General features: G+C 40.2%; 1 protein-coding gene and 1 pseudogene across 3 annotated transcripts; both read left to right on the forward strand.

Moving 5' to 3' along the window:
* Positions 1-7,940: 7,940 nt before the first annotated feature.
* On the forward strand, positions 7,941-163,693 carry Cyth3 (cytohesin 3). Of its 3 annotated transcripts, none has more exons than XM_063234144.1 (13): positions 7,941-7,964; positions 137,277-137,359; positions 139,291-139,355; positions 139,918-139,984; positions 147,068-147,186; positions 151,752-151,832; positions 154,323-154,435; positions 154,674-154,822; positions 155,283-155,394; positions 159,983-160,059; positions 160,140-160,211; positions 160,332-160,486; positions 160,712-163,693. In XM_063234144.1, exons 3-13 carry the CDS (start codon positions 139,318-139,320, stop codon positions 160,782-160,784), a joined length of 1,056 nt encoding a protein of 351 aa, XP_063090214.1. In that variant the 5' UTR covers positions 7,941-7,964; positions 137,277-137,359; positions 139,291-139,317; the 3' UTR covers positions 160,785-163,693. The 3 variants fall into 3 exon arrangements, with proteins under 3 accessions (XP_063090214.1, XP_063090213.1, XP_005003768.2); XM_005003711.4 differs by lacking the exon at positions 7,941-7,964 and adding an exon at positions 57,003-57,194; XM_063234143.1 differs by lacking the exons at positions 7,941-7,964; positions 151,752-151,832 and adding an exon at positions 57,002-57,194.
* On the forward strand, positions 57,202-137,341 carry LOC134472490 (large ribosomal subunit protein uL23-like; annotated as a pseudogene).
* Positions 163,694-288,358: the final 124,665 nt, after the last annotated feature.

Genomic DNA, 288,358 nt, shown 5'->3' on the forward strand with positions numbered 1-288,358 from the left:
GAGCTGTAATCATGCACCACTGTGCCCAAGCTTGGAAAGCAAAATGTGCTAGGTATACGCAGACTACATAGTGAGATGAGGGGCAGGCTGCAGTATATAGACCCTATCTTGAGAAGACCAAAAAGAAACCAGATGTCAGGCTGGAGGGGACACCCCTGCCTTCCTCCCGGGGTGAAGTTGAGGTGCTGCACTCCTGGGGGTGGGCTGCTGGGTGCCCTCGCAGAACAGCTGCTTCCTGCCCGGCCAGATGACCCCATCTCAATTGGGCAATCTCCTTCCTGGTGTCACTGGGGATTATGAAATGAGATGGGGACACAGATGTTTAAGAACGGGAACTGGTTTCTTGTCAGACTCCTTTTACACTCCCCACCCCCACTTTGGGATGGAAGTTTCCATGAAGTGTGAACTCTTACTTCTTTTGTAAATTGCAAGTATAGTCTATAAATGTTGAACTCATTGCTAAGAAAAAGTATGGAATTCCCTGTTTGTACCAGATGTTGGGAAATGTAAACTATTTCCATATGGTTATTTTAGAAGAATGTATGAGTTTCCTAAAGGTGATCTTGAGAGAGAATTCACATTTTTTTTCTTCCCAATTGTTTTGTGCAGATAGGGTGAGTTTTCCCCTTTGATGTTGGCTTGGTTTCCTGTCTAAGGATGCCCTCTCGTACAGAATTCTAGGTGTTAGGTTATTCTGGTGCAACAGAGAAGCAAAAGTACAAAGTGAATGGGTTTATTGAGTTGATGTAGAAAGGAGCACACAGCCCATGGCAGTTTGATCTGTCTCCTTCCACCAGATCCAGAGAGGCAGAGGGATATGACCTCTGATCAGAAGTGGTGCATAGGGCAGGCATTGATGACGTGTGAAGAACCGATGGAATTCTCTGTGATGGAATTCTCAGGAAGGGGAGTTGCAGTTAAGGGTTGAAGGAGAAGCAGGAACTGGTAAGTGCTCCTGCTTTGGCCTTCCGCCACGTTAGACCACTGCCATAATCGTACAGTAATTTATATTAGGGCAAGAACCTTTCACTAGGGAGAAACATGGTACCCTCACCTGTAAAGTTTTATGACTGCAAAAGAAGGCACACATTTCTGAGGTAATTGGTAGAGAAAGATATTCCTTTTTGTGTGTGTGTCTTTTTGAGACAAGTCTTGCTTATGCAGTTCAGGCTGGCCTTGAGCTCACTGAGAGATATTCTTAAACTTGGCCTGATGATTCATACATGTAATCCCAGCACCTGGGTGGCTGAAGCGGAAGGATTTCAGCAAATCTCAGGCCAGCTGGGCTATGTTACAAAACCTCATGTCCTTAATCCAAAACCAAAATAAACAAACCTTCAGGTAAATATCCATAATTGAATTATAAAAGAAGTGACTTACTTTAAAAGAACAATAGTTCTTAGATTTATGTGCTTCCCACCATTGTGCCCTTAACGGTTGAACAGCACGCTCAAATTTAGAAACAATGCTTAATACAAAGTATTGGTTATCACATTTGGAAATTTTTGTTTTGGACATGATATTGAATGATGAAGTCTAGAAATCACAGAAGTTACAAACCTGTGGTGAGAAAAAAGTACATTAGGAAATTTGTATTAGCTGGGCATGGTGGTATACACCTGTAATCTCAGCACTTGGGAGGCTGAGGCAGAGAGGTTGCTGTGAGTTCAAGGCCAGCCTGGACTACAAAATGAGTTCAAGATCAGCCTTAACTACATATTGAAACTTTCAAAAAGACAAAATTTGTTTTGGATTTAAATAGAACATTGTTATATGACCATTGATTTTATAAATAGGGTATGAAACAATTTAATGGAAGTCTGTGCATTCTGAAATTCAGATACTGCTATCAAGGTTAAACTCGACTCGTTTGTACATAAATGGATGCACTTTGAGACTATAATGTTAAAGAAATCAGAAATATGACATGGTTTCTCTTACATGAGAAACCCAAAGTATAAATAAAGAACAAAACAAAAGATACTAGGAAATGGAGGTAAATCTTTTGCAAATACAAAGGGGACTAAGACAGGAAGGGAAGTGCAGGGAAGAAGAAAAAGCATCAAGGCATGTCACCAACTCCCTGCACTGAATGTCCCAGTCATGTTCAAACATGGGCTAGAAATCTTCAAAGACCATTTGCCACGATCTGACAAAATGAGAAACGTGCTGTAGAATTTTTATGTATTTCATTGATAATTGGTAAATTCTTTTAAAACATTCTGAGCAGAAAAAACAAAAGGCTCCTCATGAACCACGTTTGTGAATGCAGAGCTGAGTGCTGCTCTCCCATGTTGCAAGTACCTCTACCAGAGTGGTCGGTGACCATCTGTCCAGTGAAACACCACGCTGGCAGCTTAAGTTCTAACTCTTACACACGAGCTGCTTGCATTTGACTCCCCTTGACTTCCAATTTTTTATTAACCATTTTTGTTTTTTTCATAACTAATGCTGGGTGTAGTGGTGCACATCTGTAATCCCAGTGCTCTGGGAGGCTCCAGCAGGAGGATGCTAAATTCAATCCCAGCCTCTATCTAGCAAGACCTTGTTTATAAAAAAAAAAAAAGGGCTGGGTATGTAGCTCTGGGTGAAGTCCTTGGGTTCAGTCCCCAGTGCTGGAAATAACAAAACAACTGATGAGATCAATTAAAGGGGCATCTGTTTTCCCTTTTCAAGTCCTCACTGTTCATTGAGAGCTATGTTGTAATTTTATAATGAAAAACTTGGAAAAGGTTATTTCCTAAGTGCTTTCTTAGAAAAGATAAACTTCAGAAGATCAACTTGTCCTTTTTTTTTTTAAATTTTAATTAAGGAGAAAAAAAAAACCCAAAAAGGGTACAAGTTATACAGAATTTCAAAAAAAAAAAATAAACAGTAGGAAATCACTCATTAATAGATTACATATTGTCATTTTAGAAATAGTTGTTCCGGGGCTGGGGATTTAGCTCAGTGGCATAAGTGCCTGCCCTGCAAGCAGGTAGTCGTGGGTTCGATCCCTGGTACCGATAAAAAGGAAAAAGACAAAAAAAAAAAAATAGTTGTTCAAATTACAAAATTAAAGCATATAAAGTGGACATTCAAACAGTGAGACTGCAAACAGTTGTGTTCAATGATCCAACAAAAACTCAGTAATATGGTTATCTATCTTATACACTTAAATATACATGCAGTTATATCCTTTAGAGCACTTTCTTCTCTTTTGTACAATGACAATTACACATTTTGGGTTTTATTACTGCCACAGTTCTTACTACTTTTTTTTTGAAGAGAATAAAACCAAATGTGACATAACAAATCAGAGTCAGTCAAACCAAAAGGATGGACGTAGTACATAATGTAAAAACAGAATACAAGGTGATCAACAATGGTTACCATAAAGCCCCTTGCTATCTTAAAAAGAATTGCCTATATCATCAGTTATAATAAAATTGAACAAAACAGTGAAGAACAAAACCAATAAAACTAAAACATTGGAGACATTACAGGACTTCAAAAGAAACTAATAGTCAAACCAGAATGGGCATCATAGTGAATCTTATTGTCTTCACAGTTGTTACCTATACTCTCAAACTTGGTAATATCAAGCAAAACAGAATGGAGTAAAATCAGTCAAAACAAGATGGTGAGAGCAATACAGGGTTTCAAATCAAGTTAATAGGAAATCAAAGTGTGTTACTATAATATATCCTGCTATTTTTATTTTTTCCCTTAATTAAAAAGATAAAAATTAAAAAAAAATAAAAAAGGAGATTGAGATAAAAGAGGACATAACAACAAAACAGCACAGGTCAAAAAAAAAAAAAAACAGCACAGGTCAGAACATAACCATTTAAGCAAAATAGTGTTTCACTACTACATATCCCGACATAAAAGTAGTTATCAGAGTGTGTCTTTCCTTGAAATCTTTGAGTATAACTTCGTATATTACAGTATCAAACCTATCAATACAATGTAAAACCATTCAAGAGAATGACAGTATTTTTTTTTCTTTTTTCTTTTTTCCGGTACCGGGGATCGAACTCATGACCACCTGCTTGCAAGGCAGGTACTTATGCCGCTGAGCTAAATCCCCAGCCCTGAGAATGACAGTATTACAGGATATTTAGAACCAACTAACAGAAAATGAACAATGGTTTCTGTATTATTTCCTTGTCTATAAAAGTTTTTGTTTATATTATCACATATAATAAAATCCAATAAGATACAACCTGTTAAGACCCATGGAGACAGAAGAACAAAAGCTTGATGGGACTTCAAAACAAGATGATATTAAATCAGCACTAGCTATTATGATGTCTTGTTTTCTCCAAAATAGCTGTTCATACCATCCAATCTTCTCTGCCTCATTTCTGTTGAGCTCTTTTTCTGTCATTAGTTGTCAGTTTGTCCTCTTCATTTCGCTTTCTGCTCTATTCATTGTGGCCTCTCTGCCACTGTTTCTGGGATCTTGGTATTTTTCTTTTTCAGAATGTCCTGCAGTATTCTCTGTAGAGTTGGATTGGTGGCTGCAAATTCCCCTAGTTCCTCTTTATCCTGGAAGCACCTTGTTTTTCTATCAATTTCTAGGGATAGTTGTACAGGATATATCAATCTTGGCTGGAAGTTATTGTCTTTCAAAGCTTGAATTATTTCGCTCCATGCTCTTCGTGATTTGATGGTTTGTGCCAAGAAGTCTGCTGTAATTCTGATGGGTGTTCCCTTGTAAGTGATCTGTTTCTTGTCTCTGACAGCTTTTAATATTCTGTTCTTATATTGGATTTCTGGAATTTTGATTATTATATGCCTGGGTGTAGTTCTGTTTGGGTTGTAGGTAGCTGGGGTCCTGTATGCCTCATACATCTGAGTATCTTTATCTTTTGCTAAATTAGGGAAATTCTCCTAGATTATTTCTGTGAATAGCCTTTGTAATTCATTTGTTTGTATCCCTGCTTCTTCCTTTACATTCTTGATTCTTAAGTAATAAATCCTCTTATCATCTTCTAGCCTTTGTATTGTTACTGCTTGTTTCCTTGATATTTTTAAGAAGTTTTTCCTTTCATGTTCCCACATTACAAATCTGTCCGCCAGTTCAGATAATCTATCCTTACTTTCTTTCAAGCTGTTATGCCAGCTTTCAATAGAGTTTTTAGTTTCCTGGTAATCTCTTTGAACCTGCTTCATTTATTGTACATTTTCTCTATTTTCTGCATCATACAATTCTCCCCTTTTTTTCTGTTCTTCCATTCCACCATCTGTTTTTTCTTGGGAGGTGCTTAGTGTTTCTTTAACTATTCTACTTATATCTTGCTTTACTTGGTTAAGTACTTCACTTTTGAACTCATCTATGAGGTCCCAGAGATATCACTTTATGTCTGTTGGTGCTGTGTCTGATATTGCATGTTTTCTGTCCTCATTCTCCTTTGCATTTACCTTTCCTGGATCAGTGTTCTCAGGGCTGGGGACTGAGGACCCTTTCTTGTTGCTCCCTCTTCCCATACTTTTTATTCCTTCCATATAAGTGTATATAGGAGGCCCAGTTTCTTTCTTTGTAGATTACAGTTTGTTTGAATCACGCTGAGTAGGTGTTCCTGCCCACTGCAGTGTACTAGGGAGACACAGACCCGGGCAGCCTATGCTGGGCCTGCCCCTCCAGGTCAGTCAGCCTGCTGAAGGCTTCACTGCATTAGGGTGCACTGCCAGGCCCAGGGACCTGGTTTGGGCTAGCCTACTGGGTTTTAGTCCGTGGTGTCACCCAGGTCAAGCGCTCCCACCAATCCCACTTGAGAGGGGAATATGTGACTAAAGTCACTGCAGTGTCCTGTTCCGGCTAGTCTGCCAGGTCCCAGAATGTCCTCTGTTGGAGCCTCCTAGTCTATGGAAGGGTCCCCGTTCCTCTCACTCACTGCAGGTCGATGCAGGGCTCTCTGCCAGCTCTGCTCTCAATTCAGTTCACCAATTCCTGCTCTCAGAGCTTTTGTGTCTCTATCCCTGCTGTGCCGATTCAGATGCTGCAGCAGCGGCAGGAAATTCAAGCCATGGTTTCCAGAGGTGTGGGTTCCAGCTTCGGCACTGAGGCTTTAGCTGTTCCAGTAGTAGCACCGGGATTGCATTTCCAGTTGGTTTCTCTCAGCTTAGTTCATTCCTGAGTCGGCAGGGTATATCTACCCTTGCTTAGGACTCCCCACACTGCACCATTCCTGGATTCTAAGATGGCTATCTCAGAGAGCCTCTGTAGCTGCTGTTATCTATCCACCATGTTATCAAGGAAGTCCCTTTGTCCTTTTTTTAAAAGTTAAGTTTATTGGTATTTTAGATATACATAACGATCACATTTGTTACCGGGAACTTGTTCCTGAACAGGATATATTTTAGTTCTTCTTTTTTCCCCATTCCTCTCCCATCTCTTCAACCCCTCTATACTTCTTTACAAAGCTTTGTTTCCATTTTATCCTTTTTTCCTTTCCCTTCCATCCACCCAGTTCTCCTTCTGAAAAATTACGGCCTATTTCAAAGTATGTATAGTATATTTTGGTTTTATTTGCCCTTTTGGTTTCTCTCACCAGAGACGATACCTTTTTCTGAAATAGGATTGCTTTCTTAGAGTGGAGAAAGACTTTCTTTTCATTACTGGAACCCAGGGCTTTTGCACTGAGATGTATCTCCAGCCCACCTTTTAATTTATCTCTCGAAACATTTGCTAAGGTGAGCTTGGACTTGCTGTGATCCTGCTGCTTCAGCCTCACAGAGTTCTGGGATGACAGGTGTGTGCCATCTCCCTGGCCATGCTTGTGTTTGTGAGTAGATGGAGTTTTTTTTAAGAAATTGTTTTATGATGTAGCTAAGCAATAGAGTGTGTGCTTGGTAGGCATAAGGCTTGGATTCCATTCTCAGCACTCACCCCCAAATATTTAGGTGTATAATTGTAGAAGTTTTTTGGGTCTCATCGTAGTATTGGGAGAGTGGAATTCTCCAATTAACTATTTGATGCTTTCATTTTGTTGAGGGGAGCAGACTTAACCTGTTTTCCATTCTCCTGTCTGCTCACAAAGAGTTCTGACTCAGTAATCAGGAAATAAATAAGCCAGGTGTGACAGTGTATGCCTGTAATCCCAGCACTTGGGAGGCTGAGGCAAGAGGATTGCCATTAGTTTCAGGCCAGTGTGGGCTACATAGTGACTGCAAGGACAGCTTCAACTCCACAGCAAGACTCTGGAAAGAAAGAGAGAGAGAGCGAGGAGAAAGTTGTGGTAGTAGACACTTGTGGTCTTCAGTTGGGAAACCAAGGCAGGAGGATCACCAAGTTTGAGCCCTGTCTGGACAACCTAGTGATTTAGCAAGTGAAATGTTGAGGATGTAGTACAGTTGGAGAGCTCTTGCCATATGTGGGAGGCCGGAGTTCAGTCCCCAGTGCCACACACACATAAAAGTTGGTACACTCGGGGGCCAGGGATTTAGCCCAGTTGCATAAGCGCCTGCCTGGCAAACACTTAGGTCATGAGTTGGATTCTTAGCCAGATACCTCCTTTTGGTTCCATGTAAATACTGTGGATTTGAATTGAATATATTTATATTTTCCTATTTTTCTTTATTCCTTGAATTTGTCAGCCTCAAGGATTCTGGGAGCTCAAACTTAGACCCCACCTCTTTTGGTCACACTGGGACTTGAACCCAGGCCCTTCACACTCAGCTACATCCCCAGCACCTTTTAAATTTTATTTTGAGACAGGGTCTTGTTAAGTGGCCCAAGCTAGGCTTGAACTCTGTCCTTCTGCCTCAGCCTCAGCCTCCCAGAGTGCTAGAATTAAAGGTATGGGTCACCATGCCCAGGTCGCCCTCCCCCCGTTTCATTTATGTGGTGAATATTACACCAAACTGACTTCTACTTCCCTGCCAGCCTGCATCAGGAGCGATGACTGAGTGAATTCTTCAACCAGAGACGGTGGTAGACGTCTGGATTCACCTTTCAGGCCTGGTCTCCATCACAGGTGAGTCTGGTGTGTTGCTACTTGGTCTTGCTTTGGTTTTGATTTGTCGGGAGAAGCATGAAGCTGCCAAGTTTGCTGTAGATGAGAGTCATGGAGACTACAGCACCTGCCTACGTACTGCCAAGGCTTAAATCCTGTGACGGTCCCTTCCATTCTCAGTGGGAAAAACACACAGCCTTTTCCATGGACTGAACGCGTGGATACATTCAGACACTGGTATGACTAAAGAAACCTTTTTTTAAAAAAATGTAATGCTTATGTTTGAAGCGTCAGGGCCATTTATTCGTGTGTGTTTAAGAGAGGATCTTGCTATGTAGATTTGGCTGGCTTTGAACTCACTACATAGCCCAGGATGGCCATGAGCTCTTGGAGATCCTCCTATCTCAGCTTCTTGAGTACTGGAATTCCAGGCATATGCCACTGTGCCCAGTTGTTGCTTTGTTTTTTTGGTACTGAGGATTGAAGCCAAGGTCTTTTCATGCTTCTACATCCTCAGCCTTTTTTAATTTTTTATTTTGAGACAGGTTCTCACTAAGTAGCTAATTTTACCAGTCTGGGCTCTAACTTGAGATCCTCCTGCCTCAGCCTTCCAGAGTACTGGGATTACAAGGCATGCATCTTGGTGCCCAGCTATATGTTGTGTTTTAAATTGGCAGATACAGGCCGGGGGTTTAGCTCAGCTGTGTAAGTGCCTGCCTGGCAAGCACAAGGTCTTGAGTTCAATGTCCAGTACAAAAAAAAAAAAAAAAAATTAGCAGATGAAGTTATGTTTGAGGATGCCCAATAGTCACTTTATGGAATCACCTTTATTAATTTAGTAAAATCTTATTTCAATGCAACATTCTCACTTCCCTATGAAGGGGAACCCAGAACCAGGCCCCAGTGGAGAGGATGCTCTTGTGGGCCAGTGTGCACTGAGATTAAGTCTGCAACTGCTTAATTTGGAGTTTAAAGCAGCCTCCTTCCCGAGTCTGTGCACGCGAAGCTCACACCTGCCACAAGAGGGCGCAACATGTTCACATAGGAAGGTTGCATCTTTGGGCTGTCCTGATGTAGTCTAGTTATTTTGGTTCTTAAACAAAAAATAAATGTAAAAATGCTAGACTTAATCTACATCAGTGTAGTCTGTTAATCTCAGTGGGTATAAAGTGGAAAACCTTGCAAAATCATAACTCTTTTCTGGGTGTGATGGTGCACACCTATAATTCCAGCACTCAGGAGGCTGAGGCAGGCAGGTTGCTGTGAGTTCAAGGCTAGCCTGGGTTACGCGGTGAGTTCAAGGCCAGTTTGAACTGAATAGTGAAACCCTGTCTCAGGCAAAAAACTAAAACCAAACAAAGAAACCATAAATCTTTCATCCAATATCTGGTGATTTAAGGCAAAAAAGATACCTAGGGTTTGAAAAAATTAAAATGTGGGCTTTTTATTTTTACATTATAATTATGATTGTTTTGCAGTGCTAGGAATCAAACCCATGGCCTTGTGCATGCTGAGCAAGTGCTCCACCACTGAGCTATACCCCAGTCCATACTTATTTTGCAGTACTAGGGATTGAACCTGGGACCTTCACACTGAACTACATATCAAACTCTTTTTTTTTTTTTTTAATTTTCAGACAGGGTCTCACCAAGTTGATAAATGCCCTAGCTGGGCATTGAGTTTACAATTTTCCTGCCTGAGCCTCCAAGAGTACTGGAATTATAGGAATACACAACCACATCTAGCTTTTCTTTTCTTTTTTCTTTTTTTTTTTTTTTAGGCAAGATCTCACTATGTAGTTCAGGCTGGTCTTGAACTCACTTTTGTAGCCCAGGCTGGCCTCAAACTCATGGTGATTCTCCTGCCTCAGCTTCCCAAATACAGGGTTACAGGTTTGAGCCATCCTGCCCGGCCACACCCAGCTTTTTAAACAGGATTTTGAGTGACTTTCAGTAAGACACCACAATTTTAGAACACATGCACAAGAGCAGTGTGTAGAGTGGGTTTGCTAGCATTTTTCCTGTTGCCCGAGGATGCACACAGTTCCCCAGTGCTGTGAGCCTCAACTAACATGGGTCTTTTTAGAATGGTACACCTGTGATGACTGGGGACACAGTGAGTTCCTCTTGAGACCCCCCTCTTTGAAGGACAGCCACCTGGAGACCTGTTAAGAGAAATTTGGCATAGAGAACAAATTGATTTTTCTTTACAGAAAACACATTTCTTTTGTGGCTTATAGTAAAATACTCCTAAAGTGTAGGAATCTATTACAACACTGGGGGAACTGCTGCTGTTCATAACATCAGTGAATTGTCACTATGTCTGTTGCATTTCTTTTTTTTTTTTTTTTTTTTTAGTACCTGGGATAGAACTCATAACCTTGTGCTTGCCCTGCAGGCACTTATGCCACTAAGCTAAATCCCCACTAAGCTATTTAATGACTCAGAGATGTTTTGAGTACCACATAGGACTCATTACAATAAAGCAGCTTGTTTGCATAAACTCCAGATTTTGTCTTCACTAGATTCTTCTGTTGTAAACAAATCACAAGGCTAATACTCCCTCTCTCCTGCTTAGGTCCCACCTGCAATATTCAAAGTTTCTCTCAGATATTTTTAAAATGACAAAACTTTGTATGAGTTTATTATAGAATTCACGGCTGCTGGTTTGTGGTGGTGGGTACCTGCAGTGCCAATGCTCTGAGAGGATGAGGTAGGAGGATCGCAAGTTCAAACCAAGCCTGGGTGACCTAGAAACTTAGGAAGACTCTGTCTCAGGACAAAAAATTTAGGGCTGCAGATATAGCTCAGTTTCAAGATACTGCACACACACACACACACACACACACACACACACACAGAGTCATTACACTATCAAGCCTTTACCCTTATGTGTACATTTCCACTCCCTTATTACTTTATGTTTGGAAACTTTGAGCTTCTCTCTTCTACTTCTTATTAAAATATGTCATAGGCTGTGGCTTACTTTTTATTGGTACCGGGGATCGAACTCACCACTGCCTGCTTGCAAGGCAGGCGCTTATGCCACTGAGCTAAATCCCCAGCCCCCAGGCTGTGGCTTACCATGTGACCTGTGATAACCTCATACTAGGCTCAGTAATACTGAGGCACATTTCCAGCCCTTGTATAACACTCATATCTTAATTCTCATGGCTCTCTCCATTCTTACCGCTCATTTAAAAGAGTTTTATTTTTATTTTATTTTATCTTATTTTTTGAGACAGGGTCTTACTATGCAATTCAGGCTGACCTCAAACTCACAGCAATCCTCCTGCCTCAGCCTCCTGAGTGCTTGGATTACAGGCATGTACCCCCCACGCCCAACCAAAATAGTTATATTAAACAGAGAAATTGACAAAAATGGCATAAGAACATTTCATCTGCCATCATAGGCCTGACATCTCAGTAGCCTATGGTGGCTACTACAGTAGCTTTTAAACCCATGGGATTGCTTATATTTTTATGTTAATCTTTTAAAGTGACAAGTAAAACCTGTATATACTTACTTACTGACTAAAACACCTTACATCTAAATTACACGAAAATTTTAGCTCAGTTCCTCAGCTGAGCATAGTGGTGCACACCTGTAATCTCAGCATCCCATCCTAGGAGGCTGAGGTAGGACGGTCATAATCGGAGCCCAGTCTGAGCAGTTTAGCAAATTAACAAGACTCAGCCGCTCAAGGGCCTGCTTGGCAGGCGATAGGTCACGAGTTCTGCAAAATTTTACCCTTTCCGAGTAAAAAAATTTTTTAAGGGCTGGGGCCTGGCGCAGGGTCGGCCGGGGCTCCACCACAGAGTTGCCCCCCACCCCCTGCGGCTCCCCCTCCCCAGCTCCTGTGTCTCTGTATGTTCAGCAGCCAATGCTGGAGAAGGGGCTTTGCGGGAAAGGCAAGTGGATACTTTCCATACACTCCCCAGGAGGTACACACTCAGGTTTAAAGCTTGACCTTGGCTCTGGTGATGAGACAGCTCATCGAATTTGGGATGATCCCTGAGGATGTTCGTGCTGTCCCCTCTCCAGAGCCATTGGGGGCCTCCGGAAGTGACAGTGGACGCCTGAGGCCTGGGGCGTCTGTGAAAGCATCTGTCCCCCTGGAACCGCGGCTTCACTGAGGAGCCCTTGAATGTCTTCCAGATCCGGGCTGGATTTGGCTTCCCCCTCACTGCCTCTTTCCCCAAAAATAGGATTTGGAATTTATTCTCCCTGTGACATAATGCGTCTTACAGTCGCAAGCAGGAAGTGAATGCCTTCCTCCGAGGCCTGTGAAATTTTCTAGAAATGGGCTGGGCGGGGTATTCCTTCTCCACCCTAAATGATTTTCTCAAAGCAGGGCATGCTCTTCCAAACTGTCCTGCAAAAGAAACTGGGCAAGCCATGTGTTAGTGCATGTCTGTAATCCTGGCACTCTGGGAGGCTGAGGCAGGAGGAATAACAAATTCAAGCCCTTGCCTGGGCAATTTAGTGACACCCTGTCTTTAAAAACAAAAAACAATAAAACCAGAAGAAGAAGCAGAAGAGGAAGAAGAAGGAGGAGAAAGAGAAGGAAAAGGGTTTTAGCCTGGCTGGAGTTGAATGCTCTCAGGTGCTTTGGTTTCATAAACAAAGTACCCTCCACCCCCACCCCGTGCATGTCTTTTTCTCTCTGCCTCACTTTTTTTTGAAATGTCTGTAGGCTCTTAATATTAATAATGATGCTTTCTGTCTACTCAGACACTGAATTGGGTTCCATGGGACTCATAAAACTGGGGAGCCACACTCATTTCCTTGAAATGATTAGGACAGGCGACAGCATTAGGCAGGGGTGACTTTGATTTTCCAGAGGATATCTCTTTTTCACTGTGATTGTGTGCCAGATTCTGGGGAAAACCAGACGAGTGAGACAGCGGTTGATGTCAAGCAGCTGCGGGTCTGGGAAGTAAGCTGACCCTCCAGCTGTCAAGATCATGCACTCGCCTGGTGGTGCCAAGATGGTTCTCAGGAGCTAGGAGATGCCCAGGCCTTGGGAGCGACTCTTGCCACCTGCCGGCTCTCAGAGTACTTCCGACAGCTCACACGCAGCCAGCCAGCCCTCTGGGGAGCCCATTCGGGCCGTGGCTAGCTGGCTCGAAGTGGTTTCTTGAGGAGCTACTACATGCCAGCCAGGCCCACGTCAGGACCTGGGGTGTGCGGGATAAGCATTTGAGATCCAGCGGCAGATTGGAGAGGTGCGGTTTCACCTCCCTGCCTGGGCAGGCACCTCAGCATGGGGAAGCCCTTGTCGGTCTGGGGGTGCAGGCCTGGGCACCTCAGTGCGGCCTGGTGTGCACTCAGCCGTTTGTCTCTGCCCTGTATGCGCAGGCACACTAGGAATCTGGAGATGTCACCTGCCCTGCTCAGCAGCCACAGCGGCCCTGATGGCCTCGCATGGGTCACCCAGCTCTGGCGCAGGCCCTTTGTGGCTGTGCCCTTACTCTGTCCCTCGTCTCTGAGTCCCAGAGGGCAGCTTTCCCACCTCTTTGGTTTTGAGCCCAAGAAAGAATCATCACCACGACTCAAGTGTTTAAAACAAATGAAATGTGGAAGCAGCCCAAAAATATGAAACTAGAATTCAGGTTTGTTTTGCTGCCTGAAGTAATTCATTTTAAATTCTACTGTAAGCAAAACCCCAGCTCCTTAAAATGACAAACAGGGAAAATCCACATTAATTGGATTTGCTATTAAGTGGGTGTTTTTCTACCAAATTGAACAGCAAATTATTGAAAAGATTTAGAGTGAAAATGGAACTGTTGTAGGCATTGCTGACAGGGGACCATTCAACGCCTCTGCTCTGGTTGCCTGGGGAAGCTGAATCCCGGAATGCTTTTTCTGGAGGCTTCTCAGGCTGCGTAGACAGTCTGGCTCCGTGGGCCCCAGACTCCCCTGGGAACAGCCTCTCCTCCCCCTTGTCTCAGTACTGGAAATTGAACCCAGAGCCATCACACTGAACTAGATCCTTAGCCCTTTTATACATTTCTTATCTTGAGATAAGATTTTGCTAAGTTGTTCTGGCTAGGCCTGAACTTGTGATTCTCCTGCCTCATGGACGGACCATCGTGCCTGGTTTAGGGCCCACCCCCACACCCCGTACATGTCTTTTTTTCTCTGCTCCACTCTTATTTGTAATGTCTGTAGGTTCTTTCTTTTTCTTTCTTTCTTTCTTTTTTTTTTTATCAGTACCAGGGATCAAACTCACGACTGCCTGCTTGCAAGGCAGGCACTTATGCCGCTGAGCTAAATCTCCAGCCCAGCTCTTCCTTTTTACTCCAAGGTTCCAACACCAACCTTAATTTATTGAGCCTCTTCTCGTCTTCCTCCTCCTCCTCCTCTTCCTTCTTCTTCTTCCTCTTCTTTGTCCTTTGGTTTTTAAAGACAGGGTCTTGCTCTGTAATTCAGGCTAGCCTTGAACTCACTATGTAGTCTAAGCTGGCCTCAAATTTACAGCAATCCTCCTGCCTCCCACACATGCTGGATTACAGGCATGCACCACCATAGCCAGGTCAGTCTTAGATTTTTATAACTGTCTCATAAAGGCTACTTAAATCCCTTCTGAGATCAGAACCCCAGGTAACCCAAAGACCCCTCACTGAGGGCCGTTTCTTGAGATTCCCTCCCCATCCAAGTACTGCAACCCCAGAGGCCAAGTTTCCAATGCCTGGGCCTCTGTGGAACAAAGCACATTCAAATAGCATGTGCTTATTTTATCACAGTAAAAAAGTTAAGATGTGCTGAGGTCTCGTGATGAAGCACTCCGTGGCCCGAGGCTTCTTTTCTGACTTACTTGTGGAAGTTCCTCTCTCTCTCTCCCTCCTTTCCTCTCTCTCTCTCTCCCTTCCCTTCTCCTTCTCTCTCCCTCTCTCTTCCTGAGGACCAGACTTCTCTGTCCTCTTCCCATTCAGTTTCCATATTTATAGACCTTCTCTTTGTTATAGTTCATATAGTTTCAGTTCGAATCTTTGTATCCCCCAAATCCATATGTTGAAGCCCTGACTCCCAATGTGAAGGTGCTTGGAGACAAGGCCTTGGGAGGGCTAACTAGGTTTTTTTAAACTTTTTATCGTCCTGGGGATCGAACACATGACCGCCTGCTTGCAAGGCAGGTGCTTATTGAGCTAAATCCCCAGCCCCCAAAGCTAACTAGGTTTTGACGGGTATCTGGAGGTAGGGCCCCAAGGATGGGGTCAGTGACCTTGTAGGCTGAGGAAGAGACCCCAGCTTGCTCACCCGTTCTGTGGTGTGGTACTCCAGCAGGAAGACTCCACAGGCCAGGAGGAGGCCCTCACTGGGCCCTGAGTCAGCCAGCCCTTTCACCCTGGACTTGCCAGCAGCAGAACTGAGAAGTGAATGTCTTCTTTCAGCCCGATAGTTTGTGACATTTATTAGTAGCAGCTGGAACAAACTAAGACCTCTCTCCAGCCCCACTGGAGAGTTCACAGATGGAGATATTCATTGGCCTGTGGCTGCCATCTCAGATCTCTCTGGCTCTCAATGGACGGGGGGTCTAAAGGACCCTTTCCTGACTGAGGACCTCCCGAGAGGTGCCACCTCTTAAGTACTCCACCACCCACCAGGAATGCCACCTTTGAGACCTGGCTTCCCACACAGGACCCTTGGGGACAAACCACATCCAAGTCATAGCACGGGAGTTGCCACACCAAAGCAAAAACCACCCCGTGCCTGCTTGTTGCCACTGGGGCCGGTGGGGGTGGATCACAAAGAAAAGCAGGCTACAGAGTAGGGGGTGAGTTTCAGCTGACCACTCACCAGCAGACAATTAAATTCCTGACCATTTTTGTTTTATTGTACTTTTCATGGTACTGAGGATTGAACCCAGGGCCTTTGCATGGAGCTACATTCCCAGCCCTTTTCAAATCTCTAAGTGTGTGTGTGGGTGGGTGGGTTTTGAGACAGGGATTCACATGCAGTTCAACCTGGTCTTGAACACATGACAATCCTCTTGCTTTAGCCTCTCAAGTGCTGGGATTACAGGTATATACTTCTGTGCCTGGCAAACTTTTAAGTTTTGAGACAAGGTCTCAATAAGTTTCCCCTGGTAGGGCTTGACTTGCTATCCTCCTGCCTCAGCTTCCCTTAGTGCTGGAATGGAAGATGATGTTTACCACCATACTCAGCTGACTACAGTTTTCTTATTTCCAAAATCCAAACTCTACCATCTTGGGGCTGGGGATTTAGCTCAGCGGCATAAGTGCCTGCCTTGCAAGCAGGCAGTTGTGAGTTCGATCCCTGGTACCGATAAAAAGGAAAAAGACAAAAAAAAAAAAATTGACTCTCAAACTCTACCATCAGACCCAACACAAAGACTGGGAAGCTGGAGTGACATCATCATCGTGTTATGTCAGCCTGATTTAGTTTCCTTTCCTTCTCTGCAATTGAGGAAGATGACATTTTCAAGTTTCTATGAATGCAAAGCACTCAGGGAGAGCAAGTGTAGACTTCTGCACTCATCTGCTTTTTTAGCGGAAATGCAAAACAACATGTAGGCAAATCTGTAACCAGCTCACGGGAAGAGCGACCAGGCACATGCAAATGACATCCATGAGGCTGACTGTAATCAGAGACATTGTAAGCACTGGAGAGGATGTGGAGAAATCGGAACCCTCAGCAAACAGTGCAGCTGCACTGGACACAGTTTGGCAATTTCTCAAATAGTTCAGAATGAGATTTACCATATGACACAGCCATTGTCTGCCTAGCAATAATCTCAAGAGAATGAAAAACATTTCTGCTGTACATGGTGATACACACGTATAATCCCAGCACTCTGGGAGGCTGAGTCAGGAGAATGGCAAGTTAGAGACCAGCTGCAACTTAGTGATTTATGAAGACCTGGTCTCAAACAGTAAAATGTACTGGAGATATAGCTCAGCATGAAGGCCCTGGGTTCAAATTCAGCCTCTGGTACCAATCCAAAAAAAAAAAGAAACTTCAATGTCCATCAGTCAATGAATGAATAACAAAATGTAGGATAGCCATACAATACATTATCTGGCGTAATGGACTAAATGGTACCCTCAATTCATGTGTTGAAATCTACCCCCAGTGTGATGGTCTTAGGAGCTGGGCTCTTTGGGCACTGATTAGGTTGTGAAGGTGGAGTCTTTATGAGAAGAGACACAAGAGAGCTGCTTCTGCCCTTCTACCAAGTGTGAACTCCATGAGAAGATAGCCATCTGTGAGCCAGGAGGAAGACCTTAACCAGGGCCAGACCATGCTGTTCTTGGATGTCCCACTTCTAAAACTGTGGGGAAATTCACGTGTGTTGTTTAAGCCCCTAGTATACAGAAATTTGGTGTGGCAGCCCAAGTTGACAAAGAAAGAAACCAGGAGAGAGAGAGAGGGAGAGAGAGAGAGAGGGAGAGAGAGAGGGAGAGAGAGAAAGAAAAGAAAAAAAAAGACAGACATGGAGGTACACATCTGTAATCCTAGCACTCTGGGAGGCTGAGGCAAAAAGATTGAAAGTTTGATCGCAGCTTGGGCAGCTTAGTGACCAAATAAGGCCCTCTCTTTATAATATAAAACAAAATAAAAACAGCTGGGGTACAAAGACCCTGGGTTCAATTGCTGCTATTGGAAAATAAAAATTCATGAAGAGGGACTGAGAATGTATCCAAGGGGCAGAGTGCTTACCTCGCACATGTGAGGCTCTGGGTTCAAGCTTGCAGAAAAAAAAGAGAAACGGATATAGTCCTGATACATTCCTCATGTGAAATTAAAAAACATGCAAAGTAGAAGAAGCCAGATGTGGAAAGTCACACACTGCAAAACAGCATTTATGTGAATTGTCCAGAATAAAATAATCAATGGAAACAGAAAGTTGATTCATGGTTTCCAGGACTCAGCGTGGGCTGGGAGGGACAGAGGGGATGATGACTAAGAGATCCAGGGTTTCTCTTGGAGGTGATGAGATTGCTGTAAAATTGATTGTGGTGATGTCTGCACAGCCTTGTGAATATCCTAAAAGCCATTGGCCTGTGCACTTTCTTTCTTTTTTTTTTTTTTAATTTTATTTTGAAAGTAGTAAAATACAACAGAACAAGACAGAATAAAGCCAACTAAGATTGTACAGTGAAATTGGTACAGAACTTCACAGCAGGTTACCGGGATAACAGTAATAGGTATCACAATGTATTTCGTTATCTTTACAATAGTTGTTCTTTCAATCACATATATCAAAATAAAATGAAATACAGAACATTTTAGAATTTATCAAAACAGAATATTGAATAGAGCAGTACCATTAATCAGAATAGAGCAAAACAGTAATAAAAATATTTGTCTTCAAAGAGATGGTAGAAGGAAATCCCCCTTATTTGCTATGGTCAACCTCACAGGACATGCTCAGATTTCTGGTTCCCATTTGCTAATGGGGGGACAGGATAAGGGGGTAGGGGAAGTGGATGTTTGACTCTAGGTAGTGCACCACCAGTAGGTTCACTAGTGCTTAGCAGGGAGGCAGGCTGGCTGCTTGGTTTCCCAGTTTGTAAGTTCTTACATGGTTTGGATCTCAGGAGCTGCTGGTGGTTCTCCTCCTGGAAGGGCTGCAGCTGGCCACACCGCAGCCACTTACCAGGGAGGGGAGCTGCTTGCTTGGCTTCCCAGCGTCCTAAGTTCCAACATCCTGTGCACTTTCAACAGATGGGTTGTATAGTATGTGAATTATACCTGAATCCAGCTGTTAGGTGTAGCTGGTGGCTGCATGCAGTAGCCACCAAGGGACGGGTGGGGTCGCCAGCCCTGGGCTGGCCTGGAGCAAGACTTGGTTCTCAGTGGGGGTGGCTGCACTAACCTCAGGGCATTTGGAAATACTGTGGGTGTTTCTGATTCATTGAATGTGGAGGAAAGGTGTCAGCATTTAGCAGGAGAGAGCTGTGGAAGCCTGAAGCTAAACATCCTGCAGCGCAAAGGCCAGTCCTGCACAGGAAGAACTGCCTCCCCTACTGTCACCCCCTGCCGCACCCTCTTCTGGCTGAAAACCCTGGCCCAGTGGAGCATTCCTGAGGGCACATGTTAGATGTTGCTGCTCAAGGTTTTATAAGGTTCTCTCCCACTTTTGCAACCACAGGAATAAATCTTGGTGTTAGGTTTTTGTTTATTTTGTTTTGTTTTGTGGTGCAGTATCCCCAACCCTTTTTAAATTTTTATTTTGAGATGGAGTCTCCCTGAGTTGCCCAGGCTGAGTTCCAACTTGCAAACCTCCTGCCTCAGCCTCCCAGAGTGCTGGCATTACAGGTGTGTGCCACCACATCTGGCTTTTGAGTTGGTTTTGTTCTGTCATTCATTCATTCATTCATTCATTCATTCATTGGTGCTAGGGATGGAACCCAGGACCTCCTGGGTTCTATGAGGCAAGCTGGCTACCACTGTGGGACTCCCCCAAACCCTCCACCTAATTTTTCTGGTACATATTGGAGCATATCCACGGGGTACCTGGTGACGTTTAGAGTCATTTTAGAGTCATGTGCATATCTACACTAGTTTTGGTTCTCACAGCAGACCAAATGAGCCAGGAGTGGATCTGCCCTTCATCTCAGAATGGCTGCACCTCTTGAAGGCTCTGTTGGCTCTGGTGTGTGGCACTGGGCCTGGGCCAGGCTTATTATTTGGGAGGAATTATTTTTAGCCCTTGGGAGCAGTTTTGAGGTAACTCATTTGGATGCTTATACAGTGCTATTTTTTTTTTAACCAATCATGACTATTTTCAATCGAGTAGAAGTTCTAAGGCAGAAACATTTCCTTTTTAAGGCGGTGTTTCTCTGGCAGTTCTAAAGACTAATCCAAAAGATTAGCAAAAATAGCCGGTTGTTAAATAGCTCAAATCTGGAAAATGCAGGCGACATGCTACTCTGTGAGTTTCTCAGGGTGAGAAAGGGAGGGAAAGGAAACCAAGGATGGGGATAGGTGTCTATGAATGGTGAATTCCCCACTGGAACTGAGATTTCTCTCTATTTTTAACCAGACCCTAACCTTCACCAATGATAAATGGCCTATATCTGACGCTAAACTACATTCCCTCCAAATTTAAGTTAATCTTCCAGTGAGCTGGAGGTATACTTCAGTTGGTAGGCGATTTTACCTAGCATGTGCAAAGGCCCACTACCACTAAAACAGAGCAGCCAGTCTTGTAATTTGGGTGAATGCTGCATATCAGTTGGGTGAATGCTGTGTATCAAACTCACTAGGTTTGATCTGCTTTTTTTTGAGATGGGGTGTTTCTATGTAGTTCAGGTTGGCCTTGAACTCACTGTATAGTCCAGGCTGGCCTCAAGCTCATGGCAGTTCTGCCTCAGCCTCTCCAGTGCTGAGATTACAGGTATGCATTATCACATTTGGCTCTTTGGTCCACCTCTGTGTCTTTGCAATTATCCAGTTCCAAGTTTTGCCTACAGTTTTAAGGGAGCAAGTTTCAGCTTCCCTTAGCCCCAGTTGCCAGAGGCCCAGAGTCTGGTTTTGTCTACAGGGCTGCATACCTGTAACCCCCGCACTGGGGACGCCTAAGGCAGAACGCCTTCAAGTTCAGACCCAGCTTGAGCAACTTAGTGAGCTCTTGTTTTAAAAAAGTAAAAGTAAGGGCTAGGAGAATAACTCAGTGGCACAAGCGCCTGTCTGGCAAGCATGAGGTTATGTAGTAGCAATAAATAAATAAATATAAAAATAGCTAGGGATGCAGCTCAGTGGTACAGCAGCCTGGGTTTGATCTCAGCACTGGGAAAAAAAAAAGGTCACAGGTAAATGTTATTCTGAAATACGATTTTTCAAGAGGCTTCTCCAATGGAAAAAGATGACTTGTTGAGGAGGCTTTATTTAGTGGCCACAGAATGGGAAAGAGGGAATTTGGTTTATAAAAAGGAGTAAAGAGGACTGAGGCAGGCTCATAAAGGAGAATAAGACTCATAACTTTGTTGGCATTGGTAGAGGTTTTCCAGGAACTCAGGTGCCATCTCTTCTTTCATGCCTTGGCTCAGTGTTTCTGTCCATCATGGTAGCTGGAGGTGTCGTTAGCACTGAACTGGGGGAGAGACTAGGTAAGTCTAGGTCAGGTTATCTGACATTGCCTTCCCTAGGCCTCTCCTCCCCTCCCCACCTCTTTCCCCTTCCTTCCCTTTCTTTCTCTTCTTGTATGGAGAAATGAACCCAGGGCGTTCCCACTGAGCTACATCCCCAGCTGCTGATTTTTATTTTGAAACAAAGACTAAGTCACTAAATTGCCCACGCTAGGCCTGAGCTTCCAATCTTCTTGCCTCAACCTCCCAGGGTGCTGGATTACAGGCATGCATCACAATGCTGGGCTAGGTTAATGCTTTCTTAACGTTTTAGACAAAACATTTTTCAAATGATCAACATCCTGTGAAGCCAAGTAGGCTCTGACCCAAAGATTAAGGCAGCGAAGGAGACAGACATAATATGAGTGGAGATACCAAGAATTTCTTTTTGTACCAGGACCAGTACTCACAACCTTGTGCTCCCCAGGCAGGCACTTGTGTCGCTGAGTTAAACCTGTGGCCCAGCAAGCATTTTTATTCCATTCCAGTCACCCATCAGACATGTGTAGGCCCAAGTGAAAGTCACCATCTTCAGCAGAAGTGGCTTCAAGTACCTGAAAAGGAGCCTTGGCAACTGTTGTCATCATAAGTCACACAGCAGAGGGCTACCCAAAACAAAGCTAGTGGGAGACTGTTCACGTATCGCCCAGCTGTGTGACCTAAAAACTAGCGACTGTAAGTCACCTAATAACAAGTGAAGCTCTGTGGAGGGCTAATTAAGGTTTTTCTTCAATAGCAGAGGAATCTGGTAAGCTGGCTAAGACCACCTCCAGCCTGTGTGGAGTTGTGATTTTTAACTCGGAAAACAAACGCCTGCTCTTAAAATCATTGTTAAGTGAAATAAGCCAGACACAGGAGGACAAATAACTGTATGACTCCACTTCTATGAAGTCCTTAAAGTAATCATGGTCATAAACACAGAAAGTAGCACACACCTATAATCCCAGCACTTGGGAGGCCGAGGCAGGAGGATTTCGATGAGTTTGAAGCTAGCCTGGGCTACATAGTGAGTTCAAGTCCAGCCTGAACTACAGAGCAAGACTGTCTCAAAAAAACCCCAAAATATGGGGCTCGGGATTTAGCTCAGTGGCATAAGCACCTACCTTGCAAGTGTGTGGTCGTGAGTTTGTCGATCCTTGCTACCGATAAAAAAGAAAAAGACAAAAACAAAACAAAACAAAACAAAAAAACCCCTGAAATAAATAAATAAATAGAGATTCAAGCAGGATTGTACATACCTATACTCTGCACTCTGTAAGGTTATAGGAGGAAGGTCACATGTGCAAGCTCAGCCTGGGCAATTTAGAATTTAGGGAGACTCAGTTTAAAAAACATTTTTTTTTTTTTTTAAAAGGGTTGGGAGTGTAGCTCAGGGCAAAGAACACTGAGTTCAATTCCCAATACCACAAATAAAATAAAACGTAATAGTGTTAATCATGGGGATTAGTGTTGAGGATTGCAGGAGACAGTGTGTGCAAAGACCTTTGTCCTGTGCCAGGCATATGGTAGGCACTCAGCTGATTCTAGATACAATTGATACTATTACTGTTGCCTAGGGAGTACTTAAATTCATTGAGACACTAGTTAGTAATGGATAAAAATAATGGCTCTCGTAACTCGAGACTTTCCTTTTTTCTTTTCTTGTTAGCAGTCTGGTTAAACTCAAGCTGAAAAACTGATTCTTCGCTGGGAGTATAACTCAGTGGTAGAGTGCACAAGGCGCTAGGTTGGTTCCCAGCATTGCAAAAAACCAAACCAATAATCAAAGTGCCAGCCCAGGGTTGCTAATTCCAGATGCAGGTAGTTTTGTTTTGTATTTTTGCGGTACTGGGGATTGCATCCAGGGCTTTAACACTGAGCTATATTCCAGCACTTTTGTATTTTGAGAAAGAGTCTCTCTAAATTGCTAAATTGCTAAATTGCCTGGCTAGGCTCAAACTCATGAGCCTCCTGCCTCAACCTCTTTGGCTGCTGGAATTGCAGGCATGCGCCACCACGCCTGTCTGGGTGTGTCTTAAATACTACGTGTGTGCATTGGGTAAATGTCATTTAATAGCTCAAGTTCAGATCTGGTTATTGGCAGCAACACAGCAGTGGTGGTTAAAGACAAAATACTATAAAGGGATGATTCACGATGAGTAGTTAAGAGTGAGAACCCAAAGTATGTGAAATATGTTCTGTGTATAAAGATTTCAAAGGGAAGAATAAAAACCAAATGGACTTGATCAGCCAGGAAGTCTGAGTGCCTTGATAGGTCTTGAGTGCACGGATTCTCACAATGGGCTCGGGGGTGCTCCCCACACCCCAGCCATACCCCTTACCAGTCATGGTCAATAAGAGCTGCAGGGTTTAGGTCACTGAACTTATCCTTCAGGCCTTGCCTGGGACCCAAAAGCTACTTGAAGTGACACTTGTGTTTTTAGGTAGGTTATGAGTGTCTAAATTTTCTCTTTCAGTGGAGTTTGGGTCTCTCAATTTCTTTAGCTGCTCCATCGCACTATGCTTAACATCGACTCTCCTGAGTCAACAGGCTACATTTGTGAACAGAGCTTTTTTTTTTTTTTTTTTTTTATTTAAGAGGAAAAAGAGAAAAACACTAAACAAAACAAAGCAGTGTAAGGTTACACATAATACAGAACTACAAAAAAAAAAAAATAACAGTAAGAAATCACCTGTTAATAGATTACATATTATCATCTTGGAAATAGTTGCTCAAATCACAGTATCAAAGAATACAAAGTAGACATTCAAACAGAGAGACTGCAAACAGCTGTGGGTGAACAGAGCTTTAATAAAGCTATCAATATGATCAGACTGTCATTTCCATTTTGCTTTTCAAATAAAACTAGGAGAAATTGTCAGGTGTGGAGTTGCATGGCTGTAATCCCAGTACTTGGGAAGCCGAGGCAGGAGATTGCTGCAAATTCAAAGCCAACCTGAGCTACAAAATGAGTTCAAGGCTAACCTGACTTGTGTAGTGAAATCCTGCCTCAAAAAGACAAAGACAAAATAAAAAACAACAACTAGGAGAAATTGGGAAAAGTTAATTCGCGCTAAGCTTTAGTGTCTGATAGAGTTATTGAGGGCCAAAGGCTTGAGTTTAGTTTATTTCAGAGGATTGAAGTACAAACATAGGTGCTCCTCAAGCAAATTGTTTTTTCCTAGACTACAGAACATCTTTTTTTTATTCCTTCATTGCTTTTTTTCTTCTTCTGTGCTGGCGATTGAACTCAGGTTCCCAAGTATCAAAATGTCCTTTCAATTGTCCGGGGATTTAGCTTAGCAGCTTACAAGCACTTGCCTGGCAAGTGTGAGGTTGTGTGTTCGATCCCCAGTATAAAAAAAATCCTCTTTTTGGGGCTGGGAATTTAGCTCAGCGGCATAAGTGCCTGCCTTGCAAGTGTGTGGTCATGAGTTCAATCCCTGGTCCCGATAAAAAAGAAAAAGGCAAAAAAAAAAAAAAATCCTCTTTTCATTCAATAATGATACTCAAGTTAATAAGTATACCAAAATATTTTTCTTCCTTTTTTTTTGATGTGATAATGATTCTGGGGGATCAAACCTGGGGTCTCTGTGTGCTAGGTAAGCACTCCTCCATTAACCACATCCTGTTGCTCCATTATTATTATTAATTAATTTGCTTTTGACCTTTTGAGACAGAGTCTTGCTATATAGTCCAGGCTGGCCTCAAACTCAGAGTGACTCTCTTGCCTCAGCTTCCTGAGTGCTGGGATTACAAGTATGTGCTCTCATGCCAGGCCCTTACTTAAACTTCTGGGGTTTTTTGATCATTTTGAGACAGTTCAGGCTGGTCTTGAACTCACCACACCCATCTCAAAACATTTTTTAATCAACATAAAATTCACATACTATAAGCCAAAGGTTATTATTCAGTGAGCACTTGCCTAGTATGCATGAGGTCCCAGGACAGAAAGAAAATTCCTCTAGCATAAATGAACCGTTTAGACAATTTAGTGACATTTCACATATTTGCAGTATTGTGCAACCATGACCTCTGTCTAGTTCCAATATTACTGTAAGCTGGGTGTGGTGGTGCGTGCCTGTCATCCCAGACTCAGGAGGCCGTGGCAAAAAGATTGTAGTGAGTTTGAGGCCAGTCTGGACTACAATGTGAGTTCAAGACTGAATTACATAGTGAGACCCTGTCTCAAAAAACAAAAAACAAACAACTACAATAACAATAAACCCTGCAAACAATAACAAAAACAATCCAAAAACAAAACACTTATTAACCTGAAAGGAAATTTGTCTATATTATGTAGTTGCTCACTACGTACATGCTGGTCTTTTTCTATTGATTTTTTTGTTTGTTTTGAGACAGGGTCTCATATGTGGTTCAAACTGGCCTTGAGCTCATTATGTAACACAGGCTGACCTTGAATTTGAGGCAATCTATCTGCCTGAGACTCCAAAGTGCTAGGATTATTGGCTTTCATCACCACACTCGGTTGTTTTGTTTTTTGGTTTTTTGAGACGGGGTCTCACTGTGTAGTTGAGGCTGGGCTTGATCTCATTGTGTGGCCCATACTATACTGGAATTCACAGCAAGCCTCCTGCCTCAGTCTCCTGGGTGCTAGCATTATAGGCATGTGCTACCGTGCCTGGCTTCCATGAATTTTCTTATTCTGATTATTTCAAATAAATGAATGAATCAAACAACTTGTGATTTTTATATCTGGTTTCTCTCTTTTCTTTTTTTTTTTTTTTTTTGTCTTTTGAGACAGGGTCTCACTATGTAGTTCAGGCTGGCCTTAGACTCACTTCATAGCCCAGGCTGGTCTCAAACTTACAGTGATTCTCTAACCTCAGCCTCCTGAGTGCTGGGACTACAGGCATGTATCACCATACCAGGCTACATCTGGCTTATTTCATTGGCCTATATTTAAGTTTCATTCATGTGGGATGTATCGGTGCTTTATCTCTTTTTATAGTTAAATACTGTTCTATTGAGTGGACAGTTTGTGTGTGTGTGTCTGTGTGTGTGTGTGTTACACTGAAGACTGAATCTAGGACCTCCACACTGAGCACCACTTCTAACCTTTTCTTTTCTTTTTTCTTTTTCTTTTTTTTTGGCAGAGTCTGACTAAATTGCTAAATTGTCTGGGGTTGGGCTTGAACGTGTGATCCTCCCTTAGTTTGCCAAAGTGCTGGGTTGTAGGGTGTACAGCAAGGTTAATTTGTTTAACCTTTCATCTGTACATGGCCGTTTGAACTGTTTGCTGCCAGACCGATGGGCTCAGTTGGCCCTGGGCACTGCTGGGATACCGTCAACCCTCATAACTGAAGTGCCCGAATATGAATCCAAATTTCACTGAAATTCCTAGTCTAGGGCTTGTAAATTATTACCCTCTGGGAACTTTTATTCTTGCATGTTTTATTTTTTTTGTATTTGATACTTGAAAGACTTCGTGCTCCTTTAACATCAGAAAATTCCATAAGGTCATTGTCATTTAGTCAGCTCCCTACTGTTGTATTCCAAACCATGCCAAATGTTTGTTTTATTTGGAGCGGTCACTGACTCCAGTTGTGTAAAGGGTACCAGTAGCTCTCAAGCTGCCTGGTCATAAGAATCACTGGAAACACTTAATAGAAGTGCAGACAGCCCAGTCCCACCTCCAGAATGCCTGATTTAGAAAGGCTGGGTGAACCCAAGGATCTGCATTATTTGGACATCCCAGGTGGACTAGACTTTGTGAAATGATGGTACGTATGTATATATGTATGTTTGTATTTATTTGAGACAGGGTCTCACTTCATAGTCCTGCTTAGCCTTGAGCTTACTGTGTAGGCTAAACTGGTTTGAGCTCACTGTGTTCCTCCTGCCTCAGCCTTCTGAGTACTGGAATTATTGGCTTATACCACCATGCCTGCATAGAACCATTTATTTTTTAACAGAAATTTAAAGATATGTTGAAAATAATTAATTGAAATCTCGAAGAACAGGAGCTGGGTGTGTAGTGACAGGTACATGTGAGGCTCTGAGTTCAATCCCCAGCATTCATCACCTAAGCTGCCAAAGAACGTATCACTATAAAATACATGAGAAGTGACAGTGGAGCAAATATACAATAATTTTTCATGAAGATAAGATTTCCTAATCTGAAGAAATTTTTATTTGCTTCCCATATGGTTTATTTTACTTGGGGTAAAAAAAAAAAAAAAAGAACACAACATTTGCTACGGTAAATACTTCTGTGTGTACCGTTCAGTAGTGTCAAGTACATTCGTGCTGTTGAGCAACCAATCTCCAGCACTTCTTCATCTTGCAAAAACCGAAACTATTGAAAAAAAAAAATCCCCATTCTTTGTCCCCTAGGCTCCTGGTTACCTCCATTTTTATGAATTTGACTATTTTAGATACTTCCGTGAAACAGAATCATAGTGGATTTAGCTTTTGGTGACTGCCTTATGTCACAGGGTCATGCCTTCTAGGCTCGGCCCTGTGTAGCATGCACCAGAGTTTCCTCCTTCTGTCCCCTTCCTCCCTCCCTTCCTTTCTCTTTCTCTGTTAGCACAAAGCTGAGGGTTGAACCCAGGGCGCTCCCACTGAGCTACATCTTAGCCTCCACCCTGCCCCCCTGAAGAGACCAGGTCTTGCTGAGTCGCTAAGCTGCCTAGGCTGGGCTTCAACTTGTCATTCTCCTGCCTCAGCCTTCCACCTCTTATCTTGTACTTTAACATCTGTGCTATCATTCTATTACTCATTCAGGACCTTGGTGCCACAGTGAAAGCATTCACTTGGAAACATCCGCAAGTTCCCATCGTATTTCATGCTCCATTTGTGTTAATCTTCCTGAAGTATAGGGCTGTTCAGTAATTTAGAAGCCAAGACAACTCCCAAGTTTAACAGCCCTCATGCTTTTAACTGAAAAATTAGTAATGTGCACAACAACCTATTAAGTTTGTATAAAGTCTTAACAGCCTGTAACCCTTCCCAAGCTTTCTTCCCAGAGCCTCCTGTTCTTGGTGTAGGTTAAATAGCAGGGAAAATGACTCCTGGTTTCAAGCTGCCCTCAGCTCTGGGAACACAGCTGGGATCTTTTCTTTGCTACTTTGTTGAAATTGATCTGGTGTTCTCTGCAAAATCTCCTGACCGCCCTTGTGACTCAGATGAAAAATTAAAGTACTAACAGTGCCTTGGCCTCTACGTCATCTGTGCGGCTGTCTCTGACCTCTCCTGCCCTGCACCTGCAGGACTCTGGCCACATCAGCTTCCCTGCCCTTGCAAGAGGCCAGACAGGGGCCCAGGCTTTGCTGTGGGCTGAGTATTCTGCCCTGGGGCCACCTCTTTGGGCTCATTTTTCTTGAAATCACACAGACCACATCTTTACAACCTTCAATCCTTTGTGTTTAGTCAGCTTACTTTATTTTATTTTATTTGTTTATTTATTTACTTCTTTGAGACAGTGTCTCACTATGCAGTTCAAACTAGCTTTGAACTCACGTAAGTAGCCCACGTGTACTTGAACTCATGTGGGTTCTCCTGCCTCAGCCTTCCAAGTGGTGGGATTATAGGTGCGCTCCATCATGCCTGGCTGTTCCATTTTAATTTTTTTTCTTTATTCTTTTTTTTTCTGTGTGTGTGTGTGTGTGTGTGTGTGTGTCTCACTAACTTGCCGTGGTTGGGCTGGAACTTTTGATCCTCCTGCCTCAGCCCCTCGGAGTGCTGAGTTTCAGTCATGTGCCATGCCTGACCCCCAACATTTTCAATGGGAAAATAAAGCGAAAAAATTTCAGTCTTGTAAAACAGAGATCTTGTCTCTGCAGAATACTTTCCTGTTCTTCTGGATAACAGAGGCATGTAAATGCAATGAGATTCTTCACAGTTGCACAATAATTTGTAACAGAAATCTATCTCTAGAGAGCTGTTTCAAAAACCCTCCTACCAGCTGAGTATGAATGAAATCATGAAGCAAATTGGCTGCTCTGTTTAAAATGGTGCTATCGCTCACATGGATCCTCTTAGAGTCCTGATCCTCCTTACAATTTTCTATATATCTGAAGACCTGGGTAGCCCTAATCCCAGCACTCAGGGAGGCTGAGGCAGAAGGATTGCCATGAGTTTGAGGTCAGCCTCGCTATGTAATGTGCTCAATGCCTGTTCACACTCACTCACTGAATGCATATGGAATACAATGGTGGGCCAAGTCAGGCCCTGTCCCTGTTTTTATGGGCTGTAATCAAAGACATAGACACTAATTGGTGTGACAGTACATCCCTGTAATCCCCAGCCTCTGGAGGCTAACTAAGGAGGATTGCCATGAATTCAAGACCAGCCTGGGCTACATAGTGAATTCAAGGACACCCTCCTGCTCCCCCTACACAGCCAGAGCTTGTCTCAAAAAGAAAAAAAAAAAAAAAAAAAGAAGAGAAACAGACATCAATCAAATAATCACTTCTTGTTAAAAAGAGCCATGGTGCAGTGGTTTTCCTTTATTCTCTTCCCATTTGTTTGACACACACACACAAAAAAAGCAACCCCCCCCACACACACACACCCAGTGACGGGAAAGTGGCTAAGACACCTTCACTAAGACTGTATTTCCTCGTCCGTGGAATGGGAGAGTCCCCTGCCTCACGGTCATGGCAGGGATTCAGTGAGAGGTGCTAATTGAGAATGGATGACTTGGGGAAAATGGTTATCATTGCCACAGATTCGACTGAATACAGGGGCACAACAGTCTCAGTCCCACACTCTCCTCTAGAATGTTGTCTTCCCTTCAAAGCGTGGGTCTGATCCATCCACCACCTTGAATCTGGACTAGTCATTTGTAGCCAGTAGGATTTGACACACATTTTCCCCAAGAGTAAGTTACTGGATCATCTGAGATGTATTAGTCAGCTTTCTCACTGCTGAGAACAGTGCCCTCAATTTAAAGGAGGAAAAGCTTATTTGGCTCCCAGTTTCCAATGGATTCAGCCCCTTGGCCAGCTGGATCCACTGCCCATGGCAGACAGCATGGTGGAAGGGATTGATGAAGGAAGATTGCCCATCCTACAGCATCCAGAAAGCAGAGAGAAGGGAGGAGCTAGGAACAAGAACGTATCCTTCTAGGTAGCCCTCCTACCCCTTCTGACCAGGCCCCACCTCCAATTAAGCACTTTCAGCCAAGGACACTGGAGAGTACAGTACCCACATCGTCCAATCATCTTCTAAAAGCCCCACAAAGGACTTTTAGGGGACATTTGTTTATTGTTTTTTTGAGACAAGATCTCATTGCATCTTTGTTAGCCTCAAACTTGTGGCAATCTACCTGCCTCAGCCTCCCAAGTGCTGGCACAGGTGTGTGTCACCATGCCTGGGGCACATTTTATATCTACAGCATAACCCAGGCTATGTGGCTCTGACACATTTGCTGCAACACTTGTGCTGGGAACTGAGCTGTCACTATGTATGAACGCTCATGTGAAGCTGCCATACTTGGAGAAAACCCAGGCCATGTGCAGAGGCTCCAAGCTGGTGTCCTGCCTGACGCTGAGGTAGAGATCCTAGTGGAAAATCAACCTCAAAGGACACCCTCCCACTTCCTAGGTCTTCTTTCCCAGGGTTTGCATTTTCCCAGCTGAAGCTCAGATATCATGGAGCAGGGAAAAGCTATCATTGGTGGGTGTCAAATGTTAACTCCTGATACACAAATAACTCCTAATAAAACAGCTGTTTCATGCCAGAGTTTTGGGAATGATTAGAGAGAAATAGTACCTGCACCATATATGCTAATCCTTCCTCTGAATTCCATTCTTTTTTACAGTTTTGTATTTTGAAACTAAATCGCTACATTGCCCAGGCTGATCTTGAACTTGAGATCTTCATGCTTCAGCCTCCTTGATTGCTGAGATTTCATGTGTGAACCACTGTGCTTGGCGCTGGCAGATGCATCTTAAAGGGCATTACTCTTCTAAGGTTGTTTTTGACTGACCATTTGGTATAAGAGAAATTTATTCTTTGCTCCTTACCCAGTATGTAGCCATGGTCGCTTTGAAAGACATTGTAAATCTTTATATTAAATGGAGGGAACAAACAAACAAAGCCTTTACGAAGTAGGAACATGGAAATGATAACTTTTAAAAATGTCCTTTAGCCAGTAAGTTTTGCCTGAAAAATGGCTATTTGCCCCTGTCCTGTTGCCGAGCTCTGCTGTCCTGAATAAAGCTGAGAATTTTCATGTTGAAAGGCACTTCCTTCTGTTATTTGATCGCCTTCCTGGTTTTGTCTAATCTCACCCAGATTACAGTCATATTTCATGCTCTCTTTAATGAGTGTATTAAAATATCAAGCACAGAGTCTTTGTTCCATGGTCTTGACTTTTTCGTGCACTCAGATGTATTTTGAGATTCTGACAAAGAAGAATGCTTGCTTTAAATATTCTTAATGCCTTGAAGACAACGCTGTCTTTCTGAGCTTCTAAAATTTTCCTGCCTTCTGATGAGGTAGTTTATTTAGAGAGTACTCTGTTTTAATTAAGCCCTTCTGAAGAGACATTCCTTTTTTTTTTTTTTTTTTTGCAAAAATATGCTTTCTCCCTTACAAGTCATTTATATTTATAATATTCATAAACTAAGTTATTAGCAAAAGCAAAGTTTTAGCTGCAGAGTGGCTGTGTCTTCTAAATTCAGAGGAGAGAGCGAAGACTAAAGCCAGGCTTTGCCAAAAACCGGTGACAAATGAAGATGCTGGAAACACACATGGAGTTGCTGCTCAAGAATGTTTTTCCTCTTAAATGCTGAGTTTTAATTTATTGTTTGTCAAACGGGTTCTCATCACAAAGAAAAAAGAGTGTTGGAAGTGTTTGCTGTAGAGGGCTTAGTGTTTTTGGTTTCTTCAGTACTGTGGATTCGGCCCAGGACCTTCACCCCGAGCTACATCCCCAGCAGCCCCGCCCCCTTCCTTTGAGGCAAGCTCTCACTGTGTAGCTCAGGCTGGCACCAACTCACAAGGATCCTCCTGATGACCAGCAAGCACCACCAAGCCTGGCAGCAGTGCCTTCTTTATGTTGACACAGGATTTTGCTGTTGCTAAATCACCCAAGTTGAGCTTAAACTTGTGATCTTCCTGCCTCAGTCTCCCAGGGTAATGGGATTTTTTGTGTTTAAATTAAAAAAAACTTTTGTGTGCTGTGGACTGAACCTCAGGCTTTACAAGGCATATATTCTACCAATGAGCTATACCATCGTCACCCTCCAGCCCTGTTTTATTTTGTAATATGTGCCTGTTCTAGCGGTGGAGAAGGCTCCCGTGGAACTTTTCAATTATTTCTTTGTTCAGTTAGACAGTACATGCAAATGAAAGCTTACTTTTTCTCAGTATTGTAGTATGTCCACATAATAGAATATATAGACAATACAGAGAAGTAGAGACAGGCTAGGAAAATAACTGTTAGAGAGCACTTGCTTAGCATGTATGAAGCTCTGGGTTCAATCCTTAGCATAGGGAGAGTTCGAGAGAGAGAGAGAGAGAGAGAGAGAGAGAGAGAGAGAGAGAGAGAGAGAGATATGAAAGACATCTGTAGACCTCTAAAAGTCAACCCATGTTCTCATTTTGGTCCACTTGGTAATATTTAATATGTCACCCTTTCTCTTATATGGTTAAAATCATATCCTGTGTGTGTTTTAAATCTTGCTTTAAAATTTTTTAAATTTATTTTTTGCAGTAATGGAGATTGAACCCAGGGGTGCTCCACCACTGAGATGTATTCTCAGGCCTTTTTAGTTCCAGCCTTTTTTTTTTTTTTCTTTGAGGCAGGGTCTCACTTTGTAGTTAAAGCTAACCTTGAACTAACTATATAGCCCAGGCTGGCTTTGAACTTGCAGCAATTGTCCTGTCTCAGCTTCCTGAGTGTTGAGAGTACAGGTATGTGCCACTATACTTGGCTCTCTCTCTCTCTCTAAATGTTTTTTTAATTTTGAGACAGGGTCTAGAAAAGTTGCCCTTCTGAGATTTGAACTTCTGACTCTCAAATTTTAGATCCCCTCAGTGCTGGAATTACAGTTTCAGACCACATGCCTGGCTTTAGAATGATTCTTAGGGAGGAGATTACTAGGTGAAGGGGCATGCATATTTTAAAGGCTTTTAAATGACTCTTACCAGGCTCAGCAGCAGAGTACTTGCCTAGCATGCAAGAAGCACTGGGTTCAGTTTCTAATACCCCTTTCCCCAAATAAAATGATAATTTCAATTTGCTCTCCCCAGTGGGCTTTATAAATTCTCATTCCTGGCATTTATGTATCATCTTGTGTTTGTATTCAGGTTATTACTTCAGTGACAAACATACTGTAAAGACTAAATATACTAAGATCTGAGATGTAGTCCTTATATAAATAATCTCACAGATGGATATTTTCTGGCATACTGTTGAGTTTCCACAGTCCACATAGCTGGAAGGGATTTTGGAAGAGACATAGTCCAGATGTGGCCTTTCCGGCCTTCACTTGAATATTTCCTGGGATGGGTGCACACGTACTCTCTATAGGCACTTGTATCATTCCATATTCTCTCTTTTCTCTGAACCAAAATCAATCAATTAATCTATCATCTATTTAGGTATCCCTGTCATTTATTTATAGATGGTACTGGAAATTGAACCCAGGGCCTTCACACTGAGCTACATCCCCGACCCATTCTTATTTTGAGACAGGTTTTGCCATTTTGCTAAATTACCAGGCTGGGCTTAAACTTCTGATTCTTAGCCTCAGCCTTCTTTTTTTTTTTTTTTTTTTTTTTACCGGTACCAGGGATGAACTCACGACCACGCGCTTGCAAGGCAGGCGCTTATGCCGCTGAGCTAAATCCCCAGCCCTAGCCTCAGGCTTCTTGAGTGCTAGGATTGCAAGTGTGAGGCACCTCAAAGTAAAGGTTCAGAGCTCAGGAAGCTGAGGCAGGAGGATCACGGATCACAAGTTCAAGACCACAGCCACATAGCGAGACCCTGTCTCAAAAAAAGAAAAAAAAAAGTAAAAGTTAAGGTAAGAATTCTCAAAGGAGGGAAGGGCCAAGCTGTACTCTGAAGTTGTTGGGTTGACTAAAGAAAAGGGGAGGCATCTGTGTGGCAGCGGAAACGTCCCGAGCAGCACATTCCAAGTTGAGCGTGTACACTACGGAGCCCACACCATCCGGGCCACTGGGGCAAGCTGTTGCTGCTTGTTTAGTATTTTGGCTGTGTTTCTGGAACAGGGACAGAGTTGCTGCTTCACTGTGCAAACCCAGCCTGCTGCCTGCTTCTTGCATTTCTTCAGTAGCCATGGTGTTTCCTAGCCCGAGAGACAGAGCTCCTCCTTTTCTCCTTGTCTTGACACCAAGTCACTTTGGGGTCAGTTTTCTACAACTGGCAAGTCAAAAGGCCTATAATTTAATGTGTCAAGTGTTACATCTCACACCTAAATAAACAGTTCTTACCGAGGTGCAGGGATGGCGCAGTTCTTCGAGTTCCACAAAGACTCGGGTTTGCTGGAGGGTGGGAATGGAACTTCTGCTTTTTCCTTTCAGGGACAGATCGCCAGGGTTTACATGGACAAATGTAAGTCATTTCTTACTTGTTGATGACAACAGGGGACAGGGAAATTCAGAAACATACTACACAGAAATTTCATGGTAGCTACTGATAGAATTTCTTCATCCGAATTTTTATAAGTAGCACAGCCGGACTATTTGGAATCTGGCTCCTTTTATTTTTTCTGTTTTTTTTTTGTCCCCTTTCTTCTGGGTGTAAACAAGGTTTTCTTTGACCAAGTAAGAAGCACCGGGAGTCTGGCATGGTGGCTCACGCCTGCAATTATGGAACTCTAGAAGGCGAAGGCAGAAGGATCACAAGTTCGAGCCCAACTTGGTCAATTTAGTGACTCTGTGAGACCCTATCTAACATAAAAAAAATTTTAAAAGGTGAGGAGAAGGGATGTAGTTCACTGTAAAGGCCTAGGGTTCAATTGCCTGTATCAAAAGAAAAGCAAAAAAAAGGAAAGAAAAAAGAAAAAGCAACTGGGGAAATGTTAGAAAATACTCCTATAAGAAACAACTGGCTGGAATTTAAATGGTAGGTGCTGGGCTGAGGTGTGGCTCAGTGGCAGAGCACTTGCCTTGGCATGAGGCCTTGGGTTCCGTTCCCAGCCCCCAAATAAATAAATAGAACACAGTACACCTTTGGTCTTCTAAAAAAATGGAAGTTCAATTTGGCTTCTACCCCAGCCCCTCCCTGGCTCTGGGACTTCCCACTGGAGAGTAGCTTGTGCTCTTGAACCCTCCGACTTTACTGCCCTCAGACTACAAATCTGCTCTCTGTCTGGGACAGGCCCGCTTTGGGTTTGTTTTTGGCGGAAGGAGACTGAGGTAAGGGCCAAGTAGCAAGCAGACTTTCAGGATCCGTCTTCCCTCTCTTCCTTCTCTTGCCATATTCTGGTTATCAGGAATTAACTTTTCCTTCTAATGTTTAGTACTTTGTCTGTGTTTTTGGAACAGGCCCAAACACTGTACTTTTTACCTCTCATTTCGTTCCAATCACAAAATCACTTCAGCCGAAGGCCCCTTCTCAGAAACTGGGCAATTAGAAGAGGAGGGATGTCTATTACTAACACTTCATTTGTAGCCCTGTCATAAATAATTAACTGAAGTTAGGCTCAGAGATCTAATGGATGAGGTGCAATTGACGGTGCAGCCCAGGAGCTTTTTCTCATGGGTTTTAACCCATTCACAAAATCCAGGAAGTGGATACAGCCCTTTCCATTAGCAAGACAGCTCACTGTCTGCTCTGAACACTTAGAGAGGAAACCACAGCCGAGCTACTCCATTGGTGGTTTCTTCTGCTACACACATACTGATTTTGATCTTTTGCAAACTCAAACTTGTCCCAGGGATGATGGTGGAAGGTAGATCCTGAAGGGCTGTGACCACTTCAGCTGAGATTCAGCCTTTGACTTGAACAGTTAATGTAAAGAGATGGCGGGCACTGTTTGAATTGAGGTGAAATGCACAGAAAAAAATTAAGTTGTAAAAGGGAAACTACTGAATGATTCACCTTACATAAAGGGCCTAGAGTGGCTCAATTCAGAGATTCATGAAGTATAGGGAGAGGTAGATGCCATGGGTTGGGGAGAAGGGATAAGGTGTTAGTTTAATGGGGGCAAAGTTTCAGTTTGGAAAGATGAAAAAATTCTGGAGATGGAGTACTACCACTACCTAATGCCCACATATGTTCATCAACCCTGACAGAAACTTCACACTCACACAGTAATTATTCTTTATTCTATCCTGCCCTAGCCCCTGGCAACCACCAATTTGCTTTCTGTCTCTATGGATTTACTTATTTTGCATATTTCCTATAAATGGAATCACACAATATGCGGTCTTTGTGTCTGGCTCTTTCATTTATGTTTTTTTTTTTTTTTTATTACACTGGAGACTGAACCAGGCAGGGAGTGCTGAACCATCTTCCCAGCTCTTTTATATTGAGATAGGTTCTTGCTAAATTTCCGAGGCTGGACTTGAATTTGGGATCATCCTGCTTCAGTCTCCAGAGTAGCTGAGATTACAGATGTGCACTACTGTGCCCACCGCTACCTCATACTGTATCATGTATCAATAATTCTTTTCTTTTTACAGATAATATTTATTGTAGGGCTAGATCCCCATTTGTTTACCCCTCCACGAGATGTTCATAGACATTTGGACTCCTTCCACTTTTAGCGATTGTAAACAATGTTGCTTTCAGCATTTGTTTACCAAGATTTGTTTGGGTACCTTTGCTGGGATTGTTTGGATTCTCTTTGCTCTTAGTTTCTTTCTGTTTTTTTCTAAAAAGGCTCCTAGATACCTTTTTGGGTTTTCTTTGTGGGATTAGCAATTGAACTCAGGGCCTTAACACTGAGCTACATCCCTGACCCTTTGTATTTTTATTTAGAGACAGAGTCTCTCACTAAGTTGCTAACTTGCTCAGGCTGGGCTTGCACTCAGGTTCCTCTTGCCTCAACCTCCCACAGGAGTGGGATTTACTGGCTGTGCTACCATACCTGGCCCAAACGGCCTTCTTTACTTGTGACCAGGTAGGTCCCACTGGACCTTGTGGGACAAGTAGCACTTGTTGGGAAACCTGATGGTTGACATGTCTCAGAGGGTCACAGCACACGGAGGCCACCCAGCAATTAGGGCTGCCCTGTCATCCTGCCTGGGGAGGGTGCCCAAGAATGTGGGCGGCCACTTCTGGCTGTCACTGGTTTTTGAGAAGGAGAAACACTGGACTCTGCGGGGCAAGTGCAGCGGGAATCTGTCCCCCTGACTCATCCCTGGGGAGCCTTCCTTTCAAGTCCCTGGACATCCTGTCTCACCTCAGCTTGCGGGTTAACAGGATGTGTAAGACATGATGACACCAAAATGGGAGTGGGCACAGTTGACTGAAATTCTGTTCCTGCTTGCCTTGTCACAGAGCTCCCAGTCAAGAAGAGACTAGATGGGCTTTAGGTTCTGACAGGATCAGAGATCATCTACTGTGCAATGTCCATCCTTTCTTGATTTGTTGAAGTAAAATTGACAGAACATAAAAATGAGCCATTTGGAAGTAAATGATTCAGTGGGATTTAACACATCAGGTCTCATAACCACTGCCAAAGTACGTGTGTCGCCCCATGAAGGTCCTTTGTATTCCTTAAACAGTTGGATCATGTGCTACTTGAAAAGTCAGTCCTTGGGGTAAAGTCCTGGATCCTGGCTTGGTGCCTACATTTAGATGGGAAAAAAAGCATTAGTTATGTCCAAATAGCAGGATGTGGACTGGATTTATCTATTTTGGTGGTGGTGTTGGGGACTGAATCCAAGGTCTTCACGCTAAACAATACCCCCCTCTTTTGAGATAATTTCATCATGTCATGACTGGGCTTAAACTTTTGACCCTTTTGCCTCAGCCTCTGAGAGTGCTGGAATCACGAAAGTGTGTCCCCAGGCCTGGCTAGGCATATTTTTGTTTTTGTGTTCCAGACGTTAGGCAGTCTTGGAAGGAACAGGAACAGGGGAGAGGGGGCATTTAGAGGCTCTTCCATGTCTAGTTGCATGTTTTCAGGCAAGTTAAAGCTCAGATCCTTACTTCCTGGGCTCTAAAGGGGACAACAATCCCTGCCTTGTGAGGTCCTGGGTAGCTGGGAGGCTCCAGGGCAGGTGTGAAAGCACTTGGTCCATCACAGCAATTACAGTGGTTAGTGTGGAGTTGTGTACTTAGTGAATGATGGGAAATGGAGATGGTAGCGGTGATATGTCAGTGGTGTTGATAAAATGCTGGCATTGGAGGACCCAAGCCCCTGGTTGCTGGTTGTGCATGCTAAATACAGAAAAGCAAAAGGCATAGGATGAAGAGACAAGAGAAAAACACCCAGAAAAATGTGCGTCTTCCCAGGAGAAGCCCAGAAACCAAAGCTAGTTTACAAATTGGGACACCCTCCCAGGGTGTGTTCCCACAGAGGTCCAGAGCCTCCTCTGTCTCCTTTGAACCTGGCAGTGTGCGGGTGACTGGAAGGGCTGTGACTAAGCCCCAGCCAGCTGACTTGGAGCCTCTTGACTTGGAGTAGGTGCCCTTAGGAGAATGTGCCCGCGGCACCGCATAGATGTGGCCACCACTGCCAGAATGTGATTTTTGTTTGCTTGTTTTCCAACCCTTCTTTACATGCAGAAAAATTCCGCCTGTGCTTGAGGGTGTCTCTCTCTCTTTCTATTTGTAGAAGACAGTTCTTCAGTCTCCAGATGGAGTCTGGAATTCATTCTCTGTGAGGAAACTCCACTGGCTGACTGCTCCTGGATGGGGGACTCTCTTTTCCAGGTGGCCTAAGCAAGATTCTGCTCACCCGAGGCCGTTGGAAAGATAGAATCACAAGGGTATTAGTTGCCTGGGGCTGCTATAGCAAGTGACCACACGCTGAATGACTTAAAACAACAGGAATAAGTCTCTTCTCTCACGATCCAGGAGCTAGGAGTCTGGAATGCACGTGGGTTCAATGCCAGTCTTCTGAAGCCTCCTCTTCTTCCCTCCCCCTTTCCCTGCTTCTTTCTCTTCCTCTCTTTTCCTCTGTGTTTCTGGGGATTGAATCCAGGCCTAGGAGCTACATCCCAAGGAGCTACATCTCCAGCCCCCTTTTTTATTTGGTACTGGAGATCATATCCAGTCCTCTTTGAAAAATGTATATATTCTGCAACAGGATCTTGCTAAATTGCTAAGTGGTCTGGACTGGGCTCAAATTTGTAATCCCCCTGCTTCAGTCTCCCACAATGCTGACATTACAGGTGTGTGCCACTGAAGCCAGCATGTCTGTTCTTATAAGGGTAACAGTCATGAGATGTAGGACCTACTCTTATGCAGAATAGTACATAACATCTGCAGACTCTCTGTGTAAGTTCACACGCTGTGCTCCTGGGGGGGATAATATTGGGAGGGTGGGGCTTCTAGTCAATCTAGTACACAGATAAAAATTGAATGGCAGCAAGGATCCAATAAACCCTGTGCACAAATCAGATCCACACAAAATTTTGACACAGAGATTCAAAGCCAGGCCTCTGTTCCCATCCTTCTCCTGTGTGTGTGTGTGTGTGTGTGTGTGTGTGTGTGTGTGTTTGCAGTGATTGGAATTGAACCCAGAGCCTTGTGCTCCTTCTTTTTTTAAAGGCACTATTTATTCTTTTCAGGTGAACACTTCCCTAGCTCCCTTGTCCCTTCCAGTGCATGCCATGCTGCCCCTGGGAGCCACTGTGCACTTGGAGTCCTGAGGGGAACAGTCAGAAGTACAGGGGGTCCTTGAGAGTGCCATGATGAGGGATCTGGGCAAGGGGCATCTCAGAAAGGACAGGGGTCAGAAGGCCCTTGCTGTGGTATGATTCTGAGACGTTTTCCTGCAGTTCAACAAGGAGCCCCAGAGCAGAGGTTGCTTTAAGAGACCACTGAAACAGAGTGGTGGTGCACGCCTGTCATCCCAGCATGCTGGGAGACTGAGGCAGGAGGGTCACCAGTTCAAGTGCTAAATTCAAGTCATAAGTCACAAGTTCAACTTAGTGAGACTCTCTTTCAAAATTGAAAAATAAATAAATAAAAAGAACTGAGTTTGTGACAATGCAAAGGCCCTGTATTCAACGCCTAGTACTAAAAAAATAAAAATAAAAAAGGTGAACCCTGACAATCCTTGTTCCCTGTCCTTCACCTGGTATCCCTGCCACCATGACATCTTTTATAACTCTAGTAGAATATCAAAGCCAGAATATTTTTTCTTCAATCAGATTTTATTGGTACATTTTATATATACATAGTGATCACATTCATCTTAGAGAATTTGTACCTATACATGCTATAACTTGATTCTTTTTTTCCGTTCCCCCACCCTCCCTTCAACCCCTCCTCCCCTCCCTGTTTACAAAAGCTTTATTCAAATCCAGAATATTGACACTGGCATATGGTATGGGTGTGGTCCCAGGTCATTATGTCACTCCTGGAGATTCATGCAGCCATCACACAGTAAAGACACAGAACTGTCCCCCACCATCCAGGCCACCCACTTACCTTTTCTAGTCACATACCTTGTCCTCCCTTCAAAACGTACCAAGCCCTGGTCACCACTAATTCATTTTCCTCTTTAAAACTTGTTTGTTTGTGGTACTGAGGATTGAACCCAGGACATTTTCACTGGGCTACATCCCCAGACCTGTTTCATTTTTTATTTTGAGTCAGAGTCTTGATAAGCTACTAAATTGCCCGGCTTGTGATCTTCCTGCCTCAGCTGTGCAGAGTGCTGTGATAACAGGCATGCGTCCCCACACCTGGCTTCTGCCTCCCCTCTTTATGACCTTGTCACTCTGAGAGTTATGTAAGTGGAATCCTAGGGTAGGTGACCTTTTGAGGTTGGCATTTTTACACTTAGCATAATGCCCTTGTGATCTATGCAAGTGGCTGGATGTATTGGCTGTTGGTTTCTGTTCCTACTGGTGAGCAATGTTGTGTGGTGTGGATGTACTAGTTTTAACCATGTGCCTACTGCACAACATTGTATTTTCCCCACCTTTGGGTATCATAAACTGCTGTGGGCATAGGTGTGCATAGACATGTTTTCACTGCTTTGTAATAAATGTTCAAAAGTTGTGATAGCTAAGTTTTTTTCTTTTTTGAGATGAGATCTTCCTGTGCAGTTCAGGCTGGCCTTGAGCTCACTTTGTAGCCCAGGCTGGTCTCGAACTCACAACGATCCTCCCACCTCAGCATCTTGTGTGCTGGGATTACAGGCTGAACTGGGATTACAGGATTACAGCCACCACGCCTGGCTTTGTGATAGCTAAATTGTATGCTAAGTGTATATTTATATTTTTGTTTATTTGATTCTCTCTCTCTCCTTCTCTCCCTCCATCCCTCCCTTTTTCTCTCCTCCCTCTCTTTCTGCTTTTTTTTTTTTTTTTTTTTTTTGAGACAGGGTCTCACTATGCAGTTCAGGCTGGCCTTGAGCTCACTTTGCAGCCCAGACTGGTCTCAAACTTGCAATGATCCTCCTACCCCAGCCTCCTGAGTGCTGAGTTCTAGCCTTTTTTTTTTTTTTTTTTATAGTACTGGGGATTAAACCCAGAAGCAGTGAACTAAGCTACATCAACAGCCCTTTCTTATTTAGAGACAGGATCTCACTAATTTGCTATGTTGCCCAGGCTGGGCTTGAACTTGAGACCCTTTTGCCTCAGCTTCCCAGAAAGAGGGATGACAGGCATGCAGCATCAGGCCTGGCTGTGTGTATGTTTTTTTTGAGAGGAACTATAGAATTACTTTCCAGAATGGGTAGATCACTTTATATTCCTGCTGTGAAGGACTCAGTTCCTCACAGCTATTTTTGGTATTGGCACTAACTTTATTACAGGTATTTGAATAGGTGTGTGAGGATGTTTCTCATAGTCTCAATTTGCATTTCCCTAGCGGTCTATGATGTTGAACAATTTTTGTGGTACCCTTTCCTTTGGTATATCCTTTTCAGTGAAATGTTTTGTGCTTTTTACTCATGTTTTCTAATTGAATTGCTACTTCCCTCCCCTTCCCTTCCCTTCCCTTCCCTTCGCTTCCCTTCCCTCCCCTTCCCTCCCCTCCCCTCCCCTCCTCTCCCCTTCCCTTCCCTTCCCTTCTCTTCCCCCTCATCTCACACTTCTCTTCCTCCTCCTCCTCCTCCTCCTCCTTTTCCTCTTCCCCTTTCCTCCTTCTTCACAGGGTGCCAGGGGTCAAATCTGTACCACTAAGCTTCCCAACCCTCTCTTTCTCTCTTTTTTTCTGCTACATTTTTACAAGTTCTTTATAATTTCGAAATTAAAGCTTTGTCAGATAAAGTTTGGCAATATTTCCTCCTTGTCTAGACCTTGTCTTTTCATCCTTTTAATAGGATCTTTTGTGGAGTAAAAGCTTGAAATTTTGATAAAGTTCAGTTTATCAAAATTTTTTCTTTTATGACTCATACTTTGGTTTCATGTCTATTCATTAAGCCCTAGATTACAATGATTTTGACCTAATTATTTTCTGAAATGATTTTACACTAGAAATTTAAATCTGTAATTTACTCAGAGTTAATATTTGCAGAAGTTAATTTTTTAAAAAGTGTTTGTCTAGAAATACCTGTTTGCTCTAGCAAACAGGCTATCTTCCCTCCACTGAGATGCTTTTATATCTTTGTGCAAAATCAGTTGGCTGAGCTAGCTGTGGTGATGCACAGGCCTGTAATCCCAGTATTGTGGGAGGCACAGACAGGAGCATCAAAAATTCAATCCCAACCCAGGCAATTTAGCAACTGAGTAAGACCCTGTCTCAAAATAAAAAGTAAAAAAAGGTCTGGGACTATAGCTCAGTGAAAAGGTCTTGGGTTCAACCCTCAGTACCAGAAAAAAAAAATCAGTTAGCTATATAGTTGGAGAGGAGAGGCTGTTTCTATGTTTCCTGGCTTGTCCCACTGAACATTTCCACCAATACTACAGGACCTCCATTACTGTGTAACTTTTGAATTCAGGTAAAATTATTTTTCCCACTTTATTTTTTCCTTTCTACATCATTTTAGTAGATATAATTCCTTTGTCTTTCAACGTATATTTCAGAACAATCTTGACCCTGTCTCCAAAAATATCTTGCTGGAATTTTGATAGGAATTACTCTACATCTAGATTTCAACTTGGGGAGAACTGACATCTTTATTTTGTCAAATCTTTATTATTTTTTTAAAAGGGTCTCTCTAGGTTGCCTAAACTTGAACACATGACAGTTATCCTGCCTCAACCTTCTGAACGTCAGGATTAGGGGTCTGTGCCACAATGCCCAGATCAAGTAATTTAAAAAGGATTATACATGCATCGTATTTTTAATTTTAATTTCCATGTGTTCATTGCTAACATATAGAAATATAATTGATATTTTATATTAATTATGTATACTGGGATGCTGAGCTCTTAAATTTTAGGAAATTTTCTGCTCGATTCCTTGTTATTTTCTTTTCTTTTCTTTTTTTGTCTTTTTCCTTTTTATCAGTACCGGGGATCGAACTCACGACTGCCTGCTTGCAGGGCAGGCGCTTATGCCGCTGAGCTAAATCTCCAGCCCCTCCTTGTTATTTTCTACATATATAGTTATTTCTCGTGTAAATCAGGATATTTCGTTTTTCTTTTTTCATCCTTATACCTTCTATGTCTTCTGTTGCTTTATTGTGTTGGCTAGAACTTCCAGGGCTATGTCATATAGCAATGGTGAGGATCAAATCTGACTGTATTTCTAATGTTGGGGAAAAGCATTTGTCTTTCACTACTAAGTTATGATGTTAGCTGTAGGTTGTCTTATGATTCTTTTTTAGTAAATTGAAGAACTTCCTCTGTATTAGTGCCTTTGAATTTTTAGTGTTGTATGTTCGTTTGTCTGTTTGAGATAGGGTCTCACTATGTGGCCCAGGCTGGCCTCAAACCCATAGGGATCCTCTTGCCTCAGCCTCCAGAGTACTGGGATTGTAGGTGTATACCACCATCCCCGACTGCTCTGGTTTTTAATAACTAATGGTTATTGAATTTTGTCAAATGCTTTTTTTACATTAATTGACTTCATCATGTGCTTTTATTCTTTAACTATTAAAATGATAGGTTACATGGATTGATTTGAGGATATTGAACAAATCTTGCATTGCTGAAATAAATGCTCGTTCTGTTAGAAAAATTTTTTATGCATTGATGAATTATGTTTCTTAATATTTTGTTTGAATTTTGTATCTATATTCATGAAGGATATTGCTTTCCATTTTCTATTTTTGTACTATCATCTGGTTTTGGTATCAGGGTTTTACTTGTGTAAAATATAGGTTATGTGCCTTTTTCTTGTCTTTTTTGGAAGAGATTATGTGGAATTGAGGTTGATTCTTTAAATGTTTGGTAGACTTCTCGAGTGGCACTCCTTGATTTCTTCTCTGAGAATTTTTAAGTTATGAATTCTATTTCCTATATCATTATAAGTTCTTCAACTGCCCTATTTCAGTTTTCATATTCCCAAGCCTTCTTATTATTCTTTTGATGTATGCATAGATGGGTTTGTTTCCAATATTGTTATCTGTGTCTTGTTTGTCTTTCTTTCTTTCTTTTTTTTTTTTTAGTACTGGGAATTGAAGTCACGACCTAGCGCTTGCCAGGCAAGCACTCGTGCCATGGAGCTAAATCACTGGCTGTGTCTTGTCTTTCTATCTCTCTGTTTTCACTTTTGTCAGTCTTGCTAGAAGTGTGTAAGTTTCACTAATCTTTTAAAAGAGCCAAGATTAAAAAATGAAGTAATCAATTTCATTGTGGTAAAATATATGAAACACTGCTTTTCACTCTGATTTTTGTTCCTTCTCTTTATTCATTGAGTTTTCCTATAATATATCTTTGCATGAACATCTTTGGACTTACCCTTTTTTGGTAGTTTGTGATAGAGTTATTTCCAAAAGATGAAAAATATTAACAAAAGATGAGAAATATAAAATAAAAAGCGGCCTTTATTCTGAGAACACGGAGAGAGATGACCGGCACCCCACCGCTGGCGTCCGGCGATCTCTCCGGCGGACACGCGGCGTGGGGGCCTGTAAATAACCTCGGTTTGGGGTGGAACCTAAGGCGGGCATTAGGGATACACAGGTAGCCCATTGGTCCTAGGTTTGGAGCCATATGTAAATTCCCAGGGGCGGGAAGATGGCGTCACAGGTAACTTCCTAGGGGCAGGGCAAGATGGGGCTTCCTGCTTCCAGTTGTGGCTTTCCTGGCTACAGTGTCCTGTCTGGGCCAAACCTTTCATATCCCGTCTTATGGTTATTATGAAAAGGGGCGAAGATTTCTCTCTTTAACTACTTCCTGCTGGCAAAGGGCGCTGTACTGGAGCCTAGGGGAGTCGACGGGATGAAGGTTGATGCCCAGGTAGACGCTGGTGCCAGGTGTTTTGGCCAGGACAGCTTCACTGGTGAATGCACGTATGTCAGACTGGAAAAACAAAGAGACAAGATGTTATGAGGAGACATGGCACTGTCATATTTAAGGACCCAGGTGAGGTAGAGGGAAAGGTGCCTTTGATTTAGACATATCATTCTATCAGGACCATGTTGAGGTAGAAACATTTCCACGGTGAGGCAGAATTCTGAAAATTAAACATGGGGTTAGGAGGAGTGGAGTTATGAGAGGTGATTACTCCCCCATCTGAAAGCATAAAAGTTAAGACGGTAGGTTGGTGAGGCTTGTCTCTGGTATGCATGATGTTGGAGTCTGTAGGCAATACTGTTAAAGAGTCCTGCTGTAAAAATGATCATTAATAGAATGTAAGAAATTAGGAACCAAAGTGGATAACAAAACATGACTTAGCCTGTTAACTGTGGCTGCGAGGCCTTTGTGAGACGGAGACGGGTAGGCGACAGAAGATGAGATGACCACTCAGAATGATCAGATTTAGGGCTGGGAGGGCATCTCTTAGCCTGAGTGATGTGAAACCAGGATGGGAGTCCAGCAACTTTGATTTAGGCATGGGTCACTGTAACCTGGTTGTAGTCCTTGGAATGATTTGCTGTAACAGAACTTTAGCAAGTATGAGAAAGGCTTTTATGTATCCTGAAAAAGTATAAACCAAGTGAGAAGACAAAAATGTATCTGTCAGTCTTGACCAGGGTACCTGATAAATTGGTGAATAAGAAAGGAAGGGGGGTGGTCTATATCACTGAGGAAGGGTCCACCAGCAACAACAGGTGGAAGCTGTTGAGGCCTCAGTGTGTCTAAGTCAGCCTGTATAAAAGGCATTTTAAGATTTAGGACTGGGACCTACACAAAATAGGCCCTGTTTTTATTTATAAATGGCATAGGTTGACCATCAATACCCTGTCATAAAGATTGAGGACTTAATATAGCAGCCTGAATACTCAGGAAGACCTCTGTATATATGGCCTCTATGTCCACAAATATAGAGAATGTCTTACCTGAGACTTTAGTGCGACTTGGAATCCGAGACGGACACCCACAAAGGGGGCTGCTGGCCCTGAGTCTTCTCAGTCTTCAGCAGCGGGTTTTTCTGTCGGTGACGAATCTGGCAGTGTCGACATTTCCTATGAGGGCTAGAACTTAGGATGGCTTACCCACTCTCTGGTGGCTAGGACAGTCCAGTAGCCCTGGAGTAAGGTCTCAAAGAATGCCAAGATGGGGCATTTTCTTGCACAGTATCTTCTGCTGCATTTGAGCGTGGTCCATGGAGGGGGCAGGCAGCTCCACCTTGTGTAGGTTTACCTGTCTCAGAACTCCAAGTGTCACAAGTGTTAAAAATATAAAAAACCATATTAAGATCTCTATAAGGTTTGAAGGTCAAGTTTTGCCTTTTTGTTTGGGATTTGGACTACAGTAGAATTAAGTAAGTATGTAGGAATTTAATATTGGCATTTTAGATTAGAGAGCAGGCTTTATCTGGATGGCATATCGCTTTTTTTTTTTTAGGGTGACACGTAGAATTAACAAAGCTTTAGTCTACCAAACAAGGCTTTAATGGAAACATTTTGCAGTAAAGGTTTAGCAATCTTATGAATAAATCAATCAAAACTGATCTAATACTGTCAAATTCTGAACACATTTACTTTTAAAGTTGTTATTTGCAGTAGTATGAACCAAGACAAATAAAATAAAACTTTGAAGAAAACCCTTGTCTTGAAATAGAGCTAGTGGTTCCCAGCAAAAAGGAATTTATAACCTTAGTTGTTAAACAGGAGATTGGTGAAGGCTTTGATTGATAAACAAGGCTGGTAAAATTATCAGGTGGCCAATAACCTTGATTAAATGGTTTGAGAATTGTAATAAAAAAGCATCTTTTGAGCGGAGCCAAATTGTAAAAAAAAGCATGCCTGAGCAGAGCTGCTGAGCTGCTGCTGAGCTGCTGTTTCACGGCGCTCCGGCAGAGCACGCCCAGTGGGTGGGGCAAGCGCTGGGATGTAGCGCGCAGGGGCGGGCTCGGACTGCCCCTGGAAACGTGTAAGGTGGCAGCGGCGGCGACAACGGCGCACAGGGGAGGGAGGGCCTGGGACGGCGCATGGGGGAGGGGCTGGGAGGCGGCCCAACACAGCGCGCGAAGCTGGAACTGCTTGCAGGGCTCAAGGATTAGAAAGCCAATTTAGGAACACAGCTGGGTTTTGATTAGCTTCCTGGACCTGTTTTAAAAGTTTGTTATAGTTAGTATGCTTGTCCTGCTCTGGCACAGCTGTAGGCCCAGAGTCATTATAAACGTCCTTAAAATGTAAATCATAACAATTAGTAATAAATTTAAATTGCCTGATATAATTCTGTGGGTCAACAGAGAGGCTACCTAATTTAAGGGTAATCTGAGATAGATCAGATAGGGAAAAAGGCACATGGATGTTAACAAGCTCCTTGGGGCCAGCTTGCTCCCGAAGCGGTAGCAGAGCCTGAGGAGATTCCGGAGCAGAGGGCCACTGAGCAGCCATCCTTCCGGTAGGCGCATGTGAGCAATCATCTGTAGAGCGGCTACAGAGCTGCTGCCGGTTACCCTGGGAAACACGAGCAGATGGCGTCTCACTGTGCGCCTCGCAGCTAGAGGACTGCTGTCGGCAGCACAATGAAGCATCATGTGCACTGCAACAGGGCGGCTGTTGTAGTTCACAAGAGGAGCCACAAGGAGACGCCTGTTGACAGTGAGGGTCCTGGAAACATGGCGGCGCCCTGTCACGTGACCCAAAACATGGCGGTGCCTGGGAACATGGCGGCGCCCTGTCACATGGCCCCAAACATGGCGGCGCCCTGTCGCCATGTGGCCCTCCTGAACATGGCGGCGCCATGCCATGTGGCAGAGGGTTGCAACATGGCGACTGTTCCCCGTGCAAGCTGGAACAATCACGCAACCTGCTGGAAGGACATAGTGACCGAGACCTAGTATGGTGGGCAGGCGGTGAGAATGCTGTAGGGGATAGAGAATTCTCAGGAGAAGTCGGAGACTGTGAGGAAGCACTAACAGAGGGATCCGAGCCACTGGGAGAGTTATGGGTCCCAGGAGACGGCGGGGGAGAGGATGGAACATCGGGAGATAACTGCGACACAGAGGGATTAGAGCTGCTGGGAGAGTTATGGGTCCTGGAAGGCGGAGAGGGAGACGATCGTACAGTGGGAGGTATCTGCAACCGAGAGGGATTAGAGCTGCTGAGAGAATCAGGCATAGGGGGAGAAGAGAGCGGTTCGGCAGGAGAGAACGGCAGGGAACGAGTTCCGTGGTAGGCAGGCGGTGGCTGGGAAAACAACGGAGGGCAGGACGGAAAAGTTTGCGGCGCAGTAGACTTAGCTAAAAGTATCTCAGCAGGAGCACAAGACTTAATGAGAGATGGGCGTGTTCTCAGAATAAGAAAGGCTTGGACATAAGGGAGTTCTAATAACTTGTTGCCAGCTTGACAAAAATCATACAAGTTCCTGAGAATGCAGGGGTCAAATGTTCCTTGCCGAGGCCAAGGCTTGCCGATAAGTGGGTAGGTTGGCCAGACCTCCTGGCAGTAAAAAGTTAGTTGTTTAGTTTTTATGGTACCTTTAAGTTTTAGAGTACGTAAATTGGAAATTAGGCATTTTAAAGGCGTCTTTTGGGAGTTAGAAAATACGTTCCCCATGACTGATTCAGGCAAGAAAAAAAAACCGGAGGTCCAGAAAAAAGTCGTCACTTATTTGTGGTACCACGCGGCGGCTATGGTTCCAAACCGTAAACTCCAGTCGTCACTGAGAGATTTACGAATGGAGTCTACGTGGGGTCAGTAACAGTTTTGCCCGTGAAAGCGCAAGGCTTTAAGGGAAGTGAGGCATTCTTTCAGTGTGGGCGGTCCCAAAAATCTCTGCTTTGGGCTATCCGAACCCAAAGAACGTGAGAGATTTTGTGGGCGCAGGTTTGCCCAGAAAGAACCCTGCCCTGGGCGGTCCTAAGGACGTGAAAATGCACAGACCCACGCAGACGGGGAGAACATTCCACTGGGGCTGCCCAGTGCGAAAAGTTCCCCGGGGAGTGCTCACCTGAAATCAGTCTGGCCGATGCGGAGTGCAGGCGGCTGGCGACAGGAACGTCTCGGGAGAGGAAAAAGTTCGGGATTAATCCAGGATGTTATCTGGTTATCGGCTAGAAGACTCTGGGTATGTGGCCCAAGAGTCAGTTGCCTGCCAATCGAGTCACGGCAACAAATGATAGAGTTATTTCCAAAAGATGAAAAATATTAACAAAAGATGAGAAATATAAAATAAAAAGCGGCCTTTATTCTGAGAACACGGAGAGAGATGACCGGCAACCCCACCGCTGGCGTCCGGCGATCTCTCCGGCGGACACGCGGCGTGGGGGCCTGTAAATAACCTCGGTTTGGGGTGGAACCTAAGGCGGGCATTAGGGATACACAGGTAGCCCATTGGTCCTAGGTTTGGCGCCATATGTAAATTCCCAGGGGCGGGAAGATGGCGTCACAGGTAACTTCCTAGGGGCAGGGCAAGATGGGGCTTCCTGCTTCCAGTTGTGGCTTTCCTGGCTACAGTGTCCTGTCTGGGCCAAACCTTTCAGTTTGCACGACTCCTTGACTCTGTAAGCTTATGAGTTTGGGGGTGTCGAATTTAGGAATCTTGGGCATAGGGGAACAGCTCAGAATAACTTTCCTAGCATTGCAGGAAGCTCTGGATTTGATTCCCAGCATAGGAAGAAAAAAAAAAAAAGAGAGATTTTTTCCCCAGATGTTATTTCTTTGAATGTATTTCCACTTTTGGGTATATTCTCACGTATTCCTGAAGCTCCAATCATTTTTTGTAACCTGTTTTCTCTTTGTCATCAGAGCAAACAATTTCTGCTGCTTTTTCAAGTTCATTGATTATTTCCCTGTCCCTTTCATTCTGCTGTGAGCCCAGCCACTACATTTCTTCAAAGGTTTTTTTCTTTTAGTTCTAAAATTTCCATTTGGTTCTTCTTTATATTTCCTATTCCTTTGCTGAGACACTCTATTTCTTTTCTGAAACTTTCTATGTTTCAAGCATATTCATAATTGCTTCCTGAATATTTTCCTAATGGCTGCTATAAAATCTTTATGTGACTCTAACATCTCTGTTATCTTGGTATTAACTTTGTTGGCTTCTTTTTTCATTCAGTCTAGGATCTTCCGGGTTCTTGGTGTGGCAAGTGATTTTTCAATATAGTCTAGAACTTTTGGTATTTTGTGAGATTCTCCCTCACCCAGGACCTTCACACTGGGCTACATTCCCAGGGCTTTTTCGAAATTTTGAGACAAGGTTTATTAAATTGCTTGGGTTGGGCTCAAATTTGTGATCCTTCTGCTTCAGTCTCTGAAGTGCTGGGATTACAGGCGTGCACTACCATGCCTAGGTGAGACTCTGGGTCTTATATAAATATCCTGCTACCTGCAGCAAAGAAAGAGGGGAGCATTTCCTAATTCTTGCTGAAGTTAAGGTTCCCCAGGCTTCCACTGATACCACAGCAGTGGGGAGGAGCAGGGGTTCTTCTTGACTTCTCTCTGCCTGTCTCCACTGATACAATCAGTGGAGATACTATCAAGGAAGGGTTGGCCTTGTTACAGGTGTGAGGGTCAAAACCTTGACTTTCTGTGAATCACTCCCTGCCATCAGACCAGTGGGAAGGGAGAGGGCCTCAGTACTGCCTGGCTGGAATGAAGTCCTTGCTCCCTGGTCAGCCTCCTTCTCTGACATCACTAGTCCAGAGAGGGTGGAGGTCAGGAATCTGGCTCAGGTTTTGACTGAAGCTGGTGGGGGAGGGGTGGTACTGGAGAAGCTTTATTGTCCTGTTAGGCTATACCTTTCCTGATCCTTTGATGGGAGAGAGTAGTGCTTTTGGTTGGGCCTCCCCCCCCCCCCCTTCAATTGGTGTTTCTGGATTTCTGAATTTCTGGTTTCTCTGGCATCAAGTCAAGGATAGATGACACAGAAAGAAAACCAGGGAAAATTTACCATCAATTGCTCCTTGGAGCCTGAGAGCCCTAGCCCACTCTAAGTGTGGGCCAGGCTGGATTCAAAACTGGCATCTTTCTACCTTAGAGTATTGGGATCACAGATACGTGGCATATGTCAGGCTTTAATCTTCCTATGTTTGTTTCATATACAATGTGCATATATCCTCATTGTTCTTAGTGAGAAGAAAAAGGAAGCTACTTCTACTTCTTTTTGGGATCAGGAGTCTGTCTAAATTATTATTGCTTTTTTTTCTTTAGTGTTGGAAATTGAACCTGGGGGCCTCATGTGTGCTGAATATGGGTCCTCTACCACTGAGCTACACCTCCAATCCTAAATGACATTATTTTTAACAGTGAACATGACCAGGAAGTTTTGGAATCTGCCTATGCTATGTTGTTAAAGGAGGACTAAAAGAGATTTAACTTTTTTTTCATTAGGTAGCTGGTTGGAAAATAATCATTTCCGTGTTTTTATCCCAAGAAGCAGGGATCCTCAATAGTTTGTGTATTTGAAACCCCAATCATTTTTTTTTGAGACAGGGTCTCACTTTGTAGTGCAGGCTAGATTTGAATTCCCTATGTGGCTGAGACTAGCCTTGAATGCGCAGTGATCCTCCTGTTTCATCTTCTGAGTGCTGGAATTGTAGGCATGTGCCATCACACCTGCCTTCAAACACTTTTATTAAATGCTAAAAATGTATTTGTTTAAAACCCAGAAGCTATTGGGGGTTGGGAGATGACATACCCTGTAACCCCAGCATTCTGGCAGGCTAAGGCAGGGAGACTCCAAATTCAAGCCCAGCCTGAGCATCCTAGAGATTTAGTGAGAGCCTGTCTCAAAATTTGAAAAAATGGATAAAGATGTAGCTCAGTGTGAAGGTACTGGCTTTAATCCCTAGTATTGGGGAAAAAAGAAAAGAAGTCACAAACTGCTGGCCCTGTTGAGAAGCAGGATGTAGAAAGATTAACACGGAGGAGGGCACAGAATCCCCAGACTGCCTTATGGAAATGCAAATATGTAGCCATTGCCCTAAGAACCCAGTTCTTTACTGGGCCAGTGAATAGGATGTGTGGACACCCCTTTAGCTGAGAGCACAGAGCAAAGTAGGTGTGGGATCCAGAGGCAGACTGGGCAATGGGGCAGGGGAGACGGATACTGGAATGTGGCAGTGAAAGTGAGGTGCGCTCCCTGAAATTCAGCTTTGCCTCCTGGCTTGGCTACCAGATGATCTGACTGTGCGTGAGCAGGTGGGGCAACTTTCTCCATCCGTGTGTACTAGTAAACACTCACTGAGTGTTTACTATATGCCATGTATTATTTGTATACCATAGCAAGTCATTCTTATAATCATTCTACCAGGGTTTGTTATTAGTCCCATTTTGCAGAAATTTCACAGAAACCCAGTGCAGAGAGGTGAAGCAGTTTACTCAGTCACATAGCCAAGAAGTAGAAGCAGTTGGACTTTCTAATTTTACAGCTTGTTGTTATTGAGATACCAGTGGTGACATTTTGTGATGGAGGCACCCAGAGACAATTAATGGGTGTTATGTGGCTGTTTCATAATGGCAATGAATGATCAGCGAGTGTGGCTGGCTTCTGCTTTATGATACTTGCTTAGGCCTAGTTAGGCCTTGTGAGTCACAGTGCCCCACAATCAGAGTTCTGTCATTGTTTGCTGACTAGGAGCACACTTTCTATGCAGAAGACTACAGTCACAGGCAGACATTCTATGACATTATGTTTGCCATTTTTCTCTTCCCCCGCTTCTCCTCTTCCTCTCCTCTCCCTCTCCCTTCCTCTACCTTTTCCTCCCCTTTTTCCTTTCCCCTCCTCCCCTCTATACTCCCTGCCCCCTCCCCTTTCTCCTTCTCCTTCTCCTTCCCTGGCCATTTTTTCATTTTTTATTTGAGGCAGCATCTTTCTAAATTGCCCGGAGTGCCTCTAATTATCTGGCCCATAGTATACTTTCACCTCAGGATAGATTCCCTTGATGATTTCAAGCTGGACACTGCAGAATCTGACCAATTTGGTTTTTTTCCTAACCAATGTAGATTTTTGAAAAAAAATTTTTTTAGTAGGTGAGGGACAAACTATAAAAATGAAGAACTAGATAAAGCAATAGTTTATTACTGCAAAAGACAATATACAATTACTGTACACCATATATGCATGTGATAATTTTTAATTGTGATGCTGCATTGTATGAGGATAGTGCCTTTCTTCCAAGGGCAAAGAGCTTGAAATAGGGGCCAAGTTATTTTTTCCCCTGAGTTTACCATGAAAGAGAAATTTGAGTGCCTTTTGTTCTTACAAAACTCCAAGTTACAAATCACTCCAAAAGGAATTAAACTGCCGTTGGTAACATGAGGCCAGGGAACTGATGTCAATTGTGTGGATTCCAGCAGGGAAACAAGACCAAAGTGGACAGCACTGAATGACTGGAATGAGAGACAGAACATTGTGAAGGACAAGATGTGCAGACTTCTAAAAATTTAATGAGGATATGACTTGACACGTGAACCCCTGTTGTTTGCCTGGGCAGAATGGAGCATGTTAATCTGTTCAAGAGCATCTCCATTCCTACATGAAATTAGATTCTGGAAAACATTCCTTTCATGATTCGGAGCCTACTGTGAGCTGGCTATGGTGTGTGCCTTCCCCAGACTGAACTGGCCTCTTCTGAGCAGATGTAACGGATTAGTTGAGGTCCCCATCTGCCACCACTGTGCCTGCGTTTCTTGACCCTTATCAGGAGAGATGGGAACTGCTTGGTGCAGGATCTGAAAGCAGGCACAGCTCAGGCAGCCTGCACAGCCAGCCTCTTACTGGCCAGACAGAAAAGAAATCAGCCCTGGCAGGGACTTGGGGCTTGTGACCCTTAGCACTGGGAGAGACTACTTCTGTCTGATTTTACAGACTTCCACTTGCAGGATGAAGATGAATGTACAAAGAAGTCTTGACCTTTGCAGAATGTGTACATTTGTGTTTCTGAAATTATTTCTGCAGTAGTTGAAAGGCTGATAAATGGGTTTCAACATGTTTTCAGAATGCCCTCCTCACCTACCAAGTACTGTTGGTTTCCTCCTTTAAAAAAAATATGGCCATGGCCTATAGTGGATTGTCGACATAAAATAAACAGATTATAGCCTCTATTTTTTTTTTTTTTTGTCTTTTTCCTTTTTATCGGTACCAGGGATCGAACTCACGACTGCCTGCTTGCAAGGCAGGTGCTTATGCCGCTGAGCTAAATCCCCAGCCCCTATAGCCTCTATTCTGAAAGTGGGTTTAAAAAAAAATTTTTTTTTTGGTCTTTTTCTTTTTTATTGGTACCGGCGATTAAACTCACGACCACATACTTGCAAGGCAGGTGCTTATGCCGCTGAGCTAAATCTCCAGCCCCTAAAAAATATTTTTGAGACAGGGTTTTGTTATGAGTTCACACTGGTCTTGAACTTACCGTGTAGCCCAGGTTGGTTCAAGCTTCATGGTGATCCTCCTGCTTCAGCCTCCTGAGTTCTGGAATTATTGGAAAGCACTATTACATGGCTTGGTACTGAAGGAGAATATTTATAAAGAGGGTAGGACAAGAACATTACAAATAATTACTCGCATAATTACTTGCTTAGTGCTTATATTCTAAGCCATTTATGCCATGAAGATAGAGACTAGAATACATGAGTTACCTAAATCAAACTGATTGCAACAATGTAGTAATTGGGTTTAATACTATTATGTTGGATCTATATCTGCTGCATGAATTGTTCTTATAAATTCATTTATAAAACTTTCAACATTCAAGCAAACAATCCAAAAGTTATACATAACTGAGTGCCTGTTTTAGTGGGTAGCCAGTGTAATTAATGTTCCCTTATGTGGAGGCAACATTAATGTGATGACTCTAATTCCAGCACCTTGGAGGCTGAAGCAGGAGGGCTAGCAAAAGTTCGAGACCAGCTTGGGCTGCATAGTGATTTCAGTGCTAGACTGGACTACATAGTGAGACCCTGATTCAAAAAACAAGAAATAAAAAAAAGTGAAGGTTTAAAAATCTTCCAGTTTCCCCAGTAAAACACAGAAATGACACACATCCTACACCTTTATTCTCCCAACAGTTTTGGAAGCTTTTTCAAAATGGGGGCAATATTTTTACAGATCACTGGGCTTGCTTTATTCTGATGCAAATTAGATAAGCTGGAGATCAGAAAACTAATTTTCAGATTCAAACTCTGAAAGAAGCATCTCCAGATCAGTCTGAGAAGCCTAAAGAATTACAAATTGACATTGAAAAGCATTTATAATTGATAATACTTTTGAGTTCAACTTTCACATAACACATTATCAAGTTCAAAGTATACTGTCTTCTTTTCTCAGCAATGATACTGTTATCCAGAGATAACAAAGCTAACAGGAACAAGATCAGGAAGCCACATCTGTGGGTTGGGACTTCAACCTACATCTCCTGTCTCCCAGTTTTATCACACAAACCGTCAAACATCTTATCTACACCCAGAAGTGTCCTGGAGTTCTAGGAAGCACCAAAATGTTGGTGTCTAATTTTTTAGGTTATTAGGAAACTGAACTCTTTGGAATCATTCCACAACCTTTCACAAAAAGGTGAAAACTGTCTGTTTTGATAGATGGTGGTGGAAGGAGCCTTTGATTCAATGAGCAATTTGTAAATATAGAACAGTGACTGGAAAATTCTATTAGAGATGACGTATCTCCTCTGTTACAATGTTTGCTTCTCTTTAATGCAATTTGGTTCGACCAGAAAGGGTTGGGAGGACTAATATTCAGTGCTACAGGAGGAGTTACTGGAAAAGAGACAGGAAGAGAAAGTCCATAGATGTGGAACAGGGGCGAACTGAGGCCTCCTGCCCAGTTCCTGGCTGTGCCCAAGGGAAATTGAATTCAGAACTCCTTCTGCATCATAAATCCAGGACAGCTGGCAACCATCCAAGGGAGATTGGTGCTAACTCCAAGGGCATCTGATGCCAGGCTGGCCAACTCCTCTAATGCGCGCTAAGGGCTGGGCCCCAGGTGTGGCCGATTGAGATTGGGGTTCTAGCTTCATGACAACATTCATTACAAGTCTTACATTTTGTTAATTTTAAAATGCACCCATCGTGAGGCTAAGAGGCTCCATTATATGTTAGAAAGCTGGAAGGCTGCAATTTTTCTGACAGGTCCCTGGGCCGGAGGGAGAAGGCCTGAGTCGATGCGTTCATTTTTACATCTTTTTCTAGAGTGCACGTGCCAACTGGACACCGGGTTTTGTAGAGTATCCTGGCGTCCCAGACCCCAAGTGCGTCCCCAGGTTGTTGGGAGGCGGGGACTAAGAAGGTCTGGAGGTGCGCGCGCTGGGGGTCTGCTGCCGAGAGTCTGGGTCTCGGCTCTTTGGAATCCCGAGACAGCAGACGGGTTCCCGCGGGCAGGGCTGGGCTGGGAGTCCTCGGCCCCGCCCACCGCGCCCGGGAGGGGGCGGGGCCCGAACACGTGACGGCGCGCCGAGCGGCCGCCCCACCCGCGGGAGGAGGCCCGGCCGCGACCCGGGCCGCGGGCTGAGGAGCGACTCGGGCGCCCGCACGCTACCGCCACAGACGGCGCCCCTGTCCCGGACCCCCGCCCGCCGGCCCCGGCTCGAGGGCCGCGGCAGTGGCTTCAAGATGGACGAAGACGGCGGCGGCGAGGGCGGCGGCGGTGAGTGTGGGAAGCGTGGCCGGTCCACCGGCGGCCTGAGCGGAGGGTCGCTTGAGGAGACGGGGTCCTGGGCGATGTCGCTGCTGACTGGTGGCCGCGCGAGGCCCGAGGCGCGCGGGTCGGAGGCGAGGCGGGGACGCCCGGCCGGGGTGAGGGAATCGCCGCGCGGCGCGAGCGAGACTAGGGCCGCCGCGGGCCGGGGTCGCCGAGGAGGCTCGGAGAAAAGAGGTGGCCCTTGTGAAGCGGGGGACCTTAGGGGGCGACCTTCCCCACATTGTGTCACCGAGGGCGTCAACGCCCTCCTGAGCACAGGCATTTGAGCGACCCCTTTTCAGCTTCTGTTCTTAGCTGGCGGGATCGGGCGCGCCCGTGGGAAATGGGGAGGGGAAAGTTTTGAATTGGGGCTCCTCCGGCGTCGTCCGGGTGGGGAAAAGAGAGGCTATATTGATGGGAAATCATGATTCTGTTCCTGGCGTTAGGTCAGAAGTAGTCTCTGGGAATTCTTTAAACGAGGGAGGGGAGCAGTTAAAGGAGTGCGTATGTGGGCATTTTATGGAATAGCAAAGGTTACAGAGTAAGCAATCACCCCCTCGAAGAAAAGAAAAGAAAAAAACATCGGAGTCACTGTTGCCGAGGGTGGGAGTCAAGGAGCCACAACCAACAGCTGAGGTGCGAGCTGAGATCAGGTGCGGATTCTGAAGTGGGTCATGCCGGTACCGGCGTGGCTCAGGATGTGCCTGACGATCCACTGGCTTTTGCTGGAAGTCTGTTGTAAATTATTTAGTGGAATACAGATTACTGTTGTATCACGGCGTGAAATAGGTTTTCAACAGGATAACATTCCTCTCTGTGTGGAATGAGCCATCGATTTCAGAAGTAAAGGGTTAACCGCCCTTCTCCTTTGCAGAAACGCTCTGGGTTAAGGCTTCCTATACTGTCTCTAATGATCTCCTTTTTGCTGACAGACGGAATCGTCAGAATCTCGTGTAATAAGGGAGTGTTTAGAAAAATCTTAATTACAGGCTGCTGCAGCAGCTGCCTGTAAGAATCAGCAGTATTGAAGGCTTTAGGATGAAGTGGTTAATCAAGGTGCCTTCTAGAACTTAAGTGCTCCTCCAAGGGAAACGTTTTTGCTTAGAGAAGTGATGCTGTGGGGCTGGTGGGAAGTTGGCAGGAGTCATGGCATTTAGCGAGTTCAGTTTTCATAGTTAAAATCAGGGTAGTTCTGTGGCACCCAGTGGGCGTGTTGTTTATGAAAAAGTGCTGTGACAAGAAGGAGCCCAGTTGCAAACCCTCCTACAAGCCAGGCTGTCGGTCTGGAGACACCGGATCCTAACTAATGGATTTCCTCTGGATGCCCTGCATTTTGCCTATTGCAATCTAGTGTAGCAGTTTTCCCCTTGTTAGAAAATAAAGGCAAACAACTGTAGTATTTAAACATTTAACATTAGAGTGAAGGAAGCTCTCTAGCTTGGAGATTTTGTTTGGGAGTGTGTTTTCTGACTCTGACTAAAGTGTGGAGGACTTGAAGGTAAAAGGAAGCTGGTGTACTCCAGCAGTTTATAGATCTAGAGGGTCCTAACAAAGGGTAAAATTATGTATCAAAAGTCTTAGAACTCTTGCCTGACAAGCACAAGTTCCTGAGTTCGATTTCCATAACAACAACAACAACGAAGCCTTAAAATTATTTTTTGGCTGTTAATATCTCTCCTGGGAATATTGTATATTCCAGGGAAACATTGAAATTCAAAAAAATATGTGATGCGTGGTGATGTCCATTACACTGTCATAAAAAATTGGAAACAGCAGTAGTGCCCAGTGGTCGGGGAATGGTGAAGTAAATATGTTGAGTTTATTAACTGAAACATTTTCCAGCCATTAAAAAAAAGCAGTTTTAGTGGAGTGTGGTGGTGCATGCCTGTAATCCTAATGTTCAGCTAGCTGAAGCAGGAGGATCACTGTAAGTTCGAGGCCAGCCTGAACTGCATAGTGAGACCTCGTCTAAAAAAAAAAAAGGTTTTATATGTTCCAGTCTGAATAGTGTAAAAACATGACATTATGGATGTTTTATTTTCTTAGTTTCTGAAATAAATATCTATTACTCTGAGATTTGAAAAATCATCTTATAAAAGACATGCAGATGTTTTAGGTATAATATTTAGTTAACCTCTCTGGAACATTCGACAGTGAACAGATATTTATCCATTGCCTACTGAATTGCCTGGCAGCATGCTAGGTGCTGGCAAACATTTTGATTTATCAAAATATTTCTTCTTTGCATTGTGGAAGATACTTAAAAATATGTTTGGCAGTCTTGGAATAAGTAATCTTGAATCAAATAAATCTTTCACAGTTTTGAATTATGAGTCATGGTGATTATTGGATAAACTTGATGTGCTTATGTTTATCTGTTATTGTTAAAGGTTTGAAATTAACATACTTTTTTTTTTGGATGGGGTCTTGCTTGGAGCCCAAACTCACTAAAATCCTCTTGCCTCAGCCTCCAGAGTGCTGGGATTACAGGCATATGGGCCACCATACCTGGCTCAACATACCTCTTTAAGATAATACCATTTAGATTTTTAAAGAATGCTGTGTTTTAAAATTCATGTTTTCAAAAAATAAAGTTCAGTCCTTTGAGAGAGAACAAGTTCGGTTACCAACCAATTGAAGCATAATGTTTTTTAGTAAATTTTCAGACTACAGAAGTTCCTTCTGTGCTTGAGGGAGTAGTTTCATTTTGTTTAGAAGGTGAGGTAAATACTGTTATCTAGTAAGACAATAGCTATGGCAGAAAGTGAAGGTCATTTAACTAAAGGATCTTTTTTTATAGTGGTCAGGTAAAATACTTTAAAAACTGATTTCTTGCTGTTTTTATAATTTAATTTTTTGTGCAGAGTATTGTTCTTTTGATGTGAGATAAGAGAATGGTGTGTGAATGGCTGGAAGGCAGTTACAAAGAGGAGCAAGTGGGGGTACAAGATTACAAGAACACATTGTTTCTTGCAATGTGTGCAGAGTATAGTTAAGGTATTTTTAAGTTGGTGCTTTGTTGCCTTTCAATTTTTCTAGAACAGTTCTTGGAATATGTCTCTACTTAGAAGGTGACTGGCTAGTTTGGCTCATGGCCACCATCTGTCTGATATTCTGAATGGCCCATTTATAGCAGATGAGGTGAATTAACTTTAATTGGCTCCCCTCTCATGTCCTCTTCACTCCATCAGTGAAGATGAGGGTTAAGTCTGTAAAGAAGTGAAATGACACTCAACCTCATTCAGTAAAATGAATATAAATTAAGACTAGATTGAGATACCACCTTTCACCTCTCAGACAAGTGATAACCCCAAATTTGAAAACAGAATGTTGGCAAAGCTGCCTCAGCATTTGCTGGTAGAAGTGTAAATTAGTCACAGCTCTCAAGAAGGCTTAATATAACCTGTGTCCTTTTAGCTCAGATCCAATTCTTGCCCTTCCCTTGTAGAAGAATTCACCCCTGCAGGCCTCACTTCCCAGGTTCTTGATCAGCTTAGCTGCCTTTGGCTGTCTTTGGCTCTTGGGAACCATTGGTCAGAGAGTAGATGGCTAGAGGAAGGGAAAAAGCATAGTTTCTCCTTCATTTTGTCACAACCACCAGTGTCTCTGTAGGTGTGTTTTGGGCTCCAGCTTTTCCTTCTTGATTTCAGCCTTTTCAACCCTCTGAGATGGGAGTTACTTTTTGATTGTGGTAATCCATGGGTTCTTACTATTTCCTGTTTGACCTTGTGGTTTTTGTATCACATTTATAAGCAGTTCCTTATCTTAAATTCCCTCTATTTCAGACCCTTAAAGTGATGGCTTTTTCTTTGAGTGGATTCTGATATATATAGGAATATTGGACAGTAGCTTTTTTTTTTTTTGTCTTTTTCCTTTTTATCGGTACCAGGGATTGAACTCACGACTGCCTGCTTGCAAGGCAGGCGCTTATGCTGCTGAGCTAAATCCCCAGCCCCTGGACAGTAGCTTTTAAAATTCAAGTATATAAGTCTTTGGACTCAGCAATAGCAGTTTTAGAAATTTAATCTGCAGATACATTTGTACACATGTGAGATACACAGGCACAGCATTATTCACTGCTTTAGTGTGTATCAGCAGGAGACCTGTGAAATAAATCATCTACTTAGATGCTGAATGAAAGTTGCGAAGTTGTAGAAAGGAAAGGAGGAAATTCTTTGTGAATTGATACCGAAAGAGCTCCAAAATAGCTTGTGAAGTTACAAAAGCACAGTGTTCATTGTATACTACCATTTTTGTTTTTTAGAAAAAAGGAAATGCTTATATTAAATAGCAAATAACAATGCTTACCTGTTTGGGAAGGTTAACAGAGTATATGAGCAGGGAGGAAACTTCAGTATGTGCCTTTTATTTTTTCAGTATATGCTTTTTAATTTTTTTTAGAAATTAATTTTTTTAATTAAATGTTTAAATTTATCCAAATTTTTCTAAACTTAGAAAAAAGGTTTTATGGAAAAATGGTAGAAAACTCTTGAGGGAATTTGTCTTTTTTTTTTTTTTTTTGTCTTTTTCATTTTTATCGGTACCAGGGATCAAACTCACGACCGCCTGCTTGCAAGGCAGGTGCTTATGCCGCTGAGCTAAATCCCCAGCCTCGAGGGAATTTGTCTTTGTTAAAAAATTGATATGTATTAAAGCAATAAAATGCTATCTATATTTCTAGTCAATTCATAGGAAACTAATAACCAATGTAATGTGTAATTGTATATTTGATACTGGGACGCAAACCTAGGACTTTGCACTTACCAGGCATGAGCTTTGCTGCTGAGCTATATCCCCTGAGATGCATATATGTGTGTGTGTGTGTGTGTGTGTGTGTGTGTGTATGCACACACATGTGTATGCATGCATGTAGTACTAGGACTTGAACAAGCACTCTGCTGCTGGCTACGTCTCCAGCCCTAAAATTTTATTTTTAATTGACAGTAGTACAGATTGCACATGTTTATGGGGGTACAGTATGATGTTTTGTTGTAAGCTTACACTGAACTTTTGAATTTTTAAAACTGACAGGATAGCTTGCTGGGATTACAGGTGTATGCCACCGTGCCAGCCAGGATAGCTACCTTTAGATATGCTTTTAGAGAATACTGTTTATAATCACTTATTCAGATATTATGGTCACCACCAAATGTCAAAACCTGTGCTTTGCACAAGGGCCAAAGTGGTGAATAAGTCAGGTAAATATCTTTTGTTCATGGAGATTATGTTTAAGATGGTGAAGCCAAAAAGGTAAAGAGGTTTATAAACTATGAATTATACTAAATATGTTGAAGGCAGTCAAGAGATTGGAGAAATAGGATAGGTGGCCAGACCTCAGTGCATGGCTTTGAACAGAAGGTGAAGTGGGAGAGATAGTTCAGGCCATTTAGTAAGTAATGACAGAGTGTGGTGGCGCATACCTGTATTGCCAGCACTTGGGAAGCTGAGGCAGGAAGAGCACTGCTAGTTTAAGGCCAGCTTGGGCTACATAGTGAGTTCAAGGTCAGTCTGAACTGCATAGTGAGACCTTTTCTCAAACAAACAAAAGTAGGTAAGGAATGCAGATTTTATTCTAAATTCAGAATGTCACTGAAGGATTTTGAACAAGGGAATGGCATTAGATTTTTTATTTCAATAATTTTAGTTGATATTTATGTAGTGCTCTGTGTCAGATTCTGTCATGTGTGCTTTACATGTTCTATTATGTTTGCTCTTTGCAGTATTATCACTTTTACAGATAGGAAAATGGAGACATAAGGAAGCTAAGTAATTTGTTAGATTTCACAGCTAGTAAATAAATGGTGGAGCTATGATTTGAACCTAGTTTCCTGGATTGAGAGTCCATATTCTTACTCATTGCCTACCCTGACTTTTTAAAAAAGGAAATTCTGGGCTGTTGAGTGGAGATGGATTGGAAGAAAAAGGAGGGAAGACGTGGGGATACCAAGGAGGAAGTTATTGCAGTGGTTTAGGTGAGTTTCAGAGTGGTGGATTAGGGTGGTAGTTGTATACATGGAGGGAGCGATATATAATTCAAGTCTTTATAAAAACATACTGAAAAATGCAAAAAATAATGAAATAAGCGCTCATGTTCTTATTCAGAATTAGATCAATAACTATTAATGTTATATGACATTGTTTTAAGTTTTCTTTACTCCATTCTTTTCATCCTCCTTCCTTTTTTCTGTTTTTGTGGTATAGGGCCTTTATGCTGCGTTACATCCCCAGGATTTATTTTCTGAGACAGGGTCTTGCTAAATTGCTATGTGAATTTATGCTCCTCTTATCTTAGCTTCCCAGAATGCTGGGATTACAGGTGTGTGCCACTGTCCTCATCATTTTTTTTCTTTAAATAGAGCACTATAGATCCATTTTCTTTTCTTAGTATGTGGCTGTGTCATTCTTCTATTTGTCAGGGTAAAACCTTTGGGGCTTTCCCTTCTAATAATTCACCTGTGTTTACTCAGAATAGGTTGTGTTTCTCTGATTCTGCCCTCTCCTCCTCTCACTCAGATGCCTGTTCTCAGACCTTGTGCCACTCTGTTGCTTGAGCTGGAAGCTGTTTTGGTAAAAGGGCCAGACATAAAGACTTTGTACGCTGTCTACAGTTTATTGTCTCAGTCACAAATTCTTTTTTTTTTTTTTTTTTAAGTGTATATTTTTTTCTGGTCCTGGTTATTGAACCCAGGTTGTACTGAGCTACAATCTCCAGTGCTTTTCACATTTTTTTGAGATTTTGACTCTAGGTCACTGAGTTGCCCACCATGCTAGAACATGCAGTCTTTCTACCTCAGTCTTTCAGAGTGCTGGGACTTTATATAGGTGTGCACGACCAAGTCTGGCTAATAGTTCTTTAAAAATACCTGAAAAAAGAACAAAAAAATCATACCTTGGGGGCTGTCCTTGGTTCTTGCTCTAGTTGTTTGTCTCAGCGTTTCCTATCTCTGTTTTCCCATTCTATTCAAGACAGGCTTACTGGTCTCCTTGCCACTGCCTGAACTTGCCAGGTGCACCCTTGCCTGGGTGCTTTTGTATTTGCTGCCCCTATGGTGACATGTGGTGTTTCTCTCTTCATTCAGGTTTCTGCCAAAATGTCTCCTTACCATAGGAGTTTTCCTCAGTGAGCCTGTTTAAAATAGCATCCCATTGTCACTTTTTCCCATTCTGCAGCTCTTTTTCTTCTTAGCTTTTTTTTTTTTTTTTTTGGTGCGGGGGATTGAACTCAACCTCGCTTTTGCTAAATCTCTTGGCCCCTCTTAGCATTTGTTATCCTTTATGTATCATATATTTATCGTGTCTTTTCTCTTTTTGAATGTAAATCCTATGAAATTAGGAGTAATATTTGCAGGACTATTTCAAGACTTGAAACATTACTTTGTACATAGTAGGCCTTTCATAAATATTTTTAACAATTACTGAATAAAGTTTAAGTTACATTTGTATAGCAATCCCTGGTTCTATTCATCCTCTTCCCTTTGTATTTTCTAGAGGCAGCCATTATGGGTTTGCTGTGGCACCCTCTGGTGTATATTTTATACTTTAGCACATGTGTGTATCTGTAAATAAGTGATTTTCTTTTTGCCTTAAAATTATGACTGATACCATACTCTGTGTAATGTTATATAGCTTGCTTGTGAGATTATCATGTAATAATGTTAGACTTTAACTTCTCTCGTATTTTATTTATATTCTATGTTGAATTGCATTTTTTTTGTTTTTGTTTTTTTAGACGGGGTCTTGCTGTGTAGTTCAGGCTTTTCTTGAATTCATTATGTATCCCAGGATGGCCTTAAACTCATAGTAAATCTCTTGTATCAGTCTCCCAAGTGTCAGCATTATAGGTGTGCTCCACCACACCAGAGGAATTTCATATGTTGGTTTTATATTGTTGTTACAAACAGTACTGAGTGAGGTCTAGAGGCTTCTTGTTTCTTTTCATAAATGTGTGAGTTTGTTTAAAGTATTTTGATGAAATTGCAGTCATGAGTTACAGGCATGCTTTTAATTTTTCTGGATACTGTATTGACAGATTACTGTCACTAGGTGCTGGTGAGTAGTGTTCTTAATTTTTAGGGTTGTTAATATTTTAATCAACATTGGGTGTTTGTCAGATTAAATGTTTGCCTGTCTTATAAGAAATTATGTATTGCTCTAATTTGCACTAGTAATGAAATGTATTTTGAAGAATCAAATGGACACACAGATTGCTTAGAGAAGATTTAGAGGTAAATGTGCTGGAGTCAAAGATGACTGGGTTTTTAGTTTATGTGGCTAGATAGGTAGTGATGCTACTCAGGAGAAAAACATTTCAAGGGTTCATTTGTTTTTTCTAAAATGTCTTTGCTTCCACTTTTGAAGGATATTTTTCACTGGACATTCAATTGTAGATTATCAAGTTAATTTCATACAGTAGTGCTTTGAAGGAATCATCTCATTGCCCATTCTGGCTCCCTTTGTTTCTGTGGAAAAATCAGCTGTGTCATATTGTTGCTCTTTTGAAATTGGTGTTATCTTCTCCCCAACCCATTAGGTTGTTTTAAGAATTTTTTTCTTTGCCTTTGGTTTTTTGCTGTGTTACTGTGTCACATGACCAGATGTGGCTTTCCTTGAATCTACTTTGATTAGTTGTTTTTCTTGTTTTTGGTGGAGTTGTGATGAGGTTTGATCTTAGATTTGGATAATTCTTGGTCGTTACCTCCTACTTTAGCATTTCTTCATTCATACACTCTTTGTTAGGACTCTAATTACTTGTTGTTAGACATGTCCTCTATCATATTCTATATATATGTATTCTAGATTTTTTTCTTCATCCTTTGTCTTTCATACTTCATTGTATTTTCTTAGCTGTATCAGTCCTTTGTTCAGTTCTAATTGCTGTTGAAGCCATCTGTTGAATTCTTCATTTCAGTTAAAAATTTTTTTGTGTGTTTTTCTGTTTTGTGGTTTTTTTTTTTTTTTTGTCTTTTTGAGACAGGGTCTCTCCATGCAGTTTAGGCTGGCCTTGAGCTCGCTTTGTAGCCCAGGCTGGTCTCGAACTCACAACGATCCTCCTGCCTCAGAGTGGTTGGTTTTTCTGGTTTACCTTTCTCTGTGGTAGAGCTGCCATCAGTGGTCCCAAGGGAAAGCCAGATGTTTAGCAGTGGCTAAACATGGCAGTGTTTGCTTTAATTTTTGCCCCCTGTCCCCCTAAGAGTGGTGGAGAAGTCTACTGACCCTATTCTCAGTTGCTTGTTTCTGTTTAGTGTATTGGTCCCCCAGCTTCTGCTGTGAATTGGCAAATGACCCGAGGAGAACAACTCAAATGATTGGGCTATTTTCACTGCCTTCCCAATCCTGGGTCCTAGCCTCCTGATGCCTTCAGACAGTTGTTTCTTATACTTCATTGAGCTTTTCTAGGTGTTTTTGACAGCAGGGTTGTCTGTACTGAACTACTTAGCTTTTTTATTGAAAGTAGAATTAAAATGTGCCTTGTTCTTGAAATACCCAAATGAAGATCTGAAGTAGGCAGTAGGCTGAATTGGTCGCAGCTTAAATGGAAGTTTGTCCTGTGGCAAGAGTCAAGGGGAAGCTGGAGTGGTCAGAGCTCAGGAAGCTTATTGGCAGGTCTTTTAGGAAGCAGGTTTGTCAGTGTGTAATACAAGTTCTAAAGGGGAGTGAAATTTAAGTAGGTTTTATCAAAGTGCTCAAAATACTTAAGTACTTTAATACTTAATGCTTAAGGTGTATTAAATATTTTTGGAGTTAATATGTATTTACTATTTTTGAATTTGTGGGAAAATAGTAAATTATTGAATTTGAATAAGAGTAGAAAATGCATCTCTCTTATACCAATTTTGCACAATAACTGTAATCATTATGTACTATAAAACATGTGCTAATACAAATAATAAAAAGGAAACTGTACCTCTTTCCTGACTTTTGAAGTTAACTAAACTTGTATACTTTGTAGTTAATGTCAGCTCCCCAAATGACATGATAGTCATAGACTTGAGATTCTGAAGTGTTTTGTAATTTGGCAGGAGACAATTCAATAAGCATTTATTTCAGATAAATATCTTTCAGTCAGTATTATATAAATATTAGAAGAGACTCATGTGAGTCAATTTAGTTGGCTAAGATTTTGTAATTTTCTTTCACAGACCAAATTTACTTTTAGCCGACTGTTTTCAGTGAGTCTCTAGGAACATTTCAAACAGGAAAAAATAATGTTCCTCTCAAAATTTTCATCAAAACTTTTTTCTTTTTGAAAAACCTTTCTGTAATTAATAAATAAAACTATAATAGACTTTTACTGTAAAATTAAGCATTTTGATGATTGAAAAAAATTTCCTAATACCTGGTTATTCATGATTTTTTTCCCTCCAGTTTTTATCCAGATGTTTGACAGTGTGTAGACACAGCCTTACTGCAATTTTAAAATTCACTTTCATGGGAATGTATAATATTCCCGTTTATTTTGGACAGCAGCATTTCCTTTTTCTGTGGACAGATACATATTAAACACATGGTCTTTGAGTGGAGCTTGCGGTCCTCTGAGAATTCTCTGAAGGAGGAAATGGGTTGACCTATTCGGTTGCTATGAAGTAAAAACAATCTTGTTTTCATTTTTTTTGGTCAACATCTGGGTTACATTTGTTATTTCACATTCTGGAGGTTCTTTAAAACCACAGTTTGTAATATGAAGGTTCATTAAGGCAGTAACTGTTTTGGTGTTTCTAATAGTTGATTTAAGTACTAGGGTAGCTGCTAGAGTTTAAATTTTTTTTTCATTTCTATAAAATGAAATTGAAATAACATCCTTTGATTTGAAATCATAAAATGGGATCTGGGTCGTTTGTGGTGGGAGATGGATTGATTAACCTGTTTATTTCTCTGTTTCCCTTCCCTGGGTAGTTGTAGTTATCATTACAGCAGTATTTGACTTTGTGTATTGGACACTGTGTTGGTCCCTTTGTGAAGCCATCCTCATTTTCTTCCTTGTTCACCAAACTATGAGTTGTACAGTTATCTATCCTTTAGAGAAGAGGATCTTATTACAAATCTTAGAGAAGTTATTTACTTTTTAAATATACAAAGACACAGCTCCTTTTCTTATGAGACTCCACTCGGCCTGGTTGTATAAGCCAGCTTACATTTATGATGTCCCTAAAGTCTATCCAGTTCCGTGCCAACACTGAGGATGATCAGCTGGATTCTCGATTTTATCGCTGAATTTAGCCCATTCACGACTTCACCAAGTGTATGTGGTGCAGTAGATACCCTTCTTGTTCAAATGGTTGAGCAGAGGTGTACTGTAACCTGGAGCCAAGGGTGTGTGGCATAATGCTACCTGTAGCAGCAGGTAGGTTTCCTTTTCTGTCACTCATTGCCATAGAGTACAGAGAGAAAAATATTTTCTCTTCAATAAATGTTCTTTAAGCATATGTGTGTGTGTGTGTGTGTGTCTCACTAAGAGCTGCATATATATATGTATCACTAAGAGTTGCGCACTAGGTTATATTTTCTTTTTGAGACTAATGCTTTCTCCCACTATATGAAGTATATAAACGATATATATTCATATGCTTATAATACATTAATAGGTTCATTTGACAAACTTTTGGGTTTTTTTTTGACAAACCTGTGATTACAGTTATTTTAGCGCAAATATAAGAAAAATGCAAGAATCAAAGGTGGAAGACACTGACAGTTTAATATTCTGTTAGCAGATGGGACTTCTTTTTGGTTCTTAGCAAAGAGGAAATAAAATGATCAAGATTATCCTTTTCCAACTTTCACTAATTAGATTAAAAATTTTTTGAGTTGAGAAGGAATCAGACAAATGAAATTTTTTTTTTTTTTGGATACTGGTAATCAAACTCAGGACCTCACGCTTGCAGGCAGGTACTGTGCCACTGAGCCATATGCCTAGCCCTATGAATTCCTTTTTGTTTGTGTTACAGTATGGGAAAATGGGAAGATTTTTATTGTCTTTCAAATATTTGGCTGTTAACATGATGAGACTTTATTTCCCAAGTGTGGGAGGACAAGTGATTGCAGACTTTGATTCAGTATGTGACCGTGTTTTTAAGAGCATGAAATATTTTGAGAATAAAGTGATACCTGTCATTGGTTTATATAAAGAGAATCTTCATGTTGAACAAGTATTCTTTGAAAAGATTCCATTTTGGGGGGAGTTAAATATTTATGGATTCCCAAAGTAACATGTTTCTAAAATTTAGCTTTTTCACTTAAAATAGTGGCTCCCTGGGGTGTGGCCTCCACTCTAGCCTGCTGACTCATGGCAGGAGGTGGGGTGGTGGTGGTTGTAGTATTGCTTCTTCACCAGGACTGTGGTGGTAGGCTTTGAAGGGAATGGAGGCAAGTGGCACAGCTTCTTTTCCTTGGGCCTGCAGAGGCTGGTGTACTGTGGGGTGCAGTGGCTTCTCCTCAAACCTGCAGTGGTGGGTCTGGTTTTCTAATTTTTGCTGGATTCCTGGATTATTTCTCTCCATGGGCTTTAAGTCTTCAGATCTTTTCTGGATCCAGGGAACTCACTTTCTACCTTTTCCTCTTCTTTATGTTGCTACATTCTAGGTTCTGGACATCAAATCTTGGAGAGGCTTTCTCTGCCGCTCACTACTTTGCTATCCTTCTGCAAGTCCTTGAAAGAAATTTAATTCTTTAGGGAGAAGTCTAGTCACCTTGAAGTTTGGTACAGGCTTGCTCAAGAGTTCTCAATTCAGAAGTGTGCCCTGGGTCCCAATATCTTAACCTATGATTGGCAATTCCCTTCACAGAGAACATTTAGTAGAAAAAGTTCTTGAATCTCAAGAGCTCAATGTGGGTGGTTTTATCTTGGTTTTAGCTAGGAAACAGAGGTGAGTTCTTTGGTGACTGGAAATTTCAGGAACAGATTTCACAGGTGTGCTCTTTCCTTAATTAAAAGAATCATAAAAAAAAAAAATGTAAAATTGTGGGCAGTCAGGGGCATTCCCTGCCACCTGCCACTGGTTATAAGGAGTTAAGGCCAGATTGGGCATGTTCTCCACATGCTAGACAGGGAATTTTTTGCACAACTCCTTAATTTTATGACTTTAAAGTTGAAGCTTTTCTTTAGTTTCCCTGAAAACAATCCTCTTTGTCAGTGATGATTACATCCATCCAATAAATGAAGATGGAACCATAGGACTGTCACAACTCCTTACTCCTGACTTTGTGGCAGAGTTTGTATAAATCCTGGTAGAAAACATCATGCAGCTAGTTCTTCCTAATTGTAGTAATCTTATAAATGTGGGATCGGAGAGTCATCTTCTTCCACTCTTTGGCTGTGTGATTTTAAAATTTCTGCCTGTTGGTTGTACTTGATCAGTCATTGAGGATGTTTCAGATAATTCCTCTAGTTCAAAGCAGAAGTTAGTCATTGTAATGTTAATGGTTTGTTCTGAGAATTTGCATGTACTTTCTGTATACTTCAATTTTCTCATATTTTAAATGAACCCTTAAAAACTCAAGTACAATTGGAGTATCCATATGAAGAATTTATCAAAATCTTGAACAATTAGTAGACATTCAGCATGTCAGTCATCAGCGTATTAAGATCCTAGCTTGTCCACATTTATATTTCGAGTTAGAATTGTTGTATTTGGATTTAGGAAAAACTTGTGATTAGCAATATGAGTGTTCAAATCTACAAAATATGAAAGAAAGGTATGCTACCAACGTACTATTTACCAGTTATTAAAGTTTTACTGTAGTTTAATCTTTCTTCCACATATATTTTTAATGACACTTTTCTTTTTTGTGGGCAAGCCATTTGAAAGTAAGTTACAAACGTTACACTCTTCCCTTAAATATTTTAGTACTATATTTATTAACTGTGGGTAGTCTGCATAATAACAGTCCTCATATTTCGTTTTTTCATCCGTACCGGGGATCGAACTCATGACTGCCTACTTGCAAGGCAAGCGCTTATGCTGCTGAGCTAAATCCCCAGCCCCAACAGTCATCATATTTAAGAAAATAATAATTGTAAAGTACCATTTCACATGTAGCTCTACTCTACTTTGCTTTATTTTTCCTAACATGTCTTTTAGAACTATTTTTCTTACATAGTTAGGCTCTAGTTAAGATTTATATCTTAAATTTAGTCCTTTTTTTCCACTTTTTTGAGGAATGCAGGCCTTTTGCCTAATAGTATTTATATCTTACAGAGCAGATCATATATATATATATATAAACAGAAGAGATAACTGCTTTAGTTTCTTTAATGTCACTTTTTATTATAAATATGTTAAAATCATCTGTTTGTTTCAAGGTCAAACTTAGACTCACTTTTCTTGTTTTTTGGTAAAAGTGGATTAAATTGATAACCAAAAGATGTTACTGAATGGCTCAGATGTCAGTGGAATATGTGTGTGGGTGAATTTGGAACAGACATGTACAGTGGTTTGTTAGCCCTACACCCCATATGGAGGTGATTAGTTAGCTGGCGTAGCATAATACAAATTTTATTTAAATATTTGGCCATAGTTTTATAAAGAGGTGAACTTTAGAACTGGAAAACTTAGTAAGACAAACTGTAGTTACACCATACAAAGGGGTTGCTTTTGTTGTCAGTCTTTGAATAAAGAATTAATCTTCACTCTCCTACAAATGAGTCTTTTTCTTCCTTCCCTCGATACTTTCTTGTTGGTGTTTTAAAAGAAAGTAGGTTTAGCTGCAGCTGAGACTAATACAGGATCCAGCTGTAATGTTTTTGTTGTTGTTCTTATATCCGGTGATGGTTATAGCAAGCTCATTGTATGAAAATTCAGTAAAGGAAAGGGCAGGGTGGAGAAAAAAATGACACTCTATAAAAGTATTCAAGAAATACCCACAGGATGTAGGAGTCTCCTTTTCAAATGATTGATTTAAATTCCATTCTGAAATATTAACTTTATTTGTGACTACAACTGTAGATATTTTTAAGTTTTTGCCTTTTAATATTATGTACACACTGTATAACCAGAAAGTATATATGAGGCTGACACATTTTTTTTTCAGTAGGAGGCAGAAAACAGTAATGCATGAGAACCCAGAGGACTTGAGCCCTACCAATGTAAAAGAGGGCAAGGACTCTTTAAAATACAGGATTGTTACGTTCAAGCTAGAATAGAGACAGCAACAATTTGTGTAAGAAACCCAGGTTCTCTTAAATTTTTTTCAATAATACCCATGTTTATTCATCATCAAACAATTAAATACAGGATTAGCAGTTCAATAAAATTTTAAATTTGGATATTTGCTTCAGTGTATTACCATAAAAGCTTCTCATCTGTAAGTCTTATGGGGATCAAGTATATATTATCACTTGATAGATGAAGATGACATGTCTTAAAATAATTTTTTTAATAGTATAATGATCACAAGACTAGTGTTTTTCACATACTTGTATGTGTCAAGCATTTTATTTCTTTTTTTTATGTTGGAGGGTAGTTTACATTTCTCATATTTCTTCTAATTGTAGCCAGACATCCTGTGTGGGGGCTATTTGAGACCAGTCCTGCCTGTGGTGAAACCATGTGGTCTGTAATAATCTTCTGAGTTAATCTTCTTAGATTTGATTTTATGAGCAGGTTTGCTTGAAACCCATACACTATGATTAGATGATTTTTCTACATTTCTGTGGTTCAGGACATCAGCAATACATCTATTATTTAGTGCAAAAATGTTGTTCGATATCTGAAAGCTATTTAAACTTTGAAGAAAAAACAAACTAGTGGTGCTTTTGTGGATGTAGCATATGAGCATTGTTGGCTGAATATAAGGAAAGAATCTCCCTTAGAGATTGTTGCTGGATCTGTGCCAGCATGACCAATGTTTGGTACCCTTTCCTATTTTATAGTAAGAGGAATTCATTTTCTTGGTTCTCATAAGTTTCTGTTTTTGGCCTTACACTGAAAGGCATATTTTCTTTTTGGTACTGGGGATTGAACTCACAACTCAAGCTTGCCAGGCAGATGCTTAAGCCACTGAGCTAAATCCCTGGCCTGAAAAGGCATACTTTCATAACCTTTCTAGACCTCTTTTTCCTGCCCCACCCCGCCTCTTCTCTTCTCTTCTCTTCTCTTCTCTTCTCTTCTCTTCTCTCCTCTCCTCTCCTCTCCTCTCCTCTCCTCTCCTCTCCTCTCCTCTCCTCTCCTCTCCTCTCCTCTCCTCTTCTCTGCTCTTCTCTCACAGCTCTGGAGATGGAACCTGGTCCTTGCATAGACCAGGCAAGTGCTTATCACTGAGCCAAATTGCAGCCCTAGTTTTTCTTTTTAACTCGAGAATAGTTTGGTAGCTTTTCAAATCTATAAATGTGTGGCTTGCTGTCCTAGTTAGAATTTGAGGCCCTATATGTAGTCTTTAAAAAAATTTTTTTTATTGGAACATGTTTGTAGTACATGATTATATTTCTCTGGGAAATTGATACATTACGCTTTTTTTTGTGTGTGTCAGGAATTGAACTCACAACTGGGCGCTTGCCAGGCAGGTGCTTATGCTGCTGAGCTAACCCCTTGGCCCCACAGTTTTTTTTCTTCTCCCTCCATCTCTTGGTCCTCTTAGTTTTTGCAAAAGGTATATATTTCATTGTTTCCTATGATCTTTTACTTATTCTGTCAATGTAGTTTTGGGCCTTACGAAGTTTTACAAGAATAAGGGACTGTGTTTTTTTGGTTTGTTTGGTAATGAATGATAGGTATTTTTTTTTCCAACATCCATTCATGATTTTTTTTCTTTCAAATCCATTTTATGTTACGAAAAAGAAAAAAAAAAGAGGGACCAGGGATTTAGCTCAGCAGCATAAGCGCCTGCCTTGCAAGCGTGTGGTTGTGAGTTCAATCCCCAGTACCAAAAAAGAAGGAAAAAACTAAAACAAAATTTCAAAACATGTCAATCAGATTTTTTTTTTTTTTTTTGATACTGGGCATTGAACTCATGACCTGGTGATTGCCAGGCAGGCGCTTGTGGCTTGTGCCCCTAAGCTAATTCCCCGGCCCCAGGGGATTTAAAAAAACAAACAAACAAACAAACTGTAATTTCATGTTTATAATAGTCACCCTTTTAAATAATACAGTTGAGTGATTTTTAGTATAGTCAAAGTTGTGCAGCTATTAACACTATCCAATTTTAGCATATTTTTACTGCATGAAAAGCAACCCTACTGCTGTTAGTTGTCATTCTTTCCCCTCTCTATATTCCCAGCAACCTCGAATCTACTTCTTGTCTGTGTGTCCTTTGCCTATTCTGGACATTTTACATAAGGCCTTCTTATGCTTTCTGCCTTTTTACATCTGGCTGCTTTTATTCAGTAGGTTCATCTGTGTGTGTGTGTGTGTGTGTGTGTGTGTGTGTGTGTGTGTTTCTCAGGTTTGTAGTTATTGTAGCTTGACTCAGTATCAGGTACCTGTACTTTTCCCATGAGTGACCTGAAACTTGGATTGGCTGTAGGGTTGGGAATGGGTGAACATTTTGCACACTTCTGATACATGTGTTCAATAAGTGTGTTAATCGTGGCTACTGTGCTGTTCTGAATAAGGTTTTTAAGTTTGCATGTGTTTTCTTCCCACTGAGAAAAGTTGAAATTTGTATATTTGGTGAAGGACCAGCTTGAATCCTTGATGTTGTATTCTCTTTAGTTTTATCTAAAGGGTTGCATCTGAGGTAGAACCATGTTTTCGTTAGAAAACATTTACTCTCTGAAGACCAATATATGAGTTCAAGAACCTGTATTTTTCCCAGGGAGATATGCTGAAATCTGTTAAAAAAAATGACGGTTCTACTTCTCAGAGATGCCAGTATGATCCCATTGGTGAGCACAGGACATCAAACTTTCACCCCTCTTCATTCTGAAATTCCAACAAATGATTGGAAAGTGATAAAACTTTTTATAATAGAGAGACTGGGAAAAAGGAAATGAGGAAATTGGAGAAACATTGAAATTATAAGATAAATAATTTCTGCATGCATGATGACTATGATTAATAACATACTTGAAATTTGCTAATTTTCAGTATTCTTTTTTTTTGGTACTGTGGATCGAACTCAAAACTGCATGCTTGCAAGGCAGGTGCTTATGCCACTGAGATAAATCCCAGGCCTAATTTTCAGTATTTTTACCACATACATGATAACTATGTGAGAGGAGGACTCTGTTAATTAGCCCAGCTGTGATAATCATTTCACAATATCTACAGTCAAAACGTCATTCTGTATACCTTAAATGAAATTTTTATTTGTCACATAATTAATAGCAGTGAAAAGGGGTCAGGGTGGACAGGGAGTAAGGAATCTTTAGTAGAGTGGAGTTGGAAGAAACAGGAAATTGGAAACCAGTGAACATAAAACAATGAGAATTTGGAGAAGCAGAATTTCCTTTCAAGGTCCTGCTTAGGTTTCAGCTCACATAGACAGTATGGGAATTATGCCACATACATGGTAAATTCATAGGTTGTCTGGAGGCTGTCATGCCAGAAAATGCTTTGCACTTTGTCTTCTGTTCTCTTGTCTTGTTTCTCTTGAGGGCAGCAGTTGATTGTTTTTAACCCTCAAATTCTTGTTTGTATAGATTTACCCTGTGCCTTCCTTTGTGGATGGTGCATGCCTGTAATTTCAGCACTCAGGAGCCTGAGGCAGGATTACTGAGAGTTCTAGGTCAAACCAGGTACATAGTTCAAGGCCAGCTGAATTATATAGTGAGACCCTTTTTATAAACAGGTAGATGGATCAAGTTCCCTGGGTGGTCCTATAGATATACACCAACGTGAATATATAAAGCTACTTGGAAGTTTTTGTTTTTGTTTTTGGTCTTCTGGGGACTTTTCATTCTGGTGGATGCCTTTGGACAAGTCTTGCTCTGGAAACCAGAAAGTGATGCATGATACATCTTCCTATTCAAGAGGGACATCTAGTAAGAGAAAAATCTTGCACACTACACTAAAAGAAGCCACTCACCTAGCTTTGTCTCACTTTTAAATATGTACAGACAGCAAGGATCTCCAGGTGGAGGAAAAAGCCCAACAACATAAAGAGAAAATTTAATCCAAAATTTCTCTAGAAGGAGTAATTACAAAAAAGGGAGAATTCAGAATATAGAACAATAGTTTAGAAAGTAACCATTGGCAGTTTCCAGGAAGCATGTGACTTCGCACTAGAATTTGTCATACTTCCTACCACTCTTTTGACCAAATCACCAGCTGCAGATAGAAGTGATTGAGGAAGAAAAAATTAGGTGCAAAGCTGAATCATAATAGATGGGATCAGGGTGAAGAAAAAACCAGGGCCTTGACTTACTGCTATTTCCTGAGAACTCAGTGCAGGAATGTGAGGAGGAACATTGGATGTTAGATTGTCTTTGCTAACTTGGGAGAGAAAAGAGTGAGTAGGTGATCTCAAGTGGCCACTGGGCAGCCAGGAGTGGGTTTATTCTGCAGCAACAAGATTCAGGAACTGCAGGACTGGAGCCAAAGGACACACGTGGCTTTCACCAGGTCAGACTACCAGCGGTCTTCCTTGACATAGCATTCTTCCTCCCTGGAGCAGTGGAGCAGTATCTCATCTATCTGGAGTGGAAACCAGGTTAGACAGAATTAGGTACAGGCAGCAGAAGCAACATGATGGGTTTACAGAAGGGGATTTAGAGAGATGAAAGACCTGTGGGATGAACCTGAACCACCCTGGAATGACTAGTTCACTTTATAGTGTTGGTTTTATGGGCTTGTGCCACTGAAATAGGCTTGTTTATAGTCTTTGGGTATTATCTTTCAGAGTATATCCTGTATATATGCAGATTTCTCTGAGATAAATTTTTAGAAATGGAATTCTTCAACATCTTCCCACTGGCTTGAACCACTGGTGGTAGATGCATAACTGTCCAGTTGGGTGGTTTGTACCATTGCTGGAACAAATGGGTCTAATCACTTTTGTCTTTTTATAAATAAAATTAATACAAAACTACCTAATGGGACAGTAGTTCAAATCCAGCAATGATACATAATTATGGCCCCAACATGAGCTTGTTAAATGTCAGTGAGTGCTGGGCATGGTGATGCATCCCACTACTCAGTAGGCTGAGACAGGAGAATGGCTGTGAGTTTAAGGACAGTGAGGGATACATACAGTAAATCTCTTACTTTTGAATGAGTTCTGTTCTAGGAGAATTGTTTATAAGTCAAATTCATAACCTAGCAAAGTACACTTGTGAAAATCTGGAACTTGAGTTTTTGTAAGTTGGGTAGTTACTGTAATGGATTCAAGACCAGTGTGGAATATTTAGCAAAAGCCCGTCTCTCCAGAAAAGGAAGAAGTTTATAAATGTTACTGACTTCCCTCCACTGACTCTGTTTTACTCTTTTACTCTCAACACTTAGAGACTATCTTCATTTTTCATAATTTCGTCAACAATATTATATCGAACTTTTGAATTTCTGGCAGTCCTGATGGGTCAAAAATAGTACCTTAATGTAGTTTTTATTTGCTTTTTTCTCATTATATGTCCACTTACTTACTGGGTTCTTCCAATTTCTAGAAGACCCTTTTAAATTAGGGAGATTTGGTCTCCTGGGTTGCAAATGTCATCTGGTTTGCCATCTCTTTTCACTTTGACTTTTTGTTTGCTTAGTGTGTGTGTGTGTGTGTGTGTGTGTGTGTGTATTTGCATTTATGTTATGCAAAAGATCCTGCTTCTTTGTGCAACCCAGTATATTTATTTATTCTCTGGCACCTAAATTTTGATGCAAAAAGCCTTTCTTTATTCCAAATTATAAAAAGTTTTACCCGTGTTCCCTGTTTTCTTTCTGTACTTCTGTGGTTTAATTTTCTACATTTAAATCTTTTGAATTGTATCCTGGTGTATATAGTGAGTTATGAATACAGGTTTATTTTCTTTAAAAGGCTACATTGTTCAGACACTTACAAAGTTCACCTTTACCCTGTTGCCTTTATTACATACTCAATTTACATCTCATTTGAGACTTTCTGGCCTTTATATTCTATTTCATTGGCTCTTTGTATTCTAGTTGCTCACAGTTTTCCTTACTGAGGTCATGGAATTTTACTATCAGTTAGGGTTAGTCTCCTTCCCCTTCATTTTTCTTTATTTTCAGTTTCCATGGCTATTTGTTTGCTTGTTTTTCTGTATGAACTTTAGAATCTGCTCATCTACTAACAGAAAACGAATACTTCTGCTTTAATTCAAATTGTGTTAAATTTCTAAATTAACTTAGATATTATGAAATCTTTATGATGAATATTTTTCCAAGAATGTGATGAGCTGTTTTACTTTTTCTTAGTTTATTGTGTCATTTAAGTGTGTTAATGTTATCTTTCTACATGAGTTTTATACATTTATTATATTTATTTTACATATTTGATGTTTTATTGCTATCATAAGTGTTCTTTTTCACTTCATTGTCTAGTTTATGAAAGCTGTTGGTGAGTGTCTATTTTGTATCTGATTGACTTAGGAAATTATCCTTTTTTTGCATGTTAAATAATTTTAGGCAAGTAACCTTATTTTTAAAAACAGCTTTTTGCACTGGGGATATAGCTCAGTGGTACAGCACCTGCCTGGCAAGCACAAGGTCATAAGGTTGATTCCGGGTCCCCCCAACCCCCTCCCAAAAAACCAAACCAAACAAAACAGGCTTTTCATTGGTTCTCTTGGATTTTCCACATGTGTAACCATTTCTTTGGCAAGGGATAATTTTATATTTTTTCTAATTTTTATTCTTAGTTTAGTATCTTGTTCAGTCACGTTGGTCAATGAGTTCTGCTTTGAAAATGTTGATTTTTAAGAGTCCAGTGGAAATGTAGGTTTGGAGTTTAGGGCTGGAAATCAACTTTGGAGCTTATTAATTTAAAGATGGTGGTTAAAACGCTGTGAACTTAAGAGTTTGCTAAGTGGGAAAGAGAACTGAGAATGGATCCCAGCAGTTGTGGGTGATGACAGGCAGAGATTGTAAAGACTGGTCTTTTTTCTTCCCTTTTAACAGACTTTATTTTAGAGCATTTTTAGGTTCATATCAAAATTCAACAGAATGCATAGAGTTGCCATAGAAGAGAGTTGCCTCTCTTATCTGTGGTTTTACTTTTCTGATATTTCGGTTATTGATGGTCAGTTTTGACGTAAAATATCTAGAAATAAACGGTTAATAAGTTTTAAATAGCTTTCATTATAGTATATTGTTAATTTCTTATTGTATCTAATTTGTAATTTAAGTACATGGGCATAGGGAAAAAGTGTTATTTAGAGTTTGGTACTATCTGCAGTTGTAAATATTCTCTTAGAACCTGTTACCTGAGGATAAGGTAGACTACTGTGCTCCCTTCTCCTCCCACTGCAGTATATTGGAATGTTTGTTAAAGTTGATGAACCTACGTTGGTCATATCACTATGACCCAGAGTGTAGTTCACAGTAGATTCACTCTTGGTGGTGGGTATTTGGGTTTAGAAAATGACAAACCCAAATGATGTATGTCCTACCCTTATAGTATCTGACAGAGTACATAGTATTACTGAAGGGCATTCTCATTAAAATTTACTTTGCTTACTTAGTATACTTACCATATGCCTAAGTTATATGTTGTATGTCTATATTAAGCATAATACATACTATATTTCGATAAGCATACTCCTTCCATTAGTCTTTATTGTGTCTTATTTTACTATTCTTTTAGACAATGTCTCACTTTGTAATTCAGGCAGTCTTTTGTTGTTGGTTTTTGAGACAGGGTCTTGCTATATAGTTGAGGTTGGCTTTCAACTCACTAGGTAGCCCAGGCCTGAACTCAGGGCAGTCCTCCAGTCTCAGCCTCCCAAACAGTAGGGTTACAGACATGCACCATCACAGCTGGCCAGGCTTGTCTTGAAATATATAGCTTAGGTTGATCTCCTGCCTCAGCCTCTTGAGTACTGTAATTACAGGTGTGTGCCACCATACCTGACTTGTCTTGGTAGTAGTCATTTTGTTTATCTTTCAGTATTTTTTCCTCAGACTGTTCTTTCTTTTTAAAAGAAAAGTAAATAATTTTTTTCTAGTGAAAAGTGTTTAAACAATTATTTGTAGAGAGGAGTTATGCACCAATGGGAGCCTAAAGGCTGTTTCTTTTGTTTACAAATGAAACAAATAGCAAAGATTTACATTAAATTTTTTTATAGAAATGAACTTAACAAGCATGCATTTGTGAATTTGATCCCTGGTACCGATCAAAAAAAAAAAAAAAAAAAGAAATGAACTTAAAAAGCAATGTATTTACTCTTAAAATATTAATAATTCAGTCCTATGCTGGTTGCAACAAGTGCTGAAGTCATCTCCTGGAGTTAGATGATAGCCAACCCTCTAAGGAGTATTGATAGACTATAATACTATCTTAAGATACTTCAAATGAATTTTCTTCTATCAATTAGAATATTACAGCAAAAACCTTCATATCTTACTTATAGCTGACTCTGTACTTATTGCATAACATCTCAGCCAAATTAATGTGTGGGCTGTATTCTAACAATAGAGGGCAGATATTTTCATGAGGGTCATTAAATCTGTTCCCTCTTGAGTTTTGCCATTTTGGTCATCTCCGGAAATTGGATGACTTTTGAGACTTATTAGAAAAGTGGAAAGACATTTATAGGCATCAGATTCCTATGTATCGCTTGGAACTAGAAGTAGAACTGTCTACCTGACGATAACTCTTACGAGCATAAATAATGTTTTTAAGTAGAAACCAGAACACGATGGGTGAATGTTTAGTGCTTCACATCAGTAATTAATGTCATTAATGGAGGAGGTTTGCTTCCTGCTCCCATTATCAGGTGGGGACATGAGCGGTTCTCTGAAAACTAGAGTTCTGACTGGCCCCTAGGCAACTGTTGCACTCCTGCTTCCAGCACCTGACCCACACAGTTGTTGTCTGCATTCACAAGGACTGTGAAGATGATTGTATCATCGTGCTCTTGAGAGGGCTGAAGCTACACTTTCAAAGTGTTGATGTGGTGAGCCGTTTGTTCTTGTGTCAAAAGATTTTTCCTTTGACTTATACCTTTCTGAGATGCTGCTTCTCCAACAAGCATGCATTTGCTTTGGTAGGAACCTCTATGAAGTTGTTGCCTGAAGAAACATATTCATGTCTCCCTCTCCTTCTCTTTCCCTTGCCTTGTTCTCTTCTCCTTTTTCTCCTCTCCTTCCTTTTGTGTCACCCTCTCTCGCCCCTTCTTTCTCTCTAGCATTCTGGGTAGTTGAGGCCTGGGTGAGTTTGTGAGACCATGTCTTAAAATATAAAAGATAAAAAAGGGTTGGGGATGTAGATCAGTACAAGGGTCCTGGGTTTAATCCCTAGTACTAGGAAAAAAATTAGAAGCTGATCTAACCATAAGAACTATTGACCTCAAAGCAACTGTTTATTCATTGTCTTTTTAAAAATGAATAGTTGTATCTTTATTCAGTTGTGTTAGAAGAGAGCCTTCATTTCTAGAACATTGAGAAATTTGTAGATTTTGAAATTCTCTTTTGAACTGTACTCCCTAGCAGCTAGATACAGGTACTGTATAGAGTTGTAGAGAGAGCAAAGACTGTACACCTGGGGGCTGGGGATTTAGCTCAGTGGCATAAGTGCCTGCCTTGCAAACAGGCAGTCATGAGTTCAATCCCCGGTACCGATAAAAAGGAAAAAGACAAAAAAAAACCCACAAAATCCAAAAAAACTGTACACCTGAATGTGTCCCCAGTGGCTTCATTTTTAGACATGAAGAAACTACTATATGTAAATGAGCAACAGGATACTGACAGCTGTTGTGTTGACTCACATGAGGCACTTAATTTTCACTTCAGTGCAATATCTATTAGGTGATTGTCCTAGTCACTTTCTCATCCTTGAGACATAATACCCAACACCCACAATTTAAAGAAGAGAGGTTTATTTTGGCTCATGCTTTTAGTCCATGGTTGGCCAGCTCCCAAAGCAGAAGGCATGGTGGAAGGGCGTGGTGGAGGAGAAGCTGGGCATATCATAGTTATAGTGGCCTGGAAGCAGAGAGAAGGAAGAGCCTGGGAAGGAGATTTGCCCTAACAGTAAGTCAGCTTTATAGTGCCCCAATAATCTAATCATCTTTTATAGCCCTGCCTCTGCATGAAGCTTGTGGGGGACATCAAGATCTAAACTGTAACAGTGATTTTCAGGTATAAGAAAGAACTTGTGGCAGGTTTCTGGGAATGATGGAGTGAAAAAAGAGGGAGCGGCTGCCCTCAGCGAATTTCCTTGAGGATGACATGTCATAACTAGCTGAGACATGGTGTATGAGTCAGCCAGCATTAAGCACAGGTGCTGCCTCTTAGTTTTGACTGTAAGAATCAGGGTGAAGGTGGCAGTGAAAACTTAGGAATAAGAATGATTAGGCGTTTTGTGAGGAGGAAAGTACTATGCAGGGCAGAGCATGTGTCACTAGGGCTTTGGTGGGAAATGAAGTTGAGAATAGTTAGGACTAGATAAGAAAGAGGCACTTAAATGAAGGACCCAAAGCTCTTGTTGTTTTGCAGAGTAGTTGGGGAAAAATCACTGATAACTGAAATGACTTTCTTTACCAGCTTGGTCCACATTCTTCTTTCATGAAACAAATCACTCAAGCTCTCTCACATTATTATTATTATTTTTTTTTTTGTCTTTCTCTTTTTTATCGGTACCGGGGATCGAACTCATGACTGCCTGCTTGCAAGGCAGGTGCTTATGCCACTGAGCTAAATCCCCAGCCCCTCTCTCACATTATTGATTAGCTAGAAGTCCAGTATTTCTTTTGGGATAACTCTTATTGACGTTGGAACACTCCTGTAGAACTTCAAGGATGCATTACATCCAGAGGAATTATTCCTGCCATGTATTAGAGAGAAGGAGAACCTTAGAGCTGCAGTTGTTTCGGTTACACACTCAACTCTCCTTCCAAAGTCAGGTATGGTGGTGCATGCCTATAATCCTTTAGAAGGCTGAGCCAGGAGAATTGCTGTGAGTTTCATGCCAGCCTAGGGTACGTAGTTCAAGGTTAGCCTGACCTACATAGCAAGACTACTTTAAAAAAAGAAAAAAAAAAAAAAACAACAACAGGAAAAAAAAAACCTCTCTTTTTTGAGGTATAGCAGCTTGCTTGAGTTTGTGGGGCCACTAGGAGCTTCCAGTTGTAAGATCAAATTGTCCAAATTGTGCTGAGACAACTCTGTCCATTAGCATTCAGGACCCATGACTTAAAGCCTAAATCACCCTCTGATGGTGACTTCCTGAATTTTTTCTTTTTCATGCTGTTGGAAATTGAACCCGGGGAGCACTGAACTATATCCCCATTTCTTTTTATTATTTTATTTTGAGACAGGATCTCACTAAATAGCCAGGCTGACCTTGAATTTGTAATCCTTCTGCCCCAGTCTTCCAAGTAGCTTGGATTAGAAATATTAGATCCCTTGTCTGGCCTCTATCCGTGCCCGCGGCAGGCCTCAACTGGGGACAACAGTGCATCAGATTTTCTTTGAACTTTTAGTTCTAGGGGGTTTCTTGCTCTAGGTTCAGAACCAATAGTGAGATTTAAATTCTTGGGAAGCTGAACCTTGATCAGAAGAAAAATAAATCAGAAGATAGATTTATTCTTAGCACAGGGCAGTGGGTACCTGCTTGCCTGGTGCTTGTGCAGTGAAAAAAGGGCTAACTCAGAAAGCTCTCCATTGTTAACAAAACTCTTCAGTGGCTTCTGACATTTGTGAAGGTCTCCCTTGTAGGACTATGGTATACACATGATAAAAGCTAATTAGTAGTGAGATGACTTGACCAGCTCTGTGCCTTAGAAGAATAGCTGTATGGTGTTGCAGTGGAATAAATGTCTATATCTCCCAAAGTTGGTTTGTTAACATCCTACATCCAAGATAATGGTATTAGGAGTCAGGGTTTTGGTAGCTGATTAGGTTATGAATAGGATCATAAGTGCCCTTATTGAAGATGCTTCAGAGAGTGTCTTTGCCCCATTTACTTTGTGAGAACATGGTGAAAAGATGCTCACCGATGAAATAGGAATCTTCACCATATATTGAAGTTTCTCACACACTGATTTTGATTTACAAACTCCAGAACTGTAAGAAATAAATTTCTGTTGCTTATGAGCCGCCCAGTCTAAGATAGCTTATTAGAATATCACAGATAGGACTAAGGCAGTGGTGGTGAACTTACGACATACATGTTAGTGCCGACTGTTTGTTATCCTTGAAAGCTCTGAAAGGTTTGCCATCACTGGACTAAGGTGTAAGTATTGGAATAGTGATAAGGTCTTGAAATAAGTAGAAGCTGACTGGAACTGTAGGTGAATAGGCATATTTACTATGTTAAAACAGTAGAGTTGTGTTATAAAGATAGAATCAATAGCATTTGGTGATCTTTTAGCTGTGGGTCAAAGCTAATGCTTGTTTAATGTGGTGGATGGTAATTTGAATAGGAGAAACTGTGTAGAGGAAAAGGTAATGAATTGCTTTGATGGCATACTGATACATCTACAGGATCTCATAAGATATATGGTAAGAGGTTGGATATGGTCTTAGTTACTTTTCTTGTTGCTGAGACAAAATACTGAAACTCAAAGGAGTAAGATTTAGTTAGCTCACAGTTTGTAGAAGTTTCAGACCATAATTGACTGACTCCAAGGCAGAGTGGTTTGGCAGAGGGGCAGCCATTCATGGTAGTGGAAGACAGCAGAAGTAACAAGAGACATTCATGGTAGTGGAAGACAGCAGAACTAACAAGAGAGTGAGATAGACTGACCTTTTTCTGACCCAAATATTGGATGCAGACTACTAACACTAGGGTATGTACAACACTCACACTGTTAATCCCAGTGTTGGACTATGAATCAATCACAAGCTCTAGATTTAGCCACCTTTGAAAAGTCTTTCCTGGCCACCCCATGGCTTCATGAGTCTTTGAAGGGACATCCAGATATAAACCATAACATTCTACCCCAGCAACCCCTCCAACTCATGTACATTCTTTTATGCAAAAGGCATTTAGTCTTTCTCAAAGGGTTGCCAAAGCCCAATAGTCTGACCATTGCTGAAAAGTCCAAGTTCTGTCTCCTTTGAGATTTCAGGCAAACTTTACCCATTAGCCTCTGTATAAATGAAAAAAGGCAAACACTTCCAACATTCAATGGCACAAGATAAACATTTCCATTCCAGAAGTTACAGATGGGGATACAAAAGAATAGGACCAAAGCAAGTCCAAAATCTAGCAGGGCAAAATTAAGTTCCATATGCAGCATCCAAGGCAATCTGTGGTAGGATGTGAACTCCAAAGGATTGGGTAACTCTATCCCTATGGTACAGCTGGTGGTTATAGCTCCCATGCCTTCTCTCTTGGACCTGCTGTGCTCTCTCCTTGCAGTTTTCCTCAGTGGACCCATACCCCTGGCTTCTCTTCTGGTATCTCCACTGCATCTTTAGCTTCATACTCACAACTTCATACTGTTTTCCCCCAGGGGCATATATGCTGGTCTTCCCAGATCTTCTGAAATTGGGTGGAAGCTTTCTTGACTCCACAACTCTTCAATTCTTTATGTACTTAATAGTAGCACCATGTGGATGATGCCAAGGTCTGCTGCCAGTTGGAGCAGTAGTCAGGCTTCCTCTTGGCTGTAGGGGTTAGGGGTTGAGTGCTTCAATTGCTGAGTGCTCCAAATCCAGTTCTGAGGGACAGTTTCTTTGTGCTGCTGCCATTCTGAAACATGGTGCAGCAGCCATCGTTCTGGAACATGGTCCACTGTAGCTTTCTTCTCAAAGCAAAGTCTTTCGCTTTTGCAGTTTTGAGGCTTCCAAGGGTGGAGTCCTGCTGCTGCTTGTGATGCCTTTAGGCTATCTTTTCTATTCTGTGTTTCATTTAACAGTCAAAATCTCCTCTGCTCTAGCTTTGCAGTCCTCAGTTGTATTGGAGCTTTCTTTCTGGTCAAATTCCTGTTTTAAATCATTTTGCTGGGCTTCTTGTTCTTTTTTTTTTGTTCCAGGCATCAAACTCATGACCTCATGCTTGCCAGGCAGGTGCTTGTGCCGCTGAGCTAAATTCACAGCCCCCTGGGCTCTTCATTCTTGATTCTCAACATAAATCTGGCTAAAGGCCCTCAACAGTAACCATGCCACGGCTTCTACATTAGGCTGTCTTGGAATTTGTTCTGCAAGATAAATTAGTCTGCTGCCTTCAATCTTAGGCTCAGGCAAACTGTTTGAACAAAATGCAGACAAACTTTCTCCTAGCCATAACACACATCATCTGGAGTCTGACAGCCAATCAATGTAAACCTTTTTCCCAACTGAAACCTCCAGAGTCTGGTCTTTACCAGCATATCTCTCTCTCTCTCTCTCTCTCTCTCTCTCTCTCTCTCTCTCTCTCTCTCTCTCTTCCTTCCTTCCTTCCTTCCTTCCTTCCTTCCTTTTTCTTACCAGCAGTATTTCTATTAGCCTTCTAGTCTTCTAAGCTTTGACCAAAATCTCCCTTGCAGTGCAGCTTAAGGCATTCTAGCTCTGCTTTTTCAGCCAGCTTCTCTGATTCTTTCTAAACTGTTTGTACAAACCATTCCCAAAGTTTCCTGAATCACATAGGAATAGTTACAGCAATAACCCCACTCCACTGGTAGCAAATTCTTTTTTACTTTTCTTGTTACTGAGACAAAATGCCCAACACCCATAAGAAGGAAAGGTTTATTTAGCTCACAATTTGTAGAGGTTTCAGTCCATAATTGACTGGCTCCAAGACACGTTAGCTTCACAGAGGAGTGTAATTAATGGCAGAGAGAAGACAGCAAAAGCAACAAGAGAAGAGAGACAGACAGATGGACAAACCTGTTTCTGTCCTTCATATTGTATGCAGACTACCTGCCATAGAGCAGGTGTAGCACTCACACCCTTTTTTTCCAGCATTGGACCATAATCAGTCACAATTCAGCAGCCTCCGAAAAGGCCCCCTGCCCATGACTGCAAGAGGCTTTGGGGAACATTGAAGCACAAACCATAACAGATATACTGGTGGCATCAGTACTCAGGTGAGAGATGAAGTTTTGAAAGCATAAAATAGGAAAGAGAAAATTGAGACTAAGGAAAGTTGCTGACTGAGAGATGAAGTTTTAAGTAGCTGCAATATTTGAGTTTGGGAAGAAAGAGGAATTCTGGAATAGCTGAGGTAGATGAATTCTAGAAGAAAGATAGGTAGAAGTGATGGGAAAGTGGTTTCTAGTGACCAGAGGAGTACTTGAAGGCTGCAAGGAGGTAGGAGTTGGGATGCCACGTGTGCCAAGGACCATCACCAATAGGCTGGTACCTGAAAACAAATGTAGGTATCTGTCAGGATTCTTTGTTGCAAATCTAGAAGATGGTTCTGGCTAATTTAAGATGCAAGAAAGTCATTGGAAGGATATGGAAAAAGTTACACAAACTGCAGGAAGTCTAGAGAGCTATGCCCAGAAAACTGATCATAGGCAAGGGAGGTGGTAGTTTGAGCCATAGCCACAGCCAGGCCACATGAATGATCTGTCTTAAGTTACCCTGTGATTGTTGCAGCTACCCCCAGTGGGTCCTGGCTCTTGGCTGTCACTGGTAAAATGATTTCAACATGCCCATTTGTTTGTTGGGTTTGTTTTGATCTGAGCCCTTAGCAGTAGCATGTGATCAGGAAAGTTCATTATAGCTGGGCTCAAGGAGAGTTAGGGTGTAAGTCTTTTCTTTCCATGATGGCCGGTGGTCCATCATACCAGGCTTTGTTGTCCAGTTTTCACTGCTATTTGTGGTGTTGTAGGAGCAGGGCAGTAGCAGTTGGGAAGAGTGTAGTTGGAGGATGGGAAGTAGAAATGCCAGATAGCCTTGTGTCTTCTTGTTGGTTACTTGAGTGTTCTAAGGCTGGCTGTAGACTGAGCTGGTTGTGTAACTGGGTGTTTCTTGTAGTTGAGATACCTTTTAAGTCTTTGTGCTTATTTGTTCCCCTCGCCAAGAAACTTGTCATGGAGGCCACTCTTCATCTGGCCAACTCATACTCCATTTGTCCGCTAGAATTTATCAGCATTTTGAACTAATAATGTTTCAGTGTTAGATGGCATCACCTAGACAGTGTAAGAGGAGGGCAGAAGCTCAGATAGTTTGTTTGCCTTTGTGTTTTTTCTACTGTAGGCAGCACTGCCTGGAAGAGAGCAGTGTTTAGTATCTGATGAAGTGTAAGGCATAAGTTGGTGGAGGGGAGTGGGAAAATGGCTTTCAGGATTCTAGGGAGCCAGCAAGTCAAGACATTGAGGGGAAAATGGAAATACTGGTTAGTAGGCTGTGAAAACATCTCTCTGTGGAACTCTGGGTATGTTTGGGTTACTTGATACACATAAAACCCTTTGCTTTTTTTTTTTTTTTTTTTTTGGTATTGGGAGTTGAACTCACAACTTCATGCTTGCCAGGCAGGTGTTGTGCTGCTGAGCTATATCCCAGGCCCATAAAACCCTTTTTTATTTCAAGATGGAAGTAACATTGTGGATCTTTTTTCTGACTGTAAAAGTGCAAGTTCTTTACAAATTTCAGATAATTACAAAGGAAAAATAACTACCTATAAACAGTGATAAACAATTATCACCGTTTTGGTTTGTGTAACTTGACTTTTCTGTGAATGGATACAGTCTTTTTGAAAACATGAATCAAATCTTATGTACTTACAGAAGGTAAAATACCCAGTTCTTTTGTTTAAACACTATGTGGTAGATGTCTTGTCATGTTTGTAGAAGTCTGTGTTGTCACTGCATGGCACTGGCATGTTCTGTGGTATAAAGGGATGCTGCCTCTGCTATTGTGTCATGCACATAGGTGTACATTAGATACACTTAGATACACTTTGCACAACGTGAATTCTGCTATGATAAACATTTTTCATATTATCATTTCAGTCCCCCAAGACACAGAACTTTGTGTCTGGTTACTGATAAGGTAGAATCCAAGTTAGGATCCTTATTTTTGACTAGTTTTGTCTCTTTGTGTTTGGCGTTAGTTCTCCATTCACCTAAAGTTCTACTTTTTCCCTCCAAGAGTACAGTAGTAGGTATTTTAACTTTAGGTACCTGAGGCTTTGCTTTAAGGAGAAACTTATAAAGTTTCCAGTGAATGATATTGATAGTAGTTGATATAATTGTAACAATGCCACAATCCTAATAATAAGTATATCACTTTTCATTTATACTGTGAACTTCTTTGTAATTCTCACCATAGCCCTTGAGGTGGCTAATTACCAAATGAGAAAATTGAGGCTTAGCCAGATTAAATAACCTGGTTAGGCTCAAGAGGGTGGAGGTGAGCTGTTGGATGTGTGGTTGCTGGGGTCAGCCTTGGGAAGCATGCTCTGTCTGTTCCCTATCTCTCACACAGTAAAACACACCTGAAAGTGGCAAGATACAGTTTTTTAAAAAAAATAAGGTTAAAGAAACACTTTTATTTTTTGGCACCAGGGATTGAACTCATGACCTTGTGTTTGCCAGGCAGACGCTTATGCCTCTGAGCTAAATCCCTAGCCCGAAATACTGTTTTAAACAAGGAGCAGAAATGCTTTGTCATTTTTTTTAAAAAAGACACTTAAAATTAAAGTATAACTACTTTTCTTTCTTTGACTATAGATGAGTAGCAGACAAGAGAAGCAAATTAGTAGGGTATCTTCCTTCCATAGACAGCTTTAATAATTACCCTTTTCTCTTGGATTTTCCTCTACATTTAGCTAATTGAAGTTTCACCTTGTGTTCCATGATTTTATTCTGTTACTGGACAGCTGTTAAACATCTGTTACTTTGTGCTCAGAGAATGTGCAGTTGTTCTTGTGTCTGTACAGTGGCTCTCTGTATCCTGTTTGTATGTGTATTAGGAACTTTCTGAATGGTCTTGTACAACCATGGCAAAATGCCTTATGCTTTCCTTGACATTGCATTCTCAGTAATTTGCTAATTACCAATAAAAATGTCTAACACAATTAGGTTCTTCTTCCTACTAGAGAAGAGGATAAGACAGAGTGAAAGGAGGGAGTCTCCTATAATTAAAAAAAAGGGCAGATTTTACATTCTGCAAAATATGGCAGTGTTCTCGAGTGTGAGGGGATCCTTTTGTGGATCTGGATTGTGGGAGGGATTGATAGAAAGTGTGGGAGGACACTGCTCAGAGGGGAAGCAGCCCAGATCTCCAGAAGCTAAATGTTAAAGTTGAGCATGGTTTGGATGCAGATAAGAAGTTCTTTTGCCTCCACTACTAGCTTTAAAAGTGTTCGTTTTTTATTTGTAAGGTCATGTGGGAGCAGTTTCTTTGCTCTCAGCCTGATTCTCTCAGTGTGGTCTGACCCCTGTATCCTATCCTCCCACACAATTTGAGAATTTGATTCTTTTCTCACAAAGCCTTCTTTCCAGTTTTTCTCCTTCCCCCACAAAGATGTTGGGTTTGGAGTTAAGTATTTTGATCCGAGCCTTGGGTTTAAAGTATGGTAAGTGTGTTTCTTTGGGGCCAAATACACCAAAAAGTGTGAGTTGTGAAGCAAATGTATGGAAGATGTCTCTCAGCTCGGGACAGTATTTTTTCTTTTATGAATGTGCTTTATTTAATGTGATCTTTTTAAAATTACCTCTTTGGAAGGGTGATGGTCAGAAAATGAGAGGGAATAATTTCTGGGCTGGGGATGTAGCTCAGTGGTGTAGCATTTATTATTATGTATAAGATGCTGGGTTCAATCCCATCACGGGGGAGGTAGGTGGTAGAGAGGGAAAAAAAAAATTTCCTAGACCATTCTTCTATGACCCTTGGATTAGCAGAGTTAAATACTTAAGAATATAAAATAAAGAAAAACTTCAAATTCTTACATTCATTATTAAATAATTTTTAAAATAAGAGCACCTGAGTCAGAATAAACCTGAGCCTAAAAAGAACATACCTGGTTCTTTTTAAAATTCTATCCCAAATTCCACATTTTTATAATTAAACAGAGGCCCATGTAAAGAACGGACAGTCATACTTTTGGGAAAGTTATCCATTTCAGCTGTGGTTTATTACGGTTACTTGACCATTGCCATGGGATTCTCTGCTTTAGGAACCATCAAAACATTTTCAGTAAAGTTTGTGAGAGATTGTTGGTTTAGAAAATACACAAGGAAATTGACAGCTCATTTTGTTGGAGGAGTACTAATTACTGAAATCATAGGTGATGTGAATGCTTCCCTTTGCATTGCTGATGCCCCCAACCAAAGGCCTCCACCCTTGGAAACTGCCCCCAAATTAAAGTCTTCACTTTGGTACTGTTTTTAGTGAGAATGTTTCCAAGCTTGATGTTTGTTATAGGATCTGGCTGGTTCCTTTGCGTAGGTTTAGAAATACTCCTATTTTTAGTTTACAGAATTTCCTTTTTCTTCTTGGGGCCAGGGATTAAACTGAGGGCCTCTTGCATGCTAGGCAAGTCCTCTACCACATCCTCAGCCCAAGAATTTAAGTTAGGAAAGACTGTTGAACTTTATCAAATGCCATTTTTCCCATGTAATGAGATGATTAGATGTTTTTCATTATGAACCATTTTATGCTGTTTGATTTTTAAGAAAACCATTTGCACATATTATATCCACTGGCTTGAGACTTACAATTCTAAACCACTCATTTCACCAGCAGCATTCTACATGTGTTTGTCCTTGAATTTGATTTTTTTACTTAAGTCTGTTCCTGTCTGTTTGTTTTGTAACTATTCTCGCCTTTCTGGGCTGTTAGTGATTTATTTGTTAAAAAGCTTCTCATTTCATGCATTTAGAGGAGAAGGAGTACATACCCATGTACCAGCTCTGCCCTCTCAAACAGGTTTCCAGGACTAAAATTACCACACTTTTTTGCCTAATTTCTGCTCCATAGGATCTTTCAAGTTCTTATAACTTATAGTTGTTGTATTGTTATTTTTTGAGATCTTGATGGAGTGACAGTGTTTGAAACTGCATTACAAAAGCTGGTGTTGTGGGATGAAATTTTGGTAGCTGACTGGAAGGTTCATGGGGCCTTGCTGTGGAGTGGCTGGAATGGTTTGTCTCTCAAGCTCGTGATTTTCAGCCTAGACTGCATACTTCACCTTCTTTGCTGAGCTGTGAGATAAAAACTGGATGACTATTCCTGATTTGCCTGCTGTGTCCTAAAATAGTACTCTCCCACCCCTCCCCCATCTAAACATTAAATTCCTCAAATGTTCTACCTTTCAGATGTTTGTGAATGGGAAATAGAATGCCAGATGTTCTGCAGCTGCATCTAATCTGTTGAAGGAGGGAGTTGTGGTTCTGGCTTCCTGGCAAGGAATGAGGAACATGTTCATTGCTTCTTTAGTGAGTTTAATGAAGAATATAGTTTGTGAGTGTGGCTGGTGATAGGTGTGGGAAGACCTTTTGATCTTTATGGGGAGACTGCTCAGATTTTTCCATTTAAAAGGAGCCAATTACAAATGAGTTTCCTGCCTCCTTTCCTTACCTTTCTCTTTTTTTCCTCTCTCCTCTTCCAGAATGCTGGGATTCCAGGTGTTCTCTACCATGCCAGATTTCCCCCAGCACTACTTGATGTAGAGTTGTTAAATAAAGGGCCCATGTTATATCATGGGTTATATAACGATGGACATTTCAGGTATTTTTTTAAAATTTAAATATTTTTTTTTAATGCTGGGTATCAAACCCAAAGCCTCCTGCATGCTAGGTGAGCTAACCCTGTCACCACTTAGCTATACTCTCAGCCCTTTTTTTTGTGCTTTTCCTTTTTATCGGTACCAGGGATTGAACTCACGACTGCCTGCTTGCAAGGCAGGCACTTACGCCGCTGAGCTAAATCTCCAGCCCCTTCAGCCCTTTTTAAAAAGTTTATTTTGGTTAAAAAAAAAAAACGATTTTGGTAGCCAGTCTCACTAAACTGCCAAGGTTGACCTTGAATTTGGGATCCTCCTGCCTTAGCTTCCCAAATAGTTGCTGTTATAGGTATGTACCTCCACACCCAGCATGATTTTTTTTCTTTGTTTAACAACAAACTTTTTTTTTTCCTTAGAAAATAAAACCAAAACAGACTGGGTGTGGTGACACCCAAAACCAAAACAGACTGGGTGTGGGTGGCTTGTAATCTCCACTCTTGCAAGGTTGAGGCCAGAGGATTGCTGTGAGTTCAAGGCCAGCATGGGCTACGTAGTGAATTCAGGACCAACCTGAACTACATAGTGAGACATCCTCTCAAAAAACAAAACAAAACAACAGTATTTAGATGGGCATGGTGGTACATACCTATAATCCCAGCATTTGATAAACTGAGGTAGGATTTCTGTGAATTGAAGGCCAGCATGGGTTACATAGTTCAAAACCAGTTTAAGTGAGACACTGTCTCAAAAAATAGAGACGCAAACATTTGTCTCTGATTTTGACTTTTTATGCATTTTGTATAAACTGTGCTCTATTTGGACAATGTTTATATCACAATCTGATCTTTGAATCTAGAGAAATTTCTGCAGTTATTGGATATATGATAGTGAATGTGCACATCTTGTTGAGCAGTATTCTAATTTTTATTGTATTGTTTTCTAATTTATTTGTTTATTTGTTTTCTAATTTATTTTTTATTTTTTAAAATTTTATTTAAGGAGAAGAAAAAACAGAAAGGGTACAAGTTATAGAGAATTTCAGAAAAAATAAACAGTAGGAAATTACTAGTTAATAGATAACATATTTGATAAGATTATGTCCAAAAGTTGAGAAGTATAAAACAAAAGAGGCCTTTATTCTGAGAACGTGGCGAGAGAAAACCAAAACATCCCTGACCGCTGGAGTCCAGCTTTCTTTCTGGCGCACACGTTGCCTTGGGGGGAATGTAAGTAGCCTCGGTTTGGGGTGGAACCTAAGGGGGCATTAGGGATGCATGGGTAGCCCATTGGTCTTTGTTTGGTGCCATAGGTAAATTCCTAGGGGCGGGGAAGATAGAGTCAGAGGTAAATTCCTAGGGGTGGGGGAGATAGGAGCTCCTTGGTTCCCCCTCTAAGGCTTCACCAGGCTTCACCCACTACAGTGTCCTGTCTGGGCCAAAACTCTTTCAATAATGTCATCTGTTGTTCAAGTTACAAAATTAAAGCATATAAAGTGGACTTTCAAACAGTGAGACTGCAAACAGTTCTGATCAATGATCCAACAAAACTCAGTAATATGGTTATCTATCTTACACACTTAAATATATACGCAGTTATATCCTTTAGAGCACTTTCTTTTCCTCTGTTTTGTACAATGACAATTACACGTTTTGGGTTTTATTACTTGCACAGTTCTTATTACTTTTTTTTGAAGAGAGTAAAACCAAATGTGACATGACAGAACAGAGACAGTCAAATCAAAAGGATGGACATAATACATAGGTGATCAACAGTGGTTACCATCCTGCCTCTTGCTATGTTAAAAAGAATTGCCTATATCATCAGTCATAATAAAATTGAACAAAACAGTAAAGAATAAAACCAAAACATTGGAGATATTACAGGACTTCAAAAGAAGATAATAGTCAAACCAGAATGGGCATCATAATGAATCTTATTGTCTTCACAGTTGTTCCCTGTACTTTCAGACTTGGTACTATCAAGCAAAACAGAATAGAGGAAAATCAGTCAAAACAAGATGGTAAGGGCAATACAGGGGTTCAAATCAAGTTAATAGGAAGTCAAAGTGGGTTACTATAATATATCCTGCTATTTTTTATTTATTTTTCCCTTAATTAAAAAGTTAAAAATAAAAAAGAGAGATTGAGATAAAAGAGGACATAACAACAAAACAGCACAGGTCAGAACATAACCATTTAAGCAAAATAGTGTTTCACTACAAGATATCCTGACATAAAAGTAGTTACCATAGTGTCTCTTTCCTTGAAATCTTTGAGTATAACTTCATATACTGTAGTATCAAACATATCAAGACAATGTAAAACCATTCAAGAGAATGACAGTATTACAGGGCATTTAGAACCAACTATCAGAAAATGAATAATGGTTTCTGTATAATCTCCTTGTCTATAAAAGTTTTTGCTTATATTATCACATATAAGAAAATCCAATAAGATACAACCTGTTAAGACCCATGGAGACAGAAGAACAAAAGCTTGATGGGGCTTGAAAACAAGATGATACTAAATCAGCACTAGCTATTATGATGTCTTGTTTTCTCCAAAATAGCTGTTCCTACCATCCAACCTTCTCTGCCTCATTTCTGTTGAGCTCTTTTTCTGTAATTAGTTGTCAGTTTGTCTTCTTCATTTTGCTTTCTGCTCCATTCATTGTAGCCTCTCTGCCACTGTTTCTGGAATCCTAGTATTTTTCTTTTTTAGACTATCCTGCAGTATTCTCTATAGAGTTGAACTGGTGGTTGCAAATTCCCCTAGTTCCTCTTTATCCTGGAAGCACCTTGTTTTTCCATCAATTTCTAGGGACAGTTGTGTAGGATATATTAATCTTGGCTGGAGATTATTATCTTTCAAAGCTTGAATTATTCCCCCCACGCTCTTCGTGATTTGATGGTTTGTGCCGAGAAGTCTGCTGTAATTCTGATGGGTGTTCCCTTGTAAGTGATCTGTTTCTTGTCTCTGACAGCTTTTAATATTCTGTTCTTATATTGGATTTTTGATTATTATATGCCTGGGTGTAGCTCTGCTTGGGCTGTAGGTGGCTGGGGTCCTGTATGCCTTGTATACCAGAGTATCTTTACCTTTTGCTAAATTAGGGTAATTCTCCTGGATTATTTCTGTGAATAGCTTTTTGTAGCTCATTTGTTTGTGTCCCTACTTCTTCTTTTAATTCTTAGGTTATAGATCCTCTTATCATCTTCTAGCCTTCGTATTATTGCTGTTTTTCTTGTTATTTTTAAGAAGTTTTTCATTTCATGCTCTCCCATTACAAACCTGCCCTCCAGTTCAGATAATCTATCCTTACTTTCTTTCAAGCTGTTATGCCAGCTTTCAATAGAGTTTTTAGTTTCCTGGTAATCTCTTTGAACCTGCTTCACATATTCTATGTTTTCTGTATTTTCTCCATCAAACAATTCTCCCCTTTTTTTCTGTTCTTCCATTCCACCATCTTTTTTTTCTTGGGCGGTGCTTAGCATTTCTGTAACTATTCTACTTATATCTTGCTTTACTTCGTTAAATACATCACTTTTGAACTTGTTTATGAGGCTCTGGAGATACTGCTTTATGTGTATTGATGCTGTGTCTGATATTGCATGTTTTCTGTCCTCATTCTCCTTTGCATTTACGTTTCCTGGATCAGTGTTCTCAGGCTTGGGGACTGAGCACCCTTTCTTGTTGCTCCCTCTTCCCATACTTTTTGTTCCTTCCATACAAGCGTACATAGGAGGCCCAGTTTTTTTCTTTGACAGTCACAGTTTGTGTGAATCCACCGGCCAGGCGTTCCCGCCCATTGCAGTGTACTTGGGAGACACAGACCCTGGCAGCCTCTGCTGGGCCCGCCCCTCCAGGTCAACCTACTGAAGGCTTCACTGCTAGGGTGCACCGCAAGGCGCTGGGACCTGGTTTGGGCTAGCCTACTGGGTCTTAGTCCACGGCGTCACCCAGGCCAAGCACTCTGCACCAATCCCGCATGAGAGGGGAATATGTGACTAAAGTCACTGCAGTGTCCTATTCTGACTAGTCTGCCGGGTCCCAGAATGTCCTCTTTTGGAGCTTCCTACGCTATGGAAGGGTCCCCATTTCTCTCACTCACCGCAGGTCGATGCAGGGCTCCCCGCCATTCCCGCTCTCAACTCCGTTCACGGGTTCCGCTCTCAACGCCGCTCGTGGATTCCGCTCTCAGAGCTTTCGCACGTCTCTCTCCCTGCTGTGCTGGTTCAGACACAGCAGCGGCAGCAGGAAATTCAAATCGCGGCTTCCAGAGGCACGTATTCCAGCTTCCATGCTGAGCTTTTATCTGTTCCAGTTACAGCACTGGGATTGCATTTCTAGTTGGTTTCTCTCAGCTTAGTTTGTTCCTGGGTCGGCAGGGTGTATCTCCCCTTGCTTAGGACTCCTCACACCATTCCTGAATTCTAAGCTTGGTGTCTCAGAGAGTCTCCGTAGCTGCTGTTATCTATCCTCCATGTTCTCCTGGGAGCCGTTTTCTAATTTATTAATATTAGATATTTTATTCAGTTAGCTGAGGTGGGTGTGTTTCCTTGTGATGGAAACTTTAGTTTTCTTTTTGAGGCAACATCTTGCTGTGCAGTCTGATCAGGCTGGTTTTGAACCCACTGTGCATCCCTAGCCTCAAACTCATGAACTCATAGCAGTTCTCCTACCTCAGCCTTTCATGTGCCACATGCGCACAACTACAATCTCTAGATTATAGAGCAATCTCTAGCTCTGGAAACTTTAGTCTTAATATAAAAGAAATGTGTTGATCTTATAATACTTGAGATTTTGATTTTTCAAAATTGTATTTTGACACGGGATTTAGCTCAGCATCATAAGCACCTGCCTTGTAAATGCATGGTTGTGAGTTCAATTCCTGGTATAAAAAAAAAAAGTATCTTTACAGGTTTTCAAAGAGGATGGGATGATGTTTTTATGAAGTAGTAGTTTGGTCAACAGGAGAAGTGACAATGAGATACTAATTATAAAAAAGTAAGTAGCACTAAGAACAGAACATGCGTGTTGACATAGTCAACCATTACAGATACTCAGCAACATGTTTTTGTTAGTGTTCTGGAAATAGATTCCCATGAATCTTAAAAAAAAAAATAATGGAACATGCCATACTAGGGCAATCTGGATTCTGAACTGCTTACACAATCAAAGTCTACATTGTTAGTATCATCCCAGTATTAGTATTACTGGTGTCTCTGTTTTTCCCATGACTACTACTACTAGTGGTGGTGGTGATATCTCTCTATGTGTGTGTACGTGTCGGTATCTCGAAAAGATAGAATCTGAAATATCCATGGTTATCTCTGTGTGAGAGTGTTGTTAGACACATTTTTTTTTGATTCTTAATTTGCTTTTTTCTTTGTAAGCATTACTTTGCTCTTTGTGCAGCTGAAAAATAAACACGAGTAGGTAGAATTGTGAATCAGTAAAAATTATGTATCTGGGGGCTGGGGATTTAGCTCAGTGGCATAAGCACCTGCTTTGCAAGCAGGCAGTCATGAGTTCGATCCCCGGTACCAATAAAAATGAAAAAGACAAAAAAAAAATTATATATCTGGAACCTGAAAGATAGTTTTTATATCATTCTCAGGTTTTGATGATTTGACTGCTAGAGTTACACACCATCTCTCCTTACGGTTCTGGAGAATTGAATTGGGTATTAGTACCTAAAATCCATTTAGGCAAAGAAGTGAAATGAACTTGACTTTTGCTTACTTTAAATAATGGAGAAAATTACTTGACTGTCAGTAAAAGCTGCCAGCAGGTATTTAGATCACTTTAAATTTATTTATTTTTGATTGATTAATTCTTAGGAGCAGGCCAAGCTTTGGAACTACTTTTAAAAATGTTGTCTCATTAACTGTGTTGTCAAATAAAAGTTAACAGTTGTACAAAAACTTGGAACATTGTGCTATAATAAATTATGGTAATATATAATGAGTAGTTCAGTGTAAGATTCAGTATCAAGAGTAACATTTAGGATTCTTCTTCCGTAAGATGTTAAAATCTTAATGACTCCTCCAGGTTGCTGGGCAGGTATCAGCACTAAGAACAAGGATATGATTGATGAAAAGAAGGTATTTGCCCTAGAGAGAGAGAGAGAGAGAGAGAGAGAGAGAGAGAGAGAGAGGCGCGATACATATCAGGACATTCTCATGAATGAGTAAACCAAAGTATCCATTCAGTGATAATCCACCTTGACATAGTTCCCTTTCAAAGACCTGCTGGTGTTTCATCATTAGCACTTGATCACCTTCCAGTTAGAGGCTGTCATGGCAGGAGAGACCTCATTTCTTTGCCCTTGAGTCACACCCCCTGTGGTGGATTGACAACTTGGCGGTCAGTTGGTAACAACCCAGCTGAACTGAATCAGTGTGGTGTGCTGGCTGTGGAGGTCCAACAGCATAAGAAGAGAGAACTGCAGAGGAAGAGGTTGTGCTGTTGATTCCTCTGGAAATGTGTTGCACTGGCTTTCCTGATATGAATTTGGCTGTTCTCATCATTTGGAGGTGCTCAGGACCTTGCTGTTGCTGAGGATGGCTGCAGATCTTTTCTGGGGACTATAATCCTTATTTTGCATGTTGCTTCCTGACTCCAGTGTAGATCCCTCAGCCTGTTGACACAGATCCTTCATCCTGCTGGTGCAGACTTTCTAGCGTCAACCATTGACCTTTGGGCTTTCTTAGCACAGATTCTTGAAACAGGCTTGCATGACACATTGTTGTGGGCTCTAGGCCTCCAGCTGGGTTTGTGGGAGGCATTGCCATGGGTTCTAGGTCCTCAACTTGAATCATGCAGGACCCAGGCTCTCAGCTAGATTCTTTGGGTCTGTATTATGTGGACAGATCTCTCACACATTTTGCATTTCACTCTTTGGGTGACTTTTATAAAAATCTTATAAATTATGTATCCTGTATTAAATTGTTTTCCTTGCAAACCCTAACTAAAGTATTACTTTCCACCTCCCTCTCCCACTAGTTTTCCCTGGACTTTCTCAGGACTTACATGACTGGAGGTCAGGGTGTCCAAGTTCTACTGTCTGGTCACCAGGGTATAGAAAACAACTAGTTTTCCCTTTTGACATTGTTAAGGAGTTTTTGTTTATTGGTTAATTGGTTAGTTGATTGGTTTAACTTTATTTTGAACTAATTAGGGTTCATTGAAAATTGTGACATTGGTACAGATAGTTTCCTCCCTATTTGCTGTATTGGTTTCCTCGTATGTAACTGTAATACAGTATTGCATTTTATGTACCTGTAATTCAGTATTAAAATTAGGAAACTGACATTGGTTTAAGGTGTGTGTATAGTTCTTTATTACGTTTATTACCACATGTATGTGATACATAAAACATTCACCATGGGGAGTTGGTACATATATATGTAGAATATTAGTCATTTCTATTTCCTTTTTCCCTTCCCTAAAACCCCTTTCTTTCTATCCTCTCTCTCTCCATTCCCATATCCCTTTCTCTCTGGTAAAGGTCTACCTCCCTGGTATGTATAGTTTTGTGTCATCTTATCACATGTGTAGATTCTTGAAACGATTCTTGTTATCAATGTACAGTGTACAGAACTATTTCTTTACTACAAATATCTCCATCTTCATTACCTAGTTGTCCATTCCCCAACCATCCTTTTTACCACTCAATGACTAATTTTCTATCTGTATAATCTTACAATTTTGAGAATGTTATATAAATGAAACCATATAATATGGAACCTTTTGACATTGGCTTAAAAACACTCAGCACATTGTCCTTATAATCCATCCAGATTTTGCTGCATGTATGAATACAGTTCATTCATTTTAAAATAATAAGTTAATGATGTCAAGTTTCACAGTTTATTTACCCATCCACACTTTGGTTGTTTCCAGTCTTTGAACTCACAGATAAAGCTGCTATGATTTTGTGTAAGATTTTTGTGTGGGCACAAATTTTAAGTTCTCTAGGGTAAATGACCAGGAATAGACTTATTGGTTCATGTGTTAAGTGTTTGTTTATTCATTCATTCATTTGGTACTGGGAATCAAACTCATGACCTCACACTTGCCAGGCAGATACCCAGCATTAAGTGTATGCTGAGCTGTGTAAGAAACTGCCAAATTATTTTCAAGAGGACGGTGCCATTTTTATATTCTTACCAGCAACCTATGCGAGATCCTGATTCTCTGCATTTTTGCTAGTCTTTAGTATTGTCAGTATTTGAAGTTTTAAGCCAGACTCAGTGGCACAGGGCAGGAGGATCACAAGTTCAAGCCCAACTGGGTAACTCAGGAAGACCCTGTCTCAAACTAAAAGATGGCTGGGAATGTAGTTCAGTGAGAAGGCCCTGGATTCAATCTGCAAGTAGACAGACATACATACATACAGACAGACAATTAAGCTATTGTAACTGTATAATAACCCATTGTGGTCTTAGTTTGTAAATTAGTGATGTTGAACTTCTTTTCATGCTTTGTAAGTTGTATATTTTCTTTGATAAAATGTTTCATGTGTTTTGACTATTTCCTGTTTGGATTGTTTCTTTTTTACTGCTGAGTTATAAATCTGAGACTTTTTATCAAATGCATGGCTTGCAAATACTTTGTTCCATTCTGTAGCATATCATTTTACTGCTTAACACTTTTTAGAGCAAAAGTTCTTAATTTCAAGGGGATCCATTGTCCAGCTTGTTGAATTTTCCCATTTCTAGATTCTCAGTGATGTCTAGGAATTGTTTGTATGGTTTTTGAAGATTTTTTTTTTTAGTTTTTTGTACAAGCTTTATAGTTGTACATTTAAACATATGATCTACTTTCAGTTAGTTTTTGTGTGAACTGTGATGTTTACGTTAAGGTTCATTATTTTGTCTATGAATATCCAATGACTCCAGTCTAATTTGTTGTAAAGAATATCATTTCTCCACTGAATTACTTTTGCAACTTTGTCAAAGTTCAGTTGGCTATTAGTGTGAGGTGTTTTGGATTGTCTTTTGTGTTTTGTTGATCTATGTGTCTGTCTGGCTGTTAATACCATAGTATTGAATAATATGTTTGAAATCAAGATTGAATCCTCCAATTTGTTGTCTTCAAACTTGTTCCAGATATTTTAATTTTAATCATAATTGCTGTTTGTCTTTTTAAAACTTATTCTAGCTATATTCATCACTGCTATAGCTATAGAAAGTTTTGCTGGTATTTTGATACAAATAACATTAAACCTGTGAATTGGGCAGTTGACATCTTTAACTATGGTTAGTTTTCCAGTGCATGAATTTGGGAAATCACTTCATTTAGATTCTTCTCTTTCTTTTATCAGTGTAGCTTTCAGTAAATAAGTCTTGTACATTTTACTTTCTTTTTTTTTTAAATTTTATTTAAAGAAAGACTAAACAAAACAGAAAATGGGTAGAAATAATATATACTTTCAAAGCAAAAAATAAACAGTAAGAAGTCACTAGTTGATGATTACAGATTGACCTCTTACAAATAGTTATTCAAAATACTAAAGTGGAACATATAAAGTGGGGATTCAAACAGTGAGACTGCAACCTATTCTGTTCAACTATCCAACAAAAACTTAGAAATATGGTTATCAACCCTATACACTTAAACATACATGCAGTTATTCATATCTTCAATTATGTTGAGATTGAACAAACCCAAGCAGGCTAAGATCACTCTGAACAAAGAATAATACTATATCTGAGTTTCACATTATGACACTGCAGGATCAGCACTGGGTACTTCAGTGTCTCTTTTTCTTCAAAGTATTTGTTCATTTCATCATGTGTCATAAGATCAGTTCTCATAAACTGTTTATAGATTCTACGCATACATGAGTCTTAACATGCATTCTTTCTGCATTTAGATTAGAGAGAGAAACAAAACAAAGCAAGACAAATCAGAACATATTCCTATAAACACATGAAACGAGAAAGACTTATAAGACCATTGTACAAGGAGTTCTACCATAGTTCCTGTGTTGTCTCTTGTTATCTTCAATGGAATTGGCTATATCATCAGACATAGTGTAATTGAATATATCAGTACATAACAATATTAATAAAAACACAACTTTGTATATAGTATAAACTTCCAAAACAGGTAGTTATCAAACCAGAATGTGCATTGTAGTGAGTCTTGTCATCTTCAGTGTAGTTGCCTATACTCTCAGATTTGATACTATCAATAAATAAAATCAAGTTTTGAATAAATCTGTCGATACCAAACAGCAGTCAAACAAAACAGATTTAACTAAGATCAGTCATGATAAAACAGTATAAGTCATACAGCTCCAGATTAAGTTGATGGGAAATTAAAGATGATTACTATGCTATATCCTGATGTTTTGGGGATAGCTGTCTGTCTGTGCCCTCAAATCTAATGCAAGTAGACTAACTGGGACAGAATAAAATCTAAGCAGAGTGGTGCGAGTAATGTGGATTTTAAATCGTGATCCACTATTAATATCTTCTGCCATCTTTTTTAAGACTCTCCCTCCCCTTTCACTTCCCCAGGGTACACTGTGCATTTTTGGGTCTCACCAAGACCCTTTGATGGGGAGGGGGGAAGCAACGTGCTATTTACCTAAGTGGTCCCGAACCTTCTCTCTCCTGAACTTGATCTCTAATTGTATTCCTTTTCCCATTAAAGCCTGTCTTTCCAACCTGTCCACAAATACTGGTCTAGTTCCCCTATTACTCTCTGGTTTTCTGTCACATAGAACATTGTTTTCTCATATTTAATTTTCAGCCCATGTACTCTTTTTCATGTTAATTATATTTCCTATAAATAGCATCTTGGTGGACCCTACCTCCTGATCTACTCCATGTGTGGTTCTTTTTTTTTTAAATTTAGTGTATCAAGGCCATCTATATTAAGAGATTATAACCAACCTTCTCTGCCTCATTTCTGTCATGCTCTTTTTTTGCCATCAGTTGTCTGCTTATCTTCTTCATTCTGTTTTCTGCTCCATTCATTGAGGCCTCTCTGCCACTATTCCTGGAGTCCTAGTACTTTTCTATCTCTCTAAAATGCCCTGTAGTATTCTCTGTAGAGTTGGATTGGTGGTTGTGAATTACCCAAATTCCTTGTTGTCTTGGAAGTATCTTGTTTCTCCATTAATTTCTCGAGACAGTTTAGCAGGGTATATCAATCTTGGTTGGAGCTTATTTTCTTTAGGGATTGGAATATTTTGCCCCAGACTCTTGTTGATTTGATGGTTTGTGTTGAGAAGTCTGCCATTATTCTGATGGGCCTTCCTTTATAGGTGATCTGTTTCTTGTCTTTAACAGCTTTTAATATTCTGTTCTTATATTGAATTTCTGGGACCTTGATTATTATATGACTGGGTGTTGCTGTTTTGGTTGTAGGTGGCTGGAGTTCTGTAAGCCTCATACATCTGAATATCATTTCCTTCTCCTATGTTTGGGAAGTTTTCCTTAATTATTTCTGTGAATAGCCTTTGTAGTTCCTTTGTTTGTACCCCTGCTTCTTCACTCACATTCTTTATTCTCAAATTTATTCTCTTGTCATCTTCTAACCTTTGTATTGCTACTGCTTGTTTCCTTGTTATTTTTAAAACATTTTTTCTTTCATAATCCCACATTGCAAAACTGTCCTCCAGTTTGAATAATTTTTCCTTAGTTTCTTTCAAGCTGATTTGCCATCTTTCTATAGAGTTTTTAATTTCCTGGTAATCTCTTTGAAAATGCTTCATGTATTCTATTTTTTTATATTCTTCATCAAATGGTTCTCTCCTTTGTTTAAGTTCCTCCCTTCTCCCATCTGTGTCTGCTTGAGGGGTGCTTAGCATCACTTTTATTAATCTTCTTATATCTTGTTTTAGTTGGCTAAATATTTCACTTTTGAACTCGTCTATGAGGTCCTGAAGGTACCTCTTTATGTCCACTGGTGCCGTCTGATATTGCATGTTTGCTGTTCTCATTCTCCTTTGTATTTACCTGTCCTGGGTCAGTGTTCTCTGGGTTGGGACCTGGGGACTTTTCCTGTTTCTTCCTCTCCCCATCTTTTTTGTTTCTTCCAGGAGGCCCCAGTTTACTTCTTTGTTGGTTACAATTCTGCTGAAGCATACTGGCTAGGTGACCCTTCCCACTGTAGTGTGCTAGTGAGTTGCAAACAGGTATGGCATATGCTGGCCCCTCCCTTCCAGATCAGTCAAGCTGCTGAGGCCTTCACTGTATTAGTGTGCACCTCCTCTCCTCCGGATCAGTCAAACTTCTGAGGCCTTCACTGCGTTAGTGTGTGTCGTTGCCATAGGGAATTGATTTCGGATAACTTTCTGGGGTCTCTCAGCCAGGTTGCGTTACCCAGGCCGAGCTCACTCCACCAATCCCTTTCAGGAAGGGAACAACTGACTGAAGTCACTGCTGCTCCTTGTATTTGCCAATCCAGCCCAGTCCCAGAATGTCATCTGCCCGAGTCCCCCTTTTTCTGGAATGGCTCCACTCCCATCACTCACCACAGGTCGATGCAGGCTCCTTACCAGCTTAGCTGTGTGTTCGGCTGGCTGACCTCCGACCTCAGTGTGACTGCGCCTCCAGAGAGTTGAAGCGGCGGGACCTTGGATGGGCTTGACAAGTCGCCCGCTGCGGTGGGAGTACTGAATCTTTAGCTATTCCAATAATAGCACCGGGACTGTATGTTTGATTGGTTCTTCTCACCTTAGTTTCTTCTTGGGATGAGAGAATTCATCTCCCTCTGTTTTAGGACTCCCTATGCTGTATTATGTTGAATTCTAAGTTGACTGTCCCAGGGGGCCTCTGTAGCCAGCTGTTATCTGCCATCTTTGCTGGAATCTCCATCTTGTACATTTTATAAAGTGGTTTTACACTGAAGTATTTTATTTTTAAATTGTCTTTTGCAGTATGGATAGGCTGAGATCCCCAGACCCCTGAACTTTTTTGGGGGGGGATACTGGGGATTGAACTCATGACCTTGTGCTTGCCAGGTAGGCACTGATGCCACTGAGCTAAATCCACATCACCTCCCCTGATCTCTTTTTACATTAATAATTTCTTCTGCAACTTGTGTCTTTCCTTTTGCAGTTCACAGTGAGCAACATGAAGAAACTAGGTTGCTCCTTTTATGCACTTCTTGGAAATTGTCCCAGACGAATATACAAGTTGCAAGTTCTTACAAGGTCTGCTTTCCACACAATTGTAGGATACAAGCCAAGATTTCTGCCAGTATGTAGTAGTATCCAAAAGCATGTACTTGACTTTAGTCTGAACCTTCACCGGTAGTACATGTAATGTCATTTTTCTACCATAGTATGCCTGTGTCAGTTTATATATTCTCTAAAATAATATAGATTTTCTCAACTGTGCTGTGTTTCTTATTTCCTTCTGAGTCCTTAGTAGTGGAGTTTTTATTTTTACTGAAAATTTGTTTAAAGCAAACCCAGCTTTAAAAAAAAAAAGATCATTCTCTTCAAAATTCTTTAGCCATCGGTTTTACCATGTTGTATCTTATTGGATTTTATTATATGTGATAGTATAAATAAAATTTTTTATAGACAAGAAGATATTATAGTAACCATTGTTCTTTTCTGTTAGTTGGTTCTGAATAGTGTAATACTTTCATTCTTTTGAATGGTTTTACACTGTCTTTTTATGTTTGATACTGTATATATGAAATTATACTCAAATATTTCAAGGAAAGAGACACTATGGTAGTACTGTTATGTCGGGTTGTCTTGTGGTGAAACTGTATGTTGCTTAAATTGTTCTGTTTTGACCTGTGTTGTTATGTCCTCTTTTATCTTACTCTTTTTAAATAAAAAAAAAAATTCTTTAGCCTGTGTGCCTTGTAATTCAAAAATTAGTTCTGAATTTTTTAGGTATTTGCTACAGCAGAACCCTAATTCCAGGTACTCAAATCTATTTCCTGTGGATGCTGTAGCAAATTGCCACAAATGTTGTGGAATGGAATAACATATTTATTCCTGTACAGGAAGTAACAAAACAGAAATCAGTCTTACTGGGAAAAAATAAAGGTGTCAACTGGCCTGTGTTTGCCCTTATTTATTTATTTCTTTTTGGTACCAAGGATTGAACACATGACCTTGCATTTGCCAGGCAGGTGTTTATGCTGCTGAGGTAAATCCCTGGCTGCTACTTACTTATTTGTGGTGGTTCTGGGAAATCAAACCCAGGGGTACTTTACCACTTCACACTGTATCCCCAACCCTGTTTTTTATTTTTTGAGACACATTGTTGCTAAATTGCCCTGGTTAGATTTAAATTTGTGATCCACCTGCCTCTGTCTCCCAGAGTGCTGGTATTACAAGAGTGCACCACCACACCTGGTTGCCTTTGATGGCTCTAGAGAATCCATTTTCTTTTTTCCCCAACTTCTAGTACTACCTGTGTTTAATGTAGTTGTGTTTTTTCCATCATCAAAGCCAGAAGCCTAACATCTCACTCTAGTCATATGGTTGCCTTTAGTGTCAAATTTCCCCTTTACCTCTTTTTATAGGACATTTCTTACTACATTTAGACTTCTCCTTTGTTTAAAATTCTGAATCATATTTGCAAGATTTCTTATGTTATATAAGGTACTATTTGCAAGTCCGAGGGATGAGGACTTAGATATGTTTGGAGAGGGGCAATATGCAGTGTACTACAGGTTGGTATCCTTTTTCTGAAATGATTTGGCCCAGGAGTGTTTCAGATTTTAGAGTTTTTCTGACTTTGAAATATTTTGTGCATTCTAGTTGACTACCCATAATTTGAAATGTAGAATCTGAATCTATCATGTTGACACTCCAAAAAGTTTTGAATTTGGAGTGCTCAAGATGTGGATTTTTGGATTAGGAATGTTTAATTTGTGCAGTGTTCTTGAAACGAATGAGCATTGTGTTGCTAGTGGGAGTGGTGTTTAGTTCTCTAGCCTTGCTGCCTTTCTGTGTAATTATTTTGTTAAGTGTTGAGAAAAGGGCATTGAAATCTCCAAGTGTACAATTATTGATTTGTCTATTTCTTCTTTCAGTTCTGTTGTTGGAGTCACATATTTTGCAGCTTTGTTGTTTGGTGCATACACATTTAGAAATGGTCTCATTGAGGGATTGACCATTTATCAACATATAATGCCTGTCTTTGTCTTCTAATTATCTTTACTTTGAAGTCTATTGTAGCTGATATTAGGATAGTCACTCCTTTCTCTTGATTGTTTGCATGGCATGTTTCTTTCCAGTCTTTGAATTTCAACAAATATGTTCAAACATAAGATATATTATTGTATGTGAAGTGAAGTTCTTAGAGATAAATGATGTATATATAAAAATTCTGTTTTGCCAATCTGGTTTTTTAATTGGTTTAGACATTTAAAGTGATTATTGACGTATTAGGACTAATGGTTTATTGTTTTACTTTTTGATTTCTGTTCTCTTTGCCTCTTTTGTGTGAATTACTTGAATACTTTATAGAATTGCAAATTGCTACATCTATATGGATTTTTGAATTTATTTATTTTTGTTGTTTTTTTCATCTTTATTGGTACCAGGGATCGAACTCACGACCATACACTTGCAAGGAAGGTGCTTATGCCGCTGAGCTAAATCCCCAGCCCCGGATTTTTGAATTTATTTCTTTGTAATTTTTTTATTTTTTAACTGCTTCAGGGAGCTTGTGTATATGTGTTTGAATATATGTATCCTTGTGTATTAGTAGTTTTTTTCCATTGGGACTTTGAGAATACCTAACATTGTAATTTAAAAGAGAAGAGCTTTCTTTTGATTCCTGGTTTCAGAGGGTTCAGTTCATGCATGATTGGCTGCCTCTAAGGCAGAAACAGCATGATAGAAAAGCATGGCTGAGGAAGGTTGCTCACCAAGTGGCAGCCATGAAGCAAAGAGAGAAGGGAGAGCCTGGAACAAAATAGAGCCTTGTAGATCATGCCTCCAGTGAGCCACCTTTACGACCAGGCCCCACACTTTATTGACATACTCAACTGTGGACTCATCAGTGGAATAATCCAGTGGTGAGCATAGTGCCCCCATTATCCACCCCTGAGCATAGAAAATTCTGGGGGGGATATTTAGATCTAAACTATAGTATGATGTTATATATAAAATACATAATTACATAACTATATTCTAGGAGTCATTTCACCAGTTTAAGATGAGATATAGAAACTCTCCATTTGCCCCTTTACTCTCCCAGATTTATGACATAATTTATAACTACATTTGTTTTTGCTTGAACATTGACAATTTAGGAAATGCAAATGGAGAAGCAAAGTTTATTATGTCTATGTAGTCTTACTTTTTCAGTTCTTTCTGCTTTTCTATTTACCTAAGATTCTTTTCTTCATTATTTCCTTTCTGTTTAGAGAACTTGGTCTTACTATATTTTTAGTGTGGGTCTGCTGGTGACAAATTCTTTCATAATTCCCTTCATTTTAGGGTGTTCCAATTTCCTCTTTCCTGCCAAAGGATTGTCCTAGGTATAGCATTCAGGGTTGACAGTTCTTTTTTTCACTTGAAAAATGTGGGGGAAACAATGTTGTGCTACTTCCTCTGGCCAGGACAGTTTATATGAGGAATATACTGAAATTCCAGTTGTCTTTTTCCTCGGAGTAATGCATTATTTTCTCTGACTGATTTCAGTTTCTTTTTTTTTTTTTAAACTTTTTTTAAAATTTTATCGGTACCAGGGATCGCACTCATGACTGCCTGCTTGCAAGGCAGGCACTTACGCCTCTGAGCTAAATCCCCAGCCCCGATTTCAGTTGCTCTTTTAGAAAGTATATTTATGATGTGTCTGGATGTAGATCTCTGGATTTATCCTATTTGAATTTGTTTAGCTTCTTGAATTTGTAGATTGTTTTGTCAGCTTTGAGACATTTCCAGTTTTGTCCTCTTTTGTGTTGGGAGAAGTTCTGTGTACCTCTGTAGAGTCTTGAGTGCCCCTTAAACTGTTGGAGCATCTCCTGCTCTTGGCTCATTAGAACTGAAGGAATAATCAATAAGAACCTTCTGGTCCTGCTCGCTGGGGTTTTCTGTGTTGACTCAGGTGCTCCATGTTGGTACTTGGCATGCCAGTTCTTGCCAATACCCTTTGAAAGTGTTTGAGTAGGAACAGATACCCTTAAAGAAAGAAAGAAGAGTATCCCACTCCATTTTCTCCATATGCAGAATAACTGGGGCTTTGCATTAACTAGGTTTGATTATAGCTTTTTATTGTGCAGAAGAATCTTCTGTTTGATCAAAATCCAGATACTAAAATATGATTGTCTCTATACTGGCAAAATGATTAGATGGCCCCTTGCCTGTGTTGATGAAGAAACACAACCTTCCACAGAGACAAAGGCTAGCAACAGGAACCTTAAATCAGCTTTTATTGTAGGTGATGACTTTATCTAACTGGGGGAAGCATTGTCAATCTTATGCATCTTTCAGATCAGATTAGAAGGGGACAATAAATCTCACAGGTCTTACTTGTTTCTTGAAGTAGCAACTTGTTCAGTACTTGTTAACTTTTAAGTTTTTCATATTGGTGAGGGTATATTCTGTCTATTTTCTGAGGTCATGCTGTGGGATGGCATGCCAAAAGGGCTGTGGCACTATGAGGTGCCAGATCCATTGAGGACTCCAGATTTGAAAGCATACACTGTGCTCCGTTGGGAAGCAATACCAGTTTGTATTTGATGAGCCAGATGGTGTAGCTTATTTGGGAATACTTACTAATATTTGAGCAGAAAATAAAAGCAACATTTTTTTTTGGAAAAGCATTCTTTGTACAGAAAATTAACTGAAAATGTCATTAAAAATAATTTAGAATTGGATGTGATGTCACATGCCTGTCATCCCAGATACCTGGGAGGCCAGTTCAGGAGGATCAAAAGTTTGAGCCAGCCTGGGTAATTAAGGGAGACTCTCTCTGACAAAATTAAAAAATAAAAAGTGATACACTCTTGCCCAATGTGTATGAGGCCCTGGATTTAATTTCAGTATTGGAGAAAAAAGTGACAAAAGACTTAGAAATCTGAAGTTCTGTCATAGCTAATGAGATGCTCTCCCCTGCCAGCACTGACCTAGATCCATAATCTTTCTATGTTACTTTGAGAATAAATTACTCATTTTTCATCTCATGTGTCAGTTCCTCATCTTATACATTTCAGTGTTATAGTGTACATTATTCTTTTGACCTTCTAAAAAATCTTACTCATGCAATCCTGATGAATGCTTCATAAACTTTGAATCAAACAAAATATGTATTTCCTAAAAAGTTTTGATTACTATTAGGCAAGAAGAGTATGTTGCTCTTTTCCTTCTCTCATGTGTCTCATAAGTCTTTTTAAAAGGGCACCAAAAGCTCCCCACACCTATGTGTGTGTTTGGCTGTACTGCTCTGAGTCTCATGGGAAAACATGTAGAGTGATCTCCCTTCAGTGTTGGGCCACTAAAATACAGGATTTTGCTTTGCTGGTCTAAGGGACACTGTTCATTTTTTGAGGGTAATCTTGAATCAACTGTGAGGCATCTGAAAGAGTGGATGAGATTGGGGACTAGAAGAACACAAAGACAGTGAGGATCACACTGAAGAATTGGCCTGACTTTGACCATTGCTTCTCCAGGTTGCTAGGGATTGAGAGCCAAGAGATTTAAAGTCTTTTTTTGTTTTTGTTTTTTTCAGGGAGTCAGGGAGGTTCTTGCTGTTAAGGCTGGTTTTAAAGTCACTGTGTAACCCTGGCTGGCCTTAAACTAGCAGTGATCCTATTGCCTTAGCCTCCCAAGTGCTCAGATTACAGGCCTGCCTATGAATGCCACCTTGACTTTAAAATTATCTGAGAAGGAAGTGTGCAAGGGTTATTAAAATGCCAATGGGAATGGTTTTTTCTTTCTCATATTCTGTTTTCTATATTGTTGACAATGGAAAGTGCTGGAACTCATTTTTAGGAATTCACTGAAATCATGAAAATGTAGGAAAAAAGTTCTCTAAATTGAAAAAAAAATCAACACATCTCATCCATAGATCATTTTTGTGAAAAACATCCACTCTGGATACTCCTATAATTCACCCAAAAAAAGTTTTTTTTTTTTTCTTTTTGAGACAGGGTCTCTCTTTAATGCACTTCAGGCTGGTCTTAAGCTCACTTTGTAGCCCAGGCTAGTCTTGAACTCACAATGCTCCTACTGCCTCAGCCTCCCCAGTACTGGGATTACAGGCATGAGCCTCCATGCCCGGCTTAATTCACTAAATATTGAAGTGACTACTACATGTAGTCACAGTTCTTGGTGCTAGAAATTCAATAATAAACAGCCTGACAGGATCCCCTGTGCCTGGAAGTCAAAGTTCTCATTAGAGACAAATAATACTTCAGTAGGATGCTACCAATAATATTCATAACATTTCATGAAAAACAAAATAATATTTTTCTGAGAGTTGATAGGCTAGGCATGGTGGTAGATGCCTTTAATCCCAGTACTCTATAAGGCTGAGGCAGGAGGATGACAAATTCAGGTCTGGCTAGGGCAATTTAGCAAAATGTTGAAGAAAGTTGAGAGAACTATGGAGAAATTGGAACCCTTGTATACCACTGATGGGATCAAAAAATAGAATAGTTGCTATGGCAAATATAATTAAGGTTCCTAGAGACAGAACATTCAGTGATGGTTTCTTAGGGTTAAGAGAGATGGAATTGGGAATTAAGCATTTAATGGGGACACAGTTCCAGTTTTCAAAGATGAAAAAGTGAAGACAGAAGGTAGTGATGTTTGCCAGGCATGGTGGTGCATATCTATAATCCTAGCTGTGAGGAGATTGCTGAGAGTTCAAGGGCAGTTTGGGCTACATAATGGATCCTGTCTCAAAAAACAAGTAACAACAAAAGATAGTGGTGGTGTTTATATACAACATAAATATACTTAACACTACTGAAATGTACTCTTAAAAATGGTAAAGATGGAAAATTGTATGTAATGTGCTTTTTTTGAACCACAATTTAAAATTAAAAATATTTTTAAATGAGAAAAGCAAAGCACAGGTGTGTAGTCTCATACAGCTAGTTAAGTGGCAGAGCCTACAGTCAAAGATAGCAGTGTTACTGCAGCTCATGCATTGTTTTTATCCTCTACTGCTTCCAAAACACTTAGATAGTAATAAGCTCAATAAAACACAATGACTACCACCACCAAACAGTGTTGTCTTACAGCCAATGCTTGTACAAGAAGCTGGAGATCATTGACAGGGTGACTAGGGGAGATGAGTTTGGAGTTAAAAGTTGAAGGGTTGGAAGGAAGGAAGCCATCAGAGGGACTTAAGGGAGCTGGATAGGGCTGGGTGGGCAGCAGAGTGGTTCCACAGGGGAGGAGTAATGCCCCAGATATGGGGTTTCAGAGGTGAGATCAAGTAGGGTTTTGAAGGCCCAGGCCAAGAAATTGGATTTTATTGTAAGCTGTGTGGCAAGCCATATGTGTATTAGGGGGGAAAGAAAGATGATTTGATCTGTTTTTGTGAATACTGCCAAAACTTCATTTGGAAAGAAAATTGAGAAGAAGTCCTAGAATATTTATTTGTCTGTTTATAATCATGTGTCAAATTGAAGACTATATTTCACAGAAGGTTAAATTATTGCTTCTTTTTGGTGTTGCTAAAGCATATTTAGGTATTATTCTACCAATGTGCAACTATTTCTTTTTGAATACTGTAGAACTAAAATACTTGCTAAACTGAAGACCATTGCTCTAGATGATGTGTAACATTGTATCAAAATTCACCAAAGACATAAAATGATCTCTAGGAAAAATACTTAACAAACTGGTGGACACTGACAGCATAATTATGGATTCACATTTCATGGCAAAATTCATCCATGGATATAGCACATTGGTTATAGAGCTGCTTTTATCTTTTCAATTGAATGAAGTTCTCAAGGGTGGAGTTTTGTAGATAACTTCAGTGAAAAGAATCCAATCTTAAGTTTTAGCTGACATTTGATAACAGTGGAAAATCTCAACTGAATCCAGTAATACCTTCTTTCATCTTCTTGTTGGATCTTTAAGAGGATTTGTTGGAAGTCTGATTTGATTCATTTGTCAGAAATGACATTCACAAAGTTGTTGTAGAGAATTACTTGATAGCTTTGGGTGTCATTAAGTTATTAGTGTACTATTTCCCCCACACAGAGTGCTTTTTAGAACCAATTTAGATTTACATAAACATTGAGCAGATAGTACATTACAGAGGTCCCATTTGCTCCACTGTACCACAGTGTTTCTCTGTTATGCTCAAAGTCATCCTCCTGCTTCAACCTTCTGCATGGCTGGAACTATAGGAATGTACCTCTGTACTTGGCTTAGTTTCCATATTAACGTTTTACATTATTGTGGTACATTTGTTACACTGGATGAGCTAGTGTTGATACACTATTAACTAAAGTTTGTCCTTTTTTTGACTTTAACAAATGTTTCTACCATTATGAAGTCAGACAGGAAAATTTCATTGCCTTCAGAGTCGTTTGTGCTCTGCTTGTTCATCCATTTCGTTGGCTCTTCAGCCTCTGGCAAACAGGGATCCTTTTATTGTCTGCATACTTTTTGCCTTTTCCAGGATGATGTGTAGTTGAAGTATGTGTCATTTTCAGATCTCCCTAGTCCCTATTGAACCCAAGGCCTTGTGCATACAAGGCAAGTGGTCTACTACTCTGCCATACCCTTAGCCCTTCAAATTAGCTTCTTTCACTTGGCAGAATGCACTTGTTTCCTCCATGTCCTTTCATTGCTTCATAGCTCATTTCTTATAATCACTGAATAATATTCCATCATGTGAACGTATGTGTTTTTTTGTTCATTTACCTATTGAAAGACATTGTGACTGTTTCTAGTTTTTGGCAATTAGGAACACAGCTGCAATAAACATTCATGGGCAGATTTTCAGGTGGACATAGTTTTCAAATTGGATAAATTCCTAGGAGAGTTATTGCTGGATCATATTGTGAAACTATGTTTTGCTTTGTGCGAAAGTGCCAAACTGTGTTCCAATACACGGTTTTTATTCATATGTGTTTGTGAAGCTTTTGCCTCTCTTCCTCCAACCCCACCTTCTGGCTATAAAAAGAGGCAGTTAATCAGGTTTGATGTAAAGATTCATTTATTCCTTTTTACTAAGATGGTGCCGAAGGCAAAGAAGGAAGCTCTTGCCCCTCTCAGAGCTGAAGACAAAGCAAAAGCTTTGAAGGACAAGAAGGCCATGCTGAAAGGTACCCACAGCCACAAAAAGAGGAAGATCCACATGACACCCAACTTCCACTGTCCCAAGACACTGTGGCTCTGGAGGCAGCTCAAACATCCTCAGAAGAGCACCGCCAGGAGAAACAAGCTTGACACTATGCCGTCATCAAGCTCAGCTAGGAGGAAGATAGAGGACAGCAACATACTCGTGCTCTTTGAGGATGTCAAGGCCAAAGAGCACCAGAGCAAACAAATGGTGAAGAAGCCTTATGACACTGATGTGACCAGGGTCAGTACTGTATCGGGCCTGATGGGGAGAAAAAGACTCATGTTCAACTGCCTCCCGATTATGATGCTTTGGATGTTGCCAGCAAAATTGGGATTATCTAAACCGAGTCCAGCTGGCTAATTCTAAATATACATTTTTTTTATCCCAAAACTATTGATTTTGTTCTATTTTATTTATTTAGGGTAGAAGGTCTCAGTGTCTATTGTTAATTTTTCCTGATTAAGATAAAGATATGTATCATTCAAGGAGTTAAAATACTGCTTGCTATAAGACATAATACTTAATTTGTTATTTCAAATAAAATAAAAGATTCTGATTAGCTTTTTGAGAAAGCAGTAGTGTTCCATTTACACGTGTGGAAACAGACATATAGTAGTGAGTTTATGTAATTTACAAAGGTCTTACAGCTAGTTAGTGGTAGAGAGAAGACCTGAGACAGGTATGATGGCTGCAGGATTCAGTACCTTAACTACTAAGTCATTCTACTTCTGATTAGTCTTATCACCTTCATGAGTTAAGGACCAATTGTTCATTACAACATTTTAGCATGGTTCTTAAGTTTCACGATTCAAGAATCATTTGGGAAGCTTGTTAAAATTCAGAATCCTTGGCGTAGAAATTCTGATTTGGCAGTTATGGAATAGGGCCCTCAATTCTATTTCGGACAAGTACTTCCAAGTGATTCTGATAGAGAAGATCTGTATGTCAAATTGTAAGAAACTGCTTTAAAAAGTGATGACATAGAATCAGTGGCTTCAGGGGGGAAACTTTTGATGTGGGCTCCAGAGAGCTATCTAAATCGGTCTTCTGTATAGTTTTACTTGATGGAACCAGGGAGTAAACTGTTCCTTAGGTCTGCATTAATACAGGCTACTGCAAATGTTCTGTCACTTGGTGGTTGGCTATATCACTAAGCAGGATGGGGTATAGATACAGATTTAATCCATACAGATATATTCTATATCTATATCTATATATTTCACCAAAAAAAAAGGTATGCACAGTTCAGGAAAAGAAAAACTTGTATAAATATTTTTAATACTAAATTTATTGAGGCATCATGAAATACATACAAGTTATCTTTGGGCTCAACAATTTTAAGAGATATTCAAAGTGGTGATCATTAACTTCCAGACATTTATTAATACCGTGAACTGTTGCTTGAGTAACCTTGGTCATAGAGATCACTGCACATTTATTTTCAATTTATTCTCTAAGAACTGGCAGTGTAGTGGGTTTTCTGTGATATACAACATCCATCAGGGTCCCCCTATGTGGATAACACCATCTGCTGAAAAAACATCATACTGTTTTTCTTGAAGTGTGTATACATTTTTTTGTTGGACTGTATATAAACACACATGTATAACTTGCAACATTATGTAAAGGCAAAGCAGATATTTTAAAAACTGACAGTAGTTCTAATTCCTAATTTATTGTTAATTTTATCTGTCATCTTTGTAATGTGCTAGAATACTTCATTCATTGTCAGATGTGAATACTTAAGGTAAAAGGCTAACTGGAAGAATAATAGTGCTGCTGTTGGGTAGCACTGATTGAATTTTATTATTATTATTTTTTTTGTCTTTTTCGTTTTTATCGGTACCAGGGATCGAACTCACGACCGCCTGCTTGCAAGGCAGACGTTTATGCCGCTGAGCTAAATCCCCAGCCCCGAATTTTACTATTAAAAAGACTGATAAAAGTGATTAGATCCATTTGTACCATTAGTAGGAAACTCCACAGGGCAGTCCACCTGTGTATAGTCATACATGTACCACCCATGGTTCAAGCCAATAGTAATGTACAAATGGAGCAGTCTGCAGTTGGTTTGTGTAAATGTTCCATTTGTGTTTGAATGGTGTGTATTACACTGCCTTATGTACAACAAGCCTGCCAAGTCTGTCTCTGTCACTTAATGCAACCTCTTTCAGGTTGCATTAAGAAGAAAACCCCTGGCAATTAAATAACACTTAGTGATGTTTTTCCCTCATATAAATTTATTTATACTAACTACGAAAGAGTACTTTAAACTGGGCGTTGGCATTGCTCCTCAATTCCAGCATTCTGGGAGGTGAAGGCAAGTGGATAACAAGTTTGACAAAACTCTTTCTCAAGATAAAAAATAGAGGCCTGGGACTGTAGTTTAGTGCAAAGGCCCTGAGTTCTGTCCCATAAAAACAAAATCTTTGAACATTTAACTACTGAATTTTTGAAAATAACATTTACTATTGTGTCGATGTCTGCTCCCGGCCGGCAGGAAGGACACACGACAAAGCCTGGCAGTGGACAACCTTTTCTTTTATTTTCCTTCTCCGTACAGCCTGCCCTGGGATCGCTCCCAGCCGAAGCCTCCTCTGGTCCGCTCCCCGCGGCTCCTTCTGGGCTTCTACTTCCGGGCTTCTTCTTCCCCCCCAGGGGTGGCACCAGTATATATACGGATACAGTGTCCAATCATGTTAAAGTAAGCAAGGCAAGCTGATTGGCTAACATCATCAGTTGCCAGGCAGACTATATTGTTGAGCGGGTTGCTTACGCGGTAAGCAGGAAACTAACGTGCTCGATGGGAGGGGTAATCTACCTCAGGCTTTACTCTTTACTACAGGCCTCACGTCCGCCAAGTGAGGCGACCGGGCTCGGGGCTGCGGCTCCCAACACTATTGTGCGCATATATATATATGTATATATATTTACAATAGAATATAGAATACAATAGAATATAGCTCAGTGATGGAGTACAGTATTTACCTAGTTTTGTGTGAGGCTCCAAGTTTGATCACCCCCCCCCCCCAATTAGCAAAATAAGCTGGTCAAGTTTTTTTTTTTTGTACTGGGAGTTGAACTCACAATATCACACTTACCAGGCAGGCCATCTGCTACAGAGCTGTATTCCTAGCACCTGGTCAAAGTATTTCTAAAACTTCCTTTTTTAGAATCTCATTCTGCTGAAACATTTTTGAAAATTAGGGTTGTTGATATTTATGTTTTCGGTAACACGACATCTCTTCAGAGTGCTTTTCTGTTGTCTCCAGGACTTTTAAATGGTGAAGATTTTTAAAAGTATTAAACATTTTTATTAGTACATATTTGTAGTACATAATATTTACATTCCTTGTGGGAAGTTGGTGCATGTGCGTAACTCATCTTAATTCCTTTTTTCACTCCCTTCTCCCTCCATCTTTTGATCCCCTTTTCATTTGAGAAATCCCTATCTCTCTGCTTCCTGTTATCTTTTATTTTGCTTTTTATTTATATTTTGGGTTTCTGATATAAGAGAAATCACCCAATATTTAAACTTGTGTTTATTTCACTTATGATTATGGTCTTAGTTTGACACTTCAAAGTTCTAGAAATAGGATGGGGTTTTTCATTGTCTCTATATATCAAAATCTTATTGTGTATTTCTGTTGAAGTAAAACGTTTATACTTATGGGAGGAAAAGATTATGGTCTCAGGGTGCATCCATTTTCCTACAAATGTTCTTGTTGTGTGTAAATGCCATATTTTCTTTATCCATTCATCTGCTGATAAACATATAGACTATACACAAGATTTAGCTATTTAATTGTGCTGCTGTAAACATGAGAATGAATCCCTGTAATACGATGTCATTAACTCTTTTGGGAGGATACATAGACGGGGAATAGCTGGGTCAAATGCAAATTCTAGTTTTAGTTTTTTCTCTGTGCTGATTTCCATAGTGGTTGTACTAGTTTACATTCTCACCAGCAATGTAGAGGGGTTCCTTTCTCCCTTGCCAGGCTTTGTTATTATTTGATTTCTTTTTCTCTTCTTTGGGGTTTTGTTTTTGAGGCAAAGTATTATCACGATGTAGTTCAGACTAGTCTTGAGCTCACTATGTAGCTCAGAATGGCCTTGAACTCAACAGTGATATACATGTCTCAGTCTTCTGTGTGCTGGGATTACATGTGTGCATCACCATGCCCCACATTATTTGATTTCTTGATGATGGTGTTCTTTCTGGGATAAGATGGAATCTCAGTGTTGTTTTAATTTGCATTTCTCTAGTGACTAGTGATACTGAACATTTCTTTATGCATTTATTGGCCATTTGTACTTCCTGAGAAGTGTTTATTCATTTCATTTGCCCATTTTTGATTGAGTTTTATTTTAGGGGTTTCAGTTTTTGAGTTCTTTATATATTCAGATATGAGTGTCCTGAGGAATTGCTGGAAACTTTTTTCCCATTCTATAAGTTGTCTTTTCATTCTGTTCTTTCTTTTGCTGCACAGAAGCATTTTAATTTGATACTACCCCATTTGTTGATTCTCAGTACTATTTCCTGTGCCAACCCCTGGGGTTCTGCTCAGAAAGTCCTTATGTTCCCTGTGACTTCAAGAGTTTTACCTATTCTTCAGCAGGTTATTTCTGGTTTAACATTTAGATCTTTGATCCATCTTGATTTTAGTTTAGTAGGTAGTGAGGCATATGGGTCTAGATTCAGTCTCCTACATATGGATAGCTAGTTTCCCCAATATCTTCCAGTGTATGATTTTTGGCCTATTTGTCAAAGGTCAAGTAGTTGAATATGGTTGGAGTTGTTTGTGCATCTTATCTTCTCTTTCATTGATCCTCATAGCTGCTTTGTGCCAGTACAAAGCTGTTTATTTTATTTTATTTTTTATCACCATAGCTAGAGTACAAGACATCTGCATTTAATTGTCTGAACAAAACCAGCACGAATCTTTCTCTTCATTGAACTCAAAGAAATCAGTAGTATATCTTAACCATACACTATACAGGTTTTTTTGTTTCTCACACTAATGAAGCAATATGTTTTCACGTGTGTTTTATTTATCTCATTAATAAGTATGTTCTTAATTTGCATCCATTTACCTATAAAAGTCCCCAGTTTATCCTTTATAGCCAAGTAGTGCTCCACTGCCTAAAAATGACCTTTTTTTTTTAATATCTCAGTTTTTATTCTTCAGATGATGGGCATTTAGATTGTTTCCAAGATCTGGCTTTTACAAACTGTGCTGTTAAAAACATGGGTGCACATATATTACTGTGGTATGTTTTTAATTCTTTTGAGAAGATAACCAGAATTGAAATACCTGGGTTGAATAGAATCTCCAGTCCTAAGTTTTTTGAGGATTTCCACAGTGGTTATACTAGTCTGTATTCCCACCAGCAGTGGAAAAGGGTTCCTTTTACCCTACAACTCCTCTAGCATTCGTTATTGCTTGATTTCTTGATTGTAGCCATTCTTTCTGTGGTGAGGTGAAATCTCAGTGTTGTTTTAATTTATATCTCTTAAGTGACCAGTGATGTTGAACATTTTTTACATTATTTGCTGCTTGTATTTTTTCATCTGAGAAATGTGTATCATCTCAGATGCCCATTTTTGCATTGGGTCTTTAAATCTGGGAGGACTGATTTTTTTTTAGTTCTTGTATGTTTTTGGTAGTAATCTTGTCTGAGGAACAGCTGACAATCATTTTCTCCTAGTTGTGTGTTGTCTCTTCACTCAGTTGGTGGTTTCTCTTGCTGTGCAAAAGATTTTTAGTAGGGTGAGGTCCCAGTTGTTGATTCTTTGTGATAGTTCCTGTGCAATTGGGGTTTTGTTCATAAAGTCTTTGCACACACCAGTGTCCTCAAGAGTTTTACTACTCTATCTTCCAGTGGATATAATAACTATATAATATAATAAGTTTTAATATTAAGATCTTCGATCCATTCCGATTTTAGCTTAGTACATGGTGAAAAATATGGGTCCAGTTTTAATCTTTGGCATTGTGTAGAGCCAGTTTTACCAGCACCATTTATTAAAGAGGCTATTTTTTTTCCCAGTGAATGTGTTTGGCACCTTTATCAAAGAGAAGGTCACTTAGTGTGTCTGGAGTTGTTTCTCTCCATCTTCTAATCTGTTCTATTGATCTTTGGATCTGGTGTTTTTTTTTTTGCTAGTACCACATTGTTTTTATCATAGTAACTTTATAGTATAATTGTGATGCCTCCTGTCTTGTCTTTGTTGCCCAGGATTGCCTTTGCTAGTCTAGGTCTTTTCTGATTCCAGATGAATTTTAGAATTGTTTTCTCTAATTCTGTAAGATATGCTGTTACAATTTGGATTGGGATTGCACTGAATCTGTATAACAGTTTTGGAAGTATGGCCATGTTTTCTTTTTCTTTTTTTTATTTAAAGAGAAAAAAGAAAGGACATAAAAAAACAAAGCAGTAAAAGGATACAAGTAATACAGAATTTCAAGAAAAAATACACAGTAAGAAATCACTAGTTAATAGGTTACATATTGTCTTCTTAGAAACAGTTGTCCAAATTATAAAATTAAAGCACATAAAGTGGACATTCATACAGTGATATTGGAGATAGTTCCGTTCAATGATCCAACAAAAGCTCAGTAATATGATTTTCCATCCTATACACTCAAACATACTTGCGGTTATATCCCTTAGTCCACCTTCCTTTCCTCTGTTTTTTTACAATAACAGTTACACTTTTTGGGTTTTATTACTCCCACAGTTCTTATTACTTTTTTTGAAAACCAAACATGACTAAGCAAAACAGAGTCAGAACAGAAGGATGGGCATAGTACGTAATGCAAAAATAGAATACCAGGTGATCAAAAGTGGTTACCATTGTGCCTCTTGCTATTTTTAAACTGAGTTGCCTATATCATCAGGTATAATAGAATTGATCAAAACAGTACAGAACAAGACCAATAAAACCTACACTGGAGACCTTACAAGACTTCAAAAAAAAGATAATAGTCAAACCATAATGGGCATCATAGTATATCTTACTGCCTTCAGAGTGGTTGCCTATACCCTCAAACTTGATACTATCAAACAAAATAGAATATAGTATAATCAGACAGAACAAGATGGGGAGAGCAATATTGGGGTTCAATATTGGGGAACAACGCAGGTCAGAACCAAACAATTTAAGCATCATTGTGTTTCACCCCAGATAATCTAACATAATAGTAGTTGTCATAGTGCCTCTTTCCTTGAATTATTTGAGTATAACTTCGTATGCTATACATCAAGCATATCAAGACAGTGTGAAGCCATTCAAGAGAATGTAAGAATTACAGGGTATTTAGAACCAGCTAATAGAAAATGAACAACAGTTTCTATATTATCTCTTTGCCTGTAAAAAATTTTGTTTATACTATTGCATAGAGTGAAATATAATAACATACAACATGTTAAAACGAGTGGAAACAGATGTACCACAGCTTGATGGGACTTCGAAACAAGATGATATTAAATCAGCACTAGCTTTTATGTTGTGTTTTTTTCTTCAAAATAGCTATTCTTACTATCACAGATACTAAAATCGAACAACCCAGGTTAAAACCTTTGCAATTAATGAGTGAAAACATTATATGGCTTCAAACCAATATGATTGGGAATCATGATTACCACATACTTTCTTACACTAGGGAAACTATTCGGTATTTATACATGTGAGTTTGATTTATTTCACTTATGAGTATAGTCTCAAGCTGCGTCCATTTATTTATAAATGTCTCAATGTGATCATTCTTTTAGCTGAGTAGTACTCCATTGTATAAAAATACCACAACTTTTTTATCCATTCCTCAGTTGATGGACACTTAGGTTGTTTCCAAGATCTGGCTATTACAAATTGTGCTGCTATAAACATGGGTGCACATATATCACTGTGGTATGATGCTTTCGGTTCTTCTGGGAATATGCCTAGAAGTGGTATAGCTGGGTCAAATGGGGCTTCCAGTCCCAGTTTTCTGAGAAAGTGTGGCCATTTTGACTATATTGGTTCTTCCTACCCAAGAGCACGGATTAGCTCTCCATTTTCTAATATACGCTTCAAGCTCCTGTTTCAGAGTACAATAGCATAGAGGTCTTTTACGTTCTTCGTTAGATTGATTCCTAGGTATTTCATTTTTTTGGATACTATTGTAAAAGGTATTGTTTTGCGATTTCTGTCTAGGTGAGTTTGTTATTGATATACAAGAAGGTGTTGATTTTTTCTTTTAAATTTTATTTAAGGAGAAAAAGAAAAAAAACAAAAAGAGTACAAGTTATACAGAATTTCAGAAAGAATAAACAGTAGGAAATCACTAGTTAATAGATTACATGTTGTTATCTTAGAAATAGTTGTTCATGTTACAAAATTAAAGCATATAAAGTGGACTTTCAAACAGTGAGACTGGAAACAGTTTTGTTCAGTGATCCAACAAAACTCAGTAATATGGTTATCTATCTTATACACTTAAATATATATGCAGTTATATCCTTTAGAGCACTTTGTTTTCCTTTCTTTTGTACAATGACAATTACACATTTTGGGTTTTATTACTCCCACAGTTCTTATTACTTTTTTTGAAGAGAGTAAAACCAGATGTGACATAACAGAACAGAGTCAGTCAAATCAAAAGGATGGACATAATAGATAATGTAAAAACAAAATACAAGGTGATCAACAATGGTTACATACTACCTCTTACTATCTTAAAAAGAAATGCCTATTTCATCAGTTATAATAAAATTGAACAAAACAGTAAAGAATAGAACCAAAACATTGGAGACATTACAGGACTTTGAAAGAAGTTAATAGTCAACTGGAATGGGAGTCATAATGAATCTTACTGTCTTCACAGTTGTTGCCTATACTTTCGAACTTGGTACTATCAAGCAAAGCAGAATAGGGGAAAATCAGTCAAAACAAGATGGTGAGGGCAATACAGGGTTTCAAATCAAGTTAATAGGAAGTCAAAGTGGTTTACTATAATGTATCCTGCTATTTTTATTTATTTTTCCTTTAATTAAAAAGATAAAAATAAAAAAGTAAATAATTAAAAAAAGGGAGATTGAGATTAAGGAGGGTACAACAACAAAACAGCGCAGGTCAGAACATAACCACTTAAGCAAAATAGTGTTTCACCACAAGATATCCTGACATAAAAGTAATTAGCATAGTGTCTTTTTCCTTGAAATCTTTGAGTATAACTTCGTATACTGTAGCACCAAATATATCAAGACAGTGTAAAACCATTTAAGAGAATGACAGTATTACAGGGCATTTAGAACCAACTATCAGAAAATGAACAATGGTTTCTGTATAATCTCCTTGTCTATAAAAGTTTTTGCTTATATTATCACATATAATAAAATCCAATAAGATACAACCTGTTAAGATCGATGGAGACAGAAGAATAAAAGCTTGATGGGACTTCAAAACAAGATGAAACTAAATCAGCACTAGCTATTATAATGTCTTGTTTTCTCCAAAATAGCTGTTCCTACCATCCAACCTTCTCTGCCTCATTTCTGTTGAGCTCTTTTTCTGTCGTTTGTTGTTAGTTTGTCTTCTTCATTTTGCTTTCTGCTCCATTCATTGTAGCCTCTCTGCCACTGTTTCTGGAATCTTGGTATTTTCCTTTTTTAGAATATCCTGCAGTATTCTCTGTAGAGTTGAATTGGTGGTTGCAAATTCCCCTAGTTCCTGTTTATCCTGGAAGCACCTTGTTTTTCCATCAATTTCTAGGGACAGTTGTGCAGGATATATCGATCTTGGCTGGAGGTTATTATCTTTCAAAGCTTGAATTATTTCGCTCCATGCTCTTTGTGATTTGATGGTTTGTGCCGAGAAGTCTGCTGTAATTCTGATGGGTGTTCCCTTGTAAGCAATCTTTTTTCTTGTCTCCGACAGCTTTTAATATTCTGTTCTTATATTGGATTTCTGGAATTTTGATTATTATATGCCTGAGTGTAGCTCTGTTTGAGTTGTAGGTGGCTGGGGTCCTGTATGCCTCATACACCTGAGTATCTTTACCTTTTGCTAAATTAGGGTAATTCTCCTGGATTATTTCTGTGAATAGCTTTTGTAGTTCATTTGTTTGTGTCCCTATTGCTTCTTTTATGTTCTTAATTCTTAAGTTATAGATCCTCTTATCATCTTCTAGCCTTTGTATTGTTGCTGTTTGTTTTCTTGTTATTTTTAAGAAGTTTTTCATTTCATGCTCCCACATTACAAATCTGTCCTCCAGTTCAGATAATCTATCCTTAGTTTCTTTCAAGTTGTTATGCCAGCTTTCGATAGAGTTTTTAGTTTCCTGGTAATCTCTTTGAACCTGCTTCATGTGTTCTATGTTTTCTGTATTTTCTCCATCAAACAATTCTCCCCTTTTTTTGTGTTCTTACATTCCACCATCTGTTTTTTCCTGGGTGGTGCTTAGCATTTCTCTAACTGTTCTGCATACTTCTAGCTTCAGGTCGTTGATAACTTCATTCCTGAATTGGTCTATGAGGCTCTCTATATGGCGCTTAATGTCTATTGGTGCGGTGTCTGCTATTGCCTGTTTCTCAGAATTGGGGGCCGAGGAGCCTTTCTTGTTGCTTCCCTTCCCCATATTCTCTGTTCCTTATATATATATGCAAGCTTACATAGGAGGCCCAGCTTCCCTGCCTGTCAGCCACAGCCTGATCAAATTGCGCTGGCTAGGTGTTCCCGCCCACTGCTGCGCACCAGGGAGTTACGGACTAGGCAGCCTACGTGGGAGTCAGTCGCCCCTCCGGGCCACCGTCAGGCTCTGGCATCTGGGTTAGGCCAGCCTACCAAGTCCGCCCGCAGTGTCACGCAGGCCAGGCACTTTTCACCAATCCCGTCCGAGAGGGGAATGTGTGGCTGGAGTCGCCACCGCGCCCTGCTCTTACAGGACTGCCCGAGCCCAGAAAGTTCTCCGCTGGAGTCAAACTGGTGTAGAGTGTCAGTTTCTCTCACTCACCTCGCCACAAGTCAGTGTAACGCCTCCTTGTCCGTCCTGTTTTCGACTCCGTTCGCAGACTCCCGTTCCCAGAGCTTCTGCGCGTCTCTCCTTGCCGAGCCGCTGTGGAGGCAGCCAGCCGCCGAGCAGTGGGAAACCCAAATTGCAGTTTCCAATGGCGCGTGGTCCAGGCTCCACACCGAGTCTTTTCTGTTCCTATTTTAGCGCCAGGACTGCATTCCAAGTTGGTTTCTCTCAGCCCAGTTCGTTCCTGAGTCAGCAGAGCATATCTCTACCGGCTCATGTCTCCTTAGTCCGCATCATTCCTGACTTCTGAGCCGAGCCTTTCAGAGAGCCTCCGGTAGTTGCTGTTATCTGTCCGCCATGTTCTCTCGGAACTTTAGAGCACTTTTTGTTTCCTTCCTTTTTTACAACAACATTTATACATTTTGGGTTTATTACTCCCATAGTTCTTACTACTTTTTTTTTGAAGACAAAACCAAATATGACAAAACAAAGCAGTCAGTCAAAACAAAGGATGGACATAGTACATGGTGTAAAAACAGAATACAAGGTAATCAACAGTGGTTACCATAATGCTTCTTGCTACCTTAAAAAGAATTGCGTATATCATTAGGTATAATAAAATTGAACAAAACAGTACAGAACAAGACCAATAAAACCTAAACATTGGAGACATTACAGGACTTCAAAACAAAGTAATAGTCAAACCAGAAAGGACGTCATAGTGAATCTTATTGCCTTCAAAGTAGTTGCCTATACCCTCAAACTTGGTACTTACAAATAGAACAGAACAGAGTAAAATCAGTCAAAACAAGATGGTGGGAGCAATACGGGGCTTCAAATCAAGTTAATAGGAAATAAAAATATTTACTATAATATATCCTGCTAATTTTTTTGATTTTTTTCCCTTAATTAAAAAGTAATAATAAAAAATAAATTTTTTTAAAAAAGGGGGAGATTGAGATAAAAGAGGACATAACACCATAACAATACAGATCAAAGCATAACAATTTCAGCAACCTAGTGCTTCACTACAAGGTAACCCAACTTAATAGAAGTTACCATAGTGTCTCTTTCCTTGAAATATTTGAGTATAACTTCATATACTATGGCTTCAAACATATCAAGGCAGTGAGAAACCATTCAAGAGGATGAAAGTATTACAGGGTATTGAGAACCAGCTAGTGGAAAACGAACAATGGTTTCTATATTATCCCTTTGCCTATAAAAATTTTTGTTTATACTTTCACATATAATAACATTCAGTAAGATACAACATGATAAAACCAATTGAGGCAGAAGAACAACAGTTTGGTAGGACTTCAAAACAAGATGATATTAAATCAGCACTAGCTATTATGATGTCTTGTTTTCTTTAAAATAGCTATTCATATCATCACAGGCAATAATATCAAACAGCCCATAATAAAGCTATTCCAATTAAAGAGTAAAAACTTTATAAGGCTTCAAAGCCACATAATGGGGAATCATGATTACCACATACTTTATATATTTGAATCATTTCTTACGATAGGGGAACTATTTGGTATTCATACATGTGAGTTTGATTTATTTCACTTATGAGTATGGTCTCAAGCTGCGTCTATTTATTTAAAAATATCTCAATGTGATCCTTGTTTTATAGCTGAGTAGTATTCCAGTGTATAAAAATATCACAACTTTTTAATCCATTCCTCAGTTGATGGATTCTTAGGTTGTTTCCAAGATCTGGCTATTACAAATTGTGATGCTATAAACATGGGTGCACATATATCACTGTGGTATGATGCTTTCAGTTCTTCTGGGAATATGCCTAGAAGTGGGATAGCTGGAACAAATGGGACTTCCAATCCCAGCTTTTTGAGAAATCTCCAGACTGACCTCCACAATGGTTGCACCAGTCTACATTCCCACAAACAGTGGAGGAGAGTTCCTTTTTCCCCACAGCCTCTCCAGCATTTGTTGTTGGTGGTTTTCTTGATCCTGGCCATACTTTCAGGAGTGAGATGGAATCTCAGTGTGGTTTTAATTTGCATTTCTCTAATGAGTAATGATGATGAACATTTTTTCATGTATTTATTTGCCATTTGTATTTCTTCATCTGAGAAGTGTGTATTCATCTCAGATGCCCATTTTTGGACTGGATCTTTGAATTTTGGGGGTCTGATTTTTTTTTAGTACTTTATATGTTTTAGACAGAAGTCCTTTGTCTGAGGGAGAGTTCACTAAGATTTTTTTCCCAGTTTGTGGGTTTTCTTTTCACTATGCTGGAGATTTATTTTGACATGCAGAAACTTTTTAATAAGAGGTGGTCCCAGTTATTGATTCTGGGAAGTATTTCTCGTGTGGTTTGAGTCCTGTTCATGAATTCTCTACCTACCCCTATATCTTCAAGGTTTCTACCAATTTGTCTTCTAATAGATACAGTGTTTCTGTTTTAATATTCAGATCTTTGATCCATTTAGATTTTAATTTAGTACATGGTAATAGGCATGGGTCTAGTTTTAGTTTTTAGCATATGGAGAGCCAGTTTTTCCAACACCATTTATTAAAGAGACTGTTGTTCTTCCAGTGAACCTGTTTGGCTCCTTTATCAAAGATAAGGTGGTTGAGTGTGTTTGTAGTTGTGGTTGTATCTTCTAATCTATTCCATTGATCTGTGGCTTTGTTTTTATTCCAGTACCATGTTGATATTACTACGGTTGCTTTGTAGTATAACTTCAAGTCAGGGATTATGATGCCTCCTGCCTTGCCTTTGTTCCTTAGAACTGTCTTTGTTCTTCTAGGTCTCTTCTTACTCCAGATGAATTTTAGGAGTGATTTCTCTAGATCTTTTAGGTATGTTGATGGTATTTTTATTGAGATTGCATTGAATCTGTATAAGAGTTTTGGGAAAATGGCCATTTTCACAATATTTATTCTTCCTATCCATGAGCAAGGGATGTCTTTCCATTTTCTGAGATCCTCTTCAGTTTCTTTTTTCAGTGTATTATAATTTTCCATGTATAGGTCTTTCACTTCTTTCGTGAGAGTAATTCCTAAATATTTCATTTTTTGGGTTGCTAGTGTGAAGGGTGTGGCTTTTCTTATTACTCTCTCTCTGTGATTTTGTTGTTAATGTGTAGGAATGCTATTGGTTTTTGAGTATTGATTTTGTATCCAGCTACATTTCTGAATTTATTTATTATATCTAAGAGTCTTTCAATGGAGCTTTGGGGGTCTTCTATGTAGAGTATCATGTCATCTGCAAACAATGATAATTTAACTTCTTCTTTTCTTATCTTTACCCCTTTTGTCTTATTGCTCTGGCTAGTATTTCCAGTACTATATTAAATAGGAGTAGTGATAAAGGACATTCTTGTATGTATCCTTTTTTTTTTTTTTAATCATCGGTACCAGGGATCGAACTCACGACTGCCTGCTTGCAAGGCAGGCGCTTATGCTGCTGAGCTAAATCCCCAGCCCTGTGATAAAGAACATTCTTATCTTGTGCCTGATTTTATAGTAAAGGACTTCAATTTTTGGCCATTTAGTATGATACTGGCTGTTTGTTTGTCATAGATGGCCTTTATTATATTGGAGTAAAGACCATCTGTTCCAATTTTCTGTAAATTTCTTATCATGAGTGAATGTTGAACCTTATCAAAAGCTTTTTCTGCATCTATAGAAATGGTCATGTGATTCTTTTCACTTTATTGATATAATGGATTACATTTATTGATTTATGTATGTTGAACCATACCTGCCTCCTTGGGATGAATCCCACTTGGTCATGGTGTATAATCTTGGTGATTTGCTGCATCCTGTTTGCCAATATTTTATTGAGGATTTTTGCATCTGTGTTCATTAGGGAGATTGGTCTGTAGTTCTCTTTTTTAGTTGGGTCTTTTTCATATTTTGGTACTAGAGTAATATTTGCTTCCAGAAATGTCTTAGGAAGGATTGCTTCCCCTTCAATTTGAAGAGTTTGAGGAATGTCGGCATTAGGTCTTCTTTGTATTTCTTGTAGAATTCTGCAGTGAATTCGTCTGGGCCTGGGCTCTTCTTTGTAGGTAAGGACTTAATTACATTTTCAATTTCATTAATAGAAATTGGGTTATTCAGCAGTTTTACCTCCTCTTGACCCAGCTTTGGTACTTCATATGTTTCTAAGAATCTGTCTATTTCTTCTGTGTTATCAAACCTTTGAGAGTAGAGGTTTTCGAAATAGGTGTTGATCTTCTGTATTTCTATAGAGTTTGTAGTGATTTCACCTTTTCTTTCTTATTGCATGAATTTGAGTTTTTTCTTCCCTTTTAAAAATAAGGTTGGCTAGGGGCTTATCAATTTTATTTATTCTTTCACAGAAGCAACTCTTTGATTCATTGATTCTTTGGATTGTTTTCTTAGTCTTTATTGCATTGATTTCTGCTCTGATTTTTATAATTTCCTCTCTTCTTTTGGCTTTGGGCTTGACTTGCTCTTCTTTTTCTAGATGTTTGAGGTGTAGCATTAGGTTATTTATTTGTATTCGTTCTGTTTTGCTGATGTGGGAATTCAGTGTAATAAATTTTCCTCTGAGGACCGCTTTCATTGCATCCCACAGATTCCAGTAAGTTGTATTTGTGTTTTCATTTGTTTGTAGGTATTGTTTAATTTCTTCTGTGACCCACTGATTACTCAAGAGTGTGTTATTCAGTTTCCATGTGTTTGTGGGATATTTGCAGTATCTTTTATCATTAATTTCTAGTTTCAAAGCGCTATGATCTGATAACGTGCAAGGGAGAATTTTAACTCTTTTGCATTTATTTAAATATGTTCTGTGAGCTAATATATGGTCTATTTTAGAGAATGACCCATGTACTGCTGAGAAGAATGTGTATTCTGATTTTGTTGGATGGAAGACTCTGTATATGTCTATAAAGTCCATTTGTTCAGAGGTATGTTCAGTTCTGTTATTTCTTTGGTGATTTTCTGTCTGGTTGATTTGTCCATTGGTGTCAATGGTGTGTTAAGGTCTCCTGTTAACAATTGTGTTACTGATAATTTGATTTTTCATTTCAGTTGGTACTTGTTTTACATAACTGGGTGCTCTGGAATTTGGTGCATATATATTTAAGATGGTTATCTCTTCCTCTTGAAGTTTTCCCCTAACAAGTATGTAGTGACCTTCTTTGTCTCTTCTGATCATTATTGGTTTAAAGTTCACATTGTTTGCGAACAGAATATCTACTTCTGCTTTTTTTTGGGATCCTGTTGCATGAAGTATTGCTTTCCATCCTTTGACTTTCAGTCTGTGAATATCCTTTTGGGTTAGATGGGTTTCTTGTAGCCATCATATGGTTGGATTTTGTTTCTTGATTCATTCTGCCACTGTTTCTTTTAATTGGTGCATTGAGACCATTTACATTAATGGTTATAACTGTTATGTCTTGGTTTATTGTTGAAATGTTACCTTTCTGCTGTTGCATCTTTGTCTTTCTGTTCTGTTTTGATTATCTGCTTTGCTTAGTGGTTTTTTTCCTAAGTGTATCTAAAATGTCTTTCAATATTTTTTCAGGGTTGGCTTGGTGATCATGAAGTTCTTCAGTTGTTCTTTGTCATGGAAGTATCTTATTTCACCATCAATTTTGAAGGACAGTTTTGTAGGGTACATCAGTCTAGGTTGGAAATCATTTTCCTTTATGATCTCGATACTTCATGCTCTTCTTGACTTTATTGTTTGTGCTAAGAAGTGTGCTGTGATTCTGATAGGTTTTCCTTTATAAGTGATCTATGTTTTCTCTCTGACAGCTTTTAATATTCTGTTCTTATGTTGGATTTCTGGGATGGTGATTATTATATGTCTGGGTATAGTTTTATTTTGGTTATGACTATTTGGAGTTCTGTATGCTTCACTGATCCTGATGTCCATTTCCGATCTCATGTTTGGGAAATTTTCAGCTATTTCTTATCTAAATATCCTCTAGTCCTTTATGTCATTCCCTTCTTTTTCATTAATCCGTATCAATCTTATGTTGTTGTTTTTTTTTTTTTTGAGTCATCTTGCAGTTGTTGAATTGTTATTTCCTGATTCTTTGTTATTTTTAAAAGATCTTTCCTTTCCTGTTCACTAGCTGCAATCTTGTCTTTAAGGTCTGAAATTCTAGCTTCACTTTCATTGAGGCAGTTTTTATAGCTTTCAGTGGAATTTTTGATTTCCTATGTATCTCTGTGCATCTGTTTTATGTATTCTGTTTGTTTCTTATATTGCTCATCTAGGAATTTTATCTTTTTGTTTAGTTCCTCCAATTTTTTAACTGTATTTTCTTTAGATTTATTCAGCATTGCTTTCATTTCTTTTATCATTTCTTCTTTTACCTGGGAGATTATTTCTAGTTTGAATTCCTTTAAAGATTCCTGGAGTTGCTTGTTTATTTCAGTTGCTATGAGGTCCCATATTTGAGGTGTATGGCATATATTTTCTTCTATATACATCACTCCTAAGGTTTCTTTGGATGGGTTGCAGGTTTGAGATTGTAATTTGGTCTTTCGTTTTGTCTTTTTCCTATATTTCTATGTTTCAAGTGTTTCGAGTATTATTCTAAGGCTTCCTCAGGGTCTGTTGGAAATCGTCTTCTGTGCGCTCAGCTGCTGGGACTCTGGCACCCAGTTCCCTGGATTGATAGAGGGTCACTGTGGGTAGAGCAGGCTGGCTCAAGCCCAGCCTCTGGAACCGATGGTGCCTGCCTGCTTGGTTAGCACTCCACAGTCTGCCAGGTACAGCCTGGAGAGAGGAGGCTGATGCCTGCTCCCTGGACCTCCCATGCTGCTCCAGTGTACTCGGAAGCAGTGAGGTTCCCTGGCTGGGCCCAAACTAGCTGGACTCGGGGGAAAGGGCATGGGGCACTTATGCCAGGCTGTGGGCCCTGTGGAACTGATGGCACCTGCCTGCTTGCTTCTAACTCCACAGTCCTCCAAGCACAGCCGGGAACGGGGAGGTGATGCAGATGCCCCAGATCCGCCTAGTTGTTCCAGTGCCTCTATGAGGATTTAAAAGCCACCTTAGTCTTATTGCTCTCTTTCATTTGATTTTATTCTGTTCCAGTCTGTCTACTCGAACTAGATTTGAGAGCACAGACAGCTATCCCCAAACTAGCAGGATATACTATGGTAACTATTCTTAATTTCCTATTAAGTTAAAATGAAGCCCTGTATTACTTACATTGTCTTACTATGACTGATCTTTTTTTTTTCTTTTAACTTTTATGGGTACCGGGGATCAAACTCACGACCGCCTGCTTGCAAGGCAGGTGGTTATGCTGCTGAACTAAATCCCCAGCCCTGACTGATCTTATTTGAATCTAGTTTGTTAGATCACTGTTTTGTCTTGACTGATTTTTTTCAAATTTGGTATGCTTGGTAGTATCAAGTCTAAGAGTAGAGGCAGCTACTTTGAAGATGACAAGATGCAATAAAATATCCTGAAAAAAACAATAACCTTGTCACTTTGGCTATAGTAGTAAAATCAGCAACAATAATATCATCAAACTTAAACTAGATATTGACAGACCCTAAGGACCAACAATATATCACTCTTAATCTTAGAAAAGAGATCTGTAATTATAGCATGCACACTAAGACAAACCAAATATTGACCTATTGTTGACTTACAGTAAATAACTACTAAATGGAACAAGTTTACCACCACCTACTGCAGAACAGTATTGAACACTAGTGACATAAACTTTACTTACTACCTAGTGATTCTATAAAGCGTAATAGTTATACTTAAAATGGTGGAGGGGGTGGGAAACCAGAGAATTAAAAAAAGTAAAATTTTAAAATTAATGGGGTGTCAGAAAGAAAAAAAGTTTTACTCCTCATTTTATTGAGGAGTAAAAGGAAATTAATAGTGTTAGAAAACAGTTGTAGGAAAAAAGTCGGGGAAGAGATACAGTTCAGTGGCACAGCTTCTGATGGAAGGAACTTCAGAGTTAAATGATTCTGGTGTTTAGATTTGCCTTCTAAGCATTTATTCTGTTAGTGGCCAATCCTTCATATTCTTAGGTAGAGAGAGACTGTAAGTAGGCTTTCCTTAAAGAAACACAGGTGTCTGTAAATGATTTAAGTAAAGCTCTACCCTTTCAGACTTTTATTTTGACACTTTTACATTGGAGAACTTGGCAGAAGAAAGTTTTTTTTTTTTTCTTAAGCTATTTTTGGGAGCCCAGTCAATGATGTTGAAAAACTTAATGAGTTTTCAGGTGCGTTTATTCTCTAGGAAAGTGTCAGCTGACCACTTTAGCAAATACTCTTGTTTTTGTTGGAATACACGCTCTCTCTCATTGTGGTAAGAGGAATAGCTTTGAAGATTCTAGAACTGTATGTTTACTATATTACTGGGTCTGTCTGGGCCTTTAACATTGGTTTTTCTCTAGAAATTTTCCGTTCTCTTTGGTTTTGGAATCATCTCCTAGGTCTCACCTCATCTGTTGATCTAGATGTTAATGTGTCTTTCTCTTAAGTGCTAAGTGTGGTAGACATTTTTTCTACCTTCTCTGATTAGTATGAGTCAAAGCCTAACCCAGGTTGGGCCTCAGAGAATTGAGGGAGAGACTATATGAGGCCTTTTGGGGAGCAAGTTTGAAGGTGTCCCTAGATACAGGCATGCACAGCCTCAGCTACTCCAAAAGCCTCTCACAGGTAGGAGATCAGCTTTAGAATGAAACTAGTACTTGAGAAGACAAAACTGAGTCCCAGACAACATTGTTAATTAGACCTGTGCAAAGAATGTGGCATGGCTTTGTGGATCTTATTTGGATTTTCTTAAGCATCTTGGGTGTGTATTTTCAACTCTTTTGTCAAATTTGGGACATTTCAGTAGTTATGTCTTCAAATATTTTCCCTCTAGGGAAAATCCTTGGATGGATCTCTTACTTGCTTGCTTTATTTTATTTTGTTTTAATTAATTAATTAATTAAAAAATTTTTGAGACAGGGTTTCACCATGCAGTTGAGGTTGGGTTTGAACTCACTTTGTAGTCCAGACTGGCCTCAAACTCACAGCAGTCCACCTGTGATCTCCCAAGTGATGAGTTTACAGGCTTCCACCACCATGCCTGGCTGCATTAGATCTATCTACCTGTTTCTTCAGTTATAAAATAATGACTTCTCTCCAGGTTATTTGGGGAATTTAATTGAAATAACATGTTAAAGCATGTAGCCCAGTCAAGTCTAGTAAATGAATTTCTTCCTCAGCCACTCAGTGTGGAAGACTGCTTTTTATATATTCTTTTCTCTCTTTCTCTTTTCCTTTCCTTCTTTCAACAGTACCTTACAATGTATTCTAGGCCCTCCTTACTGTATAGTCTGTGCTGACTTCAAAAATGTGATCCTCTTGCCTCTCAGCCTCTTGAGTAATGCAATTACAGGTGGATTGCTTAAGAAAATCACTAATGTGGAGTTCAGTGAAGTTTAGATCAGGTACAGGAAGCAGGAAATTAGAAATTTGAAATACTCTGTGCTTCCTTTCCTGATCCCATGCTCTTCATTCCCATCTAGGAGACAACACTCCCACATTTGTATTTATCAGTATAATAGGTCATACATACTTAAACCTAAACATTGTCTTGGTTACTTTTCTCACCACCAAGACAAAATACCTGACATTTCCAGCTTAAATGAGGAGGCACTTATTTTAGCTAATGTTTTAGAAGTTTCAGTGCTTACATGGTTGGCCATCTTGAAGACTGAATGGCATGAAAGAAGGGCATGGTAAAGGAGAACTGTTCATGGTATGTTAGACAGGAAGCAGAGAGAATGAAAGGTGAAGCTGAGGAGGGAGATAAACTCTTCCAGGCCATGCCCTCACTCCTCCTCTTCTGAGGAAATCCTCAGAGCAAGTCAGCTATAAGCTCCTTTAAATCTAGTCTCCTTCTGAAAGCCCCACCTTATTGGTGCACAAGGCTCTTGGGATATATGTTTGTATTTATATAAAATTATTATGCAGTAACAAATATTTAATTTTTGCTTTTGAGATTTATATAAAAATTATTCATTTCCATGTTATTTTCTTGAGATATCCATCTGTTGCTTGTTTTATGCATTTTCACTGCTTTTGGAATTCCATTGTATGCATATATATCAGCACACTTTTATACCTTCTATTGTGAATGAACATTTAGGTTCTACTTTTAATCTACATAGTGTGCTTTTTTGTATACCTGTTACGTTGCTAGAGAAGCTGAAGAATTTTTCATATATATATTTCAGTGTGTAATCTTTGATATTAATACCTAATTACTTTTCAAAGTGGCTATGCCAAGTTACACTTACACTGACAGCCTGCTTCTTTCTCTCTCCCCCCCCTCCATCTTAATGAGATCAAAATGTCTTTTTTTTTTTTTTTTTGTCTTTTTCGTTTTTATCGGTACCAGGGATCGAACTCACGACTGCCAGCGTGCAAGGCAGGCGCTTATGCTGCTGAGCTAAACCCCCAGCCCCTCAAAATGTCTTTTTATACTTACTGGTTAAATATGTACCAAGGAATCAGGGGGTTCTGTAGGAGTCATAGTGGGGATGGGGTTGAGGAGGGGGTCCAGCACTATTCTCCTTACTGCAGCATTTCTTGCTCCCTGAGGTGTGGCCACTCTGACCTTTCTTAGCTTCAGTGTGTCTCAAATGTTGGAGGCTCACCCATATTTGAGGATGAAAGACCAAGCGCATTTGGGAGCTCTGAGTTCAGCAGGAAGATGTCCTGGCTGTTTCCCTGCTAGGTGAGGTGTGCCTGTGCCCTGGTTGTGGCCCCCTTGGTCAGTACTTGTGGACTTGCAACTGTTTGGATGGAGCAGAGCACAGCTCTTGCCTTTGGGTAGCAGTTTGAGAGGAGAGAGGATGGTGGCCTGCCCTGTAATCTTGGAGTCCTGAGGGCAAGATTGGGGAAGGTGTCAGTATTTCTCTTACCCATGAGTTTTGGTAGGGTATCACCATCAACAACTGCATTTGGTGTGTGCTAGCCTCTGTTTTATGTTCTAGACATAAACCAAAGGTCTTGCTGAGGAGTGGGAAGGAGAAGGGGTCAGGAGATTGTCATACAGCCTTCCAGCCAGTCTGCCGTCCATCTTCAGCCTTATCAGACATTGCCAGATGAGTCTTTAAAGCCGCTGTTACTGAACTGATTTCTTTTTTGTTTCAGTCCCTGAAGACCTCTCCTTAGAAGAGAGAGAAGAACTTTTGGACATTCGTCGAAGAAAAAAAGAACTTATTGATGACATTGAGGTACAGACAAAAGGAAGAAAAAACTCTTCAGTTTTTGCTTTTGGGTGAAATAGTTAAGAGCTTCAAGGATATGTGAAAAATGGGTGTTTGGTGTGTGTATGTAAGAACTATGCAAAGAAACAAAGCAAAGAGTCATCTGAGATAGTGCTTTGACTCTCCATGCCAGACAGTACAGGCTTGGACAGAAGTCATAATGGTGGAACCGGAGCCTAGACTTGTGGGTCCAGAGTCACAGTGGCAGATTTAAACAACAACAGCAGCAGCAGCAGCAGCAGCCTGCAGCACCTTGTCTGCCACAGTCGTATAGAAAAGGAGGTTGTGGTGACACTTGTATAACCCTGGCCCTCTCAGAGGCTAATGTGGAGGATGTCAAGCTAAAGCACAGCCTAGGCAATTTAGTGACTTAGTAAGCTCTGTCCAGATTTTTTTTTCCTTTTTTTAAAGGCTAGTCAAGTGAAAGCAGTGGGAGTAGAGAAAGAACAAAGAAATCTATAACTGGTTGTGATCAATTAGTTGTAAATACCACTGCACTCGGACTAGCCTCTGTCCAGATTTTTAAAAAAATTATACAGGGCTGAGGATATAGCTTGGTACAGGTGCTCCAGGTTCAACCCTCATTACCACCAGAAAAAAATTTTTTTTAGATACAACCTTGTTTGTGTATAATATTGGAGTATCTGGAATATTGGTTATTACGTTTTTGGCACTCAGATGTCCTTTGAATGAATAGTAATATATTGGGTTTTAGCTATGTATTGAGTGCCTGCTAGGTAGCAGGAGCAGAATGACAAAGATGAGTAAAACCCAGATGAGTAAACATTATTGTTCCCACATTTGCATACTTTACCCAAAGGACAGGGTGGTGGGGTGTTCCACAGGAGACATAAATGAATACAGCCACAGTTTCAGAGCTGGAGTGCCTGTGACTTTTACAAAAACTATTCAGTAGGCCTTGGCTTCCTTGGGCAAGGCTCTTCTTTGAGAAGCTTCTTAGTCATTGTCACTGCCAAAATAAATATGGCCTCACAGACCACTCACTGTAGATCCAGACCTTGTCCCAGACAATAACTCCTTTCTAGGAACTCACTTTTAAAGTCTGAATTTCTTGGCATACAAAAATAGGGTTCTGAATAAAAATTTCTTTGTCTTTGAAAGATAATTCATGGACATTTTTAGTCTAAAGTTACCCTTCATTCTTGGAAAAATCCTGTAACCCAGAATAAGTCCTCTGGCTGACAAATAAGAATATATTTTATTGTGTACACTAGTAATCATATACCGCTGATGAATATGGAATCTTAATTTGGCTCTGACTGCATTATTCTGTTGGAGAGAACACTAAGGCCCAGAGTGCCTAGGAGTCTCTTAGCCAGTAGGGGAAAAGGTGAGCCTGTCCCCTCTGTTTCTGGCATCTCTGAGTACCATGGACCCAGATTTCATTTCACTCCCCCAATCCCTGTCCTTGGTGCTTCATGTTTTACAAAGTGACAGAAATCACCCCGAGACTGCCTGGCTAACTTGATGCCACCTAAATCTGAGCTTCAGTTTCCCCTGGTTTCCCAAGAACAGGCAGTGCAGAGGGGAAGGCAGGTGGCCTGTGCCAGGTAGCAGGAAATGGGTGCAGTTAAGTGGTTTTATCTTTTTTTTTTCTTTCTGATACTTACATGTCCCTTCCCAACTTTACACACAAATACTCTAGACTCTGCATAGGGTGCCCCTCTTCTTTAGTATCTGATGAGAGGTGGACGCATTGTTTTGTTTCTCCTAAGTGGTACTGGGTGTGAATGAGGCTCTAGCTCTGTCTACAACTGTGTTGAGGTTCTGGACCTGTAATGATCAGATGATCCCTCAAGAAACCTGCACCCGGAAGATGAAAGTTCTGAGTTTAGGCAGAGGAAGGTTAAAACGACACAATATCCTCTTTTTGATAGAGGCTGAAATACGAAATTGCAGAAGTGATGACAGAGATCGATAACCTGACTTCAGTGGAGGAGAGGTAAAATGTTTATGGCTATGCCTTTCTTTAATCTCTGCTCTGTGTCTTTATCCTCTACTTGAATTTACCAACTGGTGAGCATAGTGGGTAAGAGGGGTGACTGGGAAGTGGGGGCCTTTGGAGTTGTTCGTTCTTTCCTGTCCTTACCTCCCTCCTGTTCTCTCTAAAGGCAGAGGTTGCTTCTCTGGAAGTTACTTCCTATCCTGCACTTTCTCTAAATCCTGTTCTATCTTTGTAGATTTGAGAATAAGCACAGGCACTCAGAATGAACTACTCAGAAATAACCTTTCCGTGTCACAAGGAACCACCTCTTTTATTTTAAAAGAGTCACTGGTTTTCATCGTCAGCTTTTTCAGAAGTATATCTCAAGTTATCACATGTGAAAAAAAAGCCAAGGCGGCCGCACACCTTCGAAGAGAGTCTTCAGAGTGCAGTAGTGCTTTTCCCTTGCTGAGTGTTAGGAGGGGAAAATGTGCTGAAGGGCTGTGCCTCACTGGGCTGTGGGAGGTGCTACTCTCTGCGAATCCCTGCTAATCATTTTCCCATTATTTCAAATGAATAGCAAGACTACACAGAGGAACAAGCAAATAGCCATGGGAAGAAAGAAATTCAACATGGACCCCAAAAAGGTAAGCACACACTTCCAGTTTTCTGACATGCAACTGATTTATCTAGTTTAGTGGCTGTCTTTTGACAAAGGTGGTCACTTCATAAAAAGATGGAGTTGATACTATTTTATAAAAAAAAAAGCAAGTGGATGCAACTGCTTAATGAGGCCCCACAGGAGCAGTGAGGAGCACTTGTTCAGTCCTTGATATGGAACCCCATGCTTGACATTTCTCTCCTAATCTTGCCGTGTGAGTAAGGTTCCAATATAGGGCCTCACATTGTTAGTTGTGGTTAAGGATGGGAATGGAGTCCAGGTATAGAGTTCATAAATTTCATCATGTTGATTGAATTAAATAGTCCAAGTAAGATAGTTGTCTGTCTGTCTGTGTCCCTTTCTTTGTCTCTCTGTATTTCTCTCTGTGTCTGCCTGCCTGTCCATCTTTCTTTCTTGTCTTTTCAGTACAGAGTTTTGCTATGCAGTTCAGACTGGCCTCAAATTTGCTTTGTAGCCCAGGCTGGCTTCGAACTCACAGTAATCCTCCTGAGTGCTGGAATTACAGATGTCTGCCACTATGTTTGGCCAGAGGATTATGTTTTTCCTTTTGCCCTCAAGAGGGGGACTGAATGAAAGAACAAGGAATCTTTTTCAGCTACTACTTTGTTCTTTCCTCCAGTTGAATTTTCTAGGACATTAACTTGACAACAAAATCTGCTTGTTTTTGAGATTGAGCTATAAGGATTTGGCAGAATCTGTAAAAGCTGTTTCGTTTTGAGAGAGAAGAGAAAACCTGAGTCAGGCACTGAGGCTCGGGATCAAAGAGAGGCAAGGGTGTGGGAGTTGCACTGACCGCAGATCTGGCTTATTCATTGCTGGTGATCTGGGGCTGCATTCACTTCTGACATTTTCCTCATTTTTCTGACACTGAACCCCAATGTTAATTGTCAAATGGAAGTAATAGAGTTGAGTTTACTGAGTTAAATTATCAGCAGGTATAAGCATTGGAAGTAATAGAGGGTGCTGAATGTTTTTGGAACTGGAACTCATGTTTTAGTGCTGAGTAGCATACTAGTAAGTTCACAGATAGATTCAAATCTCATGAAATGCACAGTACAGTAAACACTAATTTTTTTGAAGTGATGCTACCACTGTACCACAGTTCTTGGGTGCAAACTCACCTCATGCTTAGGATGTCCTTGCTGTTGGTTCTTGGTTGTCATCTTACTTTATATGCATCATGTGTCAAAAGTACAACAAAAAGGGCCAACATTGAGAATTTCATGTTAGTCAGGAAGCACAGAGAGAAGCACTTTGATTAATATACTCAGTCCTTACAATAGCTTATGAGGTAGAAAGTTCCATTTAATTCCTGTCTCACTGTTGGGCTGGATGAGGCTCACGGCAGCTGAGGACCCGCTGTCCTGAATGAGGAACGTGACTGCAAGATGCAGGCCTGCAGCCATGGCTGCTTGCTGAGCTGGCTGGAGCCTGGGATTTGGTTCATAGGAGCTGAGGGGCTGGAGATTTAGCTCAGTGGCTTAAGCGCCTGCCTGGCAAGCATAAGGTCATGAGTTCGATCCCTAGGGCCAAAAAAGAAAAAAAAAAGTGTGTTTATCATAGGAAGCTGAATCCCGCCAGTCTAGTCATCCCCATGGCATGTGCTTGTCATGTCCAGAGAAGTAGGAATTTAATCACGCTGTTGTGAATGTCTTAGCAGACTTTGTTTTGTGTCCACTTCACCTAAAAGATACATTTTTAAATTAATTTTTATTAGTACATGTTTGCAATCCCTAATGAATACTTTGCTTTCCTTGTGTGAAGTTGGTACGTATATGCAGCACATACTAATTACTTTTTTCATCTCTTCTTCCTCTGTTGATTTCTTTGTCCTTCCATCTCTTGATTCCCATTCCATCTGAAAAATGATCTACTTTCTTATTACTATTTATCTTTTTATTTTTCTGTGTTTTATAATTTAGGTTACTCATATAGGAGATACCAATCAATGTTTAAAGCTTTGTGTCTCATTTATTTCACATAAGATTATGTATCCATTTTTCTAGAAATGACTCATTTATCTTTCCCCCAAAGAATAGTACTCCAGTGTATGTAAAAATCCCATTTTCTTTATTCATTCATCTGCTGATGGACATACAGGCTCCTTCCATCTGATTCTTCTCAGTGGCTTATCTGTAACTATGCTGCCCAATAAAAGCAGAACGTACTTACTCTGCCTCTGGGCTTTTGCTGGGAAACTTATCAAAATTATTTGGTTTATAGTCTTGGTTATGGCACTTGCCCTAGTCAGCTGGCTGCCATGACAAAATACTGTTGAGTGGAGGCTTAAACAACAGACACGTATTTTCCCATTGATCTGGGTACTGCCTGTCTGACACTGGAGTGCCAGCATAGCCAGGTTCTGGTGAATGCCCCTTCTCCATTTGCAGACTGTTGCCTTCTTGCTGAATGCTTACATGGCCAGGGTGGAGCATGTTCACTCCAGGGTCTCTCTTCCTAAAATGGCACAAGTCTTAAACTAGGGGGCTCTATTCAAATGACTTAACCTAATCCTAACTCCCAGGGGCCCTATTGTGCATACTGTCACTTTGTGGCTTTGTGCTTCAATATATACCTTTTGAAGGGGACACAAATATTTAGTCTATAGCTATACCAGATAATCTCATATGCTGCAGATGCATTGAGAACTGTATCTACTGCCTTATCCTTACTAAGCCTTGTAATAGTGTGAATCATGAAGATATCCTCAAAGTAAATTCTTTCAGGCTACCAGAGAGGTGATAACATTTTAATAAAGGAGCTTTGGTTTGTTTAGGTTCCTTGGATTCTAGAAGTAGCACTTGGTTTTATGAATAAAAGGAAAAGTTTCATTAAATTAAGGAGGCTAACAACATTCTACCACCCTTTAGAGTCCCAGTGTCCTAAAATGCCTTTCAAAGAAAAAATACTTAAGTTTGTAACAAGGGGTTTAGTGGAGCAGAAACTGAGGACTCTGCAAGGAAGAAGATACATGAGGTCAGGTGAGGAAGGACTGATTCCCAGGTCACATAGGAAGGAGCTGCTATGGGAAGGGAGAGCAGCGTTCGGGGTTCAGGAAGCCCAGAGGAGGTAGATGCAGAGAATGGGGCAACAGTGGAGACTGCGAGACTCTCCACGCTGTGCTGAACTGTACCAGAGAGCACTGTGGGCCCTAGGTGGGGGAAGGAAGCCAGAGAAAACCCTTAGTCCATGGAGACAGGCAGCATCCGGGTGGTGGCAGTACAAAAGAGGAGACATACCCACTTCCAGAGGTCAGCAGTGGGCATGACTCCCACCATCTACATGCTGCGCCACCAGCTTACGAGAGGAGGCTGCATTAGAAACAAGAACAGACGACATCCAGGAGATGCCAGTGACATAGAGAAATAAACTCTCAGCCAATCACTGCCGAACACTTGAGGACAGCACCATCTGCTTGGTTTTTTGTTTTGTTTTGTTTTTCTTTTTCCTTTTTATCGGTACCGGGGATCGAACTCATGACTTCCTGCTTGCAAGGCAGGCGCTTATGCCACTGAGCTAAATTCCCAGCCCCTGACAGCACCATCTGACAAGACATAAGACTGGACAAACAGAAGCAAAACAAGAGGAAACAGGCCTTCTAGAAACAGTGGAAAGAAACTCTAAAAGTGGGATAGTTGTACATATTATAAATATCATCAAAGAGATTGGCAGGATGGGCCCTACCCATGATACCAAGGTGGGGCATTGTGAGAATGTTGGAAATAAATAGGGATGGCACGTGAACTCCGGGCCGTGCCCCAGAGAGGATGCTGCTTCAGCATGGGTTCAAGGCCTGGAAGAGAGTGTAATAATTCTCTCTGCCATTTTACACAGAGTTACAAGGCATAGAAGATGAATTCAGCAAACCAGAATTCATGCAATTGAAGTCTTAAAGGAAACAACTTAAAATGGAACACAGGAAATATTTTCAGGAAACCTTGGATTGTTTTAGAATAAAACTAAGATAAAACCTTCAGATTTGTAGGCTTTACGAAATGCTAAGCAGTATAAATTTTGGAAAGACCTATATATAGATATATTAAATAAAATATCACAAAACTTGTGGTAAAGAGAAAGTCATTAAATTTTTCAGGAAGAAAAGACTAGGTTGTCTAAGAAGAAATGAGCTCATTATCAGGAAACTGGATCAAAGAGAGCAGAAAAACGCTTCCAGGATTTGAGGAAAAATGACTTAAAACTGAGAATTCTGCCTACCTAAACTTCAGAAGAAGGGCAAATAGACATTTTCAGACTTGCAAGGACTCAGTCACCAAGACATTTCCCGAGTCTAGTAATTGAGAAGTTGAAAGCTTACACCTTCAACTCCCTTCCCAAAATGAATCTATGGGATAAAAAAAGACATGATATTTATAGATAAGCCAGATGTGGTGGCTGAAGCCTGTAATCTTAGCTCCTGAAGGCTGAAGCAAGAGGATCCCAATTTTGAGGCCTGCCATGGCAACTTGGCAAGACCATCTCAAAATTTATGTGTACATATATGTATGTATGTATTTTTTTTAAAGAGAAGAATAAGGTGTGTAACTCAGTTTATAGAGCATCCGTAGGTTTAATCCCCTAGTATTGGCAGAGGCAGTGACAGGGATGAGTGGGGGGTACTTCCAGTTAAGTCTAAATGACAAAATGAAAAGGCAAATAAAAGGCTAAAGTAAAAAAGTAAAATAAAAAGGAAAGTATAAGTCTGCTAAGGTTTTCTAGATATTGATAGGTAAATGTAAGTTTAGATAGTTGTTAAAATTTTAAGAGTAGCCACCAGATACAGGAATTAAATAAAATTCGTAAGTTATTAGGAAAGCTTAAATAAAGAAAACCTGATGAGGGCCAGGGTTTTGGCTCAGTGGCTCAAGCGCTTACTGGTGAGCGCAAGGTCATGAGTTGGACCCCTGGTACCAAAAAACCAAAAAACAAGCAGAGAAAAAACCTATACACAAAAAGACTTGATTAGTTTAATGAAAGGCTGAAATGTCACATGAAAGAGCACAAAATAAGAGGCTAGACTAAGTCCTTACAAATCAGTATGCATAGACCTGACCAGGTCAAATTAACTTCTTAAAAAACAGACACTAACACTCAAGAGTTGAGGTAGGAGGACCAATTGTTGAAGGCCAGTCTCAGCTAGCTGTATAGGGAGACCCCGTCTCAAAATAGAAAATGTTAGTGTCTTCGTTATTTTTACTCATTGCTGTGACAAAATACCCAACACCCAAAGATAAAGAGGAAAGGCTTATTTAGCTCATGGTTTGTAGAGATTGTAATCCATAATCAGCTGGCTCCAAGACAGAGTGCCATGGTACAGGGCAACCGTTCAAGACAGCAGAAGACAGCAAAAGTGGGGAGAGCAAGCCTTTTTTCCTTACTTATATTGTAAGCAGGCCAGCCCCGCAGTAGGTATAGCACTCACACAGTCTCCATGTCCTCCTCTAGCACAGGATGAGGATGTTTACAAAGTGAGGACCCTGGTCCCCTGCTGAGTAGCTTAGTTAAACTTCTAAACTTCTCAAGTGTATTAACTATTACACTTGGTTATTAGATTTTTAAAAATTCTAGCTTCTTTGGGGGATACACATAGGGCAAGTAACAGCCAGGTTAGAAATGCATAGATACTAAGTATAATGGGTTGAATGGTGGCCATTATTTTGTTCTTGAGTTTTCGAAGCAACACTTTAAAATATTTAAAACATTTAAAATATTAATTTTCTGATGAGACATTTGTTTTCTTTTATGAATAATTACCTACTCAGTGTATCACTGTCCGGGGGCTGTCTTAGCAAATTAAGCATAAATTGTGTGGCTTAAAATATAACAGTTTATTCTCCTGCAGTTCAGGAGGCCAGAATCCAGGGTCAAGGTGTTGTCCTTTACCCTTTGAAGGAGAAATCTCTTCTAGGCCTGTCCTGCTGTTAGGTGCTGCTCCTTGCCTCGTAGGCACATTACTCCAATTGTTGCCTCCACTTTCACATGACGGTCTCTGTTCTGAGGACACTTGTCACTATACTCAGAGAAGCCAGATCCTGTGTCGTCCTCTCATTTCTGGTCTCTTCTCTCCAGGATGCAGTCTTCTAGTCATAACTGGCCTCTTTGTCTCAGGCTTTTGACTGCATTACGTCTTAGGGCCTCTGATCTGAACTTAAACATGACTCCCTATTTCCCATGACTATAGCCTCCATCTCTTGCAAAGGAAGCCTTACTTCCCCATGGCCTCTTCTGTCTCCATTGTGTGACCTGGAAGGACAGAAATTACTTGTTTTGAGCCTGTTTGATTTTCCCAAATTCTCATAGGTCATTTCACAGCAGTCTTTAAGATTAATCCTAGTTTGGGGTATACTGACTTGTAAGACAGTGTCTAGAGCAGTCTCTTCCTTGGACCCATTCACTTTTTTGAGCTTTGGCTAACAGTGAAGGATTATTGACTTAGTGGAGGCCAGCTCCCAATCTTGTGGCCACAGAGATTATAGAAGATTAAGAGGTGTGGAAAGAGGTGGGAAGGATGTAAGAACCTCTTAAAGCTGGGGTCCCTCGAAAGGAACCCTCAAGGCAGTGTCTGCCCTTGAGTTGCTGAGATCTTTGAGAAGGCAAGCTTCCTGACCTTCTGTGCCACAGTTATAGCACACATGGTCACCAATGACAAGGCCACGGACCAGCTCCAGGCCTGCCTCTGCTCATGGGGCATCCCTTTGTCTTTGATGTCCTGGGTTCCTTCCGATACTCCTGGCAATTTTCAGGGATGCAAAGATTTACTGTCTCTATTCACTGTCAGGCTGGTGAATCCTTACCATTTGAAATAATCATTTATAATAGTGTTCGGTAACCTATTTTAACCTGTTAAATTGCCAGAAGACACATATGTACTTTTTTTGATGGATAAGATGTAGTATGAATATTAGGGAAATCAGATCATGCAGTTCCATGGTTCCTCTGATTTTTTTGCTGTGTCCAAATCACTAAGATCAGCACACTGTGTTTTTGTCCTTGAAAACTGAGTTTGAGTGGCCTTCCTAATTGGTGCTTTCTGTCTTTTGCTGTTCTTTAGGGAATTCAGTTTCTAATAGAAAATGACCTGCTACAGAATTCCCCAGAAGACGTTGCCCAGTTCCTCTATAAAGGAGAAGGCCTAAATAAGACTGTCATTGGGGACTATCTGGGCGAGAGGTAAGTTGGAGGAGGATGACCATCAGTGGGACCCCCGCCCCTAAGCCTCCAGTCTGAGCAGAGCCACCCTGCTCTTTAGGAGTGCTCACAACTACTTAGCTACATACAGGACATAGGAATGCATATGCTGCTCTCCAGAAGTCTAGGTGTCCAGTGTGGTCATTCTGCTTCTGTGCAGTGTGAGGGATGTTATAGCATCTGGGGCCAGGTGGATTCTTTGTTTGTTTGGCATCATTCATGCAGGCACCCAAGACAGAACCGACAATACCACTGCCTCTTTTTTCTCTTGGAAATCTTCTTCATCTTGCAAAATCTGGCTCAGAAATGCCCCATCTTTCTCAGTGGTTTTCTTTATGCTGTCATTTCGGGTGGCAGTAAAGATAGGAAGCTATTAATATCTCAAATGAAAAGCAGCAGGTCATATTTGCCTTCTGTGTGTTGTGTTGTGTTTTGTTTCAGACTAGGTCTGACTGTGTTGCCCAGGCTGGACTTGAACTCATGGTGATCTTTTTGCCTCAGCTGTCTGAGTGCTGGAATCATAGATGTGTGCCACCGTACCCAGCTCAGTTTTACTTTATAACCTTCTCTAATAAAATCTCTTTACAGTGTTTAGCAGAGGTTAGACAGAGATGCTAAGGCAGCACATGCAGAGTGTGCCCCAATGGACTTTTGTCTAGGATCTTAGAGAATATTATTGAACAAAAGCCCAATCAGGGTAGCTACTATTTCTAGTTTTTTTATTGAAAAATACTTTGTCAGATGTGGTAGAACATACTTGTAATCTCAGCATGCTGGTAGACTTTGAGTTAGAAGAATCAAAAGTTCAAGCTCAGTCTGGGCAATTTAGTAACTTAGTGAGATTTTTGTCTCAAAATTTTCAAAAGGTGTAGGAGATAGGTGTGATGGCACACACCTGTAATCCCAGCAAGGAGAGGTTGAAAGCAGGAGATTGCCATGAATTTGAGGACAGCCTAAGCTACATAGTGAGTTCAAGGCCAGCCTGAACTAATAGTGAGACCCTGTCTCAAAAAACAAAGCAAAATAAAAGGTGTTTGGAGATACTCTTTGTGCTTTCTGGGTATAATCTCAGGTATGTCAGTCAATCAATGCTTAACTGAAAGTGGAATATTACTCAGCTCATTCTGTGAGATGAATACTACCTGACACCCAAACCAAAGACATCACAAGAAAAGAAAACTACAGACCAGTATCATTTAGGAATATAGAAACAAAAAATTTCAACTAATTTTTAAAAAATAAAATCAGCAATGTATAAAAAGAATTATGCACCAATTTATGCCATTATTACAGGGTTAGGTTGCACACACAAGACAAGGTAAAATCGTATCAATAGACTAAATAATAAAACCCATATTGATTGCCCCATTAAGTGTGGGAAAAGCATTGGTAAAATTTAAAACTACTATCCAGGTGGGTAAGCCCAGCACTTTGGGAGGCTGAGGCAGGAGAGAGTCAAGTTTTAACTTGGGCAATTTAAGTGACTTAGTGAGACCTCAAAAAATAAAAAGGATAGAGATGTAGTATAATGCGAAATCCTTGTAATCCCCATTGTGTACATTCGTACATACGTAAACACTGTTTTTATATATAAAAACATTCAAATACTCAACAAACTAGGACTGGAGGATAACTTCCTCAACATGGTGGTGGGCACCTAAGAAAAAGTAATGTCCTACTAATGATGGAAAAACTTTTTGCTTGAGATCCAAAGCAAGATCAGAATACCTGTTCTCCCTACTGTTGATCAAAATCATATTGGCAGTTCTGGCCAGGGAACTTGGGCAATGAAATGAAAATAAAGACAGGTAGAAGAGAAAAGAACAAATAACATTATTTCTGTTTGCAGGTGACATGATACATACATATAAAAACTCTGAGGAATCTCTGAAAAACCGTTAGAGGAAGCAAGTTCAGCAAGGTTATAGGCTACAAGATCCCAGTACTCATTTATACTTTTATATAGTATTGAACTAACTGAAAGGATATTAAAGGTTCTATTGCAATAGCATTAAGAAGGATAAAATAGGGTCTGGGATTTAGCTTAGAGGCATAAGCCACCTGCCTGGCAAGGGCTAGGTCATGAGTTCAATCCTTGGTACCAAAAAAAAAAAAAAAAAAAAAAAAACAAACCAAAAAAGAAAAAGAAAAAGATAAAATGATGTGCTGAGAATATAGTTCAGTGGCACAGCACCTGCCTGGCAAGTGCAAGGTCCTGAGTTTGATCTTTGATACTCACAAAAAAAAAAAAAAAAAAAAAATCAAAAACTGCAAACTTTTTACTCTGAAAAGTATAATGTTGAGAAAAATTCAAAGATCCAGACAAAAAGACATGTGCATTGCACAGAAAACTTATTATTGCTGATTGATAGTACTCTTCACATTTAGCTACTTTTTTTTTTTTTTTTTTTAAAGACAGGTTCTTGCTATGCAATTCAGGCTGAGCTTGAACTCAATGTGTAGCCTAGATTTGTGTCTAGCTAATAGCTGTCCTCTGCCTAAGCCTCCTGAGTGCTGGGATGATAACCATGTGCCACCATACCTGCCTGAGCTACATATTTAATGCTTTCCCTATCAAAATTCCTGATGACTGACTTTTTTGCAGAAGTTTGAAGGCTTATCCTAAAATCTGTATATGATACTTCAAGGGACCCAGAATAGCCCTTAGTTTTGAAAAAGATCGAAATTGGAGAATTCACACTTCCCATTTACAAAATAAATTACAGCTTTACTGACCAAGACAGTATGGCAGTGATATAAGGATAGACATAAGGAAGACATATAGAATTGAAAAGTCAGAAACTCTCATATTCAGTGTCCAGTAATTTTTAAACAAATGTTCCATGACCATTCAGTGGGAGAAAAAAGTCTTATCATAGATGGTGCTCAAATAGTATACAAAAATTAAAAGAGAGCAAAGAACTTAAATATAAGAAATAAAAATATAAAGCGCTTAGAAGAAAACAAGCGTAAATCTTGGTGATTTTGATTTATGCCAGAGTTTCTTAATCCAACACCAAAAGCAGAACAAAAGAAAAAACTAAGTGAAGTAGACATCATCCAAGTTAAATATTTTGTGCTTCAAATGATATCAGCAAGAAAGTGAAATGACAACCCCCTAAACAGAAGAAAGCATTTACAAATCATATATAAATCTTATAAGGTCATGTTTAGGATATATAGTTAAGTCTAACAGTTGATCATACAAATTCTAAACATGTGAAATACGAAAGTTTTGGAACAGCAACACGATACTAAAATTTTAGATTTTGGAGCACTTTGGATTTTCAGATTAGGGGTACTCAACCCATACTGCAATCCCCAGGGAACGAGTGTGGGTAGAGAAGAGGACAAAGCAAAGACTGAGCCCTGAAGACTTCACCCCAGACTGGGAGCGAGGGCCATTGCAGGGGAGTAGGAAAGAGTAGGAAAGAGTGGTGGGCCTGACTCTTCATTCTCTCTGCCTGCTTGAGGTGCTAGACAATTTGTGAGCCAGGAGGAGGCTGATCTCCCCCAGGTGCAGTGTGTATAGCTGAGCCCTTTACAGAGCTCCCAACAAGTAGACTGTGAACTTAGTCAGGATGTGAACACCTGTGGTCAGGTGTCGTTTGCTCACCTGAGGAGGGCTGGTTTGCTTGGCTTGAGACAGGTGTTTGGCTGGAGGGTGCTGTCCTGCGTGAATTTCAAGTGGCCTGTATTTCTGCTAACCCTGAGGTAGGGTAAGGGGACCTCAGGGTTGGATGGGACTCCTCAGTTCACCTCATGACCAGAACCTGCAGTGGCATCTTCAAGTTAAAATTTAGTGAAGCATATTGCTACATCAATGTTTTTTATTGTATTTAATGTTTTTATTGTATTGTATTTAATGTTTTTTATTATATTTAAATAAGTTTTATACCTTTTACTATATTTTCATGTTTATTTTTAAAAAACTAATATATTGTTTCTTTTCTTTTCTGAACCAGCATAAACCTTACAATTTGTGGACTTGAAATGGGCTAGGGGTCATTTTGAAGGCTGCGGAACACACTGAGCATTGGGCAACCTTCAAAATGAAGATTGACACATTGAGCTTGATATTTTGGCACTCAGAGTTGGCAGTGGCATTTGTCATTTGGAATTTTGTAATGATCTTCTTGATGTAACTGGTTCTTGGATGTACCCCTATTACCTTATTTATTCTGTTTTGCATTAAGCCTGAAAACAAATGCACAGTGAAGAAAATCTTAATTTGTAGTCATACAAAATTAAAACTGCGAGAATGTGCTAAAGGATAATGGTAGTTTTTCTTTTTCCCACTATAGGAACTGAATGCAAGGCCTTTGCACCGAACCCTTCTCCTCACTCCCCCTCTTTTCTTTCATGTTTATTTTGAGACGGATTTTAGCTAAATCATTAAGGTACCCAGGCTGGGTTCAAACTTGTGATCTTCCTGCCACAGTGGCTCAGAGTGCTAGGATTATAGGCATGAGCTGCTGTGCTGGGCTAGGATATGGCTTTCTTTTAAAGTGATTGAGCCTTGAAAACTTGTTTTCACTCTCTTCAAGGGATGAATTTAATATCAAAGTTCTTCAGGCTTTTGTTGAACTCCATGAGTTTGCTGATCTCAACCTTGTACAAGCCTTAAGGTGAGTGTTTGGCTGCACATGGCATAGACCACACTGGGAGACCTGGGTGGTAGTGGAATAGTGGTCATTAACACTCTGAGTAACTCAAGGAGCCACAGGTCCTGCAGACACTGACTGAGTCCCCATGTTCCCTCTCCTGATGCGTGACTGCTGCATGACAGGTAGCAGCCCTACACAGAAATGGAACATGCATGGAGGGACAGATGTCAAGTTTTCCTTGTTATGACTTCCAGTTCTTCATCCTGTTCAGTTTCTTTGCTGACCATCATTTTGGATGACTTCCAAATGGTTGTGTGGTACTTTCTTCTACATCTGCTGCACACTCTGCTCAGTGTGGCCTCAATACTGTTTGGCCCACTTCCCACCGGATTTGTCCTCCAACATGATTGCTACAACTTGACCAAGGAGGATGTAGACTTCCTGCCAGCAAAGGGAGGCCCTAGTCTTAACTGCAGAATGTGGGGTGTCTGTGCATTGCATGGCACTGCTTCATATGGCCTTTTTTCAGGGTCCATAGTGTGCTCCCCAAATACCTGCTTGCGCCCCTTGCCCTAGGCCTTTGAAGGGCATCATCTTATCTTCCATGCTGTCCTGGCTGGGCTTCATGGCACTTTGTGTTCTGTTTCTGAGCCACTGCCCATCAAGGGGATGAGCCTCTGATTGAGACATGCAGCCTATTTCAGGTCTGAGAATGTTGTGGCCCTGTCTTGTCTGATTCCTGTTCTTAGACCTCGTCCACCACTGTCTGGTTTTGCTTATGTGGACTCTTTCCTGGTGACCTTACTTATTTCTACTTATTTTCAATTTGCACTGAAAAGATTGGCACTTGGGTGTGAGTCTCTTGACCTCAGCAGCACAGCTTGGGACTGAATGGTTCATGAGCCACATGTAGGCTTCCTGGGGCTCAGACTTACATTTTCAGATTCAGTGCTTGAAAACTGGGTATCCAGAGAGAGAGGCACAAGTGTGGTGAGTGGCAAGTGTGTCCACCACATGGCCACTGCCACTGTGATTCTGTGTCTGTGGGCAGCTGATTGCTGGCCCAGAGCAAGAGAGATTTGTCATAAACCCCATGGGGGAAAGGGATCAAAATTTTGCCCGGTCCCATCTAGAGCAGGGGTGGACAAAGAATGGTCACTTTGGCTTTGCTCCAACTGGGTCCAGGCTTAGCCTGTGGGGCTTTCGTCACTCTGTCTTGGCCCTTTCTGAGGCACATATAGAAGGAGCTCAGGTGACAGTGTTAGTACCCAAAATGGCCCCACACACCTCTCTAGGCAAAGAGAGAGAGGATAATGGATACTTCTAAAACCCAAATTTCATGAATTGTCAGAAGGAGCTGCTTGCTACAGAGACCCCAAGGAAAAAAAAGACCCCAAAACCAAAACAAAAACCTGTAGGGCAAGGGTCTTCAAGCCACTGGGAGGGAGGTCTAAATGGGGGTCAGGGCTCAGCAAAGAGGGTCCTGGGTTTCGGCAGTACTAGTGTCCTGCATCTGAGAAGCTGCATGTGAGAGACTGGTTGGCAGGGCAGCCCTCAGTAGGATGCTTTGGTAGAAGAGGGGAGCATCAGAGGTGGCCTGAGCTAGCCCAACATTGCTGGCTTGAGTCCTGCGGATGGCACAGTGGGTCAAGTATGAATGTTTTGATGCAAGTGCTGGCAGAGAACTGTGGTGGGAATTATAAGAGAGAGCGTAGGATAACAGGAAATAGCAGTGGTCAGCAGGGAGCAGCCCCATTTGGGGACCTGCAAAGGAGGAAGAGTAGCACTTTCCCTCCACCCTTCCAACTATGTAGTGTCAGTGTCTTAACTGACAGTCAGTAGCTTTATCAGAGCCTGTAGACCTGACATAAACACTCACCCAGTGCTAAAGCACTACAGCTTTGAACATCACTGAGAACTGGTGGGACTTGGCTGGCCACAGGAGCAGGACAGCCATGGCTCCTACCCTTGACCCTGAAGGTAGACAGATAGTAGGCAGTGGTGGATGCCTTGCATCCCAGGAAAGCAAAGAGAGGGTGGGAGTGTTGGGGCAGGGGTTGCAATTTTAGGGAGAGTGATCAGTGGGAGACCTTAGGGAAAGGGGCCATCTAAGTACAGCAGTATCTGCTCACCTGGGCCCAGTCCCCAAGACAGGAGCATACCTTCTCCAGGGAGGCAGCAGCCACTGAATATGGCCTGAGGTGAGACTGGGCCCTGGATATGTCCTGCTAAGTCTGTCCTTGCATTCTGTGTGTGGTTCTGAGAGGACAGTGTGGCTTCATACACTGTCAAGACTGTGGCAGCCATGGGATATCTAGACAAGATGTCCTGGGGCCCTGGCCAAAAAGAGGAGCAATTGGTAAATCTGTCCCCGAATTATTGAGTAGAAGGAAACCAAGTCTCTTTGTTGGTTCTGAGGTCCCCATTCCCCTCTCAGAGTGGCACCCAGGCTGAGGGGGTTGCATCCTCCCTGTGGCCTGATCACTCAGTGAGATGTCTGTCTCTCTGCAGGCAGTTCCTGTGGAGCTTCAGACTGCCTGGAGAGGCTCAGAAGATTGATCGCATGATGGAGGCCTTCGCTTCTCGCTACTGCCTGTGCAACCCAGGCGTCTTCCAGTCCACAGGTCAGTGAGCCGGCTCACAGCCTGACCCTCAGCTCTGCTTCAGGACAAAGGCCTGTGGCACAGGGCACTGTATTCCTGGGACCTTCTTTGCCTGTGCCAGCATAGTCTTGTCTGAGATGCAGGGAGCCACTGTGCACAGGTTTCTGCTTTGCTCTTCCCTGTGGCCCCCACAATCCATGTCCAAACCTCAGCAGAGCTCAGGCTGCTGAGTCCCCCGCTGTCCTCTGCCTTGTTGCAGACACATGCTATGTGCTGTCGTTTGCCATCATCATGCTGAACACCAGCCTGCACAACCACAACGTGCGTGACAAGCCCACTGTGGAGCGGTTCATCACCATGAACCGTGGTATCAACGAGGGGGGCGACCTCCCTGAGGAGCTGCTAAGGGTGAGTCTGTGAGACTGAACTGCTGAGCCTCCTCATGGTGGCGCTGTTCCTCTTCCTTCTTAACTCGGGACATTTTGAAACTTCCCAAGTTCTCTGCAGATGGCAGTGCTGGTTCATTTACTTTTTTTCCTTTGGTATGGGGATTCAATTCAGGGGCACTCTCCCACTCAGCCACCTCCCCAGGTCTTTTTATATGATCGTTATTTTTTAACCTTGAGACAGGGTCTCATTGAGTTGCTTCGGGTGGGACTTCTGCCTCTGCCTCCCAGAATGCTGGGATTACAGGCATTCGCCACAAGGCCCAGCTGGCTTATTTACTGTAAGTGCATCTCTCAATTGTGTCTGGCTTACCAATCCTGCTGCTCTTTATGCTTAGCCTGTATTGGAAGAGACAACAGAAAGAACAATTGCTTCTCCTTTGTGAATTTTTTTTAATTTGGTGCTATTTTTCCCCTTACAGAATTTATATGAAAGTATTAAGAATGAACCCTTTAAGATCCCAGAGGATGATGGGAACGACCTGACACATACGTTCTTTAACCCGGACCGGGAAGGCTGGCTCCTGAAGCTGGGTGAGCCTGCTCTGTGTGCCCTGCCCACAGCCCCCTAGCCCACCTGGCAGCTCCCTGGTCTCCCTCCCACTCCTCATAGCAGAGGCCCCTAAGCACAAGGCAGAAACGTAAAAAAGAGTGCAGTTGAACCAGAGCCCACTCTAAGCAGCCACACATCCCAGCACCAATGGCTGTTTCTCTGAACAGTGTCCTTTCTAAGCAAGCCATGGGCTCAGTGTCTATGGCAGGGACTTCACAACCCATCCCAGAAAACTGCTGAGTTAGTGTCCACCTAAGTGCAGGGCAGTTTTCTCTGCAAGAAGCAAGTACATTTACCTCCAAAGAACCTGTGTGCCTTCCTCTTGGTTTGGCGTGGCTGTGATTTTTGATGAGTGGTTTAAATGTGCCTTCTTGTTGTTTTCCTTCTGCCTGTGGCTCCCACCTTTCTGTTCTGTGACGGGCTGTCCCTGCTTGTCCTGCGTTAGGAGGTAGGTACCCAGTGGCTTCCTCCCCTCCCCAAGCGGCTCATTCCTCTCTCGGTTTCTCTTCCCCATGCTGGTCTGTGTGAAGCTCTGATCTGTGGCTGCCATTCATCTGATTCATTTGGCTTTGACTTGGCGGGGGAATGGTGTTGTGCACAGTGTGGTGTGTATGACACCTACCCCTAGTGATAGGGTCAAGACAGGCTAGGAGCAGAAGTCCATAGGGACACTGGGAACAAACTAGACCCCCTCATCTTTAGGGTCCTGCAGCAGCAGCAGGAGAGCTGGTAAGCAGCCTGTCCTTGCAGAGTCACAAGTGCCCCATAGTAACCAAGCAAAGCATGTTGGCACCCTTTAGAGGATTCTGGGGACATCTCAAAGCCTTCCTTACTGGTGTCAAAGAAATTAATGGATTTTATACTCTGTGGGCAAATTTAGGCTTTTTAGGGTTTGACACTGGGGATGAATTTTTATCTTTCTTTGACAGTAAAGCCCATGAGATCTGACAGCATTGTTTTGCAGCTGCTTCTCAGAACAGAGTATTTCTGTGTAGCATGTAAGATCCGAGGGCTGGAGTTCTGGAGACTTTTTAAAGGAAGTTTTTATTGAGGGAAGATTAAAGATGTGGCTTGATGACAGCTGTACAGCCATGGGCTGCCTTGGCTGATGGGTGCTGGGGTGCATCCTGTGGGCCCACTGTTCCCACTGAGGCCTTCGACCTGCAGCATTGCTCTTTGACTTTTCTCTGGCTGTGCTGAGATTTAGAAAAGTTCCGAATCTTTTTCTAAAAGCCAAGTATTGTAGCCTTGGAGTTGGATGCCTGAGTGACCTGAGATACACGCCACATTGTGCTCGTGGTGCTAGAATGGGGGCAGGAGGAAGACTACATATGTCCCAAAATGCAGCCACTGTGCTTGGCCTGAGCAAGGAGCCCCTTCACTGGGTCAGGCAACTGCCTTCCAGGCCCTGTGCTGCCTAAGTGTGTCCCCTGCAGGGATGTGAGGTTGTCAGCCTTCGTGGCAGCTCAGGTGGCCTCTGCTGCTCTGGAGATACAAATAAGTGGATGAAATGAAGGCACAAGAGAGCTCGTGTTTTCTGATCTGTTTCCTGATTGAGATAAGAAGGCCACCAAAACAAGAATGCAAAACACTTAAGGGAATTGTGAATTTGGCCAGATACAGCCAGACATAGCTCAGTGGACAGCTGAGGGGGGCACAGAGGAGCCTGGGAAAGTGCCATCCTGTGGTCTTGGTACCTGCAGTTTCCCTTGCCCCTGTGGCTTCCCTGTTTGTTCTCAGGAGTGAAGTGTGACTCAAGTCAGCCTCCTGGTGTGATCCCATACTAAGTGGGCAAACATGGTCCCTCCCAGCAAAGGGCTATGACATAGTCAGGACCCAGGCACTGACTGAAGGTGTGAAGGACCAATGGAGACTTGGGCCTGTTCTCAGGTGGAGATGTGGCTTCCTGAGTTAGATTCTTCTTATGGTTGAAGAGTAGGGGCCCTTTAATGCTGGAATGTGTTACAGGATATAGGTGCTTTGGAGGGTGCACAGGCCTAACTTAATGTTGAGAAGTTTAAGACACTGGATTTAAGAGTCAGCTCTGTCAAAAACTTCGTTCTGGGTGTGGTGGCCCATACCTCTGATCTCAGCATTGGGGAGCTGAAGCAGATATACTGATGTGAGTTCGAGGCCAGCTTAGGCTATATAAGTGAATTCAAGGGCAGCCTGCGTGGCATAGTGAAACCATGTCTCAAACAAGCAAACAAATGAACAAACACTTAAGGATGTGGGCAGAGCAGAGCTGCCTTGGAAGAAAAGGTATGTGTATGCACACATACTGTGCATACATATACATACACCTGGTAACAGCAGTAAAAATGTTAATGTGCAGAGTGGTGCTTACCCTGTTGAGGGAAGCCAGGATGTTGTCTGCAAGTGTGATATGGTTTGAGCAAAGCTTCCCACCTCCTCACAGCAGAACCCACTGTTGCACTGAGACTGTCACCTTGCCCTTAGTGGGCCTGCTCCTCAGCTGAAAGATGCTTCATGTGTGGAGACTAAAGCCCTTCCACATGGCACACTTCAGTCTTGGTGCCTGTACCCTGATGGGGTCCTCAGACAGGGCTTGGATTTTTTACATGCAGTGTGTAGCCTGGAGCAGTGGATGTGAGCCTGGGACCATCCTAACAGATCCATCTCTATGGTAGCCAGTGATTGTATGTGGGCAATGAATGGCCTAGGGTTGAGCAGAGCACCCCCTGATTGTGTGCCTTGACAGGAGCACACTGGAGGAAGTGTGTACTGAGCAAGGAACCCTGGGTAGTCCTAGTGTGGCTTTAAGGATCCACTTCTGGCCAAAGGTGGAGGCTGAGAGCAGCTCAGGCTGCAACAAGGGCCAACAGCTGTGGCAGAAGCCCCTAGGTAGCCAAGAGTTTAGGCCATTACGAAGAGCACAGTGGAACCCTTGGAGGGCCTCAAGCAGGATGGATGTGATCAGAGCAGGATTCTTGTCTCTGAGAGAGACAGAGTCCACAGCAGGGTGCCAGGGATAGTAGAGGGACCACCACCTGATTCTGTCTTGGAGGTGGGGGATGAAGTGCCTGGGAAGAACCAGCCTTGTCCTCTTCTTGTAATCTTAGTGCGTAAAAGGCTCTCTTTGTCCCCTTGTCATTGGAGGACTTTGGGACAAAATAGGTTGCCTGTAAGGAATGGAGCCCCTGTGAGGGCCCTGTCTGGAATGGGCTCTCTGTAGACTGGATGAGACAGGCCCTTAGACCAGAAGCAAAGGATTCCAGCAGTGAAGCTGTGTGTAAGGACTGTGGGAGTAGGCACCAAGGTCAAGTGTCAGGAGAGACATTGGAGGAAGGAATGGTACTTTAGACTGGAGTCCTGCTGAGCAAGAGCCTTATGCCATTGAAGACCTCAACTGGCAGGGAAGGAGGAAAGTTTGAAGGGGGCTGTGGAGATATGTTGGGAATCTTAGGGTACACGTTGTAGTCAGACATTTTGGAGGGAGCAGTAGCATGCTATTGTGGATGGAGGCATGCAGCAGATCTGTCTGGGATGGGGAGAAACAGGGACAACTGCTTGCCAGAGCTGCCTCTTTAGTGCTCTGGTGGTTCCTGACCTCGTGGGCTGCCTTAGAGCTTCAGAGAAAGATGGGTAGATGTAGGCTTCCATGAGTGAGGCTGGGTTACACGGTCTTGCTTGGGCTTTGGAAACATCCTTCCCTCCCTCCAGTGCCTCTGCACCCATTAGGGTCTGGCTTTCTCCTCCCCTTCAAGTCTTGTAACCTGCACAGCCTTCCTTCCATTGTCCTGTCTACTCAGCCCAGCATTTCCAGCCTCATAGGGTCTGTCTGTGATGGCTCCTTAGCCATTTCCATATTGTAGAGAATAGTCTGGGGAGTGATGGGACAGGGAGGGCCAACTTTTACTTGTTGCCTAGGTAGCGCTTGAATTTCTTACCCTGAATATCTTCCTTTCTCTTACTAGCAAAAAGTAGTAGTTGAAGCCAGTTACACTGGCTCTGCAGAGTAGAAGATTGCTTTTCTATAGTAAAAGGAACATAGGCAGAGAGGAGCCATGTGTGTGCTTGTATGTGCGTGCGTGCATGTACATGGTACATGTGTACTTCAGATCTTGTTAAAAGATTGATTCAATCTAATAATTCCTTGGGCCAAGGAGTAATTGACTCTGATGGATTCCAGGGCTGCCCAAAGTACCCAGTAATGAGATAATGCCCTGATGCAACAGGATTAAGCCCTGGACAGACCTGGTTGAGCTGGCACTGACTTCATCTTGTCATTTCATGTGGGGAAGTTACGCCCATTCATTATGACTAACTTTTCTAGGAAGCAGACTTGAAAGTGATGTGCTTTCTAAGTGACCCTGGGTGGCCATGGAGAGGACACCTCTGTGGGTCGGGGTGGGGGAGTGCATGTGGGCCCTAGCTGTGCACCCAGCTACCCACTTGGACTGCTAGCCATGCAGTTCATCCAGGACCTTGCTAACATTTTCACAAGGAAGGAAATATAAGCTCAAGCTTGGCTCCTGGTGGCCTCTTTGAGAGTGGAGTCATTGTGTGGGCTCAAGCACCTGACTCACAGGGCTTTTCTGCTCCTAGGAGGGCGCGTGAAGACCTGGAAGCGGCGTTGGTTTATCTTGACTGACAACTGCCTCTACTACTTTGAGTACACCACAGTAAGTGGGTCTTGGGAGCCTTTGGGCAGGGGCGCTCAGGCAGTGGCTTGCTGTGGCTGGCCTTGTGCCTTTCCTTGTAGGACAAGGAGCCTAGGGGCATCATCCCACTGGAAAATCTCAGCATCAGAGAGGTAGAAGATCCACGGAAACCTGTAAGTGGCTTCCTTTCACAAGTGTCCCTTTTGTGCTTCCATGGCCTGAGCCTGCAGGTGCCCTGGACCCAGGAGCATAATAGTAGCTTGGAAACCCTGTGACCTTTCCTGTCTCTCCAGAACTGCTTTGAGCTTTACAATCCCAGCCACAAAGGGCAGGTCATCAAAGCCTGCAAGACAGAGGCTGATGGCCGGGTGGTGGAGGGAAACCATGTGGTATATCGCATCTCTGCCCCAAGCCCTGAAGAAAAGGAGGAGTGGATGAAATCCATCAAGTAAGTGAGGCTGGGGAGTAAGCATGTGCACATGTGCTAGGACACACTCAGTTTACACTCTGACCCTTGTGTCTCCAGAAACTTGGGGGCAGTGCTGCTGAGCCCACCCCACAGTGTGAAGCTGCTGTGTTATTTGAGGCACAGGAGGGGCTAAAAGAAGAGAGGGGTTTGGGCTCTCCAGGGCCAGTGCTGCCCTCACCCAAACCTGCTCCTTTTCTTTCCCAGAGCAAGCATCAGCAGGGATCCTTTCTACGACATGTTGGCAACGAGGAAAAGAAGGATTGCCAATAAGAAATAGACCTGCCAGCAGGTAAACTAAAACCCGAACCTCACAGCAGATGTGACTGACGGCTGCCCCAACACGACAGCCGGGCTGCACCTCCTCAAGTGACAGTGGTTTCCAGAGCCAGCTGTGGCACAGCTGCACACCCCGAAGCCTGTGCTGTGTGTGGCCTGCATCGTGGTCGGCTGTGTTTCTTCCTGGTGCCACCTGGCCCAGAGCCTTGCTTCCTACGGCACCACAGGATGGGAGGGAGATTCCCTGTGGGCATCTGCTGATCTTGCCACGTGCATCGGCCCACTTGGGCAGTGGCAGTGACCATTCTAGAAGCCACTGTTTTATATCAAAATGGAAATGGAAAAATTACCACTTTTTTAATTCAGATTTTTCTCAGATATATAGGATTATAGCTTTTATATGCCTTTTTATATCCTCAAGTTATAATGAAAGACACTTTCTAACAGTAGTATTTTTAGAATGGCAGCTATGAATACAACTCCTGGACACAAATATATACTGTGCACTGAAAAAAAAAAAGTATATGCAGCACCTAAAGAGAGGGCTGTGGGGCAACTTGCAGTTGGGTGGGAGCTGCAGGAAAGGCACTAGTGTCCTCAAGGACTAGTAAACTTGGGGGCTGCAGGTGTGATAAGCCCTGCAATTCCCCTCTCATACTTTTTTGGCCCTGCAAATACTTTTTAAAACCAATCATTAAGATATGGTTATAGTTTGGGTCTATTTGTCGTATAACTGCTGAATCCAAGGAAAAGGCGCTCTTTCGCTGGGCAGATCACCCATAGGTTGAACTATAGGAAACTGCTTATATCTGACCATTTCCAGCCCACACAAACAGCAGTTCTACATAGTTTCATGGAATACATGGGTCAAATCAACTTTTGACCACATCCATTGCTACTTAAATTCTTCAGCAGAATACTTCTCTCTCAGATGTAATCAAATTTCTCATTGAATGACTAGATATATCTAGTAAGTAGAAATAGTCCATCGTCTTTCTCTTGCAGTACTGTGCTCTCCAACCTGAGCTGCCTTTGTAAGGAGGGAGAGAGCCATGAATGAAGGTGTGTGGCATTTAGGGTTTTCTGTGAGCAGTGGAGAACCCCATATGTAAACTGAGATGGGCTGATTGTCCTACCACTAGACTGTCAGAGCTAGGCAAGGATGAGGACACTGGGTGAGTGACATAGTCTCTCCCCTGGGGAACTTTATTTGCACCTTTGGATGCCTGTGCATTAACATGTGGGCCCTCTTTAGCTCCATATGCAAGGGCTGTTTGGTTGTGACCCCTGCCTGGACTTGCTGCCCTGCCCTGTTTGTACAGGTGCACCCAGAGTTTGCACCCTTTGGAGGTTGTTTGTATTCCTGTGCAAAAGCAAGTCTAGGAATAAAAACCTCAGACCGAATGCACTTATGCAGAAATAAGTCTTCCCATGGGCTGCCTTGAAGCGGAGATTGTGTAGCCCTGGGACCTTTGCCTTTGGGTGGCTGACCTTAGTGTGTAGCTTTATGTCACACCAGACTGCAGAAGGTCCAAGGCTGAAACTCTCCATCATGCATTAGACTGATATTTTGATTTATCCCTGAGCTTCTATGCTGTTACTTTACTAATACCTCAGACCTGAAGCTTTAGTGTTTGAGCAAGGCAAGTTGGCTGCCTTGATATGCCTGACTGGTGTATATGCAACTTTGCCCCCTGTCTGCCATGCGTAGGTGCTGCCCAGACCAGCATGATGCCTCCACATCATGATGAGGACCAATCATGATGCCTCCACAGTGTGGGTCACCCTTGGGCCAGCACTGCCAGGGACTGTAGCAGCAGAGGGTCAGCAGTTCACACAGGGATGAGTGTCTTCCTCTCTCCCTATTATCTAACCCAGGTACGGCCCTGGGGATGTGGAGCTTCCTGTTTTAGGATGTTGAGAGAAGTGAGCATGAAGTCACCTGGTGGTGAATCTGTCATCACCACGGTCACCTGTGAGCAGCTCTGCTCGATGGTTGTTCACCCAGGATCGTGCAGAAAGCCTTGGTGCTCAAAATCTTAAGTGATTTGTCCAATCAAGAAAGAGTATTACATGAAATCACCTAACTCCAAGTTTTCTTGTGACAGTATTAATACTGAGGGCGTGTCTCATCATGCTGTGTACCTGGCCTCTACCAGGCCATCTAGAAGTTGGACCCCCCCCCCCACTCCACTACAGGGGTAGTGAGGCTCAGTCATGCTTATCACCTCCCCACCCAAGGGTCTGCACTCCATCCTGAGTTATCAGTCCCAACTCTGGCCAAAGACAAAGTTTCTTCCAGACACACAGGGCAATAGGCAGTTCTGAGGAGGAAAACTGGGAGGGAGATGGCAGCTCTACAGCACCCCAGCTGTCTCACTGGGCCCTGGTTATCCTTTGAGGTTTATTTGGAATCACCCTAGATCTACACTCAAAGTCCCCACATCTCCAGGGTCCTGAAACACTTTCATGTAGTTTAATGTGGCACCAAATGGACTCAGAGTAAGAGCTATTTATAGATGAAGCAGCATTTAGTGCTTCATATAAAGCAATGCCTATTTTCAAGGTCTCAGATACATATATCTACACAGATGTGCTTTGATGAGAAGTTAGGTCTATTATAGACCAGAATCCACAAGTTGTGATTGCTCATTTTCTTATTTTTTTCTGAAAAAACATTTCTATTACCTAAATATAGTTAATATGTAAATAATGTACATATATTCATTTCTGGAGTGTTTTATTATTCAGTGTATATACCCCCTATAACTTGCATGAATATTCTATTGATATGAAAATTATCTAGTGATATTTTGCTGCAAAATGAACAGTACAACTGAAGGGTATGTGGCTATTAAAGCTTGCAATATTGTCTTTGCTAAATAAAAATCCCATGTATTGTTAAAACAAGGTGTCTAAGATTTGCTTCTTTAAAATAGGATATGTTGGGTCCAGCACACTCCTGCCTGGTTTTCCTTGACCCATTTCTGAGGTCCGTGGCACTTATTGAGATGCTAGCCAGAGCTGTGAGCTAAAGAAAGTGAACTCAAAGTCAGAGAAGATATGACTGGAAACAAATGGGGAAAATAGAAGTAAAAAATGACACAAATTATTAATTCAATGCCATTTATGTACTATATAAATTCTACATGTTGTATATTTACAGTGGGGCAAGTGCTTTTTTAATCCTTAAAAAACAAAGATCAAACTTTACACATCTCTGGACATCACAAACTGTATAGACCGTATAGATTATTCAGATAGAAACTGTATTAAATACAGATTTCCCCTACTCTGTCTCCTGATGCAGGACCAGTAAATTAGAAGTGTAACACAGTTTGGTAGCATAAGCTTATTAAAAATAAAATCACAGTATGATTTTGTTTTTACTGGAAACTTTAAGGGACCAAGCTGACAACTCAGACTCCAGAATCATACAGGTATGATACTGGTAACAGTATAAAAAAGTGTTATATAATAAAAATGTACTGTAAGCTTTACAAACAATGTTTGGATTATACATTCATAATGTATAATTCAGTTTGGATACTCAACTGATAATCTGATTCAATAGTTCCACAGAGTTCAGAAACAGTATTTTATAAAATACATTTTCAAATCTTGAGTACAACTAAAATAGGAAGCAAATTAGTTTCTAGTATCAGACATTATAGAAAACAGACTGTTCTCAAAAGTCTTGTTGAGAACTTGTTAATTTGGGGGGGGGTCTTTTTCCTTTTTATCGGTATCCGGGATCGAGCTTGTTAATTTTTTTTTTTTTTGTCTTTTTCCTTTTTATCCGTACCAGAGATCGAACTCATGACTGCCTGCTTGCAAGGCAGGCGCTTATGCCGCTGAGCTAAATCCCCAGCCCCGAGAACTTGTTAATTTTTAAATAAGTCTTTAAATTAAATACACGCACTATCAGTTTGTACATTTAAGAATCCCTTGGTTTCATGGTTGGTCTTGCACCATCAAATGTCTGAGTTGGAGGAACATTACATGAAATATAAGTAATCAAGCTGAGCCTATTATTAAGCAGCATTTGAGATGTTCTATTCCAGGGCATTATTTTCAATGTGCTTTTTATACACTGTGTTTTACAGTGGTTAGCAGCTATAGAAAGTGTTCATTGTTTTGGAGTAAGGACAATTAAGAAAAGGTGAAAACACGGGCTAGAGATTTAGTTCAGCGACATAAGTGTCTGTCTTGCAAGCACGCAGTTGTGAGTTCAATCCTGGTACCAAAAAAAAGCCCAATTTACCCTTCCCATGAGTTGCTGTGAAACATGTGGAGCCTGGGAGGAGAAAAAAAAACAGTTTACCCTTCCCGCGAGTCAGAAGCCATGCTGGGCCTGGGAGAAGTAACAAGAACAAGAAGCTGGTTCACCCTTCCTGTGAGCTGGCATAGGCCATGCAGAGCCCCAGAGGAGAAAGAAGCGAATTTTCCCTTCCCATGAGTTGGCAGAAGCCATGCTGGGAACAAGAAGCCAATTTGCTCTTCCTGTGAGCCAGCACAGGCCATGTAGAGTCCAGGAGGAGTAACAGCAAGGCAGTTTGCCCTTTCTGTGAGCCAACTGGCACATGAGCTAGGAGACAAGGACCCCCATTCCCCACCCCGCAACCCTACCCTGTAAGTAATCAGCTGATTTAGAGGACAGGCTGAATTGATAGCATCTGAAGTACCAAAACAACTTATTGCTTGTATTGTTTGATTGACTTTGCAGGCCTAAGGCCAGTAGTCTGAGCATCTATTAAAAAGATAACAGTATGCAGTATAGCAAATATGAGGATTTCTTTCTATCTCACTCTGTTGTTTTGTACCATTTTATTGTTTTGTCTTATTCAGTGTTCTGTTTTTGATTGGTTTCATTCTCTTCTGTTTTGTTCAATTTTGTTATGTTTGATGGTATGGGCAGCAGTTTTAAAGATATCAGGTATTATGGTAGCCATTATTGACTTCCTGTTACCCTGTTTTGAAATCCTGCACTACTTTCACTGTTTAGTTTTGATTGGCTTTTTTCTGTTTTGTTTGATTTTATTCTCATTAAAATTTTCATTCTTTTGATTAGCTTTATTTTGATTTTTATTATGTCTGATGGTGTGGACAGCTATTTTGAAGAAAACAAGAAACATTATGGTAGCTATTGTTGATTTCCTATTTTTTGTGAAGTCCTGTGTCACTTTCATTGCTTTGTTTTGATTAGCTTTATTCTGTTTTATGTTGATTAATCTCTTATATATAAAAACCCTAAAATTCATGGTATAATTTGTATAGTATTTACTAAAGCATGTAGGTTTGAACAAATTTATGTTTATAATTTAAGCTGAGTTGGAATGGCTCCTGTAAACTTGTTGAATCTGAAAAATGAGAGGCATATGTTAGTTGAAGGCAGAGGCCCCAGGAAACCAGGCCACTCTTTCTGTCCCTTCCTGTCCACAGGTCCCCTTGGTCTTTGGGAAGCTCTTTCCCCTTGAAGCCATCATGGCATTCCTGAATGGCAGTAGAGGAACTGAGTGATGCTAGGCAGCTGCAGAGGAACCATTAGGGTTCCGGCCAGGGAGGCACTATTTGCTGGGCCCTGCTGTACCACCCATCCTGAACTCCAATGGTGGCTAATCCTTCTCAGTCCTTAAATCTTGCTTTTACTCAGGAAGAGTTTAGTTCCTTAGACTTCGTGTTTTCCCTTGAAGACACACAGATAAAGCATGTTAATTAACTGCATACTGATCATCTATAGATAATACATCTTGAAGTTCATTTAAAGTCACATTTGCTGATTGTTCACGAGACACATAACAGTTTTCTTTTCATGGACTAAATGATTCACCACCCCCTTTACCTCCGCAAGCGCACAGCATGAAACATGAGCCCCTGTCTAAGGGACTACAACACAAGTGATTCAGACACAGCCTTGATCCTGTGAAGATTCTGCTCTAAGTCACCTGGACCTCATCAAACAGAGGGGCCGGTCAGATGAGAGGTGTGACCCAGCCTCGGCTAGGTGCTGAGCTCTTGGGATGGGCTCTGCTGTCTGGGTAGGGGACATGGGCTTCTCGTCTCAAATGCTTATCCCATGACTGCTGATTCTAATGTGTGAGCTCTGCTGGCTTCTTGCAGTGAGGGAGGAAGGAGGAAACAGCTCTTGTTCTTCCCTTGCCAACGATGCCCTAGTCTTGGAAAGCTGACAGGGAGAAGAGGTCTCCACACTCTTTAGTGCTGGCTTAGAGTTCAGTGCCCCTCACTCCTGCTGCTGGTTCCACAGCTTGACCTCAGGTAATTAGGTTTTAAACACACTGACAAATGGGCTAACCATAACCAGTGATTTTTTTTTTTTTTTTTTGTCTTGAGGCCATGTTTTCAATTACCTGAAAGGCAAAGGTTAGGAAGTAGTTCAATGATTTTGTACAATTCATGGTGTCTGTGCTCTGAGTATGCATTAAGAGGTTACAATGAGACAGTTTTTTTTTTGTAATTTAACACTGGCTGCCTGGGATCAGCCCCACATCAGACTGAGCAAGTGCAGGCTGGCACACAGCCCTTGCTGTAAGGGTCCTCCTGAGAGGAAAGCGAGTTCCCATGATGATGAAGGGCCTCTGGTCCCATGGAAGATGTGCCAGAGTCTGGGGCTAGGGGACAGGCCACACCCACCCCATCACACTGCCAAGTTCTCACTGTAGTGAGGACTCAGACCAGGGTCAAAGAAATTAACTGGATTTGAATGGAGCCAGAAGTCAGGACTTTGCAGGAGAAAAGTGAATGGTCAAAGGTCAGGACACAGGAACACAAGTGCATGGAAGATGGCAGAGTGTCAACTCTCAGGAGGCCATCGGCCCTTGGTCTGTGCTCCTAGCAGAAGTGCTGGCTGCAAACCAGTCATCAGTGCCCCTGGACTGGGGACAGAGTCAGCCACCACTCAGGCATGCCTGGACTGCAGCACCTGCAGGGGACAAGTGGATTCAGCCCCAAATGCCATGCCAATACCATGGAGATCAACTTGCTGTCCCTAGATGGGTGGGCTCTGGGGCTTGACCTGCCTTGCCAGAATGACGGATTCTGACAGTGCTGGAACTCTGTTCAACATGCAGATCAAATGTGTCTCACTACTTCATCTCAGGGTACCACATGAAGTTTAGAAGTACCCATTCCCTTCTGAAAATCACTGAAATTTAAAACCCCTCTGAAAATGTACACAAGACTTCAACATGAGCAAATGCTGTATTGCTTCCCTCCAGCCCTGGCAACACTAAAAGCAAAAGAAAAAGAATATACTGCCATGTGTCTCGGGCAAGAGGAAGGAGAGTGTTATGGTTTGATAACTAGTGGTCAACTTAATGCCAGCTGGATTACATCAGCATGCATTCAGAGAAGATGCTCCACCTGAGAAGGGTTGCCAGGATAAATAGGTGGAGAAGAGAGGTGTGGGGAGGGATTGAGGTGTTAAGGAGATATTGTGGGTTCTGCTACGAGTTGCTGTCTGAGCTGTTGGTTCTCCTGGAGAAGTTTTGGTCTTCACATCTAGCATTGCTTCCTGGCTCCGGAGGGGAAGACATGTGCTGCCTGGTCTCCAGGATGAACTCGTCATGCTGCTTCCTGGCACATACCTGACTGTGCTTGTCAGAGGAGCTCGGGGCCTCCGTGTCACTAAGGACAGCTGTGGTGCCTTTCAGGACAGCTCTGCTCTTTGTTGTGAGTGTGACTTCTCGGCTGCAGTATAGAATCCTCATCCCACTAGAACAGCTCCTTCATCCTGCTGGCATAGACTTTCTGGCTTCCACCGCTGACCCTTGAGTCTTCCCGGCACGAATCCGTAAAAGAGACTGGGGTGAGTCCTTCTTGTGGGTTCTGGACTTCCAGTTGGACTCGTGGAGGCATTGTTCTGAGCTCTGGGTTTTTATCGGGACTCATGTGTGACATTGCCATGGGGTTAGACTCTTGACTAAATAATCTATGTTGTGGGTGTTGTGGATAGATTTCCTGCATTCTCCTGTGTTAACTTCCGGTGACCATTATAAAAATATTATAAACTCCATGTCGTGATCTGAATTGTTCTCTGTGTACAACCCCTGACTACAACAGAGAGGCTTATGATTTGATTTCCTTTCTCCCCAAAGTAACCACTGCTATTTACATGACTTTTGGCAGTCTTTTGCTAGGACTTTTAATTTTAAAAGAAGTCAACTAGAATACGTAGGAGTTCCATTCATGCTCACTCATCTTGTGGACCAGTTAGTTTCAAGGCAGTTGCTGGGGCTGGGTGTGTGGCTCACTAGCCAGAGCACTTGCCTTATGGGCACAAAGCTCTGGGTTTCATCCACAGCATCATACCTGCCCCCAAAATCAACCTATTTGGTATTTTAAAAATTCAAAAACATTAGGGTACACACAGAATCAAAGACAAAGGCCAAGAAAATAAATGATAACTCTAGGACCTCCACTCTAGACAAGCAGGCAAATATCAACAGAACTGTAGCCTCCTATTTTTTGCCAAATGTGTAGTCACTAAATTTGAAAAACAAAACAAAAATGTAACTACATCTGACTACCAATCTTGAAGTCAAGGGATCCTAAAGATACTTTTACAGAACTCACTTTACTCTTGGAAGAGTTACAAGGTATTAACGGAGAAGGGCAAAAAGAGACATGTTAAAATACATGAATGAAAGCCTTAAAAGTTACACCAATTTAGAAATGTGTAGAAGTAGTGAAGTCTCAAAATCTATGGAGATGAAGAATTCAGACCTTGCTGGTAGAGCCTACCTTCACCTGTAGTCAGTGCTTTTGGTGTTTGTCTTTAGATTTTTAATTTTTGTGCTTCTTTGCCTTAGACTTCTTAGGTCTTCGGGCAGGGTCCTGTCAGCCTTCTTTTCCATGTGATTGTCATTACTTTCTGCACTCTTGTACCTGCATTTGCATGACTTCATGCTTCTGTGTTCATGAAATCAATCACAGAGGCCATAACCACTGTCATCAGCCCTGAAGGCAGTCTTGTCCTGGGTGCAAAAGGACAGGGGGTGCAGCACCTGAGCATGGCTGTGGAAGTGAGTCTGCTCCCTCACCTGGGCAGAAGGCTCCCAGCCCTTCCTGGCCTGGTAGGAATCCTTGTGTGGCTGCTTTACACTGGGCTCCCTTCCTGTGTACAGGGTATACCTGTCAGAGTAGTACCTCCATTGGTCCCACCGCATCTTCTGGGCATACTACTTCTCCAGGAGCCAGGTGTGCTTGCTATCTGAGGGGTGGTATAGGCTCCAGTACCGATCAGCCCTGCTCCTGGTTCAGGAGTGGTGGTAGCTGTATCTGCTCAGACTGTGACACTCAGGGGGACTGACTCTGTCCCCACAGCAGAATTTGTGGGCTCCCATTACAATGCTGCGTGGCATGGCACTCCAGCTTGCAGTGCTTTCTGGTGTAAGAGTGCTGCTTTTTCTGACAATGGTTCTTGGTCCTGTTCTGACTCCTACTTTTCTACATGTGTTCCCCACTGGAGGAGCAGTCTCAGTGGTCACTGTAATGTCCTTGGTCAACTTTTCTAAGGTTGCTGGTTTTCCCTTTAACTGGAGGACGATCCAGAACCTTTTGGCAAGCCTTACCTTTGCTGCACCTCTTCCCGTGACTGTGCTCAGGGCCCTTGTCAGGATGGACACCTAGGATCCTGTGTGACTGTTAGATTTGCCTGTGCTCCAGGCTGGGGCCCCTGTGCCACTACACTGTGTCACCACATTGCTGAGGTTAACTAAGAGTTTATGCTCACATCCACCTTGTACATGTGTCAAGGAATCTGGGTTCATTTATTCTACTTTCTGCTGGATCAGAGTCCTACAGGCTCTCAATTAACCCTTTGCCCTCTTGGTGGGTTTCTCTGTAGTCATGTGTAAAGTTTGCAGCATCACAGAGTTCATGAAGTACATCAGCCCCCATGCTTGTCTTGTTGGTGTTACCATTGCAGAAAAACCAGTATCACATCAAACATAAGACTCTTTGCACTGAGGAGTTGGAAGGAAACTTTTATTACGCTAGTGGGCTGGTGGGAATCAGTTCCAAATCAGCCATGAGTCTTTTTATAGATCAGTTTAAATACAGTTTGCAGGCAGAAAGTACAAGGCTTATGGTAGATTATTACATGATTGGCTACATGAATTAAGTCATGTATTGTCAAGCAAGCTACTTCTGAGTAGGTTCCAAATGGAGCAAGTAGAGTTAAAAGTATCCTTGACTCACCAGTCTCTCCCAAGGTGAAGTCCTTGAAGCAAGTTAGAAATAATATGTATTTTTCTAACTAAGGAAAGACAGAAGCTGGACACAGTCAAATTAACCTGGCATTATCAAAGAGAAGCACCTAAATGCAGACAGTCAAGAGTGACTGAATTTATCAGGTTATGTGAAGCAGGGACATATTTTTAATGTTGCTATAAAATATCTCTAAGATTACTATTCCATGATTGTGCCCTTACATTACAAAGGTTGTTTACAATGGACAAAGACTTAACAGACTTGGCTGAACTATTTTCTGAGACAACTTGTTTGGTAGATTTGAAGATGCTGTTAGGAGAAAGCAAAGCTTTCTTAAACTTGTTGCATGGACTCATGATCAGGTCCGGCTTGTGGAAACCAGCAGTGGCACTGACAGCTTCAAGCTCCACAACAGCAAGTTCCCTTGATGGACTTTTCTCTGTCCCAAGTGGACTGCATCCCGGCCAAAAGAAAGAGATAAGCCAATAGCCAGCATGACTGCTACATAGATTTTGTCATGGTTTATATTTATGGAATATTTTATTACTATATAGCTGGGTATAAGCCAATGGTAGGCTATCATCTTTGGACACCAAATTTATTCTTTATTTTAAAGAGGATAAAACCAAGGAAAATGAAACAAACCAGTGTTAAGTGATACAGAACTTCAAAACAATACGAAATCAATAATAGTTATCATAATGCCTCTTCCTGTCCTCAAAATAGCTGCAGACACCCTCAGACATAGTGAAGATCAAAAAGAACAGAACAGAGCCAGCAAAAAACAATGAATGCAATAAAGGACCTCAAAACAAAACAATAGTAAATCCAAAATGGCTACCATAATATATCTTACTATCTTTGAAATAGCTGCTCTTGCCATCAGCTGTAACAAGATCAAACAAAACAGAACAACTGAAACCCAACAACACAATGAAAAGGATACAGGACTTCAAAGCAATAGGGAATTAACAGTGGCTACCACTCAGAGATACCCCTAGATACCACATTGCATACCACCATCCTCTGAGTAGATGATCAGAGACGGGCCTTAGACCTGCAAGGTCAGTGAGACATCAAAACACCACAAGCATCTAATTGTATTTCATTTCAATAGCTAACATTGTAGCCTGTGTTTCTCCAGATCAGCTGGTCGCTTGGGTGGCAGGGGTGGGGATGGGGATATTGGCTCTTCTTGTTTGCCACTTTGCAGCTGAAACTTCACCAAAAGTCAGTCAGCACCACAGCCCGACAGCGCAGATGGCAAATCTGGACACAGCGTTTATGCTGAACGGTCACATGGTGAACCTGTGGGGGGGTGGCTGCCACCTGATACAGAGACCTGCAGCTGTGGTTTCACCTGCAGTTTGCACACAAAGCAACCATGCCTGCATTTCAAACTCCTTTCCTCTTATTTCTGAGTTATGTTACAGGTAGGTGAATATATTGATTTTTCTTAAAATTGAATATGGGGACAAATTATATTTTCTATGAATTTAACTTCAAATTTCTAGAGAGGCCTTACAAAATATTTCCTTCATGACAGTACTTGCTTGAAGACAGTACGGGACTCCTCTTTTTCTAAACTCAGTTTGCCCTTCACATACTCATTCATCATTAAAAGATGAAATGAGAAAGTGCGAGGGGTCGGATTCAGAGGTGTGCAAGGGCACTGCTGGCCAGGGCAGGCGACAGAAAGCAAAACGACAAGCAGTCACAGACAGCTTTCTCACTCTCCTCAAAGGCAAATTAACATATCCTGTAGGTTATTTTCAAATCATCTAGGGGCTCAGAATATTCACAATAACACTTTCACGGAGATAAAACACTGACACATCCACTCACTGTTGGGTTTTATACTGTGACATTCACTTTCTTTAAAGTCTTACTTGACATTTCATCTGTTGAGCCTTATACTTTGTTGCTAAGTTTGAAGGTCTCTTAAGATTTTGTCTTCCGGAAGAGAAGGCAAAGATGCAGGTGTTAACTGCAATAAAAAACAAAGACATTTCAGCCCTGGCTTTGAGCTCCATGATGACTGAAAGCTGGCTGAGAGAACGGGCTACAGGTAGGACTCAAAGCCAAGGCCCCCAACCCCTCACCTTTCCAGGAAGACTTCGCTTTAGAAAAGGGATTTTCCTGAGTATAAAGCAGGCTGGACTGGGCAACTGGCATCCTTGAATAACAGACCATTTTCTTTGGGGTCACTGTCTGTTATTAGCACCATTTAGTGATAGGTTCTTGAAACTCATGTGATGGGGCCTCATCCTCTTCAGCTTCATGGCCAGTAGCATGAGTAGTGCCCATTCTGCCCATGCCGTTCTCCTTAGCCAGGCCCTTGGACTGCTTGTCAGACTCTTCAGATGACTGTGGCATAAGGGATTAGCAGGTTGGAGCTCACCTTGGACTTGCCATTCATCACTGGCTTGGAACAGGACTTGCTCGGGGAGAGTGGTTTTGCTAGTTTACTAGAAACTGACATTGCGGATGTATTCGAGGTAGACTGTATCGCAGAACAGTTGGTGACAGTAGAAGGAGGAACAGGCTTGTTAGGGCCCTCTAAGGAGTTGCTATGATGGTTAGGTTGAGATTGAGCTTGGCGAACAGGCAACTTGTTATGAATACTGATAGTGATTTTTTGTTTCTTAGAGTGTTCTGGAATCACAGAGGGCCTGTTAACTGACCAGTTTTGAACAGAAGCAGAAGCATTAACAGGATTAGGCCTGTTGGCACTGGGACTTCCATTACGACTCGACATGGAACTGCTTGGCGTGTCTTTCGGTGGCCCAGTTCCATTCAAGTGAGGTGAATTCTGCAAGGGAGAAAGCCACAGCCGGGTCAGCACTGCAGAATTGGTCTGCTCTGGCCCATGGCCTTCCTACTTTGCTCTTGTGACTTACAAGTTACAAAAATCATGAACACTACTCCTTTCTTTTATCTGCTCTAACCACATGCACCTTTCATAGGCCATAATTTTCTGGAAATCAACCAAAAACAAATAGAGAAAAAATAAGAAAGATCAGAAAACACAGTCCCTTATCATAATGCCAGTGTCATTTTTCTTTTTTTCCTATTTCTTTAAAATTTTTTTTTTATTTTAAAGAAATTAAGACAAAAGAGGACAGAGCAAAGCAAATCAGAACAGGACAATTTAAGCAACACAGTATTTCACCACAAGACAACCCGCTATAACAATAGCTACCAGAATGTCTCTTTCTTTGAAATAGTTGAGCATACCTTTATATACAATAGGATCAAACATAACAAAATAATATAAAATCACTCAAGAGAAAGAAAGTATTACAGGGTATTGAGAACCAAATAACAGAAAATAAACAATGGCTACTATATTATCTCATTGTCCATAAAAAATTTATTTATACTATCACACATAATAAAATCCAGTATGATGCAACATAATAGAACCAATGGAAACAGAAGAACATGGTAGAACTTCAAAGCAAGATGACATTAAATCAGCACTGGCTATTATAATGTCTTATTTTCTTCAAAATAGCTGTTCATACCATCACAGATAATAAAATCAAACCAACCAGGATAAAACCATTCAAACTAATGAATGAAAACATTATAAGGCTTCAAAGCAGTGCAATGGGGAATCATGATTATCATAAACTCTTATGTACCATTTCTTACACTGGGGAGCCTATATGGTATTTATACATGTGAGTTTGATTATTTTCACTTACGAGTATGGTCTCAAGTTGTGCTCATATATTTATAAATATCTCAATGTGATCATTCTTTATAGCTCCATTGTATAAAAATACCACATATTTTTTTATCCATTCCTCAGTTGAGGGATACTTAGGTTGTTTCCAAGATCTGGCTATTACAAATTGTGCTGCTATAAACATGGGTGCGCATATATCACTGTGGTATGATGTTTTCAGTTCTTCTGGGAATATGCTAGAAGTGAAATAGCTGGATCAAATGGGACTTCTAATCCCAGCTTTTTGAGAAATCTCCAGACTGACTTCCACAATGGTTGCACCAGTCTACACTCCCACCAACAGTGCAAGAGAGCTCCTCTTTCCCAAAACAGCCTCTCCAGCATTTGTTGTTGGTAGTTTTCTTGATCTTGGCCATTCTTTCTGGAGTGAGATGGAATCTCAGTGTTGTTGCATTTCTCAAATGACTAATGGGGATGAAAATTTTTTCATGTATTTATCTGCTATTTGTATTTCTTTATCTGAGAAGTGTGTATTCATCTCAGATGCCCATTTTTGGATTGAGTCTTTGAATTTTGTGGTCTAATTTTTAAAAAATTCTTTATATGTTTTACAGAGGAGTCCTTTGTTTGAGGGACAGTTCACTAAGATTTTTTCCCAGTTTGTGAGTTTTCTTTTCACGATGCCGGAGATTTCTTTTGACGTGCAAAAACTTTTTAATAAGACATGATCCCGGTTATTGGTTCTGGGAAGTATTTCCCGTGTGGTTTGATTCCTGTTCATGAATTCTCTACCTACCCCTATGTCTTCAAGATTTTTTACCTAATTTGTCTTCCAAAGGATTTGGTGTTTCTGTTTTAATATTCAGATCTTTGATCCATTTAGATTTTAATTTAGTACATGGTGACAAGCATGGGTCTAGTTTTAGTTTTCAGCATATAGGAGAGCCAGTTTTTCCAGTACCATTTTTTTTTGTCTTTTTCATTTTTATCAGTACCAGGGATCAAACTCACAACCACACACTTGCAAGGCAGGTGCTTATGCCGCTGAGCTAAATCCCCAGGCCCTCCAGCACCATTTATTAAAGAGACTGTCATTCTTCCAGTGAATATGTTTGGCTCTTTATCAAAGATAAGGTGGTTGAGTGTGTTGGTAGTTGTGGTTGTATCTTCTAATCTATTGCATTGATCTTCAGATCTGTTTTTATTCCAGTACCATGTTGATTTTATAACGGTAGCTTTGTAGTATAACTTCAAGTCAGAGATTGTGCCGCCTCTTGCCTTCCTTTGCTGCTTAGAAATGCCTTTGCTAATCTAGGTCTCTTCTGGTTCCAGATGAATTTTAGTAGAGATTTCTCTAGACCTATGAAGTATGTTGATGGTATTTGGGATTGCATTAAATCTGTATAAAAGTTTTGAGAAAATGGTCATTTTCACAATATTTATTCTTCCTATCCATGAACAAGGGATGTCTTTCCATTTTCTGAGATCCTCTTCAATTTCTTTTTTCAGGATATTATAATTTTCCCTGTATAGATCTTTTACTTCTTTCATGAGATTAATTCCTAAGTATTTCATTTTTTTGGATGCTAGTGTGGCTTCTCTTATTTTTTCTCAGTGATTTTGTTGTTAGTATGTAGGAATGCTATTGATTTTTGAGTATTGATTTTGTATGTAGGTACATTGCTGAATTTATTTTTTTCAGTTTTTTAAATTTTATTTAAGGAGAAAAAGAAAAAAAAACAGAAAAAGGGTACAAGTTATATAGAATTTCAGAAAAAAATCAACAGTAGGAAATCACTAGTTAATGGATTACATATTGTCATCTGAGAAATATTTGTTCAAGTTACAAAATTAAAGTTTATATAGTGGACATTCAAACAGTGAGACCAAACAGTTCTGTTCAATGATCCAACAAAACTCAGTAATATCATTGTCTATCTTATACAATTAAATATACATGCAGTTATATCATTTAGAGCACTTTCTTTTCCTCTCTTTTGTACAATGACTATTACACATTTTGGGTTTTATTGCTCCCACAGTTCTTATTACTTTTTTTTGGAAGAGAGTAAAACCAAATGTGACATAACAGAACAGAGTCGGTCAAATCAAAAGGGTGGACATAATAGATAATGTAAAAACAATAATACAAGGTGATCAACAATGGTTACCATAATGCCTCCCGCTATCTCTAATAGAATTGCCTATATCATCAGTTATAATAAAATTGAACAAAACAGTAAAGAACGAAACCAACAAAACCAAAACATTGGAGACATTACAGGTCTTCAAAAGTAGATAATAGTCAACCAGAATGGGCGTCATAATGAATCTCACTATCTTCACAGCTGTTGCCTATACTTTCGAATCTGGTACTATCAAGCAAAACAGAATAGAGGAACATCAGTCAAAACAAGATGGTGAGAGCAATACAGGGCTTCAAATCAAGTTAACAGTAAATCAAAGCGGGTTACTATGATATATCCTGCTATTTTTTATTTATTTTTCCTTTAATTAAAAGGATAAAAATAAAAAAGTAAATAATAAAATGGAAATTGAGATAAAAGAGAGCATAACAACAAAACAGTGCAGGTCAAAACATAACCATTTAAGCAAAATAGTGTTTTACCACAAGATAATCCTGACATAAAAGTAGTTACCATATTGTCTCTTTCCTTGAAATCTTTGAGTATAACTTCGTATACTATAGCATCAAATATATCAAAACAATGTAAAACCATTCAAGAGAATGACAGTATTACAGGATATTTAGAATCAAGTAACAGAAAATGAACAATGATTTCTGTATAATCTCCTTGTCTGTAAAAGTTTTGTTTATACTATCACATATAATAAAATCCAGTAAGATACAACATGCTAAGACCAATGGAGACAGAAGAGCAAAAGCTTGATGAGACTTCAAAACAAGATGATACTAAATCAGCATTACCTATTATGACGTCGTTTTCTCCAAAATAGCTGTTCCTATCATCCAGTCTTCTCTGCCTCATTTCTGCTGAGCTCTTTTTCTGTCATTAGTTGTCAGTTTGTCTTCTTTATTTTGTTTTCTGCTCCATTCATTGTGGCCTCTCTGCCACTATTTCTGGATTCTTCGTATTTTTCTTTTTTAGAATATCCTGCAGTATTCTCTGTAGAGTTGAATTGGTGGTTGCATATTCCCCTAGTTCCTGTTTATCCTGGAAGCACCTTGTTTTTCCATCGATTTCCAGGGATAGTTGTGCAGGATATATCAATCTTGGTTGGAGGTTATTATCTTTCAAAGCTTGAATTATTTCCCCCCACGCTCTTTGTGATTTGATGGTTTGTGCCGAGAAATCTGCTGTAATTCTGATGGGTGTTCCCTTGTAAGTGATCTGTTTCTTGTCTCTGACGGCTTTTAATATTCTGTTCTTATATTGGATTTCTGGTATTTTGATTATTATATGTCTGGATGTAGCTCTGTTTGGGTTGTAGGTGGCTGGGGTCCTGAATGCTTCATACATCTGAGTATCTTTACCTTTTGCTAAATTACCTTTTGCTAAATTCTCCTGGATTATTTCTGCGAGTAGCTTTTGTAGTTCATTTGTTTGTGTCCCTACTTCTTCTTTTATGTTCTTAATTCTTAAGTAATTCTTTTGGCTTTGGGCTTGACTTGCTCTTCTTTTTTTAGATGTTTGAGGTGTAGCATCAGGTTGTTTATTTGCATTCATTCTGTTTTCCTGATGTGGGAATTCACTGCCTCTGAGGACGACTTTCATTACATCCCACAGATTCCGGTAAGCTGTATTTGTATTTTTGTTTGCTTGTAGGTATTGTTTAATTTCTATTTTAATTCCCCTTGTGACCCATTGATTGCTCAAAAGTGTACTATTCAATTTCCCTGTGTTTGTGGGGTTTTTGCAGTTTATCGTTAATTTCTAGTTTCATGGTGCTATGATCTGATAACATGCATGGGATAATTTCAACTCTTTTGTATTTACTTAAATATGTCTGTGGGCTAGTATGTGGTCTATTTTAGAGAATGTTCCATTAATTGCTGAGAAGAATGTATATTCTGATGTTGTTGAATGGAACACTCTGTATATGTCTGTCGAGTTCATTTTTTTTACAGGTGTGATTCAGTTCGGTTGTTTGCTGGTTTTCTGTCTGGTTGATCTGTCCCTTAGTGTCAATGGTGCATTAAAGTTACCTGTTATAATTGTGTTATTGCTTATTTGATTTTTTCATTTCTGTTAATACTTGCTTTGTATAGTTGGGTGCTCTGGAATTTGATGCATACATATTTAGGATTGTTATCTCTTCCTTTTGAAGTTTCCCCCTAACTAGTATGTAGTGACCTTCTTTATCTCTTAGGAGCATTCTTGGCTTGAAGTTCACATTGTCTGCAAACAGAATAGCTACCCTCACTTTTTTAGGGGGTTCCTGTTGTATGAAGTATTGTTTTCTATCCTTTCACTTTCAGTCTGTGAGTATCCTTTTGGGTTAGATGAGTTTCTTGTAGACAGCATATGGTTGGATGTTGTTTCTTGATGCATTGTGCCAATCTGTTTCTTTTAATTGGTGAATTGAGACCATTTACATTAATGATTATAACTGTTATATGTTGGTTTATTGTTGACATGTTATCTTTCTGCTATTGCATCTTTCTCTTTCCTTTCTGTTTGTCTGCCTTGCTTAGTGGATTTCCTATGTGTATCTAAACTGTCTTTATGTATTCTTTGCAGGGTTGGCTTGGTAATCATGAAGTTCTTCAGCTGTTCTTTGTTGTGGAAGTATCTTATTTCTCCATCCATTTTGAAGGTCAGAGTACATTGGTTTAGATTGGAAATCATTTTCCTTTAGGATCTGAAATACTTCACTCCATGATATTCTTGACTTCATTGTTTGTGTTGAGAAGTCTGCTGTGATTCTGATAGGTTTTCCTTTATAGGTGATCTGTCTTTTGTCTCTAACAGCTTTTAATATTCTATTCTTAAGAGAGGAAAAGAAAGTGCTCTAAAGGACATAACTGCATATATATTTAAGTATATAAGATAGATAACCATATTACTGAGTTTTGTTGGATCATTGAGCAGAACTGTTTGCAGTCTCACTGTTTGAATGTCCACTTCATTCAAACAATTAATTATGCTTTAATTTTGTAACTATTTCTAAGATGACAATATGTAATCTATTAACTAGTGATTTCCTACTGTTTATTTTTTCTGAAATTCTGTATAACTTGTACTCTTTTTCTGCTTTTTTTCTTTTTCTCCTTAAAATTTAAAAAAATAATTGAAAAATAAATAAATTTTTAAACTTTAAAAAAATATTCTATTCATATGTTGGTTTTCTGGAAAGGTGATTATTATATGTCTGGGTATAGTTTTATTTTGGTTTTGGCTATTTGGATTTCTATATGCTTCACTAATCCTAATATCAGTTTCCATTCTTATGTTTGGGAAATTTTCAGCTATCACTTCTGTAAATAGCTTCTTGATATCATTTGTGTTGTTTACTTCTTTTTCATTTATCACTATCAATCTTATGTTGTTTTCTTTGCACCATCTTGCAGTTGTTGAATTATTTCCTGATTCCTTGTTATTTCTAAAAGATCTTTCCTTTCCTGTTCACTGGCTACAATCTTTTCTTCAAGGTCTGAAATTCTATCTTCACTTTTGTTCAGGTGGTTTTGACAACTGTTAATGGAATATTTGATTTCCTGTATATCTCTGTGACTCTGCTTCATGCATTCTGTTTGTTTCTTATATTGTCATCCAGGGATTCTATCTTTTTTGTTTTGTTTCTCTAATTTTTTAACTGTGTCTTCTTTAGATGTGTTCAGCATCTCTTTCATTACTTTTATCATTTCTTCTTTTACCTGGGAGATTATTTCTAATTTGAATTCCTTTAAAGCTTCCTGGAGTTACTTCTTTATTTCAGTTGCTATTATTTCAGGTATTTCAGGTCTATGGCATGTATTTTCTTCTATGTACATGGCTCCTAGGCTTTCTTGGGATGGGCTGGATGTTTGAGATTGCATTTTGGTCTTTTGTTTTGTCTTATTCATATATTTCTGTGTTTTAAGTGATGTTCCATAGCTTCCCTTGGGCGTATTGAAAATCATCTCATATGCCCTCAGCTCCTGGGACTGAATGGAGGTTGCTGAGTGTGGTCCAGTCAGGCCCACAGGACCCCCTGTGCAGTCTCCAGGGTTCCAGGAAGCTGGGAAGGTACCTAACCATTGTGGGTGATTGTCCAAAGCTCTCCCCGGGCAAACACCAATGTGCTGGAAATCACTTCACGTGCCCTCAGTTCCCCTGATTGAAGAAGGTCACTGGGCATGGTCTAGTCAGGCCGCAAAACCTCCCAAGCCTAGTGTAGTGTGGCTGGAAACTGGGCAGGTACTTAACGACTCGGAGTGATGATCTTAAACTCTCCCTAGACCCCTGCCAGTGTGTAGGCACTCACCTCTGGCAGCACCAGTTTCTCAGATTGAAAGAAGGTCACTGGGCATAGCCCAGGCAGGCCTAAAACCTGCAGAGCCCAGTCTAGTGTGCCTGGAAGCTAGCTGTGTCCTTAACCACTAATAGCGATGATCTTAAACTCTCCCCAGGCTGGCGCTGGTGTGCCAGACTCACCTCCATCAGCCCAGTTCCCTGGATTCGTCATTTTTCATAAAAATTAACATTTGGTTTTTACATTTCTGTAGAAATAAGAAAGACTTGGAATAGTCTAAACCGTTTTAATAAAGGAACAAAATTAGAGCTCCAGCCCACCTCAGTCTGACTTATCACAAAGTTACAACAATCATGAAAAAATTGCATTGATGTCAAGATAGACAAACCACCAAAGTACCAGTATGAAGTTCCAAAATAGATCACTACATAACAGACAATTGATTACTGGCAAAGATGCAAGAGCAATTAAGTGGAGAAAGGATTGTACCTTCAAGAAATATACTGGAACAACTGGCTATCCACATGCAAACAACCCAGATCTTATAAGGCATCAAAAATTTCCTAAGACATCCAAATGTTAAGGCAGATGGCTCACAGTGGGTTAGTTAAAGTGAAGACAGGTGTGACCTGAGCTGTTGCTTTGGCTGAGGTCATTCTCTGTGGGACAAAAAGACTGGGACAAGGTATAGATGAGAAAGCAGAACCTACAGAAGTGTTCGGTGAAGGGAGGCATCGAATTTGCTTCTGAGCAGGCTATGTGGATGACAAAGGAGGCCATTATGCTGCTGCTTTCTTTTTAGTTATCTTACCTATTTTCTATATATGTATACATACACATATACGTGTTTTTTCTTTTAGCTTGTCACACTAATGAAACAATACATTGTTTATACATGTATGTCTTATTTCACTAATTAGTATGTTCTCAAGGAGAATCTATTTACCTATAAAAGTCTTCAGTTTATCCATCTTTATGGATGAGTAATATTCCATCATATAGAAATACCACATCTTTTTTATCCATTCCTCAGTTGATGGGCATTTAGATTGTTTCCGATATCTGGCTATTATAAACTGTGCTGCTATAAACATGGGTGCACATATATTGCTGTGGGATGATGTTTTTAATTCTTTTGGGAAGATGCCAAGAAGGGGAATCACTGGGTTGAATAGGATCTCTGATCCTAGTTTTTTTTCATCCTAGTTTTTAAAGGAATTTCCACACTGATTTCCACAGTGGTTGCACCAGTCTGCATTCCCACCAACAGTGGAGAAGGGTTCCTTTTTCCCCACAGCTCCTCCAGCATTTGGTGTTGCTTGATTTCTTAATACTAGACATTCTTTCCAGGGTAAGTAGAAATCTCAGTGTTGTTTTTAATTTTCATCTCTTGAATGACTAGTGATGGTGTACATTTTTTCACGTATTTATTTGGTGTTTGTAGTGAGAAGTATGTTATCTCAGATGCCCATTTTTGGATTGGGTTTTTGAATTTCAGGGGCCTGATTTTTAAAAAAATTCTTTATATGTTCTACATAGACCCATTAACATTTTTAACCCATTCATTAAATCTTGGAAGCAAGGCGCTGGTACTTACAGTCTCCCGTGCATATATCAAGAAGGAGCAGGAATTCTTGCTTACCTGGCTCTACCCCCAGACAATACCATCCTGTCCTATGCTGAGAAATATACTGTAATTCCTATGAACTTTCCTTTATAATTGATTTGTTTCTTTTCCCTAACAGCTTTTAAGATTCTATTCTTGTGTTAAATTTCTGGAATCTTGATTATGATATGCCTGGTTACACACTGATCATTGCTAATTGGAGTTCTGTATGCCTCACTTATTTGTATGTCAAATTCTTATTCTCTATCAGGAAAGTTTTCTGTCATGATATGTGTGAATATTTTTTTAATGTCATTTTTGGTATCTCCTGCTTGTTCATTGACTCCAATTAATTTTAATTCTTCTTTGCCTTAATTAGCAGCTGCTGGAATGATTTCTCATGATCCCTTGCTACTTTTGAGAAATCTTTCTTTTCCTGGTCACTAACTGCAAGCCAGTCTTTAATATCTGAGATCCTGTCCTGACATAGGCCTAATCTGCTTCAATTATTTTCTTTTTTTTTTTTTTTTTTTTTTTTCTTTTTCCTTTTTATCGGTACCGGGGATCGAACTCACGACCGCCTGCTTGCAAGGCAGGTACTTATGCCGCTGAGCTAAATCCCCAGCCCCTTCAATTATTTTCAATAGAGTTTTTATTGTCTTGGATATCTGCTTGAATTTGCTTTATGGATTCCATTTCTTTCCTATGTTGTGCTTCCATAGTTTGCTTAAGCTCATCTATTTTTTTGTCTATGTCTGCTCTAACATCACTAAGTATGGTGTATATTTTGATAATCTTTGTAGCTGAGAGATTACTTCTGATTTCATTTTCTCCCAGACTCTCATTCAATTGCTTTGTTACCACTTTGGAGAGACCTGGTAGGGGGATTTTGGGTTTTCCAGCCTTAATGCCTCCTGGGTTTGTCTTTGGTGAAATGGGTGTCTGAGGTTGGGTCTTGTTTAAGTGTCTTCTCATTTCTTTTCTTTTTTAGTTTAATTCCTGGAATGATACTTGTTAGTTGCTATGGTGGGGTTATTTTGGTGATATTTAGGACACTCAGATGATGATCACTTCTCTGATGTGTCTTCCAGGTATAGCTGGTTTTTGAGTTTTGAATCTGTTGGGAGATCTTACTTCCTCATTTTGATGGAGATGAGAAGATATTGCTTGCCTGGCCTAGTTCCTGGTTCTTTGGCACCATGCCACACCGTGGTGACCCTTAGTCAATCTCAGTCATGGATTATCAGGGCCAACACTTATTAGAACAATTATGTCAATTTTAACTGTAGTGGTACCAATAGCATCAAACACAGTCTATAAAACAATAAACTGAGCCAACACCTGATTTGCAACTTTTAACCATATGAACTGAATTTATGACCATATAACAGAATGCAAAACAATTCTATGCAGTATATAAGTCCATAGTATGTCAATGCTGTCCTCAAGGGGTTAAGATTCAAAATGGATTAAGAAGAAAACAGAGAAGAGGGAAAAGAGAGATTACAAGTGTCCCAACCAACTTGGGGAAACTGATGCAGAAGACTGAAGGAAAAGATAAAGGAAGAGATAAAAGGTCGAACAGAGCAAAACCACACCCACAAGGAGGTTGGAACCACACTCACGCTCATAAAAAAAGAAAACAATATGAGAAATAAACTGTATAAAACAAACAAGAAAAGAAAAAATAAAATAAAATACTTCACTTTCAGGATTCTCTCTGGATTCACTAATAGCCTGTGGAGACCATGTCCCCAGTCATGCTACTATATTCCTGCTAGCCAGGAGTTGCTTTATGATAGAGCAGTAGACAACCTTAGCAGGCCTGCTCTGCAACCAGACTCACTGAGTTTGCTACAGTTCAAGCAATTTCCATAGGTCTGTGCCCAGCTAGGATCTGCTGGAGGAAGCCAGCAGCAGTTCTGGTTCTGGCTTTATCCAGCTCAACCTCAAAATGACTACCAGCCAATAGTTCTCTCCCGTGGGAGGACCGAGTGCTCTGCACTAACTGCCAGCTAGTACAGTCCTCCATGTCTGCTGCCCCCCTCCACTGATGAGTCTCTCCACTGAGGCCTCTGAGGTCACCAGCTGCCACAGCTGCCGTGTGTCCCTAGGTTTCAACAGTTCCCCTCACGGTGAGTCGGGCTCTGGGTGAAGGTGCTGCCAGCTATCGCCGCCTTCTTTGAAGTTTTTCTTTTCACTCTCTCTGTGGACTTCGATTCAGACTTCAGACTCTTCCTGGGTCCAAGGGACCCACTTCCTTTCTTCCTGTCTTCCTCATGATGGTATATTCCTGCATTTAGATGGTGGCTCTCAGGGTGGCTATTTTCTCTGCTGCTTACTACTCCACCATCTTCCCAGAAGTCTATGAGTTATTTCACTTCAATGTAAACTCACTTTTTTTTTTTTTTGAAACAAGACTTCACTCTGGGGGCTGGGGATTTAGCTCAGCGGCATAAGCACCTGCCTTCCTTGCAAGCAGGCAGTCATGAGTTCGATCCCTGGTACCTATAAAAAGGCAAAAGACAAAAAAAAAAAAAAAAAAGACTTTACTCTGCAGGCCAGGCTGGCTTTAAACTTGCTAGTCTAGCATGTCCCCAAACTGCTAATCCTTGTGCCGTAGCTTTCCAAGTGCACCATGCCCAGCTTTACTGTTGAATTTTTGACCACTTTCAACCTTCAGTAAATAGGAAAATCCAGTGTAAGTGAAAAATTGGAAAACAAAAAAATAAATTTTGATACAAGTGAAGCAAGATCTAATGGGGAAGTCTTCTTTGGATTTCAAATTTTCCAACCTTCCCTGCCTGTGTCCTCTCATCATGAACACCAAAGACTTGGCTATGGAGCCAAAACACAGATGACAGATGCTAAAACAATTTCTATCACTGTCATCTATCATTTTTATCACTTGACAGTCTTAGCCCCCAAGAGTACAGTAAAAAATATGTACTCCTAAGTACGCAGACTAAACTCTTAACTCCGCTCTTTGATTTTCCTCCCCTGCTATCCAACATAAGAAAAGCTCAGAAATTCATTCAACAAAATTGCTCAGTCAATTAGGGCATTTCTAATCCTTAACAGCTTAAGGACTTAAGTCTTGGCTCCACATAAAAGGTTATTAATAACATCATCTATATACCTTAGCAATTTTTCCACCAACAGAATTTTCCAAGTATTTCAGAGAAAGTGTAAAAACATTAGATAATCTTTGTATAGTAAACCTATTTGAAGCTAGAACCATAATTTTGTACCTTCAAGTAAACAAAAGATTCAGAAGATAAATGTGCCATTTTTGGTGTTTCAGTCATTCCCTTGCTATTTCTCTGAAACATCCAATAATTTAAGATTCTAAAACAAGCATAATAATAGATGAGGAACATCACCTCCCTCCAAACTGACAGTGAAAATATTTAAATTAAAAATACTGGGGGTAGCCAGGCAGAGTGGCACACACCCCTATAATTCCAGTGCTTGGGGTCTGAGGCAGGTGGATTGCTGTGAGTTCTAGGCCAGCCTGGACTACATAGTAAGTTTAAGAGCAATCTGAACTACAAAGAGAGATCCTGTCTCAAAAAGGAAAAAAATAAAACTAGGGGCAATTGCCTAGTAGCATGATAGGAAAGAAAGGACAATTCTGAAACATGAGGATTCCCATGACACCAGAGATGTCAAAAACAGATTAACTGGGTTGGGGTGTAGCTCAGAGGTGGGATGCTCACCTGGAATTCATAAGGCTCTGAGTTCAATCCCCAGCACTGCAGAAAAAGAATAGATTCAATTCAAAGAAACAAAGCTAATTGGTTTTTTGGCTGGTATAACTTTGTGAAAGTAAAGTTCTACTCAGATACAAAAGGGAAAAGAAAGATGAAAAGTGTCAGGAAAAAATCTTGGTGAGAAAAGCACCGTCTTCCCCCAAATACTGAATATTTGACAATAAAAGATTGTTTAATATACATATCTATCACCTGAAAGTGGAAATTACTTAAAACATATGAAACAAGGATTGTTAAAACACTCCCTTGATTGCCTGGGGAAATGTATCACTGAGTAATGTAGATTAGAGGCTTCCAGCCAACACTACCCCACCCCACGGTACCCACTGTGAGAAAGATCCTCAGCTCTTCTGCAGGAGGAGGGAACCCACCTTCCCTCCCTCCAGTCTTGTCTGACAGGAATCAAGGAAGATGCTGCTGAGCAGACGTTGTCGCAGCTCTGAGGCACCCAGGGTGGCAGCACTATTCCCTGGGCACGGAGCTGCCCATCCTGAGACAGCGCGGGCACCAGTTCCGGCCTCCGGGGCACAGATGGCCAGGATCTCCCAGAGGGCACCAGAAGCTAAGGCCACCTAGCGGCCATTCAAACACGCCCGCTCTTTAAATCCAGGGCTCCCTGCCACCCCAACTGGAGCAGCCAAGTCAGGGACTGCAAGTCGCCCCGTCATACTTGCTACACTGGTAGCAGTTTCTCCATCCAGCTGTTCCGGCTTCACACACTGCACCAGTGCCTCGTTAACACTCAGAGCAGCCTGAGAGGAAAAAGCACAAAAAGCACATCATCATGCAGCGTCACAGTTGGTGAGAGAGATGGGGAGAGCAAGCAGAAGACTCAGAAAAACAAATGAGAATTTTTATGAAAAAAATTTTTATGAGTATGGTGCAGCTGTGTTTCCAGCTACTTGGGAGATTTAGGCAGGAGGATTGAAAGTTTGGGTCCAACCTGAGCAACTTAAGAGTCATCTCAAATTTTTTTAAAATGGGCTAGTGCTAATTGGTAGAGGGCCCTAGGTTCAGTCCCCCAAAGCTGAAAAAAGATTGCCTTGAGGATGATTCCTCTACCCCAGGGAAAAATGAGCAGGTTGAAGTGAATAAAATTATGTAAGGAGGCGTCTCATGTCGCTGTTCTTAGAATACTTTAACAGTGCAAAGCAGTGAGGAATTATTTATATCCACCTCCTGGACCACCACCAACTGCCCAAACATGCTGATATGGAAGGTGTTCAAGCAGATGGAAATGAAAACATCAAGTGGATAAATATATGAAGGCATAATTCCTTTTATAAAAATTTCTTTTTTTTCTTTTTTGCTTCACACTGAGCAACCCTTTCACACTGAGCTATATTCTCTACCCTTTCCTTGTTTTTATTTTAAACAGAGTCTCATTAAGCTTCCCAGTTTGGGTTCAAGCTTGTGATCCTCCTGCCTCAGCCTCCCAGAGTCCAGCATCACAGACATGCACCACCATGCCCTGTTCATTTTTATAAAAAGTACCTAATCTGTTCTGTTGCAGTGTATGTCAAATTTCTATGGTATCAATGCTGAAGGGCAGACTTTATGTATATCTGCAATATTTGTCCTTTTCATCATAAGTATGTATTATATCTGTAATCAGAAAAGTAGAAGCTCAAGAATAACAAAAATATAGTTCAGAAAATGCAAGATGCTAAAACAATTTCTAAAGAATAAGAACCTACGACTTGCTAATATAGGTATCAAAACTTGGTTTTATTAATTGAAAAGTTAAAGAGTAAAAAATATTTAAAACTTGAATTCACGGACTACAAGGGGAAATAACTAGGCCTCACAAATAGGTGATCCCTACCTGGAAACCAGTGCCATGCATGGGCCTCTGCTGGAGCGGGGACAGCCAGAACCAAACCTTTTACTGGGTCGACACCATTTGTGGACTGGGAGGGGCGGGGGAGAACCAGGACTCATCAGGAAGTGATACCCACCTCTGGAAACCATATCATTTTCATTGTTTTCTTGGGTTGGGTTTTATTTTCTTTTGTTTGATTATGTTAAATCTAATGGCATGAGCAGCTATTTAAAAGATAGCAAGGCATATTATGGGAGCCATTTTGGATTTACTATTAGCTTATTTTGAAGTCTTTTATTGCATTCATTGTTCTGCTTTATTGTTTCTGTTCTATTCTGTTCGGTTCAATTTTTACTATGCCCAAAGGTATCTGCAGCTATTTTGAAGACAACAAAAGGCTTTATGGTAACTATTGCTGATTTTGTAAGATTTTGAAGTCCTGTATCACTTATACTAGTTTATTTTGATTGGTTTTATTCTCCTTGGTTTTATCCTTTTTATAATAAAATAAAATAGAATAAAACAAGATAAAATAAAATAAAACTTGATCATCACAAACTCATTAAATTTACCTTTATCTCCAATGTAATATCAAGGTATGGATCAAAGTTATCTGAAATTCCTTTGCAACTTAAACACTGGATTGGAATAAAAATAAAATGCAAAAGAAAAGCAAAGTTTTATCAGCATGGCAGTCTCAAGTATTGAAATTACAGAATACAAACACTATTTTAAAGTAAAAAATTGAAACTATAATTTTTCTACTACTAGATTGGCAAATTTAATCTCAGTCATAGTATGGGAAAAAGTCTTACGAATTTGTACCCATGTACATTACTGGATAGAATATAAACTGGAATGACATCTTAGAATGACAACATGTCAGTATTAAACTTTAAAATATGTCTTATAACTCAAATTCTAATGCTAAGAGTTTATCATGTACACTTTTACATAAACATAAAAGTGCAAGTACATACCTGCTGTTCAAAAAGGCACTGACTAATAACAACAAAATAGAAAGCTAAGTATGCATCAATAGAAGAATAAAATAAATGGGCTTCACTCCAGCTATGAAAGAACCTGTTAGACCTATATGTGCTCAAATAGAAAGATTACTACTATTGTTAAGGGAAAAACAAAAGTATTATATATAGAATTGTATCAAGTTTAGTCATCTACGTATTGTAATCCTCTTTTTAGTGTTTCTCACAATCCAAAAGGTTGTATTTGTAATTCCACTGAGATGTTATTGGAATCTCAGCAAATTAATTTTAATCTACCACCACCAATGCAACCCACTGCGAGAATAAAGACACCAAGACATAGTCCAAGTTAAGGGCAGCCAAGGGCCTTAAGTCTAATCCTTATGAGGACATGAGGACGAAGGCCCTGATCCTAGGCCTCTTCTGGTATTTATTATCTTGTGAAGAAGGAGGGTGGCTGAGGGGTGAGTGACAGTGAGGATGGTGGGAATTATGTGAGTAACTTGAGCTGGCTGCCCAGGTGAGAGAAAAGCACCTTTGTAAATTGCAGAGATAAAGCCATGCAGAAGGATCAATTTACATAATCTAAATAAGGTAGCAACTGAATTGTTTTGGGAGGCTGTGGCTTTAGTTTTTTATATGTAAACTTGGGGATTCATAGCTTCTTTACCTTGAGGCTCATGCCCACTTGACATTTTTGGAGGTGACTGGCTCTAACATCCCATTGTGCTCATATCCTGTACAGAGAACACTATATGAGGAAACAGAACTGTCTGTTGGCTTTAGAGATTACATACCAGCACCTTGGCTAGTCTTATTTGCAATGCTCAGAGCCTATTGAGAGAAGGAAATACCATAGCCAGCTCTCTTCATATCAGTATAAGGAAATAAGTCTCCAAATAATCAAAGTCATAGTAATTGTTTTGCATTTAAGGAGTTGTCTGGAGTTGTCTTCCACACAATAGTTGGCTCTCAGCTTTTTCATGAATAAGAATCTATCAGAAGGATACGCTAGGCACTGGTACAGTAGCTGCCTCTGGGGAGGAGGAGAGAATCTCTGTTGTTCCTTATTTCTACAGTTTGCATCCTCATACCTCATGCGTATGCACTTTACCAATTTGTGAACAAAAACTTACCTCTAGATCTTAGCTATCTTCCAAATATGTAACAAATGAGTGTATGTCTATCTAATCTGAAAACAGTGATATAAGAATTCTGCAAAATTATGGGTGCTTTGACTAGATTTTGGAGTATGTATATTTTTATAAAAGAACAAGAATTCAGAGGGGAGAGCCACAGAAAATTTAAAAAAAATCAGTCTGAATGGTACCCAGAATCAGCCTTGTCTGGTAGAACACAGTGAAGGTCTGGGGAGGAGGGTGGGAAGAGCTAAATTATGAAGGGACTTTGAAATCAAGGGAGGAAGTTGGCTCTCAGGCAAAGCGGCAGGAGGAAGACACCCTCAGCAGCCTTGTGACCCCACGTGGGCTTGGGGAAGGAAGGGAAGGCAGAGTCTGTCATTGTCCAGACCGGGAAGCCCTGGGCAGGGAGAGGAATGCAAAGGGAGCTCCCTGTACCGGGTGTGTGGGCAGTAGTAGGTGGGTTAGGAGTGTTACATAAGGGTCTCACCCGTCTTTCTCTTGGGTCTGCATTTAGATTTTAGGAGAAGCCACAGGAACTGGTAACCGACTGAGAGAGAGAGAGACAGACAGAGATACAGAAAGAGAGCGAGAGAAGCAGAAAATGTATTTATAAGTCTGGAAGTCAACAGAGAAAATGTCTGGCACAAGTAGGGGAATCAGGTACATTTAGATCTGCCAAGGCATGCTGACACTCAGAAATTAAACAATAGTAAAATCAATATTCATTTCCTGACATCCATACTTGAACAAATTGAAATTGTTACAGTAAGCACATCTTTTTACAATTTTAATCATTTTAAAATAATGCAAACAGGTGGAGAATAGGCAATGCAAAGCCAAAAAGTAAAGCAAACAGGTGATAGCATAAAAAGCAAAACAAAGTGATAAGCCAGAGATGCAAACTGAAGAAATGACTTGTACTCACTTACTGCTGCTGTTTAAACATGCTGTATAGCATCAATAGTGTACTGGAGAAACTCATGAGCATCTTTCCAAAATGGAAGTGTCTAGCTATAAATACCTGTAAATTTTAAGTAAAGAAAAGGCTTTGTCATTACATATTAAATGCCAGGGCTGCCAAGTTACATCTTATGTTACTCAGAAAACCCCAAATAATTACATGGAATGAGAAAGTAACGCTCACTCAAGCACCGCGCACTTTCACCAAGGCCCCGGGGCTGCAGTCCAGGAGCAGCGCGGAATGACTCTCTACCAGGTTAACACAGTTCCACTTGTACTGACTCAAGTCCATCCAAGATGTTAGGTTAGTGCACCCACGGGGAATATGACTCTCAAATCCATAAGAGACCCTATGCAGAACATAAATATCCAACCTACTCAATCCCTACCCAATGACAATAGAACAAATTATATTCTCATTTCTTTTTCTTCGTACTGGGGATCGAACTCATGACCTCGTGCTTGCCAGGCAAGCACTTATGCCACTGAGCTAAATCCTCGGCGATATTCTCATTTTAATGCTTCTAAATGACTAAGCAATTGCAAGAAGAAAGTATTTTTAAAAATTACAAAATAAAACCCTAGCACCAGTATATAAATAGCACAAAACATATTATATTCTGAGTTCTATATTGTAGTAATATATATATAATCATAAAATTATCAATATTCTACCTATAAAAATAGCAATTCCATGATTTAACTGTATATGTGTACATATATACATACTCAAAGTGGTGACACTTTCTTAAAGACTGTTATTAATTATGTCTGCTAAATATATGTGTCTAAAAATAAATGTATAAATGATGAAAATAAACATGTCCTGGTTGAAATTTTGCCAGAACTCAATGTGTTTTAAACACCATCAATAATGCTAAGGACCAATTTAATCTGTAATGTTTAGCAGCTTTTAAGACAAAAAGATTATAGTTTATCACTGTATAATTATGCATGCCTGTAATTACCAAGTTTGATTCCAGATTCAGAGTGAGAATAATTTTTGATTCAGATAATTTTCATTACATCTTGGCTAATTAAAATAATATAAAAGTGAATGCCAAAAGCACACAGAACCCGGTGTGGTGGTGCAAGCCTGTAATCCCAGGCTGAGATGGAAGGATCTCAACTTTGAGGCCACCATGAGCTTCACAGTGAGACCCTTGCTGGGTGGAAGGCAGCGAGTAGGTGTATAAAAAATATGTAAGAAAATTTCATGCAACCTATTTGGAAATTTAAAATTAAATAGAAAAATGTGAAGTTTGTTCAAAAATTTAATTAGGCTATGAGTGTATATTTTTGTTTAAGAGTATAATTACCTTTAGTTTGACAATTCTTATATAATACAGGATTAATTTACCAAATTAAAGCTAATTATAAACCATTTAAAGAAACCTGTGGAACAATAGGAGAGTTAGACTACCCAGCACAGAAATCCAACTATCTGAGAAAAGACAAGTAAATGATTTTGTTAACAAACTGAGTTTTAAGTCATGTAAAATTTTCTTATGTTAAACTATGGTCTTCTTTATTATATTGTCTTCTCTTTAAAATCTTAATCATAGTTAAATAGTAAATGTTTTACTAAATATCTATTACTAATTAAAGACATATCCAGTTGAGCATTGTGGTACGTGCCTATAATGTCAGAACTGGGAAGGCTGAGGCAGGAGGACTGTCACGAGTTTGAGGCCAGCCTGGGTTACATAGGTGAGTTCAAAGGCAGCCTGTACTGCACAGCAAGATCTTGTCTCAAAAAAAAAAAAGACATGTCCATGTACAATAAAATACCTGTGTTTTGCTTTGTAATAAATTTTGAAAGGCTTTTTAAAAAATCATATAGACCAGTAAGGCTAAATAGCTAAAATCCAGGCATGATAGTGTATACCTGTAGTCCTGGTTATCTAGGAGGCTGAGGTAGGGGGATTACTTAGGCAATAATGTTAGCCCTCATCTCAGGAAAAAACTACCTTGCTAAAAAAATACTTCTCTGGCCAGAGATTTAGCTCAGTGGCAATAAGCACCTGCCTGGCAAGTGCGAGGTCACGAGTTCAATTACTGGTACCAAAAATAAACAAATAAATAAATAAATAAAACTACTTCTCTGGTTGATACTTATGCTACATCTCATTGATGACAAACCTGTTTAATAACACACTCAAGATTATTGAATGCCTATGTAATATGCACTTGCATTGTCCACATCGTACAAAATCCCTCCACATGACCTGATAGGTAGATGTGTGATACCTCCATATTAGCAAAATTTGACTAGACAGTAAACTGTAGATGAAAAGCATATTCCTGAAGGAAATAACAGTAGCATTGCTAGGGGTATGCAATGACCTATCTACTTTTATTTTTATTTAATTCTCTAAAAAACTGAAATGATAAATGTATATTGGTTCTAGTTCACAAGAGAGAAAGAATGACTCAGTTAAAAATTGGCCCAAGGCCACAAAGTCAGACTCAACTCATATGTTTCCTAGTTTCAAAGGTTGTAGCTATAGGAACTCTATACTGGAAAGATAAAGTTTTTCTTGTGCTACCATTAGTTTCAAATAGTGAAAGGATGTCTCCCGTAACAGGAGGTAGAAATTTCTATGTAAATATTCTGGTTTTCTGGCCAGAATATATAGTTGTCTCTATTTATATCTTCTTCTTCTTTTAAAAAGTCTTTTAAAAATGTAATAAATGATTTCTAGTTCATGTTATGTGGTAATGGTAACTAGTGGTTAGAGGCCAAATATATTTCTAAATATCCTACAAAGGATAAGACATCTTATAGCAAGGACTTACTGAGCCTCAAATATCAGTAGGTTCCACCTAGACAAAACCTGTTCAGAATGTACTTAACAATAAAACTTTAAATTACTTAAAAGGAGCAAACTATTTCTAGTTGATTAAATCCAACAATTTAGAATTGTGGACTGTAAAGCAGAATCTCTGAGATGAAAAATGCACTACAGAGGATTAATGAGAGATTAGACACCACAAAAGACAACATTAGTGAACTTGAGGACACTCATTATGGATAGAAGATAACCATAATACTATATCAAGAGAAAAAAAGAGAACTTAACAGTGACAAGAGAGAAGTTTATCAGTGAGCTGTGGGACAATTTCAAGTTGTCCACATTATGCATTTAATTGCAGTCTGAAAGTAAAGAGATGGAACAAATATATTAAGAAATGCTTATCTACAAAAGAACAACACAAGGAAGGTTCTTAGGGTGATGGAATGATTATCTGTTCTGAGATGAGGTGGTGGTTTACATGAATGATATACACGTGAGTTTTGTTTTTGAGGCAGGAGCTTGCTATTCTACCAGACTTTGAACTCAATTAGTGTAGCCTAAGCTGCCCTCAAACTCATGGCAATCCTTATGTCTCGGCTTCCTGAGTGCTGGGATTACAGGCATGTGCCACCATGCACTGCCATACGTGTCTTTAAATTCAAAGAACTTTACACACAGAAATGTTAATTTTATTCTGTGAAAGATATGCTTTTTTTAGATGACCAAAAGTTGTCTCAGTCTCATAGGAATAGTACATGCACATATTTAAGAATCTCAGTAAGCTCCCAGTAGAACTGCTTAAAACAAGTGATGAAATCTTAAAAGCAGTTAGGAAAAAGCCCCATGCCACATATAGAAAGGAAGGGAAGGGAAAACTGGCAACAGAGTTCTCATCAGAAACAGCACAGACTAGAAGATCACGTGGTAGTATCTTTCAAATATTAAAAGGAAAATACGATGTCAGCACCTTTGATGAAGAAAAGATTTCCACAATTTGGGAACATGAAACAGAAGTAGTTTTCTCTGTTCCTTCTGCCATATTAAAAAAAAATCCTCAGAACTGTATTTTCAACAAACATAAAAAGACTGAAAGGCAGAGAGAAAAAGAGACGTATTCAGTATCTCAGAATCTCCAAGCTGTGGTAGTGGTTTCTCTAATTTCTCTTTCTCTCTCTCTCTCCCTCTCTCTCTCTATCTTTCTCTCTCTGTATGTGTGAAATAATCCAAAATTGGAACTGAGGAAGTCAATAACTTGGAAACACAAACAAATGCACACAACAAAGCCCTCAGAAAAAGCCTACCTGTTCTATCCAATCAAAGGATGAGGAAGGGGCAGCCTCGTGTGACAGATAAATTTAGAAAAAATTGTTCTATACTATATCATGTGTGCATGTATGTGCCCCACCCCAAATATTATGATACCTTTAAAAGCTTTTGAGACCACCTTTAAAAATCTTTCTGGCTGGGAAGGCACCACCCCTCCCAATTCCCAGAGACAGGGAATGGCTAAGGCAGAAACTCCACAAATTTAACACTCCAGGACCATGCCCCCTCCGTCTGGCCTGTACATACATGGGGACATTATTACTCTGCATGAATCAGCCCACGTCCAGGTCCCAGGCAGCCAAGGACCACGCCTGTGGCTTAGGGCCCACTAGAACTACTCAGATGAGCGGCGCCCATGATTAACCCTGCCCTGCTTTGCCCAACGCTGTCCTCTCATTCCTGTCTTCTGCTTCTTGACCACTCTGTGTCTTTCCTACACGGTCCTAGGTAGCACACCATGCCTCCTGTCTCCAGGATGTATAAATACACTGAAACATATTTTTCGTAAGCCTCTCCTGTGCCTCCACCTAAAGCTGTTCCTGACTGACTATTATATAAAAGAACAGCCACACTCTGCAGGGCAACTGTGACTCCAGCTCTACCCACACGTGCACTGCAGGGGCCTGGTGGAGAGCCTGGACTTCACTTGCCAGGCTCTAAGGAACCCAATCCAGCCCCTGGCACAGATCTAAGGGAGATGGATTAGGAGCTGGAACTTTCCTCACAGTGTCTGTACGTCCCCCCAGCTCCACGCAGGTGAAGGTACGTGGAGCCAGCATGTCCACCCTCACCCAGTAACTCGGAGGTGTCCCTTCTAACCCCATCCCTCAGGGTCACAGTCAGGACCGTGTGGTAACAGAGCTACTCCCACTGCAGCGTCAGTGGGGACCCTGCAGAGATGCAACTTCCACTCTCACCCACAGCAGCAAGGGCCCCAAACCCCACTTTGAGCCAACAGAGACTGGAGAACCTGGGTTTCTATCTCAGCCTAACTTCACTTCCTCTGCTTAAGCAGTGTCAGAAAAGCTGGCTAAAGCAGAGGTTAGATAGACCCAGGGTCTCATAATATAAGGCAAAGATGCCCAGTTTCAAATGAAAAATCCTTCACTATACCAAGAACCAAAAATTCCTCAAACAAAAATTATAATACTTCCTGACCCATTCCTAAGTGTATGTAGAAAAAATATTTGAAACAATTATAACTTAAGATAGTAAAGGCACAAAAACATATAATACTTCTAAACTTCCCTCAAACTGATAAAATGACAATACCAACAGACTGATAAATTATGTATGTATGATGTAATACCTAGAGAAATACACAGAAATACATTAAAAAAATAAATAAAAACATAAATATAAAAAGTATTCATGTATCCCACAAGGTGTAGAAGTAAAAAAAAAAAAAAAGAGAACAAACAAAAAACAATGTAAAAATGACACATTAAACCTTGGTATAATCCTCTTAACTCTTAAATTTTAGATATACCAATTAGAGACACAGGTTAAAAGTGCATGGTGTTCATACCTGTAAATCCTACACTCTGGAGGCTGAGCCAGAAGGATCACAAGTTAGTGCCTGGACTGCACAGCTGAACAAGACCCTGTTTCAAAATGAAAAGTGAAAAATGGGCTGATGAAAAATAGCTCAGTGCAAAGGCCCTGGGTTCAGTTCCCAAGAGCATATAAATAAATGACACAGATTGACAAAATGGATTTTAGGAAGTGTTCCAATCGTATGCTCTCTATAACAAACTGCATTAAAATGTAATGCTACAGGCAGGCTGAAAGTAAAGGAATGAAAAAGATATATTATGCAGCTATTACTTGAAAAAAGAAAGGAAGAAAAAAGTCCATTTTAAGGTCAGATAAAGTTAGACTGCTACAGACCAAAGCTCTGGGTTCAATCTCCAATATTGAATGATTGAATGAATGGATGAATGAATGACACAGACGGACAAAGTGGGCAGAGAGAGGGACATTATATATTTAATGTAATTGGTGCATTACATATTTAAGAGTCAATCCATTAAGACACCGGTCTTGCAAGATGTGGTGGCAGCTGCATGTAGTCTCAACTATTTGGTAGGCAGAAGCAGGAGGATCACAAATTTGAGCCCAGCCTTGGAAACTTAGCATCACCGTTTCAAAATCTGAAAAGGGCTGCTTTAGCTCAGTGGGAGTACACTTGCCCACCTGTAAAGGCCCTGAGTTCAATCATCAGTACCCCCATAAAAAAAAGAAAAGAAAGAACAAAGACATGGTAATCTTAAATGTGTTTGTACCAAACGACAAAGCTGAAAATTACATGAATGAAACTCAAAACTGAGAGGAAACAAAGAAGGTTTGAGGTAGATGGAAACAATATATATCCTTTAATGAATAATAATTCAAAGCATAATCATAAAATATATTGAAAAATGCAGCAATATTCTCAGCTGCAAAATCAAATCAACATTTATAGAATATTCCATCCACCAAGAGCAGAATATACATTTGTTTCAGAGACCTCAAAAATTTAAATTGGTACACCTGTCATCCCAGCACTCGGGAGACTGAGGCAGGAGGATCTCTGAGTTTGAGGGCAGCCTGAACTACATAGATTCTGTCTCAAAAAAGAAAGAAAGAGAGAAAGAGAGAGAGAGAGAGAGAGAGAGAGAGAGAGAAAGAAAAAGAAAGGAAGGAAGAAAGGCATTCTGCCTCGTGAGCTGAGGGTGCACACAGTGATTTACAGCGCACATGGAAGCCTTGGGACGTTGCTCTGAGACTGGCCAAGGCCCCACCCAGCATAATCAAAGGATGCATTGGGCACTTCCCAATGACATCCAGTGGTTTGCAATTGCCTGCATTCTGCCTTGTGAGCCAAAAGTGTGCTCAGTGATCTCCAGCCTAAGGAGAAAGTTTGGCATGTTGCTCCAAGACTGGTAAGTCCCCACCCAGCATCCCACATCACTGGATGACACCTTGGAAGGTTCCTCTAGGCTATTTGAGCCCCACCCAATGACTCATGAGTAGCCACTGACCACCTGTGCTCCACCTTGCAAGCCAGAAAGGTGTATATCAATTTCCATCCCACAGGGAAGCTTTGGCATTGTCACTCCAAGACTGCATCCCACACTACCAGAGGATGCACCAGAAGGTCCCTCCAGGTCTATTTGGGCCTTGCCCACTGACTCCCGAGTGGCCCACAGCCACCTCATTCTGCTTCGCAAGCCAAAAGTTCATGCAGTGATTTCCATTCCATGGAGGAGTGTTGGTGCCTTGCTTTGAGACCGCTAAGACCCCACCCAGCAATTTCAAGTGGCTGGGAGCCACTTGGTAAGGTCTGTCTAAGGACATTTACTCAACTGGGGAAGCTCCCTGCAATAGGGATACATATTCCCCACCCAAGAAATAACTGAGACCTTGCCTTTGGCTTCCCTAAGGGAATATAGGAAAATGACAAAACAAAAGAGTAAAATGCAGTCTCAAACCTTCAGCCCATCTCTAGCAAGCACAGGAGACATGGACATCGAAGAAAATGTAAGCCATACACCTGAAACTCCTGCAGTGATAGCAACTGAGATAAAGAAACAACTCCAGGAAACTGTAAAAGAACTCAGATCAGAAATAATCTTCCAGGTAAAAGAAGAAATGATAAATGTAATGAAAGAAATGCTGAACACATCTAATGAAGACATAGTTAAAAATTAGAGGAACAATGCAAAAAGATGGAAATGCTGAACGAACAATATAAGAAACAAATAGAATGCATGAAGCAGATTCAAAGAGATATACAGGAAATCAAAAATTTCATTGAAAGTTGGCAAAACTGCCTCAATGAAAGTGAAGATAGAATTTCAAACCTCGAAGACAAGATTGCAGCTAGTGAACGGGGAGGGAAAGATCTTTTAAAAATAACAAGGAAAATAACATTCAACAGCTGCAAGACAATGCAAAGAAAAACTGCATAAGATGGATGTTGTATAAATGAAAAGGAAGGTGACAATACAAACAATATTAAGAGGCTATTTGCAGAAGTAATAGCTGAAAATTGCCCAAACATGAGAATGGAAACTGACATACAGATAAGTAAAGCATATAGAACTCCAACTAGAACTCCAACCAAAATAAAACCACATCCAGACAAATAATAATCACCATCCCAGAAACTAGCATAAGAACAGAATATTAAAAGCTATTAGTGAGAAGAGACAGACCACTTATAAAGGAAATCGTATCATAATCACAGCAGACTTCTGAACACAAACAATGAAGTCAAGAAGAACATGTAGTGAAGCATTTCAGATCCTAAATGAAATGACTTCCAACCCAGACTGAGGTACTCTGCAAAACTGTCCTTCAAAAGTGATGGAGAATTAAGAGACTTGCATGACAAAGAACAGCTCAAGAACTTCATGACCATCAAACCAATCCTGCAAAGAATACTGAAAGCCATTCTAGATAGACATAAGAAAAACCACTAAGCAAGGCAGACAGACTGAAAAGGTAAAAAAATCAACAGCAGATAGATAACATTTCAAAAATAAACCAATATTTATCAGTAACAACCATTAATGTAAATGGCCTCATTTCAACAATTAAAAGAATCAGACTGGAAGAATGGATCAAGAAACAACTTCCAACCATATGCTGTGTACAAGAAATTCATCTGACCCAAAATAAAACTCATAGACTGAAAGTCAAAGGATGGAAAACAATACTTCATGCAACAGGAACCCCGCCCCCCCAAAACCAGAAGTAGCTATTCTGTTTTCGGATGATATGAACTCCAAACTAAGAATGATCAAAAGATATAAAGGTCACTACATAGTAGATAGGGAAAAACTTCAAGAAGAAGAGATAACAATCTTAAATATATATGCACCAAATTGGGAGCATCCAGCTACACAAAACAAATATTAACAGAAACGAAAAATCAAATAAGTAATAACACAATTATAGTGGGAGACGCTAATATCCCATTGATACAAAGAGACAGATCAACTAGATAGAAAATCAGCAAAAAAAAAAAAAAAAAAAAAAAACAGAATTGAGTCACACCTGTGAATAAATGGACTTGGTGGACATATACAGACTGTTCCACCAACATCAGAATATACATTCTTCTTAGCAGTACATGGGACATTCTCTAAAATAGATCACATACTATCCCACAGATATGCTTAAGTAAATGAAAAAGAATTGAATTTATCCCATGCATGTTATTGGATCATAACACCATGAAACTAGAAATTAATGACAAAAGAAACTGCAAAACACCCCACAAACTCATGGAAATTGAATAATACACTCCTGAGCAATCAGTGGGTCACAGAGGAAATTAAAGAAGAAATTAAAGAATATCTACAGCAAATGAAAATACAAATACCTATGGGATGTAATTAAAGCAGTCCTCAGAAGAAAATTTATTTCAGTGAATTTCCACATCAGGAAAACAGAATGAACACAAATAACCTGATGCTACACCTCAAACATCTAGAAAAAGAAGAGCAAGTCAAGCCCAAAGCCAAAAGAAGGGAGGAAATCATATAGGTCAGACCAAAAATCAATGCAAAAGAGACTAAGAAGATAATACAAAGAATGTGAATCAAAAAGTTGGTTCTTTGAAAGCATTAAGTAAAATTGATAAGCCCCTAGCCAACCTTATCTTAAAAAGGAAAGAAAAAACTCAAATTCATGCAATAAGGAATTAAAAAGGTGAAATCACTACAGACCCTATAGAAATACAGAAGATCATCAATAACTATTTTGAAAAACTCTACTGTCATATGCTTGATAACACAGAGGAAATGGGAAGATTCCTAGAAACATATGAATTACCAAAGCTGGATCAAGAAGATGTAAAACTGCTGAATAACCCAATTTCAATGAATGAAATTAAAAATGTAATTAGAACCTTGCCAACAATAAAAGCCCCAGTCCAGATGGATTCACTGTGGAATTCTACAAGAAATTCAAAGAAGACTTAATGCCAACACTCTTCAAACTCTTTAATGTAAGCAAAAGGGAAACAATTCTCCCTAACTCATTCCTAGAATCAAGTATTACTCCAATACCAAACCAGAGAAAGACCCAACCAAAAAAGAGAACTATAGGCCAATCTCCCTAATGAACATAGATGTAAAAATTCTCAATAAAAAATTGACAAGCAAAATGCAGCAAATCATCAAGAAGATTATACATCATGACCAAGAAGGATTCATCCCAGGAATGCAGGGATGGTTCAACATATGCAAATAAATAAATGTAATCCGCCATATCAATAGAGCCAAAAATAAGATTCACATGATCATTTCTATCATCACATGATAAAAAGCTTTGATAAGGTCCAACACTCATTCATGGTAAGAACCTTACAGAAAATTGGAATAGATGAACTTTACCTCAATCTGATAAAAGCCACCTATGACAAACCAACAGTCAGCATCATATTAAACAGCCAAAAACTGAAAGCCTTTACCCTAAAATCAGGAACAATACAAGGATGTCCATTATCACTACTCCTATTCAATATAGTGCTGGAAATACTAGCCATAGCAATTAGACAAGAGGGATAAATAAAAGGAATAAGGATAGAAGAAGTAGTTGAGTTATCATTATTTGCAGATCACATGATACTCTACATAGAAGACCCCCAAAACTTGATTGAAAGACTCCTAGGTGTAATAACTAAATTCAGTAATGTAACTGGATACAAAGTCAACCCTCAAAAATCAATAGCATTCCTATACACAAACAACAAACTCACTGAGAGAGAAATAAGAAAAGCCACATCCTTCACAATAGCATCCAAAAAATGAAATATTTAGGAATCAATCTAACAAAAGAAGTAAAAGATCTATTCAGGGAAAATTATAATACTCTGAAAAAAGAAATAGAGAATCTCAGAAAATGGAAAGACATTCTTTGTTCATGGGTAGGAAGAACAAATATTGTGAAAATGGCCAATCTCCAAAATTGTTGTACAGATTTAATGCAATCCCAATCAAAATACCACTTGCAAACCCCACAGGTCTAGAGAAATCACTCCTAAAATTCATCTGGAACCAGAAGGGACCTAAAATAGCAAAGGCAATTCTAAGCAACAAGGGCAAGGCAGGAGGCATCACAATCCCTGACTTGTACAAAGCTACTGTAATAAAATCTGCATGGTACTGGAATAAAAAAAGACCTGAAGGTCAATGGAACAGATTAGAAGATACAACTATAACTACAAACTCACTCAGCCACCTTATCTTTGATAAAGGGACCAAACATGTTCAGTGGAAGAACGACAGTCTCTTTAATAAATGGTGCTGGAAAAACTGGCTCTCCATATACTGAAAACCAAAACTAGACCCATGCCTGTCCCCATGTAATAAACTAAAGTCAAAATGGATCAAAAACCTAAATATAAAAACAGAAACACTAAATCTTCAGGAAGACAAAGTAGGTAGAAATCTTGAATACATAGGGGTAGGTAGAGAATTCATGATCAAAAATCAAACTGCATGGGAAGTACTTCCCAGAATCAATAACTGGGATCATATCTTATTAAAAAGTTTTTGTATGTCTAAAGAAATCTTCAACAGACTAAAAAGGAAACCCATGAATTTAAAAAAAAATCTTTATCAACTCTCCCTCAGACAAAGGACTTCTGTCTAGAACATATAAAGAACTAAAAAAAAACGAGACCCCTGAAATTCAAAGACCCAATCCAAAAATGAGCATCTTATTTATTTATTTATTTAATTTTATTTAAGGAGAAAAGAAAAAAAAAAGCAGAGAAAGGGTATAAGTTATACAGATTTGCAGAAAAAAAAATGAACAGTAGGAAATCACTAGTTAATGGATTACATATTGTCATCTTAGAAATAATTGTTCAAGTCACAAAATTAAAGCTTGTAAAGTGGACATTCCATCAATGATACTGCAAACAGTTCTGTTCAATGATCCAATAAAACTCTGTGATATCATATTCTATCTTATACATTTAAATATACATGCAGTTATATAGTTTAGAGCACTTTCTTTTCCTCTCTTTTGTACAATGACTATTACACATTTTGGGTTTCATTGCTCTCACGGTTCTTATTACTTTTTTGGAAGAGAGTAAAACCAAATGTGACATAACAGAACAGAATCGGTCAAGTCAAAAGGGTGGACATAATAGATAATGTGAAAACATAATACAAGGTGATCAACAATGGTTACCATAATGCCTCCCGCTATCTCTAATAGAATTGCCTATACCATTAGTTATAATACAATTGAACAAAACAGTAAAGAACAAAACCGACAAAACCAAAACATTGGAGACATTGTAGGTCTTCAAAAGTAGATAAAAGTCAACGAGAATGGGCGTTATAATGAATCTCATTATCTTCACAGCTGATGCCTAAATTTTCGAACCTGATACTATCCAGCAAAACAGAATAGGGGAACATCAGTTAAAAACCAGATGGTGAGAGTAATACAGGGCTTTAAATCGAGGTAATGGAAAGTCAAAGTGGGCTACTATAATATATCCTGCTATTTTTTCCCTTTAATTAAAAGGATAAAAATTTTAAAAAAGTATTAAAAAAGTAAATAATGGAGTGGAGATTGAGATAAAAGAGGGCATAACAACGAAACAGCACAGATCAAAACCTAACCATTTAAGCAGAATAGTGTTTCACCACCAGATAATCCTGACCTAAAAGTAGTTACCATATTGTCTCTTTCCTTGAAATCCTTGAGTACAACTTCGTATACTGTAGCATTAAGTATATCAAAACAATGTAAAACCATTTAAGAGAATGACAGCATTACAGAGTATTTAGAATCGACTAACAGAAAATGAATAATGGTTTCTGTATAATCTCCTTGTCTTTAAAAGGTTTTTGCTTATACTATCGTACATAATAAAATCCAGTAAGATACAACCTATTTAGACCATTGGAGACAGAAGGACAAAAGCTAGATGAGACTTCAAAACAAGATGATACTAAATCAGTATTACCTATTAAGATGTCATTTTCTCCAAAATAGCTGTTACTATCATCCAATCTTCTCTGCCTCATTTCTGTTGAGCTCTTATTCTGTCAGTAGCTGTCAGTTTGTCTTCTTCACTTTGTTCTCTGCTCCATTAGTTGTGGCCTCCACTATTTCTGGATTGTTTGTATTTTTCTTTTTTTAGAATATCCTGCAATACTCTCTGTAGAGTTGAATTGGTGGTTGCAAATTCCCCCAGTTCCTCTTTATCCTGGAAGCACCTTGTTTTTCCATCAATTTCCAAGGACAGTTGTGCAGGATATCTCAATCTTGGCTGGAGATTATTATCTTTCAAAGCTTGAATTATTTCCCCCCACACTCTTCGTGATTTGATGGTTTGTGCTGAGAAATCTGCTGTAATTCTGATGGGTGCTCCCTTGTAAGTGGTCTGTTTCTTGTCTCTGACAGCTTTTAATATTCTGTTCTTGTATTGAATTTCTGGAATTTTTATTATTATATGCCTTGGTGTTGCTCTGTTTGGGTTGTAGGTAGCTGGGGTCCTGTATGCCTCATACATCTGAGTATCTTTACCTTTTGCTAAATTAGGAAAATTTTCCTGGATTATTTCTGTGAGTAGCTTTTGTAGTTCATTTGTTTGTGTCCCTACTTCTTCTTTTATGTTCTTAATCCTTAAGTTATGGATCCTCTTATCATCTTCTTGTCTTTGTATTATTGCTGTTTGTTTCTTTGTTATTTTTAAGAAGTTTTTCACTTCATTCTCCCATATTACAATTCTGCCCTCCAGTTCAGATAGTCTGTCCTTAGTTTCTTTCAAGCTGTTATGCCAGTCTTCGATAGACTTCTTAGTTTCTTGGTAGTCCCTTTGAACCTGCTTCACGTATACTATGCTTTCCCTGTTTTCTCCATCAAACAATTCTCCCCTCTTTTTCTGTTCTTCCATTCCACCATCTGTTTTTTCTTGGGTGGGGCTTAGCATTTCTCTAACTATTTTGCATACTTCTAGCTTCAGGTCATTGATAACTTCATTCCTGAATTGGTCTATGAGGCTCTCTATATGGTGCTTTATGTGTATTGGTGTGGTGTCCGCTATTGCCTGTTTCTCAGTATTGGGGCCCGAGGAGCCTTGTTGCTGCCTCTTCCCATATTCTCTGTTCCTTATATATGCAAGCTTATATGAGAGGCCCAGCTTCTCTCCCTGTCAGCCACAGCCTGATCCTGTTGCGCCAGTTAGGTGTTCCCGCTCACCACTGCGCACCAGGCAGCCTACGCGGGGGCCCGCCCCTCCCGGCCTCCGTCAGGCTCTGGGATCTGGGTTGGGCTAGCCTACTGGGTCCGCCGGCATCATCACACAGGCCAGGCACTTTTCACCAATCCCGCCCGAGAGGGGGATGTGTGGCTGGAGTCGCCGCTGCGCCCTGCTCCCGCAGGACTGCTCAGGCCCAGAAAGTCTGCTGGAGTCAAACTGTGGTGGAGTGTCAGTTTCTCTCACTCACCTCACCACTAGTCGGTGCACACCTCCCTGCCCGTCCTGTTTTCGACTCCGTTCGCAGATTGTCGTTCTCAGAGCTTCTGCGCGTCTCTCTCCTTGCGGAGCCGATGTAGAGGCAGCCAGCAGCCGCGGCGGAAAACCCAAATCGCGGCTTCCAATGGCGCGGGGTCCAGCCTCAGCAGCGAGGCTTTTCTGTTCCTGTTTTAGCACCAGGACTGCATTCCAAGTTGGTTTCTCTCAGCCCAGTTCGTTCCTGAGTCAGCAGAGCATAACTCCACCTGCTTATGTCTCTTTAGTCCGCACCATACCTGGCTTCTGAGCCTAGTTTTTCAGAGAGCCTCCGGTAGTTGCTGTTATCTGTCCGCCATGTTCTCCCGGAAGTCCCAAAAATGAGCATCTTAAATGATTGCACAGTTCTCAGATAAATACAAATGGCAAATAAACACATGAAAAAATGTTCAGCATCCTTACTCATTAGAGAAATGCAAATTAAAACCACACTGAGATTCCATCTCACTCCTGAAAGAATGGCCAGGATCAAGAAAACTACCAACAACCAATGCTGGAGAGGCTGTGGGGAAAAAGGACCTCTCCTGCACTGTTGGTGTGAGTGTAGACAGGTGCAGCCACTGCGGAGTTCAGTCTGGAGATTCCTCAAAAAGCTGGGATTGGAAGTCCTATTTGATCCAGCTATTCCACTTCTTGGCATATTCCCAGAAGAATTGAAAACATTATGTCAAAGTGATATATATGCACCCATGTTTATAGCAGCACAATTTGTAATTGTCAGATCTTGGAAACAACCTAAATGCCCATCAACTGAGGAATGGATAAAAAATGTGGTATTTTTGTACAACAGAGTACTACAATCTATGAAGAATGATCACATTAATATATTTATAAGTAAGTGGATGCAACTTGAGACCTTACTCATAAGTGAGATAAACCAAATTCACATGTGTAAATACCATATTGTCTCCCTAGCGTAAGAAACTGTAAGAGCACATAAAATACAAAATCCTCAATAAATACAGTGAAAGGATAAGAATCTGCTCAGAGGGGGAAAATAATATCTCAGGGAAAAGGAGGAAAAAGAAAAAAGAAGGGAAAAGAAAAAAATATCTAAATTTGTATAAACACACAGGATAGCTAAGATGATTGTGCTACAAATTCCATAAGTTCTTGGAACAAAACAGTTAACATTCATAGGATTGGAACAATTTTGCATGTTTGTGTCTGATGATCTAAGGAATTCTGAAGATCGTTATGTAAAATAACAACCTTAGTTATGTTCCTACCACCTTGTTTTGAAGGCCAATAACATCATTGTTTTGGGCTCTTTGCTATTGTTATTTATTTGTCTTTTTTGTTTCTTGTTTTTCTAGTAATCTGTTTTATTTGGTTTTGTTTTGTTTTCCCCTCTAATACAGAAAGGATAGGCATACAACTAGAGGCTTATACATGCCTAGAACTTCTAAACAGTTTACGAGAGTCAATTATATTATGGGTGATGAAATAAACAGCTACTTTGAAGAAAAAGAGACATTATGATATTCATTGCGGATTCCATATCATCATGCTGTGAAATCCAGTAATGCTTTTATTTTTTGTTTAGAGTGGTTTTAGTCTATTTTGCATTTTTGAATTTCAACATACATGAAGGTGTGGACAGCTATTTTGAAGAGAACAAGAGACATTATGGCAGCCGTTCTTGATTTTACTATTGTCTGGTTTTGAAGACCTGTAATGCCTTCATTACTCTGTTCTGATAAGTTTTATACTATTTTGTTTTATATGAATTCATTGTGTGTGAAGATATACACAACTATTTAGAAGAAAACAAGAACATAATGGTAGCCACTGTAGATCTCCTGTTGTCTTGCTTTGAAATCTGTGTCACTTACATTGTTTCTTCTGATCTGCTTTGTTTTGTTTTATGTTTAGTTTTACCCTCTTTAAAATAAAAATTAAATCTTCTCTAATCACACTAGAATCAAAACTAAATATTAATAAGAGAAAGATAAGAAAATCTCCAAATAACTGGAAACTGAAGATGTCTATAGTATTTAGGGATCAATGAATCAAAGGAAATTTAAAAACACACTGAGCTGAATAAAAATAAAATTTGTGGATGCAAAGCAGTGCTGAAAGGGAAATTTTATCAATTACCAATATCAAGAATGAAACAGATACTATTAATACAGGCCCTGAAAATGCTGAAAGGATAATAGATAGTATAAATATTTTATACACATAAATTTAGGAGGAATGGGTCAATTTCTCAAAAAGCAAACTACCACAGCTCATAAATAAATATCAGGGGCCAGGTACATAATGGTATAAATGTCGGCCTGGTAAGCACAAAGTGCTGAGTTTGATTCTTGATACAAAAATATAAATAAAATAAAATAAAATAAAAATCTTCAGTAGTTCTTAGAAGGAAATTCAACTTATGACTTTAAAACTCCCAAAAAAGGGAATCTCCAAGCCCAGACAGTCGCACTGGGGAATTAGAAACATTTTAAAAAGAACTAACAATAATTCAATAAAATCTCTTTTAAAAAAGAATGAATGAAAAAAGCAGTTAATGTACAGCAACTAACTATAAAATTATGTAGCTAATTTTCCTCTGACACCAAAGTCAAACAAAGAGTGCAAAAACAAATAAAAAATGTCTCAAGTAAAGATGGAGAAATGCTAACTGATCTATTAGCAAATAAAATTGGGCAGTCTATATGGAGAATTACACACAATTATCAGAGTTTATTCCAGTAGAGCTAATACAAAAATCAGCCACTGTAATTCACTGTATTAATAAGCTGAAGAAGAAATATCCCAAGACCATTCAATTAATGCAGAAATCATTTGACAAAAATCAATATCATTCAGGATTTTAAAAAAAGAATCAGAAAAATAAGAATTTGGACAACAAATAGAGTGCTTTCCCCCTAACACCAGAAAAGAAGCAAGGATGCCTATTTTTACTATTTTATTCAACAAAGTACTAGAAGATTTGGTCAGTGATACAAAAAAATAAAACCAGGAAATAAGTAAGACCAGCAGACCAGTAAAATAAAATTACAAGGAATCTGTCCAAAAACAAAACAAAAAAGCCCGGAGCTAATATGACTTCAGGGAGGTCACAGTGTACAAGTTCAACATATTGCTAATTCCAAATGAAATCAAATATATCTAAATTCTAGCAAGGACTGCACAGATATCAAAATCACAAATAAAATAAAATAAAACTAGAAACAAATTAGGAAGATGAAGAGGTGGAGGAGGAAGAAGAAGAGGAAGAAGAAGAAGGCGAAGGAGAAGGAGAGTTGTAAATATAACAAAACAAAACAATATATATGTATATCTCAGACATGCACACTTTCTCTTGTCGTCCAGGTGCCAGTACTGGGTTTTCAACCATTAAGCACAAAATGATAGAAAAGCTGCCTGTGGGGAATGAATTATGGGCTTAGAGATTGATGGCAAACAGAATGCTCATTCTATAATTTAAAATCCCCTGGCATAGCAAATACCTCTGAGTGATGAGATTCTAGGTGATTTTCCTTGGTTTAAGTTTTTTTTGTACTTACCAAATACTTTACAAGTATTACTTTGCTCTTTGGATGAAACACAGTTGTAAAACGATCAGTTCAAATTCTCCATTCAGTAAAGAATTATTTAATAAGAAACTAAAGAGGTCTTTTGAATGTTTTATCCAGATCATTGACAAATCACACCAGAGCATACATACAAACCTGAGCATTAATTCAGAGCAAATAGCAAGGAGATTGCATTTGTAAAGGATGACAGATAATCAGAATATGCAGAAGGTCAAACATCTCAGAAATAAGATATTCTAAATTGTCAACTTCACTGGTCAACACTGAGCTGGCTTCTATTTAAAGACATCCTCATACATTTTAACTAAATTTCTGCCCTATAGGTTAAAGATTGAGCTCTCAAATGTTGATGTATGAAGTTCACAAGGTTGGGGGCAATAGTGAGAGCTCTTCTCTTGGGCTCGTAAGCTGGACAAGGAATGAGGTCTTCCAATGAATGCCAGAGGGGCAGGATTTCTTGACCCTGTTGGTCTCAACTGTTAACATCACACATCATGTCACATTTTTAAAAGCATTAAGAACTTGAGGTGTAGCTCAGTGGTAGAGCACTTGCCTGGCATGTGTAAGATCCTGGGTTCAATCCCCAGCACAACAAAAATGAAAACAAAAGTATTTTTTACAAGTGTAAAAAACTAAGGGGGGGAAGAAGCACTAAATGATGATAAAATAGGGTTCCTTTCAAATACTCACCCCTAGGTCAAATTAGATACAATATGCTTCTTACGCAAGCTGGATTCTAAAAGAATAAACCAACTTATTAACATAACTCATTTCTTTTTATTTCAGAGGAAAAAGAAATGAGTAGGTTAGCACAACGCTTCCACGTCTCGGAGTGTTCATTGATAACATGTAATTGGCGAGAGGTGGTGTGTATGTGAGACCCTGCAGCTCTGCACTGGCAAAATAGGCGTTGGTCAATTTCTGAAGCCCAGCACCAACTCTATGTGAGTTTGCTGTCACTTACGATAAATCTTCTCTGAGGGAAAAAGAATTTTCTGTGGCGGAGCAATGCCATCACCTAGGGCTAGAAAAATAAACCACAAAGAGTTAAAAACAAAACTTGGCATGCTTCTAAAACCAAATAAATAGCAATACTTGATCAACATTCTAAATCTGTCACTGCCAAAAATACAGAGTAGTAGGGACATTTAAAAAGATAGAATCTAGAACACGAGAAGTTCTCTATCAATTTAGCAAGATTGGGCCAGGGATTTAGCTCAGTGGCATAAGCACCTGCCTTGCAAGCGCATGGTCATGAGTTTGATCCTTGGTACAAAAAACAAAACAAAAAAATTTAGCAAGATCCTGTCTGAACATAAAAAAATAGTTTAGCACTTCCTGGGTTCAATCCTTGGTATTCTAGTACTGAAAAAAATTATACAACAGCCAGAGATACCTAAATATTTACTAAATTTTTAACATAGAATTTTTTTTTTTATCAGTACCAGGGATCAAACTCACGACTGCGTGCTTACAAGGCAGGTGCTTATGCCACTGAGCTAAATCTCCATCCCCAACGTAGAAATTTTTAACTTTAAAAAAATTTCTATGCATTTACACACTAAAATATTTTAAAATAAAATATGAAATATTGGACTTGCTTTAAAATACCGGGGACCAGGTCAGTGGCCTTAAGTTAATGAATGTCAAGTTGGCTGATGACTTCATGAAATTTCACTACAATTATTTTTTATAGCTACTTAACACAATCAATAGAACATACAAGATAAATAATTTTCCTTGAATCTTTGCTTTTGATGAGTGTATTCAGGGCCACCTCCATCCTTCCCATCGCGTTGGCTGAGCCTTTCCACATGTTACAGTTTCAGTCCTGATGGTTGGTACTGGTGAAGAAATGTTCAAAGTCACCAGCAGCAAAACTGATTTTTCAAAGGATGGTTAGTTTTTTGATGCTAGGAAAGCAAAGATGACCTATAGATGCTTCTCTATTTGATGAGCTATTAATGATTATTTAAGTAGGCTTTGGGTGGAAAGAGAATAGAGAACAAAATTAGGAAAAGAATGATGAGTCTGTAGAAAGTAAGACAAGGGCAGAATGAGAAGCAAAAGGGAAGCCTCAGCAATGGGACAGAAGCTGGAGCCCTGCAGAAAGAAGGCCTCTAGGAAAGTCCTGACAGTGAATCCAAAGGACCTCAAGCCTCTATGTACAATATTAGTTAAGTTGTTTATGTTCTGTGGTATAAGCTGTCCCTCATACACACTCAAAACCCCTTTAATGAACTATACCATGCACCACAATATCAAAGTTACTAAGAGGACTCAAAAACAATACAAGGATCAAACTACTGTAAGCTGGACAAGATTCCCATTAGGAACTAATTCTAGTATTACCTTTCTTTGCACTTCAAATCTTCAAGGGTTTAAATACAAGCCTTATGAGTACCAGTTGAAAGTATCAATGTTTCTTCACTGGATAAATTTTAACAAATGTAACTATGTTTACATTATCTGCTCTTTTCCAAAGACAGATGTGGTATCTACTTAGCCAACATAATAACTACTGGTTCGCTGGAAGTGTAAGAGTTGCTTGTCTCCATTCTGTCCAAGAGGTTATCTTTCAAAGAGTTAGAAATAAAAGAAACTATTCATATTTGAGTAACTAAAAAAATAATGCCCGGTTATGATACATATGTTAATAATGAATGCTTACTCATTAAAGGAAAATAACTTTCATCATATAATGCTGGCCATGCACATGACAATATCTTTTACAAAATAAACCCATCTCTGAAACTACTAACCCATCGGCCAAAGATGCAACTATTTACACAGGAGTTTCCAGCAGTGACTTAAAAAAAAAAAAAGTACCTTGATCCTTTGGTGGTGATGGCTCTGACTTATCAGAGCTGAATTTGAATAAGCAGCACCGGGCACTGGTCCTAAAGAATGTGTGTGACTGGAAACATCACTTAGTGAAGACACAGCACTCCTGCTGGCAGAGCCTGCGTCCACGTCTCCAGTGGAGACTGCCTCAACGTCCGGGCTGATTCTGACGGGCTGATGGGTCTGAAGAGTCAGCTCTGTCCATTACAGTCCTTATTTAACACTTCAGAAGTCAAAAAGCAAAGGAATCTACTCACCCTGCTACAAGACTTTGGAATGCTTTCTAGCCATTTTTAAATTATTTTCAAACAAGTCATCCAAGTATACCAATAAATGTTGTTTATAGTCACTTTTCTTTGTCTTTCTTTCTTTCCTTTTTTCATTTTTTGGGCCATACTAGGGATTAAACCCACGGTCTCACCCATGCCAGCCAAGCACTCTGTCACTGAACTACATCCTCAGCCCTCTACCACTTTTTAATAATTTTCTTGGGACATTTGGAATCATACTAATCCAAAAATATCAACAATTTTATTTCAGAATCTTCAATAAAGTATTCCATGCCTCCTAAATGTATATTTCAGCTTTAAATCTGTTACTTCAATTTCCAATTCTATATATACTCATATTTACTAAGTACCCACTTAAACCTCTGTATTTAACACTGACAACTATTACTAATATAACTAAATTGTCAGTTCACATAAAATTTCTCAGGGAAAACTCTTGACTATATGAAGAGAAAAAAATAGCTTTTATTTTGAGCCTAAAGTCCAAAACAAGAAGGGATCATGATAGCGCACATCTATAGCACTGAGGAAAATCTCAAGTTTAAGGCCAGCCTGAGCTACGTGGGGAGTTCAAGGCCAGCCTGGACTGTGCAGTAAGACTCTGTCTCCAAAAAAAGTACAAAACAACATTGTAAAAAAAAATTACACTCTAAAGAAGTTATAATTATAGGATGTCTCATCTTTGGAACAAACATTTTTCTGAAGAGGTTCATTTATATGGAATTATAACTTTTAAAATAAAACTTGCAGGACTTTGACATCAAACTTGAACACAAATACAAGTTATAAAAGTACTTAATTACAATTTTCTCTCTAAATCCTATTTTAAAGCTACTACTTTAACATGAGTGAACACTGTGCTGCGCATTGCATTAATTGACAGACAAACGTTAACCTGTTTAATTTTCATAACGAGACTATGAAATCAGACAATAATCCACAGGGTCTATAAAATGAAGCAATTATAGTTCAAACTAGTCAGCGACTAAGACCAGGAGAAACCTCCTAGCTAGACCACCTATCCAACAGGGTACTTTTAGTGATGCTTCCAAAACTGCCTAGGTGGCCAAATCCAGGTGTGCCACTACCTGCAGAAAACCCTTTGGGAGTGCCCCGGCCGCCCAAGCACAGTGCTTTCTCCCAACACCTACACTTGGCACTCTGACCTAGTGACCTCCAACGTTTCACGTGTCATGTTCCCTCCATACAGAGTTCATGTTTAGTCCCTGCTCTCTCTGGACTGTGCACATGCTATTCTTTTTTATCTACTCTCCTCCCTATCTTTCCCCTTCTGACCAGTTAACTTTCCCACTCAGTTTAAAATTCATTTCCTCTAGGACCCTTTCCCAATAAATCCTGTCCCTAAGATTGAGTTGGAAACCCTCCTAAAAGCTTCTCCGGCACCCTCTGCTGATTTCTATGGCAGCCCTTCAGCATTTATAGCTCTTTTCCTTGGTGATCTCTATTATGCTTTTATATCTCCTGACCTGGTGTAGAGAAAGCTTCTCACACGTATTCAACAAATGAATGAACAGATATTCTGGAAAGAAGTAACCAGCATTTGCTTTTAGCACCAGCTTATGCTGAGTAATTTACATACAGCATCTCATTTAATCCTTTAAAAACCTGCACTCCACATATGCTGAAGTTTGAGCTATTTTTAAAATATTCATGTAAGTATTTTCCACCTCAACAAATGTATCAGTCAGGGTTTACTAGAGAAACATAACACAAGATAGACAGCTGTATAAGAAATTGCAAGACTGGCTTGCAATGGTCAGCCACAAAGTTGAATAAGGGAGTATGCAGAGGGTGTCTACATGCTAAAGGTTGAAGGGTCCAGCCCAAGGGCTGGAGCTTATGGCAATGTCCTGTGCAAGTCCGTATCAGGAGGCCGATGGGTCTGCAATGGAACACTGAAGAATCTACGATGGAAGGCTGAAGAGTCTATGATGAAGGCTGATGGGTCTATGACGAAGTCCCAGGCAGAAGTCACATGGTCTGTGCCAGCAGCCAGGAGATGATGTCCAAGCTGAAGGCAAAGACCCGAGCTCCTCCCAATTCTGTCTTTTACTTTTCTCTTGTTGCTGGGACAAAAATACTCAACACCCAAAATGAAGCAAAGGAAGGTTTATTTAGCTTAGTTTGTGAGCATTAATAAGATTGTGAGCATTAATTTTAGTTTTTATAACTTTTAGTTAAAGTGAGATTATCACCCAAAAAGTATAACCTTAAAGTCTGGGACACTAATGTTCCAATAGAAAATAGAAATAAAATAAATAAAATAGAAAAAAATTTTAGTCCATGTCCATAAACTATAAAACATATTTAAAGTTTTAGCTGAAAATATATGACTGTCATTCAGGAATAAAGCTTGAGTCTATCATTCTACTGAAGTTCACACTCTCCTCACCCAACTGTCAGGAGATATTGTGGAAACAATGGGGACAGGAGTCAGAAAACAAAAGAGAAGAAGGCAGAGGAGGAGGAAAAGAAAGCCAAAAATAAGTAATAAAGAATGGTTATGGAACTTCAGCTTCACAGCCCTTTCAACATTAAGAAATTTTTGAGAAGAGAACAATCATAGCAATGGACTCAGCAAACCTCCTTCCCTGTTCAAACAACTCTCAGATGATTAAATCCAAATGCTAAAGAACTGGAGCCAATAAACACGTTCATTGGAAGAAGGATAGCCTCTTTAATAAATGGTGTTGGAAAAATTGGCTCTCCACATGCTGAAGACTGAAACTAGATCCATGCCCATCACCATGCACAAAACCAAAGCCTAAATGGATCAAAGACATAAATATTAAAATGGAAACACATAGGGATAGGCAGAGAATTCATGCCTACACAAACTGTATGGGAAACACTTCAAAGAATCAACAATTGAGATCTCATATTATTGAAAAGTTTCTGCACTTTAAAAGAAATCACCAACAGAGTAAAAAGAAAACCCACAGGATGGGAAAGAATTATAGCCAGCAACCCCTCAGACAAAGGACTTATATCCAGAACATATAAAGAACTGAAAAACATCAAGCCTCCCAAATTCAAAGACCCTCTCCGAAAATGGGCATCTGAGATGAACACAGAGTTCTCATATGAAGATATACAAAGAAATACATGAAGAAATGTTCACCATCACTGGTCATTAGAGAAATGCAAATTAAAACAGCATTGAGATTTCATCTCACTCCGGAAAGAATGGCTGCCATCAAGAAATCAACTGATAACAAATGTTGGTGAGGCTGCGTGGCGGGGTAGGACACTACTTCACTGTTGGTGCAAGTGTAGACTGGTGCCACCACTATGGAAATCAGTATGGAGAATTCTCAGAAGACTAGGCTTGGAAGTTCCATTCAATCCAGCTATTCCCCTCCTGGGTATTTTCCCAGAAAAACTGAAAAGGTCATGTCACAATGATATATGTGCACCCATGTTCATAGCAGCACAATTTGAAATAGAGAAATCTTGGAAACAATCAAGATGCCCATCAACTGCATAGTGGATGAAAAAGATGTGATATTTTTACACGATGAAATATTACTCAGTTATAAGAACAGATGATCTCAAGGCCTTCATAGGTAAATGGAGGCAACTTGAGACTATCCTCATTAGGGAAATGAATAATAATATTTATAAATATCACCTTGTGTCTCTAGTATAAAAGTAATAAGAAATATAGGAGTAATAAAACCCAAAATGTGTAATTGCTATTGTAAAAAAGAGAGGAAAAGAGAGTGCTCTAAAGGATATAACTGTATGTATGTTTAAGTGTGTACGATAGATGACCATTGTCATGGTTTATGTTGGTGGCCCCCAGGCCTCATGCATTTGCATTATGCATTTGTGATTGGTTCATTGTCTAGTGCTTGGATTGATGGTGTCAGTGCTACACCCACACAGGGGTGGAGCCAGCATACGAGGTAATGGCAGGAAGAAGGTGTATTTTGTTCTCTTGTGGTTTCCGCCTTGCTGTTTGCAGCTGCCATGCGCTGTGGCCCCACCATGCCGCCCTGCTTTGGAGCCAACTGAGTGTGGACTGAAATCTCCAAAAACTGTAAGAAATAAACCTTTCCTTTCCCAATTTTGGGCATCAGGTATTTTGTCTCAGTGATGAGTAAAAAGTAACCAAGACAACCATGTTACTAAGTTTTTGTTGGATAGTTGATCAGAACTGTTTGCGGTCTCATTGTTTGAATGTCCACTTTGTATGCTTCACTTTTGTAACTTGAACAACTATTTGTAAGAGGACAATATGTCATTATCAACTAGTTATTTCTTACTGTTTATTTTTTTGAAATTATGTATTATTTCTACTCTTTTTCTGTTTTTTTTTTTCTTTAAATAAAAAAAAAAGAGAGTCGACATTCCTCCCCTTACCTCTCATAAACAACCAGCTGGTCTTGGAGAAGCACAGGCTGTGATGATGACAAATGAGGTAAAGTATAACTTACGGCTTGTAGTATTTGGTGCTTCACTGAGTTTGCAGGCCTAAAGCCTGTAGTCTGATCATCTATTCAGAGGATAACAATATGCAATGTAGCATCCACAGGGATCTCCTTCTGAAGGTGGTGGCCATTGTTAATTCGCCATATTTTATTTCAAAATCCTGTATCATTCTTGTTGTTTTGTTTTGTTGGGTTTATTCTGTTTTGTCTTGTTGATTTTGTCAAATCCGATGGCATGTGCAGCTATTTTGAAGATAAGATATAGTAACCATTTTGGATTTACTATTATCTTGTTTTGAATTCCTATATTGATTGATTGTTTTGTTTTTATTGGTCCTATTATGTTTCTGTGTTGTTTGATTTTTCTATGTGTAAAGGTACGGGCAGCTATTTTGAAGGCAACAAGAGGCATTGTGGTGACCATTGTTGATTTCCTATTATCTTGTTCTGAAATTCTGTGTCACATAAATTGTCATGTTTTGATTCACTTTATTCTGTTTTATTTTCTAAAATAAAATTTTTAAATTGAAAAAAAAAAAAGAACTGGAGCCAAATGCTTGCTATTCACCTGGACTTTGTGATCTTTCAAAATGCTTCCCTTGGAACTCACGTTAGATGTTTGATGTTTGATTCATTTTACATTTTATAAGTCTATTGACAAACTTCTCCTTCTGTATTCCCTTAGTAACCTTATCAGGATGCCTGAGAAGCTTGGGTAGGAAAAAGAATTTTGGAATCATCATCTCTTAAAATTTCCACCCAGGCTCCTGGAGGGGAAGTCTCGGCTCCCTACTCTACCTTCTGCATAACCCCAAAGCAAAGGGGAGAGATCCTTTTCTTAGTGCCACTTACTGGCAAGCTGACAAGAATGGAGAAGTTACAAAGATATGCAATCTCTGCCTTCAAACAGCTGCACCTTTGGTTGAGATAGTAGCAAACTTGTGCCAGAAACCTGTTGTCCTCCAGACCAGAGCCTAATCCAAAGTAAATTTTATTTTAAGAAAATTTTACTTTGCTGTCAGACAAGCTGTGTGTCCTATAGAAATCACTTACAGACTGTCATGTGCCAAGAGCTCCCTCAACCGTCCTCCTTCCAGGTCAGCAAAGAGGAACAGATGGATGAATTCATTTTTCTAAGGACCATCACAAACCAGGGAGCCTGCACTGGGTGCTGGTAACTCCAGATCTAGGTCTTTTCTGCTGGCCGACGACGGCTCCGTCCTCTCCCACCTGCTGGGAGTTGTGGCTGCTAAAGGTCACAGCAGACCCTTTCTCTTGAGGACTGTACTTAGCTAAAGGGAGCCTAACTTCCCACTGAGATGATACTCTTGCTAAACTCTTCTCTGCCCTCACCTCTCATTACTTTCTCCCCAGAGCCCTCCCACAATATCACGAACAACTAATACTTCTAGAAAGCCTGGCTTTCACCTGAAGTTTGTGATCTTTCAAATTAATACAGTGGGCTTAATACAGTGGGCACCAGGAGTGGTCCTCAGGAAAATATAAACATAAGATTCCATGTAACATGCAGTTTACTAATAGTTCTGTATTCAGTGCTCCTACTGGAGGGGAACTATGACCAGATGTAGGTAAAAAGGGGTGAGGGGGCCTATTCAGTCTCTCTTGTGTTTGAAGATATGGAAGAAACTAATAATTAGAACTGTGAAATTGGGTATTCATGGGATTTGGGGGGTACTGAGGATCTAACTCATGACCTCGTGCTTGCCAGGCAGGCATTGTGCCACTGAGCTATATCCCCAGGCCATAGGCCATGTTTTAGAAAGGGAAAAGTCACAGGCTTCAAGCAATTGGCCATTAGTACAAGGCAAAGTGTGAAAACCAGAGACCTTCTATGCTCCCCATTCCATTGTCTTCTGTAGTCAGAAGATGGGCAGCCCCTGAAGATCTGAAGGCCAGGCTCAGGACTTAGTTTAACAGGAGAAGAACTTTAGGGAAGATTGAATTCTCAGCTACCAACAGCCTCCAACATCAGAATCCAGGCTCTGATAAGGAAGAAGAGACTGAAAGCCAACAATGAGAAGTTAAAATCAGTGAGACTTCCCCCACATCTATTTCTTAAAGAATAGAGCCACCACCCCAAAGTGTATGCACACACCTCAGATGAGGCAGATACTCTACAAGACAGTGTATTCTCTCTGCCTCCACATGGTGCCTGGCTACCAGATCATTCATTAAGATCAGGTCCCAGTATGACTCAACAGGAAGTATCAGGCCTGCTAGGGGAGAAATGAAACAATAAATTGAAAAAGCTATAGAATCAAGCTCATATATACCAGCAAGAACTGCAGATTAGCCTTGGAAGGCTAGAAGCCTGAGGCAGGGATGGGAGTGGATAAGAGACAGTTGGTCAAAATAGGAGCATTGTCCCATATTATAGATATAACACTTTTGTCAGGGGGCCTGGTTCTGATGCACTGTAGCGCGTGGCATACCTGTTCTATGAAGCTGAGAAACCATGACTTTGTTGTTAGATAGTGGCAGAAGGCAGCGATGGGTTCAGGGAAGAGGATGTGCTAAAATGAGTGCTATCCGCTGACTATATTCCATGACAAGGCCTGGGAGACACTTTACCGTGACCACAGGATGAGGCTGGGGAGTGGAGCACTTTCTTCTTCTTTCTTTTGTACAGTGACAAATACACATTTTGGGTTTAATTACTCCCACAGTTCTTATTACTTTTTTGAACAGAGTAAAATCAAATGTTACAAAACAGAACAGAGTCAGTCAAATCAAAAGGATGGGCATAATAGATAATATAAAAACAAAATACTAGGTGATCAACAATGGTTACCATACTGCCTCTTGCTATCTTAAAAAGAATTGTCTATATCGTCAGTTATAATAAAATTGAGCAAACAGTAAAGAATAAAACCAAAACATTAGAGACATTACAGGACTTTAAAAGAAGTTAATAGTCAGCTGGAATGGGCATCATAATGATTCTTATTGTCTTCACAGTTTTGCCTATACTTTCGAACTTGGTACTATCAAGCAAAGCAGAATAGGGGAAAATCAGTCAAAGCAAGATGGTGAGAGCAATACAGGGTTTCAAATCAAGTTAACAGGAAAACAAAATGGGTTACTATAATGTATCCTGCTATTTTTTTATTTTTCCCTTAATTAAAAAGATAAAAAAGTAAATAATAAAAAAAGGAGATTGAGATAAAAGAGGGCATAACAACAAAACAACGCAGGTCAAAGCATAACCATTTAAGCAAAAAGTAGTTACCTGACATAAAAGTAGTTACCTTAATGGTTCTTTCCTTGAAATCTTTGAGTATAATTTCGTATACTGTAGCACCAAACATATCAAGACAATGTAAAACCATTCAAGAGAATGACAGTATTACAGGGTTTAGAACCAACTATCAGAAAATAAACAATGGTTTCTGTATAATCTTTTTGTTGATAAAAGTTTTTGATTATATTATCACATATAATAAAATCCAATAAAATACAACCTGTTAAGACTGATGGAGACAGAAGAACAAAAGCTTGATGGGAATTCAAAGCACTAGCTATTATGATGTCTTGTTTTCTCCAAAATAGCTATTCATACCATCCAACCTTCTCAGTAATAACCATATTACTGAGTTTTGTTGGATCATTGAACAAAACTGTTTCCAGTGTCATGTTTGAAAGTCCACTTTATATGCTTTAATTTTGTAACTTGAACAGCTATTTCTAAGATAACAATATGTAATCTATTAACTAATGATTTCCTACTGTTTATGTTTTCTGAAATTCTATGTAACTTGTACCCTTTTTCTGTTTTTTTCTTTTTCTCCTTAAATAAAAATAAATAAATAAATAAACTCCAATACAATATAACATGAGAGAACCAATGGAAATAGAAGAACAAAAGCATGGCAGGACTTCAAAGCAAGATGATATTAAATTAGCAATGGCTGCCATGATGTCTTATTTTCTTCAAAATAGCTGTTCATACCATCATACATAATAAAATCAAACAAAACAGAATAAAACCATTGCAACTAATGAATGGAAACATTATAAAGCTTCAAAGCAATGTAATGGGGAATCATGATTACCATAAACTTTTATGTACTCTTACCGTTCCTTACACTAGGGAGAATATATGGTATTTATATACGCGAGTTTGATTTATTTTGCTTATGAGTATGGTCTCAAGTTGCATTCATTTATTTATAAATATCTCAATGTGATCATTATTTACAGGTGAGTAGTACTTCATTGTATTAAAGTACCACAACTTTTTTTATCTATTCCTCAGTTGATGGACACTTCTGTTATTTCCAAGATCTGGCTATTACAAATTGTGCTGCTATAAACATGGGTGCACACATATCACTGTGCTATGATGTTTTCAGTTCTTCTGGGAATATGCCTAGAACAGGAATACCTGGGTCAAATGACACTTCCAATCCCAACTTTTTGAGGAATCTCCAGAGTGACTTCCACAGTGGTTGCACCAGTCTACACTCCCACCAACAGTGCAGGAGAGTTTCTTTTTCCCCGTGGCCTCTCAAGCATTTGTTGTTGGTAATTTTCTTTATCTTTGCCATTCTTTTTGGAGTGAGATGGAATCTCAGTGTTATTTTAATTTGCATTTCTCTAATGACTAATGGTGATGAACATTTTTGTCATGTATTTATTTGCCATTTGTATTTCTTCACCTGAGAACTGTGTATTCATCTCAGGTTCCCATTTTTGGATTGGGTCTTTGAATTTCAGGGGTCTGATTTTTTTTCATTCTTTATATGTTCTAGACAGAAGTCCTTTGTCTGAGGGATGGTTCACTAAGATTTTTTCCCAGTTTGTGTGTTTTCTTTTCACTATGCTGGAGATTTCTTTCGACATGCAGAAGAACCCAGTGTCTTTGCACTGAGATACATCTCTAGCCATATATATACATATATATATATACATATATATATAATTATATACATATTTATGATACTTTTATCAAATATATATATATATATATATATATATATATATATATATGTTTTTTCCTTTTTGAAGGCAGCATTTTGCTAAGTTACTAAGCTGCCCAGGGTGTGCTCAAGGTTTTGATCTTAACACCTCAGCCTCCCTGGATTTTTAAAAAAATTTTTATTTTGAAAGTAATAACATACAACAGAATAAGACAGAACAAAACCAACTGAGACAGTGCAGTGACACTGGTACAGAATGTCACAGCAGGTTACTGGGATAACAGTAATGGGTATCATAGTATATCTCGTTATCTTCACAATAATTGTTCTTTCAATCAGGTATAGCAAAATCAAACAAAATACAGAATATTATAGAACTTATCAAAACAGAATATTGAATAGAGTAATACAAGTAATCAGAATGAAGTAAAACAGAGATAATATTTGCCTTCAAAGAGATGGTAGAAGGAACTCCCCCCTATTTGCTATATTGCATGTGGTCAACATCTCAAGAGATGCCCAGACCTCTGGCTCCCATTTGCTAATGTGGGGAGCGGTTGTTTGAGTCTCAGTCTGTGCACAGTAGGCTCATGGCTGCTTAACAGGGAGGCAAGCAGGTTACTTTGCTTCCCAGTACCCTAACTTCCAACATGGCACTGCTCTTGGCAGACACTGGGTGGTTCTCTCCTTGGGGTGGCCACGGCTTGCCCAAGCCATAGCTGCTTATCAAGGAGGCGAGCTGGTTGCTTGGTTTCATAGCACCCCAAGTTCCAACATGGCGCGGATCTCAGGAGACCCTGGGCAATTCTGCTGGAGTGGCTGGAGCACCCAAGCCACAGCTGCATATAAGTGGACTTTCAAACATGACTCTGGAAACAGTTTTGTTCAATGATCCAACAAAACTCAGTAATATGGTTATCTATTTTATACACTTAAATATATATGCAGTTATATTTTTAGAGCACTTTCTTCTTTTTTCTTTTGTACAGTGACAAATACACATTTTGGGTTTAATTACTCCCACAGTTCTTATTACTTTTTTGAAGAGAGTAAAATCAAATGTGACAAAACAGAACAGAGTCAGTCAAATCAAAAGGATGGGCATAATAGATAATGTAAAAACAAAATACTAGGTGATCAACAATGGTTACATACTGCCTCTTGCTATCTTAAAAAGAATTGCCTATATTGTCAGTTATAATAAAATTGAGCAAACAGTAAAGAATAAAACCAAAACATTAGAGACATTACAGGACTTTAAAAGAAGTTAATAGTCAGCTGGAATGGGCATCATAATGATTCTTATTGTCTTCACAGTTTTGCCTATACTTTTGAACTTGGTACTATCAAGCAAAGCAGAATAGGGGAAAATCAGTCAAAACAAGATGGTGAGGGCAATACAGGGTTTCAAATCAAGTTAATAGGAAAACAAAATGGGTTACTATAATGTATCCTGCTATTTTTTATTTTTCCCTTAATTAAAAAGATAAAAAAGTAAATAATAAAAAAAGGAGATTGAGATAAAAGAGGGCATAACAACAAAACAACGCAGGTCAAAGCATAACCATTTAAGCAAAAAGTAGTTACCTGACATAAAAGTAGTTACCTTAGTGGTTCTTTCCTTGAAATCTTTGAGTATAATTTCGTATACTGTAGCATCAAACATACCAAGACAATGTAAAACCATTCAAGAGAATGACATTATTACAGGGTATTTAGAACCAACTATCAGAAAATAAACAATGGTTTCTGTATAATCTTTTTGTCGATAAATTTTTTCCTTATATTATCACATATAATAAAATCCAATAAAATACAACCTATTAAGACTGATGGAGACAGAAGAACAAAAGCTTGATGGGAATTCAAAGCACTAGCTATTATGATGTCTTGTTTTCTCCAAAATAGCTGTTCATACCATCCAACCTTCTCTGCCTCATTTCTGTTGAGCTCTTTTTCTGTCATTAGTTGTCAGTTTGTCTTCTTCATTTTGTTTTCTGCTCCATTCATTGTGGCCTCTCTGCCACTATTTCTGGATTCTTTGTATTTTTCTTTTTCAGAATATCCTGCAGTATTCTCTGTAGAGTTGAATTGGTGGTTGCAAATTCTCCTAGTTCCTCTTTATGCTGGAAGCATCTTGTTTTTCCATCACTTTCTAGGGACAGTTGTGCAGGATATATCAATCTTGGCTGGAGGTTATTATCTTTCAAAGCTTGAATTATTTCCCCCCATGCTCTTCGTGATTTGATGGTTTGTGCTGAGAAATCTGCTGTAATTCTGATGGGTGTTCCCTTGTAAGTGATCTGTTTCTTGTCTCTGATGGCTTTTAGTATTCTGTTTTTATATTGGATTTCTCAAATTTTGATTATTATATACCTGAGTGTAGCTCTGTTTGGGCTGTAGGTGGCTGGGGTCCTGTATGCCTCATACATCTGAGTATCTTTACCTTTTGCTAAATTAGGGATATTCTCTTGGATTATTTCTGTGAATAGCTTTTGTAGTCCATTTGTTTGTGTCCCTACTTCTTCTTTTATGTTCTTAATTCTTAAGTTATAGATTCTCTTATCATCTTCCAGCCTTTGTATTATTGCTGTTTGTTTTCTTGTTATTTTTAAGAAGTTTTTCATTTCATGCTTCCACATTACAAATCCGTCCTCCAGTTCAGATAATCTATCCTTAGTTTCTTTCAGGTTGTTATGCCAGCTTTCAATAGAGTTTTTAGTTTCATGGTAATCTCTTTGAACCTGCTTCATGTATTCTATGTTTTCTTTATTTTCTCCATCAAGCAATTCTCCCCTTTTTTTTCTGTTCTTCCATTCCACCATCTGTTTTTTCTTGGGTGGTGCTTAGCATTTCTGTAACTGTTCTACTTATATCTTGCTTTATTTCATTAAATGCTTCATTTTTAAACTCGTCTGTGAGGCTCTGGAGATACTGCTTTATGTCTAGTGGTGCCACGTCTGATATTGCATGTTTTCTGTCTTCCTTTGCGTTTCCCTTTCCTGGATCAGTGTTCTCAGGATTGGGGACTGAGGACCCTTTCTTGTTGCTTCCTCTTCCCATACTTTTTGTTCCTTCCATACAAGTGAATGTAGGAGGCCCAATTTTTTTCTCTTTGTCAGTTACAGTTTGTTTGAATTGAGCCAGCTAGGTGTTCCCACCCACTGCAGTGTACTAGGGAGACACAGACCTGGGCAGCCTCTGCTGGGCCCACTCCTCCAGGTCAAGCTACTGAAAGCTTCACCGCTAGGGTGCACCTCCAGGCACTGGGACCTGGTTTGGGCTAGCCTACTGGGTCTTAGTCAGTGGCGGCAAGCAGGCCAGGAACTCCCCACCAATCCCACTGGAGAGGTGAATATGTGGCTTATGTCACTGCAGCATCCTGTTCTGGCAAGTCTGCTTGGTCCCAGTATGTCCTTTGCTGGAGCCTCCTACTCTATGAAAGGGTCCCCATTCCGTTCACTCACCGCAAGTCGATGTAGGGCTCCCTGCTAATCCTGCTCTCAACTCCGTTCACAGATTCCCACTCTCAGAACTTTCACGCATCTCTCTCTCCCTGCCCAGCAGATTTGGATGCAGCAGCGGCAGCAGGAAATTCAAATCATGGCTTCCAATGGCGTGGGTTCTAGCTTCCGGCGCTGAGATTTTATCTGTTCCTGTTATAGCACCAGGATTGGATTTCCAGTTGGTTTCTCTTAGCTTAGTTCATTCCTGGGTCGGCAGGGTGTATCTCCCCTTGCTTAGGACTCCTTGTACCGCACCATTTCTGGATTTTAAGCGGGTATCTCAGAGAGCCTCCATAGCTGCTGCTATCTATCCATTATGTTCTCCCTTGTACTGGAGTTTAATATGTGTGATAGTATAAACAAATTTTTATAGAAAATGAGATAATATAGTAGCCATTGTTCATTTTCTGTTATTTGGTTCTGAATGCCCTTGTAATACTTTCATTCTCTTGAATTGTTTTATACTATTTTGTTATGTTTGATACTATTGTATGTGAAGGTATGCTCAACTATTTCAAAGAAAGAGACATTATGGTAGCTACTGCTAATATCCAGTTGTCTTGTTGTGAAGTGCTGAGTTGCTTACATTGTTCTGTTCTGATCTGTTTTGCTCTGTCCTCTTTTGTTCTTAATCTCTTTAAAATAAAAGTTAAAAAAAAGACACTTGGTTCCCCAGTACTGAAAATAAATAAATATCTACATATTACCAGTGTCTAATTATAAATAAAAAATGAAAATAATTTTGATCATAGGTTCAGAGAAGGGAGGCCAAAAGAGAGGAACAGGAAGAGAGGATGCATTATGATCTGGAACTGTGTAACGGAAGAGAGAACTGTATTCTAACACTCAGGGTCACATCAAAGAATGCAACCTCCTTCAGACATAGGGTCACCACAGACATAACCAAGTTAAAGTTTGTAGGGTGGGTTCTAACCCAGTGATGGGCATCTCCAGGGAAAAGGGAATCTAGACACAGGACCACAAGGATGAGTCCATGTGAAGGTCAGGAAGGAATCAAAGTAAGGTATCTGCAGGCCTGGAAGGGTCAGTGGTGCTTTGTTTTCTGAATTTTATGTTTTTAAGACATCTTAGGCAGTACATTGGTCTAGAATAAATTCCCTCTCCTGTGTGTAACTGATTTTTCTGTACAGCAAATAAATGTTCACTCCAAACACATGAATTTCCTTTAAAAACCAACAATCCAAGATGTGTCCTCAGCCACTTATTTAACTAGATATTTCCCTCGTATTTCTCCTCCTCTAAACCATCCAGGCCCAAATACAAACATCTAGAGATGTCCCAACAACCAAAGCCCAATAAAATTATCTGCCAATCTGCCATTTGTAGCTGCCTACTCTGGTCTGGGCTTGCTTTTCCTCCAAAACTCCATAAAGGCGGATTCGGTTTCCCCCACATTCTGATCTTCTGCCTGGCAACCCACACCAGATGCATCCGCTTGGTTCCACTGGCTTGGGCAACCTCCTGTGTGAGACCTGGTGTTACATGAATGTCTTCCTCCCGGTGCTCATTCTTGTCCCATCTCTGGAACACAAACCCCTTATCATCCTGTGTCTAAGATTACACGCTCAGAACACTGCAGATTTCACAGACTAGGCTGTGAGAAAACAGGGTGCTAAGCCAAGTGCTTCACCTGAAGGAGCTGGTGACAAAACTGTACACCCAAAAGAATTCCAGGGATGAAGGCCGCTGCCAGGTGACCTGCTCAGCAGGTCAGAGGTCTTCTGATCCTAGACGTGGATTTGATCAGTGGTGGTGGCAACAAAAATTCCTAGTAGCAAAAATGATGAATTGTCGTTAGGAAAGTGTATTTATGGCAGGTAACACTGGAGAGATAACCACCCAGGCATCTCTCCTCCACTAACTATCATCCACAGGACTATGATGTGGGAGCCATTATCACGCTCACTATAGAGGCTGGAGGTGAAGTGCATTCTCCCAATCAGAACATTCTGATTGAAAGGAAGGATTTTCTAGGCAAATGGGCTTGGCCCTGACTGATGGTAAAGGAGCACAGTGCATGACTTCTGGGTGTTAGGAATCCCAGGGGCTGTGAGAGGGAGCAGGTGGACATGGGTCCAGCTCACCTCAGTAGCTGAGAAATGGAAAGTTGTCAACAAGAGACAGCTGGGTCTACTGTCTTTAGGTGAAAACTGTGGTTTTGTTAGTGAGGATATTCCTATCTGTAAAGAAGACCCAGCCCAGCTGTTAGTCATCTATAACTTTCTTTCTTTCTTTCTTTCTTTCTTTCTCTCTGGTTTTTCTTTTTCTTTTTTTGAGACAAGGTCTTGCAATGCAGTTTAGGCTGGCTCACTTTGTAGCCAAACTTGGCTAGTCTCAAACTTGCAATGACCCTTTTGCCTGAGATTACAATTTCTTTCTTTTGAACCACTTTCAATCCACTCAGCTAGGTTCTTTCCCATTGACTTGTACTTCCCTTTGGTTCTCCCTGGCATCGGCAAGCTCCTCTTGGAGACCTAGACGTAGATAAATATCTTCCTTCCAAGACTCATTCCTGTTCCCTCCCAGGCCTAGAAACTCTTTGGCGTCCTATCTCCAGCTTCTACACTGGTAGAACACTGCAAGTGTCATGAACCAAGCTTGAGAGAAAACAGAAGAGATAGACAGCCAAGTGTCTGACTCACCTTAAGGAGTTGACAGCAAACCTCATCCTCAGAAGGACTCCACAAACAGGGAGATTCAAGGGGTGAAGGCCCTGAGAGGTCCTGCCCGTGAGGGTCAGAGACCCTCTGATCTAGGTATGAATGTTGACCTAGAGATGAATGAATGAAGAAATCACCTCTTAAGAGCAAAAAGGAGGAATTTTCATTAGGAAAGGATACTTATGCCAGCTAACACTGGAGAAATGACTGTTTCACGGGCATGTTTCCTCATGTTTTAGGTATGCTCTTTACTATTATCCACAGGTTTGTGAGATAGTGTTGCAGAAAAACCAACATCAAACATCAAATGGAAGATTCTTTGCACTGAGGAGTTAGAAGACAACTTTTATTATACTAGTTGGCTGGTGGGAATCAGTGCCAAATCACCAGCCGTATGTCAGCTTACAGCTGTTTAAATACAGTTTGTAAGCAAGAAATACAAGGTTGATGGCAGGTTACTACTTGATTGGTTGCATGAATGAAGTCATATGCTGTGAAGCAAGCTAGTTCTAAGGAGATTCCTAGAAAGGAGGAGAGGAGGATTGAGCAGAGCGTGAGTTAAATGTGTTCTTGACTGGGCCAGTGTGTCCCAAACATGAAGTACTTGAAGCAAGTTGAAAACAATATACATTTTTCAAAGTAAAGAAAAACACAAGCCTTGCAACTCACACAGTAAAGTTGACCCAATGCACTATCAGGGAGAAACAGCTGGATGCAGACAGCTGATTTTTAATTTTAAAAATTTTGCAGGCTAGATGACAGGCAGAAGGAGCATAGTCATAGGCTACTAATTGATTTTTAACATTGCTATAAAATGTATATAAGTTCGCTATTCTGTAACTGTGCCCTTAGGGTATGAGGCATTAGTATTTCTATTTTACAGGACACATGTAAATTACACTGCTCACAATCCAATAATTTGTATTAAACATAAATTCTTCAAATGGCTGTGGATGGCAGTATTTTTCAAGCAAATTGCTTGGTCCTGAGTGGAATGAAGTTTAAGGTAACAGAGCCCCCAGGTGTTAAAAAATGTGGTGCAGCCAGGGGTCTAGCTCAGCGGCATATGCACCTGCCTTGCAGAATATGGGTCCAGCTCATGTCAAGAGCTAAGAAATGGGAAACTGTCAATGAGAGGCAGTTGGTTGTGTGGCCTCAGGTGAGAACTATGGTTGATCTGGGAATGATCCTCTGATCTGTAAAGATGACCCAATCCAACAGTTATATTCATTTTATTTCTCTTCAAACAGTTTCACTTTCATTTACTAGGACTGCCTCTATCCATCTGGGAGACAACAAAGGATGTCTCTGCCCAAGAGTGCCTGTCCTCGGGGAGCTTTCAACTTGCTTTGTTTCTAATTTTATTTTTATAATTCTTTCAAACGCATTTTATTTCAAGAATAAAAAGAAAGAAAGGAGGAGGAGGAGAAGAAGAAAAAGACTACAATAAAATTTCAAAACATGTCAACCAGGGACAAAAATGGTACATACACTGCACACTGTCATCCCTGAATCATTTTCCAGAGCACAAGACATATGCATTCTACTGAACAATATTGACACAAATCTTTCTCTTCAGTGGACTCAGAAAAATCAGTAGTATAGCTATCTTAACTACTTTTATATGTCTATAAAAACATATATATACGTTTCTTTCATCTCAGACTAATGAAACAATACAATGTTTACACATGTGTGTCTTATTTATTTCACTAATGAGGATGGTCTCAAGTTGCATCCATTTAGCTATAAAAGTCTCCAGTTTATCCTTCTTTATAGCTGAATAGTACTCCATTATATTAAAAAATACCAAATCTTTTTTATCCATTCCTCAGTCAATGGATATTTAAGATGTTTCTAAAATCTGGCTATTACAAACTTGCTGCTATAAATATGGGTTGCACATATATCACTATGGTATGATGTTTTTAATCTTTTGGGAAGATACTCATAAAGGGAATAGCTGGGTTGAATGGCAACTCCATCCTAGTTTTTTGAGGAATCTCCACACTGATTTCTACTGTGTTAGCACTAGTCCACATTCCCACCAACAGTGGAGAAGGGTTCCTTTTTCCCCACACCCCCTCCAGCATTCATTATTCGTTGATTTCTTTTTTTTTAATTTTAAAAAGCAAAACAGAAAAAATGGATAGAAATTATACAGAATTTTAAAAAAGAAAAAAAGTAGGGAATTAATACTGGTTAATATATTGCACATTGTTATGTTAGAACTAGTTGTTCAGGTTACAAAATCTAGGTACAAAAGTGATCAAGCGGTTGATTTCTTGATAGTAGCCATCCTTTCTGGGCTGAGGTGGAATCCCAGTGTTTTAATTTGCATCTGTCAAGTGACCAGTGATGTCAACATCTGAGAAATATGTATTCATCCCAGATGCCCATTTTTGGATTGGATCTTTAAATCTGGGGCTGATTGTTTTGTAGTTTTTAAATATGTTCGTGATAGTAATCCTTTATCTGAGGAACAGCTGGCAAACATAATTGTCTCTTCACTCTTCAACCTGCTTTTTGAATCTAGGCAAACAATTAGTGATGCTCGTTAAGGAAGACAAGGTGAGGGAAACAATGCAATGACGCGGGAGTGGACGGCAGGAGAGTTCTTTTATTTTCTGTATTTTATGAAGTTTGGATGCATCAAAGGCTTTCTGGCCTGGGAAATATTTCCTTTCAAGGCAGCCAAATCTTCCAAATACAAGAAATCCCACCAGAGGCACGTGCTTCTTACGCAAAACTACATTTCCTGAGTCTATACTTTTTTTTTAATATTTTTTTTTGTCTTTTTCAGTACCAGGGATCGAACTCATGACCGCCTGCTTGCAAGGCAGGCACTTATGCCACTGAGCTAAATCCCCAGCCCTTAGCTAACTCTGTCCCACAAGATGTTTCCCTAACATTTCTCCTACTCTCAACCATCTGGGGCCTCCTGCCAACATTTAGTGGCCTTCCCAATAAACAAAGCCCAATGAAATGACTCCAATTTGCATCTTGTAGACTTCTGGCTCTGCTCTGCCTTGCTGTTCCTTCAGGAAGCCCAATGAAGGCTCTGGCTCAGCCTCTCCCCTCATTCTCTGCTGCCGTGCAGCCCACCTAGATGGCTCCCCTTGGTTCTCCTGGGCCTGGGCAACCGCCTTACTGAGACTTTGGAAGTAGACAAGTGTCTTCCTTGCAAGACTCATTCTTGTCCCCTCCTAGGCCTGCAAACTTTCTCATCCCTTCTCCAACATCTACACTGCAGGTTTCATGGACTGAGATGGTGAGAAACCAGGAGAAAGGAAAGCCAAGTGCCTCACTCACCTTAAGGAGCTGATGACAAAAACTACACCCTCAGAAGGACTCCACAAACGGGAAGATTTTAGGGGTGAAGGCCCTGAGGGGCCTGCCCACCAGGGTCAGTGACCCTCTGATGTAGGGATGAATATTGGTCAGTGGTACTGGCAGGAATCAACCTCTTGGGAGCAAAACTGAAGGATGGTCATTAGGAAAGAATAATTATGCCAACTGACACTGGAGAGATGACTATGCCCCAGGCATCTTTCCTCAGTGTTTTAGGCACGCCCTTTATTATTCCACAGGACTATGGAGTAGGTACCATTAGTGCAGTATTTATTTTTTTATTAGATAAATGTGAAGTAGTTTTCTCACAGTCCGACAATTGGTATCATAGCATAGTTTATTCATAGTGCTGTGAGTGGGTGGAAGGATTTCCTCAGCAGATGGGCTCAGCCCTGAACAATGATGAAGAAACAGGGTATAGATCCTGGTGGTAGGAGCTCCTGAGTGCTGTGGGAAGGTGTTATACAATGTGAGCCTAGCTCACCTCAGAAGGCAAGAAACCGGAAGTCATCAACAACAGATGGCTGGTTGCACTGCCTTCAGACAAGTAATATGCCTTGGGTAAGACAGGACCCAGAGCCTCAATGTAAAGACAATATAGGTAAACTACAATCAAATCTCCTAGGTGCAAAGACAAGAAACTCACAACATTCCACAGCACTTCCCAAGAGCCTGCTTTTAACTATGTCATGTCCTTCAATGTCACGTCAGTCTTGTTGGTTACCTGACACCAACACTTCCTTTACAAACTAAGGACTGACCTACAGGCTCAGTAGTATCTTTAAAATGATAGACTGTTTATCAGTATTCCCTGTGAACATACACTGAGAACTGTTAGTTTTTGAGTTTTGTTTTTACAATATTGAAGAGACAATCTCATTTATTGGGGAAGATGTTAAATTGACTATGTAACATCAGGTTTGGAGAATTAGGTTATATTAATATAGAATGTTCCCCAAAATATATTTTCAAGTGGACAACAAACTGAAAATACAATAAAAATGTCTGTGGTAACTTTTGTATACAACAAACCCCTCACAATTACTGTTTTATTATGGAATATGCCTATTTCAATGAATGGAACAACAGTGCATGAATAGAAATTAATAGAACAAATGTTAGACTAATATACATGAAGCTGCTTTCATTGCATAGGGAATGAAGGAGTCATAGGGGTTGATGTGTGTCACAGAGGGATTGGAAGGATGTACTCAGAAAAACATATACATATGTATGTTTTATACAATAAAAATGAATTTTGAGGGTTTCCTTAAAATGACTTCATGTACAATCCCAGAGATAAAATTCTTTATTAGGGTGTGAAGATTTTATGATTATGAGATATGAACATAATACTTAAGGAGAATGCTAAAGGAGAATTTTATTTTTTAAAATTTTATTTAAAGAAAGACTAAAAACAGAAAATGGGTAGAAATAATACATATATTCAGAGAAAAAATAAACAGTAAGAAATCACTAGTTGATGTTTACATACTGTCCTTTTACAAATAGTTGTTCAAGATACAAAAGTGGAACATATAAAGTGGGAATTCAAACAGCGAGACTGCAAACAGTTCTGTTCAACTATCCAACAAAACTTAGTAACATGGTTGTCAATCCTGTACACTTAAACATACATGAAGTTATCCATATCTTTATTTATGTTGAGATTAAACAAACTAAAGCAGGCTAAAATCATTCTGAACAAAGAATAATAGTATTGCTGGATTTCACATCATGACACTCCAGGATCAGCACTGGGTACTGTAGTGTCTTTTTTTAAAATTTAATTTAAAGAAAGACTAAGCAAAACAGAAAACGGGTAGAAATAATACATATTTCCAAAGAAAAAAATAAACAGCAAGAAATCACTAGTTGATGATTACAGATTGTCCTCTTACAAATAGTTATTCAAGATACAAAAGTGGAGCATATAAAATGGGGATTCAGACAGTAAGACTGCAACCAGTTCTGTTCAACTATCCAACAAAAACTTAGAAATATGGTTATCAATCCTATATACTTAAACATACATGCAGTTATCCATACCTTCAATTATGTTGAGATTGAACAAACCCAAGCAGGCTAAGATCACTCTGAACAAAGAATAATACTATATCTGAGTTTCACATTATGACACTCCAGGATCAGCACTGGGTACTTAATGTCTTTTTCTTCAAAGTATCTGTTCATTTCAACTTGTGCCATAAGATCAGTTCTCACAAACTGTTTATAGATTCTACACATGCATGGGTCTTAACTTGTATTTCTATCCTTTCTATTTTAAAAGGAGAAACAAAACAAAGCAAGACAAAACAAACATATTCCTATAAACACATGAAATGAAAAAGATGTATGAAACGGTTGTACAAGAGGTTCTACCAAGGTTCTTGTTATCTTCAATAGAATTGGCTACATGATCAGACATAATATAATTGAATATATCAGTACATGACAGTATTAATAAAAACACAAATTTGTAAATAGTATAAAACTTCCAAAATAGGTAGTTATCAAACCAGAATGTGTATCGTAGAGTTTTGTCATCTTCAGGGTAGTTGCCTATACTCTCAGACTTGATACTATCAATCATATCAGTTTTGAATAAAATCTGTTGATATCAAACAAACCAGATTTAACTAAGATCAGTCATGATAAAACAGTATAAGTCATACACGGCTCCAGATTAAGTTGATGGGAAATTAAAGATGATTACTCTGCTATATCCTGATGTTTTTGGGATAGCTGTCTGTGCCCTCAAATCTAATGCAAGTAGACAAACTGGGACAGAATAAAATCTGCCTAAGCAGAGTGGTGCAAGTAATGTGGGTTTTAAATATTGATACACTATTAACAATATATTCTGCCATCTTTTTTAAGACTCTCTCTCCCCTTTCACTTCCCCAGGGTGCACTGTGCATTTTTGGGTCTGACCAAGACCCTTGGCTTTAAATGGGAAGGGCAACCTGCTATTTACCTAAGTAGTTCCAAACCTTCTCTCTCCTGGACTTGATCTCTAATTGTATTCCTTTACCTATTAAAGCCTGTCTTTCCAACCTATCCACAAATACTGATCTAGTCGCCCCTATTACTCTCTGGTTCTCTGTCACATAGAGCATTGTCTTCTCATATTTGATTTTCAGTCCTTGTACTCTTTTTCATGTTAATTATATTTCCTATGAATAGCATCTCAGTGGACCCTGCCTCCTGATCTACTCCATGTGGTTCTTTTTTTTTTAATTTAGTGTATCAAGGCCATCTATATTAGAGATTATAATGAGCCTTCTCTGCCTCATTTCTGTTATGCTCTTTTTTGCCATCAGTTGTCTGCTTGTCTTCTTCATTCTGTTTTCTGCTCCATTCATTGAGGCCTCTCTGCCACTATTCCTGGAGTCCTAGTACTTTTCTTTCTCTCTAGAATGCCCTGCAGTATTCTCTGTAGAGTTGCATTGGTGGTTGTGAATTTCCCAAATTCCTCTTTATCTTGGAAGTATCTTGTTTCTCCATTAATTTCTAGAGACAGTTTAGCAGGGTATATCACTCTTGGTTGGAGCTTATTTTCTTTTAGTGCTTGGAATATTTTGCTCCAGACTCTTGTTGACTTGATGGTTTATGTCGAGAAGTCTGCTGTTATTCTGATAGACCTTCCTTTATCGGTTATGTGTTTCTTGTCTCTAACTGCTTTTAATATTCTGTTCTTACATTGAATTTCTGGGACCTTGATTATTATATGCCTGGGTGTAGCTCTGTTTTGGTTGTAGGTGGCTGGAGTTCTGTAAGCCTCATACATCTGAATATCATTTCCTTCTCCTATGTTTGGGAAGTTTTCCTTAATTATTTCTGTGAATAGCCTTTGTAGTTCCTTTGTTTGTACCCCTGCTTCTTCATTCACATTCTTTATTCTCAAGTTATAGATCCTTTTGTTATCTTCTAGCCTTTGTATTATTATTGTTTGTTTCCTTGTTATTTTAAAAAAGTTTTTCCTTTCATAATCCCACATTGCAAAGCTGTCCTCCAGTTTGGATAACCTGTCCTTAGTTTCTTTCAAGCTGATTTGCCATCTTTCCATAGAGTTTTAAATTTCCTGGAGATCTCTTTGAATCTGCTTCATTTATTCTATATTTTCTTTATATTCTTCATCAAATGGTTCTTTCCTTTGTTTGAGTTCCCCTCTTCTTCTGTCTGGGTCTACTTGAGGGGTGCTTAGCATCACTTTATTAATCTTCTTATATCTTGCTTTACGTGGCTAAATATTTCACTTTTGAACTCATCTATGAGGTTCCAAATATATCTCTTTATGTCCACTGGTGCCGTGTCTGATATTGCATGTTTGCTGTTCTCATTCTCCTTTGTATTTACCTGTCCTGGGTCACTGTTCTCAGGGTTGGGACCTGGGGACTTTTTCTTGTTTCTTCCTCTTTCTATTTTTTTTTTTGTTTGTTTCTTCCGGGAGGCCCCAGTTTCTTTCTCTGTTGGTTACAATTGTTCTGAAGCATGCTGGCTAGGTGACCTTTCCACTGCAGTGTGCTAGTGAGTTGCAAACAGAGGCAGCATATGCTGGCCCCTCCCCTCCAGATCAGTCAAGCTGCTGAGGCCTTCACTATATTAGTGTGTACCGCCTCCCCTCTGGATCAGTCAAACTTCTGAGGCCTTCATTGCGTTAGTGTGTGCGGCCACCATCAGGAATTGATTTCAGATAACCTATTGGGTCTCAGCCAGGACATGTGACATAGGCCTAGCTCACTCCACCAATCCTGTTTGTGAAGGGAACAACTGACTGAAGTTACTGCTGCCCCTTGTACTTTCCAGTCCTGCCCAGTCCCAGAATGTTCTGCCAGAGCCCCCTTTATGTGGAATGGCTCCACTCCCATCACTCACCACAGATCAATGCAGGCTCCCCGCCAGCTCAGCTTTCTGTTCGGCTGGCTGACCCCTGACCTCAGTGTGACTGTGCCTCCACTGAGTCAAAAAGTTGGATCCTTGGACAGCTTGGCAAGTCACCCACTGTGGCGGGAGCACTGAACCTTTAGCTGTTCCAATAATAGCACCAGGACTGTATATTTGATTGGTTCTTCTCACCTTAGTTTCTTCTTGGGACGAGAGAATTCATCCCCCTCTCTTTGGGGCTCCCCATGCTATATTATGTTGAATTCTAAGTTGACTATCTCAGGGAGCCTCTGTAGCCAGCTGTTATCTATCTTTGCTCCAATCTAAAGGAGAACTTTCAAAGTAATTTAATTTTTTTTCTTATTTTAAAGATAGTAAAATACAACAAAACAATACAGAACAAAGCCAATCAAGACAATGCTGTGAAATTGGTACAGAACTTCAGAGCAGGATACTGGGATAACAATACTAGGTACCAGAGTATGTCTTGTTATCTTCATAAAAGTTGTCCATTCAATCAGGTATAGCAAAAGCAAACTAAAAAAAGAACGCTATAAAACCAATCAAAACAGAACATTGATTAGAGCAAACCAATCAGGGCAAAGCAAAACTGTGAGAGCAATACTGGCCTTCAAAGACAAGGTAGAAGGAAATCCCCCATATTTCCTTTACTGTATATGGTCATCCTCCCAAGAGATGCTCAGACCTCTGGCCCAGGTCAGCACAATCAACTGAACAATACAAGCATTTAGTTGCTTTATGTACCTCAGTTGCTATCAGCCCTGGCTAACCTGGAAACCATCCAGTTGCTAACAGAGGTGGGAGTGGGCAGGGCAGGACATTCGATTTGGGACTGGGGGCACACATGGGACATTTGATTTCCAGCCCAAGCACCAATAAGCTCAAGGGAGACACTGACATATTCTCTCCCTGGCACACCCGTGGCTCATGCCATTTATCAGAAAGGCTAGTTCATTGCATCTTTAGTCAGTCCTCCAAGTTCCAGCATCTCAAAGTAATTTTAAATGGGATAGCCTGTAACCCCAGAATTTAGGAGGCAGAGGCAGGAGGATCATCATGAGTTTGAGGTCAGCCTAGCCTACATAGTCCAGAGTCAGCCTGAACTACAAAGTCAGAACCTATCTCAAAACATAAAGCAACCCTCCCCCCAGATTAAACAGGACAGTGTTCCTTAGTTTAGGGTCAGGGAGTTTTAAAAAGAAAACATATGGTACCTGGGCATGGTCTAGGGTTACACTATGTTGTTCATGGTGACTGGAAACAGAGAGGTGCTAAGTCTTAACACTTAAGTCCAGATTTTCAAATACAGATCTGGACATTTTCAGTTGAAGTACTTTTTTACCTTGTAAAATGTTGTTTACTAGGCCTGAAGCTTAAGCTTATATTTTATTTTAAAATATAGAATATATTTTAGGAGACAGAGTCTCACTACATAGTCCAGGATGCCTCTGGACTTACTGTGAAGGCCAGGCAGAGCTTGAACACCTGATCTTTCTCCCTCTACCTTCTAAGGAGGTTTTTCATCTTTACTAAAACTTGTCAAAGCTTTACCAAAATATTATACCTGATCATTTTGTCTCCTTCTATAAAACATCTCAAGCTGGGGATGATGTTCCCCACATGTTCTCTGAGCTACTCCAGAGGCAGAGTCCGGAGGGTAGCAAGTTCTTGGCCAGCCTGGGCAACACATAGTGAGACTCTACATATACATGAAATATAAAATCACTTGAGATATAGCTCAGTGATACAATGTCCTTGGGGTCATTCTTCTTCACTCCTCACAAAAAAATGTTTAAAATAGCATAAACACTTAATTTTCACACTGTGTGAATTTTGAGACCTCAAAACCCAAAGGGTGTCTATAGTGACTGGCTGGAGCTCTGGAGGTTCCTGGGCTTAAGCACACAGGAGGATGAGAAAATAAAGAAGAGACAAAACTGGAATAAGGTGGAGCCCTTACTCTCCTGATGAGAGGAAAGGAAAGGCTCAACAGCTTGAGCACATCTATTTATACACTCAGAAGGAAGATGTCAGTTTCAATCCTGCTGCCTAGCAACTTGTTTGGCCGGGGTCCTTTGCTTTTTTGGAGCTAGAACAGCTTGTTTATGTGGCTTGCTTCGGGCTCTCTATGTTTTCAGGGCTGGCCTTGTTTTAGCTCCACACATGATCAATCTCAGCTTCAATGGCTCCTTACATATCCCGGGATCGGTGGTCAGTTGAAGCTAGAGGAGCTGGGTTTGAAGAACTCTGTGGAGGATCTTTTCATTCTTGAACCCTTTTCATTTTAAGTGCAGTCCAAGAATTTTAAGTTCTTGCAGGCAGTAATTTAATCCTGTACAGTCCATTAATCCATAACAGCAGACAGCTATCTGTGTAGTTGGCAATTGTCAGAAGGTATACTGATTTGAGTTTCTTTTACGACTAACATATTACTATAGCAATGCTTTACACATTTTGTAGTTATACTTGTCTGTTGGATGCCCTAAACCAAGTTAAAGTGTGACTTGTATTAATAACAATTAATCTCTTACTATCTATTAAGGTCAGTTAAATCTCCTCAGGAATCACTTTGTTGTTGGAGACCACTACACAGCGTCTCTGAGCAGGATTCAAAATTAACTAATTGGCTTTCTATGTTTGTCTGGAAGTCTGTCCTAGGTCTAGGCCCCTTGTCTGGTGATGGGAGCTGATTCATAGTAAGTGAACCTCCATGAATCACTGGTCCTGGCTGAGGCCTGTAGTGGCCTGTGAGGCCAGAGATACCTCAAAGGGCAAGATGAGGCCACAGCTGAGGACACGTTGGCTCCAGCACTAAGTAAGTAAATAGAGACTGCAACTGCAGGCATCTCACTCCTGCAGTCTCACTCCTATCATAAATGTCATCATGGAGATAAGATGGTTCCTCTAATTTAGTATAATTTACTACTTGGAGAAGTCTTTGAAGTGACTCCCAAGGTCCTGCTCATTTCCCACACTTTCCTCAGTCTTCCCACACTTTGTTTTGGACCTAATAAATATGAGTGGTCCAGAGAAGTCTTTTTCTTAGCCCTCAGAGTCTCGAACTCAGCTAAAGGGTTTTGATCCTCCTGGAGCCCTAACATCATACCACTTGTCTCATTTATTTAAGCCTTTGCCATACACTCATTTGGGAGATTGGGAACTAGGTCAGGACCTGATCACTGGCACCTGGCACAGGGACCTAAATTTCTTGCACTAGGAATTTTAACCTGAATGAGTAAATTCATCCAGAGTGGAAAAGTTTGGATACGAATCAGGCTTTCACTGGATGAAAATTTCACCAGGGACACCTGGAGAGAAGAGAGAGAAGAACAAGGGTGTGTCTTTCCACTGTGAAAAGCCATTTTATACAGGAGTAAAATATGGGGCAAAAGGTTCCAGCCAAGGAGCAAAGGTATTTACAACTACTACTCCAAAACCTGGTAAACACTCAGGGTTCGTGTGTCAAAGAAAGATTTAACAAAAATGTTAAAAGAGGTAACCGACCACAAACTGGGAAAAATTCTTAGTGAACTCTTCCTCAGACAAAGGACTTCTGTCTAAAACATATAAAGAATTAAAAACATCAGACCCCCAAAATTCAAAGATCTAATCCAAAAATGGGCATCTGAGATGAATATACAATTCTCAGATGAAGAAATATATATGCCAAATAAATACATTCAAAAATGTTCATCATCATTACTCATTAGAGAAATGCAAATTAAAACCACACTGAGATTCCATCTCACTCCTGAAAGAATGGCCAGGATCAAGCAAACCACCAACAACAAATGCTGGAGAGGCTGTGGGGAAAAAGGAACTCTCCTGAATTGTTGGTGTGAGTGTAGACTGGTGCAACCATTGTGGAGGTCAGTCTGGAGATTTCTCCAAAAGTTAGGATTGGAAGTCCCATTTGTTCCAGCTATCCCATTTCTAGGCATATTCCCAGAAGAACTGAAAGCATCATACCACACTGATATATGTGCACCCATGTTTATAGCAACACAATTTGTAATTGTCAGATCTTGGAAACAACCTAAGTGTCCATCAACTGAGGAATGGATAAAAAAGTTGTAGTATTTTTATACAGTGGAGTACTACTCAGCTATAAAGAGGGATCACATTGAGATATTTATTAATAAATGGGCGCAGCTTGAGACCATACTCATAAGTGAAATAAATCAAACTCACATGTATGAATACTGAATAGTTTCCCTAGTGTAAGAAATGATACAAATACATAAAAGTATGTGGTAATCATGATTCCCCGTTATATGGTTTTGAAGCCTTATAAAACTTTCACTCATTAATTGGAATGGTTTTATTCTGGGCTGTTTAATATTATTGTCTGTGATGATATGAACAACTATTTTGAAGAAAACAAGACATCATAATAGCTAGTGCTGATTTAATATCATCTTGTTTTGAAGTCCCATCAAGCTTTTGTTCTTCTGTCTCCATTGCTTTTATCATGTTGTATCTTACTGGATTTTATTATATATGATAGTATAAACAAAATTTTTTATAGGCAAAGAGATAATATAGAAACCATTGTTCATTTTCTGTTCGCTGGTTCTAAATACCTTGTAATACTTTCTTTCTCTTGAATGGTTTTACACTGTCTTGGTATGTTTGATGCTATAGTATATGAAGTTATACTCAAATATTTCAAGGAAAGAGATACTATGGTAACTACTATTAAGTCAGGCTATCATTTGATGAAACACTATGTTGTTTTATTCTGACCTGTATTGTTATGTTGTTATGTCCTCTTTTATCTCAGTCTCCCCCTTTTTTAAAATTTATTTTTATTATTATTTTTAATTAAGGGGGAAAACTTTTAAAAATTAACAGGATATATAGTATAGTAAATTTTTTGATTTCCTATTAACATGATTTGAAGCCCTGTATTGCTCTTACCATCTTGTTTTTTTTTTTTAATTTTATTTAAGGAGAAAAGAAAAAAAAAGCAGGGAAAGGGTACAAGTTATACAGATTTACAGAAAAAAAATGAACAGTAGGAAATCACTAGTTAATGGATTACATATTGTCATCTTAGAAATAATTGTTCAAGTCACAAAATTAAAGCTTGTAAAGTGGACATTCCATCAATGATACTGCAAACAGTTCTGTTCATTGATCCAATAAAACTCTGTGATATCATTTTCTATCTTATACACTTAAATATACATGCAGTTATATAGTTTGGAGCACTTTCTTTTCCTCTCTTTTGTACCATGACTATTACACATTTTGGGTTTCATTGCTCCCACGGTTCTTATTACTTTTTTGGAAGAGAGTAAAACCAAATGTGGCATAATAGAACAGAATCGGTCAAGTCAAAAGGGTGGACATAATAGATAATGTAAAAACAGAATACAACGGGAGAACATGGCGGACAGATAACAGCAACTACCGGAGGCTCTCTGAAAGACTCGGCTCAGAAGCCAGGAATGGTGCGGACTAAGGAGACATAAGCAGGTGGAGATATGCTCTGCTGACTCAGGAACGAACTGGGCTGAGAGAAACCAACTTGGAATGCATTCCTGGTGCTAAAACAGGAACAGAAAAGCCTCGGTGTGGAGGCTGGACCCCGCGCCATTGTAAGCCGCGATTTGGGTTTCCCGCCGCGCAGCGGCTGGCTGCCTCTACAGCGGCTCGGCAAGGGGAGAGACGCGCAGAAGCTCTGAGAACGGCAATCTGCGAACGGCAGGGAGGCGTGCACTGACTTGTGGTGAGGTGAGTGAGAGAAACTGACACTCTACCACAGTTTGACTCCAGCAGAGGACTTTCTGGGCCCGAGCAGTCCTGCGGGAGCAGGGCGCGGTGGTGACTCCAGCCACACATCCCCCTCTCCGGCGGGATTGGTGAAAAGTGCCTGGCCTGCGTGACGCTGCAGGCGGACCTGGTAGGCTGTCCCAACCCAGATCCCAGAGCCTGACGATGGCTGGGAGGGGAGACACGTAGGCTGCCTGGTCCGTAACTCCGTGGTGCGCAGCGGTGAGCGGGAACACGTAACTGGCGCAATTCGATCAGGCTGTGGCTGACTGGGAGAGAAGCTGGGCCTCTTATATAAGCTTGCATATATAAGGAACAGAGAAGAAGAGGCAGCATGGGAAGAGGCAGCAACAAGAAAGGCTCCTCGGCCCCCAATTCTGAGAAACAGGCAATAGCAGACACCGCACCAATATACATAAGGCACCATATAGAGAGCCTCATAGACCAATTCAGGAATGAAGTTATCAACGACCTGAAGCTAGAAGTATGCAGTAATAGTTAGAGAAATGCTAAGTACCACCCAAGAAAAAACAGGCGGTGGAATGGAAGAACAGAAAAAAAGGGGAGAATTGTTTGATGGAGAAAACAGAGAAAGCATAGAATACGTGAAGCAGGTTCAAAGGGACTACCAAGATACTAAGAAGTCTATAGAAGACTGGCATAACAGCTTGAACGAAACTAAGGACAGACTATCTGAACTGGAGGGCAGACTTGTAATATGGGAGAATGAAATGAAAAACTTCTTAAAAATAACAAAGAAACAAACAGCAATAATACAAAGACAAGAAGATGATAAGAGGATCCATAACTTAAGGATTAAGAACATAAAAGAAGAAGTAGGGACACAAACAAATGAACTACAAAAGCTACTCACAGAAATAATCCAGGAGAATTTTCCTAATTTAGCAAAAGGTAAAGATACTCAGATGTATGAGGCATACAGGACCCCAGCTACCTACAACCCAAACAGAGCAACACCCAGGCATATAATAATAAAAATTCCAGAAATTCAATACAAGAACAGAATATTAAAAGCTGTAAGAGACAAGAAACAGACCACTTACAAGGGAACACCCATCAGAATTACAGCAGATTTCTCAGCACAAACCATCAAATCACGAAGAGCATGGGGGGAAATAATTCAAGCTTTGAAAGATAATAATCTCCAGCCAAGATTGAGATATCCTGCACAACTGTCCCTGGAAATTGATGGAAAAACAAGGTGCTTCCAGGATAAAGAGGAACTGGGGGAATTTGCAACCACCAATTCAACTCTACAGAGAGTATTGCAGGATATTCTAAAAAAAGAAAAATACAAAGAATCCAGAAATAATGGCAGAGAGGCCACAACGAATGGAGCAGAGAACAAAATGAAGAAGACAAACTGACAGCTACTGACAGAAAAAGAGCTCAACAGAAATGAGGCAGAGAAGATTGGATGATAGGAACAGCTATTTTGGAGAAAATGACATCTTAATAGGTAATACTGATTTAGTATCGTCTTGTTTTGAAGTCTCATCTAGCTTTTGTCCTTCTGTCTCCAATGGTCTAAATAGGTTGTATCTTACTGGATTTTATTATGTACAATAGTATAAGCAAAAATCTCCTTGTAAAGACAAGGAGATTATACAGAAACCATTATTCATTTTCTGTTAGTCGATTCTAAATACTCTGTAATGCTGTCATTCTCTTGAATGGTTTTACATTGTTTTGATATACTTAATGCTACAGTATACGAAGTTGTACTCAAGGATTTCAAAGAAAGAGACAATATGGTAACTACTTTTAGGTTAGGATTATCTGGTGGTGAAACACTATTCTGCTTAAATGGTTATGTTTTGATCTGCGCTGTTTTGTTGTTATGCCCTCTTATATCTCAATCTCCACTCCATTATTTACTTTTTTATCTTTATCCTTTTAATTAAAGGAAAAAAATAGCAGGATATATTATAGTAACCCACTTTGACTTTTCATTACCTTGATTTAAAGCCCTGTATTACTCTCATCATCTGGTTTTTAACTGATGTTCCCCTATTCTGTTTTGCTGGATAGTATCAGGTTCGAAAGTTTAGGCATCAGCTGTGAAGATAATGAGATTCATTATGATGCCCATTCTTGTAGACTTTTATCTACTTTTGAAGACCTACAATGTCTCCAATGTTTTGGTTTTGTCGGTTTTATTCTTTACTGTTTTGTTCAATTGTATTATAACTAACGATATAGGCAATTCTATTAGAGATAGCGGGAGGCATTGTAGTAACCATTGTTGATCACCTTGTATTATGTTTTTACATTATCTATTATGTCCACCCTTTTGACTTGACCGATTCTGTTCTGTTATGTCACATTTGGTTTTACTCTCTTCCAAAAAAGTAATAAGAACCGTGGGAGCAATGAAACCCAAAATGTGTAATAGTCATGGTACAAAAGAGAGGACAAGAAAGTGCTCCAAACTATATAACTGCATGTATATTTAAGTGTATAAGATAGAAAATGATATCACAGAGTTTTATTGGATCAATGAACAGAACTGTTTGCAGTATCATTGATGGAATGTTCACTTTACAAGCTTTAATTTTGTGACTTGAACAATTATTTCTAAGATGACAATATGTAATCCATTAACTAGTGATTTCCTACTGTTCATTTTTTTTTCTGTAAATCTGTATAACTTGTACCCTTTCCCTGCTTTTTTTTTCTTTTCTCCTTAAATAAAATTAAAAAAAAAAAAAACAGAATACAAGGTGATCAACAATGGTTACCATAATGCCTCCTGCTATCTCTAATAGAATTGCCTATATAGTTAGTTATAATACAATTGAACAAAACAGTAAAGAATAAAACCGACAAAACCAAAACATCAGAGACATTGTAGGTCTTCAAAAGTAGATAAAAGTCAACAAGAATGGGCGTCATAATGAATCTCATTATCTTCACAGCTGATGCCTAAACTTTCGAACCTGATACTATCCAGCAAAACAGAATAGGGGAACATCAGTTAAAAACCAGATGGTGAGAGTAATACAGGGCTTTAAATCAAGGTAATGAAAAGTCAAAGTGGGTTACTATAATATATCCTGCTATTTTTTTCCTTTAATTAAAAGGATAAAGATTAAAAAAGTAAATAATGGAATGGAGATTGAGATAAAAGAGGGCATAACAGCGAAACAGCGCAGATCAAAACATAACCATTTAAGCAGAATAGTGTTTCACCACCAGATAATCCTAACCTAAAAGTAGTTACCATATTGTCTCTTTCTTTGAAATCCTTGAGTACAACTTCGTATACTGTAGCATTAAGTATATCAAAACAATGTAAAACCATTCAAGAGAATGACAGCATTACAGAGTATTTAGAATCGACTAACAGAAAATGAACAATGGTTTCTGTATAATCTCCTTGTCTTTAAAAGGTTTTTGCGTATACTATCGTACATAATAAAATCCAATAAGATACAGCCTATTTAGACCATTGGAGACAGAAGGACAAAAGCTAGATGAGACTTCAAAACAAGACGATACTAAATCAGTATTACCTATTAAGATGTCATTTTCTCCAAAATAGCTGTTCCTATCATCCAATCTTCTCTGCCTCATTTCTGTTGAGCTCTTTTTCTGTCAGTAGCTGTCAGTTTGTCTTCTTCATTTTGTTCTCTGCTCCATTCGTTGTGGCCTCTCTGCCATTATTTCTGGATTCTTTGTATTTTTCTTTTTTTAGAATATCCTGCAATACTCTCTGTAGAGTTGAATTGGTGGTTGCAAATTCCCCCAGTTCCTCTTTATCCTGGAAGCACCTTGTTTTTCCATCAATTTCCAGGGACAGTTGTGCAGGATATCTCAATCTTGGCTGGAGATTATTATCTTTCAAAGCTTGAATTATTTCCCCCCATGCTCTTCGTGATTTGATGGTTTGTGCAGAGAAATCTGCTGTAATTCTGATGGGTGTTCCCTTGTAAGTGGTCTGTTTCTTGTCTCTGACAGCTTTTAATATTCTGTTCTTGTATTGAATTTCTGGAATTTTTATACCATCTTGTTTTGACTGATTTTACTCTATTCTGTTCTGTTTGATATTATCAATTTTGAGGGTATAGGCAACTACTTTGAAGGCAACAAAGTTCACTGTGATGCCCATTCTGGTTTGACTATTATCTTCGTTTGAATTTCAGTAATGTCTCCAATGTTTAGGTTTTATTGGTTTTGTTCTATACTGTTTTGTTCAATTTTATTATACCTGATGATATAGGCAATTCTTTTTAAGGTAGCAAGAGGCATTATGGTAACCATTGTTGATCACCTTGTATTCTGTTTTTACATCATGTACTATGTCCATCCTTTGTTTTGACTGACTGCTTTGTTTTGTCACATTTGGTTCTAGTCTCTTCCAAAAAAAAAAGTAATAAGAACTGTGGGAATAATACAACCCAAAATGTGTAAATGTTATTGTAAAAAAGAGAGGAAAGTGCTCTAAACTCAAACTGCACAAACTGCAAGTATGTTTAGGTGTGTAAGGTAGATGACCATTTTACTATGTTTTTGTTGGATCATTGAACACAACTGTTTGCAGTCTCACTGTTTGAATGTCCACTTAGTATGCTTAATTTTGTAACTTGATCAATTATTTCTAAGATGACAATTTGTAATCTATTAGCTAGTGATTTCTTACTGTTTATTTTTTTGAAATTCTGTATTACTTGTACCCTTTTACTGTTTTGTTTTGTTTTTTCCTTTAAAAAAAAGAGATAACCTAATATAATCCATGTTTTCCTCAAGCAGGCACTATAGATATTGATACTTGGTAAAGAGTTGGAAAAAATCTTAAAAAGGCACACAAATCATTTCTCCTGGGACACTCTCAACTTGGAATCTGGTCCATTCAGTTTCAAATCCATTAAAGAGCTCACAGTCAATAGTCTCTGATGGAGGGACATGGAGGGAAGAGATGTGGAGGGAAGAGAGCTCCCTGCTGAGGTGCCTGTCACCAAAACAAAATCCCTAGAGGGATCACCTCAGCAGAAGCCAGAGTTTTTGTAAAAAATATCTCATATGGCTCTATCCAAAAAATTTACAGGGGGGAGAATAATACCCTCCTTGCTTACTTCCCAGTTGGAAACAAAGAGATGCTAATGATCACGAGTATTTTGTTCATACACATTTTGAAATACAACCACTAAAAAATCTTTTTAAAAGTGTGGTTAACAACAGAATCTAAAGTCCGTTCATTGTGGGACTCTTACAAAATATTTTGGATATACATCAGTTGACACCTTATGATATCAAACATTTGACACAAATATGCCTGTCTCCTGCTTAATTCCTTCATTTTGATGTAAAGCTAAAAACTCTTGTTGCAGAGCAGGTTCATGTAAATGGGGTAGGGGGGTCCCAATCCACATCTAAAAGGATCTTGCCCTAGTACATATTACTGTACAATTATGGTGGTATTCTAACATGGCGGAAGGCCAAGGTGGGAATGCCTTCCACCCTGTGCTTCTTCTTCAGCCCTAATTGCAACTCCCCTCCCTGTTTGCACACATAGAGAATTCCAATAGGTTCCTCATCAGTATTCACCCCATGAGCCACTTCTGATCAGAGGTCATATAACTCTCTGGCTCTCTGGTCAAAGGAGATGGTCCAACCATCATGGGTTGTGTGCTCCTTTCACATCCTCAACACAATAAACCTGTTTATTTTGTACTTTTTGCTTCTCTATTGCACCAGAATACTCTAACAATGTCCAGCAATAAATGAGGAAATTGTCTCTGGGACAGGAATATATGTGTCACTTGTGGAACAGATTCAATGGCCTGAAGAGCTATCTACATAATTGGCAGAATTAGTTTAAAAAAAAAGCATGGACAACTATTCCAGAGAATGGGGCTCTGGTAATGTCCTGTTTACAAGGACCCCAGGTACCTTTTACTCAATTTGTGGCAAAATTACAAAGGGAAAATTACAAGAAGCCATTCACAGACTGGTTTCAAACACAGAAGCTGTGAACATTTTAACCCTACAATTAGCATATGAAAATGGTAATTGGGATTGTAAACATGCTTTAAAGCAGGCAAAGTCAACTAATGATTTAACAACATATATTTGAGCATGTCAGGACATTGGAACTGAGTCCTATAAGACAATATAATGGCTCAGGTTATGGCTGGTCCTGCAAATACAAAAAGGAGTACTGTGAAATGCAGAGTTCTCATTAGACCTAATAGTACAGATGCTGCAGCTGCAGCATACGAGAAAAATGCTTCTGGCGAGGAAGACCCAGGATCCACACCTGGACTCATTCTGAAATGCCTAAAAGGGAGGAATTAGGCCAAATATTGTCCTTCTAAATTCTGTAAGGATGGTACACTTGTGCCAAAAAACTTTCTTCAGGCCAGTAAAACAATAGAGGAGGCACGGCCCGTGAGACAAAAGCCAGTCAACTTAACCCAGTGCTAACTCCCTAGCAAATTCAAGAACAGCATCAAAGGTGGCTCCCCAGAGAAGTATTAACTCATTCACCAGTGGAGCATTTCAAAGTGCAGAATTAGATCTTCCTGCAGCTTGCAGAGTCATTCTCATTGGAGGTAACCAGCCTACCCCAATTGCCACAGGAATTTGGGTCCCCCAACCTGAAGGAACAGTTGGTCTTGTGCTGGGAAAGGCTGATCTAAATTTAAAAAGAACAATTATTGTGCCTAGTGTGATCCATACTTATTCTTGAAATGAGATATAAATTCTTGCATGCATTATGGATCACTGAGTTTTTGAACAGGGAGACTGTGTGGCACAGTTGATTTTGTTATCTATAGAGAAGCCTTCTTTTGTTAAATATAGACAGCTCAAGAGAGAAAGACCCTCAGAGCAAGACTACAAAAGAGAAATTTATTTTACACAGGAAGTGACTAAAAATAGGCCTATGTGGTTTATAAAGATAATAGAAAATATCTTGAAGGTCTAATAGACACTAGTGTAGATGTTCTGTAATTGCATTGTTCTGTAATTGGCCTGCGACATGGCCAACACAAAGGGCTCCTACATCTCTTATGGCTTGAGAACCCCTCAGCATGTGTTGCAAAGTGCCTCACCTTTTGCCTTATGAGGCACCAGACCAACAAGAAGGTTTCTTTTTACCTTATGTGGCACCTATTCTAGTCAACTTGTGGGGAAGAGATTTGTTACAAAAGTGGAAACTAATGCTGACCAGTGATTCTGATTTCAAAACTAAACAAGTAAGTTCCAATTTGGAAATTGAACAAATAGATTCAAGCCCTAAAATTAAGCAGATGGTGATTAAAATGGGATATCAGAAAGACAAAGGACTAGGAAAAACCTCATAGGGAATCAAAAAGCCTGATAAAATTACACCTAAAAATGACAGGCATGGTATCAGATATCAGCAGGTTTTTTTTATAAGGGCTATTGATGCTTCTCTCCCCAAAACAGCTCTGCCTTTTCAGCAGAAATCTAATGAGCCTGCTTGGGTAGATCAATAGCCCCTTGAAAAGGAGAAGCTAATTCAATTATACAAATTAATTAAACAGCAATTGTGGGTAGGACATTTAGAAAGCTTAGTTAGCCCTTGGAATACTACTGTCTTTGTTATTACAAAAAAGTCTGGAAAATGGAAGTTGTTATGATTTAAGAGCTGTAAATGCTTGTTTAGTTCCTATGGGGGCACTGCAACCAGGACTGCCAAGTCCAACTACAATTCCCAGAGACTGGCCTCTCATCATAATTGATTAAAAAGATTGCTTTTTTAACATTCCTGTTTTTCCCACAGATAGACCATATTTTGTCTTTTCCATACTCAATACAGCTAATAACATGAAAGTGAGGTTGTCTTATGTCTTTTTAAAATTTTATTTAAAGAAAGACTAAACAAAACAGAAAACAGGTAGAAATAATACATAATTTCAAAGACAATAAACAGTAAGAAATCACTAGTTGGTGTTTACATATTATCCTCTTACAAATAGTTATTCAAGATATAAAAGTGAAACATATAAAGTGGGAATTCAAACAAGACTACAAACAGTTCTGTTCAACTATCCAAGAAAAACTTAGTAATATGGTTATCAATCGTACACACTTAAACATACATGCAATTATCCATATCTTCCTTTATGTTGAGATTAAACAAAGCAAAGCAGGCTAAAATCACTCTGTACAAAGAATAATAGTATTGCTGGATTTCACATCATGACATACGGGATCAGCACTGGGTACTGTGGTGTCTTTTGTTCTTCAAAGTATTTGTTCATTTCATCATGTGTCATAAAATTAGTTCTCATAAACTGTTTATAGGTTCTACACATGCATGAGTCTTAACATATATCTCTATCCTTTCTATATTAGAGGGAGAAACAAAACAAAACATATTCCTATAAACACATGAAACCAAAAAGACATATAAAACCACTGTATAAGGAGTTCTACTGTGTTGTCTCTTGTTATCTTCAATAGAATTAGCTATATCATCAGACATAGTATAATTGAATATATCAGTACATAACAGTATTAATAAAGATACAACTTTGTAGATAGTGTAAAACAAAACAAAACAAAACAAAAACAGGTAGTAGTCAAACCAGAATGTGTATCATAGAATCTTGTCATCTTCAGTGTAGTTGCCTATACTCTCAGACTTGATACTGTCAATCATAACAGTTTTGAATCAAATCTATCAATATCAACCAGCAATCAAACAAACCAGATTTAACTAAGATCAGTCATGATAAAACAGTATAAGTCATACAGGGCTCCAGATTAAGTTAATAGGAAATTAAAGATGATTATTGTGCTATATCTTGATGTTTTGGGATAGCTGTCTGTGCCCTCAAATCTAATGCAATTAGACAAACTGGGACAAATATATTGTATCTAAGCAGAGCAGTGCAAATAATATGGGTTTTAAACCCTGATGCACTATTAACATTATCTTCTGCCATCTTTTTTAAGACTATTCCTCTCCTTTCACCACCACCCCCAGGGTACACTATGCATTTTTGGGTCTCACCAATACCCTTGGTTTTAGATAGGGAGGGCAACCTGCTATTTACCTAAGTGGTTCCGAACCTTCTCCCTCCTGGACTTGACCTCTAGTTGTATTCCTTTACCTATTAAAGCCTGTCTTTCCAACCTATCCACAAATACTGGTCTAGTTCCTCTATTACTCTCTGGTTCCCTGTCACATAGAGCATTGTTTTCTCATATTTGATTTTTGGTCCATATATCGTTTTTCAGGTTAATTATATTTCCTATAAAGAGCATCTCAGTGGACTTTACCTCCTGATCTACTCTGCCTGTGATATTCTTTTTTTATTTAGTGTATCAAGGCCATCTATATTAAAGATTATAGCCAACCTTCTCTGCCTCATTTCTGTTGGGCTCTTTTTCTACCATTAGTTGTCTGTCTTCTTCATTCTACTGTCTGCTCCGTTCATTGAGGCCTCTCTCCCACTGTTCCTGGAATCCTGGTACTTTTCTCTCTCTCTAGAATGTCCTGCAGTATTCTCTGTAGAGTTCGATTGTGGTCACAAATTCCCCGAGTTCCACTTTGTCTTGGAAGCATCTTGTTTCTCCAGTAATTTCTAGAGACAGTTTTTTAGGGTACATCAATCTGGGCTGGAGGTTATTTTCTTTCAGAGCTTGGAATACTTAGCTCCAAGCTTTTCTTGATTTGATGGTCTGTGTCAAGAAGCCTGCCATGATTTTGATGGACTTTCCTTTATAGGTAATCAGTTTCTTGTCTCTGACAGCTTTTAATATTCTGTTCTTATATTGAATTTCTGGTATCTTGATTATTATATGCCTGGGTATAGTTCTGTTTTGGTTGTAGGTGGCTGGAGTTCTGTATGCCTCATACATCTGAATATCATTTCCTTTTCCTATGTTTGGGAAGTTTTCCTTAATTATTTTTGTAAATAGCCTTTGTAGTTCCTTTGTTTGTATCCCTGCTTCTTCATTCACATTCTTTATTCTTAAGTTATAGATCGTCTTGTCATCTTCTAGCCTTTGTATTATTACTGCTTTTTTCCTTGTTATTTTTAAGAAATTTTTCTGGAAAGCTGTCTTCCAGTTGGGATAATCTATCCTTAGTTTCTGTCAAGCAGTTTTGCCAGTTTTCAATGGAGTTTTTAATTTCCTGGTAATCTCTTTGAACCTGCTTCATGTATTCTAGGTTTTCTTTATATTCTTCATCAAACAATTCTCTCCTTTTTTTGTGTTCCTCCATTCTTCCATCTGTGTCTGCTTTAGAGGTGCTTAGCTTTTATTTTATTAATCTGTTTATATCTTGCTTTTGTGGTTAAATATTTCACTTTTGAACTTGTCTATGAGGTCCAAAAGATGTCTCTGTGTGTCCACTGATGCCTGTCTGATATTGCATGTTTGTTGTCCTCAATCCCCTTTGTTTTAACCTTTCCTCTCAGGGTTGGGGGCTGGGGACTTTTTCTTGTTGCTTCCTGTTCTCATATTTTTTGTTTCTTCCATACAGGCATATAGAGGAGGCCCCAGTCTCTTTCTTTGTTGGTTAAGGTTCTTCTGAAGCACACTGGTGAGGTGATCCTGCTCACTCCAGTGTGCTATTGAGGTGCAAACAGGGGTGGTGTATGCTGACCCTTCCCCTCCAGATCACTCAACCTGCTGAGGCCTTCACTGTGTTAGTGTGCAATGTATGTAGGGAAGTGGTTTGGGATAACTTATTGGATCTCATCCAGAGGCATGACCCAGGCCAAGCACACCTCACTAATCCTGTCTGAGAAGGGAACAACTGACTGAAGCCACTCCTGTTCCTTGTTCTTGCCAGTCCTGCCTGGTTCCAAGATGTCATCCTGTTGGAATGACACCCTTTTCCATGGAAGGGTTTTATTCCTGGTACTCATTGCAGGTTGATGCAGGTCGCCTGCCAACTCAGGCCTCCGATGGGCCCTCCAACCCCCGACCTCAGTGTGACTGCAGTTCCAGTGAGTTGAAGCAATTGGAATTCCGGCAAGTGATCCAGTGCAATGACATCCAAGCAATGATTCATGAGGCTAGAGATACAGTCACCAGAAGGGGAATTCCACCAACCCCTGAAAACATTTTGGTTGCCTTAATGGCTTTGCTGACAGTATCTGTGTGTATGACACCTGTCTCAGAAGTGGAGTAATGAACTTATGTCCTTAATCTACCATTACTTAGACCCATACCTGGGCAGATTCTCCACCTGAGATTTATCATGAACTAGACTTGACTGGTCCTGAGTTAAGTGCCAGACAAGGCCACTCATTCTGCATAACTCTCTTGCCTTATAATAAATCTATGCATCCTTGCAAGGAACATGTACAAAGAGCTATCCATCAATAGATGGATATAGATATCAGTGGTCTCCAGAAGGAGGTGTTGTCAATTTATCAATAAACTCAAAAATTTGACAAACAAATCCAAGATTGGGGCAAAATTTCTGATGCTTTAGATCAATTAAATACATTCAACCATCTGAAGCACATTTCTGGCTTTATGTTGGTATATTTGGACTAATGTGTGTTTTTCTCCTTATTCTATTCATAGTTTGACAAAGAGGAGTCAAGAGGGGCCGACTCCTAGACAACATTCAACCACCACTTACCCTGATCCAGCTTTTGTTACAAAAATAAAAAGGAGGAGATGTTGGAGACCACTATGAAGTGGCTCTGAGCAGGATTCAAAATTAACAAATTGGCTTTCTATGTTTATCTGAAGGTCTGTCCTAGGCCTTAGGCCCCTTGCCTGGTGATGGGGGTTGATTCATAGTAAGTGAACCTCTATGAATCACTGGTCATGGCTGAGGCCTATAGTGGCCTGTGAGGCCAGAGATACCTCAAAGGGAAAGATAAGGTCACAAATGAGGGCACCTTGGCTCCAGCACTAATTAAGTAAATAGACACTGCAGCTGCAGGCATCTCACTCCTGCAGTCTCACTCCTACCAAAAATGTCATCATGGAGATAAGATGGGTCCCCTAATTTAGTATAATTTACTACTTGGAGAAGTCTTTGAAGTGACTCCCAAGGTCCTGCTCATTTCTCATGCTTTCCTCAGTTTCCCCACTCTTTGTTTTGACCTAATAAATAAGGGCAGTCCAGAGAAGTCTTTGTCTCAGCCCTTGTTTACCTTTAATGGGGTGTACATTCCATAAGTTTTTGTTATGGGTAGAGCTTTGAGTCTGAAACAAAATTCTGTCACCATAAACAATCTCTTTCACATTTTGAAAAACCTGTACATCTGGAAACATGACTACATTAATATACCATGAGGTTAATAATAATCCTTTGTTATAGCCATATACTACTTTTGTATCAGAGAATCTTTAAATAAAAAACCTTGTAGTCTAGATAATTTAATATTTTGGTAATGACCAATGTGAACATATTACAATAATGTATTTTTAAAATTTTAGTTGGTGTGTCTCCCATAAGTCTATGGAGATCACTGGGGTCTCTTGTTAATGAACAACAGCTGGTTAAAATTATCCCAGGCAGCTGCTTTCTTATTCATTAGTTGGAGTCCTGTCCAACAACCTCCCCCAAGGGATTTTTGTTTAATAGCTTAACATTTTTTGATGACCTATAAAAACCCAATCACAACATTTAACACATTATTTGTGAACAAGGAGAGACTCTCAAGATATGATAAACAACAATACACATTACATTTACACAACCAATTTTAGCAACATTTGGACTAAATGGGAACCCAGGTGGAAGCATGCTTTTTAAAATCTATAACCCAAGTTAAACTTTGATTGAATGATCCAAAAATGCACAAGAAAGAGAAAGGAGAAAAAATTGTTGAGCTCAAATAAAAAGGAACAGCTGTTCACAGAATAGACAAATGGACAAACATGGACCCACAATCTACAGATTCAAACACACATAGAAATAAGCAGAGTCGATGTCTACAAGAACTCTCTAAGTTCCCAGAGGCTATTAATACATCTTTGCTGAACTAGCTTGTTTCTTACACCCCCATGTTCTCGGGGCTGGAATACCTATCACCTTCAGCAACCCATACCCTCGGGATTTCTTAGGTGCTCCGTGCTGTTGGGCACGCCTATAAGGGCACTTGTGCTTTTGGCTCTGCATGTGTGAATGATCACTAGTTCAGTGACTTTCAACAATAGCTTATCAGACTGAACAGACAGATACACAGGCAGACTGACAAACATCTTACAAAATCAGAATGTACTCAAAGATGTTTTAGCCAAATTGAATTACACTAACTTTTTACAGTTGTACAATTTGCAACTATAAATAGACTAGTGGGATATGTTGTAGGTCAATTAAGAGAGATTTTCTGTAAAAAGTATTTGGAAAGGACAGAATCATCTATAATTAACATATATTTTCATAGACCCTAGCATATGCGCCTATCATCTATTTAGACCTTTGGTTATGTTTTGGTTGCATCTCCTGGGCATCCTGGGCAACCAATTAAGATTGGTTCTAGCTTCACACTTTTCTGTTGGTTGTGGTATGGTCTCTGAGGTATCACTGTCACAGGACTGAGCATCTGTTCCTCAGAGGTGAACTAAACTCCTTCTCTGGGCCTGAGTCCGTGAGACAGCCAGGCGACATGTTCTGATACCCAAACAGACCATTCAGCATTCTCTGGAAAGACACCAGCATACCCTTGACCTCAAATTAGCCCTGAGCTGGGTCCCTTATATTGTTTAATATGAAGATCTTTCGGAAGGACCCTTCCTAGCTTCTTTTCTTTACCTAATTAAATTTTCTTGCTGCTGCTATAGTTTCATTGTTAGTAGGATTTAACACTTTAACATTCCTCAATGAAGTCTAAGTAGAATTTCCCTTTTTTATTTTTGTAATTAAATTTTGAGCAAGTTTAACAATTTTCAGCCTGTATCCAGCTTAAATGGAGCTGTTTGCATAACGCAGAAGCATTTTGATGGATGGTGGCATGGGAAACAGAAGTATGTTGAACAGTATCTAAGGGAGTAACAGTTGATGGCAGTGGAAGACAGCAGGGTAGAAAGAGCAAGGAGAGGAAGCATAAGCCTCCTTCTTTCCCCCTACTTTACAAGCAGGCTATCCCTACAGAGTGGGTCAGCACCCACAAATACAAAATGAAAACCCCAGCCCCTCCACTGAGTCACTCAGGCAAGCTTCCCAACTTCAAGTTGACACCATGTATCAACCGTTCCCAGCCACCATTGTCAACTTGACAACCAGACACATTGCTTTAAACCAGTTTTTAGCTACAAAGACATGCTTATTTTACAACTTGAACATTTTCACACAGATTTAACAATCCTTAAGAACCAGAATTAGGTCTGTCAACATTGTATTTACATTAGAAACACAGTATTTTGCCCTTGCAGCTAAAACAAGCAATATTGTTTCTCTACCTAGGTTGTCTTGGCCAAGCTCAAAGCTCAGTGGATTCTGGTTTTCTCCCTGCTTGGAGGCCCGTTGAGAAGTAGTGAGAGGAGCAGAAAGCCAGTTTCTCCCTGTTAAATAACCATTTAAAATATGTAGAGGTTCAGATAGATTCATGTTGGTTTGTTTTTCCCCAGCCTTTCTATAAGCAGTTTTCCTATTTCCTCCCAAGTATGTAAAGTTATAATTCCTTCATCTGGAAACAAACAAACAAGAAATTTAGCAAATTGGGTAGTGTCAATGTAATGAAACTAAAATTTGAATAAGAAAGCAAAAAACCTAAATAAACATAGAATTACATTAATTGTGAATTTGAAGCAAGTACTTTGAAGTAAACAATTCTGAAAAACAATGGAGTTTGAGAATTTACAGTACCAGATATTAAGACTTTCTACAAGCCATAGTGACAGTAATATTTGGAGCCAGTCTATTACAAGTTCATGAATCAAAATGTTGAGGTTAGTTGTTGTCATATTGGTTATTTGAAATTGTCTTTTGTGAGGGTATCTTGTAATCAAAAATCATCAACTCACAAATCAGGACCACATTGCCCCTCTAAGCACTAGGAATTTGCCATGCTGAGCAGGGATATGCACTGTCAGGGAAGTTGTCAGAGTCCTAGAACTCCTACTCTTTGGCAGGGCTGTTGCAGGCCTCAGTGGAAGTTTTCCTGGGTCAGTGAGGCCTTTCTTATCAGTTTTGAATTTACATTGAGTGTCTCAGTGATATCATCATCTACATTTTAGATTTTGCTGAAAAGACAAAGAGTGGCTGTGTTGACCCTACAGGTGCAGTAAAGAAACTTTTGGTAAAATTCCTCTCATCCCCACAATGAAAACAAGTAGCTTTATTTTTCCCCTTCCTTTAGGCCGCGTGATCAATCTCCAGCTTCAATGGCTCCCTACATAAATCCAGGTGTTTTTTTTGTTTTGTTTTTTTGTCTTTTTCATTTTTTATCGGTACCAGGGATCGAACTCACAACTGTCTGCTTGCAAGGCAGGCGCTTATGCCGCTGAGCTAAATTGCCAACCCCTAAATCCAGGTGTTTACATGAGAGCCATCTACTCTTATTGTCAGTAACCAATGGAAATTGCCATTAAAAATATGTCTGTTAGATAAGGTCTCAGCGCGGAAGCTGGAGCCCACACCACTGGAAGCCACGATTTGAATTTCCTGCTGCCGCTGCTGTGTCCAAATCGGCACCACAGGGAGAGAGACACTCAAAAACTCTGAGAGTGGGAACCTGTGAACGGAGTTGAGAGTGGGACTGGCAGGGAGCCCTACATCGACCTGCGGTGAGTGAGAGGAACGGGGACCCTTCCATAGAGTAGGAGGCTTCAGCAAAGGACATACTGGGACCGGGCAGACTTGCCAGAACAGGACCCTGCAGTGACTTTAGTCACATATTCCCCTCTCAAGCGGGATTGGTGGAGAGTGCCTGGCCTGGGTGATGCCGTTGACTAAGACCAAGTAACTAGCCCAAACCAGGTCCCAGCACCTGGAGGTGCAACCTAGCAGTGAAGCCTTCAGTAGGTTGACCTGGAGGGGCGGGCCCAACATAGGCTGCCCAGGTCTGTGTCTCCCAAGTACACTGTAGTGGGTGGGAACACCTAGCCGGCACAATTCAAACAAACTGTAACTGACAAAGAAAGACACTGGGCCTCCTATATACTCTTGTATGGAAGGAACAAAAAATATGAGAAGAGGGAGCAACAAGAAAGGATCCTCGGTCCCCAATCCTGAGAAACATGCAATATCAGACACGGTACCAATAGACATAAAGTACTATCTCCAGAGCCTCATAGACAAGTTCAGGAATGAAGTTACTAACGACCTGAAGCAAGATATAAGTAGAATAGTTAGAGAAATGCTAAGCACCACCCAAGAAAAAACAGATAGTGGAATGAAAGAACAGAAAAAAAGGGGAGAATTATTTGATGGAGAAAATAGAGAAAACATAGAATTTGTGAAGCAGGTTCAAAGAGATTACCAGGAAACTAAAAACTCTATTGAAAGCTGGCATGACAGCTTGAAAGAAACTAAGATTGATTATCTGAATGGGAGGGCAGATTTGTAATGTGGGAGCATGAAATAAAAAACTTCTTAAAAATAACAAGAAAACAAACAGCAATAATACAAAGGCTAGAAGATGATAAGAGGATCTATAACTTAAGAATTAAGAACATAAAAGAAGAAGTAGAGACACAAACAAATGAAATACAAAAGCTATTCACAGAAATAACCAGGAGAATTTCCCTAAGTTAGCAAAAGGTAAAGATACTCAGATGTATGAGGCATACAGGACCCCAGCCACCTAAAACCCAAACAGAGCTACACCCAGGCATATAATAATCAAAATTCCAGAAATCCAATATAAGAACAGAATATTAAAAGCCATCCGAGACAAGAAACAGATCACTTACAAGGGAACACCCATCAGAATTACAGCAGATTTCTCAGCACAAACCATCAAATCACGAAGAGCATGGGGGGAAATAATTCAAGCTTTGAAAGATAATAACCTCCAGCCAAGATTGATATATCCTGCACAACTGTCCCTAGAAATTCATGGAAAAACAAGGTGCTTCCAAGACAAAAAGGACCAGGGGAATTTGCAACCATCAGTTCAACTCTACAGAGAATACTGCAGGATATTCTAAAAAAGAAAAATACCAGGATTCCAGAAACAGTGACAGAGATGCCACAATGAATGGAGCAGAAAGCAAAATGAAGAAGACAAACTGACAACAACAGAAAAAGATCTCAACAGAAATGAGGCAGAGAAGATTGGATGGTAAGAACAGCTATTTTGGAGAAAACAAGACATCATAATAGCTAGTGCTGATTTAATTTCATCTTGTTTTGAAGTCCCATCAAGCTTTTATTCTTCTGTCTCCATCGGTCTTAACGGGTTGCATCTTATTGGATTTTATTATAGGTGATAATATAAGCAAAAACTTTTATAGACAAGGAGATTATACAGAAACCATTGTTCATTTTCTGTTAGTTGATTCTAAATACCTTGTAATCCTGTCATTCTCTTGAATGGTTTTACATTGTCTTGATATGTTTGGTGCTATAGTATATGAAATTATACTCAAAGATTTCAAGGAAAGAGACACTATGGTAACTACTTTTATGTCATGATTATCTTGTGGTGAAACACTATTTTGCTTAAATGGTTATGCTTTGACCTGCGCTGTTTTGTTGTTATGCCCTCTTTTATCTTAATCTCCTTTTTTAAATTATTTACCTTTTATTTTTATCTTTTTAATTAAGGGAAAAATAAAAAATAGCAGGATATATTATAGTAACCCACTTTGATTTCCTGTTAACTTGATTTGAAAGACTGTATTGCCCTCACCATCTTGTTTTGACTGATTTTCCCCTATTCTTCTTTGCTTGATAGTACCAATTTCGAAAGTATAGGCAAAACTGTGAAGACAGTAAGATTCATTATGATGCCCATTCTGGTTGACTATTATCTTCTTATGAAGTCCTGTAATGTCTCCAATATTTTGGTTTTATTCTTTACTGTTTTGTTCAATTTTATTATTACTGTTGATATAGGCAATTCTTTTTAAGATAGCAAGAGGGAGTATGGTAACCATTGTTGATCACCTGGTATTTTGTTTTTACATTATTATGTCCATCCTTTTGATTTGACTGACTCTGTTCTGTTATGTCACATTTGGTTTTACTCTCTTAAAAAAAAAGCAATAATAACTGTGGGGGTAATAAAACCCAAAATGTGTAATTGTCATTGTACAAAAGAAAGGAAAAGTAAGTGCTCTAAAGGATATAACTGCATGTATATTTAAGTGTATAAGATAGATAACCATATTACTGAGTTTTGTTGGATCATTGAACAAAACTGTTTGCAGTCTCACTGTTTGAAAGTCCACTTTATATGCCTTAATTTTGTAACTTGAACAACTATTTCTAAGATAACAATATGTAATCTATTAATTAGTGATTTCCTACTGTTTAGTATTTCTGAAATTCTGTATAACTTGTACCCGTTTTCTGTTTTTTTTCTTTTTCTCCTTAAATAAAATTTTTTTAAAAATTAAAAAAAAGAAACTGTAATTAGAACTTTATCAACAAATAAAAACCTAGGTCCTGATAGATTCACAGCTGAATTCCAAAAGAAATTCAAGAAATCCTTAATGCCAATACTCCTCAAACCCTTTGAGTGCTGACTTTGTATCCAGCCATATTACTGTATCTGGTTATTACATCTACAAGTCTTTCAATGGAGTTTTTGGGGTCTTCTACAAAGGGAAGCAAGTTTTCCTAAGTCATTCCTAGTCTAGAAACAAGAATTACCCTAATACCAAAACTAGAGAGAGCCCCAATCAGAAAAGAACTACAGACCACTCTTACTAATGAACACAAATGCAAAAATCATCAACAAAATACTGGCAAACAATGCAGAAAGTCATCAAGAAGATTATACATCGTGACCAAGTGAGATTCATCCCAGGAATGCAGGGATGGTTCAACATACACAAATCATTAAGTGTAATAGGTCATATTTATTAATAGAACCAAAGATAAGAATCACATGATAATTTCAATAGAAGCAGAAAAAGCTTTAGATAAAGTCCAACACTTTTTCATGAAAGAACCCTATGGAAATTTGAAATAGATGATCTCTATCTCAATCTGATAAGAATCATCCATGACAAACCAACAGCCAGCATCATATTAAATGACCAAAAACTGAAAGCTTTCACTCTAAAATCAGGCACAAGACAAGGCTGTCCACTTTCTACCCTCCTTCTTTGTTCCCCTTCCTGAGTGAAAACAAGTCTGTCCCAACTGAGGTAATCTTCAGGAGGGGTATCCTTAAGGGAGGTCCTTCCATATGACTGGCAGTCCTCAACATGGCAACCAGGACTACCTGTGGCTTTTACACGCAGTCCTCTGACCAGCTCTATCACCACTCCTATTCAATATAGTGCTGGAAATATTAGCCAGAGAAATTGGACAAGAGAGAGAAATAAAAGGAATAAAGATAAGAAAGGAAGAGGTTAAACTATCATTATTTGCAGATGACATGGTACTCTATGTAGAAGACCCCAAAAACTCCATTGAAAGACTTCTAGATGTAATAACCAAATACAGTAATATGGCTGGATACAAAGTCAACACTCAAAAATCAATAGTATTCCTGTACACAAACAACAAATTCACTGATAAAGAATTAAGAGAAGCCACATCCTTCATAATAGCATCCAAACAGTGAAATACTTAGGAATCAATCTAACAAAGGAAGTAAAAGATATATTCAGTGAAAATTACAATACTCTGGAAAAAGAAATAGGAGAGGATCTGAGAAAATGGAAAGACATCCCTTAGTCATGGGTAGGGGAAAGAAACAGAGAGGTTGGAGGCAGTACATGGCCTTCAGTGGAAGTTCACCTTCTTCAGGAGTGCTTGTGGAAACTTGAGGTGGAGCTTTGGCCACCCTCACCTGTGTTATTCCCAGGCCTCTCAAAGCAGCCTGAACGTCAGTGGCCTTTGATCCATCTGGTTACAGCAGGAGCTGTTTGGCAGAGTGGGCAGTATGCCCACTTGCATGTAGTGGAAAAATCTGAAGGTTACCATGGGCATCTTCAAGATTATCTCCCCAGGATCATGCTGGCAGGACCAAACACTACATACTACAGTGTCCACACCCAGCAGTGATCTTCACACATTGCCTAGCCCATGCCATGCCCAGATTTGTACCCCAGCCTTCTCTGGCTACCTGGATTGACACCTGCTGTTCCACAGGCTGACCTGGCCTCTGGGACACTCCTTACCTTCTGCCCTCTAGAGCCAGAGGACTTGTTGACTTTTACCGAGGAGTCCTACCAATAGGCATTGTGTCCTACCTGTTCCTGGGAACCACCCTCCATGCATTTCCCTGACATCTTCCCAGTGTAGATCGCCTCTACCTGTGCTGCAGGCATCCCAGGGGACCCACTTATCCAGTGGGCCTGACCCTTGCAGTTCCGTCCTGTGACTATGGGCACTGAGCTCTGCCCTCTGCAGGATCTTAGCCCCTTCTTGGACCTCTCATCCTTTACCGGGCATCATCAGGGCCCACCGAGCACAAAGGCATCACACACACCCTGCACTCAGGTCCCCAGGAGAGCATAGAGAACATCTGCTGACCCACACTTTTTACCCTGTCAGCAGACAGCCCTGCTGCCTGAACACACTGCCACTCCCGGTGCCCTTCACCACTTCATCCTGAGCTGGGTGAGAGCAAGCGCTGAAACAGGGCTGGGGAGAAGGAAGACTTGGGGGGGCAGGTTAGGATGATGGAATATTTGTATAAAAGCATACAACAGATTGCTGATACAGTGGGACAATAATTGTTTTAAATAGAAAATGTTATTCTTGTATGTTTTATTGAATCTTGGTTTTTTGTAGTGTGATCATTGGGTTTCAGTTGGTTCATTTCGAGTGTTAATGCTCTTGTATTTCATGAAAAATAAAAACTCTTCTAGGGTCCTCAGGTTAGTCTGTGCAGAAGTAGGAAGGGCCTTCTGTTTTACAGCCATGCTGAAGGAAACACGTGTTCACCTCTCCCAGAACAGATGCTTCCATCAGAGTCATTTTGTGGGGTTTTGTGCCTTAGATGGTCCCTCAGAACTCCTGGATTAGTGGTTAGAGGTATTTTCCTGGAGCATGGAACCACCTCAAAATTCAAGTGTCTCTAAAACTGTTTGGTCAATGTCCGGAGCCCAGGGAGACCTCCAGATGGTCTCCTGTTATCCTGTGTTTTGCCCAGGTGAAGCTGCTAGAAGACTTCACCCACCCAAGACTCTGATCAGCACTGGCTCCAATGACTCTGGCTCTTTCTTGGAGGTGCCCAAACTAGACATGGAGCAGCCCAAGAAGGGTCAGATGAGGCTGGCCCACTACTCTGATCCAATCGGGGCAGCTCAAGGCTTCATCCTGTGTGTATGTGTGTGTGTCTCCATGTGACTGTGAGTTTGTCCATGTGTCTGTGTGTCTGTGTATCTGTGTCCATGTGCATGAGTATGGAGGAAAATTTTTTCACTTCAGCATGTGGCAGCTGACCATTTTGCATTGTGTACTGTTTCCATGTTTCTACCCTCCTTCTTTGTTCCCATTCCTGAGTGAAAACAAGTCTGTCCCAACTGAGGTAATCTTCAGGAGGGGTATCCTTAAGGGAGGTCCTTCCATATGACTGCCGGTCCTCAACATGGCAACCAGGACTACCTGTGGCTTTTACACGCAGTCCTCTGACCAGCTCTATTGCTGCCCAGCAATACCAACAGCAGGGACACTGGTGCTACACTAGTGTGCACTTGGCCGGGACCATGATCTGGGAGCTCAGCAACCTGGGATGCAGAGACATGAGGTGTGGGCATCCTCAGGCTGGTCATCCTGCATGTGCCAGAACCTGGCAGGCCACTGGGCTTCTGGCTCTGTCCCCGTGTGGCTGAAGACACTGCCTCTAGCCTACGCTGCTGACACTGTCCATAATCAACAGGCAGAAGCCAGCCATGTCCATCAACAGATGCCTGGGGAAACAAAACCTGGTACCTCTGTATTCCAACAATGGCAGTTTGTTCAGCCTTAAAGACGAAATCTTACCATGTTAAACCATGAAGGGTGATGCCAAGATACATAAGATAGCCTGGGAAGGGTAAGGATTACAGGACTCCACCTATGCGGACACTCTGAGCAGTCAGGCTCCTGAAGACCACAGGTAGAATGGTGGGTGCTGGGTACTGTGCAAGGGACAGCCAGGGAGTGACTATTTCCTGACCATACAATTTCAGGTTTTTTCTTTTTTTCTTTTCTTTGAGACAGGATCTTACTATGTAGCTCAAACCGGTCTTAAATTTATAGGGATCCTCATGACTCAGCCTCCTACATTCAGGGATTATGGGCATGTGACACTACACCAGGTTGGAATTTCAATTTTGTAAGCCAAAATCACTTGTGTGAAAGATGATGGTGATGGCCCCACAACAATGCAAATGTACCAAATGTCACTGGGACTGTGCAGTGCAAGGTGTTAGGGTGTGTGTACTTTACTGCATTAAGATAAATGTCTTTTTAAAAATTTAATTTAAAAACTGACAACGTAAGGGCAAAGTTATAGAATAGCAACCTCATAGACATTTTATAGTAAAAGTTAAAAATCAATTAGTGACCCGAGACTATGCTCATGCGGCCTGTCACACAGTCAGCCTGCTAAGCTCTGTTGGCCTGACTGTCTGCATTCAGCTGCTTCTCCCAGATAATGTGCCTGGTCAACCTGACTGTATCCAGCTGTAATGCTCCTGTTTTTCCCTACATAGAAAAATATATATAGTTTTCCAATTTGTTTCAAGGACTTCATGTCTGGGACAGACTGGCTCAGTCAAGGACACATTTAACTCCACTTGCTCCACTCAAATCTCCTCCCCTCCTTTTCAGAATGTTCCTACTTTATGATAAACAATTCCTTTTAAGTAAATCTACTTAGAACTAGCTTGCTTGACAACATAGGACTTAATTCATGTAAGCAATTATGTAATAATCATCTATCAGCCTTGTATTTCCTACTTGCAAAGTATATTTAAACTGGACTCTAAGCTGACCCATGCCTGGTGATTTGAACTCTGACTCAGTCCTCCAGCCTGCTGGCATTGAAATAAAAATTGCCTTCTAGATTCCTTGGTGCAAAGAGTCTTCTATTCAGTTTGATAGTGGTTTTCTGCAACATTACTGTTGCATTGGCCAGAGAGACACCTTGTGACCACTTAGGTCACAAATGTAGGCATGATGGCCACTTCCAGGGCTTGTTCTCTGGTCTTCAGATTAAAAGGCACGCCTTTCAGACTTTTAAAAGAGTCTCTTTGGCAGTTGATTGAGGGATCCCTGTGCAATGTCAGAGACCTCATCAGATCCTGGGCTGAGTCAAAATGCAACTGGACTGGGCCCTCAGATAACATAGGGCTGCCCCAGGTTTTTCCCTCTGTTAACTTGTCAGCTTGTTAACATCCCCACTGTGGACAACTGAGGACCTGATCACTCCTGGGTGATCTCATCCATTTCTGTTCCAGTTTCAGTCAGAGCAGTCAATTTCAGTTTCTGTTTCAAATAGATTTTGCCCTTGGGATTGGAAGGCTAAAAAGTATTAACTTCTGTGTGCCTGTGTATGAATATGTAAACTGAATGTGAATGGATAGCATAAGCCATAGGTCATTCCGTCTGTGTTCCACAATGAAAGCCCCCCCCCCATGGAAGGGGCTCAGCTTATGTGGTTCCATGGTCCTGTCTGACCAAGCTCAGCTTGGCAAGTTCTCTTTGGAGACTTCAACAAACAAAGCAGAGAACCTACCAATGCTTCTCCTTAGTCCTAATGGTTCCAGTGTTAACAAGAGCCAGGTAGATGCCTGAGTGGTCTCTTGTTAAGGTGGGGTACCCACCCTTTGTCTGTCATGATACCATTCAAGGGTGCACTATATACACCATAGGAAGTCAATATGGATGCAAGCCAGAGTAAACCCACTTTTTTAGACAGCATGGTAGAAAACCTCAAGAAAGTCTTCTTGAGAACTACGGGATGAAAATGAAGCCATAGCAGCTCTATACTTTCTGCAAAATCAACTGGCTACGCTTATATCCTACTTGGCCATAAGAGGGAACCCTGAACTTGGAGATCATCCACTGGATCTGGGGCAAAAATACAGACCTTTCAGCAAGAATCCATCCTGATCAGTTTACTTGTATTGGCTCATGTCTAGGACTGTGTCAGAATCCCCCATCATGGCTCTGTGCTTTGCTTATAACAAAAAGGGAACTGTCTTAGTGATCAAAGCTGATCACCCAAACTGGAGGTCCCTGATGAAAAATGCCCAAAGACTAAAACCAAAAGATTTACCCAATCCCGCCCCATGAAGACCTGATGAAGACTTCCCTCTTCCATATGTGGGCAACCATTCAAACCAAGCAAACTCTATAATGCTGCCCCTAGAGGCAACTGCAGCTCCTGACCAACCACCAACTGCACTGCCTGATTCCACTGCTCAGCCCCCGATAACCAAATCATCACTGCCTGGAACTCAGTTATCTCACCTGGAAACGTCATATGCCCTCATACTCTGAAAAGCTCCAAGCCATGATCGATCCCTTGACCTTGATCTTCCAGACACATCAGCCAATGTGAGATGATTGCTGGCAGATCCTCCTTACTCTTTTTCAGTACTGAGGAGTGAGTTTACATTTTTTGAAGGAAAGTGAGCTTGGATAAAGACTAGAGTTCCATAAGCTACTGTTGATGCTAATGCCTGTCTTCCCTACTAACCCACCAGATTGTGACTTTAACACTGCAACTGGCCATGAAGCTTTAACTGAATATTGGAAAGCCCTCCTGGTGGGAATAAAAGCAGAGGGGGAAAGCCTAAAACATGTCCAAGATTGCTGACATTACTCAAGAACTCAATGAAAATCCTATAATTTTTATCAGAGACTGGATGAAGCCCAATGAACTTGCTCCCCATTTGATGCTGAGACTCCTGAAAATCACCAGATGGTGAGTTCAGTTTTTGTGTCACACTGTGCCTCTGACATTTGGAGGAAAAGTCAAAAGATTGATGGATTTCCTGGCATGAACACTTCTCAGTTACTCCAGATAGTTCAAAAGGATTTTATAGACTGAGACAGAGGAAAAGAGAGAGTGTAAATATAATCATACTGCCCTTTTGGCTGCAATTGCAGGAAAACCACTCCTCAAGGGATTCCACACAAGTCAACAACTTTACCAGAACCAAGTCAACAAAGCTCCTAGGAGCCCACAGTCACAATGAAAATAGAGGGAAAGCCAGTGACTTTTATGTTAGAGAGCAGGCCAAATTCTCCATTGTCACCCAACCCGTTGCTCTCTTAACTTCTCAACAAATCCAAGTAATGGGGACTACTGGCATTTCTGCTGAAAAGAGGTTTTGTTAAAGCAGATCCTGTGAGCTTGGTGGACTTCTCTTCAAACATGAAGTTTTATAAATGCCCGAGTGCCCTTTCCCCTTGCTGGGCCAAGACCTCCTATCAAAATTAGAAGCAACAATTTCCTTTGCTTCTAGTCAGCCCACCACCTTCCCCTCAGGTCCCCGATTTTGGACTTGATATTGACTCTGACCCCAAGAAGAGTGGTAACTCTATTAAGCAGAAATGCCCAAAGACTGTACCCTGAGGTTCTAAGAATCATGTTTCCAGATGTCTGGGTGGAGAACCCACCTCTAGGGATGGCCATTAACCATTCTCCCTTAATGACTGAACTTAGTCTGGGAGCTGTTCCTGATATCAAGGAGTATCGCATGATCTGAGAGGCCCATCTTGAGATTCAGCCCCACATTTCCAAAATGAAACAAGCCAGAATTATAGTGGACTGCCAGTCATCCTGTAAGACTGCATTGCTACTAGTTAAAAAGTCTAATGGGGACTATTGGCTGGTACAAGACCTCCACACCATTAATGCAGCCAGTACAACCATTAAACCCAGTAGTTCCAAACCCATGCACCCTCCTGGGCCTGTTTCCTCCTGATACTGCCTTGTTCACCTGTCTCGATTTATTGGGTGCTTTCTTCTGCCTGAGAATGGCCCCTGCCAGTCAGCTTGTTTTTGCCTTTGAATGGGAGGACCCTGACAAAGGACAAAAGGGACAACTTATATGGACAAGCCTCCCTCAAGGGTTTAGGAATTATTCCATGTTATTTGGGGAAGACTTGGGGACCAATCTAATCAAGTTCCCCCATGACAAATTCCACTGAAATCTTCTTCACTAAATTGATGATATTCTAATCAGAATCCCCCACAGAGAGGACTATCGTCAGATATTTAGGGCTTGATTTAGAAAAGGGGCTCCAATACATAGGCCCAGAAATATAAGAAGCTATTTGCTCAATCCTGTGGCCTGAATGCATAAGTGAACTTAGAGATTTTAGGCAGCAGCTAGTTTCTGCCAAATTTGGATCCCTGGTTATGATGAAAAAGCCAGGCTGCTTTATGACATGTTGAAAAACCTGACAACCAAAAGAAATGTAGTAATTTGGATTTTAGAAGAAACTGAAGCAGTTAAACAAATCAAAAAGCTCTGACCTCAGCTCCAGTTTTAGTAATCTCAGATATAACTTGACCCGTCAACATATTTGTAGATGACAGACAACGTCTCTTGGGAGTGTAACCCCAACCAGGATCTGGGAAAGACCAGTCGCAGACCTATCTAAGACATTAGACTCAGCATCTAGAGGGTGGCCTCCCTATTTATGGGCACTTGCAGCAACTGCCCTCCTGATTAAGGAGGTAGAAAAATTGACTTTGGGACAAAACCTGACAGTCCAGGTGCCATATGCTGCCACTGAGCTTCTCAGTAGTCAAGGACATCTCTGGCGTTCAAACAGCTAATTCACCCAGTAGAAAGGACTGCTTCTCAGAAATCTTCAGCTCATCTTCCAGGCAGCAAAGTTTCTAAACCCAGCCAGCTATTTGCCCACAGAGCTCATATAGCTCAACCACAATTGCCTTGCATTGACAGATGAGCTCTTTGCTAGCTAGCCTGACCTCCAAATGGAGCCATTAGCAGACATCGAGTCCATCTTGTTCACAGATGGAAATAACTCTGTTAAAAGTGGGCAGTTCCAGACCACCTACGCTGTTGTTATCACTGAAAAGGTGTTCCTAGCTGGGCCTCTTCCTCCAAACTTGTCAGTTCAATGCTCGAGCTCTGGGCATTCCCATAGGCCCTCAATTGGGCAAGAGACAAAAAAGTGAATATTTACACAGGTTCTCAGCATGTCTTTGTGACAGTCCATGTCTGTGGGCTGTCATACTAGGAGCGTGGACTCCTGACAGCTGAAGGTAAACAGACAAAAAACAAGGATGAAATCTCTCAACTTCTGACTGCAATTTTGAAGCAAAAAAAGGTCACTGTTATCCTTTGCACTGTATTACTTTGCTGAAAGTAAACAATATTGTTATTCTTGTTAATCATAAAACAGATGAGGCCACTAAACTGACTTCTGAGGCCTCAATTTCGGAAGACAATGATTTGGTCCAAAATTTACAAGTTCTAGATGAGATCCCACCAAAAGCTGTTCTTAGTTCACACAAAGGTTCACTCCATTGTCCTGAAGAAGAAATAAAGTGAGCAAAACAGGAAGGGGCTATTGTGAACCCAAATGATGTCTGGGCCCAACCAGATGATCAAATGATCATTCCAAAAGAGCTTGCCTACACCTGGGTTAAATATCACTATGAAATCACCCGTAGAGGAAAGGCAGCTGTGGTCCTACTTCTGGGTCATTATTAATATATTCCAAAATCAACAGTGATCTGTGCAGTAATTAATAAAAGTTGTCAAATATATGCAGAGACTGAAGCCTCAAGAGGCCCTCAAGCACCACCGAGAATCCAACATTCAGGGCTCTCTCCTTTTAAAGATCTCTAAATAGACTTTATTGAAATTAAGCTTGGACTACAAGTATTTGCTAGTTCTTGTTTGCACTTATTCTGGTTGGCCAAAAGCATTTCCCACAAAAGCTGAAAAGGCCTCAGAAATATGCAGTTTTGTTGAGAGAAATTATTCCCAATATGGACTGCCTCTGGTTATAGGCACTGACAATGGCCCATCATTTGTAGCAGTAATGACTCAAAAACTAACAAAGGAAATAAAATCAAATGGAATCTCCACCCTGCCTGTAGGCCCCAGAACTCTGGTGAAGTAGAGAAAATGACCAGAATCATAAGTCAATACTGACAAAACACTACAAAGAAACTCAGATACCATGGGTAAACTTGTTACCTATGGCCCTCATGAAAGTCAGGAGTTTACCAGGACCCACTGGATGCATCCCTTTAGAAATTTTACTAAGGAGGCTTCCACCATTAATTAAAGGTCTCCAAGGAGATCTGTGCCAGTTGGAAAATACTACCTTGCATGAACAACTTATTCAATTGGGAAAACCTTTCTCCCAGATTCATAAAAATATAGTTATAGGTGAGAGAGACTTGTAACTACTGATATACCCACACACACATGATCCAGGTGATATGGTTTGAGTCAAAGACTGGAAAAGGATATCTTGTCCCCAATTTGGAAGGGACCCTACTTAATTATTTTGACCACTGTCACCATAATAAAAGTGGCAGAGATTCAGCCCTGGATTCATGACTCTAGGATCAAGCTAACACATCCTGACAATTTCTGGAAAGCATGCTCTGATGAGTCAAATCCTCTAAAGACTACCGTGAAGACAATGCACTCAAGCATCGCTCTCACCACTCCAAAAGCTGGCAGGTTAATGCATGACTGAAGACTAAACAGATTTGGTACACTGGAGTATCTGTCCTAATTGATCAACGTCCTGTTACCCAGTTGGGGTTTTAATCTCCCTTCTCTTGCTCATTTTAGGCATCCCAAGAGGACTGGAAGGTTCTCACAAAATTGCCTTCACTTTTTCTATATTGGTGTGACCATTATACTAGGCACCTTGATTTATTTTGTCAGGTTATACATTCAATTTTATTCTGCCTGGTTTCTCATTCCATATCTCCTGTTAATCTCAGTGTTTGTTATTATTCTCTGGGCCACAACTGCAGCAGACTTACAGAAAGCCTGCCTTTGTTCTCTGCCTCATAAGTGTAATTCTTGGTTGCTTATCTTTAGCTGTCTACATCTAAATTAAAAATGAACCTCCTATGGAATATGTGTAAACTTCCAAGGATAATATGAAAACTCAGGACGCTGGCAACTCCAAGTTCAAATTGAAGGCACAAACCCCATAATAATTCCTAATCAGACCAAATGGGACCCTTCACAGCTCAAAGTATATCTTTATTTTAATGCATGCCCAGCTCACATTTGGGGCAGAACTTAGACAAGAAAAGGGGTTTGCAGTGATTTTTAGTTTGATCTCCTTATCTGTTCAACAGCACCCATTAGGTCCTTTAAGCCATAAACCCAGACTTAGGCAAAGACTGCTGGCTCTGTGTTCCCCTTCAGTCCTATCCTATCAAATCTAGGTCTCACTTGAAATAACTCTCAACTTAATTCAGCTAATGCTGCTGATCACTTCAGCCTATTCTGCAATGCTATGGGGAAACATTTCCAGCTGGCTGGGTTCCACTAAGTGTCAAAATGCCTTTGCTAATTGTGTGGATATGTTGACTGTCACCTCAGGCTCTCTGGCAGCCCCCCTTGAGACTTTATTTGCTTGCTCTGATGGGGTGCATTAACTGTTTGGTAGTACCAAAATGAGTTCCTATGCACTTGCTTTTCTGATTCAAGACAACAAGGTCCTGCAAATGCCCATTGGTCAAGTCAAAACTGTGACTCTGTGATATTGCCCATTAGCTGGGATAGCAATAACAGCGAGTTGACATTCAGTGCTACAGCTATGAATGTAAGCCAGGAACAGCACCCACAGTTAAGTATTCAGATTTCTGGAGATTTTGAAAACGTACAAACCTCAATAGATACACTGCAGGATCAAACAGATTCTTTGACTGCAGTCATCCTTCAAAATCAAGGAGCCCTACATCTCCTGATGGTCCAATATGGAGAAAAGGGCCCAATACTTGCCTTTTCCTAGAGGAAGAGTGCTGCTCTTATCCTACATGTCAGGAATAGTAAGAGAAAACTTCCATCAGCTATGGGGATGCTCCACACATAGGGTTCCAAATCTTATGGGAGGCTCTTCCAGTTGGGGATCTCTAGATTTTCTCCTCTCATGGATAAGAGCTCTGCTCGGACCTTTATGGACTTTCTGGCAGTTCTTCTTCTAGGCCCTTGTATGATCTCATTCTGATATGTTTCCTGACTGAATGTTTTGTAGCTGAGCACCACCAACTCCTTTTAAGTTACTTCCCCTTACCAGCTCCTTGGTACTGAGGAAATGGAGGAAGCTGAGGAAAAAGCATTTTCCCCATAATGAAAACAGGGGGAATATAAGGGCATAGTTGTAGAATAGCAACCTCATAGACATTTTATAGCAAAAGTTAAAAATCAATTAGTGGTCCATGACTATGGTCATGCGGCCTGTCACATAGTCAGCCTGCTAAGCTCTGTTGGCCCTGACTGTCTGCATCCAGCTGCTTCTCTCAGATAATGCGCCAGGTCAACCTGTGTCCAGCTGTAATGCTTGTGTTTTTCCCTACATAGAAAAATGTATAGTTTTCCAATTTGCTTCAAGGACTTCATGACTGGGACAGACTGGCTCAGTCAAGGACACATTTAACTCCACTTGCTCCACTCAAATCCCTTCTCCTCCTTCTCAGAATGTTCCTACCTTACGATAACAATTCCTTTTAAGTAAATCTACTTAGAACTAGCTTGCTTGACAACATAGGACTTAATTCATGTAAGCAATTATGTAATAATCATCTATCAGCCTTGTATTTCCTACTTGCAAAGTGTATTTAAACTGGACTCTAAGCTGACCCATGCCTGGTGATTTGAGCCCTGACTCAGTCCTCCAGCCTGCTGGCACTGAAATATAAGCTGCCTTTCAGACATCTTGGTGCAAAGAGCTTTCTGTGCATTTTGAAACTGGTTTTTCTTCAGCAGTGAAGAATAATGGTAGGGGTGTCGTGCAGCCACGAGGAGCAGTCTTGTAGCATGTGCCTAGCTGTTCCCCCAAAGCCTTGTGCAGTCTACAGCTGGAGCTTTCTCAGAGGTAGGTGGGTCTAGGGTGTGTGATGCTGGAATTGAGTCACGATGCAATGCTAGGCTCAAGGGCAGTAAGATTAGGGCTATGAGTCATACCTGCCCTGAGTAGTTGGATAAAATAAAACAGATGGAAAGCTGCTGTTGAGTCTTCTTGCTTGTTTTGCTCCTTCTGTCTTCCATGGACTGTTTCTCCTCTGTGATGCCTGTCTGCTATGTACTGAAAGCTGTACAAACTGAGAACTAAATAAACCCTTTTTCTCCTTTAACTCTGGTGTCGAGTATTTTGTCTTGCGATGAGGGAGAAGTAACTAAGACAAGCAGCATAGATACAAACACTGTTTTAAGAAAGATCCTTGGCAGAGAAGACTGGAGCTTTACACACACATGCCATAGGGCCTAAGATCCCCTCCTAGGGACACATCCAGCTATGTCCATATTATTAGAGCACAGATACTCGGAACTGGAAGCTCCCCCACCTTTCCCATCTCATGGAGAAAGGTATTGCTGTGAATTCACACAGCAGAGCAACCTACAGAAATGTGAATGTAGAGGGTATAATGTGCAACACCAAGGAGTATCACGAGCACCACTGCAGTGAAGGGGCAGACACCAGAGAGCTCGTGCTCACTGCCCGCAGCACAGGACCACAGAGGCAGCACAATGAAGCTATTCTTGTGGAAGTCATGGGGCTGGGGCAGAAGCCAGTGGGTGCCTAGGAGATGCTGGAGATGCTGGAAATGTCTTGTTTCTTGATCAGTCCTGATCATGTTGACTGAGGGTGGGGAACGGGAAAGGCTGTGAGCTGTACGGTTATGGCATGTACATGTTCTGATAAAGGAATCGTACTTAAAGCAACCTCAGGTTGTGCATCAGGCTCAGCATGAGAAGAGCCCTCGCCCTGGCAGTATTTTCCTGGTCAAGATGAGCTCAGTGACTACGGTGCACTTTCTGTCATAGAGAGGATGTGCAGGATGTGAGCCCCAAGGTCCAGCACCCATTAGCAACACACACGGGCAAGGGTATCTGTGTGCCAGGTTTACCACACTGCCTCCCTGTCCCTCAAGATGAGCCGCCAAGGCCTTCACGTATCACCCTGGTGCTCCTTCCCTGATAGGAGTTGTTCACCTGCTCTGGCATATACCCTCTAAATTCCCACTGCTGAGATCAGTCTTTGCAATAGCTCCCCCTGTCTTTGTGATTTGGGGCCAGAAGTAGGAACATCTGGAAAAGGAGCAGAGTTCCCCTGATGGAGACAGCAGGAGCGGACAAGGCAGGCTGGGCAGCACCATCCTACCAGGCTGTCTCGATACGCCCAGGGCGTGGATCTCAGCCTCCCACAAGGCTTTGCACAGTAGTTAGAGCAGAGGGACTTCTGGTCTACTCCAGAGTCAGCCCTCAATCTCACGGAAGCCTACGTCTAGACCCAGGTTTGCGGCGCCTGGGCCTGGGCTCGGCGCGCCGCTGCCCACAGTCAGGGCCTCCCGTTGGAGGGAATCAGGTCCAGTGCACTCCTCAGCCTGGGCCCTGTGACTTTGGCTAATCCACTCCTCTGGGCCGCACCTTCCATCCTGGGTGGGATGAGGACACCGGTTTTAGGGTGTGAGGAGGCTTCACCTGCTCCTAAATGAACGCGTTAGAGTCCTGCCTGGAAGCAATTGCAGCTCTGTCTGGTGAAGGATCCCCCAGGGGAGAAGATCTGACAGTCTACGGTTGGGGACCCGTGCGCGGTGGTTGCAATGTCACGGACCGGGATTGGGCTTAGAACACGCTGTCTCTGAGCCCTACTTGTGATCCACGAGGCCTGAACTGTGGTTGTGGGGAGGCCGGTGGTGGCAGCAGCGGTGGAGCCGTGTGGAGAGCAGGGAGGTCGTGGCCACCAAGCACAGTGCATGAGGCCTCGGACTCAAGACTCAGCGCGGGTGGGGAGGGCTCAGAGCGCTGGAAACCCCAGGCGCTCAGGCTATGGAACTGGCACCCGCCAAGAGGGAACCAGTGAGGCCGCGTCCCTCGAGTGGTGGGCGGGGCCTGCGAGGGGCGCGGTCAGTTCCGGCCAATCCCTCGAGTGGTGGGCAGGGCCTGCGAGGGGCAGGTCAGTTCCAGCCAATCCCCCTCCAGTGGTAGGCGGGGCCTGCGAGGGTCGCGGTCAGTTCGACCAATCCCCCTCCAGTGGTGGGCGGGGCCTGCAAGGGGCGCGGTCAGTTCCAGCCAATCCCCCTGGGATGGGAAAACCGGCGGGCGCGCTGTCCACGGCCATGGTGCTGGTGCGCGCGCGGGTGACCGCGGCTCCACAGACCGGAGTGGGTCGGGCGGGGGAAAGTGGCGCCCGAGCCACCGCAGCCCCAGTGCCAAGGCAGCCGCCTGGGCCCTCCCTGCTGAGCCGAGACCGGTGAGCCTGCGGCCCCAAAGCCCATCACTTAGGAGCAGCCCCGCGTCCCTCACCACGGCCGGGCCGGGCGCCTCCTGTCCATCCTCTGCACGCTCGGAGGTCCGCGCCCCTTCTCTTCCGCAGCTTCCCAGTGTTGGGCGCAGCGCTGGGACAAGGTGGTTTGTAACTCTTTGCTGCAATTCCTCATTTGGCCAGAAGATAGCGCAATTGCGCTCCGAATAGTTCGCCTGTCAAAACACCCATTCGGCAAGTTTGACATTTTGTAGCAGTTTAGCCAATGCTTCCTCTTGAAGAGTTTTGTTTTGAATATATCGTCTGGGTACCACACCAGTGATGGTGTGTCCCATGTAGTGCATCGTATAAAACGACAAATTGCCCTGAATTCGAGATAAAAGATCCCTTTCAACCTGGATTAAGTGTTTTCTTTTTTTGTATCTTTCTTAGTAGGACTGGAGAACCACTGCTGGTTTTTACCTTTGGAAATGGCAGTTCCAAATAAGAGTTGCTTTAAAAAAGATATTAACACTTTTACCAAGGAAAGTATAGGCAACAACTGTGAAGACAATACGATTCAATATGACGCCCATTCTGGTTGACTATTATCTTCTTTTGAAGACCTCTAATGTCTCCAATGTTTTGGTTTTACTGGTTTTGTTCTTTACTGTTTTGTTCAATTTTATTATAACTGATGATATAGGCAATTCTTTTTAAGATAGCAAAAGGCATTATGGAACCATTGTTGATCACCTTGTATTTTGTTTTTACATTATGTATTATGTCCATTCTTTTGATTTGACTGACTCTGTTCTGCTATGTCACATTTGGTTTTACTCTCTTCAAAAAAAAGTAATAAGAACTATGGGAGTAATAAAACCCAAAATGCATAATTGTCATTGTACAAAATAGAGGAAAAGAAAATGCTCTAAAGGACATAACTGCACGTATATTTAAGTGTATAAGATAGATAACAATATTACTGAGTTTTGTTGGATCATTGAATTGAACTGTTTACAGTCTCACTGTTTGAATGTCCACTCTGTGTGCTTTAATTTTGTAACTTGAACAACTATTTCTAAGATGACAATGTTTAATCTATTAACTAGTGATTTCCTACTGTTTATTTTTTCTGAAGTTCTGTATAACTTGCACCCTTTTTCTGTTTTTTCTTTTTTATCCTTAAATAAAAAAAAGATATTAACACTTTAAAAATCCTTTACATAGTCTTGTTTCCTTTTGTGATGAGCCTAAATCCATTAATATGTTCTGATTTCAGTGTGGTTGTTGTAGTAACAGTCTTTGGGCAGAAAAATCCCATAATTAAACATTACTGTACAGATCCCGTGTTTTTGCCTTGCAAGCCAGAAGAGGAAGGACTGTTTGTCAGAATCTGAGGATGAATTGGAGGAGGTCATGTGGGGACTTTTTGATTGAGTTCCTTGGTTGGCACCATACTTTTTGCCTCCGCCTTCTTTCTGGCCAGAAGATGCACCAGGTCTGATCAGAACTGGAGGGGCCTGAGGAGAAGGAGAACATGCCTGGGAGTTTTGACTTAGCCTGGCTGGAAGGGAAGGTAAAAATGGTTGACAGAGTCACACAAAGCACTGAGGAAACCTGGCCCTCTTCCTCAGCACACATGTGATGTGGAGCTTCCATGCAGACTCCAAATGACCCCTAAGAGAGGGCGCCTGTTCTCAGTGCTGCCTGAGTGCCGTGAGGCCTTTACCAGGCCGCTTAGGTAAGGAGACCCCAGATGGCAGGCCCTATGTGGTTCTTTGGGAACACGTAGAGTTGCATCATTTCCTCTTCCCACACAGAAGGGAGAGCATGTAAACCAGGAGCACACAGATAGCTGCTGCTACCGAGGCCCTCACTTGGTTGCTCCCCCAGGATTCTGTGGGCTGAGCCTGAGTATTTGCCAGGTGAACATCCTTCTCCCCACTCTTCCCATCAACCTGCCCAAAGCCCCATCCAGAACCTTCTCCCAGCCAGGGTGAATTCCCCACCCCCACCCCCCCTTCTTGTTCTCTTGTCTCATTAGAAACCCTGTGCCAATCCCCAAGTTAACACTCTGCCCTATTCAGAGAGAATCCTGTGGTCAGGATTTTTGGCTTGGGACAAAAACTTGAGGTCATGTGACAAGGTGGTGTCATGGTTTATGTCAGTAGTCCCCAGGCCTCATGCATTTGCATTGTGCACTTGTGATTGGTTCATTGTCTAGTGCTTGGATTGATGGTGTCAGTGCTACACCCACATAGGGGTGGAGCCAGCATACAAGGTAATGGCAGGAAGAAGGTCTCTCTCTCTCTCTCTCTCTCTCAATCTCTGTCTCTCTCTCTTGCCAGTTTCTGCCTTGCTGTTTGCAGCCACCATGAACTGTGGCCCTGCCATGCCACCCTGCCTTGGAGCCAACTGACTATGACTGAAAACTCCAAAAACTGTAAGAAATAAACCTTGCCTTTCCCAACTTTGGGCTTCAGATATTTTGTGTCAGCAACAAGTAAAAAGTAACTGAGACACATACCATCACATATAATAAAATAAAAAAACAATAAAACAAATCCAACCAATTGTAAGCAATATAATGAGAATCCATGTTGCCATAAAATCTTATGTACTCTTACCATTTCCTACACTAGGGAGACTATATGATATTTACACATGTGAGTTTCATTTGTTTCACTTATGAGTGTGGTCTCGAGTTGCATCCATTTTCTTATAAATATCTCAATGTGACCATTCTTTATAGCAGAGTAGCACTCCATTGTATAAGAATACTAAAAATACCCCGTCTTTGGTATTTTTATAATGCAATATTACTCAGCTAAAAAGGATGATCTTGAGACCTTCATAATGAAATGGAGGCAACTTGAGACTATTCTCATAAGTGAAATAAATAAGAATCATATTTATAAATATCACATTGTGTCTCTAGTGTAAAGAGTAATAAGAAATGTAGGAGTAATAAAACCCAAAATGTGTAACTGCTATTGTCAAAAGGAGAGGAAAAGAAAGTGTTCTAAACAATATAATTTCATGTGTGTTTAAGTGTGTAGGACTGATAACCGTATTACTAAGTTTTTGTTGGATTTTTGAGCAGAACTGTTTGCAGTCACACTGTGTGAATATCCAGTTTGTGTGCTTTAATTTTGTAACCTGAACAACTGTTTCTAAGATGACACTATGTAATTTGTCAACTAGTGATTTCTTAGTGTTTATTTTACTTTTTTGGAATTTTGTACTCTTGCTTCCCTTTTTTTCTGTATTGCTTTTTTTTGGTCTTTAAATAAAAAGAAAACCACATCTTTTTTGTCTATTCCTCACTTGATGGACACTTAGGTTGTTTCCAAGATTTAGATATTACAAACTGTGCTGCTATAAACATGGGTGCACATATATCACTGTGGTATGATGTTTTCAGTTCTTCTGGGAATATGCCCAGAAGTGGAATAGCTGGAATAAATGGGGCTTCCAGTCCCAGCTTTTTGAGGAACCTCCAGACTGACCTCCACAATGGCTGCACCAGTCTGCACTCCCTCCAACAGTGCAGGAGAGTTCCTTTTCCCCCACAGCCTCTCCAGAATTTATTGGTTGGTGGTTTTCTTTATCCTGGCCATTCTTTCTGGAGTGAGATGGAATCTCAGTGTGGTTTTAATTTGCATTTCTCTAATGACCAATGATGATGAACAATTTTTCATGTATTTGTCATTTGTATTTCTTCATCCAAGAGCTGTGTATTCATCTCAGATGCCCATTTTTGTATTGGATATTTGAATTTCAGGGTCTCTTTTTTAAATTCTTTATATGTTCTGGACAGAAGTCCTTTGTCTGAGGTACAGATCACTAAGATAGTTTGTGGTCATTCCTTTCACCATGCTGGAGATTTCTTTCAACATGCAGAAACTCTTTAATAAGACGTGATCCCAGTTATTGATTCTGGGAAGTAGTTCCTGTGTGGTTTGATTCTTGTTCATGAATTCTCTCCCGACCTCTATGTCTTCAAGATTTCTACCTACTTTGTCTTCAAACAGATTTAATGTTTCTGTTTTAGTATTTAGATCTTTAATCCATTTAGACTTTAGTTTAGCACATGGTGATAGTCATGGATATAGTTTTAGTTTTTGGCATCTGGAGAGCCAGTTTTTCCAGCACCATTTATTAAAGAGGCTATATTTCTTCCAGTGAATGTGTTTGGTTCTTTTATCAAAGATAAGTTTGACTAAATGTGTTTGTAGTTGTAGTGCATCTTCTAATCTGTTCCATTGGTCTTCAGGTCTGTTTTTATTCCAGTACCATGGTTTTTTATCACAGTAGCTTTGTAATATAACTTCAAGTCAGGGATTGTGATACCTCCTGCCTCGCCTTTGTTGCTTAGAATTGCCCTTGATGGGCTGGGGATTTAGCTCAGCGGCATACGCGCCTGTCTTGCAAGCCCAGTCATGAGTTTGATCCCTGGTACTGACAAAAAAAAAAAAAAAAAAAAAAAAAAAAAAAAAAAAAAAAGACTACTAGAATTGCCTGTGCTATTCTAGGTCTCTTCTGGTTCCAGATGAATTTTAGGAGTGATTTTTCTAGATCTGTGAGGTATGTTACTGGCATTTTGATTGGGATTGCATTAAATCTGTATAACAATTTTTGGAGAATGGCCACTTTTCACAATGTTTGTTCTTCCTATCCATAAACAAGGGATGTTTTTCCATTTTTTGAGGTCCTCCTCAGTTTCTTTTTTTCAGGGTATTATAATTTGCCTGAGTACATCTTTTACTTATTTTGTTAGATTGAATCCTAAGTATTTCACTTTTTTGGATGCTTTGTGAAGGGTGTGGCTTCTCTTATTTCTCAATGATTTTGTTGTTAGTGTATAGGAATGCTATTGATTTTTGAATGCTGACTTGTATCTAGCTACATTACTGAATTTAGTTATATTATACCTAGGTGTCTTTCAATGGAGTTTTGGGGGTCTTCTATGTAGAGTATCAGGTCATCTGCAAATAATAATTTAATTTCTTTTTTCCTATCTTTATTCCTTTCATTACTCTCTTTTGTCTAATTGCTCAGCACCATGTTGAATAGGAGTGGTGATAATGGACATCCTTATCTTGTGCCTAGTTCTAGGATAAAGGGTTTTGATTTTTTGCCATTTAACATGATGATGGCTGTTGGATTGTCATAGATGGCTTTTATCATATTGAGGTAAAGACCATCTATTAAATTTTCTTATAATAAGTGATGGACCTTATCAAAAGCTTTTTCTGCATCTATAGAAATGATCATGTGATTCTTTTTTGGCTCTATTGATATGGTGGATTATATTTATTGATTTATGTATGTTGAACCATCCCTGCATTCCTGGGATGAATTCCACTTCATCAAGGTATATAATCTTCTTGATGATTTGTTGCATTCTGTTTGCCCAAATTTTATTGAGAATTTTTGCATCTATGTTCATTAGGGAGAAGTTCTCTTTTTTAGTTAGGTCTTTTTCAGGTTTTGATACTAGAGTAATATTTGCCTCCAGGAATGGATTAGGGAGAATTGTTTCCCTTTCAATTTCATCGAAGAGTCTGAGCAGTGTTGGTGTTAAGTCTTCTTTGTATTTCTTGTAGAATTCCACAGTGAATCCATCTGGGCCTGGGCTTTTCTTTGTTGGTAAGAATTTAATTATGTTTTCAATTTTGTTAATTGAAATTTGGTTATTCAGCAGTGTTACCTAGCAGCTTGTTGTCCTAGCTTTGGTACTTCATATGTTTCTAGGAATCTGTCCATTTCTTCTGTGTTATCAAACCTATGAGAGGAGAGGTTTTCAAAATAGGTGTTGATGGTCTTCTGTATTTCCACAGGGTCTGTAGTGATTTCAACCTTTTCATGTCTTATTGCATGAATTTGAGGTTTTTCTTTCCTTTTTAAAATAAGGTTGGCTAGGAGCTTATCAATTTTATTCTTTCAAAGAACCAACTTTTTGATTCATTGATTCCTTATATTATTTTCTTAGTCTCTATTGCATTGCTTTCTGCTCTGATCTTTATAATTTTCTCCCTTCTTTTAGCTTTGGGCTTCACTTGCTCTTCTTTTTCTAGATGTTTGAGGTATAACATCAGGTTGTTTATTTGTGTTTGTTCTGTTTTCCTGATGTGGGTGTTCACCACAATAAATTTTCCTCTGAGTACTTCTTTCATTGCATTCCACGGATTCCTGTAAGTTGTATTTGTATTTTTGTTTGCTTGTAGATATTGTTTAATGTCTTCTTTAATTTCCTCTGTGACCCACTGATTGCTCATAAGTTTATTATTCAGTTTCCATGTGTTTGTGGGGTTTTTGCAGTTTCTTTTGTCATTAATTTCTAGTTTCATGGTGCTAGGATCTGATAACATGCATAGGAGAATTTCAATTCTTTTGCATTTACTTAAATATTTCCTATGGGCTAGTATATAGTCTATTTTAGAGAATTCCCCATGTGCTGCTGAGAAGAATGTATATTCTGATGTTGTTAGGTGGAACACTTTGTGTACATCTACTAAGTCCATTTGTTTACAGGTGTGATTCAGTTCTGTTATTTCTTTGCTAATTTTCTGTCTGGTTGATCTGTCCCTTTGTGTCAATGGTGTGATATGGTCTGCTATTATAATTCTATTATTGCTTATTTGATTTTTATTTCTATTAATTTTTTGTATAGCTAGGTGCACCCAAATTTGATACATAGATATTTAAGATTGTTATCTCTTCCTCTTGAAGTTTTCCCCTAAACAGTATATAGTGGCCTTCTTTATCTCTTTGCATCATTCTTGGTTTGAAGTTTACATTGTCTGCAAACAAAATTGCTACCTCTACTTTTTTGGAGGTTCCTGTTGCATGAAGTATTGTTTTCCACCCTTTGGATTTCAGTCTATGGGTTTCCTTCTGGTTTAGATGGGTTTCTTGTATACTGCCTTCCGTTGGATGTTGTTTCTTGATCCATTCTGCCAGTCTGTTTCTTTTAACTGGTAAATTGAGGCCATTTACTTTCATAGCTATAACTGATATATACTGGTTTATTTTTGACATGTTATCTTTGTGCTGTTGAATCTTTACCTTGCCACTCTGTTTGTTTGTTGGCCTTGTTTAAGTGGTTTTTTCCTATGTCTATCTAGAATGTTTTTCAGTATTCTTCGCAGGCTTGTTTTGGTGGTCATGAAGTTCTTCAGCTGTTCCTTGTCGAGGAAGTATGTTATCTCTCCATCCACTTTGAAGGGCAATTTTTCAGGGTACATCAGTCTGGTTTGGAAATTTCCTTTAGGATCTGAAATACTTCACTCCATGCTCTTGTTGACTTCATTGTTTGTGTTCAGAAGTCTGCTGTGATTCCGATAGGCTTTCTTTTATGGGTGATCTGTCTTTTCTCTCTAACAGCTTTTTATATTCTGTTCTTGTGTTGGATTTCTGGGATGTTAATTATTATATGTGTGGCTATATATTTTGGTGATGCTATTTGGAGTTCTATATACTTCACTGATCTGTATATCAGCTTCAGTTCTTATGTTTGGGAAATTTTCAGCTATTACTTCTGTAAACAGCCTCTTGATACCATTTGTGTTGTCATCTTTTGTTTATACCTATCAATCTTATGTTGTTTTTCTTTGCACCATCTTGCAAGATTTTGAGTTGTTATTTCCTGATTCCTTGTTATTTTTAAAAGATCTTTCCTTTCTCATTCACTAGCTGCAATGTTGTTGAGGCAGTTTTGTCAACTTGCAATGGAACTTTTGATTTCCTATATATCTCTTTGAATCTGCTTCATGCATTCTGTTTGTTTCTTATATTGTTTATTTAGCATTTCCATCTGATCACATACCCAAAATCCCAGTATTACTCACTCTAGATTCAGCTATTTTTGAGAAAGCCTTATCAAAGACTGCATAAGGCTTTGTGGGGACATCCAGACAAAAACCATAATAAAAGGCAAGGCAACAAAGTGCTTCAAAAAACTCCCAACTTTCCCAAAACCCAATCAGTTGGCAGTAACAGAGAGGAGATGAGAAACTACACAGCAGATGAGCCTGAAAGAGAACCAATGGAGATGAAACAGTTCAATATTGAGGTTGGCAAATTTCAAGAAGATATTACTAATCTGATAATGACACTAGTGAAAGAAATCATCTGTTGCTTTAGAGAAGACACTAATAAATAGCTAGTGGAACTAAAGAAAGAGATGTAAAACACCGATGCCCAGCATAGAAAAGAATGGTATTACATAACAAAGGTCCAATCAGAGTCCCAGGAGTATCAAACACATGAAAGGATGAAAAGGATGGAAAGCAGAAACAACTAATGTAAAAAGACAGATTGTCAGACCTAGAGGACAGGGCTGAGGTTAATGATCAATAAATGAGAAATACTTTGAAAATAAACAAAGGGTCATGAAAAATGGATCCAACAGTTCCTAGATGACTAAAAGAAGACCAATAGAAAATTAACTGGAATTAATGAAAAATTAGATGGCACAAGAGTGTAAAAATTTGTTGATACAAGTAATAATGAAAAACTTTCCAGACAAGAAAAAAGAATAACATCTAGATGCATGAAGTATACAGAAACTTCAATAGCCATGATAAAAAAAATCATTCCAGATTCTGAAATAAATGACAGAGCAGTGATTGCCAATAACTTAGCTTCTCCGGGATTCAGTACCTAGAGTCTGGAAAGTGGTAACTTGAGAGGAATCAAAGCAAGAGTAGAGAGAGAACTGACCAAAACAAACAAACAGTTCCATGAAGCCATACTAGGGTGGAAAGAGCTATTGGCAGCTGGAATCTGCAAGGAAAGCATGGCATACTGGTCCCAGAGTGTCTTTGCACAGACAATAGCTGAGAAATGGTCCCATTCCAAGCATCCACTGCCATGATCATGTAGCAAAGTGCTGGATGAGATTCTCCTGCAAGAAAGATTCAGTGTTCAAACCTGGATTTGAGAGAAGCCACTTACCTCCACACTAAGAATCCCAATGTGCAGTTCCCAGAGTGAACAAGTGAAGGGCAGCCACAGGAATTGGCCGGTGGTCAGAGAACGAGCTGGAGAGAGTTTTGCTGAGGGACTGGAGACGCTGAACATGGACCCAGATTCTGTGTTCAGGAGCCTGGCTCAGCCTAAATTACACAGGACTTGAAGGATGACATTGGTTCCCTGTCCCACTATGTGCAGATGTCTGCATTCAGTCCAATTCTGGGATGAGAGCACCTCCTTCATCTACCAACATGAACAAAGACACTTGTATGCTTGAGCATTGCCTATAACCGCAGCCTCTGGAAGAGAGTTGTGCACCCAACACAACAGAGCTTTGTTGTTACTGTGTTGTTGGCTGTTTTTCTCTTTTTGTTCATTTTCACCTTCACCTTTTTCTTTTAGAGGTGTGTGTGTGTGTGTGTGTGTGTGTGTGTGTGTGTGCCTTCCTTTTCCTTCTGAAATAATTTTCTGAATAATTTTCTTCTGAAATCAAGGAATTTTTCGTGTTTTTTTCCTCCCATGTTTTCTGTATCTTTTCTTCTAACATTTTTCCTGTTATTCCTGTTTTTATGTTTTCTTCATTCTCTCCTCTTTTATTAATCTCCCTTTAACTTTTTCCCTCATATTTATTTTTAGCATAATATCTTGTCAGTCCCTTCTTTCACCACTGATTTCATACGTTTTCCTTTTATTCCTATCTAGATATATAATATAGCTCGCCCACAATTAGGTTTCTTTGTCCTCCTGCTGTCTCCTCCTGCCAGGGCCATATAGCTGGAGATTTCAATTTTCCTCTCTGGCATTCCTGTACCCAGTCCCTGTATCTTTAATGATACCTAAAGTTAGAGACAAGACAAAGATACCTACTCTCACCATTTCAGTGTAGTATTTGAAATGTTAGCCAGATCAATCAGGAAAGAGAAATAAATAAAAAGGATACCCATAAGAAAGAAATAACTCAAATTATCATTATTTTCAAATCACGATATTTTACATAGAAAACCCAAATAGCTCCACCAAAAAATCTTAGAATAACCAACCTCAGCAAAAATCAGGATACAAGATACACACACAAAGATCATTAGCATTTGTGTATATCAATGGTGAACTCTAAGAGAAGGAATCATGAAAATACCACTTGTAGTTTCAAGAAAATTCAAATACCTGCACTTAACCTAACCAACGAAGGGGAAGACCTCTACAAGAATAAAAGACGAAAAACTCCAAAAAAGGCACCTACAAAAACCACAGTACTAGAGAGAGCCAGAAGATCTGCCTCTGGCTGCCAGGTGCCACCACCACTGGAAGGCCCTCTCCTCTGCATGCCCAGCATGGACAGAGAAAGCCAGCAGATCCACTTTCACCTTCAGGGAGCTGCCCCAGCAAGCTCCTTCCTGCAGACAGACAGCAGGAGCAGGGACACACAGCCAGGTAAGCCCTGTGCATCTGTAGGCCACCATTGGAGGCCCCTGGTTCCTTCAGGCAGCCATCACCCACTAGCAGAATCAGACAAGCAAACCTCTGGGTGTCTGCCACCATTGTGGGAGTCCCAGTGTAGATACACAGGTTGAAAGAAGCAGCCCTAACTCCATGCACACCTGATCGTCAGCAAAGCCCCAGTGTAGCTGCATAGGTCTGGGGAAGCCTGATCCACACACTGCTATCTCCCCCTCACAACCAGATTGTTGGGAGGAACCTAGGAGAATGTCAAGATGAAGGAGCAAAAGGCAGTGTCACCTGGTGCAACCACTGTGGAGGTTCCTCAAAAAGCTGGGTTTGGAGGTCCTGTTTGACCCAGCTATTCCACTTCTGGGCATATTCCCAGAAGAACTTAAAACATCATACCACAGTGATATATGTGCACCCATGTTTATAGCAGCACAATTTGTAATAGCCAGATCTTGGAAACAACCTAAGTGTACATCAACTGAGGAATGGATAAAAAATACGTGATATTTTTATACAATGGAGCACTACTCACCTATAAAGAATGGTCACATTGAGATATTTATAAATAAATGGATGCAGCTTGAGACCATACTCATAAGTGGAATAAATCAAACTCATGTGTATAAATACCGAATAGTCTCCCTACTAAGAAATGGTAAGAATACATAAAAGTATGTGGTAATCATGATTCCCCATTATATTGCTTTGAAGGCTTATAATGTTATAATTCATTAGTTGGAATGGTTTCATTCTGGGTTGTTTGATTTTATTATCTGTGATGGTATGAATAGCTATTTTGAAGAAAACAAGACATTATAAAAGCTAGTGAAGATTTAATATCATCTTGTTTTGAAGTCCCACCAAGCTTTTGTTCTTCTGTCTTCATTGGTTTTATCATGTTGTATCTTATCTATTTTATTATTTGTGATAGTATAAACAAAATATTTTATAGACAAGGAGATAAGACCGTAACCTTTTTTTGTTTTCTGTTAGTTGGTTCTGAATACCCTGTAATACTTTCATTCTCTTGAATGGTTTTACACTGTCTTTTTATGTCTGATACTATAGCATATGAAGCATATAGTATACTCAATTATTTCAGGGAAAGAGACACTATGGTAGCTACTGTTATGTTGGATTGTCTTGTGGTGAAACATTATGTTGCTTAAACTGTTCTGTTCTGACCTGTTTTATATCCTCTTTTAATCTTTTTTTTTAAATAAAAGAAGAAAATAACCTCAAGGCTCCTGTAGATAAATGGACGCAACTGGCAAACAGTTTGAACTCATATGTATTAACCCCCAAGTAAGAAACAGAAGATGTTAATGAGATCCAAAAGCAAAATAATGTAAGAGCAAAGGGAAGAAAACTCCTGGGGGAGAAGGTCGATTTCTGCTGTCGGTTTCTTATTGTGATGTCTTGAAGTCTTGCATTATTTACACACTTTTGTTAGGTTTGGCTTTGTTCTGTCTTGTTTTGTTAAATTTTATGCTGTCAGATGGTAGGGGTAGCTATTTTGAATATAATGGGACATATTATGGTTTCCTATTATATTACTTTGAAGTCTTATAATGCTTTCATTGATTTGTTTGATTTGTTTTATTCTGTATCTTTATTTTACTATGTGTGATGGTATGAACAGCTATTTTGAAGAAAAGAAGATATTATGGTAGCCATTGCTGATTTATTCTCACCTTATGTTGAAGTCCTACCGTGTTTTTGTTCCTCTGTTTTGAATGGTATCAAATGTTTTATTTGATTTTATTATGTGTGATGGTAGAGACAACTTTTTTGAGGAAAATGAGATATAGTAGCCATTGTTCATTTCCTGTTATTTGGTTTTGAAATCCTACAATGCTTTCATTCTTTTTAATGGTTTTTACTATATTGTTATGTTTAATATTAATGCGTGTGAAGGTATTCTCAACTATTTCAAAGAAAAGAGACATTATGGTAGCTACTATGGATGTCTGGCTGTCTTGTTGTGAAGTGCTGTGTTGCTTGCATTGTTCTGTTCTGATTTGCTTCGTTCTGTTCTCTTTTGTTTTATTCTGTTAAAAAAAAAAACT

The sequence above is a fragment of the Cavia porcellus genome, unplaced genomic scaffold, assembly GCF_034190915.1.
Source record: "Cavia porcellus strain 051 isolate PalLab524CR breed Dunkin Hartley unplaced genomic scaffold, mCavPor4.1 scaffold_23, whole genome shotgun sequence".
NCBI classification, from domain to species: domain Eukaryota; kingdom Metazoa; phylum Chordata; class Mammalia; order Rodentia; family Caviidae; genus Cavia; species Cavia porcellus.

Bases quoted from the DNA above. Each gene is read 5' to 3' on its own strand.
- Cyth3 (XM_005003711.4), top strand. From the start codon at position 57,161: ATGGACGAAGACGGCGGCGGCGAGGGCGGCGGCG. The intron at 137,360-139,290 runs GTACAGACAAAA...TCTTTTTGATAG, and splicing joins AACTTATTGATGACATTGAG to AGGCTGAAATACGAAATTGC. The intron at 151,833-154,322 runs GTGAGTGTTTGG...GTCTCTCTGCAG, and splicing joins AACCTTGTACAAGCCTTAAG to GCAGTTCCTGTGGAGCTTCA.